A 288,358-nucleotide genomic window follows, 5' to 3' on the forward strand; every position below is an offset into this window, starting at 1 on the left:
AAAAGCTCATGGGCTTCCCGTTAGGTTGCCCAGTTGCTCTTCATATACAGTCAGCCCCCTGGATCCGAAGGTTCCATATCTGTGGGTTCAACCAACCACGGATTGAAAGGCCTACAAAGGTTGCGTCTGTACTGAACACATGCAGACGTTTTTCCCTGTCCTTGTTCCCTAGACAGTATAGTAGAACAGCTATCTACATAGCGTTTACCTTGCATTAGGTATTATAAGTGATCTACAGGTGAGTTCAAGTATACTGGAGGACGTGCAGAGGTTATACGCGAATACTACGTCATTTTATAGAAGGGACTTGAGCATCCGTGGATCTTGGTATTGGGGGCGGGGGGTGTTGGGGCGGGGCATAGGGGTGATCCTGGAACCCATCCCCCTGGATACCAAGGGATGACTGTGCTGTATGGGTATTTGCTAAACTGTTTCCCCCAAAGATTGTGCAATGTTGTTGTTTTCAACAGAGTGAGTCTTTGTATTTCATGTCTACTCTGACAGCCTAAGGTATAATTATTTTCCCACTCAGTTTTGTAGATTTTTCAAATACAAAAGTATAAACATATTATGCGTTTAAAGAGTGGCTTTCAAGGACTGAAAGGGGTGACTAATACAATGTTCAGGGAGTGTGGAAGTCTCACCCTCAGACACCATGCTGGAAGCCGCTGCGTAGTCCTAAGATCTTGCCTTGATAACGGGGGCAGATCTCGCTTGCGTGATTTCTGGAAGGATTCCAGATAATGTCATCATCTCTAACATACGGGGATTTGTGGGATGTGCTCAATCGGTCTCAGGTTTCCAGGGCTGTGGAGCTCTTTGTCTTATTGGGATGATCCAGGGCATGTGAGGGCATCATAATGCATTTTGTTTCGAATAACTTTTATTACACAAGGCATTCATATTCATTGCTATTCATTGTAGAGAAATCTGTAATCAAATGAGCCAAAAGAAGATGAAAAGCAGCCAAAATTCCACCTCTGAGATACATTATCACTGTATCTATTTTGTAGTATGTTTTTCTATGTACGATCTTACCATACTTAATTTTCTGTGAACTGGATTCTGCATTCACAATACAGCCTGCACGTCACTTCAAGCCATTAAAGATACTGTGATAATGTTTCTCTAATGGCTATACAGTGTTTCATTGTGGCAGAACGTACTCAATAAATTCTGGATATTTAGGTGGATTTCATCTTTTTGCTGTGGTGTGGCAATGAACACTCTTCTAATTAAATCTCTTATCCTCATTTTTAATTGCTTTCTCAGAATAAATTCCTATAAATGTAATTACTGGGTCAGAAAGCATGTGGTTTTTGAAAGGCTTTATCAATATTGGTAAGTTATCTGATACGAAGACTATATCAATTTACATTTCTCAAACTCTCGGCCAGTACTACATACAGTACTTAATTTTTTCCTGCCATTTTAATAGGCTTATATATTAGCTCATTTTAGTTTTAATTTGTTGTTCTCTGGTTAAAATAATATTGGATATTTTTTAAATGCATTTACTGGCAATACGCACTTATTTCAAATATAAGTTTGACCAAATCCCTATTTCTAACTTACCATGTTTGTGGCTAGCTTTGATGCACTGCGAAATCTAGAAGCTTCCTCTCTAACAGGTGTCCATCTTCCGTTCCAGAGGTGTGCATGAACATAGCAGTCCTAATGAGCACCTTAGAGAGAAAAACATTATAGGAAGAGATTTTTCTGGCAGTAGGATTTTAATGTGCTGCTGTGGCTGGAATCAAATTGTTGTTGAATGAAAAAATGGTGAGAGTCATAAAGCGTCTTGTGTTTAACCTAAAAGACCTTGAGCTGCCGGTGAGTTTTTGAGTGCAGTGTAGATATCAATTATTACACAAACGAGGGGCTGGTGCTGCTGACTTATTCGCATACCATTTCCATTCATTGGTGTCAAATCTGGCAATCTGTTGCCAAATGCTTCCTTCTTCTCCTTGGGAAAGTCACACGTTTTAATTAGGCCGGGAGAGAGTGGGATGTTCTGTTCCCCGCCAGGTAACACCTCCTGGCTAAGAAAGGAGATCAGTAAAAACACTAAAGCCATTTAAAATAGAGTTGCCCCTGTTTCCGGAAATGAAATCTCTCTAGGAAGTCTTAGCAGGACAGGACTATAAGAAAGAGTTTCTATTTTTCTTATGCTTATTTCAGTAAGCTCCTTTAGAATTATGAATCAGAGGCAGATGATACTCGAGAATTTACAGCTGTACATGGCTGAATAATATCAGCACACCTTGGTATATTTAACATGCAAAACTGAAAAATAACACCTAAGGCCAAACTTGCTGTAAAAGCCAAATTTATGGCAGACATGCTTAAATCTTCTGACTTCTCAACAGCAATTTTATTTCCAAGATGTGTAACTTTACTACTTAATCTTTCACTTATTTATTCATTCAAAAGACAGTTTTTAGTGTCTAGTTTATGCCAGAGACAATACTAAGCAGTAAAGATAGTGAGATATGGTTGCATCCCACAGGAAATTACATCTGCGGAAGATAGATAGATGGACAGCCGTAATATAAAACGTGAAGCAAATGCTGAAAAAGAGAAAAACAAAATGTAACGTGGGTCTAAAAGGGAAAAACTGCTGCCTGAAAAAGTGAACTTTATGTCTCATTTGCTGTATTATGAGTATTTAAGATTCAAACAAATTAAAACACACAATTTAAATTGTGTTGTTAAAGGTGGTTGCCTCTGCAGGGTGGGGTTGATCTGAAGAAGACAGGAGCCTCTCCTTGCCCTTTGCCTCCGAAGCAGTCCTGGCCCGGACCCACTCTGTGTCTACTAACGTCTCCAGACTCCTGGGTGCTGAATGCTGCTGTGGTGGGGCAGTGGGTATTAATAGGTCTCGTTTCCAAGCCTAGAACCATAGGATCACAGGGAATTCTGTTTCCTAGGTTTTGACAAATTCAGTTATGCCGCAATATATGACTATGTCATGGCTTGAGAAAACCCAGCTTTACAGGCTATTTAAACCCCTTCCACTGGCTTCAGAGGCATTTCTTAATATGAATGAGGACCGATTTGCATTCAGGAGCCTCATGAACTGGTGAATGCCGAAGGTGAAAGTCACCATGCTGTCTTCTTGGCAGTTGTATATCTGGCTTGTCTTACACCAAGGTCTGCTCTAGAGCATTGCTGACTTCTAGTTTACAATAGCGGCTGCCTTGTGGATCATTTAAAAAAAAAATCTATTTGTGGTTTTTATTTGCCTTATAGGTTAAAGATGATAAGCATTGAGTAGTGTATGTATAATTCATATGTTGGCCAGATGAAGTCATTGTGTACTATTAATTTCAGTAGTAATTATCTTTTCAAGATAATTACTATGAAAAAGGTCCACAGCTTTCAGCAGATCATTAAAAGGGTTAGTGATCCCTAAAAGGCTACGTTGAACTTCAGCCTTCTGGCCACAGGTAGGGAGGGTTTTTAGAGGGCAGAAGGCTCCGCAGAAGCTCTGTAATCACACCAACACGACCCCCATCTGCTCCTCCGGGTCGGCTCAGGCTGTGCTTCTGAAGAATTGCCATATACATTCTATGTTGATGCCTGTGAGTTATTGCTCATATTTTCTTTGATTTAACAATATAAAATTTCTGCTATCTGACCATTTTTACCTACAGAAATCCAAATGCAAATGTTTCAACCAAATATATAAAACCAAGGACTTAGTTCGAGCCCTTTTGAGACATGAAATGGGAATTCCTCTAAATGTGTTTGTGACTTCACCACTTCTCCTCAGGACTATGATGTCAAATGTTTGGTTTGTTGTTGAATCGCAAGAACCAACCCTCTCTGTTAAGGAGTCCAATGACTGACTCTTTAGCATAAGATTCTATCCATGAGAAGGTGACTCCCGTGCTCCACGGCCAGCTGGAAGAGACGCTGGGGTTGAAAACTAAGAGGAGATAATTATTTCAAGGGAAAGACTTACTGGGTTGTTCCAGCAGAAATACAACATGCAAGAGCTGGAAAATGCTCTGTATACTTTACTTGACATTAGTCTGGCCTCTACACAAGAACTTTGTATAGTTTCTGGCCCCGCGATTTGACAGGTGAGGAGAAACAGGAGTGAGGACCAGAAAAAAGCAACACCAGTAATTAAGGGCAAGAACATTCTTCCCTTTGAATAAAAGGCTTAAGGGCTTGACATTCGTTAGCCTGGATAAGAGAAGGATTGAAGTGATTTAATAGCTGTCCTGTATTTAAGGCTCTACTAGGATCACCATACTTCAGCAGAGGCCGGACTAAAGGGAAATGGGCTTCAACCGCAGGAAGAAATGGCTTTTGACCATTTGGGTAACTAAATATAGAAGGTGCTAGGTGACATTTAAAATAATCTTTTCCCAAAGAACTGTATAGAATCTTGGCATCACCCTTGCAAGATATCATCTCTGTCTCATCCTTTATCTCTAACCAGTAGGAATAAGTGTCTCATAGTGAGGAAAAAACTCTTCAGTAATTAGGAATAGGCTGCTGAGAAAGAGTCGGGGGTGGGCGGGCAGAGGACCTTTATTTTGTCTTAAGTTGAATGAAGGTTGAGCTGAGGTCAGTCCTGGCAGCAGTAAAATCATGTGATCTGTCTGAGTCTTTTCCCACCTGTCAATGGAAGGTGAATTAGGAAAAAATATCATCAGAATTATTTAAAAAATAATTTAGGGAGATGAAATCCACACAACATAAAATTAATCATTTTAAAATGAACAATTCAGTGGATTTAGTACATTCACAGTATTGTGTAATCACTACCTCTTTCTAGTTTCAAAACATTACTGTCAATCCAAAGTATAACCCCTTATTCATGCAGTTTCTCCCCATTCTCTCCTCCTCACCAGCCCATGGCAACCCCAATCTGCATTCTGTGTCTATAGATTTTTCTATTCTGGGTATTTCATGTAAATGGAATCATGCAATATATGACCTTTTGTGTCTGGCTTCTTTCACTTAGCATAATATTTTCAAGGTTCATCCATGTTGTAGCACGTATCTGAACTTCATTCCTTGTTATAGCTAAATTATATTCCATTGTATGTTTATACCACACTTTGTTTATCCGGTCACTCATCAATTGATGGGCATTTGGGCTGTTTCCACCTTTTGGCTATTGGAAACAGTGCTGCGATGAACACGTGTGTACACATACTTGTTTGAGTATCTGTTTTTAGTTCTTTAGGTACATACCTAGGAGATGAATTATGGGGTCATATGGTAATCCCATGTTTAACTTTTTGAGAAGCTGCCAGATTCTTTTCCACAGTAGCTGAACCATTTACATTCCCACCAGTAATGTACTAGGCTTCCAATTTTTCCACATCCTTGTCATCACTTGTTATTATCTGACTTTTTGATTCTAGCCATCATAGCGGGGTATGAAGTAGTATCTTACTGTGATTTTGACTTGCATTTCCCTGATGACTAATGATGTTGAGCATCTTTTCCTGTTTTTGTTGGCCGTTTGTATATCTTCTTTGGAGAAATGTCTAAGTCCTTTGCCCATTTTTAAAATTGGGTTGTTTGTCTTTTTGTTGTTGAACCATCATGATATTTTAATTTATGTTAATATTAATAGTCTAATTCTCCTCCAGCACTTTTAGAGGATGTTATTAAGATTTTTTTCCTTTGTCATCAACTGAATAATCCTGTACTATAGTGCCTTGCAAAATTTAGCATGCATAAGAATCACCCTGAGACTTTGTGTTCAAACACAGTTTCGTGGCCCCCTCACCCTTCTCTGCCTAGATTCTGACGCAAAAGTTCTGAGGTGAGGCCAGGAATTTGCATTTGTCACCAACTCCCAGGGGATACCAATGCTGTCGGTGCATGGACCACATTTTGAGTAGGACTGCTGAGACAGACAGCTTTTTGAGCTCCCGCCCATCCCTAAACCCCCAATCTGAGACCCTCCTCTTCTTTTTCCTGAATAATAGGTTCCTGTGGCCATGTGTTTGCTCCATGACCAGTTCCCTCAGCCACATGCTGTTAGACCACAGGAGGATGCCTGATCCAAGCTGGACAAACCAGTTTCTCCCTTAGGAATTTGCAGTTGGAGCTCAGAGGCGCCAGTTAGTTTCCTGCTAGTTTCATGAATTGAATTGTGTACGTGCTAAGCTGTGGTGTGACCATCCTCTGCCATGTACTTGAAAAACAGAGAAAGTCTATCTGCAGGAGGGTGAGTGGGAAGAAACAGACCTGTCAAGAGAATGGAAGATGAGAGAGAATAATTATAACAGCCAGTACTCACTGAGCACTTGTTAGGTGTCAGGTATTTTTTTTGATTTTTAGTATCAATTTTTAAAATAAACTTTCAATTTTGAAAGAATTTTAGGCTTACAGAAAAGTTACAAAGATACTGCAGAGAGTTCTTTCATCTGTCTCACCCAGTTTTTCCTAACATTAACATCTTAAATAGCTCTAGTACATTTGTTGGAACAAAGACACTAACGTTGGTACGTTACTATCAACTAAATTTTAGACTTTATTTGGATTTCACCAGTTTTTACACTAAATTCCTCCCCCTCTCCCTGCGCCTCCTTTTTTTGTTCCAGGATCCGATCCAGGATACCTCATTGAATTTAGTCTTCATGCCTCCTTAGTGTCCTTGGATCTGTGACAATTTTCCAGACTTCCTTTCTTTTTCATGACCTTGACAGTTTTAAGGAGTACAGGTCAGATATTTTGTAGAATACTCCTGATTTGAATTTTTCTGATGTTTGTCTTATGGATAGACTGGGGTTACCGGTTTCTGGGAGGAATTCCAAGGAGGCGCCCTCCTCATCACGTCATAGCAGGGGGCATGATAGCTGCATGACTTACCACAGGTGATGTTGACCTTGATCATTTGGCTAAGGTCGTGTCTGTCTGGTTTCTCCAATGTAAAGTTACTATTCATGCCTTTCCATTCTCTGTTCTTTGGAAGTGAGTCATAAAGTCCAGCACACACTCATGGGATGAAGCTTTACCTTCTGGAGGAAGCAGTATCTGCATATGTTATTTGAAATTTTGCAAGGAAGATTTGTCCTTTCTCCTTAAAAGTGACTTTTTAATTCAATAATTTATTTATATTAGTATGGGCTCTTGAATACTTTTATGCTTTGGGTTATAATCTTATACTGTGTTATTTCTTTTATCACTTAAATTGTTCCAGCTTTGACCATTGGGAGCTCTTTTAGTTTGGCTACTGTATTCCTTTAACATTCTTTCCTCCTCCTCTTCCTCCTCTTTCTCTTCTTTCCTCTTCTTTTTCACTTCCTTACTTTCCAGGCACTGTTTAAAGAACTTTATGTACATTATTACATTTAATACAAAAGCCCCGTAAGGTAGGTTCCTAATATTATCCCCATTTTACAGACGAGGAAATAGAGGTACAGAGATGGCCATGTGCTATGTGTGCATGTGCTTATGGGTGTGTTACAGAGAGTGTGTGAGAGAAGCTGCCCAGCGCCTGAGGGCTTTCTAGTTCCTGATCCTGCCTCTCCTGAAACCTGTCCACACTGTTCCTGGGTTCCATGAGAAGTCCTTGTATCTTTATAAGGCACCCTCCCTCCCAAGAGAGCTGGTTTGAATGGAATTCTATGCACGCTACTGAATCAGTACATGATCTCACCATGGCTCATGGGATCATCTTAAAACCTGAAGGAAGCGTGGTCACCATCATTTTATAGGTGAAGCACCTAAAGTGAAATAATTGGTAGGAGATGAAAAAAGATGAAAAATTGGCCCACACACTGCCAGTCTAGGGCCAGTTCTACAGGATTTACCTACCTACTGAGAAGAGGTGGGCATATAAGGAAGGAACTCATGGTTTAGGTGAGGAGACAGCCCAGTACGCAGGACAGTGCCGCTCGATGCAGAGACCGGCTGCCTCTCCCACGTGTTGCTGGGAAACGCTTCCCAGAGAAGGGGCTGTTGAAGCTGGGCTAAAGGAAGGGAGTTACCAGGGATAGTTGGGGCGAGAAGGGCAGAGAAGTCCAGGCAAAGTCAAGCACAGAGGAGGGAAGGGGCAAGAGGGGGGAAGGTGAATCCATGCTTCCTCTCCCTTGTAGAAGATGATGGGGTAAAATTCCACTAAACATTGGTTGCAAAATTCGTATGGGATTTGTAGTTGACGACATGTACTCATTTACATTAAACATGTGACGTCTCCGAACTCTGTTCAGCACTGGCAGATGCAAGGATGGTTAACTTGTCCTTGTTCTGCTTAACCCCTGGAATCCCCATTAACCGTCAGGTTGAAGTTGTAGCTTTATCAGAAGACTGTTGAAGGCACAGGGTGCTTTTAGAAAGGACTTTTTCCCGAAAAGGTCGCAGAAGTGTTTGGCAAATTTGTAGCTTGCTGATTTTTTATCTTTACTAGCTTTATCCAGTCTCCTAAGGCTGAAGCTCACTGGACTCATCACCACAGCCACCTGTCTGAGTGAGGTAGGTAGTGAGTGCTCAGGAGGCTGTCCTCACAGGCCCCTCCTGCTACTGTGTGGAGTGAGGGACTCTCCAGTCCTGTTCCACGTGGCAGCCGACAAAATAAGGTTACCCCTGTCACTCCCACTCTCCCCCATACACCCAGCAAGTGTGTGACTTAGCCTGGAAGGAATTGTGCATATTAGTATGAATGAAAAGTAATAGTAATAGTAATAGCTAACATTTAAGCATTTTCTATGTGGTAGGTAATGTTCTAAGCACGTTACCTGTATTAGCTCAATTCTCATAACCTATGTGGAAGGTATACTACTAATATCCCTGATTTACTGATGAGGAAACAGAGGCACAAGGAAGTGAAGTAACTTGTCAACATCATGCGGCTAGAAGGTGGCATGGGAAGCGTTTCATCTCTGTTGTCATAATCACAACCTTACATACTGCCTCTCCTATGACTCTAATTCATGTTGATATCTGAGTTTCTCAGGTAATTATCTTGTGGAATATTGTGTCTGTGGACATATTTCTTCCTCTCCCTGTACTTCTGGAAATTTCTGAAGTGTGAATAGGCAGAGAAAAACCAAACTCGACTGCTGCATCTCTTACTCTAAGATTATTAGAAATGCAATATGATGGCGATGTCTCTGTGCCCTTCCCAAATGGTGTGCGGGTCCATTATGGAGACACTTACATTTGTGGAGAAGATATGGTGATAAGCTTGCTTTGGTGGAGAGCCTGGACCTCCTGAACTTGGCGGTGGATTGACTGGCTCCGTGGTTTCAGAGAAGCAGCATGTGCACTGGGGGAGGGTGCAGCGGGTGGGGACAGTGGCTGCTGTGTATGAAACAAGGAAAGAAAGCTGTTCACTTTGAAGAGGGAAGGAAGGCAGAGGCAAAGGGAAGCTGGAAGCCCAAGGGATAGCAGGAAGGGGAACGCTCTGGAGGGAAAATTGCAAGAGGAAGAATTTTAGAGTGAAATGTGTGCTCTGCAGTGTGCTCTGGCTTGTGACCTCCCTGCATGCAATCTTCAGTAACATTCATGAAAGTTGGTAAAGGGCTGTATCATAGGTGCAGGGTCAAGACAGAGCCAGAAGGATGCGCACAGGGAGGCCAATGTCTAGGTCCAGAAGGATGTAAATTAAGACAAAAAGCATCTCATCAAGTTTCCAAGTTTCTGTAATGCACACATATAAGTTATGTATATGATAATGTAAAGATTAATTACAAAGGAAAGGCATATAATGAGCATGAATTCAGGAGACGATCAAAAAAATTTCATTCTGCCTGGCCTTCGTCTCACTCTTGGGGTGAGACTGTGGGCCCTTCCTGGGCCAGCTTCCACTGCCCTTGGCTGTGCCACCTGGATTCTTTCATGAAGGTCAGAACTGAGGTCCCTTTCTCTGTGCCACTGCCCTTCTGCTCTGTGCCACCTCAGCTTTCCTAAAGGCTGGTTCTCATCCCTTGGGAATCTCTCTCTCTGCCACTAGGCTGCAGACGCACCTTCTGGTGGTACCCGCTGGGTCTCTCTGCCTACATCAGCCCCCAATGACAGGGCCATGGCTAAAATTGTCAGCTGGCCTACTGTTTGAGGCCTCCTTACACTTGTGCTGCAATTACAAGGTGAGAGCTCAGGGCTCTTCTCCCCCAGCTGGCAGCCCAACCCCTCCACACCTAGGCTGGGCCATTCTCCCTGGGGAGTGTCAGCCGGTTCCCTCTGCCCATCACTGTAAGGGGAGAATAAGTCCTGTCCTGCAGCAGCCCCAACTGTGGTGGGGCCAGCATATTGCCCTCTTCCCTGGATCGCCCCAAACCAGGCTGGTTCTTCTCTGAAGTGCCAGGGGAAAAACCCTCTCACTTACTTGTAAAGGGATATGTTGAAAATCATACGTATTTCCAGATCTGCAAATTTATAACCTGATGCATAAGTTGAACATGTAGAAAACAAAATTAATGTACTGAAAACACAGTATAATTACAAAAATAGGCAGTTTCCAGGATAGTCACCCACTCCCCAGGCTGACATGGGCAGCTGCAGCGCCACAAGAACCAATGCAGGCAGCATTAGAGGGGCTTTCACCCCTAGACCTCCCAGGGGAGGGACTATCCCCTCAGTCCTTCCACACTCGGCAGAAGTCTCTGGGCAAGTGGCCCTTTGACGAGCCACGCCTCCTGGAAGTACAGGACATGATATGCACCCGGCATCCTCGCCTGGGAATCCTAGTCCTTCAGCTGTTCCTGGACCATCTCTGGGGAATGTCAGGGAAACCGCCTTCCAAGACTGAGAGCCGAGATAGGATTGGCACCATGGCTCTTTCTTCCCTGATCAGTGAAGAGCAGAGCCTATGAAAACACAGCCTTTCAACACTGGCAAAGGGGGGTCTTTGAGAAAAATGTCCCAGTTGAGGCAAATGCTCCACTAAGGTGGCCAAGGGGTGGCCTCGGGTCTTGCTCCTGCGCAACTTGGCTCAGCCTGGGAACCTACCTTCTTCTCCCCTTCTGTTCTCTCCATGCCTTTTTCCCGCCTTCCCCACTTTTGTTTTACCCCTTCCTCTTCACCCTGGATCTGCAGAGGGTTCTCACAAGCATTACCTTCCCGGAGGCAGCACTCAGGGCCCTTGAGCAGAATGGTTGCCGTGACAGCGTGTACGGTGCTGCTGGAGAGACCGGAAGGAAGGATGAGAGCAGACGTGAGGCGTTAAGGCATCGGGACAACGAAAAGCAGTGAAACTTCTCTTCCGCACTCTGGAAGTGTTCATAGAAGAAACAAAGGCCAGATTCCTTCCAGAACGAGGATTCCTGGGGCAAACTGACAAAGCCTTTGGGCACTAATGTATAATTGTAGGGATTTTGATCAAGATAACTTTCGTACCAATTTCAGCTTCCAGTAAAGAAAGAAGCTGAGTGACATCATACAGTTAGGGGCTGGATATGATCTCTTGGTTGCAGAGGACACCAGCTCTGGGTTCTTTCTTCTCACTTGTTGGAGGTGAATCTTTCTCCTGCAGAGAGAGCCACACCCTTGGGAGCTGAGCCCTGAAGAAGCCAGACGAATTCTTCCAATGAGGGCCTCCCACATCATGCCGGCAACAAAGGAAGCATGTTGTAAGCACGATTTTCTGGCAGCCAGATCACTGAGGCTGACAGGCTTTCCTGAATATATAACAAAGGGCGGCAGTCACATCAACAGTATGTGCTAGGTAGGCTGCCCCGTCACAAGGAGCACAGACTCGCTCATGCTACCTCAAGTAGTGGGGAATTTACATTTAGGACTCCAGGGATAACTAAGGACTTAACCACATGGCCAGGCCTCATAGGTACTGAGGTATAGTAAAACTACCAGTCTGCAGTAGGACATGTGACCAACATCCCTCCGAATGCAGAGCCACCTTCGGGATGCAAGTCATAGGACTTTGTGGTCTTCGCTTGAGTGTTCTCCAAACCCCAGGACTCGGTGTCTCACTGTTCCTCTGCTCCTCTTTCCTCTTTCCTTAGCAGCTAACTGATTCTCTCCGCAGCGTGGCCTCTTGCTTTTCCCAGAGCCAGAGATCCGAGAGACACAGCAAGCACTCTGAAGACAGAAGCGAGAGTTTTTTCATACCCTAATCTCAGAAGTGACATATCACTTCTGCCACATTTTGTTGGTCACAGGGACTAACCCTGGTAAGATGTGGGCGTGGCCTACGTGAGAGTGTAAACACCAGGAGGTGGAGATCACTGGGGGCCAGCTTGCAGGCTGGCTACCACGCCATCTCTGACAGTACTGGGTATTCTCTGTTCAGTCCTTGTCATCTGGCAATATGTCCACTCCTTTCGGCGCTTCCTCCTGTGAGGAACTGCCTTTCTGACTCTCTCCCAAGCGGAGTTCTGGATATGATTTAGATTAGCCCAATGGGTTGATATTTGGGTGGCAGAAGGACCTGGAAGTCACTCATCCTCCGTTAGTGGTGGCTGACATACGGGCTTCAGTGACTGAGAGTTTTTCACTGTCTAGCCAGACTGTCTGCATCCCTCTTCCAGTCACTGGCTTTGGGGCTGGGGGACAACGTTGATTTCAGCAGTGGCTCCTGAAGCTTTCTGATCTCTTCTTGGCAACAATAACTTCTTAAACTCTGGGTCTTAGCTTGTGGCCATATGACCAAAGCAACCTATTGGCAGCCCCCTGACTTTTGTTCTCCCAGGACTTCGAACAGTATTGTAAGCACATAATTCACATAATTTTGTAAGCACGTAATTCTAACAATTTTGTAAGCACATAGTAATACATGAAAAATTAGTAAATCTCTTTCTGCTTACCTAGAAAAGTTTCTGTTTTCCTGGTCTGGGTGAAAAAACAGTAGTGTAGTAGTTAATATATAGTCAGACTGCCTCTTCAAACTCCATCTCTACCTCTTATTTGATGTGTGGATTGAACAAGTTACCTAATCTAGTTAGGTCCTTTTGGGTTCCTCATCTATAAAATTAGGATAATAACAGAATCTATCTTACAGGGTTACTTTGAAGATTAATGTGTTGAGGCAATGAATAAACAATATTTAGTATGTATCGGCACACAGTAAGCTCTTAATAAATAGGCATTATTATTATTGCTGTTGTTATTGCTACTGCTGATGTGGCAGGGCAGAGTGAGACCCCCGATCTCTAAAACCCACATAAGAGTGCTTACAGAGAAGACGCAGATGAGCCCAAGCTGTCTGGCCTCTCATCTAAGTAGAGTAAGCATGTGATATTTAGACCTGAAAGGACTAAGTGTATGGCTGAGAGTTTAATGAAAGTCAGTTCAGGAGTGCTGTTGCTCGAGGTGAGCCAGAGAGAGCAGACGGCAGCCAGGTGGGGGTCAGGGCCAGGCTGGTGCTGGAGTATGACCCACTACAGCACGCCAGGTCTCACCGACTAAACAGATGACCACACACTCTCAGGTGCTTGGACCATCTAAAACCAATTTACATGGAACCAGCCTGTCTACCAATGGCTGGAAACCAAGGTGTGGGCAAGTAGGGGTTCCTCTGTTTAATTCAAAAGACTGCTCAGCCCAGGAAGCAGAGAGACATAGACAGGACACACATCTTCTCTCTAAATCCAAGAGTCAAGATAAACCACCTGAGCCCTCAGTAGGGAAATGATTTGAGTTTCTCCTGTGATCGAGATGGCCAGGGTACCTTCCAAAGTTGACAGTGGGGCTGAGGACATCTTCATCTCAAAAAACACACAGAGGACAAGTAGCTGCCCAAGGTCACACAGACAGGTAACCCCAATCTCTTCACTCCTATTCGGGCACATTCTCTTCCCATACATGGCAGCACAGAGGTAGCTGTACTGAGAAGCAGGTAGATATCTCAAGATTGGTGAGCCTTCAGTTATTGGGTTCTTTGGTAAAGGAGCAAGAGGAAGGCTGTAACTTTGCCTTAATTTCTGAGATTTATGTTGTGTTAGACCATGAGGAAGCAAGAAAGGCGGTAAACACACTCAAGTTTCTGCAATTTGCGTTTTATAGAGAGAGCTATCAAGTTCTAGACAAAGGAGATATAATTATTATAATGAAAGGCAAAAGAAGTTCTTCATTTGGGGTCTAAGTATCTTTAGGGGTTCTGTGAACAGCTCTGAAGTTATTCGTGAAACTTCGTGCCTATGTGAGAATAAAGGCTTACAGCTTTCAATATATTCACAAGAGAATCCGTGACCCAGAAAGGTTTAAGAGGCACAGCTAGTGAATTTCACATCCTTACAGCACTGGCTGGGTTCGTCTATTCATTCATTAAGCAGACATTTATTGAACCTTCTTGACACCTCAAAGGTATTTGATGTCCAGCTCATCTAAAACCTGAGTCGGGATCTTCTCACGCAAACCTCTCCTGGTGTTCTCTTCTCTTCCGGTCTTTTCTGTATCAGGAAGTGGCTCCACCATCCAGCACTTCTGAAAGTCAGAAGCCTCAGAGTCATCCTTGACCCCTCCCTCCCTCCAGCGCCTATATCCAATCCTTCAGCAAACCCCGCGGATGTCGATTCTACCTCCTACCTCTCTCTCATATTCTACCATATCTCGTAAAATCAAAAGGAAGCTGGTAATAGTATATTAATGGCTCATATTTTAGCAAAAGTAGCAATGTTTCTTTTAAGCTTTTTATCAGGGAAATCTCAACCAGATACGAAAGTAGTCCTCCCCATAGAGAAAAAGTGGAGAGAAGGAAAATGGGAAAGTACAGATTGAAAAAGACTTGAGAGACGGATCAATCAATTGCTGTGTGTGGACCTTGTTTCTGTCATGACTCAAACAGACTATAACAAATATTGAGACAATTGGGGAAATTTGTATACTGACTGTATACTGGGTGATATTGGGGAATTTTTATTACTCTCACTTAACGATAGTAGTGATTTTTAACAACAGTCCATTACCTTCAAAGGTACTGAAATATTTACTGATCACGTGACACGATGTCTAGAATTCACTTCAAAATAATCCATTGAGGAGAGAAGAAAGTGGGGGGTTATACATGAAACAAGATGGGCCTTGGGTTGACAGTTGTTAAATCTGGTGTTTGTGTGTTACAGGCTCTTAACACCAGCCTTGATATCAGTTCCCCTACATTGAACGCAGTGTATATGGGGTTAAAACTAAAACCCACCACCCCCTTTCCTGCTTCTCTAGCTCCACTCGTGTAAATACCTGTTTCTTTAAACTTTGACTCTTTGAGCTTTACAACTAAATGGGAGTTACAAATTTAAAAAGCCCAGGTGGCCTGGAGTTGGAGGCACACTAAAGTTTAGCTAATGATGTGCCCTTGAGTTTGCCAGGAAAGCCGCTGTCTCTAGAATATCAAGGAACAGAGGCTTCCCAGACCTCAACTCCTCACTCCAGGCACTTGAACCCGCCTCAAACAGGAAGACGAGACAAGAAACAATGGCGAAAGATGCCCACCTGCCAAGGCCAAATGCAGGCTGGTGGGAAAACGCCAGCCTGCACAGCTACATGCTCCCCCTCCCCTACCCAAAACCCCAAATAAAAATCCCTACCCATTCCTCATCGGGGAGCTAGCAATTTTTGAGGCATGAGCCCTTGCTTTGCTCCCCGTGCCTGGCATAGTAAAAACCTTTCCTCTTCCACTCAAGGCTCTGTTCTCGTTATTTGGATTGGCATTGGGTTCAGAGACCAAACTTTCGGTTACATGTGTAGAAGAAAATATTTTCCAGTAGCCTTTCCCAAAATTTTCTGAAAATTTTTAATATCCTTCCTCAAATGGCATTAAATAATTTAGGAAATGAAAGGGAAAATGAAAATGTTCTATAACTTTTAATTCTTAATCCTAATTCCTTCGATTTTTAAAAACGTGTTTTAAAATACCTTAAAATAAGATACTTTTGAGTTGGAAGGGATGTTGGAACCAACCTTCTTGTTTTGCATGTGTGGAAATTGATGCCTGTGAGTGACAGGCATGAGGCCATCCAGCAAGCTCCAGACATAACCCGGGCTCTGTGCTCCTGTCTCTGGGTCTGACTACTTTCTTTTCACTGTTCTTACTCTTTTATTCAGCATCCATCAAACAGGAATCGCTATTAGTTGGCATTTTCATATTTCACTTGTACCAGGATAGGTGATGTTTCCAGTGATGACCCAAGAGACCAATAGGGAAAACTCTATTTGGTGCTAGATCATTCTACCATGTTCCAGTTCCTCAAAACTGGCGGTGCTTGTGAGCTACACATGGGAACGCCTCCTAGCCACAATACCTCCTTCCATTCTACACTGGAATTGTTCAGGAGGTGTTTTAGGAGAATTCCTCATACCTTCTTCTCTGCTGTCTGTTCCCCTTTTTTTCTCGTGGAACTCCTAATATCTCTTCTTTTGGGCAGGCAATCCTTTGTTCCCCCACATGACAAGCCCTTAATTGGAATTTTTAGAAAGACATTTAATAGTGTGGATCAGGGTGAAGGTAGCTGTTGGACTGTGGATAAATGTTTAGAATCATGTCTTAGGTTTTAAGAGCCCCTCAGCTTTGCTCACAAGAACTGGCAGGACCACACTGAACTTTTCTGCTGTCCCGACCTCTGTCAATTGATCCCTGTCTCAGCAACCCTCTCTGAAATTCTCTAAGATAGTCTTGGATATGTAAAAATCTCTTAATATTTAAAAAAAAAGTTGAGAGGACACTCTCTTTGTCTCCTTTATTTATTTTCATTTTTTGGTGAGGAAGATTGGCCCTGAGCTAACATCTGTTGCCAATCTTCCTCTTTTTGCTTGAGGAAGATTGTCACTGAGCTAACATCTGGGTCAATCTTCCTCTATTTTGCATGTGGGATGCCACCACCGTGTGGCTTGGTGAGCAGCGTGTAGGTCTGCGCCCAGGATCTGAACTCACAAACCCTAGGCCGCTGAAGGGGAGCATGCAAACTTAACCACTACACTACTGGGCCAGCCCCTTTGTCTCCTTTACTGTCATGTTGTAATTTTCTTTCTTTTTTTTTTTTTAACTTCCAGGCTGCTGGCTCAGACCTGTTCCTCCTTCTGCTCTCTCATGGGCCTTGTGGCTTTCAGGAAAAAAAATCAACCTATATTGCTTTGAAGCAGTATTCCCTGCAGAGGTGATCTCAGACATCTTTCTAAGAATATCTTATTCGGATACCAGAATAGATTAGAGAGAGTCTGCTAATCAATTAATGACTATTACAAACATAATTAATGTTTGCACAGTACTGTGCTCAAAACTTCAGGTTTCTGAGCAAGTATGAAGTAGGATTGATCCCTGCTTCCATGTTACACAGGAACAGGGTTTAGGACCCAAGTTCAAAACCACTTACTATTTGACCTTGGACTTACTTCACCTCTCCAAGCGTTAGTTTCCTTGCCTGTAAAAATGAGGATAGTAATCCTTCTATTTCATGGGATTTTAGTAAGGATTTAATAAAAGAGTGAATAAAACAGCTTAACATTGTATCAGACACATAGTAAATGCTCAGTGAGTTTAGCTAACATCACTATTGTTATTTAGAAGTAGAAAAATATATTTGGGGTAGGTGACGAAAACTATAGTGACAAATTTAGATTTAATGGGGTTTGGAACATCAGGCAAGTCATTTAATGTTCTTGAACAGGTGATACTGCGGCAGTCGTGTTTCAAAATCTTCGTCCAGATGTATCTTATCTGGGGCAGGTAGATGTGAGAGGCAGAGAACCAGCTAGCAGTGGTGCAAGGAAGAGGGACTCAAGCTGCATCAGAGGGAAGAAGAGTGCTCTGAGTAGCATTTCCTCAGAAGAAACAAAGGCACTTTGTGTCCATTTTGATGTAGGGACCCAGGATGAGAGGAGAGCCAGTATTGCCTCCCACACTCGCTAAGCTGGGAGGAGGAGAAAGAACTGTCCATGGTAGCAATCTGGTATTTAGGTAAATGCATCTATTTGTGTAGTCGGTATGATGAGTTTTCTTTGGAGTTAAAAGAGTTTAAATTAAAGTGACCTGTTTAACTGACTATTTAATGTCTTCCCCCATGGGCTGTAGGTGCCACTAGGACAGGACATTTTTGTCTTGTTAGCCTCAGCATCTTCAGCATCCAGCACAAAGCCAGGCGCTTAGTGAATACTCAGTAAATATCCGTTGAATTGAATTGAGTGGAGTTTAAGATGGTGGCTGGAGAGTCGAGTGAAGCTAGCATCTGGAAATATGGCTCCCTTTGGGAGGCATCCCTTTAAAAGTGGTACTTAAAAGTAACGAAAGGATGATCACATTGAGAGGAAATGTAGAGAAAGAATAAAAAACAAAAAGATGGCAAAACTTTAGGGCCATTCTTAATTTGAGAATCAAAGGAAATAAAAAACACTAACAGTTAGGCCCAGTGATCTCTTGTAAAAACAACCTCAAAACCTCAGCGGTGGAACACCACACTTTGTTTCTCACCCACAGCACATGTCCAGCACAGGTTGGTGGGGGCGTTCTGCTCAACCTGGCCACTCAGAGACCTCTCTGGACACAAAAGTCATGCTTCCTCATGTGCTTATCATCTGCCTTATCCATCTGTGATTCTTCTATTTTTCTTTCCAGTATCAGCTATTAGTTCTCTCACTATGGAACCATATTCAAATTTTTCAAGAGAGAAAATCTAATTGATCCAGGAAGTCAACATCCTTAGCATTGCACCATAGGCCACTATCCAGACTATTGTTTCTCTTCCCGTGGATCAGGGGACATCATCTTGCCTAATTCTCTGTGGCCAAGGGGGGGTCTCCTTAAATGAAGTGGCAGTCCAAAGAATTTACCTGATCATCTCCTCAGAGCTTCAGGTCTGTCCACAAGAGGTTTGTCTTTTGTGAAGAACCGCCTCACTTATATGGCTATTCCCAAAGGGAGACCGTGGGGCCAGCATTAGAGTCTAATGCTTTTTTGGAGGAGAGCTTTATCTATTTGTAATCAAAATCCTAATTAATTTGTATTTATAGACCTATTCTTATTTTTCCCTTCAATTTCTGAATTCATCTCAAAGTAAAAGCATCAGTTTTGTGGTCCATTTGAGTGGAGGAAAAAGAAATAAATACTTTAATTTGATATCTTTTGTTCATTTGTAATAGGAGCACAACGCAAGGAAAATACATTAACTGAGTTACCACTACTAGAAGAAATGTTGTAATGTCAGATCTCATATTTATAAATGTAAAAAGCCAAAAAAACCACAGGCAATTGGAAATCAGATCACAAATGCTTTTCCACTGAAAATCAACATCTTGAGAAACTTGATAAATTAGAGGGTTGACCAGCACTGGTCCCACACACAGACAGACTGCTTTGCTCCCTGAAGAAAAATGCCTGACATTGTATAGAATTTGAGGACTAACAAGTCCCTTTGACCTATTACCTCATGGCAGGTAATCCTTTAAGGTAAACAAGTGTCACTATGCTAATTTTCAGCCGAGGAAACCAAGGCCAGAAAAGTTGTAATTCAGCCAAGATTTTGAAAGAAATATAGACAGATGAAAGGTTAGAATTCAGGCCTTCTAATTCCAAGTACTTTGTTCTTTTGGGTTGTAGGATGCTGCAAAACCCCAACCCTCTCCCTCTGTCCCCTCCTGCAGAGGCTAAATGCAGAGAGCACAGACGCCGGCCGCTGTGTGACCTTGGACAAATAGCTGGGCTCTCTCTGTCTTCATTTTGCTCATGTATAAAATCGAGATAATTATAACCTAACTCCAGGGCCTATGGCGATTTAGATAATGTCTTTAAAGTAGTTAGCATATGTTAACCACTCATTAAACGGTGGTTATTACTATTACTATTTAAATTATTCCTTGGGGGAAGCCGTTGCTGTTGTGTCATGATGTAAATGGCTCTCTTAGCAGGTCACGCACATTAACCCATAGCTGCAGTTAACTTATTAAGAAGGAACTGAGGCAGGACAGTTACGTTATTATAGGGTAAAACTGGTGGGTGACAGTGCCAGGAAGACATGTCCACTCCTCAGGCTCCTCAGAGAGGGGCTGAGACCGTGCAGTGACTAGGAAATTGGGGCCTGGTGGCTCAGAGCCCTGATGGGAGAGATGGGGCTTGCCGCAACCCTAATCCTCATTCTGTCATCATTTTGCCCTGAGTCAGTGTTTGCCCATGGGAATCCCTCTGATCTTCCAGTGAGTGAGATGAAGAATCTCCTCAGCCACAGCTCAGGAGAATCCATTCAACTCTGAGGACCATTAAAGAAAGTTCCTATTTAAATGAGGGGGCCACACTTGGAGAACCCCTGCTGTCAGGTAGTACCTGCTCTCCACCCCAGCCCACCCCTATTCCCAGATGACACCACGAGGGAGGTATGAAGGCAGTTTGGGGTCCAAACTTGTTTGGGGGGAAATAGTGATGACTAATAAACTGAAGAAAATATTCTCAACCTCACTAGAAACGCAAGAAATAAGAATTACACTAATCATTAGAACAGCAATAAAACACCTCGGAAGGGTTTTAACCAAGGGAGGGTTATGATCAGAATGCTTTCTAAAAAACTTTGCCTCCAACTCTCTGGGTACAGCAATATGTAAAGGATTGAGACAAAAGATTTTTTTTTTTTCAAATACCAAAATACTCCAAACTATTGCTGAGGTCACTGGATAGGCTCAGAGTTTCCTTCATTCGCCCAGGCATGCGCAGCTCCCTCCTAACCCGTTCCCAACCACACGACCCCTCCTCTCTGCTTGTTCCTTCTTCTTGTTTCTGCTGCCAGGAACGCCACCAGCCTCCACTGTCCTTGCCCTTCCCTGATCCTTTCATACTTTTTGTCTGTGTTGCACAACTAGACTGTCTCATCCATCGAACATTTTTGAGTGCTTTGCAAACACGGCAACATCTCTGTCCTCAAGTTTACAGCCCAGCAGAGTTGAGGAAGACAAGGATACAGGTAATTGTAACTCAAGGCAGAATAAGAAAAACGTTGCATCTTAAATGTAAATTAAATACTGTAGTCTTTCAAAGAATGAGGAAGGTAGATTTAGCTGTGAAGTTTTCTGCCTGTCTCCCATTTTACAGATGATAAAGTTGAGGCCCACAGGGAGGAAGTGACTATCTTAGGTACCAGGACCTGGTATGTGTATGTAAGATCAGGCACTTCCCCTGTGTCCGCCTTGGGCAGCGTGACTCGGAGTGGACCAGGGTTCCAGGGTGAATTCTGAGGAGCTCTGGTCAAATGAGACAGTCTGCTTTTGGGGGTCAAGCATATAGGAATTGCTATGTGGTATTCCCTCTTCGTGGAAGTTCAGAGTGGGAATCGTATATTAAAAGTTCTGAGAAGTTCATAGAAGAGAAAGCTTTGTTCAACCCAGAGAGCCTGGAATCTCCTCCACAACTTTCAACCCCCACAGATCCAGGCTTCAGGTCAGTGACACCATCAACACGCTTGGAGAGCCCTGTCTGAATCCGTCACTCCACTGACCATTCTGGAAAACTAGGAAGAAAGGAGAGGAAGGCCCCTGAAGGTGAGCTCCACTCCCTCCTGTGGCCAGCTTGCTTCCACGGCAGTTGTTTGTGTCTTTGTTAAGAATGGTCTTGATCTAACTTTTCAGGTTGAGGACGTTTGCCTCACCACGTTGGTTAGTGACCAAATTCTGGATTGTGTGTCTGAGCCTATTTGCCTTTATTCGTGATATAATCCCTCCTTTGGGAACTTTCTATTTTATTTTTAAATGCCAAAATGACATATTAATTTTCATTTATTTTAATATTGTTTGGTTTTTAAATAAGTAATATAGTCACATAGTACAAAATTCAAAAGTCCAAAGGATCTAAGTTGAAAAGTGACCCCTCCAAACCCTGTCCCCCAGTAGCCCAGTATATATTGTGTATGTGTGTGTGTGTATTTCCCTGGCCTTTCTTCCCACAAAAACGGCCAGAGTACACATTGTTACGTATCTTGCTCTTTGCACTTAAAACTACATCTTGGTGATAGTGCATTATGAGTAAGTAGAGACTGTCCTCATTTGTTTTTATAGCTGCTTAGTATTCCATCAAATGTGCCTTAATTTACCTAAATGTGACATTCAAGTTATTTCCGGTTTTTGGTTCTAGTCAATGCTGCGGTGAACAATTTAAGAAATGAAGAATATAAATAAAATTAGGTAGCAGCCTCCTGACAGTAAAACAGATCCCCAAAGTTATTTGATGATCTATAAAAACCCTGTCATCATGTGCAACGTAGCAAGGCCGCCTGTGTAAACAAATTACTGATAAACTGGGGTGGGAGAAATTCAGACAAATGAGGCACCCTGATGAGCACACAGCATACATGGAGCTAAAGGCAAAACAATCCAGACTCACAAGGAATCTGGTGGTTTTATTTTCTTGTAGACGGAAGTGCCAATCAAGCTGGTCATGTAGTATTTATATTTACTGGACTTCTTAATTTTTAAAACTAAGAATGTTTGAAACTTTTCGCTTTAAATTTTAGTAATATTTTAATGATAATAACAATTTTAAAAGCTAACATTAATTGAGCACTTACTATATTCAGACACCATTCTAAGCACTTTACAGGTCTTACCTTATTTAATCCATTAACATCCCATCCCCATTTTAGAGATGAAAACATTGAGGCCAAAGGAGGTTATGTGACTCAGCCAAGGTCACAGAGCCAGTGAGCAATGGGGCCAGCTTTCTGAACCCAGAGCTTCCCTCTTGACCACTGCTGCCTGCTCTGGGTCCTTACTTTCAAGTCCTCTCCGCTTCTTTCACAGACAGCACAATAAAAGGAGATTTGAAAGTTTTATATTCCTAAAGTGTCGTGAAGGTTTGTGGTCAGCTTAGGGGACTTTAAAAGCTGTCTTATTGGCCTGTAATTCAAATATATGAGCCGTTGATTGTTCTAACAACAGTGTTTTCCCTTCCTCCTCGTGTTGCTCTTTCTGCCTCGTGTACTATGATTGTATTTTGATTCTTGTGTTTGTTCCCTCAAAGTCATCTGCTGAAGCACACTATGAAATCACCACTCAGAAACGGCTTTGGCATTTCACAGACTAATGTCCGCCATAGGCTGTGATACCAGGTTTATTCTCCGCACCATGTTCTTTCAAAGGCTGAATTTACTCTTCAAATCAGCTTCCCGCTGCTTTATGTGTACAGCTTATGGTTTGGATCCCCTCTTGTAAGGTCCAGCAGGGTCACTGAATTCAACTGACATAAACTGTGGAGCTCACGAAGACATCAGGAAAGACGACTAGGAACAGTTTATAAACAAAATGTGATGCCTTTCTGCAGATTCTTTCTATCCCTTTTTGAATTGGAAATTCAGGAATTTCTTGAGTTTAGAGCAGGATTTACTCTAATTTGTGGATCAAATTATGGATAATTAGCCCCAATTTAGATTGGCAGAGGTACTGTCTGTTCTCGCAGAATACAACAGGTATTTATAATTTAGACACCATCCAGTTCCAAAAAGCATTTGAGTGGCTACTCAAGTGAGCAAAGCATTGATGAAATAAAAATTTTATGACCTATCTGAAAACAGCAGTCTAATTCCTCTTGTCTCGGCTCGTATGTCTTCTCTCGCAGGACCCCTTTTTGGATCTTCCTAACAGGAAGCAATCTCACCTTACTCATGGGTAGCCTAAGTGCCAGCTTTTCTTCACTTGTAAATAATCCCTTCCCTTGGTGTATTTGGAAAAAGGGGCATTTCGTCATCTGCTGTTTCCAGCGTATCCGGTGATAGCCAGTCCTGAGTCACATGTTGGCCTTGCCACTCCCTGCTTTCTGCGGCCTACTCCTCTCTGCTGGCAGCAGGGCTGGGACTAGGTGGGGCAAGTGAGGCAGCCAGAGAGCAAGATTTGAGGAGGCATTTGCTCCAGGGGTTGTGGAGGCACAAGGCTGGTCTGCACTCGTCCCGGCCCTGCCCATATGCCACAGCCTGGAATTCACGGACTTCAGTCCCCAGGTGGGGTGGATGGGGGTGAAGCCTGACCTGCGTCACCTTGGTGGCAGTGTACCACAGTGATTAAGAGCACAAACTCTGGAGCTGGACATGTTATTTACTCTCTTTCTCCCTCAGTGTCCTTCTTTGGAGAATGGGGTGATGATGCTAAAAATCTAGCCTGCCGTGTAGGGTTGTGGTGAGTTACTGCAGGTGAGGCGCAAGGAGCAGCCCAGGCACATGATAGATACTCGATAAATCATGGCTTTTCTTTCTACCACTCTATTTCCAGTTCCAGTCTCACATGCTCCCACCACCACCACTCAAAGCTGTCAGAATGTATAGACTTTAAAGAAGCTTGAAGAAAATTAAACAGAATTTTAAAAGACAGAGAATTTTAAATTGTCGAGCAAAACATTATTTCCCCAAGACTCAAGGGAAAAGCTCTCCAGAAGAGAAAGCTTAACAGGAAATGATGCACTGCTCGATTTGCTCACTCTCCTAGGGCCTCTGTCCTCTCCTGAAGTACCTCCATTTTAGCTTCTCTGTTTTCTGGATCTCCTTCCATCACCTACTTTGCAACAACCTCATTCCATCCTCACCGAACTCTTGAATTCACATCCCATTTCCTCAACTGGAACATTTCCCCAGGCTGAATTTTTCAGGCCAGAATGGCGTCAGGGGCCGTCAGCAGGACAGGCCAGGGTGGGCACTGGCAGCCCACGTCCAGTCTCCTGCAAAGTCTCCCAGCCAGATGTGCCCCTCTCTTAGAGACACTTGCTGGTTGTCCCCACACTCCCCAATACTACCTTGGTCTCCTGTTGCAGGGGTCACTCCTCCTCTGTGCTCAGCCATGGGGTCGGGGTAGGATTCTCCCTTCCCTAGTTCTGGGGGTAAACTTAAGCCAATAAGCGTATTCTGTATCCCTGGCTTTGGTGATTGACTCAGGATAGAGCTCAACATAGCCAATCACAAACAATGAGACAAGAGGAGAAATTTGCTAGGGCTTCTGGCAAGGCTGGCTTCTTCTGCAGGAGATTTTTGAAGTGGCTTTTTGGCCCCATGATCTCCTTGCCTCAGTGGACCTGTATGAAGAGGGATGCAGCCTTGGAGCTGCTGCAGCCATCTCAGAACAGGAGGGCAGAGGCTGCCCCATCAACACCAGGACAGCCCGCCAGCTCCACCCACACATGCACATACACGGAAAGAGAGAGCAAGAGGACGGGTTATATAACCCAAAAGGGGTTATAGAGCAAGTTGTGTCGGAACCTCTCTGGACTGTTTAGTTACATGAGACAGTAGATTCTCTTTATTGCTCAAGTCAGTTTGAGTTGTGTTTTCCGTTGCTTACAACATAGTGACCTAATTGATACAGTGTCTTTGTTTTCTAAGTGTCCAGCAGATAGCAGATGGGTCAAAATCAATCTCTCTCTCTCTAAAATACTTTTGGTTACACTTATGTCAGAGGTCAAACTGAAATTGGGGTTTCATCACACTGCCTAAAAATTGTGGATTCTGGATGCTTGTATCTCTTTTCACCTAGTTACGCATGTTAACCAAACTTGTCTTTGTATTCTTAATACTGAGGGCAAAGAAAGGAGAGAGGAATTTTCCCTTGACATAGACTATGAAATTCTTGCCCTTCGACTTTCTCCATATTCTGAATTGTTTGCCCTTCAGAATAAGAATGTAATTCAAGGACATCTTTAGTTTCCCTATAGAGCCTTGGGAACAAATTAGAGATTTTAGATAAAAATAATCCTCAAGATGTCATATTTTCAACCTAATTTACATTCATTATTTGGAGGGCCTGGGAACGACGTGCCTATCTCACTTTAATGGAAAGCTTCTACTTCAGGAAAGGCTTTTGTCTGAATGTTGGGGAAAGTGTTATAAAAAAGGAATACATTTATAACAAACCAATTTGCAATGTTGTTAGATGTTATATATAAATAGAGTGATGATGTAATATATTGTACAAACCAGACACTTTTTCAGAATGAAAGGGGAAAACTATTAATAAGCACATCAGAACTTCCACCACTGGCTAAGATGGAGCAACAGGGACTGAGCTGATCCTCCCACCTGAAACCACTAAACAACCAAAAAAAAACAGTTTTCAAGACATTGGACATCAGACAACAAAGGACAAAGATCCCTGAGACATAGGAAACAAATGGTGTGGGCCCTATGATTGTCCCCTATTCCTGCCTGGAGAGAGCTTCTAGTCTCTAATACAGGGAGAGAGGTACTCAGTTGGAGCCAGGTGTTCTCCCTGAGTCAAGGAGAAATCGCTGAGAGTGTAGGACAAAGCAGCTAGAGTTCACAGAACAGAGTACCAAAGAGGAAATAACTACAGAGAGAGAGAGAGAGAGAGAGAGAGAGAATGGGCTATGGAGATCTGCAGAGGGTCCCCCTCGAGTACTCAGCTCACTACTGATCAATGCTTCCAGTTGAGGAAACAAACCAAGGCCATGGAAACAACTTAATGGAATTTCTGGAGCTCACACAAGGCAAAGACTGGTTCTTGTTCCATCAATCAGAATGGAAAACCTCATAATTAGTGGAGCATCAGATGGAGTACTCAGAACACTTTTGCCTCAGTAGTGGGGAAAAAGTAACATTGTACTTCTCTGGTTCCACCTAAAAAGGCTTAAAATCAAGACCTAAGAGGCATATACTCTTTCCAAGTACTTTAATTCTGTCCCAAAACAAGTTCAAGAGTTTTTTTGTGTGTGTGAGGAAGATTGTCACTGAGCTAACATCTGTACCAATCATCCTCTGTTTTATGTGGGATGCGGCCATAGCATGGCTTGATGAGCAGTGCTAGCTCCATGCCCAGGATACGAACCTGCAAATGCTGGGTCACCAAAGTGCAGCATGTGAACTAACCACTGCACAACTGGGCAGGCCCCCAAAGTTCAAGAATTTTAATAGGAATTCAAAAATATCCAGAACCCAAATTCACAATTTTTGGCATCTAATTAAAACTCACCAACATACAAAGAGAAGGAAAATATAACCTGTGATGAGGAGAAAAATCAACTTATTGAAACCAACCTAGAACTGGTATAAAACTAGTAGACAAAGACAATAAAACAGTTATCATTATTGTTTCTCACATGTTCAAGAAGCCTAGAGGAAAGACTTAACATGGTAAGTAAAAGCCCAAAAATGATTCAAATCACGCTTCTACAGATGAAAACTACAACTTCTGAAATGAAAAATATACTGGATGGGATTAACAGCATTTTAGAGAACTGCAGAAGAAAAGATTAGTGACTTGACAACATAGCAATAGAAATTATTCAAAATTAAATGCAGAGAGAAAAAAGACTGAAAGGAAAATGAATAGGGCATTACTGAGCTGCGGGAAAACTTCAAATGGTCTAATGCACCATTAGGTAATTAGATTCTTCAAAGGAGGATGGCAGAAAAATTACCTAAAGAAATAAGACAAAAAATTCCAAAATTCAATAAAAAGTATAACCCACAAATCCAAGAAGCTCAACAAACTCCATAAATAGGAAATGTCAAGAAAATTACATTGAGCTACATCATAATCATTTTGCTTATAAACAATGATAAAATCTTAAATGTGGCCAGATGTAAAAGACATATTAAATACAAAAAAACAAAGATAAGAATGACAGCAAATTTTCAGTAGAAACAATGCAAGCCAAAAGCAATGGAGCAGCATATTTAAAGTACTAAAAGAGAAAAAATACCAATTGTCAACCTACAATTCTGTGTTCAACCAAAATATCTTAAAAAATAAGGAGACATACAAAAGCTGAGAGAATTCATCACCAGCAGACGTGCAGTAGAAGAAATGTTAATGGAAGCCCTTCAGGCAGAAGCAAAGTGATATCAGATGGAAATCTGGATTAACAAAAGGAATGTAGGGTACCAGAAATGATAACTATATGGGTAAATATAAAATAATTTTTTCTTATTATTTAAATCTCTTTAAAGATAATTGACTTTTTAATGCAAAATTAATAGCAATGTAATGTGGGATTTATAACACATGAAGAACTAAAATGTCTGGCAATGACAGCACAAAGATTGGGAGGGGAGAAATGGAAGAATATTGTTCCAAGGTTCTTATACTATATGTGCAATGGTGTAATAGCACTTGAAGGTGAAATGCATTACATTAAAAATATGTAAACCCTAAAGCATCCATTAAAATAATCACTCTAAATGTAAATGGTTTGAATTCTCCAATGAAAAGACACAGAGTAGCTGGATGGATTAAAAAACAAGACCCAATAATAAGCTGCCTCCAGGAAACATATCTCAGCTCTAAAGACAAACATAGTCCCTGAGTGAATAGATGGAAGATGATACTCCAAGCAAATGGCAAACAAAAGGAAGCAGGTGTTGCCATACTTTTATCAGACAAAGCAGACTTCAAGATTAAAAAAAGACAATGAGAGACAAAGAGGGACAGTATATAATGGTAAAAGGGACTTTCTACCAAGAGGACATAACACTTCTGAATATATATGCACCTAACACAGGAGCCCCAAAGTATATAAAGCAACTATTAACAGACCTAAAGGGAGAAATTAATATCAACACCATAATAGTAGGGGACCTCAACATCCCACTTACATCAATGAATAGATCATTCAGACAGAAAGTCAACAAGGAAATAGTGGATTGAAATGAAACACTTGATCAGATGGACTTAATATATAGCTATCAAGCATTCCATCCAAAAACAGCAGAAAACACATTCTTCTCAAGTGCACATGGAACATTCTCAAAGACAGACCATATGCTGGGAAACAAGGCAAACCTCAATAAATTTAAGAAGATTGAAATTATATCAAACATTTCTTCTGACCACAATGCTATGAAACTAGAAATCAACTATAAAAAAAACCTGGGAAAGTCACAAATATGTGGAGACTAAACAACATGCTACTGAACAACCATTGAATCAATGAAGAAATCAAAGGAGAAATAAAAAAGAAATCTGGAGACAAACAAAAATATAACATACCAACTTTTATGGGATGCAGCAAAAGCAGTTATAAGAGGGAAATTCACAGCAATACAGGCCCATCTCAACAAACACAAAAATCTCAAATAAGCAATCTTAAACTATACCTGACAGAACTAGAAAAAGAAGAACAAACAAAGCCTCAAATAAGCAGAAGGAGGGAAGTAATAAAATTAGAGTAGAAATAAATGAAATAGAGATTAAAAAAACAGCAGAAAGGATCAATGAAACGAAGAGCTGGTTCTTTCAGAAGACAAACAAAATTGACAAACCCTTAGCCAGACTCACTAAGAAAAAAGATAGATGGCTCAAATAAATAAAATTAGAAATAAAAGAGTAGAAATTACAACAGATACTGCAGAAATGCAAAGGATTATAAAAGCATACTATGAAAAACTATATGACCACAAATTGGATAACCTAGAAGAAATGGATAAATTCCTAGACTCATACAACCTTGCAAAACTGAGTCAAGAAGAAATAGAGAATCTGAATAGACCAATCACAAGTAAAGAGATCGAAACAGTAATCAAAAACCTCCCCCAAAACAAAAGTCTGGGACCAGATGGCTTCTCTGGAGAATTCTACCAAACATTCAAAGAAGATTTAATACCTATCCTTCTCAAACTATTCCAAAAAATTGAAGAAGATGAAACACTTCCTAACTCAGGCCAACATTACCCTGATACCAAGACCAGGGGAGGACAGCACAAAGAAGGAAAATCACAGGCCAATATTACTGATGAATATAGATGCAAAAATCCTCAACAAAATATTGGCAAACTGAATACAGCAATACATTGAAAGGATCATACACCACGATCAAGTGGGATTTATACGAGGGATGCAGGGATGGTCCAACATCCACAAATCAATTGATGTGATACAACACATTAACAAAATGAGGAATAAAAATCACATGATCATCTCAAGAGACGCAGAGAAATCGTTTGACAAGATCTGGTGTCCATTTGTAAGAAAAACTCTCAATAAAATGGATATAGAAGGAAAGTACCTCAATGTAATAAAGGCCATATATAACAAACCCATAGCCAACCTCATACTTAATGGTGAAAAACTAAAAGCCATCCTTCTGAGACCAGGAACAAGACAAGGGTGCCCACTCTTGCCACTCATATTTAACATAGTACTGGAGATTTGGGCCAGAGAAGTTAGGCGAGAAAAAGAAACAAAAGGAATCCAAATTTGAAGAAGAAATGAAACTCTCGCTGTTTGCAGATGACATGATTCTCTATATAGAAAATCCTAAAGAATCTATCAGAAAACTATTAGAAATAATCAACAACTACAGGAAAGTTGCAGGATACAAAGTCAACTTACAAAAATCAGTTGCATCTCTATACACTAATAATGAACTAGCAGAAAGAGAACTCAAGAATACAATCGCACTTACAATCACAACAAAAAGAATAAAATATCTACGATAAGTTTAACCAAAGAGGTGAAAGACCTCTACACTGAAAACTATAAGACAGTATTTAAAGAAACTGAAGAAGACGTAAAGAAATGGAAAGATATTCCATGCTCATGGATTGGAAGAATAAACATAGTTAAAATGTCCATACTACCTAAAGCAATGTACAGATTCAATGCAATTCCAATCAGAATCCCAATGACATTCTTCACAGAAATAGAACAAAGAATCCAAAAGTTTATATGGAACAACAAAAGACCTCAAATAGCCAAAACAATCCTGAGAAAAAAGAAGAAAGCTGGAGGCATCACAATCTCTGATTTCAAAATATTCTACAACGCTATAATAATCAAAACAGCATGGTACTGGCACAAAAACAGATACACAGATCAATGGAACAGAACTGAGAACCCAGAAATAAAACCAAACATCTATGGAGAGTTAATCTTCCACAAAGGAGCTTAGAACATACAGTGGAGAAAGGAAAGTCTCTTCAATAAACAGTGTTGGGAAAACTGGACAGCCACATTCAAAAGAATGAAAGTAGACCGTTACCTTGCACCTTACACAAAAGTAACTCAAAATGGATTAAAGACTTCAATGCAAGACCTGAAACCATAAAATTCCTAGAAGGAAACATAGGCAATATGCTCTTTGACATCAGTCTTAGCAGCATCTTTTCAAATACCATGTCTACTCAGGCAAGGGAAACAAAAGAAAAAATAAACAAGTGGGACTACATCAGACTAAAAAGCTTCTGCAAGGCAAAGGAAACCATCAACAAAATGAAAAGACAGCTCACCAACTAGGAGAAAATATTTGCAAACCATTTATCTGACAAGGGGTTGGTCTCCAAAATATATAAAGAACTCATACAACTCAACAACAACAACAAAAACAACCTTATCAAAAATGGGCAGAGGATATGAACAGACATTTTCCAAAGAAGATATACAGATGGCCTACAGGCACATGAAAAGATGTTCAACATTGCTAATTATTAGGAAAATGAAAATCAAAACTAGAATAAGATGTCACCTTACACCTGTCAGAATGGCTATAATTACAAGACAAAAAATAACATATGTTGGAGGGGATGTGGAGAAAAAGGAACCCTCATACACTGCTAGTGGGAATGCAAACTGGCGCAGCCACTGTGGAAAACACATGGAGATTACTCAAAAAATTAAAAATAGAACTACCATATGACCCAGCTATCTCACTACTGGGTACCTACTCAAACGACTTGAAATCAACAATCCAAAGTAACATACGTACTCCTACGTTCATTGCAGCATTATTCACAATAGCCAAGATGTGGAAGCAACCCAAGTGCCCATCAACTGATGAATGGATAAAGAAGATGTGGTACATATATACAACGAATACTACTCAGCTGTAAAAAAAGACAAAATCATCCCAGTTGGGGATATGATGTTAAGAGAAATAAGGCAGACAAAGAAAGATGAATACTTCATGATTTCACTCACATGTGGAAAATAAACGAACACATGGACAAAGAGAACAAATTAGCTGTTATCAGAGGGGAAAGGGGCTGGGGTGGGGGGTGGTGAGTGAAAGGGGTAAAGGGGAACATGTGTATGGTGACAGATAAAACTAGACTACTCTCAGGGAGCACGCTGCAGTCTCTACAGAAATGGATAAATAATAATGTACACTCGAAATTTCACACTGTTTTAAACCATTACGATCTCAATAAAATAATTGAAAAACCCGCACAGAAACTTATAGCTAATGTCAGCAAAGTAGAGAAAATGGTATCATAAAAAATACTCAATCCAAGAAAGGCAGAAAAGGAGAAGACAGGAACAAAGCACCAATGGAACAAATAGAAAACAAATCGCAAGGTGGTAGATTTAAACCCAACCATATCGATAATCACATTAAATGTAAATGATGTAAACATCCCAATTAAAGACATACTACATCCCGATGGGGCTCACTTCCACCTCACCCTGGACGAAAAGAACTACGTAAAGGCAACAAAACGGTTTGCTGGAGAGCCAGTATGATCGTACACGGCTGAGCAGCTGAGCATTTTGATGTTCAAGGACAGCTCATAAAATTTTTGGCACAAACAGCATGGTGGTGCTCTCTAGAAACTAACACACTCCTTTAAAGGTCCTAAATGTGATAATTAAGCAGAAATTTAATCATTCTTCCCTTTGCTTTGTAAACTTAAAGCTAGGCTCCTGTTCTTTGCTTAGAGTATTTGATTTGAATTTTTAAAATAAAATAATAAAACTGATTTGACATGAAATGAACTATGAAAACGTGTATAAGTCACATTTATGAAACTAATTATGATTCAGTTTCTCTAAATCAAGAATAGTGGTTCAGTACACCTGTGTTGGTAGACTCATTCAACTTTATCCTGTATTAAAGCTTAATTTCCCAAATCATAACTACGTAGTATATTTTATCTGAATATTATTCTTAGGCTTTAAGTCAAATACCAGTCAATGCCATCCCTGATCTATAAGGAATAATGGCAGATTACGTAAGTAACCAAATACAAGACTCTTCTATTCCCAGCCTCGCATTTTCCTTGGGTTGAGGGTTGAGGAGAAAGCCTATTATGGGACACACTCTCAGTTACTTATACAACGTTTCTGTTCAAAATAAAATAACTGCCTTAATTTTATGCAAATGAATGCTCATACCTTAAATTCAGTTATGCACACTATTTTTGTCTGGTTCCTCAAAGTCATCTCTGCTTAGATTCTTTGTTCTATGTATCTCTGTGACAAACAGAGGTTTACAACTGGGAGTACATTGGGCTAAACTCCCACCATCACAGGAAGATAGGGGTGGTGTGTTCCTTGGTGTTTATGTTTCAAAAGGGAGCTCCCAGGACCTTGAGCAAACATTTCTGGATTGTAAAGCTGGCAAAAAGCTTATGTAGCCTTTGCAAAGGTTTATATTCATATCAAAGGGAGAGGGAATGGATTCACAAACATTAGGCTTCTCACAGAAATGCTCTAAAAAAGAGGAGGGTGATGAGGCCTCTTTCTCTTTGGCATCAAGGAAAATTCTAAATGTTTTTATTTACCTTTACTGTACCCAGAAACCAGGCGGACAAGGGGACACCACTGTAGAGAACAGAGGATGCAGAAGACAGAATCAGAACTAAGTCCAAGTCCTCTTCCCCCAGCCATCAAGAAGTGACAAAAGTCCCTTCCTTACCCACCCAGGTGGTATCCTGAAGAGGAGCAAGGGAGGAGAAGGGAATCTGAAGGTCTGAGCATTTATCCTTGTGACATAGAGTTTCCCTGACTGCTTAAAGTATTGGATAGAACTGAATTGATCAGATTGTGCTAAATTATTTTTTCTCTTGCTATTCAATGAAGTAGGAGCTTATGAAAAATATGGAAGTTGTATGTTCTTTGCCACTTTGTCTCTAATGCATAGATTAATGCTTCTGCTGGACAGCTTTCTGTAACTCACTTGTACAATTATTTTTAATTTATATTATTGGCCATAGCTTGGCTCATTTGTGGGAAAACCAAATTAAACCAAGCTGAACCAAAAACCACAAAAAGGTTTTTAAACATGGGATGAGTCACTGTACCTTATATATACATGACCAAAGTATGAAATAAATATATAGACTTAGGAGCTAATATCAAGTCTTGAATACTGTGATCAGAACTTAATATAAAAAACTTATTAAGGGTTTATTTGCAATTTTCCATTTTCCAGGACTCTCCTTCTCTCTCCACCCCAAACAATCAAACAAACAAAAAAACAACAAACAATTGTGTTATCATACATATCCTATCAGAGAGGAAGAACAAACATTACATTGAAATATTTGTTCAAGACTTGGCTTAAACAGCCTTCAGAACGGGGAGCCCTTTTTTGCCCTTAAAATCAAAGGTTCACGGAAAAAGGGGTAAAATATTGGCTAAACTAACCAGCAGAGAAAAGAACAATTAAACAGAATAGCACTTAAGCAAAAAGCAAGACGTTGTTTCAGAACTAGCTGCATGGAACGAAGCTCCCTTGAGCAATGCTTCGATGTAATTATTTTAAGCTTCCTATTAAACACCGTGCACTCCGGAGATTGTTTGCCTGTAGTATCCTAGCTGATAGAAACCCACACTAATGTACTTTTCAGCTTCCTCCATTGGGTCCAATACATGTGATACTGGATATAGCTGAACTTTTCCAAAAGACTGCGTTACCAAATCCGTTTTCCTTTTAGAAGCAGAGAATCCAGTTTCCTGGGAAGCCCAGCATAAACTGCACAGAAATGGCTGGGATTTTTATGTTAAAAGAGCAATAATAGGATTGCATGCACACAGCTTCCCTTGGGCCTTATAACTCCACACTATTCAGAGAGGCTTGTGTTCAATTCACATAAGCCACAGTACTTTCGTTAAAGACATTGTCGTCAGTTGATTCCAGAGACAAGATAAAAGCATGCTGCCGGCACGTTGTGGGGGCTTGGGGCTGTCTCGTCTTAGGAGATGATCCTTGATTTGTGCTGATTTGTTTTGTTCAGAAACAGTAAGGGAATCTAAATTTACACCCAAACCTTCTCCCATTCAAGAATTTTGAGAAGTCGTCAAAAATGAATCACATTATTTTAATAAGTTTTGCACCAAAAAAATTCCACTGCCAAACTCAAACTCCTAGACAAATTAAGAGACTGCCTTACCAAACTTTGCTTTGGTTCTTCAGCAAAGATGATTTTGTTATTTTAAAAAATTGAACACTGCTCATCCAGAAATATCTCACAACTTTGAACATTAAAAAAAAATTCCTTAAAAAAAAATTCCTTTTGCTTTGCTACTTGATTTAGAAAGTATGTGATGGTAAAAGCTCTTCTTTTGTTGTACTATATAATGAAGGGGCTATAGCCTGCCACTCATAGCCTAAATCCTAGGATACCTTCACAAAGTCATATTTAGCTCCTGGGGTGTATCTCTGGGGCAGTGAAAGATGTACTTCTTTAAAAAAAAAAAAAGGCAATAAAGGTTCAGATAGTCCTGACCAAATAGGAGATAGGATTTAAAAATAGCTTCCAGCCAGTGCTGGGTGCTCAGTGGGAAACTCAATATTGATTGATGGTAGTCCATCCTTTGGTGAAACCTATAGTAAAAGAAACCTTTAAGCAAAATACTTAAAATATAAAATAAAAGCTACATGGTAGAGATTCCTGTGACTACTTTGCTCAAAGAACAGTTGTAATTTCATTCCAAATTCTGCTTCTAAGAGACTAGATCTCTCTCTTGTTATTACTCAAAGCCCAACATTAACTTTGAAAATCAAAATGGCCTTAAAAATTTTAAACTGGGTAAAGAGAGATTCCACACACAATTTTTAATGGATAAACCTCCTGAGAAATTTCAAAAATGGAATAGGAGAGTAATGAGAGAGAAGACTGAAGATGGGATTTGAGGCTAATCACAAAAGCACATTTAACACTAAGCTCCGCCATATAAACTCTATCCTTTGTACCAAGGGTAGACATCAAAGATTGCAAGGAGCAATAGAGGAACGAAATGGGAACAGTATTTTAGGCAGAATAATTTGGCCTGTAGAGCCCTGAAATCCTTAATTTCAGGGCTAGGCTTAATTTAGGCATGAAAAGCAGTTGGCCTACTCTGTATCGCAAATGCCACCTGCTGTATCACCTCTCCCAGCTCTTTGGGGTCTCCTTACTGTTTCCAAAACATGCAGAATTCATGGCTGTGGTAACACCTTTGAACTTGACATTCATCTCCTTGGAACACACTACTGTTTTGTATGCAGATCCTACCATTTCTTTAGCTCTGTTTAAGCTTCACTTCCTCAAAGGAGTTTTCCCACCCCCTAAGCACATACCCCACAGTGGTCTCTTTCTTTGTAGAACTCCAATTACCTTTAGCTGCATCATTCCCATAATGCTTATCACAAACTACCTTGGAGTGTGGCTTTCTGTATATGTTTATCTCATCTCTGGAATCGATTGACCACGATGTTCTCGAGTGAAGGGACTATGACTTATGTGAATTGAACACAATCCTCTTCTCCCAATGTTAAATTATATATAGGACTTGAGCTTGGTAGATGCAACATGCATAAATATTAACTGATTCCATTCCCCACCCTCACCCCACATACTGTGCCAGTCTCTTCATTTCAGTCAGAAACTAGACATAAGATTTTCAGTCTCTTCATCTCTTTGTATGTTCCATGCTATCTGCAATAAGATGGCTTTAATTTTCCCTGTGGAGGATTACAATTCAATACTAAGGAAAAAAGTAATGACATTGTAGTTCTTTGCATCAAGAGGTGTGGTCTATTTCTCTATCTTTTGAATCTGGATTTGCCATGTGATTTGTTTTGATCAATGGGACATTAACGAGCATGGCATTGGCAGAGACCTGGCAAGTGCTTGTTCACTGGGGCTTGTTTTCTGTCTGGCTGCTTTTGGAACCAAGCTGCCATTTCAAAAAGCCCAGGGTGGCCCGCTAGCCTCTGGAGACGTGACCCAATTACTTTATTGCCCCAGCCAACCACTAGCCATGCAGGTGAGCCATCCAAGACCAACGAGCCCCCGGTCAACCCACCAGCTGACTGCAACAGCATGAGTGAGCCCAAGCAAGACCAGCAGAGGAACTGCTTAGCTGAGTCCACTCCACATCGCTGACCTAGAGAATTATGAACTAATAAATGATTATTTTTAAGCCTCTGAGTTTGGGGATGTTTTGTTACAATGCAAAATCAAGTTGATTTAGTATATAATAAAGTCAAGATGTTAAAAATCTCATTTTTGTTCATATTTGACAGAAAATCTACTGTACTTTAAAGAAGATTGCACACAACTTCTTTAGAGCATCTTGAGCCGGAATTAAATTATGATCCCTGGCTGAACCTCAGGAAGACACACAAACAACAAAAAGAAACCCACCACTCTGGCAAGGTCAGTCAGTTAAATAAACTTTTAATTTCATCCCTGAATGGCAGGAACAGCTTTTGTACCTTCCTGGAAGGCAAAACAGGGATAAAGCAGTCTATAACATGCAAGAAAAGGACGGATTGCAGCTTCCCATTCAGCTGATGTGATTTTTCTCCATGAACATTTCTCTTTGGTTGCTCATATGCTTCAACAACAAACAACATAAACAGAGCTAACATAGCCTAGGCGCTAAGCCAAGAGCTCCTCATGGATGATCTTTAATTCTTCCTGTGACTCTGTGAAGAGAGCACTGCTCTGACGCCGGTGTGAAAGATGAAGCAATTGGATTTAAAGTGCTTAAACAACTTGCCCAAGAGAATATTTAACTAGTAAAGTGGTGAAGCTGGAATTTGAATCCAGATAGTCTAGATTCTTAACCGGAGTCTAAACTCTTAACCAAGGTGCTATGGTGCGTCCCAGCTAAAGAGCTGAAACAAAATACCCTATAATGATCTCTATATGTTTTAGTATCCTACTTTGGATAATGATAAGGGATAGCTTCGCTTCTATTTCAACTGTAATTTGTAGGCCAGGAAACTGAAAAGAAAAGGTGCAATCATTAGGCTACTTTCACGTTGCGTACCCTTTACTATTTTAAATTATTCCCCATTGCTTTTAGTTTCCATGTGTAGGAATTCAGCCATCATGGAGAATGATGTGTCTTTACAGTAATGCAGTCCTTGCGAATATCAGAATGTCAGGAAAAGGGATCCTTCTGTTCTAGGAGAATTATAGTAGGATCCCAAAACATGAGATTAAGGAGGCCTACAGATCCACACAAAACCCACAAACACAGACCAGTAGACTACAGAATCTACTCACAACTCCATTTACTAAGTAAATTAAAATGAACTCACATATTTGAAGTGCTCTGCATATTATAAAGTGTTATACAAATGTCAATTCTCTTTTGCTAAATCAATTCTTCAGAAATGTTGACATACCATAGGGTAAAACGAAATGACAAAGCTAACACGAATTGTACTTCATTATTGATTCTATTATGTGGTTCTTCTTTATAGCAAAGCATCATGGGAATGTCTTTAGGCACCTTTGATACTTGATGACAGCATAACAACTCTATTTACATGACAAGCTGCCGCAATCTTGAGTCACTTGCAGAGCTCTATGTAATGTTATAAAACAGAGAGGCATTTACATACTCTTATCAAGTCATTTAAATTGAGTCTCAGTTTTCTTGTCTGTAAAATGGGCATCATAAGATTGTTATGAATAAGGATAAATATATATGAGGATGCTGCTAGAAAAGCCCATTCATTCAGTATTATTACATCCACTGTATGTGAAAAACATGGACCAAGACATTAATCCAACACGGGAAATTCAAAACCCTGGCCCCCAAGCCGGTGGTTTCCAAAAGGTCTCATTACTATCTGTTTGCAGCCAGGGAAGTAAACACTATATCCTGAACAAATTCTTTGTCCTTACAATGTTTCCCTTGCTCCTCTCTCCCTTTTCTCTGTCTTATCTTTTCAAAGATACTTTAGCAACTACAGTCATATATCCAACCATCATGTGTGTATATATATATATATATACACACACAATAGTGCTCTATAACTGTCTCCACGTGACCTTTATTTTCCCTTGTTCATAGAGATGTGTAAAAGATGAGACAGTCCCTGGGCTAATGGGTGAGAATAGGACGATTTTCACAGAAATTGGAATAGGGGACAGTCCTTGGTTAAACCACTATCTATATTTAAGATCAGAAGGCTCCTTTTAAAACTTATAAAGAATCTGTGTTGCTATTAATAAACATTCTCTGGGTACTGATTGAAGAAACCCCCATAACATAATGTTTAAAGTCTGACAATGTACTATGGGTTAAAAAGATTCTCTAGGATGAGCCAACCTAAAATAATCAAGTCTGCTGATACACGAGTGAGAAGAGACTGGGAATTTGGAAAGGCTCCTTTATGCTGGATCCTATTTGGAAGAGACCCTCAGAAATCCCTTTATCTCTCCATAGCAGAAATACTCTGAGGTGTCGGTAATTACAATGATTTTACTCTGGGTTGGACCTGCCCTCATGTAAACCCTTCCGTCTTCTTCAGTGCTCCCAGAAGGCATTATGTTTTCATATGGGGACAGTCCGTGGGGTTATTGAGCTAGTAAGAGACTGAGTTGAGACTGAACTCAGGAGTCTCTGACTCCAAAGGTCTGTGGTTCCTCTTTGACATAATCTCAAAACTGCCTTCTTTATAGGAGGGTCCCTCTCAGCTGTTCTCCAGGGCTAATCTTGTCCAAAACAGTGATGTCTTCCTCAGCACTCTCCTCCTCGCCTTTCTTCATTTCTCCTCCTTGCTCCTTCACCTTGCCTGAACTACCCTGCACCATCCAGTCTCCTCCCTGTACCATGACCATGTAGGGTCCTTTAAAGGGCCCAGGCAGGCTTGTGCTTCCTGGATCCTGCCAGGAGGGAAAGCAGGGCTCTCAAATTGCCTTCCTCGAGACTAACTCCTTCGTGGCTACAAAACTCATTGAAGGCCAACAGCAGCTCGAAGTTATTCTTCTTTGGGTCTTTTGGATTTTTTAATAGGAGGCAGAATAATGCCAGCAAAACAGGCAGGTGGAGCAGAGAGAGAGCGTTTGGGCCAGGGACTTGTTCCAGCACATGTCAGTTGGGGCAGTGGCTGCTTTGACATGGCAAAGGGCCTTGCTGCAATTGATTAGCAATGCCTGCTTTGGCAAAGGGTACAGGGTCTAGGTAGATCTTTGTATTTCTGATTCTGGCTGGAGCAGAGGCAAGGAAGAGGTGACCCTCAAGGCACGTTTGGTGGATGGTGAACAGACAATTTAGTGGGAGGTTTCCTACTTAAGGAGAATTCCTGTTATTGCTATCTATATTTTTTGCCCATATTCCTTTCCTTGCCTCCATTTCCATTTCGACACTTGGATGTGCACAGATCTGTGACCCTGGGTTGCCTTGAGAGGGAGAAACATATTTCACTACTGCATCCAGTCATCCCTGTGACAGAGTATATAAGAACATTCGTGAGTAACAGATGCTGAGGTTGTGGTGAAGCCTGTGAGTATCAAATGGATTAGGATGAATAATCATAACACTGTTTTTTAGGATACTGGGAAATTCTGTGGCCCTTGAGGGGAAAGGACAAGAGATCCACCACCCCAGTGGGCCAGTGGGCACTTCCTAGTGCTTGTAATGCTGTTTCCCGGTGGGTGACCCATTGCCTTCTGGTAGCCCCCAACCGAGGAGCAGAAGCCCAGAGATTTGTGCAGCCTGTTCCCCTGGAGATAAATGACCATGGAGATGATTCATGCCTTATTTGCCTCCTTTTGCTCATTTTCATATCATCTACCAGTTCAGTTTCACATGCTGCTTTCTGCTTAAAGCATTGTCTCCTAAAATAACGAGAAACAGAGCCATTTCACATCCCCTTTCCGGTATTCTGCCAAAATTTGTGGGTTTATTTTATTCTGAACCTGTGAGTCGAACTCAATTATATGCCTGGCTTTTTCAGATATATAAAAAATAAGGCTTTCTCTATGATTCAAGAGAGCTCTCTACAATGACAAAAGCAGGAAAATAAACAAGGAGGACGGAAAATAAAACAAGAGAGAAATTATATTCTGGCCACAAGGGTCCTCATTTCATCAGCATGACTAGATGTCACCTAGAGCTAGAGTAGAAACAAACTAGTTGATAGCTCTCTTTATTTTTTATTTTATTTTTTTTAGAGAAAATGTGTGCTAAGCCCTTAAAGTACACAATATTTCTGAGGACAACTGTGAAATATTTGAGGTACAAGTTTAAGCAAGGAGGAAAACAACAAAACAATGATCCTTCAGTTGAATCCTCTTGAGATACAGAAATATTTCCTTTTTCCTCAAGACTATTTCTCAAGATATATCCATTTGGATTACAACATGACAGAGAGAGAGAGAGAGAATTATTCAAGTGAACTGAGGCTAAGGAGCAAATTAGGCATTAAAAACTTTTAGTTATTCTGTCTTCCTAAAATAGAATGCTAGATACACAGTCTCTTATGAAATATGTTAAAAATGATGCAGAGAACTTGGAAAATGGAATTCGGAAAGAGTGAAGATCAATATAACCCAATATCTGGTTATGAGTAGAGGAGAATTGTAGAGCTGCTTTCAAATAATCCTTAAATGTTTAAGATCACATGAGCCAGGGTGCTGGGAACAGGATCCTAAGTCTAGGAAGGAGTTTGGACAAATTTTCTCCAATTACTACTGTTACAGATGTTATACATTAATCTATTCATCTCATAAAAATTAAAATGTTACAGAGAAGCCTAATTCTTTTTTGTCTACCACTCAAATCCTAGTGCCCTCTAGGAAAAAAGAAGCTGAAGAACTGTACATATAGAATGTTATCATTTAAAAAAAAAGGTATACTCACCAAAACAATAATATCCATTTTCTACAGGTAATAAATGTTTGTAAATGCGTAAGTGAATATATGCAAGAATCTACACAAAGCTTTTCCTATGGGAAGGGCACTAGGGCACTATTACCAGAAATAAATTTTTATGATCTATTTGTATGGCAGGGCAAACCTCTGATTACTGAACAGCTGCTCTTCTTATCATCCTGTGAACTACCCTTCTCCTCTGAGCCTCAGCCCGCTATCCCATTCCTTGGCTCAAGATGGCATAGATACATTGTTTTCCCTTTTTGTCTCTGAACCTCTCATGTATGTGGGGTCTCTGACTCTCTGATGTATGTTGGGTTCCCATATGTATGAAATTAAATTTGGTTTTCTCCTGTTAATCTGTCTCATGGCAATTTAATTTTTAGAACAGCCGGAAGAACTTAGAAGAGTAGAGGAAAATTTCTTCCTCCCCTACATTAGTATGTATAACTATCTCATATAGTATGTATCTCATGTTACACACATAAATGTCAGCTATTACTGTTTCTTAACTGATGCACAATATACCGTAGTGAAGGTGTGCTTAGGTTGTTTGGCTATTCTTGTTTTGATGGACATTTAGGGTGTTTCCAATTTCCCTCTTACATATCTTGAACATTGCTTCTTGGTCATATGTGTAAAGGTTTCTTAGGGAAGATACTAAAAAACAGATTTACTGGGACAAAATATAGATGCCCTTGAGGATTCTGTTAGTTGGCAATGAGAATACTTACTTACTTGCCTATACTTTCTGCCTACAATGGATATTATCTAACACTTAAATCTTCACCAATCTGATGGGTTAAGAAAGGGTACAGCATTGTTTCAATTTTTATTTTCTTGATTTCTAATGGAATTGAGCATTGATTTTCAGGTGTTTAATGTCCCATTTGTATGCTCTTCTGTGAATTACTGTTTGCCTTCTTTTTGGATCCATTTTTACAGTGGGTTATTTGCGCTTCCTCCCAGTTTTAGAGATTTTTCTTTGTCTATTCCAAAAACCAGTCTTTTATCTGTCATATATATTGAAGTCTCTTGTAGTTTACCACTTTTTAAACATATTTTTCTTCATGATATTATCTGTCATACAAAGGATTTTGAAGTAGCTAACTTTAATAGTCCTTTCTCTTATGATTTTTTGGTTTTGTATTCTAAGAAGGTCCTACATACCCAAGGTCATATATGTATTTTTATTTATTTGTTTGGAATATGTCTGTGCATTTTTCTCTTATCCTTAGGACTTTAATCCAGTTGTAATTTATTTTGTAACTAGCATGAAATAAAAATACATGTTATTTTTTTCACAATGATATCCAGCTGACCTAACTCCATTTATTAAATAATCTGTCCACTAATTTGAAATGCCACCTTTAGCATATACCAAATTTCCATAGATAGTGAAATTTCTGTTCTAGTCCAAAGATCCACTTTATTCCCATTCCAATACTATATTTTTTAAGTTACTATAGTTTATAATAAAGTTTGATATTGGAAATTAAATGTCCCAGAATTTGTTCTTTGTTTCCAAAATGACCTTGATTTCTGCTTTGCATTTATTCTTTCACATGAGTTTTAGTATGATCTTGCCAAGTTACACAAAAAATAATTTGGGTATTTTCATTAGGATTGCATTGAATTTACAGATTAATTTATGGAGAATTGAGTGTTTACAAATATCGAATCTTCTCGTTCACAATCAGACATATTCTACAGTAATACCTTATAGTTTTCTTTATAAAGGGCTTACACAACTTGATAAATTTATTCAGGGTACTTTATAGTTTTGTTACTGTTGTGAATGGCGTTTTTTTAAATTCCTTTTTGCAGGTGTATAGGAAAGGATAATACTTTTAAAATCTTTTTTCATAACAGAAGTTTCCTATGTGAAGAACACTTACTCTTTTCAATGCTGAGAAAATATCTTTAAAGCTTTAAAATGTCTTTAAAGCTTTAAAAGAATGAGCAGAAATGCACACATGTTTTCATCAAGAAGTCAGGTCAGCTCTCACCGTGTTTGTGGTAACCCTGGGAACGACCCACTGTTCTGTTTTCTCTGCAGCTTCTGCTGCTCCTCTGAGCCCCTTTATGAAGGAGCTCTGATGTTTAAAGCAAGTAAGGTCAAATAGATATTAATCTTGAATATACTAGCCTTGAAGAAAGATAGATAGATTTTTAGAATAAACCAGTAAATATGGATTGGAAACCTCTTGTGCAAGGCACAGTTAGTTACTGCGAAGTATATAAAATTGAATCAAATATTTCCCATGTCCTCGAGGAATTTACAATGGAGTTAGCAGTGAATGTGTTTTCAAGAAGCTCAGTGGCTATGAATTCAGTAAAATAATAATAATCGCTAACCCTCATTGAATGAGCTCTGTACCAGAAACTTACATTTACTTAATCCTTATAAAACCCCACGTGGGGGACGTTATTATTATTCCCATTTTAGAGATGAATCTTCTGTGTATAGGAATATGTAATAAACAATTTGACTGTCCTTTGTCCCCCATTCCTGAGAGGGAACACTTCAACCTTGGAATTTTCCTGAGTGACAGGAGTGTCTTTGTTATTCATGCGGGGCCGCTCAGATGACACCTAATAGTTTACGCTAATGAGGTGACTGATGTGGGCCCTAGAAAGTTGATTCTAATGAGATGACTCAGCACAGAGGCTGGCCTGCCAGAAAGACCAACATGTGATTAGAAGGTTAGGACTTCGAGCTGTATGCTATCAGCCAACCTCCAGGGAGGAGAGGGACCTGGAGATTGAGTTCAATCACCTTGCCAATGATTCAGTCAATCATGCCTATATAACGAAATCCCAACAAAGCTCTGTACACTAAAGATCAGGTGAGCATCTCCGGTTGGCAATGCTCTGAGTATTATCACACGTCATAGCCGGGAGGAGGCAATGCTGCCCAGGACTCCATAGAGAGAGGGCGACTGGAAGCTTCGTGTTTGGGACCCTCCCAGAACTCACTCTCTCTGTCTCTCCCTTTGGCTGGTTCTGATTTGTATCCTTTTGCCATTATAAAATTGTAATTGTAAGTATAGCACTTTCTTGAGTTCTGTGAGCCATTCTAGCAAATTATTGAACCTAAGGGGGCACCTGGGGACCTCTGAATTTATAGCTAGCTGATCAGAAATGAGGGTGGTCCTGGGGACGCCAAGCTTTGAGTTGGTGTCTGAAGTGAGGGCAGTCTTGTGGAGGACTGTGCCCTTCACTCGTAAAGTTTGGCCTAACTCCGGGTAGTTGGTGCCTCAAGTCATTGCAGAAAGTTCCCTGCTGCAGGCTCTTTGTGCAAAGCAAATTACTACCCTCTAATTTATCTTTCTTAAGTTTTGGTGTTTGTATGTTTTGTATCTAGATGGGGGCAGGGCAAATTCCCCTGATGAACTATTTTCCATTCTCTGTGGTGGATATAGCCATGCTGTGGCCTTCAGGTGCATGGGCAGGCAAGGAGGAGTAAGGGGAAAAGCTCACTGAACGTTTTCAGTAAATCCAGGTCCAAGCGCTGCATTTTCTGCTTAACATCAGAATGTGCCAAAGAAAACCAGGCATCAGGGCTGGTGGAGAGCTCGCTAAAGACTCCTCAAAAGAAAAACATTTCCCAGGCAAGGATTCTGTGAGCCTCTTGAACCATATTCATCTTGTGCCTTAATTAATAGGCAGCTAAGCACAGAATGTGTAAAATGTAATTAAGATGCAGATATGAATCAATTTTATAGCCTCTGGCTCAGAAAACATTTGCTTTCCCATTGGAGAGCTCCAGGCTTTTTCAACTCCATGCAAGAATCACACACGTTAACCTTGTTTTAGGTTAGTAGCTCCATTGAACAATGTTGTGTGTTCAGTCTATACCCACTAAGCCCCAATCTGCCTGTGTGCCCTCAGCATGAACAGCAGTCCCACCTCTAACACTCAACTGCCTCCTGGGGCATTTTTCTACTCATGGAGTTTCAGAAATGCTCATCACTCCACATGTAGTTCTATGAAAAGAATACTAAAGAAATCTTCTCGTCTTAGCCAATGAAAGTTTCTCAAAATTGTCATCCATGTGAGTGTTTGAGTTCTTAGGTAGGCTTAGAACTCTTGTCCATTTCACTGGGGGCTGAAATGGCACTGATGTCTTTTCTGAGTGAAGCCTCAGCAGGTCTTCTCCCATTCTCTATGGCTGGGACAGCAGAAGTGACTTCTCCCAATGCTGGAGGGACCACAGCTGGGCTCTGTGCCTCATTCTTAGTAGAGCGTGGTAATTTCAAATATCTCTGAGCTGTGGCCATCATGCCTGGAGGGAGGACAAGTAAAGAAAAATTTCCATATATGACATCTCTATTAGTTTTTCTAGGGCTGCTGTAATGGATTGCTACAAATCTGGTGGCTTAAGCAACAGAAATTTATTCTCTCACGGTTCTAAAGGATAGATGAAATCAAAATGTCGTCAAGGCCACACTTCCTCCAAAGGCTCTAGGGAAGAATGCTGGCTTGCCTCTTCTCGTTTCAGGTGGCTTCACGCATTCCTTGGCTTGTGGCTGCATCACTCCAAATTCTGCCTCTGTCTTCAGTGTCCCTCTCCTTTCCGTATAAAGATCCCAGTCATTAGATTTAGGGCCCACCCTAAAGCTAAGATGATTTTATCTCAAGTTCCTTAACTAATTGCATTTGCAAAGATGCTATTTCCAAATAAGTTTCTGGGTAGACATGAATTTTGGAGGAACACTATTCAACCTACCATGTCATCCAAAGATGCAAGTTTGAGTGATGCATTTTCCCTTTTTGAGCCTCAATTCACTTACTTGTAAACTGAAGCTGATAATGACATGTGCCCCAACTACCATGCAGGGTTGTTAAGATTAAATAAGATAATTGATGTGAAAATACTTTGTAAACTCTTATAGGAGTAACAGGATAAACAGACAATGGGATATCTTAACAGCTGGCAATAGGATTTACTATCTTTACTCAGGGAAACATTTTGATAGGACTGCCTGCTGTGACAGTGAGAGGCTGAGGATTCAGAACGGCCATTACGCGAGGTAACAAATGCGGATGCCCGAACTGCCTTGTATATGTCATGAAGAGGAAGATTTATGTTGTTTGATTTTGCTTATTTTATTTTATTTTTTATTTCCCTTAAGAGGAGAGTGTGAGCGGGGAGAAGTTTAGACCCCATCTGGGTTTAAAGGCAGCACCTAAAAGCAAGGATGCTGAGATAAGGCTTACAAACAGAAATTGCTGTTTTGTGCTTCAAAGTTGTCCACTCTGTGATGTGTGATATGAACACTTCCTATGGAGCCCAAGTCCTCAGAAATGTCCACTGTACTCAGGGCTGTTTTGAGCAGATAAGATTTTGGGAAATGTTTTGGAAATCATGTCAGGAGACCAGTTTCAGGTTTAGGGGGATGTGACTTGGGACAGAAACTGCACACATATAAACAGGAGCTAGGAGATAGAGAAGACCATGAGGATGTTGTGCTTCCCCACACCCCTCCAGGAGTTGGCAGAACATGGGAGGAGGGCTTTGGACTTAACCAAGGCATGGGATTAGGGTTGAGCCCGTCTTATCTAGATTTCCCAGGGAAGGTTGGCCCCAGGTGACACTGGGTTCCATTGCACTGCATTTAGGAACGTCCTTCCTCAAGACTGCAACATTGTGTTAGGTGCTGGGCTCACAGTGCCCATTCTAGAGAAGCTCAAGGGCTAGAAAGAGAGATGGACCTGTGAATAGGCAGTAATCACACATGATGATAAGCACATTGAGCGGCAAGTAGGAGCTGCTGAGGAGGCAAGTGGGTCCTGGGTCAGACACCTAATCTAAGGTTGGATTTTGGGTGGAGAGTTGTCATGACTGCGTCCTGGAGGTTGAGACTTCCCAACTGTCTTAAATAATGACTAAGAGTTGGCCAGGAAAAAAGAAAGTGGGGAAGAACCTTCTAAAGTCCGTCTCCTGGCTTGCTAATCAATTAGTACCTCTCATTTCAGTGGGAATATCGGCAGCTGAGGGAGAGATGTTTTGGAGAAGACAGGGTCTGGTTGTGCCCCAAAAGTCACACTTCACTGGTAGTGACAGTTCTCTCATAGCTAACGACCAATTGTGCCAAAATGGATTGATTGTCACTTCACAGAAGCCACCACAAAAGATGACATGTACTTCCAATTATACTTACAATAAAGCAAAAATAGTTATAAGACAAAACAAAAGCAATAAAAATATATTAATGTTAGAGCAGGTTGCAAAAATTCATTAGGTAGCCAAAGAAATGTATAAGAGATAAATTACTGAACCTCTAATCGCTTGCTTAATCATGAAGGAAATTGCTACTCGTGTTTCCGGAGCCTTGTAGTGCCAATTAGCCAGTCCTTCTTTTAAAATGCGCCTCATTACTGATTCAGCTTGGATCACACCAGCTGAATCATTAGACATTAGTCTGGATCCTGTTGCCATTTTCTCCAGAGAATGAGGCTTCTATACCCAAAAATATAAATATATATATATATATATACACACACACACACATACATACATCTGTATGAATAAAAGCTGATATTTTACAAAAATATATTAAAAGCACGTCATGTGTTTATATACAGCCAATCATCATTATTTGTACATATATGAATTCGCCTACTCGCTACAATGTATATGCAACCCCGAAATCAATACGCTCGATACTTTCCTAGTTACTTGCAGACATGTGCAAAGTGGTGAAGTTGGAGTTGCCCTGACGCGCAATTTCCCAGCTGAGGGGCAACAGGACAACAGGGTAACAGTTCTGCCTTGTTTCGGCTCTCATGCAGAGATGGCCAGAGGACCGAGACAGCGGGGCGGTGCCATGTAGTGCAGAAGCTCTGGCTCTGGGCTGGTTGGACCGGATTTGAATCCCAGCTCCTGCACCTGTTCGTGGGGTCTCCTCAGGCAAGTCGTTCAACACTTCTGAAGCTCATCTTCACTTTTGTAAAATAAAGAAAATAGAATCTACTAGGATGAGTTTTTTTTAGGATTTACGATTATAATATATATGATATATATGTATATGCACATACATATAATATATCTATATAGCATATAGATATTTCTCCCAGGTACAGTGGTTCAGTTTTCTCAGTGACTTTATAGAAGATAATTGCTGTGAATAACAAGAATTAACTATACGCTTATGTGTACACATATATATATACATACATATGCACAGACACATATGGAGAGAGTCCCAAATATATTTGCATTTTGTAAATAAGGACAGAGTGTATTTGGCCATTTGCTATATATTCTCAAATCTACACAGATATAGTCAACAGACTATTGCTAATGGCTTCTATTTCTTCCACTTTCAGAAGTAAAGAAATTATCTCTCAAAAGAACTTTCTTCCTTAGGAAAAGGGAGTAAATTGCTCACTTTTTGTAGGTGCATTAAGTCTTTTGGGGAAAGCCTACTTGAGCCCACTCAGCAAACTATCTCTTTCAACACACTGAATAGTATCCCATTAGTCTTACCAAATTAATGCAATTTCAAAAGGGAAATAATTCACTCTTCTTTCATAGGTGTGATGAGAAGTATAATGCACATTTTTTTCCAACTGTTTTTCTATTCATTGGCTAGGATGGCTAGATGAGGCTTATGCTATTATAGTAAAAGGATGGCTTCCCACGACAGGAAAAAATGATGCCACTGACTTAACAAAAGCATAGGAACTTGGAGAGATTCTTTCAAAAGTTATGATGGGTTCATTATATTCCATTCTTGCTCTTCCTCTATGGCTCTTGATGACCAAGGGAACACGTTTGCAAGACATCGGGAAGGCATCAGAGCATCCGTCCTGGGAACTGAATGAACTAGCTGGTCTATGATAGGTACAGACCTTCAGTCTTGACTTCTGTGATCCAGAACATAAAGCTTTTGAGCCAGTGAAAAATATTCAGAAACAGAGTATGGTGCTTAACTTGTTATAGCCAAGTGCAAAACCATATATTTATGTTTGATCTTACGAAGAATGATTTCCTGTCTACAAGTCTATAATTCTTACTAGAAGAGAACTAGAGTTGTTTGTGTTCCAAATGTTGCATTAATTGGAGTAGACTAAGTTCAGGAATAATTAGACACCCAAAATAATGATGGCTCAAACATAAGAAAAATCAATCTCTCATTCATGTAACAGTCCAAATTGTTGTTTCTGGATGACAGGCATATCTCTTCCACACAGTGTTTCAGGGACCCAGGCTCCTTCTATCTGTGGCTCTGTCACCTCCTAGGCTCTCATTGTCATCTGCATCTAGCAGGCAGAAGGAGGAAAAGAGTGCAGGGTAGGCACAGCTACTTTGTCAAAGCTCTGGTTGAGAAACTCCAGGCTTCATTTATGTGTTCCATTGGCTAGAACTCAGTCTATGGACACGCCAAACTGCAAAGGATGCTGGGAAATGTAGTTTACCTGTGTGACCAGGAAGAAAAGAAGATCATAGATTTTGGTGAGCAGCTAGCCATCTCTGGCACAATGCTGTTATGCTATTCAACCTGAAGGAGGGATGTGGACACCTCCTCTGCCATAGATAGAGGACAAGATATCAGAAGAGAGGTGGAGGTCACTTATGGTATAAATATTCTGAGGAAGATGCTGGTTTCTATTCTTTTTTTTTTTTTTAGACTTGACAGAAAAAAGAGTTGAGATGTTTAAAAAGCAATTCCTCACATAAAAGTGAGGAACCCAGGCAACATGTCTGTGAAATTATGCCAGAAACTTAGAAACTTAGAATCTTCTGTCTCCTAGTATGTGGAAAAGCAGTGCCATTTGTGGGAGTGAGTGGGCATCCCCATATATTTTGAATATCTTCTTCACATTTTAGTTGTTCTCCATCTTTTGAGAACATAGTTATATTTTCCAACCTTCCTTGTCCCTAGGATGCAGATATGGGCCTCAGATTCTTCTAAACAGAAGCATGAGACTGTGATTTGGAGACAAACTACTTGAGGGAACTGGCAGAGCGTTGGGACATCTGTGTTGCTGATGTGGGAGTGGCCAGGACAGGATATTTCTGAAGTCCACAGTGATGGAGGCAACCTCCTAACCACAGAAGAGGAAGAGTGGTTCTGGAGTTGCTGGCAGCAGCTACTTTGTTTCCAGGCCAGTTCTGTGGACTGGTTCTGGGAGTTGTCCCTGGCAGCTTAGTCTAACACTATTTCTCCAGATCTTCCAGTGATTCTGTGAGCTTTCTAATACCCCTTAATAAATTTCTTCTGCATCAACTTGTAAGAGTGAACTTTGTTGTCTGCTCATGGCCGGTACTGGGGACAAGCTAGCTATGCTAGAACCAGAACTCAAGGCTTTGTATATAAGACTACTTATATTCCTTAAACTCGTTATTCACATTTTCTTATTCCAGCCAGAATCAGCGCTGTGCTAAACATATGCAAATGAGAAGTTCTTTCTATCGTGCTGGAATGTTAAAGCTAGAAGAAAACACACTTGGAAGACATCATGGTTGTGGTAGGAGAACCTCATGCGGGAAGGTACATTTCACGAGCCTGAGTCAAGACCACTTGTTCAGCTGCCCGTCTGCACCGGGAGTTTTCCTTCCTCAGTCAACTCTGAAGGTTCGGGCTGTGAGTTATTCAAGGAGATAAATTCCTTCACAGATAGCACAAAAGGAAATCAACTGCTCTTTACAAATGGATATCTCACGTTTTATTCTGTTTGCCTCAGAGGGCAATGGTTATTTGGGTCTAATGCATGGAGAAGTTCTTTATTTTATTTAAATGTTTCATATCCCCAATAATATTTCTAGGATAATAAAGGCTCTACAGAGACTGCAACCAAGGGCATACCATCAGTACTGGATATGCAGAAGAGAGATAGCCTTGGTTTATGAGAGGAAACTTGGCATAGCGGAAAGACATTTGTGTTCTGTTACTGACTAGCTGTGTGTGACCTTAGGCAAGTTACTTAACTTCTCTAAGTCTCATTTCCTCATCTGTAAACTGGAGATAATAATCATAGGACCTTACTCATGGGATTATCACTAGATTTAATTAAAGGTAGATACAGTTCTTTGTTGCAGGCAACAGAAACCAATTCTGGCTGACTTATGCAGAAAAGGAATTATTGGGAGGTTATTGAGATGTTCACATAATTGACAGGAAGGTGAAAGAACTAGGGTCAGAATTGAGAAGGCATTAAGGGAAGTTGGCGAAAGAAAAGAGCCAAGAATGGTTGGTTATGATACCCTCACTGGCCCAACCAACACTGACCCCGGTTCCCACTGCTGCTGGCTGGCTAAGTCAGGCGTTGACACCATGGGACTCTGCCCCCCACTGCATCTACGCATTGAACCCTCTCAATGATGTACCCAACCTCGGTCAGACTGTTAAACATCCAGGAATTTGCAAGCCGGGTATGAACATGTTTGTCTTTTGAAACCAGCCACAGTGGGAGTTATTTATGCTACAGAAATCACCAAGTGCTAAAACCAGGGTTGGTTTTCTCCAGAGATCCAGTTTATCAGTAGACTGCTGCCTCAAATACCAAGTGCATAATTGGCTGAGTCCAAGACACATGACTGTGCTGTAGCTATAAGGGGATGGGGAGAGGGAGAGACTGGCCTTTTAGATTATAATAGGAATGGGCTTCTCTCATACCAGGACAGAAACAGTTGGAGGATTCTCCACAAAACGATGAAGATTTCAAAGCTGAATCACCTCCCAAAATTTCAAATATTCTGTACACTAAGCAAAGAGCTCACCTAAAGCTGTGCCTTTACCCATAACAAGTACCCCGTCCATGTTGGATCCCTTCTCCAGCATTTTCTTACTTTCCCCAGTTTTGACCACGTGTGTAATCCTTACTTTTCTGTTTTATATGTGTTCTGAAGTTCTGGCCATAACAAAAATGAAGGCTTAATAAAGCCTTGCTCTAAGCTCTATCTGGTTAAGGAGTAAGGTCAGCTCATGGGTTCCCATTTGAAATCCACACCTGTACCATGTTCCCTGTTAAGGAAATGAGCATCTTGAGATAGAATAGATTTTGCCTTAAAATCTCCACATTTAAGTTTTTTTGAGATAAAAAATAACGAATACACACAACACTTGAAACAAGATAAATTTCTTACGAAGATACTGAAGGTCTTTCTATTTATTAAATTATCCAAAATCCTATCAGAAGAATTTTTATTTAAAAAATAAGGGTAGTTAAAGCAGAGAGGCTTCCAAGCGAGAGGATACAGCAGACAGCTAGCATTATTTTTCCTCCAAATTAATAAATGTTAGGGTACCTGGTTAATCATCCAGAGGTTAGAAATAAAAGAATATATATAAAATCTTTTTCATGAAAATTGCTTTTTCATAATATCAGCTACAAATGATTTCTGTCCTAGGACTTGGATGAAGGGGAGGAAAAATATTTTAGCAACAGAAATTGCATTGCAAAACATTTTTTTGATCCATATCTTGTTTAATTCTCTGTGCTGCATATTCATCACTCTGTGTATGTAATTGGAGGGTGCCTGAACTCACAGTTGAAATTAGGAAAATTTGTCACCGTTCGAGTCAGCTTTAATTTTTCTACATGATTCAAGAGGAAGTGACTTTTTTCCAGGTGAAGTGATTCATTCTTAACGAGGCATTCGGAAGTGTATTTACCTGCAGCTTTTGCTTGAGTGTTTGGAAGGGGTGCTGAGCAGCTCCATGGGGTCCTGGGAGGAGAACGAGTTCCACTCTGACCCAAGAGAGTTCAGTGACTGGAGCTAGTCGCCTCCTTCCTGGCTTCATTCAGGTTTCTCCTCTTTCTCAGAATAAAATAAGGGCCCATCCAGAAGTCCTTTATATTTCCTTCCTCCTCAAAAATTTGCATCCTCGTTATTAATTCTAATCCCACCTCTCAGTTGAAAAATACACTTCATTATTTGTAGTTCAGTTGGGCACTAAGGAAAAATTGGCAGACAGCCATGAAAGGAACAGACTTTCCCATCACTGGTGCCGCAGTTCACACCTGCATTACACACATCCTTTCCTCCGGCCTTTCTGGATGAGTAAACACTTCTTTTGGCAATGCTGGCTTGGGAATGGCGTCTCTATGGAAACCACTGTCCAGGTGAACACTTTCTTTGTGATTGAATATCTTCTCAACCTTTGCACGTCATCTTAATTGATAAAATGGGTAAATCTTTCCAGATCTCCAAGTCTTTCTGTTAGCTTGCAGATCAAATCTTAAATTATATGCACCACCTGAAAGGGCATGCAAGCTGAAAGGAGGCATCAGTGTTGTCATGACAACTGGGAAATGCCGTGTCTCCCTACAAGTGGGAATTCAGCTGTCATGGTGGGTTTTTACAAACCAGTCATTATTATGTTTTCTACTTTGAGAAGAGATGAAGTAACATTTGGGGTTTTCCCCCAGGGATTGAAAGCCACTCATGTTGCTGTTGTTGTTGTTGTGTTTCCTTCCTCTCCTACAACCTCAGCCTAGGTGTTTTCAGAGTTGTGGGATCTGGTGGGACTCAGTTCCCTCAGGGCATCTCAAAAGGCCTCTCCACAACAAGGCCTGGAACTGGACCAATGAAGATCTGGGGCACCCACCATTCCAAACTTTGGAGTCTAGGTTCTCAAACAGAACTCTGTAAACCAGCTTTATAAGATGCTTTAAGAATAAATAGAAATAAATGGAAGCCCCCAAATGCATCACTGGTTTCAACACTATTATAGCCAGTAAGAGCTTTTATTTAACACTCAAACTGTAGGGATAAACTATGTAACCTTCAGTGTTATTCTCTTTTTTCCCCTCCAACTCCAAATATACAGGTAACTGTAAAAGTTGTAGAATACTACCTGTCTTCTGGAGGATGGTAGAAGAGCAAACTCCAGAGAGGAACATTTTCTGATGGGTCAGCTACAATTGCCAGCCCTATCAAGCTCAGTCTCCTTGTGCCTGATATGTTTGAAAGAACCAAGATGCCAAACAACACCATGGTCTGGTTTGGAAATCCTAGCAGAGTTTGTGTTAAGGCGCTGTGATAGGAAATAGATTGTATTATAAAGGAATTGATGTGCTGAAACTACTCATAATTTTGACTCGAGCACTTTATTTCGAAGGTTAGATGAATAGGGAAATCTCCATTCAGAGCTGTGCAAGACTTCCTGATTTGTGGCCGTGTCACAGGTAGTTTTAGTCTATTGGAGAAACGTCACTTTGATTTCTCACCATGGAACGCTCCTGGTGCTCTGACAAGAAGAGGAATACGATCTGTTCTGAGGTATATGCTGTCCCTGCTCTTCAGGAAGGATGGAGACAAAAAGCCCAAATGCATGCACACACTGTTTTTAATATTTTGAAGCAACACGTGTCTCTAAATTCACTTGATGCTTGCTCAGTTTTCCATTTCCTGTGTAGATTTATTCCCAGATTGGGAACAACTTCATTACCCACTCATTCAGATTAATTCCTGAGTCATGCACGCCTTCTCTTGAAAACAGATCACAAAAATCTAGACTTTGAGAGCTGGAGGTTAACCGTTTCTCAATCTGAGTGTTCCAGGATAAGATGTTCCATGAAGATCAACTGTGATGGAACCACTTCTGCCTTATTAGGTGGCCTGAGAATCTCAAGTCATGTAGAGAAAAGAAACAAAAATAATTCAACAAAACCATTGCCGTTTATTACGTGTCTGCTAGATTCGAGGCATTTTATATATATCAACCTCATTTAATCTGCACAATAACCCTGTGAATTTGATCTTCTTTTCAGATGAAGGAACTTGTTTCAGAGATTAACTTGCTTAGGTCACACAGCCTGAAGTCCTGGGACTAAGACAAAAACCTGAGTTGGCCTGATTCTTAAGCCGGATAGTTTATATAGTAAGGAATGCTGTGTCACCAGTCAATAAGCCACATGGCATGGTACATTTTTGCTTGTACCTGTAAGTATTTTTAATGTTTGTGTCCTAGAAGAGTGGCTCTCTATTGCAGGTAAGGCTGTTAGAATCTTTCCTAATAATGGAGAAGCAAGTCCTGGGGAAATAGAAATTGAGTAGTGACAAATAGGAATAACGTTATGGGAAAAAAGAGAAGATATTTCTTATTATCTGAATGAGATTGTGGCCTGGGATGTAAGAGCAGTCTTTCACTATTTATTGAAATGCCAACATAAGTAGAGACCTCTATTATAGACTTTAGCAAAATTCAGTGTAAATTACTGACTAATAACTACTGGAGAAGATTTCAGTTTTCCTGAAGCACAAGTACAAGGTGAGTGCTGATTGTCCTCTGTCAGGTGACACCTTGTTTGAAAGAAGAAATTTTAGGAAAATACTGGGGTATAAAATTTCACTTAAAAAAATCTTCCTCTAATTCTTTTAACAAAAGAATAGAAAGAAGTATGATAGGGCAACTGCACTGCACAAGAAAAAGGGGTGCCATTTGCACAGATTGCGATGAAAGTGGTGTCCACCTGACTTTTACAACAGAGCAGCCCTCACTGAATTGGGAGAAACTCTAAGGATCTTCTCTGTTTAGAGATATGGACCTTTTGTTTGTTTCTCTTAGCAACTGGGGGGATGGTAGTGCCATTTAGTGAGATGCAAAATACTAGGGAAGGAATGAGCTTGCTTAGGGGGAAGCTAAGAGTTCTTAGCTTAGGGGGCTTGCTTAGGGGGATCCAGCCCTGATGGCTTAGTGGTTAAAGTTCTGTGCACTCTGCTTCAAGAGCTCAGGTTCATTTCCTGGTCATGGAACCACACCACCCATCTGTCAGTTGCCATGTTGTGGCAGTGGCTCACATAGGAAAACTAGAAGGACTTACAATTAGGATATACAGCTATGTACCAGGGCTTTGAGGAGGGAAAAAAAAAAAGGGAAGATTGGCAACAGATGTTAGCTCAGGGTGAATCCTTTCCTACAAAAAAAAAAAAAAAAGAGTTCTTCTGTGGGAATGTTAAGTTTGAGAGGTTGAGTTCGCCATTGGCTTCACAAGACTGGAGTTGAGAGGAGAGGTTGGGTCTGGAGATAGAATTCTGGGAGTTATCGGTGTATAGATAATCCTTAATGCCATAGAACTGAATGAGATGTCCTAGGGAGGGAGGGTAGAAGAAAAAGAGAAGAGGTCCAGGACTGGGCCCAAGGGTCTATCAACATTTAGAGGTCAAGAAAAGGAAAAGAAGCTGGCAAAGGAGCCTGGAAAGTGAGCAGTAAGTACAAGGAGAACTAAGAGGTTAGTGTCCTGGATGAAAAACAAGGCAGAGTGCTTCAAGAAGGAGAGGCGAATGCTGGTCACATGCTGCTGGGCATCAGTGAAGTCCTGTCGCTTCTTTCTCTTCTTTCTCTTCTTTCTTTCTACTTTCTGACTGTGCTGCCTCCTCCCCAGCCCCATGATCATAAATACAACAGCCTCTCAAGGGATCTCCTTGCCCCCTTGATGCATCTTCCTATAATCCATGCTGCATGCCATCCCCAGAGTGGGTAATCTCTCTAAAATGCAACACTATTATGTCACATCCTGACTTAAAACTATACAACAGTTCTCTGTTATTCACAGAATATGACCGTAGCCCCTTAATATGTCCTATGACGCACTTTATCTCCCGGAATTTAACTGCCCCTCCCCACCAGCTCTATCTCCCACACGTCCTGTGCTATACTTCTAGTGAAACACTTCTAACGTGCCCTACTTCTTTTTTTTAACCTTCATGCAATTCCTTCTAGCTGGTGCTGTTCCCTCTGGCTGAAATGCTTTTCCCCACCTAGCCTCCTAACACTTCACAATATATAGGTCTCAGTTCTAGAGTTATCTCCTCTGTAAAGTCTTCCCGGACCTTCCCTAAACAGATTAGGTGTTGCTGTCCATCCTACCATCCCATAACTTGCCATATATGTCTCTCTTATGACACCCTCCATTTGTACTGCAGCTGCTTTTTATTAATGTTATGATACCAGGTGCTACCATTAAGTCTTGAATTCCTCAAAGTAGAGACCCTGGCTTTTCTTTTAATGTTCCCAGTGCCGTGTACTGAACTTGACTCCTATGAGAAGCTCCATAGGTATACATTGAGTGGACAGGACCTCAAAGACTTCATAATAGTCTGTATTTCCGTATTGACTGCACCTCTCTTAGAGGATTAGTCACTTATTAAAAGTCATGGCTGACTGCTCACCTGCGTGGTCTGGGTTAATACACTGCCGCAGTAGTCCCAGGTTGTGGGTAGATCATGATCACTCTGTTTAATGATTATCGGGGCCGTTACTGACCATTTGCTGCAGGGCCTCACAGTCATGAGTCATGCAGCCGGTTGCTTCTATCAGGAAAAATCCCTGCTCATCCCATTTATTGACAGCCCAGAGCTGTATTACTTCAATTAAAATGATCCCGTATTTGTCAAATTTCCCCCAGCTACAGAGGTTATACCTTGAGAAATAAGAAAACTGACTCTATTAAGACTCCACATTGTTATTAACATAACTTAAAAAAGACGCCTTATATAACCCAGCCACAGCCCATCTAGGAGTAAGCTATAGGGAGGGGAGGGAAGCAGACGACATTAGTTTGGAGTTGAAATAGATTTTTGAGGATATTTATGGAAAACACCACAAAATCAGATTCTGGCATTTAAGTACATTCCACTAGAAAATATTTTAATATTTCCCTGGCACCAGTTACAGAATAACAGGAATAGGATCATCCTTGTTTTGTTTCCTTCTGTCTTTGCATCTTTAAAAAAAAAAGCAATTTCAAGATCTGTCTTTTGCCTAAAGAATAAGAAGATAAAACTCAGGCTTCTGAGTGTTATTAAAGCAAGCATTTTGGCCTCTCAAAATTTGACCTTTTAGAGATCAGCTATTCTAGCCCTGCCCTCTGCATTTCATCAGAAGTAATCAAAATCATACCAGAAGAATGAGAATCTGTCCTATTTTTAGAGGCCTGGAAAAGAAATCTCCATCAGCAACTCATTCCAGTGTACACTAACCCCTGGAACTTCTTTCTCACGTCTTCTCGAAGGCCCTGGTGCTTCCACCTAAGCCCTTTGCCTTCCTGCAAACCTGGACAACGCTATCCATAAAACCACACCCTCATCTGGGAACGCTTTTGGCTTCTTCTAACAGAAGAGCATTCAGAAGGTCACAGGACTGGTGAGCGGGAGAGCCTGGTCTGGAATCTGGATCTGCCTTGTGCCACAGCCTGAGCTCCCGATCATACGTGATAACGTTTGCAGACATAAGACCCTTCACTCGAGGTTGCCTGCGCTGTGCATTTTGAACAAATGACATTAAAATAGGACTCTAATTTTTAGATTTCTTTGTCCAATTATTTTGAATCTTTTTAAGTTTCCTGTATGTTGATAACCTATCATATACAGTCTGTTTTACCCCTTACCAGCACTGATGCAGAACACAAAACCTCTTCATATTCCCTAGAAAGAATCCACTGGCACCAAAAGATGAGTGAACAGTGCAAATTTCACTGAAGACTCTACGGCAGGGCCAGAGGAAGGGGGTTACGTTGCACGCTGCACTGCGAGCCATTGACAGTTCTCAACTAACCTGCTTGCTCTCAAGGTTCCTTCTTCCCCATCGAATTGCACAGTGTGCTGGATCATTCTCCTCAGTGTTTTCCCGCAGTCAAGTCACCTCTCTAGCTCCTTTCACTTGGTCTCATCTCCACCCTGATTCCCCCCAGCCCCCGCCCTTTCCTATGCAGAATATTTAGCATCTCTCCACCTCTGCCTTCGACTTACACACTCCAGCCCATCTCTGGAATCAACTAAAAATATCCCCCCTTCATAGGAACCCAGCCTCCTTAGAAAATGGATAAGGAAGAGAGATAAATAAGAATTCTTTGTCTTTTCAATGTGTAAGGGGCCTTAAGTCATCTTGGATTGCAGTGGGGTATACATAAATAAATGCCTCATGCTTCTGATCATTAACGCTGACCAGATTTGCTCTCCAGTATTCATTGACCTCTGGCTCTATTGACCTGTTTCTTCACTCGTTTCCAGGATAGTCTGAGAGCTATTGGAAAATATTTAAGAGATTATGTGGCTATTAAAAGGACAGTTCTCCTCTTTCTTACTGCAGATGGCTACATATCTTTAAGAAATATTTCTTCTGCCTATTAAAGTAATGCATACTCATTATTGGTTGTTTGGAAAATTCAGAAAAGCATCATGAAAACTCCAAAATCACCTATAATTCTATTGTGACCTTCTGTTACCATTCGGGTATCTTTTCTTACAGGTTTTTTTTTTTTTTTTCCTATTCTCTATCTCTTTCTGTCTCCTTTAGTCCCGTAAAGATTTAAAGAAATGTACAAGAACAGAAAGCTCTCTTACCTTTGCTGATTGAACATGGAAAGGAGAGAATGGATTTGACAAATGAGAGTGGGAGAATAGCATCGGAATGACTTTTCTCTTTCTGTGATGAGAAGGGAAAGACACACAAGCTAGAGAAAAACTCCTGTGTAACTACATAACTTCTGTAACTACAGTCCCCAAACTCAAGCCACTCAGGAAGTAATATTAAAATACAAGAAACATAAGAAATATGTTTATAATTTTTACATTTTAAGAGCATATAACACAAATATGACAATGCATCTTGAAACCGTGATTTATTTTTAAATGGGAAGAAGTAAGCACAATTTCAAGAAAGAGATAAAAGATTTGAGACAATTTTCACCCATCCTTTAATTTCTGCTTGGAAAAAACCCCTGCATTTCTTTTTCTGAATCAATTGTTAAAGGTATTGTTTGTTTTCTTATATTTAATTAACTAGCCTCATTGGGTCTTTCACTCTAGTATTAAAATTGGATACAATTGGGATAATACGGAACCTTGTGGACCATATTTATTGACATAAACAATTGTGCTCAAGTCCACTGATTTCAAGAATCACAGATATTAAGCCAGTTATTGCCTATTGAGGATTTACAACAGACCAGATATGATGCCAAGTGCGTTTTTTTTATGCACAATCTCGTGGAATTCGTATAACACCCTTTGAAATGAGTTTATTATCCCTCTTTGTATGGAGGAGCATTGGAGTTTTGAGAGGTGGTTATACACTTGGTCAAGGTAGCTTATCTCATGAATGGCAGTTTTGTCTTCATCTAGATTTAGCGTTTTTAAGTAATAGATACCTTTTCTGTATTGCCGTGACAATTCAGACACTCTCAGGCAATGGAGTTTGGTTGTGGTTGTGGTTGTGGTTATGGTTATAGGTGGATCTGGTACCAATTCCATATTAGTTGAGAGGCAAGAAGGTCTCACTATTCAAACCTCTTAACTTGAAATCCTCTTCGAGTCAGGGCACAAATGCTGTCTTAGGGAGAGGGATGTGGGGTTGGGGTAGGGGCATCAAGCCCCTTGAATTGGCTTATTGATGAGCTCACCGGCCATCTCACAGGATTCTGAGAGAATAAAGTTGTTTTTCCAGTGGACATCTGTTTCTCAGGGTGTGATATGGAAGGAGGGCCTCTGGAAAGCCACAGGGAAATATGGAAACAGGAGGAGGGAAAATTCCCTGCCAAACACAGTGGAATGAAATTTAGTGTTGGGGCTCCATATATGGGTTTCTCCAAATTGATAGTTGTGCCCACATCTGGCCAAGGTACTAAATATCCTAACCTATACAGAGGACCATACCTTTGAGAGATAAAAGATTCAAGATAAACTTTAAAATCTTGCCTAGCTTATACTTTTGTTATGGAGCACTTGGAGAACAGATCAAGAGAATTTGGAAGTAGTGGGACATTTAAATCATATAGAATTATGCTTTCACAATTGGTCACAAATTTGGTAAAAAGAAAAAAAATCAAAGAAACAAAAACAAAGTTAGATTCCCTTCTCTTAGCAGACCCAAAGTAAATTCCAGATGAATTAAAATTTGAGATTTTAAAGAAAAAAATAGAATTGCCAAAAGAAAATATAGGTGAATATTTATAAAGAATATTGTTATATATTACAATTTCTAAATATGACACATAAGGCAAAACTAAGATAGAAATGATTGATATATTTGAATATTTAAATATAAAACTTCTATGTATTAAAATAAAAATAACAAAGGTAATAAACTGAAGAATATATTTAAACTTTTATAATAGACAAAATATTAATGTCTTTAGTATATAAAGGGCTCTTAAAATCAGTAAGAAAAAAATGTAGAAAAAATGGGCAAAGTGATATCATATTAGTTATCTATCCTGCACGCCAAATTATCTCAAAATTTAGTGGCTTAGAACAACAAACATTTGTTATCTCACAGTTTCTATGGGTCAGGAACTGGGAGTGGTTTAGCCGGGTGATTTGGGCTCACGGTCTCCTGTGAAGTTGCAGTCAAGATGTCAGCCAAGGCTAGAGTCACCCGAGTCTACTGGGGCTGGATGATCAACTTCCAAGTTGGCTTATACACATGGCTGTTGGTAGGGGGCTTCTGTTCCTCACTAGCTGTTGACAAGAGGTCTCAGTTCCTAGCAACATGGACCTCTCCAAATAGTGCTGCTTGAATGTTCTCACTAAATGGCAGTTGCCTTCCCCAGTGTGAGGAATCCAATGAGGCGGAAGTCACATTACTCCTACAATATTCTGTTAGTCACATAAACTGACACTTATACAGGTGGAAGGCACATAGGGGCATGAGGATCAAGAGGCAGCGATCACTGGAGCCCATCTTGGAGGCTGGATACCACTGGTATCCAGTGGTATGAACTGGTAATTCATCAAAGTAGAAAGACAGTGGCCAGCCCAGTGTGAAAAGGGCCTGCTTGGTGAGGCAGCCCACAGCATTGTGTTACTGTGGTCTGGGCCTCTCCCAAGTACTAGGTGCTAATGTCCACAGCTGACAGGCTACTCTTGTGGGTCAGCCCAGGGTACATTAATGGGGGAAATCAGGATCAGATAGGGCTGTCCTCCAGAAGTTGGCATGGCACCCCATTCTCTCAAGAAAAGGCAGAAGAACAATACCCAGGAGGCGTCTGCGGGTCAACGCTTTTAGGCCATAGGCCAAAAGGTGGCAGGCCATAGGCCAAGGCCAAGAGGCTTCCAGCTTAAAGAGTTAGTCCAGGTCAGTGTTGAGGCCTTTGCACTGCCACCAAGGAGAAGAGTGATAAACAGCACAAGGAAGCCCAGGTGAGCACAGCCCTAAAGGCCAACTCCTTTGCAGTTGGTTCACTTTGAAGCATTTTCTAGCAAAGAATTGTGCTGGAAAAAATAAGCATTAAACAGCAAATTCTGCCTTTAGGACATATGTCAAGGTCCAGGTGATCAAAAAAATTGCAGCTTTGAAACAGCAATGGCTGCTTAAACCTAATCGAAAGGATTCCATCCTGATCCTGGATTTGGTCATGAAAACCTTGCTGTTGATGCCATTCCACATTTTTATTCTGGCCTTGTACAAAGGGAAGAAAGAAAGACCAAGATCTTAAGTTTCAAACAGAAATATGGTAGCAATGAATTTTCATGAAGCCAATAAACAAAATGAACCAAAGACATACTGTTCAGTCTCATTTAGAAAAAAAGTCATTTATCCTGGCATTCAAATTTGTCCACCGATAGATTCTAACCTCTTTTTCAGTCTTAACTCCAATTATGCTTACTGTCTTCCATCTTTCTCTTCAGCCATATCAGTTTATTCCACGTTTCTTATTCATCTCTTCCATTTCAGATCTACTTCTCTTCTTGCCCCCTCATCTGTCTTATCTTTCCTACTTTTCTCCTCCCATATAGTTCTTAGACTATCATTTAAGGCTTGGTTCAAATATCTTCAATTCCAAAAAAATTTTACAGACCACTCCAGCTCTTTTCATTCAACTCCAATATCGCCTTTGGTCTAATTTCTCATCAGTCAATTAGGCATTCATTAAGCTACTATTTAGTTTTGGCATGATTATTTAACATTTGACACGTATATATACTACTTCTTCAAATAAATTGTACACTTTTTGAGAACAGGGTCCATGCTCTATCCTTCCTTGTCCTCCTTGTCTCATTCTACTCCTTGGTGGCTACCTCCTTGTCTCCCAGTAGGCAATATCACACCTTGTGAAAAGCAACTAATCAAGAAGGACTTGAAGGATTGATTTGCTGATTAAAGTGACATTGCAGGAGAGCAGACAATAGATAGAATCTTTTGTAGCAATATTTTACCATAGTTGAAGGAGGGCTGTGTACAAGCCAATGTAAACCTCAGGAAAGGGTGGTGGTTCATCCATGCTTTGAGCTAGATATGAAATCAGCAGAAGTTATGGCAGCCCAAGAAACTGAAAAAACAGACATAATATATATGCCGTCACATGGGATGCTCAAAGTGATCCATTTCTATTGACATCTCTACAAAATTGGGCAATTATTCACCATTTCAAGCTTCAAAGCCCTGTTCTAATGATTAAATGTGATTCATTAAACATATTTAATGAGTGCCAGTCAAGGGTAACAGCCTCTAGAATTGATACTGGTATATAGTAGGTGCTTAAAAATCTTTCCTTCTTCACCATAGCTTTAGGTGGCAAGTGTTCTGGTTGTTTCCAAAGATGGCCCCATCTTCCCCTCTTCCTCACTCATGCCTCAGTGTTTTCATGGGATGAGCTTTTGGTTGTTGATGATAGTTCTTTCTATTTATATAGTGCTCTATAGTATATAAAGCAATTTTAGGTGAACAATTTTATTTGGGCATCACATGACTCCAGCCAGATAAGTATTATTAATGTCTAATTTTCAAGAGGGAAAATTAAGCCTCGGAGAATTTAAGTTGCTTGCTGTTGGTGAGTGACTCAAACTTGGATTTTCTATTTTAATAACGGAGAAGGAATGAAAAGGTGGGAGAGGAAGTTTTGTGTGTGTGTTTTTTGAATGGTATTACCTTGAGAATACCTGTGTGAGAGACTGCTGTTTATTTCCCAAACAGTAGGAGATTTACTATGAAGTGAATGAGTTGACTGTGGTTAGAAGTTAGGGAGCCAAAGAGAGACCAGCTTTTGATGAGCCTGGACAGCTGGGCTACATGCTGCTGGGACTTTGAGCCATGTCACAGATGCACATCTTCACTTTTGGGATAATGAAAGTGAAATGTTTGAGAGTGAGTTGAGATATAATCAGATAGGTTTAAAAAACCCACTTCTTATTGCTGAGTTGTATTCCATGGTGTGAAGGTACCATAGCTTATTCAATCATCTACCTATGAGGAACATTTTGGTTGTTTCCGATTTTCAGCTGTTACAAATAAAGCCGATGTGACCAAGCGTGTGTCGGTTTTTGGATGGACATAATTTTTCATTTCTTTAGGATAAATGACCAGAAGTGCAACTGCTGAGTCATGTGGTAGTTGCATGTTTAGTTTTTTAAGAATCTGCCAAATTATCTTACAGGGTAGCTGTACCACTTTACAATCCCATCAGCAACGTATGAAAGATCCAGTTTCTCTCCATCCTCACCAGTGTTTGGTATTGTCACTATATTCAATGATAACTGTTCTATCTCATCACGCTCTTTTTTTTTTTTTTTTTAAGATTTTACTGTTTCCTTTTTCTCCCCAAAGCCCCCAGGTACATAGTTGTATATTCTTAGTTGTGGGTCCTTCTAGCTGTGGCATGTGGGATGCGCCTCAGCATGGCCTGATGAGTGCTGCCATGTCTGCGCCCAGGATTCGAACCAGTGAAACCCTGGGCCGCTGCAGCAGAGCCCACAAACTTAACCACTCAGCCACGGGGCTGGTCCCCTCCTCATGCTCTTAATTTACCTTTCCCTAATGGCAAGTGATGTTGAACATCTTTTCGCGTTCTTATTTGCCATCTGTATATCCTCTTTGGTGAAATGTCTCTTCGTGTCTTTTGTCCATTTTTAAATTAGATTGCTTTTTTAAATATTGAGTTTTGAGAGTTCTTTATATATTCTATATATGAGTCTTTTGTTAGGTATGTTGTTTGTGATTTTTTTTATCCCACTCTGTAACTTGTGTTTTTATCAAGGTCTTTTGCAGAGCAAAAATTTTAAACTTTGATGAAGTCCAATTTATTAATATTTTCTTATGTGGTGTCATGTCAAAGAACTCTTTACTGACCCTTCAGTCCTGAAGATTCTTTCCAGTGTTATCTTTAAAAATTTTTAGAGTTTTACGTTTAAACTTATGATCCATTTTGAGTTAATTTTTTTTATATAATGTGAGGTTTAGGTCAACATTATTGTTATTATTTTTTTGGCTTATGGATATCAAATTGCTCTGACACGTTTCTTGACAATGCTGTCCTCCCTCCATTGGATTGCTTTTGCACCTTTGTTAAAAATCAAGTGGCCCTACTTCTCTGGAGTGATTTCTTGGTTCTCTCTTCATTGCATTGATCTTTGTGTCTATCCCTCTGTTAATACCACGCAGTCTTGATTACTACAGTTATATAACAAGACTTAAAATCAGGTGGACTAATTCTTCTCATTTATTCTTATTTTTCAGAATTGTTTTAGCTATTCCACTCCTTTTGCCTCTCCATGTAGGCTTTAGAATAATCTCGGTATACCTACAAAAAATATTGCTGGGACTTTGAGCAATTGTAAATGGTTTTGTATTTTTAACTTCAGTTTCCAGATGCTCACTACTAACATACAGAAATGCAATTAATTTTTGCATGTTGATCTTGTATCCTGTGACCTTGCTCAACTTAGAAGTTCTAGGAGTTTTTTGTAGATTCCTAGGGATTGTCTATGTAGAATACCATGTCATCTACAAATAAGGAAATTTTATTTCTTCTTGTCCAATCTGTATGCACTTTATTTCCTTTTCTTGTCTTATTGCACTGGCCAGAACTTCCAACACAATGTTGAATAGCAGTGGTGAGAGTGGACATTTCTTGCCTTATTCTTGATTGTAGGAAGACAGCATTAATTCCTTTATCATTAAGTGTAGTGTAACCATAGATTTTTTTGTAGATGTTCTTTATTAAGTTGAGGAAGTTCTCCTCTTTTCCTAGTTTTCTGAAAGTTTTTATCATGAATGGCTATTGGATTTTCTCAAATGCTTTCTGTGCATTTATTGATAAGATCATATGATTTTTTTTTCCTTTAATTTGTTAATACGGTGAGTCACATTGGTTGAATTTTGAATACTTAACCAGACTTACATTCCTGGAATAGATTCCCCTTGGGCATGATATATAACTCTTTTTATCTATTTCTGAATTCTACTTGCTAATATTTTGTTAAGAATTTTTGCATCTATATTCATGAGAGATCTTGGTTTGTAGTTTTCTCCTTTTCTTTTTGTACTGTCTTTATCTTGTTTTGGTATCAGGGTAGTACTAGCTTCATAAAGTAAATTGAGAAGTGCTCTCTTCTCTTCCATTTTCTACACAAGATTGTATAGAATTGGTGTTAATTCTTCTTTAAATATTTGGTGGAATTATCCAACGAAACCATCTGGGCCTAGAACTTTCTCTTTTTGGTAGTTTTAAAGTTATTAATTCCATTTCCGTAATAGTCATTGGACTATTCAAATTATCTATTTCATACTGTGTGAGTTTTGGTAGTTGTGTTTTTTGAGGAATTAATTCGTATCTTCTAAGCTGTCAGATTTATGTATGTAGGTTTGTTCACAGTATTCTCTTATTACCCTTTTGATGGCTGCAGTGTCTTTAGCAATATCCTGTTTTATTCCTGACATTGGTACTGTGTGTCTTTTCCCTTTCTTTCCTTGCCAGTCTTGCTAGAGGTTTGTCAATTTTATTGATCTTTTCAAAGAACCAGCTTTTTATTTCACTGACTCTCTCTATTGTTTTCCACTTCATTGCTTTCGGTTCCTATCTTTGCTTTTCTTTCCTTCTTTTCTCTTTGGGTTTATTTTGGCCTTGACTGTGTGACATCACTCTAAGTCAGCATCTCAAAGGACAAGGACCATCTGACTTGTGATTGGGTAATTAGAAGACTAGGAAAACTGAAAAACAGATGCCTCTCCACCCTCCCCCCGCCCCCTCAAACAGAAATTGAAGAGTACAAAACCGTTTGGTTAAAAACTTGAGTGCTTCTAAGCAATAAACTCAAAACATTGGCAAATCTCTATGTAAAGGGAGTTGCCCTTAAGAGTCATGTGGTTTTCGGGCTTGAGCCCATTTTTCGTTCTCTCAGGCCCCCAAAGAGCATAATTTGAGAACAGAGAAAGAAAGAAACAAACTAATACAGCTCCATGTAATAATGTGACATACTCATTCCATTGTGACACACTCACTGTGACAGAGGCACTTTGCAAGCTGAGAGTGCGTTTTCCTTTAGTGTCAGAAAGATGGTGCACTCAGAGGAAGAGGAGCTCAACTCAATCGACCAACTATTCTGGGTACCTAGAATGTGCAGGATACTGAGCTAGGGCTTTCAGAGGATACAAAGAAGTTTTAAAAGTTGGGGGGAGGTGATTATCTTTAGTAAGCTTGGTCTTAAGGCATAACAATCCTGGGCTCTAAAATGGTAAATCCAGCTCCCAAAACCACAAGTCTCTGCTCTCTAACCCACCACTGTATAAAATACCCAAATCCTGGCAGATAACTGAAGCAAGTAGAACATGTCAGTGCTCCTGGATCCTTCAAGGAGTGGACATGTGGAATACCTAATCAGGACTGTGAGAAACTGTTAGTGAATACCTGTCACCTTCTCGAGAAATGGCTGGGGATGAAGTGTGGCTGTCATTGCATTTCTCTTACTGCTATTGTTCAGAATGCTCTGACAGAGCTAGCAAGTAAGAGGAATGGCACAATGTCCTGACAAAATTTATTAACTCAGAACTAGACGTGGCTCCCCAAGGGACTTCCAGGTGCTTTGCCGTGCTCTCCTCCCACACTATGCCATGGCTACCTCCCACAGCCCCCTGCCCCACCTTGAGACGTCATCTCTGATGTGCCTGGATCCCCAGCTGGCTTGCAAGCTCTCGTGACATCCAGGGGCTCTAAAGGTGGTATACACACTAGAGCTCTGTCCTTCATTTTTCATTTAATGCTCTTCTTGACTCACAAAATAGAGACCTGAAAATGTCAACAGTTGAATTTAGAATGAGAATTTTTAAAGTAGATTTTAAGATTCATAAAGGCAAGTTTAAGTTCAATATTAAGGAAGATCCAGTATTCTGTACTTACTAGCAATTAGATCTTTCAGGTTCTCCATTTTGAAATACATTATCTTGTAAGGAGTGCAAGAAAGATGCCCTCTGTCTGAAGCAGGGACATGAAAATGCTCAATCCCTGGGGAATTTGCAGAAACATTGTGGAGGGTGTTTGACTGCCTGGAGTCTACGGGAAAGAAGAGGGTTTGTATACTTCAGTAATATCCTAGAGCAAAATAACAGCCCCCACTGAGCACTGACGAAGTACCAGGCACTGATGCGTACAGTATCTCAGTGAAATAAGGATTATCATCATCTCCAGTCTCAAAATTATAACTGAGAGCTAGAAAGCTTAGGCAACCTTCCCTTGTCACTTAGCTAGTGAAAAGCTTAAGCCTGAATGAAGCCCATTTGGCTCTCAAGTATGAACTCTTGGCTTCTGCCCCTTCCTGCTAGTGTTTTATACTGAATGAATAAAAACGCAAGGAATCTAATTATCAATTCATTAGGTAAACTGTTACTTGTAGCCTTATATATGTGCCACAGCCTTACCTGAGAACATTAACTAAATGTAGACTGCTCTTTCAGACCAATCATGGTACGAATCTGCAGTAACTTTGATTTCTAAATACTCTGCCTAATCACACTGAAAGTTTTCCAACACACAAAAACATTTCAAAATGTCCCTCAAGTTAGGCTGGTTTCCTCTTCCTAAAGATCATGTACCTAGATCCAAAAATATGCATGTCTGTTGGGGAGTACAACCTCATTTCTCAGCTAAGTGAGATCCAAAGAGATGCTGGCACCCAGTAGCTCTGTTCTTTCGTTTTTTCTAGACGAGTGGGACACCAGCCTCCTGGGTCTGTGAGTTAGAGGACAACGTTCTCCCTGCTGCCTCATGAGCTGGTTTTATGCCATCCACAAGAATCTTAGGATTCTATGGTAGGGCCAAGGTTTTCCATCACTGGCACGAATATCGACAGAAAAATGTGTAAATAGAACAGGACATGCTCTGATTTAAAAGGTAGAACAGAGTGAAACAAAATGAGTATGAAGATACCTACAATAATTAGTATCATAGTCTTTGAAATGGATTGGGGACATCTCTGGGGAGAATGAATTAATAAAAATCCCTCTTTATGGTAGTGCATAATCAGAATGATTAAGAAAATGAATATTCTACATGGAGTTCTTTTTTTTCCAGTGGACACACAACATTGGATGATTCATTTGCTGCTGGAACAGGATTCTTTACCCTGGATCAATTGTGTGCCTTCCTGATGACACTTGAACAAGTGAGCACAGAGTGACAGCTGATGATGGGAGACTCAGACACAAAGGAGAACTCCCATTGCCTGGAGCTAAACAAAAATTATGCCATTCAAACACTCACAGTCCAAGAGCTAATATGCTGTCCACAAAAAGACAAAAGGCAGAAAGTTTTCGCTAAAATGAGGAGGTTATAAATGTCAGAAACTCATATAATGTGTATTTCCGATTGATGCCAAAAGAGCCAATATACAAAGGAACACAAAATGAGGACAGATAACCTCACAAAAATCTCCAATGCTGTGCCATGGAGACACGTGTGGTACTGGAGACTCACACCTGCGTGCAGGCCAAGAGGCTTTGGAGAAAGTTACTTGGTCTCTCCAGACCTCAACCCCTGTCTTGACAATGGCATTCTCTGACATCCATAGAGTTAAAAGAGGCTCCTTGGAGAAGCCTTTCTTTACAAAATCGTCTGCACAAAATTAAACATTCTCAGGGAAATTGGGACTGACTTGTGTGGTTAATTCTATCAAATGGGTTTAAAATTAATCCATAGAAAGATGGAAAGAGGTAACGCCACCACGGCAATAACAGGCCTTCATGATGTTCTTTTCCTCGTAATTTACTCTGAGTGTAGGTAGAAACCAGGACACAGAACTTTTGTCACAGATGGAAAGAGAAAAAGAGATGCAGTCATTTTGTTCTAATTCATGTGCATTAAAAAAAAAAAAAAATCCTCCCTCATGGTTTCCATAGCTACTCAACCCATCAGTTTTCATACACAGCCCGTCTGAGAGAGGTCAGGGGTTTTGGCATTGCAGCCTTCTCTCTCGCCCCATGGAATCATATGCCCTGTGTGACACTGATCAACACCCCCACATGTCATTGAGGAGCACAAAGCAAATCCAAATAGAATCTTCCCCACTAAACAATTCCTCTTTCCCCTTTTTGCTTTGAAATCCTTACCCATAGATGGTTTGAGAATGTCCTTCAAGCTAAATACAAACTAGAGAATTGAGGTAAAATATGATTATCTATCATAGGGTAAAAACAGATTTTAAATATTCCCAGCAAGTATGTTTCATATCACTAGTTTGAGGCACAAAATAAAATCATTTTAAAATCTATTTTAGTATTGAAACCATAACAATGAAAAAATATTCCCAGATTGAAAAACTAGTCTTTCTCCCAGAGTCCCCCTTCCCAAGTGATTTCTAGGGTGTAATGTCCCTTGACTCCATCCTGGTGGTTGCTGGTGCCCACCACCAGGAGTGCATGCTGTGGTGTTCTCCTGGTCTTCTCATACCCTCTCTGAAATTGCTCCTCAAGGCTGGGTTCTGTTCCATGATTATTCATTCCCAGCGTCAATAGAGTCTCCTCTTTGAATATTCCCAAGCAGAATAGGTCCAGACAAGGATGCTAACAACCCTTTGCTGAATGTTGGAGAGTGTTCATTCTTGGGATCTTCAGATCCTGAATAAAACCTCAGGGTCCATGTCTAGTTCCCGGCAGGCTCCCACATGGCTCATCCTTCACCAGTGAGAAATCTCTGGAATCAGGGTGCTCAGTCTCTCTGCTCTCTGCTTCCAGTCCAAGGCATGAAAATCCACCTTTGCATGCTAACAATTCCTTAATGAGATGCTCCTCCTCTACCCCCTACCCCCGAAAATGTCCAAGAGCAGATGATCTTCCACGACCCACACAAATCTAAAAGAATATTTAGAGGTCTTCTCATTAAAAATGGTGGATTGAACACATACGCTTGTCTCCCTTCTGAGAGACCACTAAAAAGAAGTAAAAAAGACCAAAAAAAAAGTTAAATCCTAATGTTTCAAAGAGAGTGGACGGCAGACTCAGTAGAAGAGCTCTTTGAACAAAATTCTGAAAGATGTGTAGTGAAGCGGGGTGTGAAACGGTTTGAAAAACCGTAAATTGGATTGCTCATAAAAAGGCCTATAGGAAACACTGGAGCTGATTTACCCCGTAAAACTGTGGAAACCTGTTGGATTGGAGATGCTGGATATATTGGAGGGCAGGGATGAAGCTTGGGGCCAAAAACAGGGAATTAGTTGACAGTTTGGGTATGGAGGAGACAAACCTTGTTTTCTCCCCATCCACTCCTGACACTTACCCATCCAGAAGAGCAGCTGGGTATCTCTGCTGGGTTGGAGACTAGGGTTTCTTCTGGGGGAAATTGAATGGATCTTGGGAAAAGACTTACACATGCCAGCACTGAAGTCTCTGTGCATGGATGATGATTTCCCACCTCATAACCTAAAGCAGACTCTAGCAAGTCACAGGCCCTTCCCACATGTACACAGCTCCAAACCAGCTTTTCACTGCATCGCTCTGAAATACGAACACCAAACGAGGACCTCCTGCATATTTGAAGGAGCCCTCCAACAGGGGTGAGATGGGGTGTATGGGCCCAAAGGAAAAAGTGAAAATGCAAGGAGAAGAAAAGAACTTAAAAAAAGCAAGAAACTACAATTACTATCCATGGTACAGGAAGGGACCCTAGAAGAGGGGAGGAGAAAGTGTTAAGTGAGCCAGTCTGAAGTGTCTCCCTCTTACAGGCACACAAGTAACTAAGTAACATGTAGTTAATTAACAAGTACTGATTGTCCATCTTTTATGTGTTAAGCCCATCCTGGGCATCCATGGTAGTCGATTTTATTTTTCATGGCATATGATCAGATTTGTTCATAGTGGTAATCAATGTCATCTGTCCATTGCTTCTTTTGCTGAGTATTGTCTGCACAATGAGGAATAAGAACTATGGGAATAGAAAATCTCCTTCTCTCACAGACATTGGAAACAGTTGCTAGAGGTGAAACGATGGAAAACAATAGAAATAAATACCACATTATGTACTCTGTGATGCTTCATAGCTTGCATTTTTATTTCACATTATCCTATAATCCTATTTATTTATCCTATATTATAAATATATATTTATGTATCCTATAATTTTATTTATCTCGCATTATCCTACAACCCTATAAAGTAGAACATTTTTCCAGTTGCCCTTTCACTTCTAGCCAATGTTAAACCTACTAGGACATGTAAAGATGTCACAAGAAAGCATACAGAGAGCTTCATGAGCCTGCTATAGAATTGCTTAATAAGAGAGAGCTGCTATGATAAAGATTAGGACCAGAGAAATTGAGAAGTGGGGCAAAGGCTGCCCTTTTTTGTCTCCTCCTTTCTGCGCTTGCTTGTCCTTCCTCCATCTCTCTGCACCCCAATGTATCTAATTTTTTAGCCCCCAGAAGCCCCAAGTCCTTTGGGTACTGCACCACCAGCTTTCAATCTCTGCTCCCACCTCCCCAGTCAAAACACATCAATCTCACATCTCTTTCCTTCAGGTCTTTAACATAATGTGACAGTGGTTCCTACTGGATTCCCAAAGGATTGTTTCAAAATCACATAAAAAGTCTTCAAAATAGGAAATTCCCATCTTTTTGTAAACTGAATGGTATAAATGTAAGTTACAATTATTAAGATGTTCAGGAAAGGTTGGGGTGTCTCTTGGCGTTTCTGATTGTACCACGTGGGCAGGTTGTTGCCTGCTTTGTTGTCCCAGATAAATTGCCACAGGATCAGCTAAATGAAAGAAGATTTGGACTCTCCTGACGGGCAGAAATGTGTATTGAGGGCTGGGGGGAGAAAAGGGCCTTCCCTAGAGATTTAACCACTGACGCGTGGAATAAACTTTAACTTTCTTCAAAGAGAGGAAGCTGTTTTTAGTTTCTTCCACAGTAAATGCCACCTCTTAGCCTGGCACCACAGCAAATTTCCTAGGCTGAATAGATCATTTTCAGAGCTACATGGTAGATCCTTGGGCTAACATTTACACAGTATAGGCCTGATTCCATACTAAGATGGCGAGATGTATCATGTAGGGCGGGCGATGTGTGCATGTGTGTGTGCGCATGTGTGTGCACCTGTCAGAGATGGAAAAAAGAGCAGGATAGTGGAATATTCACCTATAAAATTCGGCTCTAGAAGTAAAAAAAAGAAAACTCTCAATTTTTTTGGATATTATCACATCCATTTTCAGCCAAATAGTGCTTGTTACACTTTGATTTTACAGGAAATAAACTCGGCATCCCGTCGAGTTGGGTGATTGTGCAGTGCTACTGTGATAAGAATTAACCATCTGCTGAACATCTAAGCAAGAATTGTTACTGCCCATGTTCTAAGACAGAACTTCCTGTGGAGTCGGGTGATTTCAGAAGAATTTTGATGGTGAGAATTAACTCTAAATGACCCATCTGCCATCGCTCCCTGGTCCAAATTAGAGCTGCTTCAGCCACTTTGATCAAATACCTCTGAGCAGAAGGGATCCTTGTAAGGGATCAGCACCAACTGGATGTGAGCTCTGAGCGCTTCACAGTTTGTGTTTTTATCCTACATGAGATCTGGTTTGTCAGTGACTACATGTTAATGAAAGGGAAGGTGTACACTATGCTGATGATCTAATATTACACTGAGAAAACCCAAAAGAATTAATTAAACGGCTAAGTACATTACAATCAAAATGTAAGACTGTGATGAGGAAAATGAGGAAGACCTGGCTGAATAACGATACAGGTCTCACGAAAGGACGTCGTCAGCCATTGCCCAGAGACAGGTTGTCACAGAAGCTCCCTGATAAACTCTCAAGGATTTTGGGAGACTCCATAATCAGTTCAATTTTTTCCTTTAACAATCCCTCATCAGCCTACTTGAGAGCAGACTGTTCAGACTGACGTCTTTGCTAGACACGAGCTAATCAGTTTACCTACAAAATGTGCCGACAGATTCACTCTCCCAGCCTGTCTTCCCTTTTTGCTCTCTGTTTTCTCCTATCAATTCTATTTTTTTGCCTTCTTTCCTTGACAACAATCTACTGATTGTTTTCCCTCACATGTGTAAATTTGCATGCATTCAACAAACTAAACATTATGCTGTATCAATAATCACTTGGAAAATACAATTTTAAAAAAGAGATCACTTTGGAAAAAAGAATCAAAGTTAAAAATCCAAACCTGATATCAATTCTAACAAAAGAGACTATCTTGTAAAAAAGTGTACATGCCCGTGTTTTTATTCCTATATAATGACCCCCCCCCCCCCCAAAACTTGGTGACCGAAAACAGCTGCCATTTTGTCTGTTCCTGATTCTGTGGGCTGGTTGGGACTCAGCAGTGTGATTTCTTCTGTTATCTCACTTGGGTTTGTTCATACTGTTGTAGTCAGGCACTGGATGCAGCCAGAACACTCAAGATGGCCACACTCACGTGTCTGGAATTGGTGAGGACGGTTGGAAGGCTGGAACTTCTCTCGCTATCTCTCTTTCTCTCCACGTGGCTTTCTCTGTATGACTAGCTTGGGCTTCTTTACATGAAAGAAAGGCCTTCATGGACAAGCACTTATCAATTGTCTGCTTGCATCATGCTTGCTACTCTCTCATTGGACAAAGTCATTTTGGGTGGGGCCTGTACAAGGATGTGAATATGGAGGGCATGAATTTTGGGGTGCCACCAAGGCAAAAGTCTACTACAATGGCTCTCCCTACTCCCTCTTCAGTGGCATCATTCTATTCTGTAATTGCTGACTTATTGCCAGACGGGGAGTGCTGTGAGCTACCATCTTATTTAAGAATCCTCAGAGCCTAGCACAGTACCTGGGCAGTGCATAAATACACATTGGATGAACGACTGAGAGGATGGACACATTGGGTAATGTGTATTCCAGTCCTCGCTGGGAGAGCTAAAGATTCAGACATGAGACATCAGCTCTTCCCCTGATTTCCATAATTCCTGCGCTGTATCCTTTCTGTGCCACATGTGAGGTGTCAAAACATCTAGAAAAAATGTCTTTGGCTAGGCTCTGTCTGTTTTTGTCACAGCTTTACAAGTCTCTGGGTCACATCTCTCTCGCTGTTTTTAGCAAACAATTGAATCCTGCAAGCTGTTTGGTCCAGAGTGGTTTTGTATAGCAATTTTTGATGAGACCAGTTAAGAAAAGGATTCTATCATAAGCCCCAGACTTCTTCGATCTGTGTGAGTGGTTAGAAGAGGAAGCACAGGGAAGGTGGTGCAGCCCAGGAGGAGGCTGGCTGGGAGGACCAACCACAGTACAGAGAATGCAATGTGATCACTAGCAGAAAATGAAATATTTCTTACAAGATGTGATCGTACTGAGAAGCAGCCTGGGGAGCCCAACCAAGGGAACTCTCTTTAGGGATATTATTCAGTTCTTTTGAAAGGTTGCTATGATTTAGTTGAAAGGATGAACAGGCATCAGGAGCCCAGGTTTGAGCGTCAGCTCTGAAATTTCCTTATTTGCCCTTGTAATATGGGCACGTGTCTTCCTTCTCATGACCCGTGAAATAAGGTTAGTCCAGGTCAGTAGGTTTCACTCTGTGCTCCTGTGCCTGGGTACCAGGGAGATGTCCAGGTGGGGTGAGGAAGCTGCCCTGACTTCAACTAGACCACCTCTGCTTTCATCTCTTTTATGTGATTTATACATTCTGCTTAGTACCTTGTTTGAACAAAAGGTTCTGCTACTAAAAAACACTACTTTAAAAATTCCTTTCATCTCTGGAATTCTGTGTCTTCTCGAAATCCACAGACTACTTTGAATGATGAATTATATAGTTTCATGTTACTTTTCTTTCTGGGAGGAGGAAAAAAAGGTTTGAAAAGCAATCCCTGGCTTTTGATGTTGTTTGTGCTTATTTTGCCATCTCTAGCAATGGCTGGCTGGGTGCTACCCCAGCTTCTGGTCTCAAGGATGAAAAAGCAGTTTGCAAGCATCCCTTTAGAAACCCTGTGATAGTTTCTTTCCAAATTATCTCTAATTTCAGAGCCTTTGGAGTCTGAAGACTAAAGGTACCATTTGTGTTTTGTATTCTTACATATTCTCCATTTCCAAGAACTTAAGAGTCTTGGACTTAATAAATAGAAGATTTGTAGTGTTTGAAGGGCAGTCTTTTGAAGCATATCTCATCTGTTGATTGCCAGGACTCTCTTTTGGCTGTTGGGTGCAGATGTGCTTTCATTCATTCAATCGACAAAGGAGCCCCTCCTACGTGCCAGGCACTGTTCTAGGTACTGAGCTACAGCTGTGAGTGAGACACAGCCTGTGCCCTTGCGGAGTTTACAATGTGTATGCATGAGCGAGGGGGAGATGATGACCAAATAAGTGAATACATCAGATACTTTCAGATTACGGTAAGTGCTGTAAAAAAGCAGAGAAATAAAGGGAAAGAGAATAAATGATGTGGTTGTAGAGAGAGGTGGTTTTTTTAGCAGAAGGATGAGAATGAGTGAGCCATTCAAAGAGCTGGAGGCATGAAAGGAGACTGGCAATGGGGGTGATGGGGGAAGAGAATGTTCCAGAAAGAGGAAACAAGTGCAAAACCTGAAGAGGGAATGGAGCTTTATGGTTTTGAAGGACAGAAGGAAGGCCAGGACAGTGGAGATTGTTGAAGGAGGACAGAACGGTAGGAGATGAAGCTGGAGGGAGGCCAGGTCATGGAGGGCCTTGAAGGACGTGCAAAGGAGTTTGGGTTTTATTCCACATGCAATGAAATTGACAGATTTGAAGCTGGGGTATAAAATGATCTGAAATCCATTTTTAAAAGCTTGCTTTGGTTGCTGAGTGATGGATGATTCTCTCTATGCCATTGCCTTATTTCATCTTCTTCTTCTTTTTTTTTTAAGGATTGGCACCTGGGCTAACAACGGTTGCCAATCTTTTTTTTTTTCTTTCTGCTTTTATCTCCCCAAATCCCCCCTGTACACGGTTGTATATCTTAGTTGCAGGTCCTTCTAGTTGTGGGATGCGGGATGCCGCCTCAACATGACCTGACGAGCAGTGCCATGTCCGCGCGCAGGATCCGAACCCTGGGCCGCCGCAGCGGAGCGCGCGAACTTAACCACTCGGCCACGAAGCCGGCCCCCTTATTTCATCTTCTTAATAGCACCCATCGTAATCTGAAATTAACTTGCTTGTTTATGTATTTACTTACTATCTATCTCCTCCTCCCCCACACCAATGAAATGTAAACTCCTACTGTGGTGATTTTGCCTGTTTTGTTCACAACTGCACACTCAAGGATCTAAAATAGAGCCTGGCACACAGTAGGTTCTAAAAGTTGCTTGTTGAAGGAATGAGTGAATGTATTTGTTCAGTTAGGTAATTAAGTTTGAGAGTAGCATCTATGGTATGTGAGTGAGTGACAAAGCAGGAAATAATGATATTTGGTGGCCCTTTTCTAGTTGTACTGGGAGGCCATGGCTCCCTGCACACTCTTCACTTCACCACTCCTGCATTATATCCATGTGCAATGTGATTACAGTGAACTTGAAGTCTCTTCCTGGAGTGTGGACACACGTGTGGTGTCGCCTCACCACTCGGATATGGCGGAGTATGGGGAGAGCAGGCATTTGAAGCTGGACAAGTCTGGGTCCAAATTCTTCTTCTGGCTCTTGCCAACTGTATGATTTTGAGCAAATTGTCTTAAAACCACTACCAGCCCCACCTCACGACTTTCTCATGAGTGTTTTCTGTGAGGCAGTTATCCTGTTCTGTACTTAGTAAATAAATGAATCACAAACTTAGATAAATATGGCTTCCCTTCCCAATGTGAGAACACAAGGGCTTGCTGTGGTGATGGGGAAGGTTATAAGCCCACCACAGACGTGGGAAGCAGCCACAAGATGGTGCAGTTGTGTTGTTATCAGCTAAAATTCCCAGCTCCATCCCACCTACCTCACCTTGAGTCACTGCACAAGATCCCCCCGAGTGTCCTAGAAAGGGTGACCCAGAGCCACAGAACCTGTGGATTCTGCTTCCTCAAAAACCAAAACCAGGGATCATCATGACAACAAATGCTCACTGAGTACTGGCTGTGTGCCATGCCCTTTTCCAGGCGTCAATCCTATCAAGGAACTCGATTATTCCTCAGAAGAATCCTACTTTACAGAACGGGAGGGAACTGAGTTACAGGGGTGAAGCTATCTTGCCACGTGTACCTATGACACGTGGGTGGTGAGTGGTCAAGCTGGGATTTGAACCCACAGTTTGGCTCCAGAGGCTGGCTCTTCACCACTGTGCTTTCTTCCCTCCCCAGGGCGGGGTCTGAAAATCTGGGAACATGAAAAGTCTAGAACTCATGTCTGTGGTTCAAATAGTGCAGTAGCACCCCCTGTATACCCACAGGACGTACTGCTGGGCCAGGTTTCTGGTCAAGCACACCAGAGAGCCTTATTTCTAGATTATCCTCTGTGTCCCATGGCCCGGTGGCTGCAGAATGGCCGCAATCTGTGACATGCTGCATTTACATTCCTCTTCCAGGTTAGGGTTTCTATGACTGCTGTCTGTCGGGGCCATCCTTCCTCCTCCGTCTGCCACCTCCTCCACAACAGCAGGGGCGCCTTCCTCAGAACACCTGTGCTGCCATCAAAACCCAGCTTTTAATCCGTTACTCTTATTTCACCTCCCACCTGACTTGTATTCCCACCTCACACACAAAGCGTCTAGCACGCAGTAGGTACTCAATGAGTAGGGAAAAAAAAAGGAAGATAATTTCAGACAACGATGAAGAGCCATTATAAGAATTGAGCTCCTGCCTTCTGGAAGTCCGGGAGCCGCGCCAGGTGGAAGAGCTGATGTTGCGCCATTGGCACAAACAAAGAACCATTTTAAAGTGCATTGGCAAATTTAAACACCGAAGCATGAGGAATCTTTTTATTACTGCACCTTGCCAAATGGAACTGAAGCAGATTTTGATATAAAAATTGACAGGAAGCAAAAGTGGAATAGAATAAAAATAGAAAAGAAATTACCAAGCCTTGAAAGGAAGTACACAAGATGAAAATGGAATTAAATCTACCTTGACTGGAGATTATATAAAAATGAATAAATTGACAGTAAATTAACACGTAGCACATCTACAATCTGTCTTTAGGGGATAACAAAAGATATTTTTATTATCTCAAGGCAGAATTTTGGTTGATTTTTTTCCATTGGCTCCTGAAATGAGAGTTTTAGTTTTATATAGAATCAAGGCTATGCTTTGCCCAGCTGCTTGGGCCACACGAGAGTCTGAGACGGGTTTCTCTGCAAATCTCCCTGGATGCAACTATTTTCTTGGATGGAATTTTCTGTGCAATTGAGGGTGCTTACCTAGGGGTTGGAGTGTGTGTGTGTGTGTGTGTGTGTGGTTTAACATTCCCCAGTTGAAACCCTTAGAAGTCTGATATGGCAAGTGCAGAACCCAATTAGGAAAGAGAAGACCCAGTCCCTTTCCTGAAGCTTGGAGTAGCTTCCCTTGGGCAAATCACCTAACCTCTGAGTCTCAGTTTCACTAATTATAAAATGGAGATGCTAATTTCTACTTTTCCCGTCTCATTTATGATCTCCCAATAAGATAATGGATATCAAAGTACTTTGAAGAGTCTAAATATGATGCCAATGGAAGGAATTATTATTATAATTTTTCCTAAATAATGGAATTATTATGTGTGTAATTCTGAGATTGCAAAGGTTTATTGTGAAGAGCAGAGGAATGGCTGTACAGTCACACACCACATCAGGACCTTTCAGTCAATGATGGACTTCATACGTGACTGTGGTCCCATAAAGTTAGTACTACATGGCCTAGGTGCACAGTAGGCTACACCATCTAGACTTCTGTTAGTGCACTCTATGATGTTCACACAATGACGAAATCACCTAACATCACATTTCTCAGAATGTATCACCATTGTTAAATGACATATGACTATGCATAGTAATTTCTTACATTTACATGGTATCCTATAACTTTAAAAATCTACAATCTACATTCACCTACTAGATTCACCCAATAATGCTGCAAAGTAAGCAGCTCTTTGGACAGATGGAGAAATGCTGAATGAGTGGCACAAGGTCTCGCAGCTCTTGAATGATGGAACCAGCACTAGAGCCCACATAATCCCACTGCTGGTCCAAACAGCAACCATGCTGAAGTTGCCACCATTCTTCACAGCTGTGTGTGTGTGTGTGTGTGTGTGTGTGTGTGTAAATAACATTTTCTGATGAATAAAGACATAAAAAAGTTCAATTCCTGTTCCATACTTTCCTCCCCAAGTCTTGCTCTTATGGACATAATATGTCTTTTTTTTTTGACAGTGGAATTTACTCAAGAGCTAGACTCCATGCTGGATGCTGGAGAGTCCTGGTGAAGAGGCCATTGCTTGGTCTTCAAGAAACTTTTAGTCTAGAGAGGAAGATGGACACACACACAGGCAAGTACATCAAGGGATAAATTTTATGACTGAGGTAAGATGGCTTCTGTGGGAGCACTCAAGAGGGCGGCCTGCCCCCACTCTCTGTGGACCAGAGAAGGCCTCCAGAAAGAAGCGATGTCTAAGGTGGGACCTGAGGAAGAGCAGGAGTTAGGCAGGTTAAGGAGGAAAAAGCATCAGGCAAAGGCAGTGGCAGTTGCAAAAGCTTGGAAGAAAAAGCAGAATATTTGGGAGACAAAGTATTTCGGAAAAGCTGAAACAAAGTGTGGAATTACGGAGTGGGGAGGAGGGTAGGGAAAGTTACTGGTGAGAGATGAAGCTGAGACACAAGCTGCAGTCTTGGGATCTTGATTAGTTTTATCAAGAGAGTGACAGAGTATTCTGGAAGTGTGTGGAGGATGGTATAGACAAGATTCAGTGAGCAAATAAGGAGATCAGTGGTCCAGGCAAGAAAGAATGATGTCCTTGACTAGAGAGATCATGTGGAATGGAGGAAATTTGAGAGATTGAGCCAGTTTGAGAGAGACTGAGGAGTGACTGGATAGGGACAGTGACAGAGAAGTCCAGGATGACACCCAGGTCTGCCATCAACACATGCGGATCATGCACATATTTGAAGACATCTCAACAACTGATTGACTTTCTCACGAAGTGTGACAATTGCATGGAGCTACGTTCCCCCAGAGGCGACTTTGTTTTTCTCCCATCCAAACCACTGAGAAGAACAAGTGAGTTCGATGGTGATTGCCTCTGCCTTCCCCCCACCCTGCCCCAGATTAATTCACTGATCTCCCTTCTTTTCCATGCTTTCATCTACCATATTTTTCCTCCCCTACGGATCCTCAGTTCCTAAGCTGCAGGAATTTAACTCAAAGCATTATTGACAAATTCTGTTCCTGCTTGGAAGAGGATTTGCACACACACACAAAAATCTGAAGAGAAATGAAAACATACGTACATGCAAAGACTTGTCCATGAGTGTTCATCGAGCAGCATTATTCAGAGCTAGAAACAACGCAAATGTCCATCAACAGATGAATGGATGAGTAAAACATGGCGTATCCAAGCAATAAAAAGGAATGCGCTCCTGACACGTCTACAACATGGATGAACCTCAAAAACAGTGTGCTACGTGTAAGAGGTCAGGTGCAAACAACCACATATTATGTGATTCTATGTGCATGAAGTATCCAGAGAAGGCAAAACTGTAGAGACAGAAAGTAGCCTCGTGGTTGCATAGGGCTAGAGATGGGAACGAGGATAGACTGAAAATGGACATGAGGGATCTTTTTGGGGTGATGGAAATGTTCTCAAACTAGAATGTGGTGATGGGTGCACCACTCTAAGTTTACTTTAAAAATCACTGAATGTAAATCATCCCTCAATAAAACTGTTAAAAAAAAAAAAGAATTCTGAAGGGAATGGACGACAGTGTAGACTTTCCAGGCCGGTCATTGCCAGGCAGTCTCAGAGAGGAGGGTCTGAGTCCTAAAATTAGACTTCCTCGCAGGTGTGAGAGGGAAGCCAGGGGTCTGGGCCATCTGCAGAGAGCTCCTAGAAGGAAGGTTAGTTTCCAAGGGTGTGGCAAGTTCTGGTCCCGTATCTGGAGGACCACGGTGGGAGATGGCTTGTCCTAACATGGACGGTGATCAGTGGATGTCCCTGAAATGGCAGGCAGGCAGGCTGGGGGTCTGGCAGGGAATCTCAAAGTGCCTCACTCTGGACTGGACTCAGGAGGGTTTAGACTTTGGGGCTGAGTGCTGTCAAGGCAAGGCCCAGCCCTGGCCCCAGGGTTCCTTTAAATAGGGGACCAGACTAGGAGCTGAGGCAGAGAGATCAAGGCAGAAACCCTGCTGTAAGCACTGGAGCATCAGGGGAGGACTGGGCTCAGCTAGGCCATGAGACCACATGTTCAGAGTCAGGGTATTTGAAGATCCTCATCATTCATGGGCCCAGGGTGGAGGGGTGTGGTCTGGGCACAGGAAGATGGTGGCGCCAATCATCAGAACTGGGGCCTAAGGGCTGAATTGGACAGCGGTGACCACGCTGAGCCCAGACTGAGTCTGGAGCACTTGAGACCTTTGCCTCAGGTCTGGGACAGATTAGGAGTTCTAAATGCTCGCCTCTCCCATCCCGACAGGTAATTCAAAATTCAACAATACCAAAGCTTGTAATAAGCATGCAAAGTTCTGATAAAATTCTGATTTTTCCCTTGGTGACCACATCAATGACTTAAAAAAAATATGTCAGCAAAGTTGTTTTGACTACTCTAATTAAATTTCTAGCTTCTCCTACCCTGCTTTCTTTATCTTCTTCTTCATTACACTTCATCACTTTCTAATATACTATATAATGTGTGTATTTATTTTGTTTATTGTCTGTCTCACATCACCAAAATCTAATAGTATAAATTCACTGCTATGTCCCCAGTGCCTAGAATACTGCCTGGCTAAGTTGTGTTCCATCAATATTTATTGAGTGAATGGATCAGACATGAAAGTCTCTCCCCAGTTTTTTCTCTGCTGCTGCTCTAAGAATAGCTTAGGTTACAAGTTCGGTAACTCAGCATGGCCTCAGGTCACAATGGGTCCCGGGAACTGGTGACAGGGCCCATCTGAGCCAGGAGTGGAAGGCCTAATGGGTATTGGCTTGAGGGGTTGAGGGGTGCTGCAGAGGTGAGAGCCAGGGCTGCGCCAGACAGCAAGCAAGGACAAATGCTGGGATCTCAGTATATGAGGCAGGCTGGTGGAGGGTACCTACATGGGGTGTTGTCCTGTCCCTTTCAAATTGTACCATGCAGGCAATTGCTTAGTGTGCCTGCTGGCCTTGGAGCCAGAAAACCTGGTTTCATTTTGTCATTTGCAGCCCAGCCAGCCTTGGAGACACCAGTGGGTTTGGCAGACCAGCCTGGGGGTGTCACCAGGAGCTGTCCACAAGGTGGGCAGCAAACGGCCGGTTAGGGTATCTCTGGGTTCCATCCTTCCCATTTTGGACAATCAGAAAGAAAGAGGACATATGGTGAGATGCAGTTGCTCTGCTAGGCCCTTTTCAGAAAGAGGGAAATTGGATTCAGTGGAAGTGTCAGCATCATTTTGACAGGCTTAGCAGAGCGCTGCTTCTGTTACAGGCATCATGACATCCTCTCCAGACAGGTTTTTGTAACATTCCTCACATTTCAGATGTTCTTACAACTCTCCCAAGTTTAGCAGTGATTCATTCCTTTTTTTCTTTTTGTTGAATTAAAAATGTGAGCGATTTTGTGCTATGGGGAGAAAGATTCATTTGTTGTTGAAAGAGGATACATGTTAAATCTCTTTGGGAACCAAGGATTAAATCACATATTTTCAACAAATAGACGTTTTGATGTTTCTAATGGTTTACAAACATCCTCAGTTCAGAAATAATTGCCTAAACACTTTTGTTTAAGTAAAATTTTTAATGAATTACAGCATGCATTCAGAAATGAGCATAAATACTAAGTGTATAGCTTGATGAATCTTCAGGAAGTGAACATATTTGTGTCAGAGTTCAGATCAAGAAACAAAATGACCAGCTCGCTGGAACTCCCTGGAAACTCCTTCCAGTCACTCCTCCCCACCCCATCGCCACCATGATGGTAGCCGCTTTGCCTGTTTTTGAACTTCACATGAATAGAGGCATACAGCATATACTCTTCTGTGTCTTGACTTTTTTACTCAACAATATATTTGTGAAGATAAAGTTGTGGACCTGAGAGCGAGGGAGGTGGTAAAGAAGGGAGGACAGGCATTCTGTTCTAAAGGCTGGTAGACCTGGGGTCCAGCAGACAGTGGCCTGGAGTCCAGGGCAAAAAGAAAGACTGGCGGGAGAACTCCCAGATTTGCACCTATGCTACGGTCCACATTCTACTCCTCCTGAAGCAGGTGTCCCACCCCACTCAACTCCTGGGTGCCATTTTGATTATGGTTGGAGGTACACTTGACGGGACTCCTTGAAGGAGTGATTACAATCGTAGAGAGAAAGGGAGGAATCAAGGATGACTCTTTAGGTCTTTGTTTGAAAACTGGCTTACTGCTATTTCCTGAATTGGGGTAAGACTGGGGGAGAAGCAAGTTTTGGGGAACATGTCAATCAAATGTTTTGTTTTGGACAAGTGAAGTTTGAGATGCTTCTTAAACAAAATCCAAGTGGGTCTGGAGCTCTGGGGAGCAGCCAAAGCTGGAGTCACCAATTTAGGAACCATTAGCCTGCAGACTGTTTTTAACTCCATGGGGGGACAGTGTGATGCCACTTGGTGAGAGACTCAAGAATGAAGTGAACAGTAGCATTGGCATCTGGAATAAAATCTCCTTTCTGTTCTTTCCCATCCACCTCCTCTACAACCTGCACTCGTCTCATAGTGAGCATCCACTCAGCTTCCAGGCTCAAGTCCTCCTTTTCCTTCTGCCTCTTCAGTCCTTCTCCTTCACCACCCCCACCCGTGGTTGGTATCACAAAAGCCCAAATAATTGGAGAAGATGAAAGTTCCCTGAGAAAGAAGGAAGGTGGGAAGGTAGGGAGGAGGGTGATGGGGCTGGCTGTTGGAAAATTCTCCTTGACCAGAAGGAGGAAGACTTAGTACACATACTCACTGGTACTAGTTCATATACTGATACTTTTTGGCTTATCACACTTTTATTATTTGAATGCATGAATCATCCCTGGAATTTTCTTGAAAGGAGGAAATTCTTCTCTGTGTTCCAAGAGTATTTCACTATAGTGTAAACCAAATACTTTAACAAAATGTATTTGTTGGATAAATTTCCTCCTCACCAAAAGGACTAAATTGCTTATCTATATGTTTACTCCAATAATTAACAATTCAACCGTAGAGGGGTAAATGTTTACTGGTCTAGTGTGTGTGTGTGTGTGCGTGCGCACATAACTGAAGGAGTCATGAGTAGGCTCCTATATTGTGTGAGCAATGGTATTTGGGAGCAGAAAGAGAATCATTTCAGGCTGAACTCCCTCTTCGTTGTCTAAGTGTTGGCACCCATGGCTGGGGAGTTCTTGTTTTTCAAGAAAGGCTTAGGAGGCTGGAAGGAGGCCTGGCAATCCCTGGTGACTAAACTGAAGAGAAAACATGTGCCTTCCCCCTCAGATATTTCTGGCAATCAATTCACTTATATCCAACCTCGAACAGATGTAGCACTTGGGGGAAAAATAACTCTTCCTTCATGCCTAGATTCCTCCTCTTTTCATAATTAAACCATAAAGAAAATAAAAGATGAAATGAAATCTGCATCATCGCCTTAAGAAGAAACAGAACTGCAAATGAATCGGGCCCAGGCTGCAGATTGACAGAGGCACCAGGAGTCCGCATCTTGGATGGCTGCCAGCTCAGTGGCTGGCTCCCATCCTCATCCCCTCCTCCCTCCTCTTTCAATCTCTTTGCATAGCCCTGACTTGAGTCCCTTCGCTCTTTCCCATCTCTGCCCTGATGACTATTTCTCATTCTCTTCTGCAACTGGTATCTTCCCATTTGCTCAGGATGGTAGTGGGGAAATGAGATCACGTTAAAAAAAGAAATTTTATATTCTGCTAGCAAAATCACAGACTGACAAGGATGAGAGCCTAAGCAAGTTGCTCCTTGAAAATGAAGACATGGACAAGTTACAGCTGCATTTCTTTCAAGAAACTCTTTGGAGACCCAAGGACTTCAGATCGGTTGAAATAGGATGGGTTTTATTCACAGATGGGGACCAAGGGCTGCTCCATGGAATGATTAAACTAATGAGAACTAGAAAAGTCACATGCCCTGAAATATGTCTCCCACTGGCCCTGCCTCAGTGACTAACATTTCTCCTTGCGAACAATATTAGTAATGCCTTATACTTTATTGGTGTTGTGGATCCTGCTGTTGTAAGTATGTTGTTGAGCTCCACATTTATCTACATGTGTCTCATTGCTGCTTATGAAGTGCCCTCCTTACGTGCCACACACTGAGCTAAAGCAGGGTGTGCCCTGAGTCTCTTAACAATCTTGTGAGAGGGGCATTGTTATGCCCATTTAACAGATGAGGCAACGGAGGCTCGGTGAGAACTTGCGTAAGTCGAGGCTCTTACACCTGGTAAGGCTAGGAGTTCTGGCTCCACATCTGGACCCTCCTTTGCATTCTAAGCCAGTGAGGGGCTGGCTATCTTAGCAATTCGTTGATGACTTCTGCTAAAATACAGGTGTGTGATTGCCAGGTGAGCCCTGGCTTGCTCATCAGTCTAGCTTTATTAGAGACCCAGATCCTGAGAAGGTCGATGGGCTGGGAGGGAAGCAGAACAACTCTGGCAGGCAGGGAGGGAGGAGGAAGGGGCAGGTCCCAGAGGGAAGGCCAAATTCATGCTGTGGATGATCCGCTGTGCTCAGCACCTCCCAGCATGTAGAGAGGAGTGAGGAGGAAAGGAAAATGGAGCAGTTTGGCCAGAAGCTGGCCTGGACAAACAGTTAACCTCCTTTCAAACAAGGTGACAGACACTGTGCAGGGTTCCTCATGAGACTTTGGGAAACTCACCTCTCTTGAACCTTCTCTGGCTCAGTCCTCAATCCGCTTAGAACAGGCAGAGTCTGTCATCTGGTCTTCCCTCAGGGCCTCCTGCTCTCTCTCAGGGGAGCACTCTCTGCCAGTGTGTGGGTGTGGGATGCCAGGGAGTGGCGTCTGGGAGGGGTGACACATGGCAAAGGTCCTCAGCAGAGGGACCAGTTTTTGACTCAGCACCAGCCTGATCTTAGTAGATTCTGCAGTTGCCTCTCTGTCTGAGACCCCGAAATGTGGGAAGAGGTGGCCCAGCACCCCTCTCCATCCTTCTCTCTCCCCAGAGGCTCCAGAGCCCATGATCTCTGGTGCCCTCCTCTGTGAACTTGCTAGTTCAGATTTTTGAACTAAACAACAGAGAACAGTATTGAGCTTTGCCCCACCCAAAGGTATTGTATTCCTCCCTTCCTCCCCTTCTTCCTTCCTTCCTTCCCTTTTCCCCTCCTCCCTTTCATGCGCCATTCTTTCTTTTTTTCTGCATATTTTATTCATTATAAGAGCTACTCCTGTGTAAGCCATATCCAAGAATCCTTGCAAAGAAAGGTTTTCTCACACAGACCACCACTTTAATATACTCTGATATGTAATAAAATTTGAATCTCCACAAAGGGATTTCCCACAATTGCTGCATTTGTAAAGGCTTTGCTTTGGTGTGATTTTGTGGCATCTGCTATGTAGGGGAGGAAGACATTTCCTCTACCCACTGTGGGTTCGTCTGGCTGGAGAACGAATTAAATTCACGTGAGACAGAACAACAGGAGAAACTTAAACAAAGCTTTATAACATGTATACATGGGAGAGGCCCAGGCAAGCTGAGCAACTCGCCAAAAATGGCTGAAGCCACCACCTTAAATATCATCTTCAGCTAAAGACAAAGGAGGATGCTGGGAGTGGGGGGGAGTCGATCATGGGAGATTACCACACAAGTACAGTAAACAAACGCAGATTTAAGTCCTTGCCTTTGGTGTTGATTAAGAGTTTCTAGAGATAAGGTCATCCCCCCTTCTTCCTGGTACAGAGAAGGAGACACCTTTACAGATGGAGATTTCCTTTACAATGCAAAAGTCTCTTAACAAAGGGTAAGTAAATTCTACTTTTCAGTTGCTTTCCTGTGTGCAGTTTATTAAAAGTAACCAGCCCCAAACAATCCTCATGCCAAAGAGACATATTTTTGGGTGGCTAATTCCAGTCTCCCACAGCTACAGTGCACGCAAGGGCATGGTTTCATTGCCTGGGTCACATGTGGCTTCATCTGTGTGATTGGAGCCTTCCCCCACCCTTACTGCATGTGTGCTGTGACTTGTCCTAAGGTTATGGGGATGCCACCTCCTTCACGGGAATGCTCTTGTTCCACTGCCTATTCCCTTATGTTGAGTAAAGTGTGACTTGTAATTGGCCATTTTCCCCATTCACACATTTAAATGGTTTCTCTGTGCTAAGAATTCTCTGATGTCCCGTAAGGTCCAGGTTCTGCCTAAAGGGTTTTCCATAGTGATCACATTGAAGTAGTTTCACCCCAGTTTCTGTCTTTTGATGTTGACTAAGGACTGATTTCTTATAAAAACTTCTGCATACTCGTAACACATATAGGTATGTATTCTCATATGCATTTTAAGGTGAGATTTTTCTGGCATGATTTTCTACACTCACTAAATATATAAGATTTCTCCACTTTTCCCGATTTTGATATTTTCTAATAGTTGGGGATTTGCATTTAAAAGTCTTATAGATGTATACCCGTGTTCATAGCAGCATTATTCACAATAGCCAAAAGCTGGAAACAACACAAATGTCCATTGATGGATGAAAAGATAAGTGAAATGTGGTACATACACACAATGGAATATCATTCAGCCTCAAAAAGGAAGGAAAACCTGACGCATGCTACAACACTGATGAACCTTGAAGACATTATGCTACGTGAACTAAGCCAGTCACAAAAGGGCAAATACTGTATGATTCCACTTACGTGAGGTACTAGAATAGTCACATTCACAGAGACAGAAAGTGGAATGGTGGTTGCCAAGGGCTGGGAGCGGGGAATGGAAGTTATTCTTTAATGGGTGCAGAGTCTTAGTTTGGGAAGATAAAAAAATTTCTGAAGATGCATAGTGGTGATGGTTGCACAACAATGTGAATATACTCAATGCCACTAAATGGTATGCTTAAAAATGGTTAAAATGGTAAATTTTGTTCTGTGTACCTTACCACAATTGAATAAACAGTGAAAACGTTTTATAGACTCCTTCTTTCAGAATGCTGGCACTTTCCTCCAATTTCTTGTTTTATATACTCTTTCTTGGGGGGAATTTCCTTGCTTGATCTCCACTTTACTGGAAGCAATGCTGGAGAAGGGGCTTTTCCTTTTCTTTCTCCTCTGCTGTCTTTCTAAGCTGCTCTTATCTTCAAGGGACACTTCGAAGATCTTGTTCACATCTGTCGCTGTGTAGACACACTTTCTGAAGCAGATGGCTCCTTCTTGGTCTGGGTGTTGTCATCTGACACACTAGACAGAAAATGCTAATGACATCAAGCCTCCCTTGGTCAGTATCAAGAACTCTCTCTTCTTAGCTCTTTGGGAAAGCAGGCCCCAGGGTTCTTGCAATCTAGAAATCACAGCTTCTTTGAAAGTTGGAAACGCTGTGATACCCAAGTCTTGTGATTCTCCAGCATCTTATCTCTGGAGAGTTCCTTTTGGGCAGGATTCAGACACAACCTCTCTTCTCACGTCTTCAACCTTTAAGGAATCCCCAGACAATTCATGTCCACTGCACTGTGGCCAATTCCTGGAAGAGGAGCCGGCTGCAGCCTGGCTGAGAGGACGGCCGCCATTACTGCAAATCCCAGACTTTCACGGAAGCCTGGGCAATCAGATGTAGCAACTCATCAGAGTCCTGAAATAACGTGCTGGTGCCAGGACTGGAGTGAGCAAGGGGGCTCTGGAAGGCTTCTCTCCAGGGTTTTTGCATTTAAAGAAGGGATCAAGTTCTAACCGGGGTATTTCAGGCTAGAACCAGCAGGTGGGGTTGTATTTCTTCTGGTAGCGGCGCCACTGAAATTGCCTCTTCCACCTGTGTGTGTGCACCTGCTGCAAGTCACAGGTGCAAAGCCAGAGCTAGTCACAAGTTTGAGACCCTGGCCTGTCACTAGCTATCAGTGAGGCCTTGGGGAATGCCCTTTAATCTCATGGGTCTCCTGGGGATAGACAAAGTCTGCCTGACTCCTGGGATTGCTGGGAAGATAACATGAGCTATTTCAGGAAAAGAGGGGAAATTTATAGAGCTAAATTTTGAAGGGCTGTATGTGCAAATTGGATGCTTTTTGTCGTGCTGGCCATATTCTATCTGAATCATTTAGCACTATTATCTGGTGCTCATTCTGGCTGACGAGATTTATGGGAAAGTGTAGCCAGAGATGGAAAATAGGAGGGAGAGGCTCTTGTACAGCATGCCGTTCAGATAAACTTAATTGAGACAATTTTGTAACATATTTTGATGACTTCTTAGGACAACATTAAAACTCATAAAAGGCTCTATACAACTGTCCATCTCATTGGTTCCAGGTAGATATACAGGAACTGGGAAAGGGGCTGGGGGAAATGGTCTCACGAAGGTCAGGCAGGCTTTTCTTGGTGGGCCACAGGCCTGACCGTAAAACCATGTGCATCGACAGGACGAAGAGCCAGATGAGGGGGAGTCAGTAACACCCTGTGCTAGTTTCCTATTGCTGCTATAATACGTTACAACAAATTTAGTGGCTTAAAACAACACAAATTTATTCTCTTACAATTCAGGAGGCCAAAAGTCCTTAGACACTGGTGTCAACAGGACTGGTTCCTTCTGGAGGCTCTGAGGGGAGAGTCTGTTTCCTTGCCTGCCGGTTTCTAGTGGCATCCTCTATTCCTTGGCTTGTGGCCCCTTCCTCCACCTTCAGAGAACATCACTCCAGCCTCTGCTTCTGCCATGTCACCTGCTTTTCCTTTGACTCTGACCATCCTCCTGCCTCTCTCTTATTGTGATGATGTTGTGATGTTGTTGTGATGATGTTGGTCCATCCAGATAATCCAGGATAATCTTGAGGTCCTTAGTTTAACCACATCTGTAAAGTCCCTTTTTGCCTCGTAGGGCAACATTCACAGGTTCTGGGAATTAGGACTTGGACACGTTTGGGATTATGTCCCATTATTCAGCCTACCACACACGCACCCTTCAATCACTAGCAGAAGAGCAAGAGAAAGAGCTGGCTGTGGATGGAGAACAGAATGGAACCTCCAAGGCATGTAATAACACACTAAGAGAGTCTGAGATCAATTCACTGCATTTCAATTTCCCAATGACCAATTTATCCAAGTTTTAAATTTTACTAATGTTCAAAACATTGTCCCTTTTAATGATTTGAATGTCATTTTTCTATTTTTCAATGCTTAGTATTCTTTGCCGATTCCCCAAATGGTATACCAGCCTTAATTTTGAACTTCTAGCAACGAAAACTTAATTACATTACATTAGGTTAAATTAGATTAAAATTGTAAAGGCTTAAGATAGAGGGATGAAGTTTTAACTGTGGATTTTCAGGAAGAAGCAGCAGATGAGGTTGTATTTAAATTAAAATGTAAAATCAAAAGCACCTTAAAAAAATTAGTAGGAGTCCAAATTATCCTATAAGGAATGATGACATTTTAAATTTCTAACAAGAATCAATTGGGATAAAATAAACCAAGGCAACAAAGAGGAAGTGAAGATGCCAGAAGATTGTATTATAATGATTTCTATGACCAATACCTCAAGTTGGATATTCACTGCCTGTGAATACAGAATTGTTATAAAAATATTTTGTTTTAGTGGTTTAAAGAAAATCCTGAAATGCTAAAGGACTGGTAAAGTGAGAAATGAACTGGAAGCTACAGGAACAACCAAATCACATAGTCAATTTAAATTATTAAATTGTTAGAAAAGTTAGGTTGATAAAGAAATTGAGAAATTGGCAGAATAACCACAAATATGCTAAAATGTTGGCAAAACCAAAAAGGCATGAAAGAAATCTGTGTAAACTGAAAAATTCTTGTGGGAAGCAAGCACTGACAGTTTTGGTTATGGAACGATTTCTGAATTTTTATTACAGCTTAAAAACACAAAGTTTTCCTTAAATGCTGCTACAAAGACAAAATGAAATCTTGTTAACAAAAACTATAGAAATCCTCCCAAACTACTAAAACTGCTCCATTGGAGACAAATTATTATTAGTTTACAAATAATTAAGAGAAGCAACTATTTTTTTGTAAAAATGATAAATTTCGTGCATTAATGGTTTGACAAATTGTTTTTTGTTTTTTTTTTTAAGATTGGCACCAGAGCTAACATCTGTGGCCAATCTTTTTTTTTTCCCTTCTCCTTCCCAAAGCCCCCAGTACATAGTTGTATATTCCAGTTGCAGGGCCCTCTAGCTCTGCTGTGTGGGATGCCACCTCAGCATGGCCTGAGGAGCAGTACCACGTCCGTGCCCAGGATCCAAACCAGCGAAACCCTGGCCTGCCGAAGAGGAGTGTGCGAACTTAACCACTCAGCCGTGGGGCCAGCCTGACAAATTGATTTTTGACAGATGCAGCTCTCAGTTATCAGAGCTTCAGTAACCTGCCCTGCTTCCCTTGGTGAATGGGGTTCCTAGTGGGGATATGAGGCTGCTCAGTGGAGCTGGCAGGGAGGAGGACTGCTCTGGGTTTTCTCTTCTCATGTCCTGGGTCCTGGTGAAGGTGAGGGTCTGGGGGTTTCCTCTCCCACTGAGAGGTCTAGTCCTTTCCTACCAGTAAGCCTCTCCCTCTGTGGTACCCTGCCCATCCCAGGCACGCTTCTCGCACTTCTCTAACGTGTCACTGCGCTTGTAATTTGCGTGTTTGTATCCTTCAACCAGACCTCAAAGCTCTTGGAAATGACAATGCCTTATTCAGCTTTTCTCTCCAGCTCCAAACTCAGTGCCTGGCCCATTGTAAGTGCTTAAAGAGTGATTATTGAATGAATGGATAGACGTCAGAAAGACTTTTTTAAAAAAATAAATGTGTTATTTCTTCCACTGCCTTCCATCTGGATTCCACGTCCCTGTCCTTTCTGTATTGTGGCAAATATCACCCCTGTTTCCTTGTTCACCTCCTCCTCCCTAAAGCAGGGCGGCCTTTTCCTCATCAGAAAGCCAAGCCCAGCAGCAGTGGGCCCTCAACACATGTTAGTCTAACTAATTATTTAATCATCTGAAGGGAGCCCCCAAAGGTCAGAAGGAAGTTCTCTGCGTGTGGTATTTTCAACATGACATTCCAAACTCCCTTTTCTATGTAAAGATCTTAAAAGAGGACTTCTTTCCATTGTCTTATTACGCATTATCTTTTGGCTGATAAGCAATCAATTTATTCAACAGCTTCTTTAGAACCTCCTTCACGGCCCAGTTCAAACCAATAGGATACAGTTGTGAACGAGTTCTTTTTCATAAGTATTATATTTCAGTCTTTCTTTTATTTCTAACTTTTATTTCTAGAAGTAACATTATTGGAAATAATTGTTCCTATATTTTTCACTCTTACTGTATTTATAATGAGTGGGATTTCCCAGTCTAGCTTTTATATTTATTACTGAAACAAACACTTTAAAAAAATTTTTAATTGCTTAGTTCACTATAAATATTTGGAAATAATTCATCATCGCTTCATATGCTTTCTCATTTCTCTTTCCACAGGAGCAAATTATTTGTTAATGTTAAAAATGTTGTTCTTCTCTCTCTTCCCTTTTGCAGTTTTCATTTAATATTTGAAAACCCTGTGTTAATTCTCATAGTGATGGAGGGGACATGATTTTGTCCTAATAGAGTCTAAAAGGGCTGCTCATGCAAAACCCAAGTCGTATTTAGATAAATCAAGATGATGACTTCAGGTTTCTATAAATATTTTCTGAACACTTTCCCGAAGGCCTTCTCCATAAATCCTTCTTCGTGTTCCGGTAGAGGGTTATGCATAGTTCCATCAGGCGCTTGGTGCACAGCTGTTGTTATTTACTCATTTCCCTCTTCACTGGATTGCAAGCGCCTTCCCCATATTCTCACGCCTGGTGCCTAGGGCACAGGAAGTGCTCAGTCAATGTCACTGCCAAGAAGGGATGAATGCAAGGAGACATTTTCATTTCTTTTTAAAATAATAATGCCAACAGCTAATGTTTAGTGGCTACATTCTATGAGCCAGGCATTAAGCTAGCCTCACTTCATGCATTATTTCATTTAATCCTCGCTGCAGCTCTATCTCTAGTGCACATATTCTATTCTCTCTCCCTTTTACCAGGAAGAAAACTATCAAACACTTAGAGGGGCTAATTACCTTTCTCAGGGTTGCACAGCGATAATAACAGAGTGGGGTAGGAATCCATGTCTGACTAACCTGGAAGCTTGTTATATATTTATTTATTTTTTAAAGGTGAGGAAGATTGTCCTTGAGCTAACATATGTGCCAATCTTCCTCTAGTTTGTATCTGGGATGCCGCCCGGCATGGCTTGATGAGCGGTATGTAGGTCGGTGACCAGGATCCAAACCTGCAAACCCCAGGCTGCCAAATCAGAGCGTATGAACTTAACCACTACGCCACCGAACCAGCCCAGTGGAAGCTCATAGTTTAACACTATGCTATGCTGCTAAGGTATTTCAGTTGACCATAACTTGAAACTGTTTAAAAAGACTTCCTTGACTAGTATTCTTTTTACATGGGAGACAGATGGCTGCATCCCATGGGCATAATATCAGACAAGTCGACTCAGAACAAGACCCAAAGGGGAGGAAGATATATAGAAACCAGAGACAAAGGGAAAGGATGGCAGGACAGAGGGTCTGCCTGTTGGGTACTGGATGGGGCACGGAAGTGAAATTTTTACCTAATCACTGTGATGTCTCTAGGCATTCCTGCCTAAGTGTCTAGTGATTCTATCCTGATGATAAGTAAGAATTTCCATCTTTTTTCTAGGTGAATGCTGTTCCAAAGGTTCAGCCAAATCAAGGACAGAAAGAAGAAAAGTAGGCACAGAAGTTAAGCGAACATTTAGACTGGGGTGTCTCAATCTTGACATTATTGACATTTTACGCTGTGTTATGGTTGACTTGTGTCTCTCCCAACTTTGAAGTCCTAACCCCAGTACCCCAGAATGTGACCTTATTTGGAGATAGGATCTTTACAGAGGTAATCAAGTTAAAATGAGATCATGAGGGTGGGCGCTAGCCCAATATGACTGGTGACTTACAAAAAGTGGAAACCTGGACGGAGAGATACACATCGAGGGAAGACAATGTGCAGAGACACAGAAAGACGGCCATCTGTGAGCCAAGGAGTGAAGCCTGGAACAGATGCTTCCCCCCAGCATCAGAAGGAACCAGTGCCATCTTGTTTCCAGACTTCTAGCCTCCAGAACTGAGACAATAAATTCGTCTTGTTCAAGGCACCCTGGCTGTGGACCTTTGTTACTGCAAACTAGCACAGGGCAGGTAACTCTGTCGTGAGGGGCTGGCCTGTGCATTGTAGGCTATTTAGTGACACCTCTAGCCTCTACCCACTGAATACACTTCTTTCTCCCAGTTGTGACAACCCAAAGTCTCCAAACATTGCCAAATATCCCATGGGGCCACCAGACTAGACTCTCTGTGGCCCTGAGGCAGTTACGGGTCTCAGACATTAGAAGCACATCCACTGCCAATGTCACAGCACTCTGCAGGCCCTGGTGACTTCCCAAGCAGAGCAATGAACTTAATTTGGAACATTTAACTTCATCTGAACAAGGACCACTCACAAGTCATGCTATATACTGAGAAAAAAATCGAATCAGTTGGAGACCTAGATAGTACAGAAAATCCCTCCGTCGTATTCAAGGAAACCTTGTGAGATTTCATTCCTTAAATTTGGACGGTGTTTCATCTGAAAGCCAGAAATTTGTAGATGTCACGCTTTTTGTAAAGGTGCTGGTCTTGCCATTCTGCAGGAGCGAAAAGAAGGAAAAGGATGCTTCTGTGCTACTGAAAACACAAACAATTCACTACTTCAGTATGAAAACTGGGAGAGAGCTCTAAGGGGATGGTGGAGAAGCAAGTATTTTAACAAACCGGCACAAAGGCTCTGATTACTTACCATTTATTCACATGTGAGTGGTTAGTTGTAATGAATGGAGCAGAGCAGAAACAAACAGCAGCAGGCATATTAGTGATGTGGCTAAATCCTTTTGACATCCTTTAATTCCAGAGGGATTCTAAAAGGTCACATTTTCAGAGCTGCCATAATTATATCTTTCTCACAGCGTGAACTCTTTCTAATGGCAATGCCGCAAGGTACAATCAGGAGGTGAATTTTTTCTAACGGGTCAATGCCTTATTTTAAGCAACAGAGCACTCTTTCTCTTTTGCTAATAGTTAAGCACGTGGACAAAGTGTAGGTTATAAATCTGTAAGAGACCCTTTCAAGTACGGCCACCTGCTAATTAAATTCCCTCCAAGCTTTACCTGACAGTACTAGTCCATAACTGATCAGGCAGTATATATTTTTCTTTTTTCCCGTATTTTAAGTGTCTTGCTTCTTTCCTTCCTCATGCACACATATGCATAAATTAGTATTTCTCAATGTCTATGTCTTTGTTTAGAACTGGAAATAACTAAAAAGATGAAGCCATTCCAGTCTCCTCTATCTCTTTGACTTAGGAGCTCCCAGATGTGGCCTTGGTGACCCCCAGCTTATCACCCCCATCACCTCCACTTGGTGGAGTGCAGGGGTCACAGGAAGAGAAGACAGAAAACGTGATTCAGTTTTGGCTCTTCTACATCCTGGCTGTGTTTCTGAGCTCCTTCTTCTTCATCTCTGAAGTAGGTGAGCTGGTCACTGTCTGCCCTCCTCATAGGATTGTGAGAATAAATAGGACAATGCCTGTGAAAAGGGTTTGTGGACCATCAAGTGCTTCAACGTGGAAGATATTATTGTCATTGTGATGTCCCAGTGACCGGGGAAGTCAAAGGCCTGTGAAAGGTTAGAGCTGGGGGATTGCTGACCCGAGTGTCCTAGGAGTCGATTGAGTTCTAGAAGGAAACAAGGCACCTTAGAGATGTGTCTCTTGGGCCCACCAGGATTGGATTTAGCCTCCTGAAGTTGCACCTTATAATCCCATGTTTCTGAAAGAGTTGCTTTTCAAAGCTTCCTACTTTGCAGTATAGGAATTATTAAACACTAAGATAAGATGATTTTTGTTACTCAGATAGGAATGGCTTTGCCTCACAGTGTGAAACAAAAAACGCCTGAATTCTCAGGTAGGTGCTCTGTAGGCAGGACACTTGCTTAATGGGGTCTTGAAAGTGATAGATATTTTACAGGCAGAGTTAGAGAAGAAGAGCTTAGCAGAGAAGCCAGACAACCAAACCAAAGACGAGGAGGAAAGCTATGCAACGGGAGGGCCAGGTTGGGGGACCCACTGGGCTGGGTGCTCACATGGGAACAGCTGCAGGCCTCGGTCTCTCTCATCTCTCCAGGCCTCGTCAAGTCCACCCAGCATTTCCCATGTGGGCCAGTTGTCCCCATGCAACCCCCACTCCTGCCCTGGTGGGAACACGATTGCTATTGGCCCTTCACTGTTTCTAGCACTCTCCCTGTGAGATATGCAAGGCAAATGTTCTTCTTTTCCCCATTTTACAACAAAACAGAGGGAAACTCAAGATAAGACACAGAAAGCAGGATCTCTGAGAGATATTTGCCCATTCTTGTTCATAGCAGCATTATTCACAATAGCCAAAAGGTGGAAGCAACCCAAGTGCTCATCAACAGAAGAATGAGTAAACAGAATGTGCTGTGTATGTATACAATGGGATATCATTCAGCTTTTAAAAATGGAAGGAAATTCTGACACATTCTACAACGTGGATGAACCTCAAAGACATTATGCTAAGTGAAATAAGCCAGTTACAAAAGGACAAATCTTGTATGATTTGTATGATTCCACTTATATGAGGTGTCTAGAGTAGTCAAATTTATAAAACAGAAAGTAGATGGTGGTTGCCAGGGACTGGGGGGCTGGGGAAATGGGGAGTTGTCATTTAATGGGTATAGAGTTTCAGTTTTGCAAGATGAAAAAGTTCTGGAGGTTGGTTGCACAACAATGTGAATATACTTCACATTATTGAACTGTACACTTAAAAATCGTGGAGCAAATTTTATGTTATTTGTATTTTATCACAATTGGAAAAAAAAAAGAAGTTAAGACACTAGTGCAAAGTCAAATAGCCACAGTTTAAAATTATTCGAAATCGACTTCTGACTCAAAGTCTTAAAGCTCCACTGCACTACAGGGAAGTGAAAACGAAAAAAAAACAACAACAAAAGGGGAGTGTGATGACCCCACCCTCTCCTCTTCCTCTTTACTTTCAAAATAGTGAAGCTCAGTGTCTGGAGACCTCTAGAATAAAACTTCTTTCTAAGGGGTAGGATTATGACACATTTCTTTTTCTTCTCTTTGTGTTATTCTATATTTTCTTTAGTTTCTAAAATGATTATGGGCCTTTATAAGTGGAGGGGAAAGTGCTGATTCTCTGCGAAAACAAAGCACGGTACATGAGCCTTTGAGATGCCTGGGTTATCATCGCTTCACAACGTTCCACAAGGGTGAAGAAACCCTGTTGTTTCCTGGGTGCCACCAGCCAACCCCAGGAAAGATCTGGCCCTTGTCACTTGGCTGCTCTAGCTCTAGGAGGAAAAAGAGACCTGGAGATGGCAAATGACTTTCCCCAAGCTCCAAACCAGTTGTCATCAAGTCAGGGTTAGAAATCAGGTCTTGCAGCCTCCACGCCGGTGCCCTCTGCCCAGCCTCACCGATTCCCCGAATCTGCGGTGTTTGGTGTACACTTCGGGTCATGTTTACACGCAGCTCTGCCTCGTTTACACCAGGGTTTCTCAGCCGCAGCACGATGGATATTTTGGGTCAGATAAGTCCTTGTGGAGGGGGCTGTCCTGTGTTATAAGATGTTTAACAGCACCCCTGGCCTCTCCCCACTACTGGCCAGCAGCACCTCCACGCTCTGTGTGACAACCAAAATGTCTCCAGACGCTGCCAAAGGCCCATGGAGGCACAGTCATCCCTGGCTGAGAATCACCGACTTACTCCTGGTGAAAATTCACGTAATTGGCAGACTTCTTTTGGATGTTTGTCTCACCTGTTCATAGTTCACCAGAGTTTGAGAGGTTAAAAAAAAAAAATCCTGCTAACAAACCTCTGGCTCTTCCTTGGCCCTCGCTGCAGCTCAACCTGGCTCACGCTGTGTTGCTGCTGAAAGGAACCCTGCGTGGTCCGAGTGGGCAGCTGCCGTTTTACTGACGGTCAGGCTTCCCTGCCATCACCTGCTTTCCGATGTCTTTGTCCTTTTCCCGATTCCTTCCCGCCATGCGCCAGGCCTTGCCCACTTCTCTCTCCCCAGTTCAGAGCCACGTCCCCCAGCAATGGATGGCCCTGACATCAGGAGTGGAGAGGGCTCCTCCTCCGGGCAGCGGTGCTGGGGGGTGGAGCAAGCACTGCACTGGCATCAGAAAAACTGGGTTTGACTCCTGGCCCCCTCGGTTTTCTCACCTGATGCGTCCTGCCTTGCAAGATTTTTGTGAGAACAAAATGAGATGATATGTGTAAAGTGCTTAGTGGCATATCTGGTCGAGTCACCCTTGTTATCACTGTCACTGTGATTTTGAAGAAGCCACTTAACCTTTCAGGGTTTCAACATACTCTTCTGGAAAAGGATGGGATTGGGTTGGGCTAACTTCTAAGGTTTTCTTGAGTGTCAGCTTTCAAAGACTATTTGGTTTTTATACTGTAAAATGGAATAGTTATAACTCCTTACAAGGTTGTGGTACAAATGACATATTATGGGAAATCTTTGCAATCTATAAATCCTGTCAATTTGGGATGGGTTTGGCCAGTTGTGTGGAAGGATCTGGGTAGGTGGGACAGAAATGGGGTTGTGGCCTGCTGGGCCCAAGGGCTCACACAACACTGGGGCTGCTCGGGCCACCTGTGAATTAGACCCCCATCTGCCATTTTCTCTGCGGGTCTATATAAGGTGGCAGCCTCCTGGAACCCTCTATAGTGGTGGGAAATCAAAATTAACTACCAAAATGGGAAGGACTCAAGGAAGCATGTCATTCCTCCTTAAAGAGACTAGTTTTCTTATTCTCAGAGGGCTCAGGGGCCAAAGTAGAGTGTAAAGAAGTTGTCCAAAAAACTCTGAGGCGCCAAATTCTCAGCATGAGAATGAAGACATCTGAGACTAGCAGAGATGAACCCTAACAACTCCAGTGAATGAGAGAGTACTGTTCTGATTCATAATCTTCTGTATCTAATGCCCATCAACCAAGTGGCACCCACCAAGTCCTTCGCCTTTATGAAAATAGAAGTACTATGATTATTTCTAACAGTATCCCTAGTAATGGTGATGACAGTGATGATGATAATGATGATGATGATGATGATGATGATTGAGTCTACTAGCTGTTGTTTTAAGAGCTTTACATATATTACCATTTGACTCCTGACAACAGTATTTAGATATTTAGGTATTATCACTACCAGTTTATAGAGACTTTGCCAAAGTCCAGTGGGCCTCAATTTTCCAGCTGAGACCAGTGGAGCTGATCTTGAAGTTTTAAGTGGGAGTTGGACATGAAAGGTTGCTGCCACCTTCCATGTGACGTTGACCTTGTATGGGAATTGCTAACTGTGCTGGGGAGGACTTCCTCCTCTTGCAGTAATATTTTGGGACTAAAAAATACAGCAATATAAATATACTTCTCCACTGGGGCAGAGGTAACATATTTCGCTATGATCAGTCATTTTCATCAAATCTTTAGTAATTTAGAGGAATACGAAAACAACTTGAAGCAGACATCAGGAACCTAGGAATCTCTCCAGGCTCTACGTCTTACTAGCTTTGTCACCCGCAGCCAGACAATTCCCTTCTCTCCCTCTTGGTTGTCTCATCTGTAAGTGGGAATAAATGATTTATTCAGAGGGTGGTTAGGAAGTGCCATTGATGCAATGGAACTAAAAGTCCTTTATAGAGAGTAAATTCTCATAAAAAGATGAAGCATTCTTTTTCTTGGAGGGGAAAAAACTTTTATTTTTATTTTCTTATCACCAAATCAATACTAGTTTGCATAATTAATTATTCACATACATGATAATAAGAAAAAAATCCATAATCTCTTCACGCAGAAATAGCAGCTAACACGTTAGTGTAGATCCTTCCAGATCTTTTATTAAAATGAAAGGTCCTCTTGTTATTGTAATTATAATTTTGTAAAAGCAAGTGCTGATGTTGGAGAAAGGGGAGAGTTTGATGGCAGTGGGTTGGCGGTGAAAGAGGGAGCTGAAGGGAAACAGTGGACGTGTCTTCACAGAAGCCCCTGGTCCGGCAGCTAGCTGAGCAATCAGTTAAAAAGTTGGTCAGTTAAAGTAGGGAAAGAGTAAAAGAGGAAAACACTGAATATTTTATTAGAGTAAAACATATAAATATACCTTCATTGGGCAATATTTTAAAGAGACAAGATCTCTTCTCTAAGCATGCGACAGCTGACTGGAATTCTTTGTGGACTTCTAAAAAGTAAAAATTGACACAGTGTCAGTGGTTTCCAGTCCCAACATCTTTAAAGTAGACAGAGAACTCAAAGACACTTGGGAAACAAGCTGAGTTGAGAATTCATCTAGATTAGACAAAACTCCCCAATTATTTTACAGTTGTCTCACCCACACCACACCCTAAGATTTTGTGTTTGCTTTGTTTTTTAAGCTGCTTTCCTTTTACTATTTATTGAAAGCATTCAGGTTGGATTTTATACAACAACAATTCTTTTCTTCACTTATATTTCCTCAGTTTATATAATTACAAAAACAAGGACAACTGGCAAAGCCAGTTTGTGGACAAACACACCTGCCTCTTGGTAAATGAAACTGTAGGAGCAGCAGAGCCCCAGTGGCCCTGAGACCTGCTTCCTGGACATGAGCATTTGCTCTGCCATGAGGCAGGATGTTTATCTGAGAGCGAGGTGAGCATTGTCCAGTTTGAGGATTTCTGATATACTGTAAATACAGAAAAACAATTGTGTCCATGAGGATGCTTTTGCTGCAAGCACAGAAACCCTGACTTAAGCTGGTTTTTTAAAAATAGGGAGATTTATTATCTCAAATAACAGGAAATTTAGAAGTAAGATGGGCTTTAAGGCTGATTAATTCAGGGATTTAACTATGTCATCAGGGCCCCAGATTATTTCCATCTCTCCACTGCTAGCTGCTGCATCAGCTCTGTCTTGCAACTGTGGCCAAGAGCTGGGGCATCAGGTTTCCTTTTTCTTGTCAAGTGGGAGAGAGAAACAATGGGAGTCCACCCATGGAATTGGGTCCTTCCCTTCCACCTGACTGTCCCAGCTTGGGCCCCGTGTCCACCCCTGGGCTACTTCACAGCCGTCATCAGAGGAATGGCATGTGCTGATTGGTTTAGAACGTGAGCATCCATTCCTGGAGCTGGAGATGAGTTCGGTTTCTCATTCCCATGAGTCTCATGAGCTGGGTGAACACCTGAACAAAACTGGATTCTGTTATGGACAAGGAAGAGAGGAAAGGATGCTGGGAGAGATGTATCGACTCCTACAACAAGCTTTCTCTCTGTTCCGTCAGGTGCCAGGAATGTACATCCCTGAAGCACCTTTGTTCCTGGTCAAAAGTCCTACCACGGTATCATCCACCATTAGCTACTCTGAGCAGCTAAAAGTGACAAAGCACAAGTATGGAAACTAGTCTCAGTCTAACTCATGATCACAAACTTGGGTGCGCTCTCCACAGTGCCCGGCAGCCAGCTTACACTTCCCTTGGTCATTCACTGTCCTGCTCTACGAGGAAGCATTTCACAGCTTCTCTCTCCCTGAAGCTCCAACACTTGCTTCGTCCTCTCCTCATGTCTAGTTGATGCCTTTCTCTCAGACTTCACTGAGAAAATAAAAACTGCCAGAATGTTCTCATAATCAACTCTACCATCCACCCTGCCTCTGCTGAATGTTTGTCCTCCCTGTGGTCACAGTAGACGACTGGGTCCTCGCATAGGCCAACCCTAACCCTCCACTTGTGCCTGGATCCCATCCCCATTCACATTCTCAAGACCTTACTCTGGCCACCAGCGCCTCTCTCTCCAACTCTATTGGCATATGAAAGTGCCAGAATCTTGCATCTTAAAAACAAAGCCAAAAAACCTCTTTCTTGACCTTCTTCCTCTTCTGGCCTTGCTTTTCCACAATAAAATGTCTTTAAAGTGTCTAGAGTCACCGTCTCCGCTTTCTCATCCTCATCCTCTCAGCTCACTGTAGCTGAGCTTTTTACCCATAATGCCCCTGAAATGGTTCCAGTCAGAGTTATTAACTATCTCCCTTTTGCCAAACCCAGTCACTTGCTGCATTTATCTGACTTGACCTTCAGCACTTTCTTCAATCTCTCTTTTCTCAGCTTCTATCTCACACCCTCTGCTGGGTGGATTTTCTGGGTGGATTTCCCACCTAAATCACTCGCTGTTTCTCCCTCTCCTCCCATTGAGCACTCCTGAGCATGATGTGGAGCTGTATTCTTTCCTCCTTCCTTCCTCTTCTCTCCTCTTCCCTTCTTGTCTTTCTCCATCCTCCTTCCATACTCATTTGCCACAGCATATCTGTTCTACTCCTCTGTTTAAACGTCATTCATTTGCAGATGATCAGCAGGTTTGGAGTCCCAACCCTGGTGCACTCATCAGGCTTCAGGCTCGTGGAGTGCACTGGCTCTTGTGCTCTCTACTTAGATGTCTAATAGCAACGCCAACCTAATATGCCCCAATGGAACTTTTGGTTCCTCCCACTATCTGTCCCTCAGACCTGTTTCTCCTGTAGTCTTCACCACTTTAGTGGGTGACAGCACACTCTACACGGCTGCTACAGTCTAATTTAGGTGTCACTCTCGATTCTTCTTGTCCCATGTTATTCCCTTCATATACGCCATCAGCAAGTCTTGTCATCTCTTCCCCAAGACCTACTAAATCCCTCCGCTTTTGTCATCTCCAGCTCCGAGCTGCAGTCATCTTGTTGAACCACTGTGATAACCTGATCTTCTTCTATTCTTGCCCTCTGCACAGAGGCCAGAATGATCTTCTAAAAATATTAAATCAGATCATCTCACTCCCTTGTGTAAAACCCTTCAGTGGCTTCCTGTTGTGGGCAGAACAAAATCTAGATACCTTCTCATGGCCTAAGAGGCCTTCCCGGATCTGGTCATGACCCCTCTCTGATATCATCTGGTGAAACTTGGCTCTAGACACCAAGATCCTCTTCCCCCCGGTGGAAATGCAGACTTGGTCCCCCCCAGGGCCTTTCGACTGGCTCCGCTCCCTGGCTTTGCATGATTGGATGTTTCTTGTCACTCAGGTCTCAGCTTAAAGGTCACCTCCACAGAGGCTTTCCCTGACTACAAAATTTAAATTAGCCTCTTGTTCCCCATCACTATCTACCCTTAACCTTGTTCTATTTTTGTTCTAGAATGTACCACTATTTAAATTACTTTCACTTATTTATTTGCTGTCTCTCTCTTTCCCATTCATGCTAGACTATGACCACCAGGGAGCAGAACACTTTGTCTTATTTACTATGGTGGCCTCAGCACCTGGAACAGTAGTAGTAGGAGCAAATGATAATTTAAGGAATGAATAAACTCCATTCGCCTGACTTACATCTTAGTTTACAAAAGGAATAACCTCCTGGGAACGGTCAACAGAGGTCACAGGAAAAGTAGCCCCCTCTTCTTCCGGTTACCATTTAATCCATTCAGTAAATATTTATTGCCAGGTTGTGTGCTAAGCCCCAGAGGGACTCACATGAAGAAAACCTAGAACCTGGCTTCAAGAGCTCATAGATTAGCGGGTCGTGGAGACTAAGCATTTAGAAAGTTACAGCATTGCTGTTTGACAAACCCAATGAGAGAGGAAAGCACAGGCTGATACCGGAACTCAAGAAGGAGCACTTAACCCAGAAAGTTGAGATCAAGGAAGGCTTTTGAGAAGAAGTGATCCCTGAGATGAGTCTTAAGGAGAAGTAAGAATCAGCCAAGTGAAGAAAGGATGGAAGGTGGCAACAAACCCTCTAGCAGAGGGAGCCACAGAGGCACAGAAGCCTTGGGAAGCCGGGGGGGAGTGCAAGGAGGTTAGGAGGACTGGAGATTGAGTTCAAGGAGGACAGGAGGAGAGCATGAAAAGATATGAGACTGGACAGGTAAGAAGGGACTGTATCATAAAAGGCCTTGTAACGACGGCCACAGTAGCTAATATTTATTGAGGGCTCATTACGTGCTAGGCTCTGAGTTAAGCACATCACATGTGTTATCTCGTTTAATCTCCATGACAACGCTGTGAGGTAGGTCCTATCCCAGCTTCATTTTACTGATGGGGAATGTTAAGTCGCTTTCTTGAGGACACACAGAGAGTAAGTGGTGGAGTCAGCACTGAACCCTTGGGAAGCATATTACAAAGGTTTTGGAACATGAGCCCTGGATCTGTTGTGGTATTTCTTAATGTCTCTCTCTGATTCTTAGTTTCCTCACTGGTAGAATGGGGCTGATAGCAAGGGCCCCTACTGCGTGGAGTTTGTGAGGATTCAATGAGATAACTCATGGAAAAGTGCTCAGTGCCGAATCCAGCTAGTCACTGCTCAGTAAATATGAGCTACTACAATTATTATGGATTTTCTTTTTGAAAGTTGATAGGGAAAGGCTACTGTTTAAACCTGGGGATGTTTCCTGGCAGTGGAAACAGGACTTGACAGTTTCTAAACATTGTGGCTCTCCTCTTTCATCACGATGGGTGACTCAGTTTACTCATTTCTAACATATTCTGAATGTCTAACTTTGGTCATTTCTTTTTTTTTGTATTTGCTAATATCTTTTTAGATCCAGATTGATAGGTAAAAATATAGAACTGATACTTGAATGGAAGGATTAATGGTTTAAATTTTTGTTCTTTATCATACAGTAATACACGCACAAGTTTAAAAAATTCTAACAAGTGGGTATAACATGGAACGTAAAAGCCCACCTCTTTACTACACCCTTATATATAACGCGATTCTAAGTGAACATAATCATAGCTATTATTTCTTTTTTCCTGGAAATTTGTATGTATATAAATATATTTATAAAAATGTGATCCTTGGAATTTTCATTTATAATAACGCTGTATTCTATCTTATTTTTTTCACTTAAAATAATTTAGTTTGGATATTTTTCATATCAACGCAGATGCACATATTGATTCCTCTGAACCACTAGGTAGCATGCCATTTTCTGGAGCCACTGTAGTTTGGCTCCTGATGGACAATTAAATTTCATCTAGCTTTTGACTACTACCAATAATATCATGCTGCCCCTGTACAGAGTACATATTTGCCTCCTTGTGTAAGTGTTTCTGTGGGAAAAATTCCTAGAAGGGAAGTTACTGAGTTAAAGAGAATGTGCTTTTTAAATTTTCATAGTTACTGCCAAATTGCTTTCCAAAGAGGTTACAACTTACATTCCATTAAAAATATATGAGAGTTCGTGTTTCCCATACCCTCGAGAATGAGCAAAATTTTATTTTTTGCAAATATACTAAGTGAAAAATATCTTTTTTTAACTTACATTTGATTGTTTAAAAAGCTGAAAAAAATCTTTCCATATGTTTATCGTCTTTTTGCTTTTCTTTTTGCTATGCACTGTCTACCTTTTGCCGATTTTTCCATTGAATTGTTCATTTTTTTCTTGCTGGTTTTTAGGTCTCTTTGTATATTAAAGAAATTACCCCTCTTCCTGTTATATAAATTGCAGGCATTTTTTCCTATCGTGTAGTTTGTCTCTTGATTTTGTGTGGGATTCTCTGTCTTGCAGAAGTTTTAATTTTATGTAACTTTGCCAATTTTGTCTCATTTGAACTTCCCCAGTTCAAAGTTATTAAAAAAAAATTACCAATGATTTTTCTAGTATTGTTATAGCTTCATGTTTTATGTTTCAATTATTGATCCACCTAGAAATTATTTGGGCACAAGAAGTGAAGTTCTTCAGCATTTTTCCCTCCAGTGGCTTGTTCGTCACAATATTTCTGAATTATTTATGGTCTCCCATTGACTTAAAATACCATTTTATTTATATTCTAAATTCTCAAATGTATTTGGCTCTATTTCTGGAATCTCTATTCTCCACTAACATCTTTGTTATTTCCTGTACTTTCTCTGTAATGTCTATCTATATTTCCCGTAATTTCTTTACCCATCAAATGTCTTCATGTTGGGTAAAATCAGTTCTCCCTCATTATTCTGTTTACAGTTGTACTGGCTATTCTCACTCGTTTATTATTCCACACAAGCTTCGTATCATTTTGTCAGATTCTCCAAAAAATCCTGCTGATGTTTTGGTTGGAATTACAATGCTTCAGGGAAAGTAAGCTATGTTGTTTCATTTACTCCTATCTTCCTTTATGTTCCTGTGTTAATCAGGATAGGATGGACTATGCTGCAAGAATAATTAAATCTTTAAATCTCAGTGGACTAATTAAACAAAATTTTATTTCTGGCCATACAAATTCCAATGCAGGTCAGCCACTCTGCAGGTTGGAGATGCTCCCTGTAGCGAATCCTCTGCCCAGGCTGCCAAAATCTTCTAGCTTTGCTCTCTCAACTGGAGCCTCCGTGGACTGCAGAAGAGACATTTACTGCTCAACAATTATCCATGTGCTCCCTCAGATTTCCAGGCCCCTTGGAGTTAGGTGGAGATGCAAGACTAATTCTGGCCAACGGGCTTTGAGCTGAAGTGATGTGTCTCACTTCTGGGTCAAAGATTAGAAAAGCAGACGTGAATTGTTCCTGTGGTCTCTTCTGTTGTTGGCCAATTGCTGAGTCCATCAGTTAAGATGACAAAGTTAAAGACAGGGACCTCCTCAATAACTGAGCCACCTCATGGAAGACAGATGTCCCGGAGATTCCTCTGGCTCCTATCAGACCTGGTGTGCACATGAAATAACCTTTATTGTGTTAAAGTCACTGAGATTCACAGGGTAAATTGCTTCTGCAGTGTGAAACCCTATCCTGACCAATACAAAAATTGGCACCAAAAGCGATATGCTGCTGAAAACAAACTTAAAATGTTGGCTTAGCAATCAGGCAGCAGCAATGAGGAAACTGATGTGAGAGGCTGGACACAAGGTAAAATATTTGGTAAAGGCGCTCCTTGTGATTACCTTGAAGGCAGATCATTTACCCTTTGAACTTGTAGTTGAGGGGGAAGATGCTGGAAGACAGAACCTTAGTACTATATGTGGTTGCTACTGGTTCTGTTTGGCAAAGTATTGAGAGAGAGAGGGAAAGAGAGTGAGAATTGGAGAGTGTTGGGGACAGGACAGCAAAGAAATAAAGCTCATGTAAGAAGTCCCTCAAAGAGAATACTGGGTGTGGTAACTTGCTCATGGAAATGTCTGGAAACCGATAGATGGGGCCGACTGTACTTCTGAGAGAGTTGTGCAGTAGTGCCAAAGAAACTGTGAGGCTGGACTAAAAGGTCCGAGGCTCCACTCTCAATTCTGGGCAGGAAGGGGGCTAGGAAGGCTGTGTAGCCCTAGGAAGAGGCAACACCCTTAGCACCCACTTCAGGTGTGACAGAGGAAGGTGATAGAACAGGAAGGATTTCCTCGAGGGTGGCGCCAAGGAGCTCTGAGAACTGCCCCACACCTTGGGAATAGAACCTGGAAGTGTTGTTTCCACCCGTAGCCCTTTCACCTGTCAGAGTTGTTTGAACCAGCAGAGGGCTCGTTAATCAAATTGTATCAGATATTTGAGACTGGGAATGAGATATTCTTGCTCTGAGGTAAGAAGAACTAAGGATATTGTGGGAGTGGACATCTCTCACCCTTCAAGCCTGCCGAGAATTCTGTGGAGAATGCTGATCTTTTCTTTAGGGAAAAGGAAAAAAAATGCTTCTCGTGCAAAAGCAGAAATAAGAAACTATATTTGTAGGAGGAAGAGGGAAAGAGAGAGAGAAAAATGTGATTGTGCCTGGGTCCCTGAGAGAGTTCTAGTCCCCAGGCCAACCCTGGTTCAAGTCCCTTTGAGGACAAGCTGCATTCCAGGAGTTCCAGGAGACACCCTTGTGTCGCTAGAGTCCATCTCCTTTTCTTGTTTAAGTTTGTTTGATTTGGTTTCTGTCTTAAAATCAAAGAACCTTGACTGAAGAAGTTCCCATACTGTATCACTGCAAAACATCTCCAGGAAGGGACCTCCCTTCCTTCCGGCTCTACAGGTTGTGGTCGTGGTCATTGCCATGGCAATGAGATTTCTCAGCATGGTCTGATTTCAAAGTCATTATGAGGGAAGAGGAGTCACTGGAAAATTGGCTCATGCTTCCATCCCCACCCACACTGGCCAATTTTAAGGATGGCCTCTTTAGTAATAACATTGAGAAGAACAACAATAATATTAAAATCAAACATAATGATTCCAATTTTCCTTAATTTCATGATCAGGCTAAGAAAGAGGAGGAAACTCTACTCTTTATTTCCCTCATCAGTTTACTCTCCTGCCTTCTGGCAAGGTTCTTTCCTACCATCTTCTTTCTTCTCATACCTGCGACGTCCCCTCTCCCTTCCTCATTCTCAGTTAATGAACTTACTTCCTATTCCACTGAGAAAAAAGAAATAGCCGGAAGATAACTTTCTTATCCTTCCAGCACCAAATCTGCCAAATGACCAGCAACCCTATCCATTTACCCTGTCTTCTCTCCAGTCCCTATCAGTGCTGTCCAAAAGAGTTTTCTGCAATGATAGAAATGTCCCGGATCTGTCTCTATTCAATATAGTAGCCACTAGCCACATGTGGATATTAGCCACTTGAAAATGTGGCTAGTGTAACTAAGTAACTGAATTTTACATTTTATTTAATTTTGATTAACTTAAATTTAAATAGCCATGTGTGGCTAGGGGCTGCTGTGCAAGACAGCACAGGTATAGAGAACTCTGAGGAGTTTTGTTATAAAAGAAACAAAGAAATGGGGTAGACAATCACAGAGGGGTGGAGGTCAAAGCAGCATTTTTTAAAAAGATGGATAAGTGATATTTTAGAATGGCTGAAAGGAATGATCCAGTAGAGACAGAAAAAAGGTGAAGCAGGAGAAAGAAGAGTTAATTATGGAAACAACGTTGATCCCACATAAGAGCAAGCCATTGTATGTGGCTGTACCATCTAATACGGCAGCCACTAGACATATGGCTATTTAAATGTATATTAACTCGAAATTAATGTAATTTTAGCTACCATTGTCATGCTGTGGCGGCTGCATGTTGCTGTGATGCTGAAAGCTCTGCCACTGGTATTTCAAATACCAGCAGGGTCACTCATGGTGGACAGGTTTCAGTGGAGCTTCCAGACTAAGACAGACTAGGAAGAATGACCTGGCCACCCACTTCGAAAAAACTAGTCATGAAAACCCTATGAATAGCAGTGGAGCATTGTCTGATGAAGTACCAGAAGATGAGAGGATGGTGCAAAAAGACTGGGCAGCGTTCCGATGTGCTCCACACAGCGTTGTTAGGAGAAGAGATCTACCGGATGGCACTAACAATAAAAAAATGAAATTTTAAATTTAGTTCTTAGTCCTACTCATCACATTTCAAGTAGCTTCCATATTGGGTGTAATTTCCATCATTGAAGAAAGTTCTGTGCGACAGGGCTGCTCTATACTTTGTGTCTTCATTTCATATTATCATTCTCTCTTTTGAATTTTTTTAAAATAAAATTTATATATGTGTGTAGTTTAGTGAGCCAAAAAGCTGTATAATTGACTTTTCATTCCTTTCCCCATTTTCTACTCCTCAAGTAATCACATTCAATTCTTTTAGCTTTTTAAAAAATATTTGTGTCTGTAATTCTAAATAATTTTTTTCTACCACTTTTTCTTGATTATCTTCCAAGGCTTGGGCATCATCACGATTTCTTTACGGGATGTATACCTTTAACATTCCCCATATTCCTCCCTCACACACTGGCACACATGTATGTACTTCACGTCCCCCTATCTCTCAATAGAGTCATGTAATTTTTATGGTTAGATCAGTATTCAGTGTTTTCATTGTTATAAAATGCCACCTGCTAAATTCATTAAACAAGGAGGACATTAGACTGAGGTGGCTCTAATGCCCTGGTGGCCTTTGTAAGCAAAACAAAATCTAACCCTGTAAATGCTTCAATGTTATGAAAGCAAAATGTTGAGGACAACAAATGGCAAACAGCAACTAGGCCCTAAGCTACAGCCAATCATTGACTTCCTTCCTTTTGCTTTCTCCTTTTCTCTAAAAATCTCTCCCCAGCTCTTGTCGGTGGAGTGCTCCTAACCACCTCTCATTGGTGCTGCCCAATTCAGACAGATTTCTGCTCAGACTCTTAAAATCTTTAATATACCTCAGTTTATCTTTTAACACACTTCACAACTGAGCCATGTGATAAGTTAAGATTTCTTTTTATTCGAGATTTTTTTGAATTCCCTAAAGTTAATATTCTTTTTTTAAAAAATTTGCTTAGCTATGTAAGCATTTATAATAATTTGGCCTCAGTGTTTTCCCCAGAAGTGTAAATGTTCTTTCTATATGTTCAAATGCGTACATCAATTTCATCGTCTTAGGGTCTTATCTCCCTGAGTCTTTGGACCTGCTCCATCTGTTCAGATTACGCTCTGAACCTGCTGTCAGTTGGTATTCTGGGATCTCCCATCACCACCATTCTGGATTTCCTTCACCTCTTTCTGGAGTTGGTGTCTTTGTTTCCTGAATATGTCACCCTCTTTCTTCACGTCCTCCCTCATTTTGCTGCTGCTCAAGCAGTAACCATGAAAAGTAAATGTTTGAGGACTTGTGTGTCTAAAAATGTCTTTAGCTTAACTTCACCCTTAAGAGTTTGATTGAGTATGGAATTCTGAGTCAGAAATAATTTTCTCTCAAATTATTAAAACATTGTTTTATTAACTTCTGGTTTCCAGTGTGTTATTAAAAAGTCCAAAGCTATTCTTAGTCTTGATCTTTCGTATATGCCCTATTTTTCCAGCTCTTTGTGTCTGATATGAAATTTCTTACTGAGATGCCTTATTCTGGGTCTATTTTCATCCATTATTCTGGGCTCTTGGAGAGCCTTTTTGATCTAGAAGTTCACGTGGTTCAGCTTTGGGGAATTTTCTTGAATTGTTCCTTTGATTATTTCTTCACTTCCTTTGTTTTTTTTTTTTTTTGGTTCCTTCTTTCTGGAACTCCTGTTATTCAGATGTTAAACCCCTGGACTGATCCTCTAACTTTCTCTTTTCTTTTTCTCTCCCATTTTCCTTCTCTTTAACTCTTTTCTCTACTTTCCTCAATTTAGCCTCCAATCCTTATACTGAGCTATCATATTTTTAATTTCCAAGAGCTCCTTTTTATTTTATTAATGTTCTCTCTCTCTTTTTTTTGAAACATCTTGTGTTTGTTTTATAGATCCAGTATCTTCTCTTATCAACGATAGTTTAAGTTTTTTTCTGAACCTCCAAGTAACTTTTGTGTTATGATTTTATCTCTATCTTTCATATTAGAGGCTTTCTCCAGATATTTAGTAGTCCTTGGCTATCTACTCACATTTATGAGAAAGGCACTAAAAAAATGACTGGGATCTTGGTGTGTGTGCAGTGCTAGGCCTGGGAAGGGCTTGTTGGCCATGGTCATTAAGGTAGCTTTAGATCTTTTCTCTTGGCCTAATCAGAGTTCCCTGAGAAAATCATCCCATCTGAAGCCCAGCTCTCAGCATTCTGGGAGCTGAGTTGGGGAGGCAGGTCGGTGGTAGGGTGAGAAGCATTAGGTGTCTCACCATTCAGTACATAGATTTTCATTTATACCCAGCACTTCCCTCCAGTATCCTTCCTCTCACTATAAATCCAGTGGCTTTCTGGTTTATCCCCCTCAGTCTTACGCCTGGCTGGGAGGCTATGTTTCCCAGCTACGGGAGATGGCTGGGGGATCTGGACATAGAACTCCTTTGTAAATGGCTCTCAAGCCCACCTTTACCCTTCACTCCTTGTTGAACCTGAATCACAAATTCCTAAGCCTTTTGGGGGTTCTAGGCAGCCATTCAGATTGCTTCCCCCAAGCCAGTTAGAGATTCAGCTTTCACGGATATTCCCAGTCAGTTACGTCGTCTAGATGTTTTCCAGCTTTTAAATTGTTTGGGGTCGGGGAGGGGTAAGTTATGAAAAATTCCCCTTACTGTCATTTAGTGAGGTTTTAGAGAAAGCAGAAGTAAATGCATATGGTAAGTCAGCCATCTGTAACCAGAAGCTTCCTTATTCTCACTGGAATGCTTTCGAATCAATCTTTCATCTCCTTACCAGATACGCTTTTGCCACATATGACCTTCCCATTGCCTATTGAATGGCCAATTCTCAGTCCTTATCTCACTTGATCTCCTACCAGCACTTGACACAGTTGATTACTTGGCTTCTGGGACCCCACACCATGCTCACTGTCCTCTTCATCTCTTTCTGTGTCTCTGTCTCCTGTTTTCAGAATGCACTTTTTATTGAGTTATAATTTACATGTAGTGAAGTACATAAATCTTACGTGTACAGGTCAATTAGTTTTGATAAGTGCACATCCCCATGTAACCCACACCTCTAGCAACATGTGGAACATTCCCGTTCCGATTCTCTTTTACTGAGATCCTTGTCTGCCTCTTCCTGACCTTTAGATGCTGGAGTTCCCAAGGGCTCAGTCCTTGGGCCTCTTGGGCTTCTCCTCTTTTCTATCTATACTCTCTCAATATTTAATCTCATAACTTTAAATATCATCGATACCTGCACTGTCCAATGCAATGGCCACTAACCTATTAAGTGACTATTAAGTCTGAATTGAGACGTGCTATAAACATAAAATACACACTGGAGTTCAAAACTTAGTATAAAAAAAGAATGTAAAATAACTCATTAATATTTTTATATTGACTGTGATAAAATCATCAGATTTTGGATATACTGAGTTAAATACATATATTATTAAAATTAATTTCACCTGTTTCTTTTTATGTTTTAAAATATGGCTAATGTGGCTTGCATTGTACTTTTCCTGGACAGCAGTGGTCTAGACATTGATAACCTCCAAGTTTATATCCTCAGCCCCAAACTCTATGCTGAACGCCAGACTTCATATCCAAACACCTACCTGACATATCCACTTGGCTGTTTGTTAGGCATCTCAAACTTAACAGATCCCAAATGGAATTACAGAACATATCCCTACCTCAACCTGGCCCTTCTCAGTTTTCCTGAGTATAAGTCACCACTTTTTTACTCAATTGCTCAGGCCAAAAACTTTGGAATCCTTCTTGACTACTCCCTGCCTCTTGCTCTTCATATACAATCTGTCGGCAAATACATGGATGAAGAACTATGCAGCTTCTCACCTTTGCCCCCACTTGACCCAAGCTATGGATTGCTCTTGCTAGGACAACAGCCATAGGCTCCTATCTCTGTCCTAGCTTCCTCATTGACCTGGGCTGGTCTCTGTACTGCAGCCAAATGGATCCTCTCATAAACGTTAGATAGATTAGGTCACTCTCCTCCTTAAAGCCATCCAGCAACTTTTAATCATACTATAAAATCCCAAATCCTTGCCATGGTGTACAAGACCCTCCCTGATCTGTCCCTTGGCCACCTCCCAATCATTTCTTCCCTTTTTCACCCTTGTTCGGTGCATATTACCTAGACTACATCCTTGCAGTTCCTCCAACGTGTGTCTATTTCAGGGTCTTTGCACTACCTTTCCTTCTGCTTAGAATGTTCTACTCACAGATTTCACAAGGCTCACTCCTCAGGTCATTCAGTGTCACCTCCCCAAAGAGACTATCCCTGGATACCATAGTGGACAGAGTAACCTCTGTGGTTCTCTGTACTTTTACTCTGCTTTATTTATTTTTTCATGGCATTTAATGTCTGGCCTTATGCTATGTATTTGTTTATTCTCTGTGTCCTCTATTAAAATGTAAGCTTCATGAGGGTAGGGACTCAGAATTTTTTTTCACTCCGGTGTCCCCAGCACCTAGAACATTTTCTGGCACACCTTTGGTTCTCAAAAATTATCAAGTGATTCAAAAGTGAGTGAGTGAGTAAATTGATGAATATAGCAAATTGGAAGCTGAGCCAGTTTTTGCATTAGCATTGGTGGTAAAAGTGAGTTCTGTCAAGGCAAACCCAGGGAAAAGACTCACATGCTGGCACGAATGCATCTTCCTTGGGCCAGCACACCATCCTGGGCAGCCAGAGGTGAGGTTCTGACTCACCAGCTTCTTGGCTCCTTGTGATAACCTCTTTGCAGAGCACAGAGCAGCTTGTCTCTTTGTTCTTTAAAATGAATCCTGTCATGATTAGTAGGCAACAAGGAAATTCGTTTTTCATTGTGGATCACTGGTGCACTGCCAGAAAATCACTAGTGCTGCTGCTGTCTGTGCTGGTACCATCCTGACTAACATAATCGATGGTGTCAATCTGCTCCTCCTTGGGCAGAATTAGATGTTATGACAACATCCTGTCTGTCCCTCCCAATAAACCAGAGATGGTATTCAGTGATGCGGTCAAACCAAGAACCCAGCAGTCCTGAAATGTAATTCAGCCCCGTTGTTACAGTCGGCATAGTTGATAAAATCCCACAGATCCCATAAGAGTGCTTAATTATTAAATCTTCTTGGCTAAAAGTACATATAGGTCTTTGTTGACTATCTAATTCTAGTGATCAGTTTGGGATACATTCTAAAATCTGGGGCAAAATACATTTTCAAAGCTTACTTCTATTTCTTTTGCAAATATAATTTTATTTTTATTACATTTATTATAATTTTATTATATTAGTATGTTTTTATTGTAAAAATCTTAGACACTATAGTTAAGCGAACAGAAGAAATTGAAGGTACCTATAATTCTAGCATCTTGTTAACATTTATTTGTATAACTTCCAGATCCTGCTGAGGACATGTTTTGATGTATGCATAACATTATTAAATAGATAAGCTTCACATTTTTGCATTGAGAAGATCCTCTTGAAAATGTATGGGTTAATTGAAAAAACTGATGCTGTTGAATAGATACCTTTATCAGCATATATCTTGGGTGTTAATATCAAATCCACTAGTTACAAATGTTCTTCCACTTGAATATTGCTTTAGCCATTCTTTGTGAAACCACCAAAAGAAAAAAAAGTGTGTGTCAAGCTGCTGGTAAATAATATCGGTCTACAAAATAATGGCCAAAACCAAAAGCCCAAAGCAACACATAAGGCTGGTAGAATATCTGTGGTTAATAATGTCTATATAATCCAAATAAAGTTAATGGGTTTTAGGACCAATCCGAGGGATATTTAAGGTCAAAGAGAATTAAATGAAAACCAGAGTTTTCAGTATCTGAAAAGCTTGCTCTTGCAGACATAGTATCCAATCCCCAATTATGTCCATAATTTGGAGTCCATTCCTTCTCCTTAAAATTGGGCATTTGAAATAGATAAAATTGTGTACAGAAACAAGGGCAGATTGGAACAGAATCATGATTACAGTTCAAAACTAAACTTTACCTTTTTCTTTTTAACAAAATGGCAACTAGAATAATATTTTCTTTTCATATATTTTTTAAACTAGTAAACCATTTTGAGGTTAATTTTCTTTTTCTAAAGAAGTACTGAACCAAAGGAAAATATTCAAATACTGTCTAGACTGAATCTAAACTAAACTCATAGTCCATTTATTTTGAATTTCTGCTCTGAGCATCAGTGAGACTGAAGCGATGTTTTCCACATTTGTAGAGATGAAAGCTTTCTAGGTCCTCCTCTGAAAGTAACTATCAATCAAACTCAAGCAGTACCGTCAGCCTACAGGCTAGCACATTAAGAGGGACCACTGCACGTGCTTGGTGTCTGGTGCTACACAGGCTATGGGCGTATAGGATGTATGACACGGACATGCTTTCTACTCTCACTGAGTTCATTGTCCAGGAGGAGATGGACACTGAACAAGCAAGCCTTCATCCCTATTGTGATGAGAGTTATAAGGAACAAATTACTTTAGGAGTGAGCAGCAGGAGAACCAATCCTTGTCTCCGGGCTTGAGGTAAAGCTTCCCTGAAGAAGTCACAATTCAGTGGAATCCTGAAGGTGGGGGAGGAGACGGCGCTTCCCCCCACCCCTTCTCCAGAACTTCCAGGAAGAGGCAATAAAACACATAAAGGCTTAGAGGGAGGCAGTCGCCAAACTACGGGAAGACCACAGTGGCCACAGAATGAGTGAACGAGAGGCAGGCTCTTAGATTTATTCTACTGCTGAGTACACAAACACAGTTATAAACAGGGGTGGTAGATATTTGGGAAAAGCACTATCAAGCTATGGTGTTAAGTTCACAGAATACAAAATCAACCATCCTTCCTTCTGTAATTCTCCTCAGTCCTCCTCAGTCTCTTTTCTTTGCTCGCACTTTAAAGGTTGATAATCTCCATAGTTCTGTCCTTGGCCTTGGCCCTCTCTTTCTTATGCTGCACACTCTCCCTAGAAGACCACTCGTGTTTCTCAAACAGCTCTGAAATGCTTCCACCCAGCACCCTTGCCCCTCTAACAGCCTCCACAGAGGACACTTCCATCCTGTCTTCTAATGACCGAGTCTCTCTTCCTTTAGGCTTCTGCTCCGATGGAACCTCTTCCGACAGGCTTTCTCTGATCACTTGTCACTCTCGCTTTCCTTCCTCTCCTCTATGTCTCTTGGGAGTGCTAATGTTATCTGGCATTGCATGATAGCTTCTTGTTTATTGTTGGTCTCCTTCCCACTAGAATGTAAGTTCCATGATGTCGGAACTTTTGTCTTTTATTCACTGCTGCGTAAACATTCAGTCACCAATATAAAAGAATATAATAAATATTAGTTTCATGGAAAGATGAATGAGTATGTGACTCAATGATAGAATAAATTGCGTACTGTTCCTGGATTCAGCTACTACCCACATGCTGATGACTCCAAAATCGACACTTCCTGCCTTCTCTCTCTTGAGTGCCAGATCCACTTACCCAACTTCCTGTGGGTCATCTGTGCTTGGTGATCTAGAGGCACTCAGATTAACACGTCCCAGAAGGGACGCATCAACCCCCATAACCTAAACTTGCTCTTCCTCTTACATTCCTTGCTTTTGTGAATGACTTCACCATCCAGCCAGTTGCCCAAGACAGAAACCTGATGATCACACTTTATTCGTTCCTCTCCCTTACCTTCCACATCCAATCAATCACTAAATCCTGTTGACTCTAACTCTTTGACTTGATCCCCAACCTGTGAAGCCTCGCTGACACCATCTTACTCACTTGTTTACCATTTCTTTCCTGCAGTTTTGCCTCTGACTACTTGCTCTACTGCCAATCTTGTCTCCCACTGATTCATGACCACCTTGTCAGCAGGGAAATCTTTCTGCGTTACAATTGCAATCATGCTTAATATTCTTCAGTGGCTCCTCTTTGCTGTAGGATAGCATCCAAGCTTCTAGGTATGGTGTACAAAGCCATTTAAAATAAAGTCCCTATCTAAATCTTAAAATGTACTGCTTGCCATTTCTCCTTCTTTCATCTCCATCTTGCTCTGCCACCACCATGCACACCAGTACAATGATGTGCAAGAAATATTTTCAATAAATATTTCTGCGTCACATTCTCAAGTAGTTTTTCTTGGATATGCAGGGCCCTCACGTTGCTAGGTAAAGGGGTGGGTGCTTAGAGCTAGTGCAGCTAATGATGACCTCGCTTCTGGCTGAGACCTTTCTGAAAGTTTGTCTCTTTGTGGAAGGGGTAGAGCTGTGCCTTCTGAAGGAAACATATAGTCATGTGAAAGGAAAGTCTGTCTTATTTTCAAGTTCATCATTTCCAGGGAAGCCATGAGCCTTCAGTTTATAGTCAGAGGTTCTTCATGACACTGAGAACTTCCCTATATCACTGGACCTGCCTCTGATGCTGGAATGCTTCCACAAAGAGACATCAGGACTATCTTTACATTGGTTTAAAGCGCTTCTAAGTAGAACGAGAAATCTAGTTAATCTTTATAAACCTAAATGGAATAACTAGCACCTGTGAGTAGAAGTTACAGTCATGCCTGCTCATTCCTTGGGCTCAATAAAAAGGATACATTTCAGGAAATTAAAGCTGTCCAACAAATGAGTGGGCTTCCTGGCAAGGTAATGAGTTCCCCATCATTGAGGGTATTCAAGCAGAGCATAGATATCCACTTTATGGATATCAAACGTTTCAAAGGAGTCTTATATTCGAACAGGTGTCAAATCAAATGAGCACAGATGTCCCTTCCCTATTCTCATATTCTCATTTGTCTCTGACTCAAAGGATAATTATACCATCTTCCATTTTGCTTCGGTGTATAGACCTAGAGTTTGGATAACAGATGGGAAAACAGACTTTGAAACTAAAAGCCCAGGAATTATTGTGCCTATTTTTATCACTTGGCTTTGTATAATCCTGAGATTTAAAAAAAAATTCTCTAGAGAAAGTTGTTTGTAGAATAAATTTCATCACAATGAGTATTGTCACAGTAAAATATTTTCATAACCAGTATATTGTCAAACAACAAATGATGAGCCACGATTATGAACAGTTTTCAATGCATTAAATGATTTAGATCCTTTCTTGAAGTTTATTGGAATTCGACAAGAACACTTTTGTTTCTTGCATTCTGTTGACTTCATTCTGTACAATGAGCAGCTGGTGTATCCAGACTTTTGAAGCTCCAGGTTTCAAAATAAAGATCATAGAGCAGCTTTAAATTAGTTTAAGAATTCAAGCTCTGAAAAATTATATATAGTATTAGGCAGGGTCCATTTAGGAAAAGAGAAACCATTTAGCTATTTCAAACAGAGGGAACTTAATATAAAAATTGATTACAAGGATGTTGGAAGGCTGGAGGAGCAAGAAAAAAGAATTAGGTTACTGAAAGATGAGTGACCACAGGAAACCAATTTCTCCCTGAACCAGTGCCACTGTGACTCAGGAGGCAGGAGCAGACACTCCAGAGCTGGCCCTGCTGGGCCCTGTTAGGCCACTTCTGTGGCTGCAGCCACCTTGCCCATCACCTGTGCTGTTGACACTGCTGCTGTAACTGCTGCCACTATTGCTACTGCCACTTTCATCCCAAACTGACACTCAAGAAGAGAAGAGAATCACTTCTCCCATCTTCTTATCTTCCAGGTGTCCCTTAGTGCCCCCCATTGCCTGAATCCAATGGAGTGCCACACAAGGGGGCCTGGAAAGCACAGTTGGCAGGATCCAAGCCGCTTACAATCTAGGGCAGTACACGAAGAAGAAGGGCATTTAAGCTAAGGGCAGATAGGCAAATCACTCAAGCGATTCAAGATTGGTAAATATTGTCTAGATTTGCAAAGAGAGGACGAAAGTGATTTCTGTAAAGAGCAAACCAATTAGACTGACACCAAGCTCTAGCAAGATTCTAGAATGGGTGTCTGAGTGTTTATGAGTTTTCACCTAGGGAGGAGAGAGCCATGAGAAGCCAGCTGGAACTACAACCGTACTGTGTTCAATGCCTCTAGAAACCAGAAAATTGCAAGGGCCAAACCTTAGCAATTCAGAAAATAGCAAATAGGAGATATCTTGGGGTATAAATGTCTGATGAACTTGTCCCAAATCAGAGAGAGCATATATTTTAGGTTAGCATATGGTCACCTGTTCCATTAAAGTCCATGCATATGCGACGTTTCACAGGTGAAGAAGACTTTAGAGATCTGGAAGGAGCACAGAGATCTGCTTTCTCATGGAAAGGGGCGCTGGGATTCTGAGCCACTGCAGGCCTTGTCTGAGGTCCCACGGCTGGTGAGTTGCAGAGCTGGAACTGCAGTTCAGATCTCTCAGCCGCGGTCAGAGCTTTCCTGGGCATCGCTCCCCACAAAGGAGCGAAGGCATCACCAGCCGTGTATCCTCTTTGCAAGGATGATTATCGTCTTTCCTGTTGGGATGGAAGACTTCCAGAGAATCATCTAAATGCTGATTCCCCGGCTGTTGCGCGCCCAGAGCAAGCACGAGTGAAGCACTGCGGGGGTGGGGGAGGGGTTAAGGAGCATCCTGGACACCAGGGGTGGCCCTGGGCATGCTAGAGCCTGCCTCGTTCCCTTGTCTCCACAGCAGCTTTCTAGTTTGAGCTAGCTTCCTAAATGTATTAAAGTTTAGCTGAATAAATTTAAGCATCACTACTTTTAGGCATCTAGTTCACCTCTAGGAAAACCTAATTAAGTGAAAAAGAAATCAGAAAACAAAAACAACTATGCCCCTTGTCTTAGTTCATTTGAGCTGTTGTAACAAAACACCACAGACTGGTGTCTTATACACAACAGAAATTTATTTCTCACAGTCCTGGAGGACGGAAGTCTGACGTCGGGTGCCAGCACGGTCAAGTGAGGGCACTTTTTTGGGTTATTGACTTCCCCCTATGTCCTCACATAGGATAAGGGGCTACAGGGCTCTGTGGGGGTCTCTTTTATAAGAGCATTAATCCCATTGATGAGGGTTCCACTCTCATGACCTAAGCACCTCCCAAGGGCCCCACCTTCCAATACTATCACATAGGACATTAGGATTTCAACCTGAATTTGGGGGATGGGAGGCACAAACATTCAGACCATAACACTCACTTAACGACCACTCAATAAGTTACCACCTGTAAACCTGCTATGTGCCTGGCTCTGACTAGTCATTTCACATGCATTATTTAAAATCCTTCCCACAATCCTACATATGTATCATATAGGGGTTGCCTCTATTTTAAGGATAGGAAACTGAGGTTCAGAGGGTTGTCACACACTAGCAGGAAGAGGAAACTCTAAGAGATGAACCCAGTTTCTCTGACCCCAAAGGGCATGTTCTTCCCACTCTGATACATACTCTTTGTTTATTCAACATTCACTCAACAAATACGTCAATTTTTTTCAGGAAAAGTCATAGAAATTGTACCTCAAATACTTGAAAAGACATTTGTCAGAAAAATAGAAATCTACTTTTAAACACAGACCAATGCTCTGTTCTAATAAAATAAAATAGGGATATTTGTTTTTAAGTGAACTACTAATTCTGAAATAATCACGTGGCTCAGAGAGAGAAGTCATTTAGCCATTAATGAGGTTCTGGGCCTTCATTAACTTTAATAAAACTAGATCTGGCTCTTTAAATTAAGCAAGAATAATTCAAATCTGAGGACAGTTTCCGACGCAGAGTAGAATGGCGTCCACGGCTGGCAGATACGTCACTGTAAGGATACTAAGCGTTTGAAAGGGCTAGTGAACATTTGCAATCTGAGGTTAATGGGAAACCAATCATAAGCCTAACTTATTATTACTCTACTAGGAAACTATTTTATTGAAGACAAATGATCTCTTTGGGTAGGTATTTTAAGGAAGGAGATTACATTTTCTTCTTGGTACATTTCTTTCGAAAGCATCCCAACTAACCGTCTGCAGCAGAGGTCAGCTGCCTTTCTGTAAAGGACCAAAGGGTAAATATGTCAAACTTTGCAGGTCACAGGGTCTCTGTTGCAGCTATTCAACACTGCCACTGTAGTGTGAAAGCAGCCTTAGACAATAGGTAAAAGAACGAATGTGGCTGTGTGTCAATAAAACTTTATTTACAAAATGGGGAGCCAGGGGAGAGGGCTGTGGTTTGCCCATCCTGGGCGACAGTATTAGATAATAAATGTTGCTTCTACTTATATGCCCAAGAGACCATAATACCAAAGAAGCCAAGTGACATTTATTAATGTTTTATCTCACTGTGAATATCAGAGCACTCAAAACCAACACAGAATATGACATTTCTTTAATGTGAATGTTGCCATACTTATTTTAGATAATTTGGATGAAATCTTTGATGTTAGCTTATCTGTTGTATTTCTTAGTGGCTCTCCATAAAAATAGAAAAGAATGTAGATGCAGGTGACGGAAAGAGCCCAGGATGAGCCTCTCGGTACCCAGAATCATATAGCTGATGGGAATGCTGGGTCAGAATTTGATTAATGGATGATGAATATGTTTCCAAATGTTGATGCAAATAATCCATAATCAATCTATAAATCAAAATTGGGTGAGTTTATCATGAGCCAGGTCTGAGGACTATAGCTTGGGGGCTTCCTTCCCCAAGGAAAGACATACACCAGAGAAGTGGAGTGTACAGAGTGGTTATATACTATCTTGGAACAAAGAACGTACATCACATATGCCAGGAATATCTCTTTTACTACTGTCACTAGATGCTTAGCTAGCATAGCAGGTCAGTGGTCACAAGGTGAGAACAGCAGATCTGTAATTAATCCTTAGTTTCCAGGAAGAGATACTTATTCTTAAAGAAATGCTAATCTAGGGGGAAGCTGAATCTCTACCTTTAAGGGTATAATTCTTGTCTTTGGGACATTGTAAATGCTTAAAGCAGATATACAATGCATGTTCAAGAGGCCACATCAGGGCTTTCTGGAATAACAAGTTCAGGCTGAATTAATTTTAAACCATATGGCTTCCTCATATATTCCAGTATATCCTATTGCTCTTCATTTATTCATCAAAACTTATATATTCTACCATTTCTGGGACTCTAGAATTGTGCAGATTAGTAGCAGGATAATTTCACATAAGTTACGAATAAGTTACTAGAATTTTCTGTGGCCAAAGTATATGCTGACTCTTCTAAAGTATTGATCAAGATTAAGCAACCTTTCATGAAGGTTCTTGGCTTTTTACTTGTGTGTGTTTGTGTGTGTGTTTAACCACAAATAGATGCATCATTTTAGACAGCTAATAATAACATATTCAATAAGGTTTGGTAAAGCTAATAGACTAACTTAATTGCAGCTCTTTTTCCTAGAGGTTTTTTCAGGGTTATTAAAAAATGGCATTTGTTTTATATATTTTTCTTAGTTATGATGGAGAATCTCTATGATAATATGAAAAATCCAATATGCCATTCCTCAGAGTCTTGGTTATCAATCTCATTATGATGTCATAGCATGTGAGACATTGGAGCTCAGCTCTAGGTAAAGAGAAGAGAGAGCACTGACAATCTAAAACTGCTTTTGAAATCAAAGTCATTTTCTAAGTTTACTTAGTAGTAAGAGTAGTACTGTAGCAAATGCTACTACGGTGGCAGTTAACATTTACTGAGTTATAATGCATGCAAGATACCATGTTAAGCACTTCACATATATCATATTTAATCTCCAAAATAACCTAATGATGGAGGTATAATTTTATAGATGAGGAAAGTTAAACCAAAAGACTCAAAACCAGGTCAGTCTGATAGCAAAGTCACTGCTTTTAACTCCTATGCCAGTGATTCTCACAGTGTGGTCCCTGGACCGGCAGCACCAGCATAACCTGGGAACATGTTAGGAATGCAGATTCTCAAGCTTCACCCCCTACCTGCTGAATCAGAAACCCTGGGGATGGGATCCAGGAAGCTGTGTTTTAAATTTCTTTTTTTGTTCAAGATTGGCACCAATCTTCTCTTTTTTCTTTTTCTCCCCAAATCCCCCCAGTACATAGTTGTATATTCTGGTTGTGAGCGCCTCTGACTGTGCTATGTATCTGGGACGCCGCCTCAGCGTGGCCTGACGAGCGATGCCATGTCCACGCCCAGGATCCGAACCAGCGAGACTCTGGGCCACTGAAGCGGAGCGCGAGAACTTAACCACTTGGCCACGGGGCGGAGCCCCAGGAACCTGTGTTTTAATAAGTCCTTTCCTGATGATTCCTATATCCACTGACATTCAGGAACCATTGCACTATGCTAGACGGCATTTAAAAGAAATGCCAAACATTGAATAAATGTTAGTTGCTCAATCCATTAAACACAATAATAGGAGAGAACTACCTAGCAGAGCTTGGGGCTCACATAAGAACTGGAATATAATAGTTTATTTCTATGGCATTAATATAAGTCATTTGTGTGTATCGTGAGGTTAGATTATTAGAAACTGTGCCTGAACTGCCATGAGAGTTAGAAATTCTGTTTTCTAAAGTGGCAGAAGCCCCAGCACTATTAGAAAGGAAACAAAGGCAAATATGAATACATGCTACTTAGTGGCCAACCAACGCCTTGAGAGATTGTTTTAAGCTACAAACGAATTCCATGTTCTATACTTATCAAAATACCCATCGCTTTATCTGATTTCACGGTAGCCAGAAATTCACATATTTGGTAACATTCCTTTGAGAGGAACTAAGAAATCTGAGCAATGAATGTGATGGTGACACAGAGTAACTGCTGACCAAAGATTTAACAACTTTTTAAATAACAATGGATCTGATCAATGATATTTTTAATGAGATATTTTAACGGATGCTATCAGTGATATAATTTAGTGGGATATTTTTGGTGATATTTTTATGAATTTTTATTTTCATAAAACGTCTCTCTCACCTCATCTTCTAGCCTCTTCTCTACTCAGATTTTGCAAAATCCACACACACATGTGTGTGGCTCAAAATGCCAGGTGTAATGGGAAGCTGCCACAGGTGTAATGGGAAGCTGCACAGGTGTAATGGGAAGCTGCCATAGGAAAGATAGAAAAATTCACCGCCATCTGATACTTATTAACACGAGAAAAAACAGGAATACTGTCCTGTGAGTCAGTTCATAATTCTTCTTTTCAAAGAATTAACAAGGTGAGACCAGAAATTTATCTGAGAGAATGTACTCTATGTAGTGAGGCCCCCAAAAGAAAAAAGGGCACCAGCACTTTGTGCTGAAATGAGACCAGAGTACAAATGCCTCAAAATGCCTGATGCTCCCTACATGGTAGCCCAGCACATTGGCAATCCCCATAGCCACACGGGCTGGTCTGGTCTTGGGGATTACCAGGAGGGCAGGAAGGCTTGGCTGCGGTAACAGCCTTAGACCTGGGACAGTAGGCTGCTGCCCTGGGCCCAGTGCTTTCTTCAAAATTTTTGAAGTTCCCTGGGGTGCCTGGCAATGCCACCTGGGTGGGACACCCCAAACCTGGATGGATTCCTGGGAGTTTGGTCCTTATTTCCATCCTTCAGGACACTCTTTGACCCTTGATCCTGTGTGTGGGGTCACCACCTGCCCCAAGGAACTCCAAGACTCATGCTCCTGGGATCATAATCCCCACCTATGGGGCTTCCAGGAGGGTGGGCTCGTGAGCTGGTCATTTCCGCTGGCTGTTGCAGTATTTCTCTCATGAGATTGAGCCCCCCAAAATGTACTGACACTCTGATTTGAGGTGACTCACTCATGGTGGTCACAGGAGATGTTCAGGACTCAGGGTTACCAGGACCAATCCCACCCAGCTTTGGACTTGAGCTCTTCAGCATCGGCTCTTGCCTGCCCGTTCCATCCGTGGCCTCCTCGGGCCACAACACCCAAGGGCAGGAGGAAGGCTGCAGGTGTCCTTTACCTGTGTACTCTACTGCTGGCACACAGGGTTACCCCACCCCTCCATAAGTTCCTTTCCCCACCCGTGTCGGGCAGTCCTCTGAGGTGGCCAAGCCTATCTCCTCCAAGGGCTTTCTAGACCATTGCTTTAGAATGCAGATGAGCCCTTCTGCTCAGGGTCCTCTTTTGCCTCCAGTGGATTTGGTGGCCTCATGCTCTCCTGGGGTGAGGGACGAACATTTCTTGCAGAATGTGACTGCTTTACTCACTCTGCCCACAGCCCCCTCGCCTACCCTCCTGGCTGGTGGGATGTATGGAAGGCAGGGGTGTGGTCAACAGGGAAAAAAATCACCTTCTAAGGATGCAGTGACTTCCGCCTGAAGAGTTCAAGAGAAGACAGAGTTGGAAGACACGGTGTTCTACCTTTATGCTATAAAATTCCAAACTGTAGACTTTATATGACCGCAAAATGGATTATTGTTCACATTTTCCAGCATTCTCTGGATGAGACTTGCATTTATAGTCATTATCAATGAACCACAGCAGCTACCTTTGACAGGGTCGTTGGAAACCAGTACTCACAGGCCGCACAATGGACGATCCAGTGTTATGCATACATGGTATAAGTAACATTAAATACATGCAGAGATGAGATCTGTACAGTTGCAATATAAACAAGCTCCAAAAAGTCCTGACATTGTGAGTAATGACAGCATTGCACCCTGTTTTTGGAGGTGGAAGATGTGAAATTCTCCAGGAATGGCACATTTGACAATAAAGAACATGAAGAGATGATTCCTGGACCCAAACAGAAAAGATGGTCTCTGGACATCTGCCCTGATTGGACAATAAATACATATCAAAGCACCTCTTCCAGCTCTTCCTACCCATTATTCTACACCTTCAGCAATAAATCACTATACTTTCCAGGGGCCCACACATTTTGTAAAACATTTTTTAATCAAAGTGTTTAGTTAGGGCCTTGCAAAAAGAGAATTTTGCCTGGGGCTCCATGTACTCCACATGGGGGCAGCTCTGCTTGTCTGAGACCTTTGCTTTCAGAGTTAACAAGTATTAATTGACTCACTACCCAGTACTGTGTTCCATGTCAAATGCTGGGAGGCCAAACCTCATCAAAACTTGTATGATGCAACCACTGCCCCCAAGACCCATGGTCTTGCTGGTTACACAAGACTTGGACATATGAAATATCAGGAAAAATATAAGACTAGATATTATATGATGCTTAAATAAACACATTCCAAAACATAGGGCAGAGATAGTTAACGCTAAGGGTTTAGGAAGGGGCGAGCTCAGTGTGGGCTGGTGTCTCCAGGAAGGCTTGGTGGCACTCGGTATGAGCCCTGAGGCACAAGCTGGACTTGGACAGGCTCCGAAGTATGTAGACGGCAGGTTGGGCAGGGGCGGCAGCGGGAATCCCTTGAGGAAAGACCCCATTTCACGAGTCAGACTTGAGGAGCTTCGGAACTGAAGAAGGCACAGCTCCTGCTTTCTTGGAGCTGGAGTCTCTCTGAAGAGCATAAGCTGCCTTGGAGTGGGAGTGCTGAGCTCTAAGGAAACCCGTCACTGCCCTGTGAACAGGAGACGTTGATGGCACACCTTCTGGAGGGGTACAAATCTCTCACTGGAAATCATTTGGTGGTCTCTTCAACACCAATTTCCTGATGTGGACTTAGCCCAACAACCAGACTCCCGCCTGGCCTTCTCTCCACTTTGTTCCTATCTTCATGCTGCCTTGCCTGCCCACGTGTGATTTTGGGAGCTGTCTGCTTGCCCTGTTCTCTAAGCATGAATCCTGGTTTTCATCTTGCACTCCTAACCAAGCCTCAATTCAGGGCTTACATGATGCCGTGAGCCCTGGACTTGAAGTCAGAGGATCTGTGGCTCAAGCTGGCTCTGCCACATACTGGCTCTGTGACCTCGGGCAGGTCATTGCATGCCTCAGAACCTCTTCTGTTTCTTCATTTATACATGGAGATAATGATGCTTTACCACTTATTTTAGAGGGTGCTTTGAGGAGAAAATGAAGTACTTTAGCTTAAAAGAATAATATCTAATACTTAAATAGAGCTCACTTTGTGCAAGGCAATCATCTAAGAGCTTTAGAGATATATTAACTCTTTCAGTTCACACAATAACTTTGTGAAGAAGAAACTATTATTATTGCCATTTACAGTGGGAATGTTTAGGCACAGAGAGATTCAGTTAATTTCCCAAAGAGTAACACATGTATTAACGGTAAGAGCTAGGATTTAAATCCTGGTAGTCTGGGCCCAGACTCTGTTCCCTTAACAACCCCATTATACTGTTTATCTAATAACAAGAAGAGATAACACTTATATAAGGCTTACTATGTGCCAGCCACTGCTCCAAAGGTCCAATTAACTCATTTAATCCTCACAATAACCCTTTGAGGTCTCTAGGAGGCAAGTACTGTTGTTATCTGTATGTGAATGATCTGTAAAGACTTCCATATGTGGGAAGTGGAATAGCTGTACCTTTTCCTGGTCCTCCTGCTAAAGACAACTGAAAACCCTGGACAGTCCACAGAAACAAACACAAGAAGACTCTGAAATGTGGAGAGAAGAAGGCAGACCAACTAGGGACCTCGGAATCCAAGGAACAGTATGGTGGTGAGTTCCCTGGGCCTTCTTTTTTGCCTTATATTTCCCAGACTTGGAGCTGAAGGAGCTGGCAGCCTGGAAATGCCAATGACTCTCGAAAGAAAAAGCCCCACCAGAAGCCCGCTCTCTCTAGGAAAAGGAGCAACCTCGCAAGATAGGAAACATTTAGATAATAACTGGTCTACTCCAGCCAAACACTACAGAAAAATCTATGACCCCTCTCCCACCCATTCCAGTAAGGCTGAGTGGGGAGCCTGGACTTCCATTTCTGTGGAGTTTTAACAAGGAGCCCAAACCTCTCTGCCAGGGTGTTGTCAGAAAGGGCTGAGTAGAGAGCCAGGACTTTCATCCCCTGGAGCCAATGAGGCCTCCTCATGCTGTCAGTGGAGATCAGCTGGGAGCCTGGACTTCCATCTCCATTTGGCGGCAGTCAGGCGTCCTCCCCATCCTCACTGGGATGGTGTCTAAAGAAGCCTAATGGACAGTCAGAACTTTCACCACTGCCCAGCAGCACGGAGGTCCCCGCACAGCCCCATCATGATGTCAGCGGAGGCCATGTGAGGAGAGTAGTGAGGCATCTGGATGCTGCCCAGCCAGGTAGGTATCAGCAGAGACCTAGTAGGGAGCCAGAACTCCCACCCACATCAAGCAGTAAAGAGGAACCCCACCTCTATGTCAACAAAGGGCAAGTGGAAACTTACTCTCACCTGGCAGTGGTGGCGGGTCCCCTCTTCTTCCCCTGCTCAAGTAATGTCAGAGGAAACCAGAAAAAATGAGGGCTTAAATAAGACCCAGAGTCTCACAACATAATGCCCCAGATGCCCAGAATTCAATAAAAAAATAATTGCTCATTACATCAAGAACAAGGAAGATAAACTAAGTGAAAACAGACAATCAACAGATACCAGCACCAAGATGACAGAGATGTCGGAATGACCCGACAAAGATTTTTAAACTGTCATCATGAATATGCCTCTGTGGCTTATTTCACTCAGCACAACACCCTCCAGGAAGGCCTTTCTTAGGAAGGAGAGCAAAAAAGAAGAAAATTAGGTCCATGTGTGCTTGTTTTTTCTTGTTTTTTCCTCTAATATCTTGAAGAGATGTACTTATTTTGACAGCTTTCTGAAATACTGCATCCAAAGTGCCCCCCGAATATAATGATCAGAACTTCTCTAAATCCATGAACTCATTCTCTTAACAACTTAGAATGGATGTTGGAGAGGCAGCGGCTTAAAGATATTTCCGTGTTTCTTGTATACTTTCTTTTACTTTATCAACAACTCATTTCACACAATTTCCCATGTGTATTTCCCTAAATCTCTTTTTCTGATTTTTTTTTTTAGCCAAAGGCAGAATTTAACGACAACACCATACCCCTGAGATTTCCGATCCTAGCATCATGCTGTTCATCTCTTGTATTTTTTTTTCCTCTGTTACCTCTACTTATAGATGAATCAGTAAGAACTCTTCTATTTTTTAAGAATCTTGGCTGTCACTGACAATCTCTTATTTTCCTTTCTAGCTTCATATCTTTCTTCCACATCTTTCTCAAACTGTATTCTTGCTTTTCTACTTTATTTTCACCCTGGGATTTTCCTGATAACCTCTTTCTGTCACCACACTGAAAATCTATTGTTATCTGTTATTATTTTCATTTCTTGCCCTTGAGAATAAAAGAAGATAAATAGATTTTAACACCACAGTGCACTTTTTTCTTTTTCTAAATCACTTTAGAACTAGATATTTCACATTAAGTGCCATATAGAACAGAAATCTCAAAATCAATTTTCTTTTTTTTACTGAAATGAAAGATGCCAGAGTGATGACATAGAGGCTTCTTTCCTATTCTCAAGTACTTAGAGACAGGCTCCTTCTAAACAGGAATGAAATTCAGAAATATCTGGGATTAACATGAGGTCTCTGTGGAGTCGCATGTCACAGCTGTGTCCTGAGACCTTTGTAATGGATGATTTCAGTTGCTCAACCAGTGCCCGTCATCAGCACTGCAGAGTGTTGAGGCTGTGCTGGTGGCAGCTGAAGTGCTCTTGTCCTTCATTTTCCCGATGAGGCAGCCTCAGCTGTGAGGGAGTCTTGGGTCACCATCGAATCTTGGGCTGTGCGAACTCTGAGTTTATGCATGAGATCTGAATTTATTCCTCCGGAGCTGGCTGTTCATTCAGCGAGCAAATCTTACTCAAATCAGCCTAAGTAGAAAGAACTTATTTTATTTATTTATATATTTTTTTTGAGGAAAACTGGCCCCGAGCTAACATCCATGCCCATCTTCCTCTACTTTATACGTGGGACGTCTACCACAGCATGGCTTGCCAAGCGGTGCCATGTCCGCACCCGGGATCTGAACCAGTGAACCCGGGGCCACCGAAGCAGAACGTGCGCACTTAATCTCTGCGCCACCGGGCCGGCCCCAAAAGAACTTATTTTAAGATCCAGAGCTTCTGGAATCCTAGGGAATCTGGGCCTTCTGTGACAGGAACTGGGAACTAGAAAGGTTCAATCTAAGGAGCTCTCTCCAGGTCTTCCTCTTTCCTTCTCTTTCTCTGTGTCCCTTTCTCTCTGTAGCCACGTGGCCCCTCATGTGCATACTCGCTCTCCCTCACCCCATCTCATTCTTCTTCTTTTTCTCTATGGGCTTGTGGCTCTAAATGTCCACTAGACCCAACATTTCATCATTATTGTCCTGCCCAGCCTCCTCCTCCAGCTGACCCCGTCTCTCAGGGTTCTAATTTCAAAATCCCTGAGCAAGAAATTTGGTCCTGACGCTCCCTTCCAGAGCTATGCTGTAGACTTTGGGAAAGCCTAAAGGTGGGATGCTTCCCTGAACTTAATTAGTGACCTTCTGGGATCTAGGACTCCTCACTCACCCATGCCAGGGGCAGTGGGCAAGTTACAATTGTCTGAAAAAAGATGGGGCAACTTTATCTAATTATTAGTGCACTCTCTAGGGACATTTATTTGTTGATTATATCCTGGCAATACTTTTCAAAAAAGCTTAACGTTTGCTGTAGAGGGAGAAGTCACTCCCTCACTTTCAGCCTGAGCCAGTTGGGGATCCTTTAATCCCCTTTGCAGTAGCATCTGCGGGAGCTGCTATGTAATTGTAAGGACTATGATATTTTGGGGGCTGGGATACTGGAAAGAGCAATGGGTTGATGGTTGACAATCCAAAGATTATACCCAGGTCCTGACCTGATCTTAATTTACTCTACGACCTTGGGAAAATCAAATCATTTTCTGGGCTTCATTTGTAAAATGAGGCAGCTGGTGTGAATCAGTGGTTCTCAGATTTTTAGAGCATGAAAACTCTTCTTAAGTTCAAAAAGTTATGGATACCACATACTAATCATGTCAATTTTGCTGCCCAGTGAAGGAAAAGAAAGAACTATAAGTGTATATGTGTTCTAAGACTCACAATAACTCCAATGTCTCTGAGAATCCAAATGCCGCAGGCTGGAACCATTGGTCCAGCTGACTTTGAGGTTCCTTCTGGCTCTGATATTCTGAGATTCAAGTCAGAGGAATTTGGACTCCTTAGAAAACATTCACTTATTCAAGAGGAAAGCTGACAAAAAATATTACCAGATCCAAGAGCAGCAACAGAAGTTTTCAAGAGAGATGAATTAAGGCAGATTTCAGGGTCTAAAAATCCAAGCTGAGAGAGAAGATGGAACGAAGGATCAATGCTAACAGCAGCAGGAGGCTGTGGGGCGACATGATGGGCAGCGGGGTTCATAATGTGGCTCATACCAGGATGAGGGTCAGATGTCATGATCACTACAGAGGGAAGCAGAGAAGTCAATCTCAACTCCTAGGCAAGGTGGATAAACTCTTCTGGCCTTAAAGAAATATATTATGTAATAAATATATATATGTTATATATAATAATTATATTGTATAATAATATATTAATCAATGTAATATAATTAATAATATGTAATAATATATGTTATATTAAATAATATTCACATATAAAAGCCAGGACGGTGCATGGTATATCATAGGCTATATATATATATAGCGCCTACTATATATATTTTCCCCCCTACCCCTTAATCACAATAACAGTTGAAGCGTTACTTAAGCCTTCTAGTTAAACTTCTCTAAAGATTAGTACCAATTGAGTTGACATTAAAAAGTTACTGACAATGTCTTAGGGCAATTTCTGTGATGTATGTACAAGAGATATGCCCACAGAAAAATACATTCCTGGAGCTTGTCCTAACACTATCCCTTTTATGTTTTTCAATATTTTGCATGCTTAATATCAAAAAAGAGATTGATTCTCAGAGACATTCTGCCTTACAGCACTCTTCCTGAAGTTTTAAGGAGATCTGAACTTGACAGTTTGTATTTCCTAGAGTCAAAAACAGATATGGGTATTAGGTTGAGAATATAAGGTCAAATTTCTACCCAGAGAGTTATCTAACTTCAATAAGAAGCGAGTCAGGCAAATAGAAAATTCTTGAGAACTTTTTAAGGTTATTAATATTTTAATTCCCGTATTCTAGCAAAGATTCCCTTAAAAGAATAGAGGCTCCCTCTTCTCCTCCAGTAAACTCAACTGTAGACGGTCTAAGAAACACATAAAGCTTATAAGAAAGTGTTGGTCCCAATCTGAGTCAAACTAAAATGTAGTGTTTTGAGCAGCTCACGGAGTGTAAGAAAACTAGACCCTTCACATTCTCCTGAAAGCTGCAGAAGTGTACTGACAGAGGAATTGTATTTCCTTTTTCAATGAATCAAATTGCATTTCTTGATTCCTCAGTGACTAATGTTCATGTATTTGTGTATTGTGAATGATGTGTTCTGTTTTCAGAATCTACCGATAGACAAAGTATGTTTAAATCTAAACCTTAAAAAATTTAAATTGGTGATATAGCTGATAGAAATTGAAAGTGGGAGCAGGAGGAAGAAGAAGTAGGAGGAAATGTAGGGGTGCTAATTTCTCCCTCTCACATGGATGGGGGTAAGAAATAGACTATTGTAAATGGGTCAGTAAGTAGAGGTTAAGGACTTCTAATTTTAAGATGGTGGGATATTTCTATATGTTTCTCTTCTAAATAATCACCCCAAAGCAACAGAAAGAATAAGAAACACAGACTCCAACTTTGCTGTCACTTAATAAGAGACATCTGAAACAATAAACCACAGTATAGAAAGATGGATAGCAGAAGGAGGAACGACCAGTGACATAAGAGCACATGCAGAGAGAGGCCCTGCTGGGAAGCAACTGAAAGAAGGATTGTTTGAAAGTCTGTAAAAGAGACAGTCATATCCCACATCTACACACTCATTCCTCAAACCGGCAGTGAGAGAAAACTGAAGCAGGGGCTTTCTGGGCTCAAGATCACCTGGTCAAGAAGAGGAAGGCAGCAAGTGGAAGGAAGACAGAAGTTTGTAAAAATTTTGGCGTATGTCCAGCAGTTTTCAAAATTTCAAAACATGAGGATTACTAAAAGTTGGCATATTGAAGATTAACAGCCTCAGCCTTCCTCCCTTTCCCACCTTCTCTACTCCCTGCTATAAAACACTGGGAACAGAAAGGTTAGAGATCTTTTCCTAGAAAAACAAACCATTCCAGAATAAAGACCTCCAGATCCTGACATTTGCAGCAACTGGTGGAAGAGCGGGCTTCTCCCTTCAGTGAAACCCACTGGTTGATGAGCCGTGTCCGAGCATATAGTCAGCCAAGAATCACCCAAAAGTCAAGGAAATCCTCCAACATGAAAGAATAGGACAAGGAAAACCCCCAAAATACCCTAAAAGAAAAAAAGAAGTCAGAAGAACTCAGAAAAAAATTAGGGAAATCTCCCAGAAAGTAAAACAAAAAGGCAGAGATGTACAATAAGAAAGGAAAAATACAGGAGGCTCAACATCTAAATAATGGCAATTCCGGAGAGAGAATAGAGAACAGAAAAAATAGTGGGCAGAAATTTATCAAAGTGACAATCGAAGAAAATTTCCCAAAATAAAGGTTGGACTGATTGCCCAGCTCAATGAATGGAAAACACGTCCACTGTAAAGCCCCATCACTGTGAAATTTCAAAACCTGAGGGATAAAGAGAAGATCCCAAAAGCTTCCAGATAGAGAAAGAGAAAACCAATTTACGTACAAACAACTGGTTACACGAATGGCAGTGTTTGTAGCCTTATAAATCTTGCCACTCACAGAGATCTTTTTCTTCCATTTGAGCCAATTGTGTAGTCAAACTCTTTCTCCTGAAGGCCTACCATCTGAGATTTACCTCTTAATTCTTCCCTTATCACCCATCTTGTTCCACTCATTGAAAATATTCGAAAAATTTCTACCAAATACTCAGTCTCTGTCTCCCTTAACCCATTGCCAGACCTGCCACTGTGACAGACTAAGCATATACTGGCCTGGATCTGCCTCCTTTTGCTGGGAGAGCCATCTCTTCAGTTGTCCTCTGTACTTGGCAGTGGTGAGTGTGGATTTCCAGGCCAGCTGACCTCAGTTACCAGGGTGTCAGCAGAGACTGCCTCCAACCTGCTCTTGTCTCACCAAGATGTTGACAGCCCCTCTCTTCCTCCTGCTTGGAGCCAAGTCAACCTACAAATATTATCACATCACCATGAGAATTCTGTCTGCCGATTCCCAAACCAGAGACCCATCCACTCAGCATTGTTACCAGCTAGAGAAGGTAAGGCAGTAAGAATGTGCTTACACTGACGGCAAACACATGGGTGGGTAGGCAGTGTGCCTGAGAAGCACTTAAGGATGCAGGCTTGAATTTACATATTTGTACAAAGTCAAAATCTCTTCCTTACTTTGTTCTGCCTCTGCTCTCCCCAATTTCCTTTATGATGGTCATACAATACTCCCTACCCCCAGGTCCTGTTAGGCTCCCACTTCTACTTCCTTCCACTATCATTTCATTATTCCATGGGTTTACACGTGTTCCTGTGTCCTTATAGCCTGCCATTGCCAGAAACTGTTCAGATGGTCACTTCTTGTACCAATTACCTTTTGCAGCAGAACAAATTACCACATAACTTAGTGGCTTAAAATAACAACCATTTTTCAGCTCTTGACTCTGCAGTTTGGCAGTTTGGACAAGGTTCACCTGGGTAGTTCTGGCCAGGTTGGCTGGTTGGGGGGCCTCAGCTGAGATGGCTTGTCTCTACATGGTTTCTCATCTTCGAGCAGACTCTCCCCTGCACCGTGTCCTGGTGACTGCATTGTTCCAAGAGCAACATATTGAAAGCTGCAAGGCCTCTTTTTTTACCTCTAGTTTTTTGAGAAATAATTCATACATATCACTGTATAAGTACAAGGTGTGCAGCATGATGCTTTGATTTACATATATTGTGCAATGATTGGCACAATAGGTTCAGCTAACACCCCTCAGAGCATGTATCCAGTAGAGAAACAAGAAAAAGAAAAAAAAAAAACTTCTTCTTGTGATGAGATCTCTTAGGATCTACTCTCTTAACAAGTTTCCCATATATTATACAAGTAGTGTCAACTATAGTCATTGTTGGGCCTTAGTTCGCCCCCAAATATCACACAATGGCATATTGATTATTTTGAGTTAAAGTTACTTGAGAAAAGAGCTGACTCAAAAAGGACACTCTGACCCTTCTCTCTCTCTTCTCTCTGAAAGCAGGAAATAAATCGCCCACGTGAAAGCTACCCTCCCCACACCAGGAGATAGAGACATCCTTATCACCAGAACTGGGGAATTCAGGGCTGAGAAGCCTGTATAAACAAATCTTGTACTTTTTTTTACTAATTTACTACCCCAAGCCCAAACTCTGCTTCAATTCTTCACTAATTAGGAACCTGAGCTTAAGTTTCTTTGTCCTGTCAATTTCTCACAAATTTGTTGTTTCTTGTTATAACTTACTACATATTATTATACGCTACTGTCTCAAATGTATAAAAGCTGCTTGCTTTGGTCATTTCTTCAGGTTCCAATATCTATTGAGGCCTTTGTATATACTAATAAAATTTGTTTCTTTTTCTCCTGTTAATCTGTCTTTTGCCAATTTAATTATTAGACCAGCGAAAAGAACCTGGGGGCGGGAGAGGTGGGAATTTGTCCTGGCCTGACATCACCATGTTGTATGTTACATCCCCAGTACTTATTTAACTTATAATTGGACTGGAAGTTCATACTTTTTGACCACCTTCCTCCAACTCCCCCCACAACCCCGCCTCTGGTAACCACAAAACTGATTTCCTACTCCACGTATAAGTGAGATCATGCGGTATTTGTCTTTCTCTCTCTGACTTATCTTACTTAGCATAAGTCCTTCAAGTTCCATCCACGGTGTTGCAAGTGGTAGGAGTTCCTCATTTTTTATGGCCAAACAATATTCCATTGTGTATATAGACCACATCTTCTTTACCCATTCATCCATCAATGAACACTTAAGTTGTTTCCATGTCTTGGCTATTGTAAATAATGCTGCTATGAGCATGGGGGTGCAGATATGTTTTCAAGTTAGTGTTTTCATGTCCTTTGGCTATTTTCCCAGAAGTGGAATTGCTGGATCATATAGTAGTTCTATTTTTAATTTTTTGAGGAAGTTCTATACTGTTTTCCATCATGGCTGCACCAGTTTACAATCCCACCAACAGTGCACAAGGGTTCCCTTTTCTCTGTAGATGGCTTTTGGTAGTATTGACGTTTTAACCATATTAATTCTTCCAGTCCATGAACATAGGATGCAATTCCATTTATTTGTGTCTTTGATTTCTTTCATCTGTGTATTGTGGTTTTCATAGTAGAGAGCTGCAAGTCCTCTTGAAGCCTAGATTTGGAGCTCGTACTCTGCTGCTTCCACTGTGTTATATCAATTAAAGTAAGTCTCAAGGCCATCTCAGATTCAAGGGGATGCCATCTCTTGGTATGAGGAACTGCACAGTATTACAGTCAGTTTTATAGTGTACCATATTTCAGTGGAAGAAAAACTGGGAGTAAGGGAGGAGAAGGACAGGCAACTTTTATTCTTCATTTATACCTTTTTATTTTGTTTCAATTTTTTAAATCATGTATATATATGTATTATTTCTATAATAATAACAATAATGATAATTATATTAAAATATTACTCCAAATATTTCTTGTGTTACTTAAGTTACACACCAGGATAATAATCCACTGGTATTTCAAAGGACCTATGATTTTGAGTCAGAACACTCATTCTGGGTATGTCTTCAGATCTCCTCTATCTATAAGGCCAGGTAATGTCAAGTTTCATGAAATCTCCAACATGGAGCTTGCACATAATAAATGCTTAGTAAACATTTGGTGAATCTGAATCTGAATGAGAAGGTGGGAACAAAAAGATGTGTGAATTAAGGGAAAATAGCCTTAAAATCTGTTCTATTAATTCAGTCTTTATAATCAGCTTTTATCATGGCAACCTGGAATTTAATGAGCAAGAAAAGAGATCTGATTTCACTTCCAAACACTTGCGGCATGGGCTGTTGGATAAAATAGCAGTATGTCCATTGCTGTAAGTAGCAGTAGCTGGGAATTATAACCTAGGACAGAATCAAGAGCGTCCTTAAGCTCTAGTCCCGTTAAGTCACCAATCTAATTAAGAAATCATATTTCTTTACAAATGCAAAGGATGCTCCTCAGCTATTTCAAGTGGGATCTTGGAGAAGCACTCACAGGAGCTATTTTTTTTAAAAATCTCCTTTCTTTAGCAGCTGCAACATAAATTAGCAAGAAGCAGAAAGCGACCTCTTAATTTTGTTTCATAGACCCCACATTTGGTTTGGTCTGGTGCTCTTACCAGTCCTTCGTTTCTCCAAATTAAAAATTGATAAATAGAAACAATAAGAATACATTAGAGAAATTCTTACAGATTCTTCCTTGGCTGATTTTCAGTCTGGAATATATTTCCCTAAGTCCTACTTATTAAGCAATTGCAAAAGTAAGCTGGCTATTTATGTAATGACCATTAGAAGCCATCTTCCCCTTCCCAGGAAAGTCAAAGAGCAGCCTGTTATTTGGGTGCCTAATTTAACTGGACAAAGGAAATTGCTTTCATCAATTTTACCTTGCCCTTCCTAATTAGATCGAAAGTCAACTTTCCACGTGATGTTCTCCGACACATGTTCCTCTTCCTAATGCAACCAGATTAGATCAATCTGCATCTGTCTCCTTTGTATCCTGGGACTGCATAAACTTTGGATACATATTTATTTTGTGGATTTCATTTCCATGTTAATTAGAATGCAGGTTCCTGGAATTTCCATTCTGAGTATAATAATCTTCTTAGAGTCAGCATGATGGAAACAGCTGCATGCTGTTTACTTCATGAAAGATGGTGTTCTTTGCTCAGATGATCATTGGTTATGCATTTTCTCAAAGATTTTGCCTCTATTCCTTGTTAGAGATTTATCAGAATATGTTAATTTATTAAGAACTTTCAAACTCAATTTTATTAAGTCACTGTTTTTTGGAAGGCATAATGAACAAAAATTATTGGGAAATCAAACTTACTAATATGCATCTCATTCCTTTCTCTTCTACTGTATCCTCTGCTCTTTTTCCAAGCAGATTTTTTTTTAAAAAGACTAATTATTTTTCTAATGGAAAAAGTTATATATGTCAAGTGCAGAAAATCTGGAAAATAGACAATCCCACTACTATTAACACCTTATGGCTTTCTCTCCATATAAATACATTACATTTTTGTAAAATGTTATTACTCTGAGTAGACAAATATGGTATTGGTCCCCAAACACTTTTTTCACCAGCCATATCCTTCTAACCTAAGCAAGAATTTATTAGATAATAAAATAAAGCAGATTATTCAACCCAGCATCAAACATGTACTAAAGATTTGCTATGTGCCACCCACTTTCCTCTCTCTGGGATGGGCAGCAAGGGCACAAAAATAAATAGGACACATCCTTGCTTTGAAAAAGTTTATAAGGTACAGAAAAAACATATAAAAATAATTATAATGTAGATTGTGATAATAATATGAACCATTTACTGAGCACTGATTATATACGAGGTACCTTTTATTCCTCATGACAGCTCTGCAATGTGGGGACTATTACTCCACCCATTTGACAGTGAGGAAGCTGAGGCTGAGAGATGTTAAGTATTTTGCCCCAAATCACACAGCTTGTCAGTGGTAGAAGTGGGGTTTGAATCTAGCAATAAGGGTTCAGCCGAGTTCGCAGTCACTGTACTTCACCATAGGAGAGCACTTCGATTATAACACGTCTTCCATTATAGGAATATATAAAATTCTCTCAGAGCTTTCTTGACATGAAATATAGATCCAGTTACTCCATAGGGTCTGTCCAGGGTACCACACTCTAGCCTTCTTAAGAGGAGGCACCAGCAGTGGGAAGCTCATTCATTCATACGTTTTTTTTTTTTTTCAAGATTGGCACCTGAGCTAACAATTGTTGCCTATCTATTTTTCTTTTTTCTTTCTGCTTTTTCTCCCCAAATCCCCCCAGTACATAGTTGAATATTTTAATTGTGGGTCTTTCTAGTTGTGGCTGTGGGATGCCACCTCAGCATGGCCTGATGAGTGGTGCTCTGTCCGCGCCCAGGATCCGAACCAGTGAAATCCTGGGCCGCTGCAGTGGAGCCCGCTAACTTAACCACTTGGCCACGGGTCTGGCCTCCATTCATTCATTCTTGAGCTTGTAGGTCTATGAAAGAGATCCTATTGTTACTGAAATAAAAAAGGATAAGAAAATCAAATAGTCGGGTGTTTTGCCACACCCATGGTCTAGGATAATGTTCTCTGAGATTATAGAGAGTGATTGTAGCCCAGGAGAAAACTCTTTTGGTATCTGAAGATGACAAAATCCAAAAGGTAGTACATGTCTTTGAATCTGTATCAGTTAGAGATTAAGTTTGGCTGTATATATATATATTAAGTTTGGCCATGTACATACGTATATATATATATGTACACACACACACACACACACACATATAACAGAGAGCCCAAATCATAATGGCTTTTAAAATATGGATTTTTTTTTTTTTTATGTTGCTACATAATGAGAAGACTGAGGGAGGCAGTCCAGGGATGGTCAGATGGCTCTGTGATATTTTCAGGGTTCTAGGCTTTATTCTCTTTTCTCCTAGTCACTCTTGGCATGTGCTTGTGGTCACAAGTGAGCTGCTGGAGTTCCAGCCATCCCATTCAGGTGTCAGGCAGGGAGAAGGTGAAGGGTAAAGGAGAATAAAGGGCTTATGACAAACAATTCAGTTCCCTTTAAAAAGTTTTTCCAGAAGTCCTACTTGATGATTTCTGCTTACATCTCATTGGCCAGAACTGTTCACACGACCATTCTTAGTTGCAAGAGAGGCTGAGAAATGTTTTGTTTTGTTCTTTTAAACTGGGTACATTGCCATCTCAAACAAAATCAGGGGTAGTAAATAAAAGGGAAGAATAGATATTGGGTAAGCCAGTCACAGACTTTCCCACATCACCTGAGTTTAACTGTGCGTGTCTCTCCAAGGACAACCATCACAGGCTACACACAGACATCTGGCTTCCGTCTCTGGAAATTTTCTCTCTACCCTCTCCAGGGACCGGCACATTCTTTCATCAGAACAGGTAAGCATCAGACAAAAGAAGAATCAGGTTTTGTTGGTAATTCTCATTCCCATTGCTATTTTATCAAGAAAACTAGAACAAGTCTAAGGAAAATTGTTTTCATCCATGAACTTTAACTCTTTCAATTCCTTTTTGTCATAAAGATAAAATAAATCATTTTCATATCTGTCTTTATCAGTTTTCTCTTAATCTTTATTTTATACACAAAATTGCAGTGTGATTCACCTTGCTTTTGCAGTCCCAGCCCAGACTGAGGCCCTGACCCCAGTGACACACTGTAAATTCTCCAGAGCAGAGATGCTCAACTGCTGGCTGTGGTCAGATGCTCTAAGGCCTTGAGCAGTTCCAGGGCAAACCCTCCACGGGCTGGATATCCTTTCCGTGTGGTGAACACACTGTAATTGTTGTTTGGGACAACAGTAGGAAAAACAGTAGAAATGAAGATATTATGACTATATAACAAATAAATCTAGAACATATTTTAGAGGAAAGGTGGGACCAACCAGAACTCTGATGGTCAAAAAACCCTCGTCTGCCGGGGTACACACCCGACAGAATTGAAAGCGAGGACTCAAACAGATACTTGTACACTGATGTTCACAGCAGCGCTATTCTCAAGAGCCAAAAGGCAGAAGGAACCCAAGTGTCCATCAACAGATGAATGAATAAACAAAATGAGATATACACATACAATGGAATATTATTCAACCTTAAAAAGAAATGAAATTCTGACACATGCTACAACATGGATGAACCTGGAGGTCATTATGCTAAGTGAAATAAGCCAGTCACAAAAGGACAAATACCGTATGATTCTGCTTATATGAGGTATCTAGAATAGACAAATTCACAGAGACAGAAAGTAGAAGAGAGGTTATTGGGGGCTGTGGGGAGGGGAGAAAGGGGAGTTACTGTTTAATAAGTACAGCATTTCTGTTTGGGATGATGAAAAATTCCTGGAAATGGCTAGTGGAAAGTGATTGTGAATTTACCTAATGCCACTGAATTATGCACTTTAAAATGGTTAAAATTGTTTTACGTTATAGGTGGTTCTCCATCTCTCTACCTAGCAACACTTCCCTTCCTGCTTAGTCAAGATCTTCTCTTTTTAGCTCAAGGACTCATGCCTCCACCTCTTCAGCAATAGGAGGCATGACCTTGGCAATCCCTTGGGGACCACATGCCCAGGACCCATCCCGGCCTGAAGAGGCTGCAGTCTCACTGCCCAGGGCTGGCAGCTTGACTTCTCTGCTGTGTTCTCCAAAAGTATTGGGGATAGCACAATTATTTATCAAGCAGCTCTGTCTTCTGGCCTTAAGATACCATATGTAGTCACATAACAATGAAAGCAATAGGAGCAGACTTTCTTTCTTTCTTTCTTTCTTTTTTTTTTTGTTGAGGAAGATTAGCCCTGAGCTAACATCTGCTGCCAATCCTCCTCTTTTTGCTGAGGAAGACTGGCCCTGAGCTAACATCTGTGCCCCTGTCTTCCTCTCTTTTATATGTGGGATGCCTGCCATAGCATGGCCTGACAAGTGGTGTGTAGGTCCACACCAGTGAACCCTGGGCCACTGAAGTGGAAAGTGCAAACTTAACTGTTGGACCATGGAGCTGGCCCCCTGGATAGTTTTAATCATGCTATATGGTGCCGCATGTATAAAGAGACTGGGTTATGGCAGCCATAAGGTATATAAGCATGAAAGACACATGAGTTTATGATGAAGGCTTTGATTTCAAAAATAAGGCTATTATTTAGTTATTAGAGAGCACAATGCATATGCTATGAAGGGATTAAAATGCCTCGGAGACGTCCATCGATTTAGGGGCTTCTGGGTAATCACTGCATAATTTCTGGGTCTATATTTCAACTGAACATCCAGCAATATTTGGCAGGGCTACCAAGTGCTTGCTGCAAGCCCATCGTCCCCACCCCCTCCCCCAACACACACACGCAAAATTGATAAGATGGAGGCAAGGTCTGTGTTATTACCAAGGTGTGCCCCTGGTTCTGTTTTACTTGTCCAAGGTCACAGAGCATCTCTCGTTCAGCTCTCACAAAATTCAAGTCCTTCTCTCTGGCCATAATCAGATCCCTAACCCACACTGCCAACCAGAGTTTTGTGGGATTTACACACATACATATCTACATTTATTTGTTTATTTATAACACCCAGGACTGTGATCTAAGCAGCATCGTTTTCCAAGGACAGCTGTCCCTTCCTTGCTCTAAACCCCATCTTCCTGTGGTTTTCTGTCTTTACATCTGAAGGATTCACCCACACACTTAAATTATCCCTCCTGGTCAGCCTCTGGGCTTGTTCTTTAACCTCGGTTTCCACCCAGAAAGAAAGTTGCAGAAAGTCAATTTCACCTCTTCTCCCTGAGAGGTGCGGGCTTCTTGCCACCCCCCAGAACCTTCCGTGTTCTGTTGATAGTAAGGAGCAAAATCAACACCAATAAGTACAAAGTTCAGAAAGCAGAAGAGCCAAGAGACAGACCTGTTGTTTGGTGTTACTGAAACGGAAAATCGTGGGTCGTTGGCCAAAATCTTACTTCTCATTCAGCTAGTTTAACATCATGTTGATGAAGTTCAGGCTTATAAGTATGAACAAATTATTTAGAAGCGAGGAGATGAAAGCTGGGGGCAAGAACTAAAGGCTGGAGGGTGGTTGCTTCTGGGGAGCAGAGGGGGCCTGGGAAGGACTGCTCATCCCCATCACAGCCTGCACCGTTATTTCTGTTTCAACAGGTGCATGTGCACCATAGTGATGAAGTCAACTGAGTAACCTCAACCTGTGAGACGGACAAACACCTGAGGAAGTTACTATTTTCCTAAATTGATGTTTCTGAGCATTACATGAGTTTATCCATCAAGTATCTGAGTCCCTACTACAGAGCAGCCAGTGCTCCTGGTGCTGAATACACTGAACACAACAGAAAGTTCTGCTCTCAAGGAGATTACAAAGGGGAGATGACAGTGAACACATAAATATAATACATGTCATATGCAATAAAGATAAAATAATATAAAATATAAAAGTGTGTGAAAATATAGTAAGTAAATATATATTATTTACTACATATTAAATATATAAATAATATGAAATATTATGTAAAATAATGGAAATATACAATAAATCAGGAAGTGCTATGAAGAAGATCAAGTAAGGTAGGGCACTGGTATGGTTACTGCATTCACATTTCAAGCAGATCATTTCTCAATATCCTCCTCCTTTCTATGGCAAAATTATCTACATTTTAATGTAAATAAAGAAATAAAATAAATTATAATAAAATAAAATATTATTATTATGTGAAAGTTATATTCCATAATTGTGAAATGAAGCACGTAGCAGACAGACTCTAAGGGAGCCCCCGTGACGCCCACCTTCTGCTTTCATGCCTTGTGGACCCCGTTCCGCTTGAGTGTGGGCAGGGCCTGTGACTTGTTGTACCAACAGAATAGGTCAAATGTGTTGAGTTGGGACTATGCCACATAAGCTTGGAACCCATCTTGCTTGGAGGCTCCCTCGCTTGCTAGCTTTGAGGAAGCAAGGGCCATGTTGGAGAGGCCCACGTGGCAAGGAGTTGAGGGCAGCCTCTGACCAACATCCAGCAGAAGACTAAGTCCTTCAGCCTGACAATCCACGTTGACTGAATCCTGTCGACAACCAGGTGAGCTTGGATCCTCCCCCAGTCTAACCGCAGCTTACAGCTTGACACCTTGATTGCGGCGTGTGAGACCCTGAAGCAGAGGGCCCAGCCCAGCCATGCCCACATTCCTGACCCACAGACACTATTCCTTTAGGCTGCTAAGTTTGTGGTAACATTGCTTTGGGGGGCTTTTTTTTTTCTTTAATTGAGTTATTGATAGGTTACAATCTTGTGAAATTTCAATTGTACATTAATATTTGTCAGTCATGTTGTAGGTGCACCACTTCACCCTTTGTGCCCACCCCCCACCCCACCTTTCCCCTGGTATCCACTAAACTGTTCTTAGTCCACATTTTTAAATTCCTCATATGAGTGGAGTCATACACAGATTATCTTTCTCTCGCTGGCTTATTTCACTTAACATAATTCTCTCAAGGTCCATCCATGTTATTGCAAATGGAATGATTTTGTTCTGTTTTGCAGCTGAGTAGTATTCCATTGTATATATGTACCACATCTTCTTTATCCATTCGTCTGTTGATGGGCGCTTAGGTTGCTTCCACGTCTTGGCTATTGTAAACAGTGCTGCAATAAACATTGGGGTGCACAGGACTTTTGGGATTGCTGACTTCAGGCTCTTTGGATAAATACCCAGTAGTGGGATGGCTGGATCGTATGGTAGTTCTATTTTTAGTTTTTTGAGGAATCTCCATACTGTTTTCCATAGTGGCTGCACCAGTTTGCATTCCCACCAGCAGTGTATGAGGGTTCCTTTTTCTCTGCAACCTCTCCAACATTTGTTGCTATTAGTTTTAGATATTTTTGTCATTCTAACGGGTGTAAGGTGATATCTTAGTGTAGTTTTGATTTGCATTTCTTGGGGGGCTTTTTTTTAAGGAAGATCAGCCCTGAGCTAACATCTGCTACCAATCCTGTTCTTTTTGCTGAGGAAGACTGCCCCTGAGCTAATAGCTGTGCCCATCTTCCTCTACTTTAATGTGGGATGCCTGCCACAGCATGGTGTGCCAAGTGGCGCGTAGGTCCGCACCAGGGATCCGAACCAGTGAACCAGCCCGGCCGCAGAAGAGGAACGTGCAAACTCAACCACTGCACCACCCTGCTGGCGCCCATGTGGTAACATTGTTATGCAGCAATAGATAACTAATACAAAACACGTGTTACTAATGGCCAGAAAAGAAAAGCAGACAGTGAAACTTGCTTTGTTTAGCTTCATATTTATAATTATGCCAGTCAAAAAAATTAATACAAAATAGAATAAAGTAAATAAAAATAAGTAACTAAAAGATAAAAAAGGAAGTGTGGGTTAAATTTTTTAAATATATTGTTGTGTTTTTTTGAAAAAGAGAAAATGTTCATCTGTCACAGGAATAAATAATATTATGGTTTCTGTTTTTAAGCCTTAACTTCTGCAAATTTGTCAATGGCTTCATCAAAAATGGATCTTTTTCGCATGTTCATGCTCAATACAAAGTCTAGCTAGATTTGTCAATTTGTCGTTGCACATAGTGGATCTTTACACAGGACTATGTCACACCACCAGGTTGGGATTTCCAGTTGTCCCCAAAGCAGGCTCAAATGACTCTATGACACACTTACCAACAAACGTGTATAGCCCTGTGCATACAAAACGTGTATAGCCCAACAGGGGGCCGACCGTACAGCTCAAACTTCTCTGAATTAACTTCCAGGTAGAATTCCACAGAACACCATGTTTGTTACAGGATAAGTAAAATTAATGTGCTCATTTAAAGTGCACGTATGGATTTTTTAAACTCTAATATCCGCAATTGTTTGGAACTTAGACTGACAAAAGCTTTGTTTTTGGTTTTTCTCAGAAGAGTATTCCATCACCGATGTTGTTTAGAATTCCTGGTACATAGAATTAAATAAATTTTGATAAATAAAAAGCAGACTGAGTTGTAGTCAGTTTTATTACTGTTGGCCTGTGCCTGGGGCACACTCCGCCTGCTGCTCTGCGCTCTGCGGTAAAAGAGAGGGAGTAAAGAAGACTGTGATTGTATTCGGGGCTTCTAGGGGAGGTCTCTCTGACGAGGTGATATTTGAGCAGAGACCTGAGTGCAGTGAGAGAATGAGGCATGCCACTAGCTGGGGAGGAGGATTGCAGCAAACACAAAAGCTCTAAGCCAGATTGCGGCTGGTGTGTCTGAGGAACAGCAAGAAACCAGGGGACCGAAGCAGAAGAAGCGAGGGGGCGTTGGAGCTGATGAGGTCAGAGAAGCAGTGAGTCAGGGCTGGGGAAAGAACACAGGACCGTCTGAGGCATCTGGTACCTGTTTCCATCACAGTCCTTCACACCTGGTAATGTGAGCTCCGACCTGGTAAAATTAGACTGGATTTCCAAAAACCTCACTTGAATCAAATATTTCGTACTTAATGGAACTCAGTTTCCCAGCTTAGAAAATGAGGATAACATAACCTATCTTGCAGAGCTATTGTGCTTATTAAATTAAATAAGATAATACTTGTGAAAGTGCTTTGTAATCTGTAAAGCACCGTGAAAAGGACCACTCTTGTTGTTGTTGCTATTAAGAGAAGTTGGTTAAGTGCTCAAGAACCAGGGGAGCGGAGATGTTCTCAGCTGAGCGCTCTGGATCCTGCCGCCCTCTTCCCTAACTGCTCCATCGCCTTGATTTCCAACGCCTTTCCCACACTCTTTCCTTCAGCAGGAGGCTTTGGTGAACGCAGTCAGCCAGGCATGCTTCTCGTCAGCATGACAGGAGGTGCATAACCACCCACAGTGATAGCGCCTAACCAAGCTAAACAGTATAAGATAACCTTCATTTGCAAATCTGATGAGCGAAATTACAGGGTTCAGCTCTAATAGAGGGGGGAAATGAAGCTCAAGATCATTATTTCCACATCTAAGATTAGTAGCTGGAAAATACAGTACCTCTGTAAAATGACAGTGTCAAAGACACCCCAGTTTTGCACGACTCCAGCACCCACACAAAAGAATCACTTCAGAGAATAGAAATGGAGATGCTGCTCTCCCAGAGGTCATGCCAGATGGACATATCTGAGTGTTCGCCACATACCCGACCAGTCTACCATGACATCGTTTTTTGAAACTACTGATAAAGGTCGTCGGAAAATATCTGCTAACCCAAAGGAAAATATGAGCTGTCTTTCCATTCTTTTTCTCTTTCATAGGTCAGAAGTAAGTGCTCTTTGCCTAGAGAAATACTCCTTTATATAAATCAAGTAGAGAAGATGAGGACGGAAGGAGTAAATGGGGGAGTAAGAAGTTGTCTCAGGAGAAAGTGAACATGTCCCTTGCATTTCCACGGGCTATTCACCCCTTCATCATAGTCAGTCATTTACCAGGGGTCTTGGCTTCTAATACACCTGGGTTTGACTTGGTGTGAGACCTGGGGCAAGCTGCTTAACATTCCTAAGTCTCTGTTTCTCATTCTGTTTTCTCATTTCTACTGTTTTTCAGTAAGAGGTGATAACAAGAGAGCCTAACTAGTAAGACTGGTGAAGATTAAATGAGAAAGTCTATGTAAGCCCACCACAGTGCTGGGGGTATGGTTGGTGTTCAGTAAGTGCTAGCTATTTGTATGATTATTGGGGAGAAATTACTAAAAAAGTTTTATCAGGGGGAAAAAACATAAGAATGAGGGAAAATAGTCAACTTTAAGAATCGTTCTTAGTTTCCTAGGATTTATCTAACATATGGGTGCTATACGGATGGAAACTCACCAGCCCAAATGGCCTTGCACTGAACAATTTTTCAAAAACTACAATTAGAATTTGTTCTTAACACTTTAGGGGAGGAAAAACTTTCCCTCAACCTGTTAGGGTCCTTGGCTGGGCCTGAAAATTAAACTGACGCATGACAGGAGCCTTCATTCAGAAATGAAGACCTAAAGAGAAAGTTAAACTTGAGCATTTTTATACTAGGTTTAATCAAGAGTAGAAAGTCATGCGGGGTTCAAGCGCTCTGCTTTGGTGGCCCAGGGTTACGTGGTTCGGATCCTGGGCACGGACATGGCACCGCTCATCAGGCCACGCTGAGGCAGCGTCCCACGTGCCACAACTAGAAGGACCCACAACTAGAACACACAGCTATGCACTGGGGGGCTTCAGGAAGGAGAAGGGGGGAAAAAGGAAGATTAGCAACAGATGTTAGCTCAGGTGCCAATCTTTAAAAAAAAATGTTCTCTGACTATGATGGAATAAAACTAGAAATAAATAACAGAAAGATAGAAAAATCTACGGATGCTCGGAAATTAAACAACACACTTCTAATTAAACCATAGGCCAAAGAGGCAGTCTTAAGGAGAATTAGAAAAGATTTGAAACTAAAAGGAAGAAGATTTTAAAAGAAAGATTTTAAAATAAAAATATAACATATCAGAGCCAGCCCTGATGGCCTAGTGGTTAAAGTTCGGCGTGTTCTGCTTTGGTGGCCTGGGTTCAGTTCCCGGCCACAGAGCCACACCACTCAACTGTCAGTGGGCGGCCGTGCTGGGGCAGTGGCTCACAGAGAAGAACTAGAAGGACCTGCACCTAGAATACACAACTGTGCACTGGGGCTTTAGGGAGGAAAAAAAAGAGAGGAAGAGTGGCAACAGATGTTAGCTCAGGGCAAATCTTTCCCAGCAAAATAAAATACAACATATCAAAAATCATGAAATGCAGATTAAACAGTACTTAGAGGGAAATTACAGCATTAAATGCTTCTATTTAAAAAAGGAGAAAGATTTTGTATCAATAATGTAAGCTTCCTCCTTAAGAAACTAAGAAAGAGCAAAACAAACCCAAAGCAAATGAAAGGAAGAAAATAATGAAGACGAGAGCAGAAATCAATAAAATTGAAACCAGAAAGACAATAGAGAAACTCAATGAAATAAAAAGCTGACTCTGGAAAAATTAATAAAATTAATAAATGCCTATCAATATTAACCAAAAAAAAAAAAGAGAGAGAAGACACAAATTACCAATTACAGGAATAGAATATTGCCTATCAATATTAACCAAAAAAAAAAAAGAGAGAGAAGACACAAATTACCAATTACAGGCATAGAAAGAATATCACTATAGGCCCACAGACAAGAAAATGTTAATAAGGGATATTGCGCACACTCTATGTACATATATTCAACAATGTAAATGAAATGGACTGATTCCTTGAAGACCACAAACCACCAAAATTCACTCAAGAGGAAACATATGTTATCTCATAACTGCTAACGAAATTGAATTCATAGTTTAAAAACTTCTGGAAAAGAAGTCTCCAGGCCTGGATGGTTTCACTGGAGAATTTACCCAACATTTAAAGAAGAAACAACATCATTCTACATAATCTCTTCTAGCAAGTAAAAAAGGAGGAAACATTTCTTAACTCATTTTATGAGGCCAGCATTCCACTGATACCAAAATCCTCTGACAATACAATGAAAAAAACTAAAGACCAGTATCCCCTCCAAACATAGATGCAAAAATTCTCAAAAAAATTAGCAAATTAAATCCAGCAACATATAAAGAGAATAATACACCACGATCAAGTAGTCTTCATCTCAGTAATGCAAAGCTGGTTCAATATTCAAAATCAATCAATGTAATTCACCATATTAACAGTCAATAGAAGAAAAACCACATGGTCATATCAATTGATATAGAGAAAGCATTTGACAAAATTTGACATCCATTCATGACAAAAATTTTTAGCAAACTAGGAATAGAAGGAAACTTCCTCAACCTGATAAAGGGTGTCTACAAAAACCCACAGCTAACATCACACTTAATGGAGAAAGACTGAAGGTTTTCCTAAGTTCAGTAACAAGACAAGTATCGTTTTTGGGGTTGCATATTTAGGTGGTGAAACTCTAATGCAAAGCAAAGAATTGATTATTATTCCAGCCAGGATAGTGGTTCCCTCCTGGATGGAAGGGAGAGAGGCAGCTATAATTGAGAAGGAGCACACAGGGGTCTTCTGGATGCTGGTGATAGTCTATTTCTGACCTAATGGTGGTTTCAGGGGTGTTCATGTTATGACAATTTGTTATGCTGTATACTTGTTTTAGGCACTTTCTTGTATTTGCATTGTATTTCTCAATAAAATGTTATGGAAAAAAATGACTATTTAAAAAAATTTTAAAGTTAACTTTTTTAGAAAGAAAAATTAGCACCTTACTCCTCATAATTTCCTATATTCTTAATATTAGCACCAGCAATTAATAAATAGCTGAAATAAAGAATTGCCCTCAGGAACTTTTATTGTAATCAAAATCATGATTTTAACGACTCAGAATGGAACGTGCTTAACTGCTGAGTTTGGTTTTCTCCTCTGCACAGTGATGGGGGCTAGGATGCTTTCCTTCTGGTTCTGTGTGGGGCCCACCGCGCAGGGCAGAATGCAGGAGCACCAGCCAGCAATCTCCCGAGTCTGTTCTCAGCTTCAATCCAAACCCCTCTGATTGAAAAACAATGTCAAAAATTGGCCTTAATTACCTAAAAGCTTTTTATATAAGTTCCTTAGAAGATTATTTATAGCAAAGCCATTTAATGTCATTAAGATAATTCCATGTGCATTTTTTTAAAAACTTATTTTAAATTCTAGTGATGGCTCAAAATGTCTTTCCTAATTTTTTAAGTTTCACTTGCTTAAAATGCAGCTTAAAATAAAAATTTGGATCAAGGGGCTAATCAGAATTTCATAAAACACGCATGGATAGAAAATCGAGGGTAAGTAAAAATCCCATAACTAAATCCTAATTTACATCAGTACTATCGAGAAAATGTAAAGCTATGTAGGCAGCCTTTAGCAAAAGGGCCTGTGTAATAACCTCAATTCTTCTTTTTCCAGAGTTGGAAAAAAATTATTTAAAGCTTGAATTTTTGTTAGGAGTACTCATTTACTCTAAAATTTAAAAAGATCTCACTTTAGGAGAGATCCGGAGGTTTTCTAAAATATATGATATAGCAGCCCATTCTTGTGTTTTGTTACACATGATAAAGTTTCAAATTTGTTAGTAAAATGTAGAATTCCCTTCTTTGTGATTCCTTTTTATCTTTTCTATGTCTAGAAAGTAGCCCCCCATCCAATTCTCATTCTTCCAATTAATCTCATTCATTTACATAATAAGTATTGAACATCTAATACATGAAACACTGTTCTAGGTAGACATCAGAAAACAGACAACATTCCCCCCCCCCCCAAGGAGACAAAAAACAGAATAAATATATTACATGATAATTAGAAGGTAATAAGAGCCATGAGAAAAAAAACTATAGCAAGGTTCTAGAGATCAATAGTGTCAGGACAAGGGCTGGGAGGTGGGGCTTGTTGAGATTATAAACAAGGTGATCAGAGAAGAACTCATGTGAAGAGATGCCATTTGAAGAAGCTACTTAAAGAAGGTGAGTGGGTAAGCCATGTAGAAATTTGGAGGGAGAACATCCTAGGTGAAGGGAAGAGCATGTGCAAAAGCTCTGAGGCCAGAGGATGCCTAGAGTGTTCAAGGAACAGCATAGAGTTCACTATGGCTGGAGCAGAGGGAGCAAGTGGAAGACTAATCAGAGATGCAGTCAGAGAGGTAAGGGGGATCTCGTGTGACATCGTAAGGACTCTGATATTTACTCTGAATAAAATGGGAGTCATTGGAAAATTCATGATCTAACTCGGGTTTTGACAGATCGTTCTGACGGCTTTGTTGAAAATACACTGTAGGGAGACAGGGTAGATGCAGAGTGACCTGTTAAGAGGATATTACAATAATCCTGGTGAGATGTGATGGTGGCTTGGACCACAATGTAACCGTGAAAGTGGTAACTGGAGGTCAGATCTCGGATATAAGCTGAAGGTAAGATTTTTCAGTGGAAGGATGGAGTGGTTGTCAACTGAGATGAAGAAGAATATGGGTGGAGGGGGGATGGACAGGATTAGTTCAACTTTTGACATGTTAAGTTAGATACCCGTTTGACATTAAAGGACAACTTCGAGTAGTGTAATGGGTTGAATAGCGTCCCCCCAAAATCATGTCCACCCAGAACCTCAGAATGTGACTTTATGTGGAAATGGGATCTTTGCAGATGCAATTTTTTAAATTAAGATGAGATCATACTGGATTAGGAAGAGCTCTATATCCAATGACTAGTGTCCTTATAAGAAGGCCAAGTGAACACACAGAGACAGACAAAGGAGAACGTAATGTGAGAATGGAGGCCGAGAGTAGAAGAGTGATGTGTGTACAGACCAAGTCATGCCAAGGATTGCCTGCAACCACCAGAAGCTATGGGAGAGACATGGAACAGCTTCTCCCTCAATGCCTCCAGAAGGAACCAACCCTGCGGACAACTTGATTTCAGACTTCTGGCCTTCTAAACTGTGAGATCATAAATTTCTGTTTTATGCCCCCTAGTTTGTGGTAATTTGATATGGTAGCCCTAAGAGAATAATATAAGTAGGCGATTGAAAATATGAGAGTGAAGTTTAGGGGAAAGATCTAGACCGAAGATATGAATTTGCATGTTGGAATCATGTAGACAGTGTTTAGAGCCATGAGATTAAATTTGAAGAAAATTGATGCACATAGGCAAGAGAACAGCAAGTACCAAGCCCTGGGGCATCAATGTTAAGAGTTTGAGAAGGAGAGAAGGAAGCAGGTAGGAGAATAACCGGTGAGGTGGGAGAAGAGGCAGGAGAGTAACAGCCTACAAGTCTCATGAAGAGTCTTTTTTGATGGAGAGTGGTCAGTTAAATCGAGCGAGATGAAAAATCAAAATTTCGCATTGAACTGATTAATACAATGGCCATTTGGCCAATTTCACAAAGAGTGTTTTGTTGGAGTCCTGGGAAAGAAAGCCCAATTTGGAGTGGATTCCGGGTAGAATGTGAGAAAAGGAATTGTATACAATGACTGCAGAAAAGACAGGCAGCAAAACAGTGTAATTTTGCTTTAAAAAAGAGCAGTCAAAATGGGGTTTCTGGAGGAATAAGTGAGGTCAAGAGAAGGTTGTCTTAAAACGGGAAAAATAATGGCATACTTACATGAAAAAGAGAGTGATCCAGGAGAGAGGTGAAAATGGATCTCTGTAGGAGATTCCGGGAAGGGGTGATGTCCTTGTGGAGGGGAGAAGGGATGAGATCTGGGGCTACAAGGGACCACAGGTGGTGACCGAGCACTGGAAACGTGGTGAGTCCCAATTGAGACGTGCTGTATGCGCAAAATACACACCAGATTGCATAGACTTAGAATGAGCAAACAAATGTAAAATAGCTTATGAATAATTTTTACATTGGTTACATGTTGAAATAATATTTTGAGTATATTGAGTTAACAAAAAGATACAATTCAAATTCTTTTCACCTATTTCTTTTTACCTTTGGTACTAGAAAATTTTTAATTCCTCGTGTGGTTTGCATTATATTTCTATTGGACAGAGCTGCTCCAGTGCCCAAGGGAAGGAATCGGCCTTACATTGGAGCAAGAACAGTCTGTCTAAGATACTAAGAGGGAAAGCAGTGCATAGGGGTGAAATGCTGGTTGGTGAGCGGAGGAGGTGGTGGGTGTTTGAAAAAGGCTTTAGTTTTCTCAGTGAATGAAGAAGGAAGATAATCCCTAAATTGGGTTCAATTAATCTGTGTAGAATTCATTTGGTGAAGAATGTAAGGTAAGAATCTAAATAGATTTTCCCCAAATAACTGAGCATTTGCCCCAGAACCACTTATTAAGTAATACTTCCTCCCCACTGATGTGTGATGGCTTGTTTTTCATAAAATAAATTCTGTGATTTCTTTCTGAGCTGTCTGCTCCATTGATCTGACAAGACTTCCACTTGACCCATAATGGTTTAATTATTGTAGCTATTGAAGGGGTTCAGAACATGCCAGCCAAAAACATGCCATTTTGGCACATTGATTATTTTGAGCTGAAGGCACTTGAAAAACAGCAGATGCAGGACTGGCTCTCTGATCTCCCCCTTTCTACCTAAAAGCAGATCATAAAATTTCCCAAGAGAAAGGTGCCTCACTGCACCAGGAAGAGAAGAGCATCCTTATCGTGGGAGATGGGCAATCTCTACCAGAACGCACGTGCACAAACAACCTGCTAAAATAAGCTTCATCTTCCGTGAGTTTTCCCCATCTGTTTCCTCATCACTTTTCCACAGCTTTCCTAACCCAAACCCCTTTGTCTTGTCATTTCTTCAAAACTTCTCTTTTCTTTGTTAAAAAAAGTATATAAGCTCTCTGTCCTAAATGCTTCTTTGGGTCTTCATTTTCCTTATGAGGACTCCAGTGTGCAGATAAAAATAGTAAATAAAATTTGTATGTTTTTCTCCTGTTAACCTGTTTTATGTCAGTTTAATTCTTAGGCCCAGACTCAGAACCTAAGAGGGTAGAGGGAAGTTTTTCCTCCCTGCGCTATATCACATATTCTGAGTGTTAGGACCACCCCACCCTCCTTTCCCTTTCACAAATATTCTTCAGTATGCTCACTTATTATGATTCCAGATGAAATGTTAAGATATTTTGCCAAGTTCAGAAAACTGTAATGTTCAGATTTTTCCTGGAAATACTCTGAATATGTAAGTTGATTTGGATAAAAGTAACATCTCTACAATATCCTGGTTTTCCATTCAATATCTTAGCACATTTTTCAATTATTTAAAGAAATTTTCTCTCTCTGCAATTTTATCATTTTCCTCCCACAGGTGCCACATATTTCTTTTTCTCTCTTGGGATTTCGGATTTGGTATTCCAAATGTAATACTTTTTTTGCATTATAGTTTCTAATTGATACGTTGTGGAAAGCTCTGGACGTATGCATATGAAGCTTATATTTATTCTCTACCACTTGTCAAGAACCTGCTATGTACCAGGCCATGTGCAGGTGCTAATCTTCACAGCCACTGTGAGGGAATTGAAATTAATTAATTTATTATTTTAATAGTTTTTCAGTTAATTCCCTGAAGTTTTCTCTATATGCAATTATATCATCTACACAAAATAATATCCCTATCTCTATCTTTTTAATAATTACATCTTTTATTTCCTGTCTTTGGCTTCTTTCAAGGCAAACTGCACATCATTTAAACCTCTTTTGATGACTCAGGCACGTCATTACCAAGACGAGCAGCGCTAATAAACTATCTTGGGCTGTTTGGCCTCCCGTTGAAACTGCTGCCTCTGCTCTTGCTTTCTTGGGTCTCACATCTGTTTATTAGGCTCTTGCTACCTGACCTCACCTATTCTGGAGCCTCTAATCTGATAAATAAGAAACTGCTAAATCGTAGGCTTCATTTTAGACTCATTTCCAGTGTGTGTGGTTGGAAGTTTCCATTGGAAATGGTGTCCCTGACAGCTGTTTTGTGTTCAGAGACACTTTCCTGCTCAGTCTAAACAGTTGAGGTTATTAAAAGCCTACCCTCTGGACAAGGGAACACTCTTGAACGACTAAGTTTTATTAAAAATTCGCCAGCATGCAAGTTAGGAGATGTGGGTTCCCAGTTCTACTAACTTACAATCGTCTGAGTCTCATCTATAAAATGCCTAGGAGTAGAATAATATTAATATTACCCATTTCTATAATTATCATGTCACAGGTTTCTAAACTTTTTCAGACTCGTTATTCCATCTTCTCCTTCTAAAAACCTTTAGAAGGGATCAAGCCAGGGACTGTCATTCCCATTTTACAGATGGGAAAACTGCAGCCAAGGAGGTTGTGTTGTGCAGATGCACAAATTGTTTCTAGAGGTCGAGTCTGAGCTAGAACCTTGGTCTGGTGTACTCTAGTTCACTGCTCTTTCCTCTACTCTGTGCTTTTTTAATGCACGGCTACCTTAAAATCCATCAAAGCATGTTCCCTTAGTACTTTTAGTCAGCTGGTCATCCTACGGATGATAGATTTTGTCCAGCTTGTGAGGAGATATGGAGAGCATTGTCCCCTGTCACCCACCACCAGCACCCTAAACTCAGGTACTCCCGATCTTCAGTGTACATCCTCCCCTAAGAGGAAACTAGCTCCTCATCCCCAGGGCCTGGGGTCTGGTTTTACTGGAAAGGTGCATGTGAGGAGTTTAGGGCCAATTGCAAAGTTAAAGGGCACAGTCCCCAAGGCTGTCCTCACTTCTGCTCCAACTGCAAGTTCAAGGGGTTCCCAAAACCACACCCTGGTTTGGTATTCTCTAGAAAGACTCACAGAACTCACTGAAAGCTGAGATCTTCACAGTTATGGTTTACTACAGGGAAAGGATGCAGTCAAAGGAAGAGACACGTGGGCAGAGTCCAGGAGGGTTCCAAAGGCAGGGTTTCTAGAATCTTCTCCCTGGAGATCCAGGACGTGTATGTGACATCAATGTGTGACATTCATGTGTGACCATATGCACGGAGTATTGCCAACCAGGGAAGCTCACCCAAGCCTTGGTGTTTGGCTTTTACTGGGGCTCCATTACACAGGCATGATTGATTGATTGCCCACATGGTTGGTTGATCTCAGTCTCCAGGCCGCTGATCCAGGGAAACCCAAAACCTGGGCCCTAAGTCACGTTGTTGACTTTCTGGCGTGGCCAGCCCCCACCTTAAATTACACTGTTAGAGTATCCACTGCTCCCAGGAGAAGAAAGACACTAGAGATTATCTCTCAGCAGCCGATGACAGAGGTCAGACCTCTTTTGATGGAGGTTCATTCTTCACTTCACAGTGCAGCTGACATTTTTTGCTTCCTGCGTAGTTAGGAAGAAAGCTCATGAGCTTCAGCTCTGGGGATCGGACTTTTTGAAGGGAGAGTTTGCTTTGGCTGTGCCTGAAAGACACTGCTCTTCAGTTCTTCAAGGGAAAATGAACTCACCCTGCGTTGGGAAACAGCCCTTAACCAATCAGTAGCACAAACAGAATGCTGTGGGAGGCCTCGATTCTCTCATCAGCAACCTGAATCATGCTGAGGAAATTGCCCTTAATGTGTCATCCAAATTTTATGTAGACCCAAATGTTTCATTTAAATGTAAAACAAAGATAACAGAGCGTATACTAGTGAAATGTGCCTTTCTTCCAATCACACTGCTCTTTTTCATGCACTCCAAATTCAAACCCTGCTGAGAAGTTACTCTTCATCACCTTCCCAGTTAGCAAAACTCCCATCAGAGGAGGCCAACTGTTTTTGAAATGTTTCTTCAGTCCATTTCAGATACAAAGTCAGTGAGTCAGTGACTGAGACCCTACTCGGCCACAGGGCCTCGTCTAGCATGGTGGAGCATGCAGAGGCCAATCAACGATGCATCCTGCCCTCTGGGCTCTTGACAGTCTAGAAGGGCAAGGAAACACACACACATAACCCAAGGGTGGAGGGAGAGATGGCGCCACCCAGACTTACAGGGAAAGGAAATGTGAAGTTTCTCGCTCAGAGCCTGGGACACAGGCCCATGCCTTGTCCTTTCCAAAGCTGAGGAGCCTTTCTCTGTGACCTACCCTTGGAACATCTATTTTCCTTTGAAATCAAGCCTCTTTTTGGAAATTCCATCCAGAAAGTCCAGTAGGGAGAAATTCTATTCATTGGAATGCATTTCCACCAGGGGTCGGGGCTGCTCAGCCATCCCTTTCCTCTGGACCTCTTACGGTGTCAGCAACGCCTGTGGAGGCAGCTAAGTGCAGGAATGCAACAGGACTAGGGTTTGAAGGAAGCCCTGGAGCCCTCTCAGTGGAGCTGCCTCAGAAATGTGAGCTTCGGAGCATCCTGAGAGACAGAGGACAACACAGAGTACCAATCAGTTAGCAAGGATGCCCCCTTCTCTGTTGGCTTAATGGATGATAAAATTAAGTTCAAGGATAGACAGTGAATTGTTTTATTTGTTAAATTCCTCACTGGAATTTGCATACTAGATGAGCTTTTTAAAAAAACAAGAAATGGTTTCATTTTTCTAGTACTAGAACATGTGGTTAGGGTCGGAGTGGGGAGAGCAGTGAGGAGCTACCCCTAATGTTAAAAACAAAAGCCCCAGAAGCCCAGTCTCAGTCCATATGCAAATTGTGAGAAGTCACTTAGCTGCTATCTCAGTTTTCCCATTTGTAATAAGCAGCCCATAGCCCAGGCCACCCACACATTAACCATGTACACGGCCATGTCACATTTCCAATACCGTAATTTCCACTTGGGCCAGTCTTTGTTCTTAAATGGCTGACAGCACATTTCCTTCCCATGGCCCCAGTTAGCTTACAAGGCTGAGCCCACCTTCATACTCAGCCTCATAAACTGATCCGGTCCTATGAGCCAACCTCGTTTCTCTCTATCCCCCTGTAGAAGGCATTCTCACCTATGTCAATGCCTTCTAGCGAAGACCAGCAAGAACACCCCTGCACAAGCTGGATTTATTACTCACAACAAGGGGAGAACACACCCCATAGGGAGCCAGGAAGTGTCTCCGTGGCTACTGGACTTACAGGACTTAGGCTTGTGTTTGCTGATTTGGGGAGCATTTAAGGAAGCCAGGCTTTGCTCTGGATTGGATGCTCTCGGGAAGCTGGATAATTCTGATCGGCACCTTAATAAATGTCAGGTATAGGGAAGGCAGACTAAAGGTGTAATTGATAAAGAAGCCGCCGTCCCTCATAGTAGCTGGGGTAGAGGATGTTTGGTATCGTGGTGTGAACAAGGTTCATGTTTTGTCTATGTTTGGACAGGATTACAGAGGGATCTTGTATTTATCTTGATCCATCGTGATCACAGTATGGCCTTGTCTGGGGTTCTCTGTAATAATAAATGTTCTCTGAAATTGTTTTCCTTCAATGAGAGAACACCAAAGCCTAGCTCCTGGATGTCAAGGACTACTTTTTTGCTTCTCAGTCTGGAGGGTCTCCTTTCTGTCTTCTGACCACGTCAGTTCATGCCCCTCCTCTGAACTGGGTTTAGGGGTGAGACAAGAGAGGCAAGAAGTGCACAAAATGGGGGAGGCACTCACTCTCAGGAACCAGCCGTGCCCGTGCACGGCCAAGACAGGAAGTGCTTCCTTCACTTTCATGTCTGACTCCCCTTGATTGCCTCTCCTCTGTCCTGTCCTGCCTAATCTTCTTCGTTTCTTCTTCTCCCACCCTAAATCCCACCCAAACCAGGTACAGACATACCAAGACCAGTGATGAGGTTCAGGACACGCCACCCCAAAATACGGTACCTTGGCATGTTGAATATTTTAAGCCGAAGGAGTTTGAGAAAATGGCAGAAGCAGGAAGTCACTCTGACCTCCCCTCCACCTCTCCTTTCTTCCCTGAAACAGGTCATAAACCCTTCTGTGAGAATTGCCCTTCCATACCCCATACCTGGATGAAAGGAGTGTCCTTATTTCCAAAGACCGAGGGATGCCAAGAAGAATCCTAACAAACGGGCCTTGCTAAGTGCCCCTGTTTTCCTACACTTAGCTCACACGCCTTCACTCATCATATTCCTCCAGAACTGTCTGCTCTTCATCAAACCTAACATTAAAACACTCGGGTCTAACTGTTTCTTTGGGTCTTCATTTTCTTCTGGAGACTCCCTTGTCACATAAAACTTAAACTAAATACATTTGTATGCTTTTCTCCTGTTAATCTGTCCTTGTCAGTTTAATATGCAGACCCAGCCAGAGACCCTAAGAGGGTGGAGGAAAACATTTTCCTCCCCTACACCAGATCCAGCTTTCACCTCTCCGGTGTTAATGCTCTCACTGTCTTTACCTCATCATGCAGCAACTAATTCTTTGCTGACTGCTTCACGGGGATTCGTTTGGTTTCTCCAATTGCACTGTAGATCTTAGCCTGACTGGCTCTTTCTCATTATTCACGTCTCAGCTTAAATGTGCCCCAAAGAAAGGACTTCCTAGCCCAGCTTAACTAGAATACACCCACTCCAACTAAAATACTCCCACCCCAATCATTCTCTTCCTTTAGCTTGTTATGTTTTCTTCATTCGTTGATCACCATCTGAAATGATTTTTATCTATTAGTTTACATGTTGTTTTCTGTCTCCACCAGTCAGCCCAGTGTTGTTTCTATAGAGGCAGGTATTTGGTCTGTCTTGTTCTCCCTTATCTTCAGAGCCTTGTCATGTTTGTTTTCAGAAGTGAGTTTGCATTTGTTGCAAGCCCATGGGTGAGCTATAGTAAGTGTCCTGTGTGTATGTGTTGGAGGCCAAGGGAGGGATGTTGCAACAGACCAACAGAGTCCTTGCCTTCATAGAGTTTTTGATCCAAGTTTAATCAGTACTTGAATGATTTTGGATTAAGCAAACAGGTGTTCACAGGTTAAAAGCACATGTTCATATAGAAATACTTCTAATAGATGCCCTGATTACCAACTATTTAAGAAGTCTAATGATCCTAATTAGACTAATTCATGTTGCTATACAAACAACTAGTAATTCAACTGCACTTTAGTAAACAGACTTTGGAAATTCAGAATTTTCTTTTCTAATTTTTCCAAATTCATGAAGTTTTAAAGATAAATTGGTGAGGATTCCATGAGGGGTTAAATTGCTGATTCAGCTTTCGCCTGAAGAGTTTTAGGCGATGAGGCTGGCGTGGAAATAACAACAATTGAAGGGGGAGCGGGAGGCTGTCAAATAAAATGTTCATTTGTTTGTTTAGGTCCTGCCTTTCCTCCTATAGTCTTGTGTGACTTTTATAGTTGTTTGTGGTGAGGGAATTTCCAGTTTCAGCAGCTGACCCTGACCTCTACACTGCTTCAGCTCACCTGCTGTTTATCAGGCAAACGTGTACAGAGTTCACAGAATCAAACAAGGCAGGAGCTGAGCCACAGATGGTCTGCTCCCGGATAAGGGGCTGTGTACCTGTGCGCTTCTTCATACTTTGGCCAAATGAGTCCTTTGGCCTTTGAATTATGTGCTTAATTATTTAGGCTTTGTTGGCATTCAGTATCTGTGAGTGAGACTGGTTACAGGCGTTTCTAAGATGTGAATAATCTCACCTACCACTTTGGTTTAAATGGTTCTAGATTGCAAAGTACTGAATATGCCTGTTCACCTATACAAAACAATAAGATAGAACTCCCTAGATGCATAGAAACAGGTCTGGAGGGCTACCCAGAACACCCTCTGGGAAAGAAGCAGGATTTGGGAAGCAGAATCAAGGCAGATTTTGGCTTTATCTGTACTGTTTGAATTTTTTATAGTGAGAATACATTTGTATGTTATTTATATTATTAAAATAATTTTTAAAAATAAGTTTGGGAGAGAAAACACATAATGAATGTCATATTCTCAGATTCTGTACCAAGGAAGTAAGAGAAAATCTCAGTTCTCAGGGAGATTGAACACATTTTCATGAAACACAAGCAGAGGAAAGAAAAGAAGTGCTCCTGGAGGTCTCTGGTGGTTCCCTTTTGAGAAGCCGTCTGTTCCCAGCAGATGTCTTGTTGACGACTCCTGGTCTGCAGCTCATTCCCTGAGCACTTTCAATTCCCAAGTGAAAGTCTTTTCTTCTCTTCCAGGGCTGCCTTCCTCCATCTCTGTGTGGCTACCGTCTTGTGCCACTGTCATTTCGTGATCTCCTCCTTCTGCTACTGACCTGATATTGTCAGTCACCCTGCCTGCCAAGCCCCTAGCAACTCCTAAAGGAACTAAGTGTACCCTCAGCTCCCCTGGGATGACTAGACCTGGCTGGATCCCTATCTCAAAGGCAGTCATCCTTATAGGCTGGTTAACAGTCTGGCATCAAAGGCCTTTCCAAACAAGGGTAGCTTGGCTTCAGCAGTCTAATTCTTAGGAGCCAAAATTAAGAAACACTGAGAGAATGGGGCAGTTTGCAGTGAGAATTGTTGAGAATATGCAAAAGAAAGAGGCCCTGAAGTACAGCAAAGGCGTAAGGAGCCACGAGCAAGTTGAAGTTGAGAGGAAGCAGAATCAGTGGGCACACAGAGGCTACAAGAAAAGATTGTAAGTAAAAGGTGGGAAAATCAGTTGACAGTGAAAGAGAATTAGTGATGCCCAGAGAAGGAAACCTGCAGGGTAAATGGGTCACGTTAATGGTGGGTGGCCTTCCAGAAAACCCAGACACTCTACCAGTTGAGCTCCCAGGATGATCTTGGCATCTAGGTGACTTTCTCCTTCCAGTCTCCTTGAGCCTGGCTCTGAAACCATTCTACCCTTCCTACAACCTGGTTGTTCTGCTTTTCCTGGGTTCTCTGGGACTTGGCCATGGGCTGAAATTACTGCTTCCTCATTTCTAAAGAAAGAGATATAGCACATTCTTCACTACTTGAGGTGACCTGAGTCCTATTCTTACAATCAAGAGAGGCTAATTCAAATGGTCAGCTCACCATTCACGTGTCCCCTCACTGCAGAAGGGAGGAGAGACACAGCTGAGCAGAGTGGAAAAGGCATGGTCTTCCAAGCACACTGGTCTGAGCTGTAGTCCGGGATCTGCCAAGTGTGAGCTGTGAGGCTTTGCATGAGTTACTTCACTACTTCTGAGGCTTGTCCTTTCTGCCTTGAAATGCCTACGGCTCAGGATTGCTGGGAGACCCAAGAACGGTTTATGTAAGCAGCTGGAGTGGTGCCCAACACAGAGTTAGCACTCAATCAAGTTCATGCCCTTCCTTCTCCCTGGATACTTCCTGTCTTGCACAATAAAGGCCAATTCACCATTGCCCTTCAGTAGCAGCAGCTGTGGTTAAATTTGTCTGCTTTCTGTCTCTCTGGGTTCTGCTGTTTAACTGTTTTGTGCTCACACACTTAAAGAGTGAAAGTCAATCTGCTCAAAGCTATAAACGTGGATTTGGGGGCAGGGTTTGGGCTCATTTCATTTGATATCTACCGAGAGTGCATTAGAAGAAAGTGGTAAGAAGCCCCCCATAATCCAATCAATTGTGCGGGGCAGTGGGGGCGGGGGTAGGTGTTACTTGTTTTATACCTACACCCAGTCAGCCTGACATGAACAAATATTTATTGAGTGGCTATTATGTGCAAAGGTGCTGTCAAGTTAGGAGGATCACAACATCGCTTGTGATGACATTGTGGTGCAGAGTGAGGAATCACAGTAAGCTGAGTTCGAGTTTCACTTATTCGGGATTTGCAAAAATATACTGGATATTTGAAGAGTATAATAAATATTGTAAGGGTAGTGCTCAACTCTCTTAACTAGATCTTAACTAGGACTAACTAGGATTAATCTAAAAGTGTCTCCTGCGTTGTGCCATAGTGTCTTGCTCCTAGACAGGGCTCGTTAAGCATTTAGGGATGAGGGACTCAATAGCTGTTCTGGATGCTGTAGGAATCAGCAAACATCTGTAAATCTTGCTGAGCTCACCTGGAGTATTACTATGTAGGAACAAATATGATGGTGTTGCAATTATGATGGTACCAAATTACCCTAAAATCATAAATTCAGGAGGCACCCAAACATGTTCTTCCTGAGAAATGAATCTGACTATTTTCCCTTCTTGGACCTATTTTTCCTGCAGGCCTACAGACTATAAGTTTTGAAAAGGGATCTGTTTAAATCTTTCTGGAGCTGTTTGCTCTAAATTCCTTATTTTCTAATAATCTCAGAGAAGTGGTTTTCTTTGCCCTGCTGACCTCCATCCCTCAAAACAAAACAAACAAAAAGAAAACACAGACTGGAAAACTGAGCATCCTCGATAATCTAATTAGAAATGTGAAACACGGGCATTCCACAAGCACTGACAATTATTTTCTAGGCATAAAAGACAAGTGCAAGTGGAATTATTTCATCAACTTAAAGATGTGTCTTGGAAAACTACAAACCACGGCATCGACAATTCTTTAAGGACAATGAAACGAGGAAAAATCTTTTATCAAAGATCTATGAGAAAACTTGATAGATCGTTCTCTCTTCCTACCACACACAAATGTCTCCCTAAATGTATGTCAGTCACTATAAATCCCAACTTGAGTAAAGAATAATATATCTTCTGTAGGCAGATCGCTGTGACTCTCAGTCAGTTAATGGAAAGTCAGACAAGGTAGAGATAAATCTAGAGCCTAAAATATTTACATTCTCTGGGAGCACTTGTCATCTGCCATGTAACATATACATATGTTCTGTGCCTTTGTCTAGAAAGTTGGGCAGAACCTGTTTAAATCAGCAAAAACGTTAACTTAAAAAAGAAATGACAGATTGACTTTTCACATTGAAACCCTTCCTATGAGAAGCTCCGCAGCAAGGCACAACCCAAAATAGTTTGCCTAGGTGGCATCAAAATGCCAGGACTCAAGGGGAGAAAACACTTCATCAAGAAAAAGGTCAAGTTAAAGCAGGAGAATAAGACGCGGCCTATAATTACCATCTCCCAACTCAACATTTAGTTCTTAGGTGAGTGCCACCAGACAAGATAATGGATGGAAAGGAACATCTTAAAGGAGAAGAATCAAAATTTCCAAAATTGTTCAAGAAAGAGAATGACTAGAATACCGCCTTTAGGATGGGTACCAGGAATCCCGTGTCATTATAATGCGGCATTCAATGAAATCCAGTGACTTCTCATGATTCAACGACTCGGGTTGAGAACCAAGACTCACCATTTTCTTTGATTTCACTTCATTTCATCTTTAAGACGCGTGTTTCTTCCATCATCATCACCTTCAACATCAAACATTTAAGAAATTACTGTGTGTTTCATAAGAGGAGGAGCCGGAATGTCTACCTGCTAGCGTAGCAGGGCACGTATCCGCTACTTCAGCTCCTATCGTTCTTCCTTTTCTCTGAGAACAGGCCTGTTCTGTTCCCTTTGGCAATCCATCCCATACCATCTTAGGTTTGGCAGACTTCATGTGACTCCAGCATGCCTAAAGCCATGCCAGGTCTTAAACTCACTCCCTACTTTTCTCAACTTCTCTAGGACAGCACTGAACACATCGTAAGCTTTTGACACATGTTGACAGAAATGAAATCAATCAAGCACGTCAATCATACAAGTTCTCCTCTCATTATTAGGGACATTTTCCTTCCAGAATCCTCACTCTTTCTTTCTGTGTCTCAGGCAATGGTAATGCCATCTTTTCCATCAAGAATCTATACAGTGAATCAGATCTTTTTTGCACAAATCATCCTGAGTGTTTCCCTGAAGTCACTTTGTTCTCATAGAATTCTTTTGTTTTGTGTTCCTCTGAGTAGCTTTGAACAACTGAGCAGGGTGTGTGTGCCTGTTTATTGCACGGTCTCTATGGCACCCACCTCTCCTCCCTGGTGCGCCTTTTGAGCTCAACAGAGTCTCTATACAGACAGCATCATTGTTCATGGACAGATAAACTGCCAGGCAGGGTGAAGAGCTCTGTGAAAATGCAGGCTTTATTTGTATTCAAAGAGCTTAATCTGACTAATTATAATGCCACCATTTTTAAAAACAGTGCCCCAAGGAGACAAGCAGTATGGGATAAGTATAGCTTTATGGAGTTTAAGAGTTGCAAAGCATAGTCACAATAGTAATTATTAACAACTAAAGTTCAGAAAGTGGTCCTTTGCCTCCAAATTGCTGGATTTCTCCTGTAGGGGACCACACAGAGCACTACCTTTCCCCCTCAGAGTGTTCTCAGTGAACCCTCCTGTTCATTTCCCTCCACCTAGGTGTGGTTATTAATTAACCAATTAGTTCAACAATTTAATTTATTCATTCAATGCTTACTCCCAAACTCAGCTGCTCATTCCAAAAGTGACTTAAGGTAGATTGTTATTCATGTGGGGAAACAATGAGACAGTCTTCAGGAAGGAGCATTTCTTCAGGAAGCCCTTTGTCCCCAAGCTGGGATCCTGCTCCTTATCTCTCTCTGTCAAGAAACAAAACCTGGTCTTTGGAGATCCGGGCCACCTTTCTCTTCTAGGGTAGCTTTGAAGTTGCATCTAGTTAGAACGTCGCCCAGACACCCCCTTCCCCTCTAGTGCTCTGCTCCAGAGATAAATGGTTGATAAGGATCGCCTTTGAGCTTAAAACCCACATATACAAAACAACTGACAAAGAAAAAGAAATTTCCAGCAGCTTCCCAATGCCCTTCCCTAGAAACAGATTAAGTGTCCATGCTTTAAAATGAAATCCAAACTATGACAAGATCTATCATGGGCCGGGCCCATCAGAGTTTGTTCACAGAAGTTGAAACTGATAAATGGAAATTTTCTACGAGGCATACGCTTACTCATTTCATGTATGATCACACTAGAATGACTACTCTTACAGAAACATGTGACGTTTTTGTACTTCACTGCTTTCAATCGCAACAGTGAGTTTAAATTCCTCCTGCCTGGGATCTAACTATACCAGACAACTTTTATTCATGTCCTCCTGTCTGCTTTAGGAAAATGCCTCTAGTTTTCTCGGGGATGTTTTTCCCATAGGAAGAATTCAAAGAAAGAAAATCGCTCAGTTAGTAAACGTGATTATCTTCCGCTTCAAAATGGACATACTCTTGGCCATATGTTAGGAATTATGGAGAAATTCTTTATCATCCCATTATACTCAGCTGTTGTTTACTTTTTTGGAATTGAATGTTGACAATTATAGTTTGAGGGTTTTTTTTTAACAGCATATGCTGAACAAGATAAAATATTTAGAACAACTTACTTTGGACTTAGTAATTATGCTACGTTCTTTCAACCCATTTATGACTAAATTAGAACATTTAGTAGTGTTTGGTGACAACTCCCACACTTTGTAAGCACCCAGGGAAAAAAATATAATTTATTTAATTGGTTTTCATTTGGAAGGGAAATAACCCCATTTCCAGTGTCTCAGCGTTAGAAAAGGCACTCTATATTCTCCACAAAGATACACAGATGCTCGTACATTTGGGACATTAACATATATCTTCCACAAAGAAATTTACGAAGGCTATTTCATTACATTATTACCGTTCCTTTCACTCATGTATTTTTGCAGCATCACTACCAGTCACCTCCTCTTCCCCTCACATATTCTTTACAGAAGGCCTGAACTTCAGATGGAGACAAGGTTGTTAAATCATTGTTCGTTTCCCGTGCCACCACAGACAGACTAAAAGACATCATACATTCGCTAAGCATTAAAGGAAAGTCTACTCTCTTATGCCTGTGCTGGGCACCGGGATTCTGAGATGAACTAAATGTGGTACCTTCTTCAAAGACCTCGTGACTTAAAGGCAGAGACAAAGGAGAAAATGCACAGTTACAGCTCAATAGAGGAGAGGAGAAGGGGTGCAGAGGGCACCTAAACCAGCCAGCACAGGAAGGGGGTGGCAGCAGGGCGGCTGAGAAATAGTATCAAGAGCAGGCAGCGTTTGAGTGAGTAAGGGGGAGGGAAAAGCTTCACGTGGTGATGCCCCAGCTCAAAAGCTCAGAAATGGGAGAACGTGCCCTGAGTCAGCGACAGCTATTAGTTCAGTGGCGAGCTGAGGGGAGAGGGGATTCAGGCTGAAGAGTTAGTTGCAGAGCAGATAGTGCTGGGCTTTGCGCTTGAACTTACCCTGAAGGCAGTAGGAAGTCCATGAAGGGCTCTGCATCTTCTCTGGTGTACAATCTGGGAGGGTGGATGGGAGCTGGACAGAGGGCAGTCTACGTTAGATGAATCAGAACCAGGACAATGGCAAAGGGGTTCAGGGGAGAGGACAGACTTGAGTGAGCTGTCAGGGTGGATCAAATATGTTTGAAGTGTGGAAAATTTTGTTTGTAGAAAAGCCTAGGCAGAAAACTGGAGAAAAGAAAAAAATGCTTTGTCCATTTTCCATGCTGCTATGGCTGGGCTCTAGTACTACAATGGCGGGATGAATTCTACTCTAATAATAGACCATTATCTAGCACTTACTGGGACCAGAGCTGCTGCTCAGCACTTTCCGTTGAAGGGGATCAGAATATGTTGCTTTGGTGTAAGGATTACTTTGAGTTGAAGGCAACCAAGAATCAACAGATGCAGGAAGAGCTGTCTGCTCTGCCCTCGTCTGCCTAAAAGCAGGGCATAAATTTCCCTGTGTGAAGGTGTTTCCCCCACCACCACCAAGAAGGGAAGAGAAACTCTAATCTCCAGAGATAGTCAACACCAAGATGAGTCTGCATGAACAGACCCTATTAAAATAACCTGTATCTTCCATTAGTTCCCCCGTATATTTCCTGATCATTTCCTCACAATTTATCATCCCTTGAAGCCCAAACCTCCTTTCCTTTGTTAAAACGGTATATAAGCTCCTGAGTCATACTGCTTCTTTGAGTTTCACTCCTTTTCTGTGAACTCCTGTACATGTAAATAATAATAAAAATTGTGTTTCTTTTCTCCTTTTAATCTGTCTTTTGTTAGTTTAATTTGCAGGCCCCTGGATACTGAACTAAGACAGCAGAGGAAAATTTTTCCTCCCCGACAACATCCATCATCTCATTGAATCCTCATCTCTCTTAGTGAGGAGGGTACTGCTATTGTCTCATTACATAGAGAAACAAAACCAAGAGATGTTAAAGAACTGGGCCAAGGTCAAGTAGTCAATAGGTAGCAGATCTGGGATTCGGACCCATGCCTAAATGACTACCCAAACTGATCATCTAACATTTATGCTGTAATCTCAGCACATTGGAAAGGCAGTCTAAAAGAGCCAGCAGACGGAAATTAAGGTGGCAGGAAATCCATATTCTAATCCTGGTCCTGTCACTATCAACAATAAAGTTAATGTAAATATTTGTGGTGTTCTCTGTAGTTCCGATAATGTGGTCATTGCATGAGATGAAGTATGACTTCAGATTATGGGCTGAATTGTGTTCTCCCCCAAATTCATATGTTGAAGTCTTAACCCCTGACCTAAGAATGTGACCTTATTTGGAGATGAGATCTTTAAAGAGATAATTAGGGGCTGGTCCTGTGGCTGAGCAGTTAAGTTCGTGCGCTCTGCTTCAGTGGCCCAGGGTTTAGCCGGTTCAGATCCTGGGCGCGGACATGGCACAGCTCATCAGGCCATGCTGAGGTGGCGTTCCACATAGCACAACCAAAAGGGCCTACAACTGGAATGTACAACTGTGTAGTGGGGGGCTTTGGGGAGAAGAAGAAGGGGAAAAAAAGAAGATTGGCAACAGATGTTAGCTCAGATGCCAATCTTTAGACAAAAAATCAAATAAGCTAAAGAGATAATTAAGTTAAGAGGAGGTCGTTAGTGTGGGCCCTAACCCAATTTGACTAGTGTCCCTTTAAGAAGAGGAAGTTAGGACACAGATGTATGAAGAGGGAAGAAACATGTGAAGACACAGGGAGCAAATGATCTGCACATGCAGGGGAGAGGCCTCAGAAGAAACTAACCCTGTGACATCTTGATCTCAGACTTCTAGACTCTAGAATTGTAGGAAAATAAATTTCTGTTGTTTAAACCACCGAATGTGTGGTACTTTGTTATGGATGCCCTAGAAAACGAATATAATCATATAATCCTTCTGTGTCTTCTCACACAGTTTTTAAATTCTTATTATGGCCTAGGCATGATTCTAATTTTTTTCATCCACCTCGAAATACCAATGATTACCACCCTCCAACAGAGAGTCTACAAGCTAAACCACAGATATTTAAATTCTATGGTTCTAAGAAGTGAAACAGAAATCCTTTCAGTTCTGTTAAAAGCAAAACAAACACTCATGAGGCCAGGTGGGGCTGTAGGGGCTGCATTTTGACTCAGGTAGTAACCAAGGTAACTAAGTGGTCAATTGCTCTAAAGTGAGAGAGGAAAGGTAAGCAATCGAGCTCCTGCTGTTGACCTTATTTTGAACAGGTGAATACTCTCTCTTTAGTTGGGTGACTGTCTCTGGCTTAACCAAACTGTGATGATCGAGTTGGTTACATTAATGCTCTTTACCCAATCTCAAAGCCCTAGACAGTCACTGAGGGAGGACCCAAGGAGAGACACCTTTCATAGAGAAGGTGAGGGGGGGTAAACTGCACCGCCCAACTTAGGGACAAGGCTTTTATGGAAGGGATTTGGAGAGAGGTGTGGAGGAAAAGAGGAGAGCCAGTGGGATAGGCATCGAGCTGAGGTGGGAAGAAAAGATGGAGAGAGACATGGCAGCTGCTGTAAGAGAGAAACTTGTAGAAATAGTGAAGAGACATTTAGAAAGCTTTTGGTATATGATATGTGACAGGAATTCCTCTTTAATCTGTCTACAAAAACATTAATAAAACTCTTCCTTGTTAAAGGTTGTGCTGGCTATGAGCCTCTTTGCTCTCAGACCCATTCCCTGCCTGTGCTCTGTCTGAGCTGTGATTCCCAGGCTTTCCTGACCGCTAGCTCCAGACTAGATTTGCTAGTAGGCACTGGTAGAGACTGGAGGTTGGGAGGAAAGGAGAAGCCAGGGTATTGCTCTTTTCTTTTGCTTTGGGAGCATATCCAGCAGCACTTGCAACTCCTGTGTGGCTCCAGCTCTTGCTCAAATAAGTCCTTTACGATGCCAGGGTCTACCAAGTGGCCCCCACTCCTGGGCTCAGGTAACACCATCTTCTTCAAGTGTCCCTCCAGCCCTAAGGGTGGGTAGTGGCTTCTCAGTTGCTAATCTCTGGGATTCCTCATCTACCCAGTTTACCTTTTCAGCAATTCTAACACCTTTGTAGCTAATTCCCTGTGTTCAATATCCTCTATTTAATAACCCTGCTGTGAATTTTGTTTTCCTAGCAGAATCCTGATTGATACAGAGGAGAAACACCTTTTCTCCTCTCCTGGTTTCTAGAATGAGGATTTCCCTAAACACAGGCCTTGTTTCTCTTTGCCTTACTTATTCCACCCCTGGAGCTCTGGAGTGAGTAATCTGATCGCAATTTTGGAAGAATCCGTTGGCCTGTGGAATCAGCTCTGCTTCTTCCTTTTCAGAGTGAGCCTTTCAAGAAAACACAGTCTTCTGTATTGTATGTCTTGCCTGGGCCTGCCTATGGGCAAGTCTGCCTAATTTCAGGCTTCTTGACCACCAGACTTAAAGGTTAGTCTTGGGGCAGGCCCCGTGGCCAAGTGGTTGAGTTCACATGCTCTGCTTTGGTGGCCCAGGGTTTTGCTGGTTTGGATTCTGGGTCTGGACCTAGCGTAGCTCATCAGGCCATGCTGAGGCGGTGTCCCACATAGCACAACTGGAAGGACCTGCAACTAGAATACACAACTGTGTACTGGGGGGCTTTGGGGAGAAGAAAAAGAAGGAGAAGGAGCAGAAGAAGAAGAAAAGATTGGCAACAGATGTTAGCTCAGGTGACAATCTTAAAAAAAGAAAAAGAAAAAGAAAAGAAAAGCCTCATCTTCCAGCTTGGTCTCTAGCAGTAATGAGGGTGATCTCCATTTACTATACCTTTGTTTTATTTCCTCAGCTTGTTCGGAACCCAGGTGGAGAAGAGGACAGTTATTAATTGAAGCTTCTTCAGAGACCTTAATGTTATTCATCAATTATTTTGGAACAGGATTTGTGAGTTATTTTTAGATGCTACAATAGCAGAGAAAGGCCTAAAGCAAGGGCATCTGGGCTTAGCTCATTAGACAACGATCCCCCGCCTCAGCGATTTCTGGAACTCTCCAGTTGGGCTCACATATGTCCATGGTTCAGCCCTGCTTATTGCTCACTTCCTGACTTCACAGTCTCTCACCCGCCAGGTTTACAGAGGTGCCACCGAGCTAGAACATTATTCCTAATGCCAAGTTGATGTGGCCAAAATTAATGTCTATTTGTGAGGCTGGAAACCCACCACACATTGTTGCTGTTGGGAGTAGAGTCCTGCTGTACTTGGGTGTCAGTAAAACTGACTTCTAGTATAAGGCTCCTCCTGATTCCTAGAACCACCGACACCCCAAGCTCCCAAGGCCACAGACCTTCATCCCTCATTAAATTTTCTCCCTCAGGGGTCCCCATAACGCTCCCTGTATTCTGGCTGCTTTGGAACCACTGGTACGCTTTGAACACACACACGTGTGTGTAAACCCCTTGGGGGTACATGGTTCAAGTGTTCTTCCTGGGTGGCTCCTCAGCTCCCATGTAAATCAAGGATTCAAATATATCTACAAGGGGAGGGTTATCCCCAACCTTCACTCTCCAGAAGCATATGAATCTCAGCCATGACCTTGTGTTAAGGTCTATTTTAAAAGTTGAGCCCAAGGTGAAGAGTCCTGCCTTCTAAACACCCCCTGGGCTGTTTCTCTGTTCAAAAATCTCTTTGATCAATTCACATGAATGTAGTGGAGAAAATGTGAACTTTTGGAATGAAGTCAGATAAGAATATCTCACAAAACAGCTTATTTCTTCATGTTCTGTTTGAATCCCATGATGGGGCCAGGATTCCAGGACAAGAGGTAATTAAACTGAGAAGCAGATTAGGACTCTCAGCAATAAAATGAGGTCATTTGTGACAATTCTACGGAGAAGTATGCACCATAGGCTGACTTGAAGCTCCTTATATTTATAGCAAAATTCCAATGATAGAACGATTTGGCGTGTGGACTCTCGCTTCCTTATTGTATCCATATGCCCGGCACCAGTGTAGCGGGCACCCAACAGGCAAACAATTGATGATGAATGAATGAATGAATGAATGATGTTTTAAAGAATCTCCAGACAGATCATTACATTCTGCTAGGGAAGACAGCCAAGCCTGGTGCAGCAACCCAAGCCCATTTCTCTAAAAAATGCTGATTTAGCTATTTTCCTCTTCTCTCTCAAATGCTAATTTTTATTCCGTCCTCTTTAATCTCTTTATCCTCTTATTTTGCTTCATTTCTCCCTTTAGACTCTTATCTATGGGCAACAAACTCCCTGTTATTTGATATGATTGTGGAAGAGGGAATTCTCTGGGTAACAGACTCCAGAAAAAGTGGAGTAAGTCTTTCTGCCACTACCATCCTACCTGTCCTTGGGCCAGTTGTTTAACCAATCTGGGACTCAAATCTCTCACCCCTAGTGAGGTTAGTAAGAACAGTTCTATGGATTGCTGGCAAAGTGTGAGTGGAAGATAAAAGGACAGTTGAAAATACTTTCTTGAAAGTTAAAAGTTAAAAGTCCTATATTTTATGTTCTGATCCTTGTTCCCAATGCAACCAAAAAGAGCCAAGCGTGATAACTGAGTGCAATGAGAGCCAGTTAAAGCAAGATTTCTTTCTCTGTGGTCCTGAGGCCCCCAGCAGCCCTATAGGTATGCATTTGTCATCAGCATCTCATCCTCTGAATGAGACACAGAAAAACACATCCACGAGAGAAATAGAGATGGGAAAAGGTGTGGTTCTGATGATGGTTCGGGAAGGAAACATCTTTCTTCCAATGTCAGTGGGGGCTACTTGGGAACTGAGAAGAGAGGTCTGTGCGTGGCCCCATGATCTTCTGGGCAGGGTTGTGTCATGTGCTGCATCGTTATAGTGAATAGAAGAGAAGAAACAACTGAGAGAAAAATTAAAGATATATGTGAAGTGGGAAAAATTGATGGTGCGATGATGATAATGATGACCACCATTACCAAGTGTCTACCAAATGCCAGGTGTTTTACTCAGCTTTGTACTATATTTATCTCTCATCTCCCCACAGCACTATGAATTAGATGTCATTATTCTTATTCTGCAGATCAGGACATAAGCTCAGAGAGGGTCAATAACTTGCTCAAAGTCATATAACTACTAAGTGGTAGAACCATGACTTGAGCCCAAATCAATTTTAACTCTTAAGCCTGTAGTTTTTGTTTTTTATTTTTCATTGCCATTGGCTAGACTGATTTTTTCAAGTTCTTAGGGAATAGGGGAGCCATTAGCTTTGAAAGGAAGAGAGAGGAGGAAAGGATGAAAGGAAGGAAGCATACTAAGAAATGTTCAAATGGTTTCTAAGTATCCAGAGGAAAGAAGCTATAGCTGTCTTGTCACTGTTGTATGTTCAGTGCCTAGTTGTGGACAAAATAGGAGTTTAATAAACATTTCTGAAAGAAGGAATGAGTAGATGAATGAAAAAATAAATAAAATAGCTCAGCAACTTTCTGAAGGGCACAGAAGGGAGAATGAGGAACTTTGGATTGACTTTGTCCTGTCTCTTTTATTCTTGAGAGAAGATGTGAGAGGATGAAAAAAGTAGATAAGATTCAGAACAGCCATCTGGGGAATGTGATAGAGAAGTCAACAGAAGATGAAGCCAAGAATGGCTCAGCCACGATGACAACTCTCCAGAAGTTTGTATGAATTTGTTCATTATTTCTAAGTAGCACTTTCTTGGTCAAGGGGGCTATAGAAAAGAACTTTGGGTTGCTCTCTAATCCCACATTATCTGTTATCACTATCATTAATTTTTAAACAAATATTAATGAAAAACCCTCTATAGTGGTGAACATGATGTAATCTACACACAACTCAAAATATATTACGATGCACATCTGAAAGCTATATATTGTTATAACCCAATGTTACTGCAATTAAAAAAATAAAAAATTTTTAAAAACTCTATTATATGCAAGGTATTTTATAAAATGATGATGTTGAGAATTATGATTTTAGTTAAGTAGTTGAGGAAGCTAATAAGCAGTGCTGGATAGAGCCAGGAGTCAAATCAGATCTGCCTTAAATATGCATTTTTAAATATCTATTTAAAATAGTAATTATTGCTATATATATTTTCCATTTCACCCATAAATATTTCAGTCTGTATCTATAAATGGTATAAATTCTTTTAAAAAACATAACCAGACACAATTATCACAATTATCAAATAACTAAAAAGAAATAATAATTATCTTAGAGACATTAAACATCCAGGCAATGTTCGAATTTCCCCCAATTTTATTTTTTTACAGGTATTTGATCAAATCAGGATCCCAATATGATGCATACAAACACTACAATTAGTTTATATGAATCTTTTAATCTATTGGTTCCATCTCTCTCTCTCTCGTTCTCTCTCTCTCTCTCTCAACTTATACATGAAGGAAGTCAAATCTTTTGTCTGCTGAGTTCCCCACAGTCTGGATTTTGCTGATTGCAACCCCAAGATGTCATGTAACATGTTCCTCTGGTCTCCTGTTTTATCTCAGAGCGGTGTTGGATCCTAGAAGCCTGAAGAGAGTTGATTTTTCTTAAAAGAACACTTCGTAAGATGTGATGTGTACTTCTACAAGGAAGAATCTGGACATTTCTTTTTGAGAACTTTGCATCCACTGATGACCATGGTTAAGATTCATTATTTCATTGAGAGTTGCAAAATGGTAATATTCTAATTCTATCACTCATTCTTTCATTAGTTTAAATTCTCCTAAAAAAAGAGATTTCCTCTCAACCTACTACTTATCCTGAGGTACAGCTTATACACATAAAGTCAGGATCTGATGAATTCTTTCTCTTTATTTGCCACTTTAAAAAATGGTGGCATGGTTCTTACCAGTGAGGGTTTTTGCTGTGCTGGTTTTATTTGCTTGATTTTTGTTGTCTGAGTACAGACTATGAGGCCAGACTGCCTGGGATCAGAATCCCAGCTTTGTCATGTGACTTTGAGTGAGACATTAACCTTTTCTGAACCTCACCTTTTTCCTTTGGAAATTGGGGATACTTAACGGAATCTTCATCACAGGGTCACTGCGAGGATTAAATAAGAATGTATACAGCTCTTGGAAAAATGCTTGGCATGTAATAAGCCCAATATAAGTGTTTGCTCTCACTAGTGTTACCATTGTTTTTAAGTGGGCTTGAGTGGATTCCAGGCAATGGGATTTTGTATAATGTCCCCAGGTGATTCTAACGTGAAGCCAGGGTGGAGAACCGCAAGTTTATAAGGTTTAAAGAGATAATGTCTACAAAGCAGGGGAGTGAAATTAGATTTGTGTTTTAAAGACAGCCCAGGGACTGACTCCTTGCTCCTTCCCTCACTAATAGTGTGAGGTTTGGCAAGTGAATTAACTTCTCTAAGCCTCAGTTTCTTCATCAGAAATAAGATTAATAATAGTGCAGGGCTCATACAGTGGCTGTGAGGATCAGTAATTCTGCACACCACCTGGCGCATAATAAGTGCTCAATAAGTTAGCTGGGATGTGTTGAAAAACTGCACCACAGGCCAGTCCAACACTCCTCTGCCTGCCACGTGGTGTTTCTCCACAGAACTAGTTTCTTCTGCCTTTTCGCCATTTCTTTTATTTTTTCTTTTTTTTGAGGAAGGTTAGCCCTGAGCTAATATCTGTGCCCAGCTTCCTCTATTTTATACTTGGGATGCCTGCCACAGCATGGGTAGAATAAGTGGTACATAGGTCTGTGCCTGGGATCCGAACCGGCCAACCCCGGGCTGTAGAAGCCAAGAGCTTGAACCTAATCACTACACCACCGAGCCGGCCCCTTGCCATTTCTTTATTCAAATAAAAAAAGCAAGCACTGTGAATTTGAGAAAAATATACTCTGCACAAACAGCTGTAATAGAAAGGAATCCAGGCTCAGTGCAATGAACAGCTATGTAAACACACTCCGGTAGCTCATAGTAGAACATTTTAATTTCAATGATATTTTCAAAGGGAGAATCTTCAAATTGGCTAAGCACATAAATAAAGGCCATTTGAACAGCTCTGTGCCCAAGTCCAGATGAATTTTCTGTTCTCTTGTTTGTACTTCCTGCCTTGTCAGACATCTTGTCCCTCTTCCTCTTGCACAGCTTTCAGTCATTTATTTCTGTTCTCTACACACCATAAATTTGGGCATTTCAATGGAGAGGCTGTGCTTTAAAAAGAAGGTATTTTGTTTTTCCAATATCCTAATTTGTCATCCATAAAGACTACAGACAAGATAGTCTTTAAGAGACAGATGCTAAGGGATGAATTATTGATTAAACCATAAATAAGTTGGAAGATGAAATGCATTTGCCAAATCAGTTTGTTTTTTTTAATCTTTTCCAAACTTTTCATCCTGCAACCCTAGAGATATGTCAACAATAGAGAAAAATGCTACACACACAGGTAGGACCAACTGGGGTATTCAGAGGGCATATTTTTCAAGGCAGCAGTTCCCAAAATTTCCAACACTGAGATACCCTTCCATGATTGCACCTCCCTATGGGTCCTGTGTTTGGAAAAACTGAACACACCAACCTGCATTTATCAATATTTAATTTATTTCCCCATTTTTTATTAATGAAAGTCATCTATAACTGCTGACCAGAACATCCAATCAGGATGAGACCAGCTGGGTTATCACACTGAATTGCTATAATTCCAGCTAAACGCAAGACAATATTTGGATTGAAACCATCTTTAGTCTGACAACAGGCAGTATGTTTTCTCCCCAGCCCTGAAGAATGGGGGGTAACAATCTTGACCTTCAGGACCCTTAAATCTTTGGTTTCAACCTATGCTAGGCAGAATAATGGCCCCTCAAAGATGTCCAGGTCCTATCCCCCAGAACATGTGAATACGTTAAGTTTAATGACAAAGGGGAATTAATGTTGCAAATGGTTACTAATCAGCTGATTTTGAGGAGTATCCTGGATGACCCAGGTGGGCCCAGTGTAATCCCAAGGGTCCTTAGATGTGCAAGTGGGAGACGGAAGACTAAGTGTCCAAGTGATGTGATTGGATATGATATGAGAAAGACTCACTGGCTTTGAAGATGGAGGGGGCCAGGAGCCAAGGAATGTGAACAAATTCTAGCTGGAACAGGCAAGAAAATGGATTCTCTTTTAAAGCTTCCTGCAAAGAATGGGGCCCTGCTGACACCTTGCCTTTAGCCCCATGAGACCCATTTTAGACTTCCTTCCTCCTCCTCCAGAATTCTAAGATAATATACTTGTATTATTTTAAACCACTAGGTTGTGGCAATTTGTTACAGTAGGCGAGAAACCTACTTTATAACCTCTTTCCCCAAATTATTGACCTCTACTCCCCTTATGGGCACTGCGCTCTCGCCCAAGTGACCTCCTCAATGGTCCCTGGGCATGCTTTTCTACCTACTTCTGGGTCTTTGTTTATGCTCTCCCTCATTAGGACATCATGGCATCTCATATCAGCAGAGGCAAATCTTTCCATCTTTCAGGATGTAGCAGCTCAGATGGCTCCTCTCCCACAGGCTCCATCATTCCTGGCATCTGTCGGATGATGCAGTTTCTCCCTCCTTTGAGCTCCTGCGGTGCTGGAGCTCTTTCTTCTGGCACTCACTACAGTCTCTCCCGGACTAGAGTTATTTGTGCACATTCCATATCTGCTCTACCGGATACGAAGTTCCTTGACGACACGGCTAGTGTTTGATTCATCTCTAAATCTTCTACGATACCTAGCTCAATACATTTATGTCCTATGAACTTAACATATAATCGTAGCCCTTTAGATCTGTGTACATGTGCATATAAGCATGTGAGTACATACGTATATGTATCTGTGTCTATATGTATATGCATATATGCAAATAACCTTATAGAACAAAAATACGTCCTCACAGAAATACGAGAAAAAAGAAAACTAAAGTTTTTCACCAGCTGACACACAACTGTTAAGCATCCCAGGCACTTCTATGCTTTAGGAACAGCGTGAGCTGTTGTCATTTGTCATTTCACAAAACGATGGTTGAAGAATGGATTAGTATGGGGGAGTTTATTCCTTGATTGAAGAGATGGGTATTAAAAGTGGAGAGCTGTACCTGAGCCACCTCTAGGTTCATGCAAAGGATCTAATAAAGAGGAATGTGAGGTCCATGAGCAATAGTAAGGAGGTCTTGAGCCAACAGCCTAGTTTTTCATTTTATTTGGGATCCAGCCACCAGAAAAGAATGAAAAACATTTTTTCTCATACAGATGTTGATCAATATCTTTCTTTCTAGAAGGAAAACAAGAATGAAATTAAACAAGCCACAACATTGGATGGCTGATGGCACATTTGGCTTGTACATGTGCAAGACAAGGCCATTCTTTAAAAAAAAAAAAATTGACGATTTTGTCTCCAAGATAAGCAGGCATCTCTGTGGCACCATAATTTCCAGTTCTGTGAAAATACAAAATTGTTGTTGTTAATATTTTGCCTATTAAAGAAATAACTTTAGCTATTTTTTAGCTTTTGTCCTTCTGAAATAAACATTAGATCCAAGAATACACATCCCTCCAAAGATTATTCTAACTCTGGTACGTTTTTAGTTCTTTTCTTCTCAGACTCAGGAAATGATAGATCATGGAAGCATCTTTAATTATTAGTATTTACTGGCTGTTTACTACATGCTAGACATTATGCTAAGTGCTTTATAGATTCTCTGCCATTTAAAACTAACAGTCCTGTGGGGTGAACATAATTATTTTCATTTTAAAGTTTAGGTAGCTGAGCTCTACAGAGTTTAGGTTCTTGCACAAGATCTCATCACCAATAAGGGGCATAGACTCAATTCACCCCAAGGTCTTTGCATCCCTAAGCCCATGTTTTTTACTTCAGTGCCATCCCACCCGCTCTGTGGGCTACTTACCAGAGAGAGGAGGCAGCTACATCCCTCTTGTACACAGCTGTCAGCTTCTGACCTTAGATATTAGAATTCTAAGGGACTCCAGAGCAGGACTTTTCAAATTTTGGACAACAATCCATATGAAGAATCATGTTTACCATTTGGTCACAGAACATGCACACACACACACACCATGAAATAATATCATTACTACTTGATATGTCCTCTGTTATCTGATGTGGGGTTGGCGAGCCAAAGAGTTGAAAGAAAGATTTCTTGGACTCTCAAGGTCTGGCAGTAGTGCTCTTTTAGTTAGAGAATAGTGTGGAATAGCATGGGGACAGGACCCGTGGGCAGCCAGAGCTGCTGCTGCTGGCATGGGGACAAGACCCATGGGCAGTCAGAGCTGCTGCTCCTGCAGCAAACATGGGTTGAGAGTAGGGCTAAATTTAAGGCATAGGTATGTGAGTTATCTCTTTACAAGACAAAGGAAAGAATATGTAAAAAAAGTTGGTAAAATGGTATCAGTGCAGGTGGGGTCTGGTTATTGGGTGATCTTATAACTTTTAGATAAGAATCAAACCAGATTAAGTAAATGGCAGAAGCCACCATCTTAAATATTATCTTCAACTAAAGACAAAGGAGGATGTTGGTGGTGGGGGGAGACAGCTACATGAGGTTACCAGAAAAGCACAACAAACAAGACATAAGTCCTTGCCTTCCCCATTAAGAGTTTCTAGAGATAAGGCCATCCTGCCTTCCTCCAGGGGCAGAGAGGGAGACACTCCCAGAGATGGAGACTTCCTTCACAAATGCAAATGTCTCACCAAAGGGCAAGCAAATTCCACTCCTCGGAGCCTCCTGTTCATCTGCAGTTTTAAACAGTAACCAACCTAAAATAACCCTCATCAATATCTTCCACTCTATTTCATTTTTTAAAAAATTTTGCTCAGGAAGCCCTAGATTGTTTTCACAATTCGCTAATAAGTCATTACCTTTATTTTGAAAAACACCGGACCAGTGCACAGGTAGTCCCTCTCACACAATTGCCTTTCTGAAGAGAACTCTGTCATCTTAGGCAAGTTAATTTCTGAGTCCTCAGTTTTCTCATCTGCAAAATGGGGAGGTTGGACCAGATTTGTGATTCTTAATCCTGGCTGCAAGTTAGAAATATTTAGAGAGTTTTAAACATTTAGAAATATTTAGAGAGTCCAGGTTTTGCCCCAGAATTTGATTTAACTGTTTTGGAGTGGAGCCTCTATAGTGGTATTTTTTTTAAAACTCCCTAGGTTACTATGACGTGCCACCAGAGGTAGGAATAGCTGGACTAGATGACTGCTAAATTGTCATCCAGCCAAAAATTCTAGGTTATTTTAACATGGCGAGCAGGTTAGATTTTTAAACATTATTTTTTTTAGTTTATTTTGTAAGGAGAAAATGGCATTTACCCTGAGCAATATCCCTTACAATGCTTTTTACATTCTAGTTATGGAAGGAAATGGAGTTTCCCCCCAGGTATTCTGATTGTGTGTATCCAGGGTGGGGCCACACACTCTGCATTTTTAACAAACCCCTTAGGTGATTCCGATGGACGTGGTCTCAGAAACACTGCACAGCATCTCAACAACCATTGATAGTTTCCTGGGTCCTGAGTGCCTGGCACCCGGCCTGTGGCAGGTGCTCTGAAATGCTTGCTAAATGGCGGCACCACCAACCTGCCCGTTACTCCACTGCCCTCTACCAGCTCCACGGCTTCAGGTCCATTTCCCTCCTCGCCTTGATCTCTTTTCTAACTTAGCCCAAATGAACAACCACATTCTCCTTTTTCTCCCTCTCCAACTGCCGGAGTCAGTCCTGCTCCAGCAAGTCCAGGTTCCTGAGGGAGGCATGGAGTCAGCGCAGTGAAGGAAGAGATGTGAGACTTGAGTCGGTGCAATCAAGTCTCTCTTTACTGTGCACAAGTGTCGTTTATATATTTTTCAGGATTAGTACAGAAATAGCTCTACGAATGTTCTCAGAGAGATAAGGAAGTACAAAGCGGGCACAAGAATTTTTATTAGCATTTCATTCTATAGAGCATAAGGTTAATGATCGTCTTTTCCACAATTAACTATTATTTATTGTCTCTAAACTAAAGGAGATAGGTAGTTTAACATCTGTTGTAGTAGAATATGTTTAAATTTAACTTCTAAACTTTAAAGGGTATAGAAATGACTTCCTCTACTATTTTGGGACGAATATACATTGACGTCAGGGATGAGGTCTATTTGAATCTTCTGTTCTTCATGTATAGATTTATGGGTTCAGAAACAAAAGTAATTTATGGTAAAGTTAGATCAAAGCTGGAGAGAAGGTCCAGATATCCGGACAGGACACCATTCCGTCTGTTCACGTCCTGGGGGAGCTACCCCTGCCCCCATCGATCATCTAGTCATTGTTCAGAGGGTTAAAGTGAACAAAAAGCAACTCCCGGGTATCTTATCCCCAGGACTACATGCGTTCTCAGCGGGTAGTTAAAAATCTTTACATTCCCGCGCCCCTTAGGGGGTGAAAGCATTCCTTTGTCTTTCAGGGGGTAGGACTATTTGTCCCTTGAGCACACTGCCCCGAGAAAATATCATTTTGCTAGTAAGGCATCAGGCTGAAAAGCTAAGTTAAACTATAGAAAGCAGAAACAAGTATAGTTATAACCTTGATAGAAAGCATGCGTACATTTCAGAAAATATCAGGGGTGTCGGCCGGCCATTCTTCACCCAGGGGCGTCCCTGCGCCCCTCGGCCCTTCTCAGCCCGGACCCTGTCAGACGGCTGTATAGGCGTTGGTAACACGGCTCCCGGCATCCAACCATAATTTTGTTCTTAGATATTAAAATCACACTCAAATGGGTCACGAATACCCTGGAAGCAATTATATGGTGGTAGCTAAAACAATAGAACAAACTTGGAACAAATCTTTAATTCCTTTTAAGGAATATTTTTATAGTGCCAACTATGTGCCAATCACAATTGTAAGGGCTTTATAAATATTAGCTGAGTTGATGTCCATCCATAATAATCCTATGATGTAGGTGCTATCATCCTTCTATTTTAAGGATTAGGATCCCGAATCCCACTGTATTTTTGTAGCACTGATTTTACTCAATGTTTTAAAGAGCATTATTATTTTTTTTATAAAACAAATAATGATGCTGTACAGAGTTGAGCACAGAATTTCAGTTAGTATTTTAAAATGAGGCATGAAATAAATTTAGTTTTTGTGGTCGGCTGCTGCAGGCAGACCTCCCATAGGTAGAGGTCCAGTTTCCTCCACCATTAGAAATGTTTCAGTGGGGGGGCCTGCCCAGTGGTGCAGCGGTTAAGTGCACAGGTTCCACTTCAGCAGCCCAGGGTTCCCCGCTTTGGATCCCGGGTGTGGACATGGCACTGCTTGGCACACCATGCTGTGGTAGGCGTCCCACATATAACATAGAGGAAGATGGGCACGGATGTTAGCTCAGGGCCAGTCTTCCTCAGCAAAAAGAGGAGGATTGGCAGCAGTTAGCTCAGGGCTAATCTTCCTCAAAAAAGAAAGAAGTTTCAGTGGGAAAGTTTGAGAATGTGGTATTAAGGAATGACTTAAGTTAATTCACCCAATTTTCTTGAATAATCTTATATAATATGGCTTTCTTGTCTAAATTTGATCTCTAGCTATGAAAATTTAATGTATTGCCTAATAAACATTTTTTATTGAGTTAATATGCATTTGCCAATAAACTAGGAGACCAGTATAGCATTTGCCATTGACATAGCTACATAAATACCCTCACTTTGATGTGTAATCACTTATTTATGGGTCAATTAGGAAAGATATAATGCCCAAATGAAGATGACTTCATGTGCAAAGGAGTTTTTCTCCATTTTCGATGTCCATTCATTAACTGGCCCATCGGGTTGGTTTTATAGAGTCTTCCCTAATTCCAAGACTTTGCCTCCTCCGGATCTGGAAAACCAAGGCCTCCTGTCCTCTGTTTGCAAGTTCATCTCCACCTGGTCTGTGTCTCTGCTGCCAGCGTGGCTCGGAGCTTATTTCCCAACTTTGAAAGCGGGGCTCTTGGGTTGTTCCAAAGACCTGGCTTGTTTGAAAGACCTGGCTTCTATCTAGAACCACATTTCAGATTATCAGTGTCACATCTTCTTCCCTGTGCCTGGGTCCTTGTCAGTAGAACCCCAGCTGATTGGCAGGGGGGTGGGAGGTCTGAGAGTAGAGCCTAGTTGTACTCATTGTCATATGTCGTGGTGACCAGAGTTTTCTGTAAGAAGGGTATCTCAGAGTAACCAAAAAGTTCCTATAGATGAAAAAAAAATCCTCTTCTTTACAAAAGAACGTCATTTGAGAAATGTACAAGGAATGGTAAAATCAGAAAATCACCATTTTTCTACCTCTAATGAAATCACACAATTTTAAGCAAGAATCATCAGCAGATGCTAATACCATTAAGTGAAAAAATTGATGAGGAGCTGGAATATTGACAAGGTACCAATGCATCATTCACAGGATCCTTGCTGGCAGTGAGTGGGAAAACACAATTTTAAAATGTGGGCTTCCAACTGTCACCCTTGACTTGGCGATCGATTTTATAAATACTGGGAAACCAGCTTATATGCCTCCTGTTGTGGTACAATGTGAAGGGCACCACCTTGCCTGTGAAGTATTTTACCAAAAATGTTTAACTTACATCCAGTCAAACCTTTGGAGCTAACATTCCCTCTACAGGCAATACAGAGGATGAAATAAAAGTTAAATGTCATCATGCAGAAATCATTAGAAACTTAGAAAGTGGAACATTCTACAGGACAAATCTTTTCGAGTCAATGTCATGAAAAAAAGAAAGGTGTGTTTTGGGTTCTCTTCTAGATTAAAAGAGATTCACAGACACAATAACCAATGCAATGTGTGGTTCTTCAGTGGAGCCCAATTTGAAAGCTGTAGAAACCATTTTTGGGATTGAGTATCTGTCTTAGTCAATTTGGGCTGCGACAGCAAAGTACCATAGACTGAGTGGCTTATAAACAATAGAAATTTATTTCTCACAGTTCTGGAGGCTGGGCATCGGAGACCAGGGTGTCAGTGTAGTCTCATTCCGGTGAGGGCCCTGTTTTCCCCCATCTCTCATTGTATCCTCACATGGCAGAGAGCAGAAAGAAGCAACCTCTCGGGGCGGTCCGGTGGCATAGTGGTTAAATGTGCAGGCTCCGCTTTGGCGGCCCAGGGTTCACAGGTTCAGATCCCTGACGCGGACTTATACGCTGCTCATCAGGCCATGCTGTGGCAGCATCCCAGATACAAAAAGTAGAGGAAGATTGACAACAAATGTTAGCTCATGGACAGTCGTCCTCACCAAAAAAAAAAAAAAAAAGAAGAAGAAGCAAGCTTGTCTCGTGACCCTTATAAGACCCTTATAAGGGCTCTAATCCCATTCATGAAGGCTCCATGCTCGTAACCTCATCTAATCCGAATTATCTCCCAAAAGCCTCACCTCCTAATACCATCACATTATGGGGTAGGGTCCCCCCATATGAAGTTTGGGGGGACAAAAACATTCAGTCCACAACAGTATCAGATGATGTCAGCAAGTTATTGTCAGTTTTGTTAGATGTGATGCTTGTCTTGTGCTTATGTAGGAAAATGTCCTTGTTTCCTACATATGAAATATTTAGGGATAGAGCATTATGAAGTAATTTACTTTAAAATACTTTAGAAAAAAGATAAAGAAAATATGGCAAAATGTTAACAATGGTTATAAATTTAGGTTATGGCTACATGAGTGGGATTACATGATTCTTTTTATATTTTTATTTCTTTGGCAGTTTTCAAAGTGTGAAACTTACTGGAAATGCAAATTCTAGGGCCCCACTCTGGACTGACTGAATCAGAAACTCTGAGGGGAGATAGCAGCAGTGGGGTTTTAACAAGCCCACCAGGATATTCTGATGCACTCTCAAGAAAGTTTGAGAACCACTGCCTTAGGGTGCTGTGCAGTTAGGGAAGAGAGGATGGTAGGAAAAGGATCAATCTGGCAGTGTGACTGAATTACCGAGATGAAATATAAGATCAAAGACTACTTGCCAAAAATCAGTCTGTGCTGTGTAGACACAGGAGTGAGAAGTGAGATAAGAAGCCAAGCTCAGTAGGCCAGGTGTCAGCAGAGTCTGAGTGGCATCATTGCAGCATAACGGAGGGCACCTGTCTAGAGCCCAGATTAGATGTCACAGACCACATGGCCTGGTAGTGTCTCTTTTTCAGGAGGGGGCATCTGGCTCTGCCATAGCAGCTCCTGCAGGTCCTCTCATTCTTCTAAGATGGGCCCTTTCCTACAGATTTGAGTCCTTGCTCCTAACAATGTTCTTAAGTGTTGACAGAGGCTGCTCTGTTGAGTGACTATCTGCTCAGTTTCGAACGCTGTTTATTCTCTACTCCCCGTTACTGTGCTCCGCTTGGCTGTGTCTTGGGATATTCTGTGACCCTGGGCCAGGATGCAAACACCTGGAGTAGAATACCTCCACTGCACACCATGCTCTGTGGGCTGGACTGGACACACCATCCCAGTGCCTCCCCCATGTTAGAGGAAGAAGCAGGCAATCATTGTTGGTCCATTTCATTCCACTTCGGTTAACTAGCAAATCTCAGGCTTGTCCCCAAATTATCTAACGAATATTAGCTCACATTTTGGGGCACAGATTATTTTAGTGCTCCATTAATAAACGGCTTCATTTATAAAATGTCACTAACAAACCTTTTCACTTACCCTAATTATTTTATCTGACATTCTTTAGAATAATATTTCCCAAAACATGTTTTTAAAAGATGCTAAATATGAAAATAGTCAGAGGTTAAATAAACCTGGAAACTACTAGGTTAACCACATTTAATCAAGTTCATTTCTTGCAGAAATTCTCAAAGCCTCTCATCCATTAAAAGTCATTGTGAATTTCCACATGGGGCAATACCAGAATGAATCCTTCTGTAAGCATCCTTGCCCATAGAATGCATGACAAATAAAGATTATGGCTCAAAGGGACGTGTTCTAGAAATTGTTTCTTTAAAGATTAATGGGTAGTCTTGTGAAAAATTACATCTATAAATTAAGCATGCAGGGATAGAGGCCTTTCTTGAAGTTGGGGGAATGAGAATACTGTCTCTAGAGTTTACAGAAACAAAAACACAATAGTTTAAAACAATGGCAAATCCATTCTCTGATATGAGTCTTAATGATCTATGTTTTCAAAATAACTCACCTCTGCAGATTGATGAACATAAAGCTTTCAGAGATGGAGCTGCCGCCGTGTACCAGTCCAGAATTTAACAGGAATGCTGCCTCCAGGAGTCATGCAATACAGGGCCCTGGAAACAAGAGCTCTGCGGCTGGCAGCAGAGAGGGCCTTGACCTTGATCCTATGGCAGGATGTAAGATTCCACTTGTTTTCAAATGCTGGGCCCTGCTTTGCTTGTGCTTATGGAAAAACATAGTTACAGCTTTAATGTTCTGGCCTTTGGTATAACACAGTATACTGTACTATAGAATCTTGTGAGAAATGCATGCTGCTTGGATAATGTTCATTTAATCTTGATTTTACTCTTTTTTTTTCTTTTTCCAGAAAACTTGAGACAAGAGTCAAGTATGAAAAGCTTTGAGTGCTGTCACTTCTTGAGGCCAAATGAACCCTGCATTCTAAGTCTTAACAATAGAGCAATCATTTGTCTCATAAACATTGAATAATTTTGGCTTTTTTTACCAGACGATAGCTTGATTGCATTGATAGTTTCTTGACCTAAGGAGCAAGGTGACAAAAGCAAAAATGGGCAAAGAAGAAAGCTCTCGGCTGAAAGATAAAGGCTAAAATATGTACGAAATTCACTGCTAGCCCCCGGTGAAGGTGCTACCAGGTTCTTACCCACAAGTGGGGGTGGGGAGGTTGAGGAGGTGTCAGCCACCCAGGATGACGTAGAGAAAGTTGTGAGAGAGTGCTGTAGACATTTGCTGAAGAAAAGTGATCAAATACAGCCAACTTTAATACAAATGCATTCTTAAGTACACAATGTGAATTAATTATGTTCTTGAACATTTAACTAAAGTAGATATACTTGAACACCTTCTGTGCAGGCACGTGCTGGTAGGCACTGGGAATTCAATACTGAACAAGACTTCTGGTGTGTGCGTTCTAGTTAGAGAAGCTAACGAACAAGAAACTATTGACGCCACTGCTGAGTGGGGTGAGCACTACAAGGAAATAGAGTGCTGTGATGGACCGTAACAGTACTCCTAGATCAAAGGGTCATAGAAGGCCTCTTAGGAGGGACTTGGAAGGTGAAGATGAAAGGATGAAGTTAGATATCCAAAGAACTAGGGGTAGGGGATGTGGAACATTCCAGCAAGGAGAATGGCAAGTGCAAAGACTCAAGCTATAAGAGTTTGACATGTCATATGAAAAGAAAGAAGTCTTGCATGGTTGAAAGCATCAAGAGCAATGAAGAGAGTTCCAGAAGATAACATTGCAGGGGCAGGCAGAAGCCTGATCATGTAGGACAGCATAGGACATGGTAAGGATTTTATTCTGGGCTAATGGATTTTGGACTTTTTGAGCTCCAGAACTGTAAGAGAATAAATATGTGTTGTTTTAAGTCATCAAGTTGGTAATATTTGTTACAGCAGCTGTAGGACATTAATATACCTAGGAAGAAGATGGTCCCTGTCTGACCTACTCCAACTCGTTCGAGAGAAACAGGGCTATTAAATGATTAGTGGAATTTAATCCATAATATAGTGGATTCATCAGTGATTCAGTGTCTGGTCCTCAGCACGGTATATCTAAGAACGCATTCTCCTTGGTTCTTTGGGTGTGATCAGATTAAAAGGATTAGTACATACTAACCTAACTCACAAGAGAGATATAAACCACAACACCAATTTATTGGTTTATTCATGAAAATAAACACTAAATGTGTCATCTTAGTCAGATCAGCAGCTAAATGCTGCCTGAACTTGCTTGGGAAACATAAAGCCAGAATGAAGGCAACTGGCTCATCCCGCCGGCTGATCTTACTCAGTCTCACAGCTGGCGCACTAATCTCCATGGGATTAGAATATTTACATTGGTCAGAGAGGTGCCCTCTCTCATGACTATGCTGGGACATTCTGGCAAATTCTAACTTGTAGGCACTGTCTTTCCTGAGTCCTCGAAGGTCACCATCATGCTGTCTTGGCAATATTCCTTCAGATCCGCTACAAGGATTAAACATCAATTTCTATCATCTCCTTAGAGACTTGGGTTCCAGCCTCCCCAGGAACACATTTACAGGCCTCCTCTTCCTTCACTCACTGATTCATCCAAGAAACATTACTGAGTACTTACTAAGTGCCAGACATTGTGCTAGGTTTTCATACACAATGATAAGAAAGATAAAGGCTCTATTTTCCATGAATCTCACGGATTTCTAGCGGGTCAACAGCTGCTGTGTATTTCTTCTGTAAATAGCTGCTCTCATCCATCTCTTGTGATTTCATGAACTTCATTTTTACAGGATAACCTTTCCTTACCCTTGTTGTCAAGTTCAAGGAAAGTCCAATTAAGGCCCTATAAACCAGTCAAATCAATTCAATGAAAAATCCTATTTGGACAGTTTTAGTCACATCCTATTTTGACTATTTTATCTAAGTATTAACATTTCACTAGTCTAGTGCGGCAAAGGGCCTAACATTTAAACAATCACAGTGATGTTAATCTTCCTACAAAGCAGAGAAGAGATGGCCACGGTCATCGGTCAGATTTGCATGGGAGGGGTCTGTGCCCTGGGTGTTCCCTTCCAACTCACATTGTCACTGGGTACAACTTACTTTTTTCTAATTTTCTCAAAACCAGAACTCAGGACTATTGAAGAAATCGTGAAGCCACAAGCATGCCATCACTCTAACTTACGTACATAATTCATTGCACATCTAACCAATAAACTTCCGGTTATGAAGCTATAGGAGTTTTTTGCCATCACTTCCATAGAAAGTCCATGTTCAGTAAACTTCCCTTCTTGGTTTGCTGTGGTATGAATCAGGCCTGTGGTTTAAAAGTTAATATAAACTAGTATAAACTAGGAAAGACTAGTGGAGGAGTGATGTTCTGTGTGACCTCGAAAACGTTACTCACCTCTCTTGGCCTTAGTATCCTTGTTTGTAAATGTTAATTAAATTTTATGTCTTTAGTTTTCCCAGTTCTAAAATTCCATGATTCTTCGAGAATCTCTGGAAAATATGATTACAAAAAAGTTAAAGTTCTTTCACTTATTTGTAAGGAATCAGGTCCATTTTATGGAAACCTTCGGAATTCTTTTAGAGAAATTCCATTTTGAGGAGTTTATCAAGTAGATGCCGTAACTATTCAGCAGATACTGTCTTTGCTCTTATGAAGCTAATTGTTTAATAAAAGGGAAAGGCACCAATATGGAAACACACACAACTGCTTTTGAGAAACAATTGCTTTCTTTCAGTTTTATGTTTACAAAAAGACAAAGAGATTAGGGAGTGGGGAGGCAGGAATAATGCTTGCTAAGCCCCAGAGAGCAGAGGAAGAGGACATAAGCCAACAACAATGGGTCAGGCTGCTCTTCCTGCCATCATGGATAACAGCAATGCACAACAAGGAGTCCAAGCAAAGGCTTAGACCAAAGGCTTCAGTTAACAAGGGCGGTCTGCTTAGGGGAAGTCAGATGATCCATCCAGTGCGTGAGTGTGAGGAGGAAAAAGGCCCAAGTCAGTCTATTGAAACCTTGGCTTTGGGTGGGCTGGGGCCCTTCTCCTGAAAGGTCTGGGCTGCCTCCAGGGCCCATACGGGCCACGGGGCGAATACTGGGGAAACCCCCTATGAACCACAGGGGCCCGCTGCCGATGATAACGGGGTGTGGGGAAAGGCGGCACAGGTGGCTGGGGACCTAACATAAAGTCAGTTTCGAAGGGGACATCTGAATGGAAATGGCTTAAGGAGAATTGATCCGGACGGCCTGAGGACAAACAGGCATCTTGGGGACAGAGGAGAAACTGGGGCATGGGTTGGTGAAAGCGGATGGGAGGAGGCTGTCGGGGCAGGAGTGGGAGCAGGGGTGGGCGAGGAGATGGGAGCGGGAGCAGGGGGTAGCACGTGCGAGGAGGCAAGGGTCCAGGCAGAGATAAGGTCCGTTGACCTCTGCGGGCCAGGGGCTGCCTCTCAGCTCCCTGGCCACGCTCTCCTCTTGCAGGGCCGTCCTTGATCCACCTGCCCACTGGGTCGCGTTGGGGCAGCTCCACCCCCCAGGCGTCGGCCACGTGGGCCAGCAGCAGCTGGGAGAGCTGTCGGTGCGCATACTCGTCCCAGTGCACCCCGTCTCGCTGCAGGTGATGCTGCTGCGCACGGCGGAAGTGGAAATGCAAGTCCAGCACGTCGAAGCCGTGGTTCTTGGCCTCCACGGAGCTATAGAAATTGGCTTCGACCACCCTGAATTTCAGGGCGTTGGTCCAGGGTTGGGGCTCGGGCGGGAGAAAGCCGGCGGAGAGTTTGTCGCCAAGCGGCATGGCTGTGTTCCACACCATGAGGCACGACTCGGGCAGCATCTGGCCCAGGTGCCCAAACAGCCTCGTCAGGTTCTCCAGGTAGCTTGACCACGAGTGCTCACCGTACCTGGAGATGTCCCAGAGGCAGGAGTTCATGATGATCACGTCTGGGAAGTGCTCGCCCGACCGCAGCTGTTGCAAGATGGCCTTGAGGTAGTCGGAGTACACGCGCGTGAGGAAGTAGAAGCGCACCAGATGGTGGCCGGAGCAGAACTGGCGGACCTCGCGGTACTCGATGCCGTTGTGCATGGGGCCCAGCTGGCCTCCCTCCAAGAGAATGTCCTGTTCGAAGCTCTCCTCCCCCTTGGCCTTGAGCTGGCTGGGAGTGAGCAGGCAGTCCTTCTGCAGCAGGAGCACCAGGTCCTTGTACACGGCCCTGTGGACAGAGTCCCCCAGGATGACCACGAACTTGTTGTGGAGCAGCTGCCGCACTTCGGAAGCCCGCAGGTGGACCATGACGCCCAGGACGTGCGGCCTAGCTCTTTTCTTTGCACGCGGTGGGTCCGTGGATTGCTAGGACAGAAGGAGAGAGGGGCTGGAGGGCATCCACCCCGGGCAGGCCTGGCGTGGGGAGGGCTTAGGAAGGAGATGGAGCTTTGGCCTGGGCCGCTCACAGGGCGGGGCTGCACCACCTTAAGCCTGGGAAGAAGGGAGCCTGGAGCTACAAGTCCTGGTTGGCCTGACCTCAGTTTAGCAGGAGGTCAAGCATGAGACTTGACCTCTGAACCGCTTGCGGCTCCTCTAGCAGGCCCAGCTTCCACTTGGCCAGAAGGGGCCAACTCTGCCCTGCCCTCCTTGGGCTAGAGGTGCAACCTGTCCCACCACTGGCCTGGGGGCAGTCCAGACTCCTGACGCCTGGAGAATGGTTAGGCGAACTTTGCAGCTGCTAAATAATGAGGACTGTGAGTAAGCAAGAACATGGAGAATGTGATATCATGTGAAGCTGAAGACGTTACATACCACAGGTGTGCCCCATATCCCTGAAACTATATAAAAGAGAGATGCATGGATAACGCTGCAAGATATGCAAAAACATAGCTTTTAGAAGGACAGTAGGATTATGGATGACTTGTGTCCCCTCCTTTTTTGTAAATATACTTTATATAGTCATATTACTTTTGATAACTTTAAAAGAATTAAATGAAATGGAATTACAGAATGGAAGAGTACGCGTACCAGGTCAGAAAACATTAAAAAACAGATTTCTTTAACGAGGAAGCAGCTGTTTCTTATCAATAGGACTTGTAAAAAGTACATAATTCACATTCTCAAATTTACATTTGTTTCCCATTTGAAGGAGATCAGAATATGCCACCCCAAAATATACCACTTTGGCATAAGGATTATTTTGAGCTGAAGGCCACTGAGAATGAATAGATAAAGAGTTCTCTGCTCTCCCCTGTGTACCTGAAAGCAGAGCCTGAGTTTCTCTTTGAGGAAGATACTCCTTCCCCCACCAGGGAGAGAGGAGTCAAAGAAGACAAGGAGTTGTCAACACTGAGGTGAGTCTGCATAAACAGACCGTACTAAAATAAAAACAGCCCTTATTTTCCATTGGTTGCCCCGTATATTTCCTAGTCACTTCCCCACAATTTATCACCCCTTGAAGCTCCTACCCTTTGTCCTTTGTTAAAATGGTATAAAACCCACTGAGTCTAACTGCTTCTTTGAGTGTCATTTGTTTTCTGTGAACTCTCAGGCATGTAAATATTAATGAAAATTGTGTGCCTTTTCTCCTATTAATCTGTCTTTTGTTAGTTTTATTCACATGGCCCCAGACACAGAACCTAAGAGAGGAGAAGAAAAGTTTTTCCCTCCCAGGCACATTGAATAAAATGTTCAAAATTGTGACACTCATCGTCAAAACTTCAGATGGAGTTTATTTCAATCTGCTATTTACAACCACAGCCACTAAGGAATAAGGTAGAAACACACTTCAATACCCAACTAATCTCAGATGGGGACGAACCTGGCAGCCACTTCCTCCACTTACACAGAAGCCATTAGAATCCACTGTGGCTTGATATCTGTAGGCTTTATGCATTAGTAAACATTTTAATAGGTGTGGGGGGATAGCTATTATTAAATTACACGTTCCATTTTTAAAAACTATACTGTTTGTGGCTTTAAATGGGTACAAGTACAAAAATAAACACATGAAAACGGGTAGAAGGGAAAAGAATTACCCTAAAAGAACAGTTGAAAATACTGGCCTGTTTTCCCCCAAAGAACCTTCATTCGCCTGTTTTTGCTATCAGAAAAAAAAGCTTAAAAACAGGATGTAGCTCATTGTGGTGCAACAAAAGAAAACATAGTTTAAGTAAGCTCCAAATCCCTTCGGGGCTTAGCATGTTCATTTGTCTACATTTATTCATCCAACTCACACTTATTAAGCACCTACTGGATGCTCCACTTGGGGGATATAAAAATGAGTAAAACCTGGTCTCGCCCTCAGGAGCAGATCAGAAGTATGCGTTGATGAGTGTAATACAAAGTAGAGAGCTAAGCATAGGAAGATAGCGTGAACAGGTGCTGCCGACTTCCAGGGGGCGATGTCAACAGTAATCCTCTACCCCAGAACCGAGGCTCCAAAGTGCCAAGTGAAGGGGGACACCTTTTCCCAGGGTGTTTCCAGGGCTCCCGTGCTCTGTGTGCCCCCTCTGGGCTGGCACTCTGCTCGTATTCTGTGCCTCGTCCCCCAGGGTACTGAACATCATCCGCTTCCATTAGTCTCTCCCTGAAGTAGGTAGATCTGATAACCTAGTGCTGTCTCCTTCAGCGGGACTTGGTTTCCCCGGCCTGATGCATTCCTTCTCTGGGTGCGAAGTGCCTTCCACCTGGACTCACACATGTGAGGCAAATCCACCACTTAAAAGCTGAGGGAAATGGAGGCACTTAAGTGTACTGGTGAAGAGCACTGCTTTTGGAGGCACGCTATCTGGGTTTGAATCCAAACTCTTCTATTTGCTAGCTCTTTGTCCTTGGGCAAGTTATTCAGCCTTTCTCTGCCTTCATTTTCCCCATCTGCAAAATGGGACTTTTAGTACCTACTTCATAGAGGTGATGTGAGGACAATGCCTGACAAGTAGTTGGCACAGATAGGAGTTACTACTACGACTGAGCAAGTTTCAGAACACCAGGTTAGTCATCTGTAAAAGAGGGGTTACAATATTTGTGCTGCCTGTCTAGCAGGGTTCTGTGAAGATCAAATGAGATGATGCAAGTGAAAGATATTGAATAAAACAAAATTAACGTTTATTGAACAGCTACTGGATGCCAGGTGGTTTACAAACGTTATCCTATTTATGAGATAATTCTTATTATTCCCATTGTATAGGGATGGATGGTGACGTGATGGAGGTAAGATTTAAAACCACGGCCGCCAAAATCCATCTCTGTAGGAGGCATCCTTCAGAGCAGAACCGCCTGCAGGCCAGTCTCAATCCAGAATTGTGGCTCATGTGAGGGAGATATTTGGGGACAAGATAGGAGACAGTTGGGGACATTCAATGTGCCTTTATGCAGAAGTGATACTGGCTCAACACAGGGTTGATATCAGGGAAGCCATATCATAGAAAAGAAATCATATTGTCACTTTGAATGACCTCTGCCTAACTAACCCAGCTGCTATCAGAGGCAAGCAACCATCTACTCTGCCTGCCCAGGGGAGGTGGTCCATGTGGACTCAGTGGGGGGAGGGCTGTGAGCGACAGTGTATACTCATCCCATACTTTAATCTCAAGCAAGAGACATGAAAACATTAAAAGACCTGGATTTTAGGATAAACCAAAACAAAATTCTACAAACTCCCAGGTTTGACCGTGTTTGAGGAATTCTGGCTGCCGTGTATCCTGACCAGTGAACTTAACCCACACAGAGGCTGCTCTGAGACTCGAAGCCAAAACGGGGCAGAAGTGTCCACCTAAGAATTTCTTATTGTTCTTCTGCAGTGGAACATGCAGATAAGACTTCCGGAAAGAAGGGAGAGTGAAATGACTGGGAAGAATTCCAGTTAGAAGCTGAAACTGAAAGGAAATTCATGAAATTCTCGATAAAGAGCATCGCAACTGTAGCAGGATTAACAAATCAGATCCTCAGGACTGTCATTGTGGGAAATGATCATTTAAATTAAGATGTCAAGCATTAAAAACTAAACCCAACAAAAACAAAGGGACTTTTTTTTAGGGGAGTTGAATGAAGAATAATTCAGAGAGCTAAATCTTCTCTGACGTAAAAAAAAAAAAGTTGGTAAGTTTCATTTTCAAAGCTCTTTATATCTATAAAAATGAAACAAAAAAGGGATTTGAAAACAGGCAGATCAGTCTTTTTAGCTGGGGCTTCTTTCTTGGCTTCAAATGTGCTATACTCACTTACTGGTTTTGGCAGCTATTTTACAGATGGATTCATGCATCCATTCATTCATTCATTCAGTAAGGATCATTGAGAACCAGATATTATGCTAGATGCAAGGAGTGTATAACAAGGCAGTCTCATTTCTCAAGAGGAGGGGTAAGGAAATGGACATGTAAATATCAAAGGCACTGGCAACTAGAATCCATGTACGTAAATGAGGCACCAAAGCCATTTGGGAGAGTCATGGGGGAGGGAGGAGGTATACGATGATCATTGCAATCTGTGATTCCAAATTTAAACTGGTTTTAAAAAAGTTTCATGATTTATTCCTCAAATCGTAATGATAAGTAGTTCCATGCTTTCCTGTTTGCAAAGTAAAACTTGGGCTTTGGCTAAAGCTCTGACAGCAATATGCATTAATAATGGCTACTACTATAATAAATTGCTTTTGAGTATCTTGCTTAGATTTCTCTGTTTGGGGATAATTAATTTTTTAATAGCTTCATAAGCCGTGATTTATAAATCATTGACTTTTGCTTTATAACTATCGCAAACCAAACATACAGCATGTATTTTTCATTAATCAAAGTGTTGCAGAAATTGTTAAATTTTTTCTTTTCTTATTGATCTTTAGTTACAGGAAGAGTGACGCAGAAATAGGCTGGTTGCTCCAGAGACCCTGCAGAGAGGTCTTAAATCACAAAAGTAATCACCAACAATTAGGGTGTTGTTTTGATTAGTTGAAGGAAGTATTTGTAACTAGTTTAGGTAACTAGTTTAGAAGTTTCTTGCATATGATTAACCATCTTAATGCAACATGATACTGGGAATATAAATATTTCATTTCCTTCTAACTGCATTTTTGGTGATGAAATCAGTGTTTTGAACTTTCCAAGATCCCCTTAAATTTTAAGGGAATAAATGGTAGAAATAGGAAAATAATTATTTTTCATGAACTCACCTCTACAACTTATCTATTTGCTTAGCTTTCTCAGTGGAATTTAAAATCCTCAAAAATTAAATTGCGTGCCATATAAAGTTTTCAAAGAAAAAATAAATGCAAACGATTCCAACTTCTCTTTGGGAAACCTTAAGGAATGGCCTGGGGATTGGGCTTCTCAAAAGATTCATCATTTGATTTGGGGTTACCAGTCAGCATCCCTTCCTCTGTATAATATGAAAATGGGGAAAATAATGCAGGCCTTCTATTTTTAAAAGTCGTTTTAGGAGTAAATTTTTAAAAGTACACAGAAGTACTGTGAGATACTATGGTAAATAATGCAACAGAAAAATTATTTCCGAAAGAATCATTGGAAAGACTGGTTCTCATCCTTACCCCCAATAACCTCACCTCTAAAACAGGCCTCAGCTCTGCAGCCCATTAATTAATTCAAGAAAAATTTAGAACACCTCTCTCTATCTATTTCCTTAGCAAAGGTAGTTTAAACAATGGTTCAAGACCATAATGTGGAAGCTTGTCATAGGTAATGCATGATTGAAATCATATTTTTGTTTATATGAATTGCTTTGATCTTTTCATTGTGTGACGGTTGTCATTCTGCAAATTTGACTCACATCCCCCAAAAAACACTGATTCCTCTACCCCATCCCTGCATCACCCAATGCTACCCCGGGGTCCGTGTTTCTAACTTGGCTATTTTGGTTAGTCCTGACTCACCACGTCTAAAAGCGCTGATACATGTGATGTAAATGGAACATTGAAACTTGGATTGTGATCTTCACGCTGGGCTCCACGTAAGCACAAGTCTTCCTCATGGAGGCAGGAATCACTGCAGACATGTTCAGTTTGTATCTTACCTTCTCTACCGGGCCACAGTCTTAAATTTGTGATTCTTTTGCAATAAAATATCAATGGAAGAATTTCACACACTTTACGAATCTGAAAATTACCAAGTTTAAAAATCCTTGAAGCAGCATATTTTTCCTATAGTAGTAGTCTAATATAAAAATTTCCTATGGATTATAGAAAGAAATGGATTATAGAAAGAAATTCAGGGGACATCCTCTGTGAATGAAGTGGGGGTTCGTAACACCTGATATGCAGATACTAATTCTATAAAAACAAAAGCCAAACTATGAAGCCTTTACTCTAATAGCCTTATTATTTTAAAAAAAACATCTATTTTACAAAAGGATCTTCTAAAGTATAAAATCAGAGCAATTCATATAAACAAAAATATGATTTCGACTTCCACATTATGGTCTCGAACCTTGTTTAAACTACATTTGCTAACTTCCTACCGATTACTCCTCTGACTTGAATGAGAGATCCCGGAAGGCAGTGACCTGACTTTCACTTCCAGATGATGAAGTCAGATGTGGACTCTGGCCCCGAACAGCTGTGTGCTCCTGGGCTCGCTGCCCACGGTTCTGAGCTGTAGTTTCCTCTGGTGTCAAACAAGGGCAATCTCACCTACCTCGCTGAGCAATAGTGAAAATGAAGAGATCATGTCAATGTCTATCGAGGGTCTAGCACGGTGCCTGCCGTGCTTGAGACCCCTTTAAACTCAGGCACGGCAACCCCTCCCCTCTGAGACTCTAGAGAAAACAGGAGCCTGCAGACAGCACCTAGCTCTGGTTCCCTCCCTCCGACTTTCAAGCCCACAGTCCCCTTGCCTCCCTCCCGCTGGGGCAGAACTGTACCTCCTCAGACGTAAAAGTAATCGTCAGCTCAGGTGGCCCGTCCTGTCCTCCTACCTCCTCAGGAATTTTGCTCCAGGAGGGCCCCCGGGAGGGGATAATTATGCATTCTACTTTTTCTTCACTCTCCTTTGGCTGGCCCCTTCCTTTAAGCATTAAAGGCATTCTAGTTTCTTGCTTTAAAAAAGAAAGGAAACTTCTTTGACTCCACCTCCAGGACAGTGGTATCTTTTGCCTCCCCTTCAAGGCCACTTTGTAAAAAGAGTTGTTTGCACTGGCTGTGTCTGAGTCCTTACCTCCCACTCACTCCTCCTTTTACTTTAATTTGGCTTCCAACTCCAGCAAACCGAAGAAATGTTTGTCAGTAAATCACCAGTGATTTCCTTGTTGCTCCTTTCAGTGGCCACTTCTCAGTCCTTATCGCCTCCGCCGATTCCCAGCTTCTTGGGACTAGGGGACCGTAGATTACTCCTCTCTGAAAAAATGCCCCAGTGTCTGACACCCTTGCCTCCTGTCTCACCTCCCCCAATATCCTTTGTGACTTTCTCTTTCTCTGGCAATTCCCCAAATGTTGGTCTTTCTCAAGGCCCACTAATCGGCTCCTTTCTTCTTTTCTTCAACATTCTTTCCCTTGGTAAATTCATCCACTCCTGGCACCAGTCAATAAGGTGATCATATGTCCCTTTTGCCCCTAACTGTTGTGATTTACCCCTGTTTTCCCAGGATAATTATTAATAGTGCCTCTACCCCCTAAAAATGTCCCAGTTTGGATGGAAACAAATTCTACGGCTCCTTATCAATTACCATTTGTATGCAGATGACTCCGAATTGAGGCAATAAAGCCCAGTGGCTGAGAGGGTGGGCCCCGGAGTCAGCGCCCTGGGTTTGCATCCTGCTCCACCACTTACTAGCCTCCGAGACTCAGGGAAGATTAAGTAATCTCTCTGCACTTCAGAATCCTCATCAACAAAACGGAAATAATACTATGGATTTCTTAAGAAGTGAGGGTTAAATGAACATATGGAAAGTCATCATCATGAGGTCTGCGACGTTTTTAAGTGCTGGATCAATTTAGCTAGCCCCAACTTGTCTCCTGAGTTCCAGACATATTCAGGTGTGTAGAATAAAGTTCCAAGGGTGGGGGAGGGGCACGGAGTAATTTAGTCTGTGTGGGCCTCTTATCATTTCCAAATTCTCTAGACGCCTATTTATCTTCCCATCAAACGGTGACTGAATTCCTAAGATAATTCTCTTATGACCTTTGAACAGTCTCTCTAAATAAATATTGACCATCCATGGGGATGATGGCAGCATATTCTCACTGCATTTTCAGAGAGCTGCTTTATAATTTCTGCTTGAAACGTTGGCTGAGGATAACCAGGTGGGAATAAACTACTTCTGCAGTGCTCAGATCAAGGCATTTTTATTTTTCGTGACCATGGCTGTTTCCACTATTCCTAAAACATCAAAATCCTTGTGTAATAGTCTCATTATAGAATAGCTCAACTATTTCTTGGCAATGAAAAAATTAGATAATTCTTGAGAATATATTTTGGGGAGGAGGATGTTGCAATATATTTTGGGAAGCTGAGCACAGTGACCAGTTTCAGCTCTGTTTTAGATTTTGTGGTTAACTTTTTTACTTTCCATAAAAATTTCTCTTCACCCTTAAGAAAGTGTGTCTTACTTTGATTGAAACACTTTCTGAAACAGTATAGTTTTTATTTTATATGTGTTTTCTCACATAAAATTTTACCTACTTTTTTTTTGCATGAGGAAGATTTTCCCTGAACTAACATCTGTGCCCATCTTCCTCTATTTTGTATGTGGGATGCCACCACAGCGTAGCTTGACAAGTGGTGTGTGGGTCCATGCCAGGGATCCCAGCCCGTGAACCCTGGGCTGCTGAAGCAGAGTGCGTGAACTTAACCCCTACCTCACCAAGCCAGCCCCTATTATCTACCTTTTTAAATTTCATATCTTCACTTTGATTTGATATGCTGGCATCACTCCAATGTTTTGCATTTATAAGCTTTATTTTTTAACCTAGGATATGATCCTTCCTTCTGTGCATCTCCCGAAAGCCTGTGGATGAGTAATAAGAGCCTGTGTGTACCCAGAGGGCTTTTTCTCACCTCTTCAAGTTTGCTCTGTGACTCAGCCTTGAATGTTCCCTAAGGCCTGCCTCTACTGAAATTCTGTTCCTTCTTTAAGATCCTGTTCAAAAGGCAATTCTGTCTGAGAGCCTTCCCTATTTTCTCAGGCAGAAGAATCTCCTTCCTCTGACGGACGCCCCTAGCAGTTGGTTCGGTTTTGTATTATAATTAACTGCCGTGTGCCTTTCTGCCTCCTTCCATCCTACTTCCTGATGGCAGAGGTGGGGCTCACCTTTCTTTGTACCCCTCCCGGCTCAATGCCTTATGCGTTATAGTTAGCATCCATTGAGCATTTACTCTGTGCCAGGCCTATTCTCACAACCTAGTGAGATAGGAACTATTATCATCTCCATTTTATGGATGAATAAACTGAGGCTTGGAGAGGTTACATAAATCGCCCAAGGTTGTTCAGCGGGTGGAAGGCAGAACCGGTCTGTTATTGACAGTGAATCTTGCAATCAATTAGATAAGCTTAAGGTTTTGTCTTGTTTCTTTAGGAAGAAATACGGCTCCAGAGCCTGAGCTTTTAACCTCAGCTATAAATATTTGTTGAAAGTAAGAGGAAAAAATCATCCTATCCAGAAAAAAAATATTTGCATGTAGTTTTCCTTTTTATTCTCTGTTGAAAAACGTAACAAAGCAATGTTTTGTGCACAGCTTTTAATTTTTCCATGAGAAAACAGCAGGTGTGAAGTCAGCTTAGCTCCATTTTCATCCCTCTGATAGTTAGCTATTGCTCTTAATGAGTCAACAGAAAACAGTGCCACGCTAAAGCTACATTTGTGTTTCAAAACTTTTTATCCTTATGCTGACTACTCTAGATTCTAACCAATGGTTGAATAAGGAAGGGCGCTGGGGAGCTAAGGATGACTAAGTTGCTTTCAACTGATGAACAGGTTGAATTCTGAAAATTGTCTCCGGGAATGGCCATAAAAGCCCATTTAACCAGTGACCTGACTGTTAGGCCGAGTCAGCAGGCTGGGGTTTCTGCCACTTCCACTTCCGTTTTCATCCTTTAAATGGTAGAAATCGCCTTTATGCTCCTCTTAGGAGATTACACAAAAGAGCTTTGAAAATGGATCTTTTTTTTTTTTTGAGGAAGACTAGCTCTGAGCTAACATCTGCTGTCAATCCTCCTCTTTTTGCTAAAGAAGATAGGCCCTGAGCTAACATCTATGCCCATCTTCCTCTATTTTATATGTGGGACACCTGCCACAGTGTGGCTTGATAAGCCGTGGGTTATGTCCACGCCCAGGAATCGAACTGGCAAACCCCAGACCACTGAAGCAGAGCTCACGAACTTAACTGCTGTGCCACCCAACTGACCTCAAAAATGGATATTATTTTATCATTGTTATTATTATTATTACCAGTGTAGTATCTGAATGCTAAGTGCAATAGTGTTTCTACATGGGAAAAAAGTTTTTGAATTAAAAATGGGGTTCTAAGAGCCAGTCTCTGTCTTCCTTGCTCCCTACCCACACCATTGCCTAGATAGATCTGGAAGACCTGCGTTCCCACTGCTGTGCCTGTTGGCAGAGGGACCGAGGATTTCCCCAGTTTCAAGGCCTATGGCCAAGGTCCCGGAGGTGAGGAAGCTGAGAAAACAAGAATCTATGCTGGAGAAATGAACACACGAAATAACTTCTAACTTTCCCAAGTCATGCTTTCCTCTCTGCAGCTCTAAGTCTGGGCCTATGAGCTTCTCTTCCCGCCGCCACGCTCAGCAGAATTCTCAGCTTCACCCTTATTCCTCAGTCACAAAAATAAGCCAACAGCTCTGCCCTCCCCACCTTGGGGTTAACTGTGGAAATCAAACGAAATGCTCTGTCAACTCTACAATTGTTAATTGTTATTCTGAGCCACCTCAGCATATTTGGGGGATGGCATTTAGTCCTTAAGGGAGTTTTCCAGTTAAATGAAGTATTTCACTTATTTAGTAACACTAATTTGTCATTTAGTACATTATTTAGTACCCATTCCAACAGTATGTTAAGTGTTTTATCACTTATCTATTTATTCCTCTTGAGAACCCTGTGAAATTGGTACTTTATTTTTCTTCATTTTACGCGTTCGAAAATTGTTTGAATATTGAGTCAGCTGCCCAAGCTCATCCATTTTATAAAAAGCAGAGCTGGAAGTCAAAGTTGATGCCAAGCCTTTGTGGTCAACCACAACATACAAGATTGCACAGACAATAGGTACTTCACATCCTTTCTCCAGTTCACAACTGGCTGTTTTTGTCACTGTACATTTTTAGAGATTTAGTAGCTTATCAATCACAAATTGTTATTACAAAATAACGGTTGTCTCTTTAGGGCTATTCGGTTAAGCAGGGCTGGGGTGGGGTGGGCTAAGATAGTGCTTCTTCCAACAGTAAGTGCCCAAGAAGTGAGGATCCCAAAGAAAAGCTGCTCAAAAAGGCAAAATTAATACTTAGAATAAAATGAGAAAACTAGAAAGTACTTACTCATTAAAGTAACTGATGATTAAACAGTGTACCTCTCGGTTGATTCTAGATCTCTTCCTTAGACAGACTCTTTTCTTGGCTGTAGATCAGAGGGCCAGGTGGGAGAGTCCAGGCTGGGCTGTGGGGCAGACAAGTTCACCTCCGCGTGCTGCTACGTTTGTGAGCCAGCCTCTGGGGAGAAGATGCCATTTCCGGTGGCATCTGGGGCAAATGACACAAGTCAGCATTTACTTTCTTGCATTAGGAAGTGGAAGACTAATGACCAAAGCTTGAAGACTTTGGCAAATATGAAATCACAAAGGGGTCAGCAAATCTGAAACATAGCATATTCCTGGAATTTGGCTCTGAGCTTGTTTTCATTTCACATTTCTCGGTAATTTGGGTGTCATTTACATTGACTCTTCCTTTGTTTTGTTTTCACAGTTCAGACCGTTGGCTCTTATTACCCTGCTTGTGTGGTGTGTTCACAGCTGAAAAAGCTATTAGAGTGGGGAAGGAGGGAAGGACGGTGAGGGGAGAGAAAGAGGAAGTGAGGAAAGAGACCCTGGGAGATGATAAGAGGATTGCTCATCTTTCCTAATTAATTTTTTGTAGCAATAATCATGCACTTTCGTGTGTGCATAACAGTTTATGAAACGCTTTCAAATCCCTTCGCTTGTTCCTCCCACCGGCCTGGGGTGGAGGACTGGCCGATTCACAGCTACGGAAAACTACACCCTGAGGTCCAGGCTGCAGGTAAATACACAGAGTGGCGGAGCCAGGACAGTTCCCCATCCCTCCCCTGCTGTGCCAGCAGGTAACTGGAGAGGGGAAAGAGACGCGGTCTTCTGACTGGTTAGATAAGGGTAGACCTTTGTCTTCATAGTTTGGGAGGACACGATTTGGAGGAAGGGAATCACCTCCCCTACAAACACCAAGATGGAAGGGAAGGAGGAACCAATCAGAAAAAGGAAAAATGAGGAAACAGAGCTTTAATCAAGTTTTTCCCCAAACAGTGTTTTAAACACTTTAGGATACAGCATGTCTCCATTCCATTAAATGGTATAATGAACGAACCAACGAACGAGAGTAACAGGTTCCCAAACAGTCCTGAAATGCATGCTCTGTGCCCTTAGTTTTTAGGTTTTCTTAAACTATGGTATTTAGGGAGACTAGCCTTTTCTTGAAAATTGTCGTTTTGTTTTCCTTCATTGATTACTTAATGTGTGGCTTAAACATTAATTCTACACATTACACCTTGTTTTTACCCTCTTATCTATAGCCAAAAATCAAGTTTTTTCCATGAATTTGAATACAATCATCATTGTGTCTCAGGGCGGGGCTGCCTCTATAACCCAACGGATAACTTCAGTATTTTAAAATTCAGAGTCCTTTATTACATAACTGAAAATTTGTCATCATGCGATTCTAGCAATTCTATAAATGAGTTGCAAATCTTTCCAGTTCTCTAGGTTCCAGCTCGTCTGTGCATTGTGAGAATAAAAGAACAATCCAGACTGAAATTCACATAATCATCATAAGACCGGAGAACAGAGGAGCTGGAATGATGCAAATGATAAATCTTGCTTACATTCGTTAAATTTAAAGTCAAGTTGTTTGAGACCAAGCAACAGATTTTCTACTGATTTTCTTACTTCCAAGAACTCATGATGATATATGGAGACGGTTACTCTTGCTATTCTGGCCCCATTTCACATTTCATAGCTCAATGAGCTGGCTTGCTTTCTTATCCACCCAAACTCAGCTTTTTCCTAAAAGATAATGACAAGTTAGGCATGTATCATGCTTTACACTTAGACTGTGCTCTCTCTCAGCGGACCCCCGTTCATGAAGTGAGGCAAGCTCTAATTATTATCTTCATTTTGCAGATGGTGAAACTGAGGCCGTGAGGGAGCTCGAATGACTGTCACTTTGATGGAGCAGGCAGTGTCGTGGAACCTTCTGGCTGCAATGCGTCATCTTCGCTGCCCTCTCAGTGGGAGGCCAGACAGGGCACACTGCCATTATTGTCATTCTCAAGTTATTTTGCTTATTTTTAGAAGGGATTTAATGCACAGGGCACAAAACTTCAAAAGGCGCAAGCGGTATGAGTGAGAAGTCAGTTCCTTTCTCGCGTTTGTTCCCTAATCCCTTGTTTTTCCTTCTAGAAGCAATACTGTCATCGTCTTCTTGTCTATTCTACCAGAAATATTCTATGCACAGAAATATTCTATATCTCTCTGAAATATGTTATTCTCTTCCTTCTTAGAGAGTCCACTTCCCTTTTTATTTAAGGCAGTTGTCTGGAAAGAATAGAAACCCCATTTAAAACAGATATGAAACAGAAAGTCTTTGGTAAACTGATCATCTAGAGTGTTCCAAACATTCAGATGTTTCACGTGGTATAGAAAACTCATGACTCACAACAGCCTATAAAAGGAAGTAGGCAAATCTGTCCCCATGGTGTGGTACAATAACTGATCCGGGCCTGGTATCTCTCTGGGGACCAGTCGGAAACCTTGATATTGATTTGTGATAGAGTGACTGCATGTCCATTGATGGCATGGATTGAAGCCAGAGCTAGGGTGCTGTGAACAAAGTGGACTGTCAGATCTCCGGCATCGGGGCCAAGCACACTTGGGTTTGAAACCTGATTCTGTCACTTATGGTTGCACGACCATCATAGTGACTTGACTCGTCTGTGACTCAGTTCTCTCATCTGTAAAATAGTGATAATGAGCACTACATAGATGCAAAGGTTAAATGAGAAAATAGACCCAGAGTACCAAGTACAGAGTAGTGTATAGTAAAATATATCTATATCAGTAACCACGGCCCATCTAGTCCGTCTTTCTTTCATTCATTCAATAAATAATTGTGGCAGGCACTGTTCTAGATGCTAGAGAGACAGTTGTGAATAACTCATTACAAAAAAAATATTTGCCCTTATGAAGTTGCCATTTGGGTTGGGGAAGGCAGACAACTAAAAAGTAAGTAAAATAACATGGTAGACAAAAGAGAAGAGGAACATGATTGCTGGATGGGGAGGAGCTAGGGGCTGTGGGTTGGAATTTTAAATAGGGTGGTGACAGCGTTCAAGACATGCTACCCCAGGATATGGCACCTTGGCATATTGAATATTTTAAGCTGAAGGAATTTGATAAACAGCAGGTGCTGCAAGGACTCTGACTTCCCCTGACGCAGGTCAGAAGCTGCTCTTGTGAGAGGTGCCCTGCCTCTATCTGGAAGAAGGGAGCATCCTTATCTCTGAAGACAAAGAAACTCTGAGAGGAGCACACAGGCCTCGCTCAGTTCCCCCAGTTTACCACCCTTAGCTGTGTGCTATCAGTCTTCATCAAACCCAGGGTGAAAATGCTTACCCTCACCTTCCTTCGGGTCTTCATTTCCTTACGAAGGTTAATTTGTATGCTTTTCTCTTCTTAATCGGTCTTTTGTTACAGAGACCCAGCGAGAACCTAGAAGGGACCAACAGTGGTCTGGAGAAGTCCTCTCTGAGAAGATGACATTTGAGCAAAGTTGGGAGGGAGGGATTGGAGCAAGCCATGTGGCAATCTGGGGGAGGGGAGCCCCAAGCAGAGAGAACAACGACAAAGAGGCGAGTATGATTAGACGGGGGTGAACAGGGGAGGGAGACAGGAGGTGGAGTCAGAGAAGAAAGAAGGTGGCTCGTGGAGATTGTGGAGGGCAGACCACGGACCACTGAAAGGACCTGGGCTTTTACTCTGGCAGCCGCCGTAAGGGGTTTGAGCAGAAAATTCACACCATCTTGCTGTAGACTGCATGAGGCAAGAGTGGAAGTAGGGAGACCAATGAGGATGTTATTGAATAATGCAGGAGGTGAGGCTTGAAGCAGAGTGATAAGAGCTGAGGCATGAGAGCTGGTCAGATTCGGGGTATATTTTGAAGATAGAGGTAATGGGATTTGCCTGTGGAGAGAAGATGGGGTGTGAGAAAAGGAGGGGAGACAAGGCTAGCTCCATGTTCTTTGGCCTGAAAAACAGAAAGGGTGAAGTTGCCATTTACTGAGACGGAGAAAATTGGGAGAAACAGGTTTGGAGGCTGGAGGTCAAGTGTTTGGTTTGGGGCTTGTTACGTTTGAGATTCCTTATACACATCTAAACTGAGATGTTGAATGAGGATTTAGATACACAAATCAGGAGTTATCAGTTTGGTTTGGATGCTGTCACCAATGGAGAAAATGAAGCTAGAAAAGAAAAGAAGTGGAAGAATGAGCTCTGAGGCACCCCAGGTATAGGAGGTCAGGAAGATGAGGAGGAACTCATAAAGGACACTGAGAAGGAAGAGTCAGTGAAACAGGAAGAAAACTAAGAGAGTGTGAGGTTCTGGAAGCCAAGAGGGGAAAGAACCAAAAGTGTCTGTGTGAGACACTGTTGGTAAGTCAAGTGGGATGTTTGACCACTGGCTGTAGCATCATGCAGGGCATTGGTGACCTTGATAGAGTGCTGGGGACAAAGCCTGATTAGAATGGTTAAGAGCCAATGGGAGGAGAATTGGAGACAGCACCACCCTCGAGGAGTTTTACTATAAAGGGAAGCAGAGAACGAGAAGTCAGCTGGAGGGGGAAGTGGCATTAAGAGAGTTTCATTTTCTTTTAAGATGGGGACAATAATAGCGTGTTGGTATGCTTACGGGAATGATCCAGTAAACAGGGCAAGCAGAGGATGCAGGAGGGCTAGAGGAGAATTGCTGGGGCAACGTCCTTGAGTTGGTGAAAGGGGTGAGATCTAGTGCCCAAGTGGAGGGGTTGGCCTGGGATAGGAGCACAGACAGTTCAGCCAGAGAAGTGATAACGAACATGGAGGACAGGTGCATGGCGCCGGCGTATGGGTAGGTGTGAAGGAACCAGCTTGTGGGGTTTTTCCTGACTGCCATTTTCTCAGCGAAATAGGCAGCAAGGCCAAGGGCACCAGCTGAGCGTGAACCTGGGTAAGGTGGTATTAGAGGATGGAGAGGAAGGTATGAAATAGTCATCTAGGACATGAGAGAGGCTGGAATTACTGAGCGGTGTGGAGGCCCACCTACGGCTGGACTCTTGCCTGAATCGGGAGTGCTGAGCATGGATGTGTGGTTTTCTCTAGTCTGTTTCAGCCACATGGGTACAGGGGCAGCGTAGGCAAAAACTGTACTTAGTCAGGATTAGGATGTTGCCTTTTGGTCTCTGTTAATGTATGTTAATATGCCACTACAAATTTATAATTTACTTTTCAAATATGATCTATTTAGAACCAAACCATAAAAGCCAAATATTTTGACAGTGAAAAATATTCTGAATATAAGGGCAAAAATAATGTTTCTTTCATAGTGACAACTCTTTAATAGTTCCAGCTACAGATAAACTTATCTTTATATAAACCATTACTGTTTTATCCACATTTTTTTTTCAAAGAATACTGTTATTTTTCTTATCTTTTTGGAATGGAGTGCTTCCAGCGGGCCAGAAATCAGTCCGTTAAATATTTACTTATAAATGCACTTATTTCAGCCAGCTGGTGTGTGTTTGTGTTCAAATCCATGCCTGGCTACCTTAAAAAAAGGACCAAATTTGGCAAACCACAAAACACTGTGTGTTGTCTTTGCTTGTTTGACTTGGAACAATCACACATGTTAAATATTTTTGATAATTATTCTTCAAAGTACTTGCATGTAGCACTTTCAAGCACATCTGAATAATTTGTTCCCCTTGGAGCACAAAGTCTTCTCTGCTAGTATGTTAAGAATTTTGAGACACAGATTAAAACTTCTCATGAGTCCAATTCAACACATGCGAACTTTTGTGTTGTCGAGCAGCCAGGCTAGAGTTGTTGGGGTTTGGAAGGTAATGGGTTGAGAAGAGCCAGGTTGGTAGTTTCACAAGGACGGATGAAATGAGAGAGGTAAATTTATACAAGACCTCATTCTGTCAGGATTTCTTACATTCTTTTACAAACTTTCTTGGAATTCTTATGTTTTATGCAAGCTGTCTGTTCTGTCCCAGTCTACTTTAGTGGTTCAGAGCATGGGCTTTGCAGGCAGAAAAGTTGAGTTCAGAGTTCTAAGTCCTTAACCCCACAAGCTGTGTGGCTTTGGGAAAGTTACTCAACCTCCCTGGCCCAATTCTGCTTGTGGAAATTGAATATGCAAAGTGCTAAGCCGAGTGCTTGGCACTTAGTAAATGCTCAGTTTACTCCAGGAATTAGTATATATACATCCATGCTTTAGGAATATAAAATAACTACTAAATTGTATTGCTAATTTAGTAATACAAAAATATACTTTAAATGACTACAGTGAATAAAATGTAAACACTGGCAAGTACCCTGTCTGATCAGCACAGCCCTATGGACCGGGGGGCCCCTATCCCCGCAGGAACAGGGTCTAACAGTGGCAGGAGGCAACAGAGATCATCCTCAGGCCTAGTTGAGTTTCAGGGAGGTCAAGCAGCCACTGAAATCACGTGGCCAGGCCTCCTGAGGCTTGGTCCCATAGTCCCAGATCCACAGTTCATCAATTTCAGGGGGAAAAAGAAAGGGTGGGGCCAGCCTGGTGGTGTCGTGGTTAAGTTCGCACGCTCCGCTTCAGTAGCCCAGGGTTTGTAGGCTGGGATCCCGTGTGTGGACCTACACACTGCTCATCAAGCCATGCTGTGTCGGCATCCCACATGCAAAGGAGGGGAAGATTGCCACAGATGTTAGCTCAGCGAGAATCTTCCTCAAGTAAAAAGGGAAAGACTGGCAACAGATGTTAGCTTAGGGCTAATCTTCCTCACACACACAAAAAAGAAGCTTATAAGCCTTTTTCACAAAGAATAATTTAATACTCTAGGAGAATTTGGCCTTGAATTATTTAGCAATGTCCTTCACCTATAAATAATACTAAATTTTATTAGAAGACTCCAAACCACTGGCTTAGTTTTTTGATTCCAGTTCTCTCTCTCTCTTTTTTTATTACCATCTGAACCATTTTTAAGTGTATAGTTCAGTAGCGTTAAGCGTATTCACGTTGTTGTGAAGTACATCTCCAGCCCTTTTCCATCTTGCAGATCTGAAACTCTACATCCATTACACGTAGCCTCTGTGATCACTCTCCCAGCCCCTGGCAACCACCATCCTACTTTCTGTTTCTACGAATTTGACTTCCTTAGTACCTTGTAGAAGTGGAATCATTTAGGGTTTGTCTTTTTGTTACTGGCTTATTTCACTTAACACAATGTCCTCAATGTTGTAGTATGTGACAGAATTTCCTTTTTTAGGGCTGAGTAATATTCCATTGTCCGGTTCTCTAAAGCTCACCTGGTTACCACATCTATAAGAGCACAGCTGTGTCAAACTGCAGACCAGTAGCTCTCAGATACTCCATTTGAGATATTTTAAGTTTCTGGTCAGTTGGCTTAGCTATCTATTAGTTAGAAAATTTCCTCCCTTCAGTCCATGTTAGCATAAACTATGCAAATAAAGCAACACCATCCTAGACGTGAAAAAGGCTGGGAGCATCATCTCTCTCCCAGTCAGAGAGGCTGGCAAAGAATCGTCCTTCACTTTTTATATTCATGATCTGCATTTTAAAAATTTCTCTGTAAAATGCCTTTTATTTTTCTTTTCGACTTGTATGGTAGGGTGGTATCCACAGCACTGTCAATTTTTAAAATCTGGCTATTTCAAAAAATGCATGCTTGTAAGTGGCTTTATAAATTAATCCTAATAATGGTAACATTATTCTTTGCTAAACCAAACTGCTAACCCTTCATCTATTTGTCTGGTGGAATTATGGATGCAATGATTTTCTTTATTTTCAAAGCTATCCTAGACTTGGTCATACTACAGTTATAAAGAAAAACTTCCAATATTTTAAACCATATTAACTGCTAAATTCCTGAACATGAAGTTGCTTTGTCTGGAGAGGTAGAAATTGCTTCCTCTTTTTCTTTTTATTTCTTTTTCTTTTTTTTTGAAGATTGGCACCTAAGCTAACATCTGTTGCCAATCTTTTTTTTTTTTTTCCCTTCTTCTTCTCTCCAAAGCCCCCTGGTGTATAGTTGTACATTCTAGTTGTGGGTCCTTCTGATTGTGCTGTGTGGGATGCCGCCTTGGCATGGCCTGATGAGCGGTGCCATGTCCGGGCCCAGGATCTGAACCGCTGAAACTCTGGGCTGCCGAAGAGGAGCATGTGAACTTAACCAGTCGGCCATAGGCCAACCCCAGAAATTGCTTCTTAATATTTTTGTTTTTTGAGGAAGATTAGCCCTGAGCTAACTACTGCCCATTCTCCTCTTTTGGCTGAGGAAGACTGGCCCTGAGCCAACATCCATGCCCATCTTCCTCTACTTTATACATGGGATGCCTACCACAGCATGGCTTGCCAAGCAGTGCCATGTCCGCACCCGGGATCTGAACCGGTGAACCCCGGGCCAAAGTGGAACGTTCAGTCTTGACCGCTGTGCCACCGGGCTGGCCCACTTATTAATATTTTTGATGCATGCTGCTCTTTCTTTCTTCCTTTGTTAGATGAACTCTCATGTGAACCTCCACAGGCCACGCACTGTGCTTGGCACTGGGATATGAGGTTGAGTAAGACGTGGTCAGAAGCTTCTTGATTATAAGTCAATGTTGGAAACACAGTTATAGCCTATGTTAGGGTATCCCTTCTGTTACTGAAAAGGGATTTTTAAAATCTTACTGAAAATATGAAAAATAGCACTGTGAAAAGTGGCTTCTGGTCAGATTCTTTTCAGGTGGATATTTGCTTTGTAAATATAACAATTGACCCAAATAGCATCATTTATTTTATAAATCAATTATGTATTGCTATTCCATTCTACTGTAAGATAGCAGCCTTTTAAATATTTTTCCAAATCATCATTTACAAAATTTAATATTACTGGATGCTTTCTTGTTGCCTTCCTTTCTTTCTCCGTTAGGATGTTCCTCTCCTTAACATTTTTTTTTCTTGAATCTCTGAGATACATTTAAATAAACAAAGATGGAGAACTATAAATTACTTTAACTTCTCCCACTCTAGTGTTTACCAGTTTAATTAACCTCTGATTGTAAATCTTTGAATCATATGTCAATATTCTATTTTTTTAGTCACGATTCCTAAATGTTGCATACCTGTGGACTCGGTCACCTCATGTATTGGCATCAGAACAGAAGACTCTGATTGTGTTTATTTTCTGTACGTGCCTTTATTCTTGGTGATGCTTGCTATTTAAATCATGGAGTAGTTTGAAAATACATGACCAAAGTAGCTAAGAATAAAGCCATGTCTCTTTGTTGATGGTTGAATAAGCTTTGTGACTATGCAAGGATCCAATTTAAAATACTAAATTCTAAACTAATTATCTTATCCCCCAAGCCCATTCCTCCTCTCCACAAGTGAAGTGAAATCAATACTCAGCTAGTTGCTCCAGGGGAGAAATCCCAAGTCATCTGCGATTCCTTCCTTGCCTTCGTCCAGCGGGAGTCCAGTCGAGCCAACCTGTAAACTGCTCTCTGATCCGTCTCTCCCGCAGCCTCCACGTTAGTTCAAATCTGAAATCCTGCTGGGGCTTCCTGATTTTTCTCCCCACAGATGTTCTTCTCTTCCTCCACCCCATTTTCTGACTAGCAGTCTTCGTCGCTCTTTCTAAGATGCAGAACTTATCATTTCACTTCCCTTTCATAGGCCACATTTAAGCTGCTAACTTGTGTGAAAGGTTTCCTGAAAATACCAAACCTTCTGCTTTTTCTAAATCAGGTATATTAGCCAAATAAGTGGCATCATCTCAGTGAGGCCAGAAGATCCCAAACGGACAAGATGTCTGAATTTCCGTAGATCACAATAATAAATGATAACAGATGCTTACTGAGTATACTCTTCCGGGCCCTGTAAGTGTGTTAACTCTTTTTACAGAATCCACAGAGTCAGCAATAATAATTATTGCTACGATTTATTGGGAGTCTACTTTACATCCAGACATCATGTGTCCATGTGTTGTTACCTTTTAAACCACCCTGGAGCATGGGTATTGCCGTCTCCCCGAGGAATAGGAAATGAGAGAAAGAACTTCCTAGAGGGTTGGGTTTTGCCCCAGGCCAGTCAGCTAGGAAGTAGCAAGTCCAGATTCAGCTCACGTCTCTGCCCCTGCTTTCTGCCCACCCCCAGACCGGCACCTCACCACCTCCTGGCCTGGCACCACTTCCATGCCTGCAGTGGTGCCACACAGAGAATGGTGACATCAACGGAAATAAAAATTTTGTGGCAAAGTCAAGCAGGCTGTTTTGACTTATTACCTGAGAGGAAGAAAGGCTGGCGCTAAGTCGACAGCAGGAAATCTGTCACTGTATGTGCCACTGCTTTGTTTTCAGGCGTGTGTCTGGTGACAGCTGGCTCAGAAGTCCTTGACATTTGGTGAAGTCACAGAATGGAGACCCTGAGAAATTTCCTTGTACCTCACTTACGTAAAATTTTGTTCTCATTGCGTACACTCTTCAGAAAAAAACCCCAAGAAAATGTGGGGTATTAGTCAGAGAGCTCTGCGAGCCCACAGTCTGAAGGAGAAACTGTCTTTCACAGAGCTTGATTAACCACAGACTTAAATTTTAGGAGGAAGTAGGCAAAAAAAAAAAAAGAAAGAAAGAAAAATCTGCAGGCCTTGCCTGTCATGTACTTGGTTTGTTAAAGAAAACTAGAGAAGGAGATTATTATTTTTTTAAACGGAAAAAGCTCCAAAATGTTTTGCCTGAATAAGTTCTCTCAGTGGATGTCTTAAGAATAGGTGAGGTATCGTTGACGCCCAGGGGCCAGGAGCCAGCTCACAAGCCTGATGCAAGTTCTTTACCTTGTGATTGTGTCTCATGAGGAGGAATGTGTACTTACATTTTTATGCCAGGAAGATTTCCTTCTTGGAAAGAAGGAAGAGAGGTCAGTGGGCACGCTACTGTGTCACTTGTGCTAAGAGAAGAAAAAGCCAGTAGGGAGCTCCTCTTGGCCACTTGCCCGTCTGCTGGGTCATATTTGTCCCGTCGAGAGAGAAACAGCACTTCCCTCACCCGGCTTGGGTGGGGGCAGCAGCCTGGGCCAGCTGGAGGTCGTGACCTCAGACTGCTCAGGAGAGGTGGGTGGGGCTTCCTCTTTTACGGAGCTAACTACATATCATCTCATCTCATCTCTTACCTGTGCTACCAGGTGAACCCAGCTGGCAGCTCCCCACTTCATCTCCACCCCTCCCGCAGGCTTATTCAAACCAACACTGACATTCTATCACTTCCTTTACATTTTGGGGATGAAGACTTACACTAATTTAGCCCTCAGTCCATCACTTTCACGTTAAAGTCTCCAGTTTTTTGATGCTTGACCACGGGGTGCCACCAAGGACCTGAAAAGACCAAAAACACCCCCACCCCCACCCTGTGAGAAGTCCCTCAGCTCGAGACCACCAGGGTCACCTTGGTCTACATTCTCCTGAGGAGATTCTGGTCCCGTCTGATTGTTCGCCAGCATCCCGCTCAAAGCCCCTTCCAACCTGAGCGGTGAGACGTTTTACTCTGCTGCAGTGAAGTCGGCTGCAGCTCCAGTTCTTCCGGAGGAGTCTGTCAAAGTCCCTGGCCATACAGACACCGTCTACTCCCAAGGGCAGCAGACCCTGGCTGAGCCATCTAGGGTGTTGGGATGTGGGGGTGCAGAGTGGAAGGTGGATGCAGAGCAGCACCTATCACTACACTCAGATCCGTTTCCTCACTCTCCTTTCTGACATACAAGGTCTTTAAAAAACCTAGCATTTTTGTAAATGGTCAGTTCTTCAGTGAAGAAAAGGGAAATGAACTTTTGCCTTGTCTCTCATAGATTGGAGGAATTACCACGGAGAGATGAGGCAGAGCAAAGCACACTGGGCCTGAGGCCAAGTGTTGATAGTATTGTGGTTAGCATTTACTGAGAGCTGTTTATGTTCATTTTCCTTTCTTCTCCCTCCTTCCCTCCCTCCCCTCTTTTTCATAAAAAAACTATTGACTAAATTAGTTCATGGTTATAGCATAGTCTACGCATAACCTCAATTACGAGGAAGATGAAATGATTAGCCAGGTAAGTGAGCTAGAATATCCAAATTCTTTTATACTAAGAATCACTGAATATGTTGCATTTGTCATTAAATTAGAAGGAAATGTTACGGTTGGTCTGTAGAAATCAGTTATTTGCAGACAATTAGGCAGGCAAATGAGGAGGGACAGTCGAGCCACCTAGAACCTTCACTTTCAGTTGGATGACCTGCCTCTGCCGGTCTGTGGGCAGTGGTGAGTTCAGGAAATTAGGCAGCAAGCTAGGGCTGGGGATGAATCCAGAGCGTAATACACACTCCAAGATCACCCAAATGTCTGGGAACCAGATCAAGAGTTAGAAACTCCGATGGCTATAAGGATTAGTATGAGACGGAGAAGAGTAAATGAGCAGGCTCTGGTCTTTGTACGTATACAGTACTCACTTTGCATATCGAACATGCAGGAATAGTCTTCACTTCCTCTAAGAATTGTATTGTACACTTTTTCTTGAAATTCTCAAACCTCTCATTCTATTTCCTGTTTTGCCATTTTTCATAAATATGTGGGAAGAGAGAAATAACTTTTGGCCATAAGGAAAAAACAGAAGTGAAAGTATGGTGGTAAATGAAAATTAATACTCAGCCTCAGTGTTGGGGTAATAGGGAATAGGGGAGGTTGTGGCAAACTGGAGAACACATGTCATTTAAGTGGGCAGTAGCCACTCCATTCTAGCAGATTGCCTCGTGAGAGAATATGGCTCCAATATTTCCAGATATTCCAATTTTTCAAAAAGAAAATCTGAAAAGATGTTTATGAGATATATCCTGATTTTTAAACATTGGCTAAAATAATAAATAAATAAAAACACTATGTAAATAAAACTACACAGCTTTGCAGGTATTGGTTTTTTAATTCTGTCTAGATAGCAAAGGAGTTAAATTCAAGCAAACATCTGGGAATCAAGGACCGCACGGAATCAGATCAAATTGGGGCAGTGGGTGAAAGACAGGTGAGCAGCAAGGATCACAGAAGGGCCAGAGAGAAAGAATTCTGGAACCATCCTTGCCTCGGGAACAGACACTTTCCCTTCTAGCTGTCTCGGAAACAAGGAACTGTTTCCTAGGCAACATCCAGTCTGGCGTAGCCTGAGCACTCACGTGCGCGTCTGCAATGCAGCATCAGATCTCGATAGGCAAATTTTGGCACAATTCTCAGAGTTTTACAAACCCAAGAATGGAAGCTGAGATAGCGCTATTGAGTAGCAGGTAGCTCCCTGTTGTGGCAAATTTTAACCTTTCTGTTAAGTACAGAATCCTGAATGAATTCTCGTTTCTTTGTATTTGTAGCTCATTGAAATCAGATTCTCAAAGCCTTAATGCCTCATAAGTATCTTCTAGGTGTTGCTTTTATTTTATTTTTGATGCTTACTATAAATATAGGTAATGGGATATTTGTAACACCAATATACTGATATCGTAGTTGATCCACATTGCTTTTAATATTTCTTCAATGTTCAGCAGAACTCAGTGGCCTGTTTTCAGAGAGATGCTCAAGTTTACCCAAAGATGAACTTAAAAATATTTGTTTCCTTTGTTAAGGAAAAATAATAATTAAAAAAATACTGTGAGGGCAGTATTAATAACCATAGTGTTTAGAGCTTTAAAAAGCCTTCCAAATAACATCCATTGAGGAGGAGAAAATTTCCCCTTATTCCTCTTCGTTCTTTTGGCTGGTCTAATAATTAAATTGACATGAGACAGATTAACAGGAGAAAAAAATTTAATTTCATATGTACAGAGGTCTTATAGATATAGGAGACCCAAAAAGTGACCAAAGCAGGCCGTTTACATACCTTTTAAACAAGGAAACAATAAATTTGTGAAGAACTGACAAGACAAAAGAAACTCAGGCTTGGGTACTAATTAGTGAAGAAACTAAGCAGAGTTTGTTTACATAGCCTTCTTGGCCCTGAGCTCCCTATCTCTGGTGATAAGGCTGTCTCTACCTCATGATGCTGGCACAGTACCTTTCACATGGGAGATTTATTTCCTGCTTTCAGGGGGCTAGAGAAGAGGGTCAGAGTGTCCTTTTTGTGCTGGCTGTTTCTTGAGTAACTTTAATTCAAAATAATCAATATCACTTTGGCATATCTTGGGCCAGTCTGCCCTGAGTCCCATCACTTCAAACAAATCTCTATTTTGTTTTTAAGAACATTGGGGAAATAGAATTTAAATAAACAACTGTGCTATTTAATCTGCACCTCACGCACCCTTTACTGTTTTACTGCTCTTCTTATTTTTTTCTATATACTCTCTATCTAAACTGAGATGGGTTAGAGTTACTGGTCTGATATAGCAGGGCAAGGCTAAAGGCACATGGCATCCTGATATCAGCAAGGCTTTTGGCAATGCCTCTCGTTATAGTCTTAGAAGTAAGATGGAGAAATATGTATGGGCTAGATGATAGCACATTTCAGGGCATTCACAGTAAGTCATCTCCAATCAATATTCAACACGTCACTCAGCATTGGTTTAGCAAATATTTATTGGGTACCTATGATGGACTAAGCACTGCTCTAGGTTCTATGAATATAGGTGTGAATTTCGATTTTTTTGCAGAGGTCCCTGAGAAGCAAATAGAGGTTTTAAAGCAGGGATACAAACACACACAAATTATATATACAAAAATATATATGTATAAATATGTAAACTATATGTAATTTAAAAAGAGATAACCCTAGTCTTGAATGGAGAATAGATTTTATCCTCACCAACAGATGATATTGCAACACAAAAATAATTTTGAGGGGCCAGCCTGGTGGCATAGTGGTTAAGTTTGGTACGCTCTGCTTCTGTGGCCTGGGGTTCATGGGTTCGGATCCTGGTGTGGACCCACACCACTCATCAAGCCATGCTGTGGTCGTGACCCACATACAAAATAGAGGAAGATTGGCACAGATGTTAGCTCAGGGCCAATATGCCTCAGGCAAAAAGAGGAAGATTGGCAACAGGTGTTAGCTCAGGGCCAATATTCCTTGCCAAAAAAAAAGTAATAATAATTTTGAAATGTCACAGGGGAAACATGTTATATCATCATATATAATGACATGCAAAAATATATTAATTAATAGATTATTTTTTAGGGTAGTTTTAGGTTTGCAGAAAAATTGAGCAGAAAATACAGAGTTCCCATATATACTCCTCCCACCCCCAAAGATTCCCCCATTATTAAATTTTGCATTAGTGTGATACATTTGTTACAACTGATGAACCAGTATTGATATGTCATTTTAACTGAAGTCCCTAGTTTATATTAGAGTTCATTCTGTGTTGTACATTCTATAGGTTTGGATATACGTTTATTTGTATCCACCGTGTTTCACGGTGTTATGTATCATCCTTTATCACCATATCATGTCTCCACCATTAGAGTATCATACAGAATAGTTTCGTTGCTCTAAAAATCCTCTGTGCTGTACCTACTCATCCTCCTCTCCCCCAGAAACCTGGCAACCACTGATCTTTTTATTGTCTCTGTAGTTTGCCTTTTTTCAGAATGTCGTAGAGTGGGAATCATACAGTATGTGGTATTTTCTGACTGGCTTCTTTCACTTAGCAATATGCATTTAAGGTTCATCCATGTCTTTTCATGGGTTCATTTCATTATCTCTGAATATTATTCCATTGTAGGCATGTTCTCCAGTTTGCTTATCCAATCACCTATTGAAAGACATCTTGGTTGCTTCCTAGTTTGGGTAATTATGATAGAACTGTCAGAAACATTCAAATGCAGGTTTTGTATGGCTGTAATTTTGAACTCATTTGGGTAAATACTAAGGAAATGATTGCTGGATAAGTGAATGATTGTAAGATAAGTTTAGTTTTGTAGGAACCTGCTAAACGGCCTCCCAATATGGCTGTACCACTTTGCATTCCCACTAGCAATGAATGAGAGTTCTGTTGCCCCACATCCTCACAAACATTGGTGCTGTCTTTGTTTTGGATTTTGGCCATTCTAATAGGTGTGGCATTGCTGTTTTAGTTTGCAATTACCTGCTGACATATGATGTTGAGCATCTTTTCGCATGCTTATTTGCTGTCTATATCTTCTTTGGTAAGGTCTACTCAGATCTTTTGCCCGTTTTTTAATTGGGTCTTTTGTTTTCTTACTGTTCAGTTTTGAGAGCTCTTTGTACATTTTGTATATAAGTTCTTGATCAGTGTTTTGTAAATATTTTTTCCTCGTCTGTGGCTTGTCTTTTCATTCTTTTAACACTGTCTTTTGTAGAGCAGAAGTTTTTGATTTTAATGAAGTCTGATTTATCGACTCTTCTTTCATGTATTTTGCTTTTGGTGTTGAATCTAAAAACTCATTGCCAAACCCAAGGTCACCTAGATTTTCTCTTGTTTTATCTTATAAGAATTTTATAGTTTTACATTTTACATTTAAGTCTGTGGTCTGGTTTGTTTGTTTTTTTTTCAGGAAGATTAGCCCTGAGCTAACATCTGCTGCCAATCCTCCTCTTTTTGCTGAGGAAGACTGGCCCTGAGCTAACATCCATGCCCATCCTCCTCTACTTTATATGCGGGACACCTGCCGCAGCATGGTTTGACCAGCTGCACATAGGTCCATACCCAGGATCCAAACCAGCGAACCCTGTGGGCCGCCGAAGCTGAACGTGCGAACTTAACCACTGTGCCACGAGGCTGGCCCCTGTGATCTGCTTTGAGTTAATTTTTGTGAAAGGTGTAAGATCTGTGTTGTTTTTTTTCTGTCTTTTTTTTTTTTTTGCATGTGGATGTCTAGTTGTTCTAGCACCATTTGTTGAAAAGACTGTCCTTTCTCCATTTAATTGCCTTTGCTCCTGTGTCAAGGATCAGTTGATCACACTTGTATGGGTCTATTTCTGGGATCTTTATTTTGGGCCATTGATCTATTTGTCTATTCTTTTGCCAATACCACATCACTATCGCTTTATAACAAGAATTAAAGTCAGACAGTGTCAGTCCTCCGAATTTGTTCTTCTTCAATATTATGTTGGCTATTCTGGGTCTTTGGCTTCTTCATATAAACTTTAGAATCAATTCGTTGATAGCCACAAAATAACTTACTGGGATTTCTATTAGGATTGAGTTGGATCTGAAGACCAAATTGGAAAGAACTGATATCTTGACAGTACTGAGTCTTTTTATCCATGAGCATGGACTACCTCTCCATTTATTTAGATCTTCTTTGATTTCTTATATCAGAGTTTTGCAGTTTTTGTCATATAGATCTTGTACATATTTATTCAGATTTATACTTAAGTATTTCTTTTTCTTTTTTTTTTTGTTGCTAATGTAAATGGTGTGTTTTAAATGCAAATTCCAATTGTACATTGCTGGTACATAGGAAAGCGATTACTTTGGTATATTAACCTGTTTCTTGCAACCTGCTATAATCATTTATTAGTTCCAGAAGGTTTTTGTCAATTCTCTGGAATTTTCTGCACAATCATGTTGTTTGTGAACAAAGACAGTTTCATTTCTTCCTTCCCAATCTATATACTATTTATTTCCTTTTTTTTGCAAAAATATTGTTGCATTAATTAGGACTTCTAGTACAGTGTTGAAAAGGAGTGATGAGAGGGGACATCCTTGCCTTATTCCTAATCTTAGGGGTAAAACCTCTAGTTTCCATGAAGTATGATGCTGGGTGTAGGTATTTTTATAGATATTCTTCATCAAGTTGAGGAAATTTCCCTCCTTTCCTGGTTTGCTGAGGTTTCATTTGTTTGTTTAATCATGAATGGGTATTGGATTTTTTCAAATGCTTTTTCTACATTTATCAATATAATCATATGATTTTTCTCTTTAGCCTATTGATGTGATGAATTACATTAATTGATTGTCAAATTTTGAACCAATCTCATATACCTGGAATAAATCCCGCTTCCTCACGGTGTATAATTCTTTTTATACATTGCTGGATCTGACTTGCTAATATTTTGTTGAGAATTTTTGCCTCTATGTTTATGAGAGACATTGGTCTGTAGTTTCCTTTCTTTGATGTTTTTGTCTGGCTTTGCTGTTAGGGTAGTGCTGGACTCCTACGATGAGTTAGGAAGGACTCCTTCACTTTCTATTTCTGGAAGAGATTTCAGAGAATTGGTATCATTTCTTCCTTGAATGTCTGGTAGAATTCACCAGTGGACCCATTCGGACCTGCTTCTCTCAGTTTTGGAAGACTATTAATTACTGAGTCAATTTCTACAATGGATATAGGCTTATTCCGATTATTTCTTTTTGGTATGAGTTTTGCAGATTGTGTCTTTCGAAGAAATAGTCCATTTCTTCTAAGTTATCTTATTTGTGGGCAAAGAGTTGTTCATAATATTTTTTACTGTTCTTTTAATGTCCGTGGGATCAGTAGTGATGGCCTTTCTTTCATTTCTGATATTAGTAATTATGTCTTCTCTCTTTTTTGTATATCATTACATTTTAATAAGCAGTTTTTATTATAAGTGAGGGCAGATATGTTTCCACATAGCCAGTTTATTTCTTTTATAAGCTGCCAATTTGTGTACTTTGCCTGTTTTTCCATTTTATTTAAGGCTTATTATATATTAAATATGTTAATCTTTGCTCTATCATACATGTGCAAATGTTTTTCTTCCAGCTTATTGTTTTCCTTTTAATTTTGTGTTTGTATTTTTTCGTACATAAGCTTTAGATAAAGTCTTTCAGCATGTTTTTCATTGTTTCTTCCTTTGCTACTGCACTAAATAACAGCTAATATTCACTGATTATTTACTGTGTCAGACATTATATAAAGTGATTTATGTATGTCATCTAAGTTAAACTTCAAACAGTCCTTGTGGTAGGTACTATTATCTCCATTTTATATGTGAGAAAACTGAGGCACAAATAGGTGAGCATCTTGTTTCCGGTGGGCACAGAGCCAAGATTTGAAGCTCGGTGCTGTACTGCCAGAGGCTTAGCTCCTGAGCTCTACTGCCTCCTAGCAAAGTACTCCCACTTGAAGATGGTATGATTTACCTACTTTTTTTATGGTTTTCATATTTTTTTCATTATTGTCTGTTTGTTTTTTGTGGTGAGGAAGATTGGCCCTGAGCTAACATCTATTGCCAATCTTCCTCTTTTTCCTTGAGGAAGATTGTTACTGAGCTAACATCTGTGCCAATCTTCCTCCACTTTGTGTGTGGGAAGCCACCACAGCATGGCTTGACAAGCGGTGCGCAGGTCTGCATGCAGGATGCCAACCATCGAACTCTGGGCCACCAAAGCAGAGCACATGAACTTAACCACTACACCACTGGGCCAGCCCCTGGTTTTCATATTTTTAAAAAGAATGCTCATAAACACTCTACTTAGAAAATGTCAAGATTTTCAAATTTCATAACATAGAGCTATATATCATAGCCCTTGCAAATTTCAAAGAATTCATTTATTTTGGAATCAGAATTGATACATGACCTAGTTTGATGGATCTTGTGGAAAATTGGGCTGCTAGAATATTGGAAGGTGTGGAAAGAATTGTAATAGAGACAAAGAAAACTCAGCAACATTTTTTAAAGGCAGTTGTTAACTGCAGGAAAAGAACAAATGGTAAAAATACTGTTGTCATGGTGCACTCAACATTAAGTTGCGCATACTATTTGCATGGACATAATAAAGTGAAAAATGAATATTTAACTACACAAAAAAAGTGAATGAAAGGTGAGGAAATGGAAAACGGAAAAAGTTGGAACAGACAACTCTGATGGACTCAGGTGTGACTTTCTTGGATCTTCCTCACTTGCCTCAGTAGCTGATATTAAACGTCCTGGGACTGCTTGAGCATCTTTGTCTTTCCAGCTCTCACTGCAGCGCATTACTCACGGGAGCGTCACCTTCTATAACGTAACACCCGCCCCTCCTCTGCTCTTCTATCAGGTAGGTTTTTGGGAATTGCTGCCGCTACATGAATTTAGAAAGTCAGAGGAGGAAAAAGGGAGAGACTTACAGCCACCAATTGATAGATGGAATTGAATTGTAAACATAATGAATATGGAGAGAGATGGTTTCATTTTCTCATAATCCCCATTTTCTCCCCTGAGACGTAACTCTAACTTTTAGAAATATTCCTCAAGACGAATTCCCAAAGACTTAAAATGGGTTTCCTTTTCTCTCATACAAGAACACGTTTCTTCATTTAACGAGTTGATTATATAATGCTAATAGATAATTCACGATACTCAAAAGGAATACAATAACTTTCAATGGAATTCCAAAACAGAATAAATGGCCGGTGTTCCTTTTGAAGAGAACAGTTTCATTCAGTATCTGATTTTGTCACATCGCACGTTTCCCTGCCTCGTTGAAACTCTGGCCGTAAACTGCCGCTTTTCCATCTAAGGAACATCTGTTCTTTAAATAGTAGAGGAACTCCTACCAGTGTGACCTTTCTTCTTGGCAGGTCACCTGAGAATATTAACTAGAGTGCTTTGTTCCACGGTTCCCAGAAGAACAGGAGACCTTACTATTTGGAGAAGCTTCATTGTTGAAACAGTTTGAGCAGTCTGCCAAAAATGACTGACTTCCTTTGGTCTGCAGAAGTTTCTCTTGTGTTTGCAATAAGTGGATATCAAAGGGACATTTATGGGTCTAAACTAGTTCCAGTACTTGTAAAGAGACCCACTCCTGAGCCAAGGCAGGTGGTGGGGAGACAGATCTGTTTCAGGAGCATGTGAGGAAGTTAACTGAAGGATGCTTGCAGCAAAGGGCAAGCAGCCAGTACTACAGGGAGGTCTTAACACAATGGGACCAAGTGACCCTACAGGTGGCGGAGCATAGGAAAAACGCATCAAGAGCACATGATATTTATTCAAGTCAAGACAGGTAGGCAGGAAGCCAGGAATGCAGCTTAGGGAGGACAAGAGCAAGGAAAGCCCCACCTCTGGAGAGACTAAGCAACGAAATGAGTTAAAAACAGCATCTCAGGAAAATAAGGACAGTTAGCAAATTGGAGCTGAAACGGCAGACTCTGAAATAAACTACTGAAATGCAATCAACAAACGAGGTTAGAATCGTGGAGACTATCTGGTTGCCTCACCTGATTTATAGGACTAGAACAGTGGCTGATCCTCATACTGGAATTTATGTCACAGGGGCAAAATGAAATTCTAACATCCCAGAGAACCATGATTTAAGCTCCTTAGGGCTAAGTGCCTGCAAGTATGTCTTGGTCTCTAAGGGAGATTACTGTATAAGAAATGCTTGTAGTTTGTAAAAGACATCCATAATTTTTAATCTTTTTGTTTTGGAGGTCAGCTGAAATTCCAAATCTTCAACCCTAGCTATTGTAGTGATCCAGGTGGGTGAAGGTGGTAATTTGAATTATGGTGGTGATCAGCAGATGGGGTTGAGGTGATGGACGAAAGGATGACTGGTGTGGAGTGGGGGAGCAGGCAGGAATCTCGAGCAGGGAATCATTGTAGAGAAAGGTTCCCTTGTGTTAAAGGATAAGCTGAGGGGCCGGCCCCGAGGCTGAGTGTTAGGTTCATGAGCTCCGCCTCCCGAGGTTTCGTGGGTTCAGATCCTGGGCGTGGACATGGCACCACTCATTAAGCCATGCTGAGGCGGTGTCCCACATGCCACAACTAGAAGGACCCACAACTAAAAATATACAACTATGTACTGGGGGGCTTTGGGGAGAAGAAGAAGGAAAAAAAAAAAAGGAAGATTGGCAATATATGTTAGCTTAGGTGCCAATCATTAAAAAAAAGATAAGCTGAGGCATGTTACAATTTTTAATAGTTTATTTGAGCAAAAACAATTCAAATCAGGCAGCGGCCAAATCGAAAGTGGTTAGGAGTGCTCCAACAGGAGCTCCGGGAGACACTTTGATGGGGAGAAGGCGGAAGCACAGTAAGGAAGTTACTGATTGGCTGTAGCTTAGAGCCTGGTTGGCTGTTGGTGATTGCTTGTCCTTAGGTTTTGGTTTGGTAACCTTGAGGCATTTACAGGCTTAAATTTGGGTTTGCTTACATAAGCCACCATGGCATTAGAGTCTATTGGTCTCCCTGTTTAGTTAATTTAACACTGGCTTCTGGATTGGCTTGGACAATTGAGTGGACACTGATGTCAGCACAGAGTAGGGGCAGTCTCATGCCCAGATTCAAAACCTAACTCCACTTTTTACTTCCTGTGTGAACTTGAGCAAATTACTTAACCTCTCTGAGTCTTAATCTGTAGAAGCAAGAAACGTTCTACTTACAAAGTTGTGAGGACTAAATGAGAGTTCGTACAACTAACTTGGCACATACATTGAGTGTCTACTAATTGCCAAGCCCTGAATTCAAGGTGCTCTCAGTCTGTTGGGAAAACATACAAAAACAATTAACACACTACACAGGGAGAAGCGCTAAAATGGCACTGTGTGTAGAGTGCCAGAGGAGCCCAGAAGTGTGCACTCTGCTTACAGACATGGGGAGAGAGAAATGGACATTTGAGCTAGTCTGGAAGGAATACACTTTCACCAAAATGTGCTTCCCCTGTGATCGTGGACAAATTAATCTCTGTGAGCCTCGGTTGCCTCAGTTGGAGATAATGATAGTACCCATCTCAAGGAGTGATTGTGAGGGTAAAATGAAATAATGTATGAAAAGTACTCAGCACAGGGCCCGGTGCACAGCAAGTACTCCATCCATGTCAGCATTTTTACGAACATTATTACTATGGAGAACTCTGGGAGTCACTGAGCTCTGATGGACTCAATGACGTATCCAGGTCATAGCTAGTTAGCAGCAAAGCCTAGACTAGGAACCAAACCGTCAATGTAATGCTCACCATGAGAGCAGAGCTCCGGACTCATCTGAGCCTACCTTATTCTAAAGAGAAAGCTGGAGCCTTTTGTGTAACGCAGAGACTCCAGCAACTGTTCCCAAAGGAAAGTTTTGAAGGAGATCTTTTAGCATTTGAATGGCTCGTATCTAAAAGGATAACCCACTTTGACAGGTAATCAGTCTGCAGAATATATAAGTTCACTTTTTCTTATTGGACATCTTTGGGTTTTTTTCCAGGCTACATATTTCTCTTACTTGAGCCCTCTAAACACACTGTTCTCTGCAGCCTATTTGACTTTCATATCAAAGGAAAATGAAAGCAAAAAGAATAGGTTCTACTTGTAATCAACATCCATTGACTGTCTATTGTGATTTAGAAGCTCTTGGCGGGCACTGTGGAAAGAGGCCAAGAATATAAAGCCCAGGACTCCATCCTCACTTGAGATAGTTACCATTTGGTTTAAGGAAACCAGATCTATATGCAATGAGAAAACAATAATTCTAGAATAATGTACAGTCATCCCTTGGTGTCAGGAGGGCATTGGTCCTGGGACCCTCCCCTACAGATACCAAAAATGAGGATGCTCCAGTTTGTCGTATAAAATGGCATAGCATTTGCATACAACCTACGTGCATCCTCCCGTATACTTTAAATCATCTCTAGATCACTCATAATACCTAATACAATGTAAATGCTATGTAAATAGTTGTTATATGGTATAGTTTAGAGAATAATGACCTAAACGTCTGTACACACACAACCATCGTAGGCATTTCGATCCACGGTTGGTTGAATCTGAGGATGTGGAATGCGCAGATACCGAAGGTGGACTGTGTAGATATTCTGTGCTGAGGCGGGTAGATTGAACATATTCACTCAGAAGACGCAGAGTAAACTCGTGTTCTGTTGTGCAGGAGCTAATGAGGATGTACGGAGAGAAATCAATCATCTCTTTGGCAGGTGCTGTGCTGGGTGCTCCATGTTGTGTCTGGATGAGTCTGAGTCAACTCCAGAAAATGGTAATGGACGTGGATTGGCAAAGAGAAAGGCAGGCAGAGGTTCTCATTAGAATCATCTGACACTAAAAAATATTAATAAATACCTGACCCTAGGCCCCCTCACCTGACACTGCTTGAGTTCCCCTGGGGCCAGGAGCCCAGGCAGCCACACTTTATGAAAGCTCCTAGGTGATTCTCCTGTGTGACCGAGGCTGAGAGCCTCTGCTTTAGGGCAAAGACCTGATGACAAATATTTGCAAGTGTGTGTGGAGAGCTACAGGCCTGTGGTGAATATTTCTTCTTCCTAATTACAGTGGAAACATGGCTTCTTCCAGATTGCCAAGGGTGAGAGTAGAGTGAATGCGCTCCACTGTGACCACGCTATCTGCCTGGGGAAGATCGAGGTGAGCATCCGGGAGTAGTGGTCCTCTGAGATGCGAAGGATTGCTGGATGGCAATAACAGGGTACAGAATTAGGAAGGAACCTGGGGATTTCAAGCAAAAATTGTGTGTCTCTGAGGATGGATTTAATTAAATTTATGGCATTGTGAAGCTGACAGAAGATAAAGGGGTGAAGAGAGTCTGAAAACGCAGCTCTAGGCTTTGAAGTCAGCGGGGTGCTGTTGGTAAACATTGCTCAAATTCAGTCTCAGCTCCCTTGTTTGTAAATGGGCATCCTCTGAGCCGCCACCGTGCATGTTTGTGGTGAAGATGAACTGCCATGCCTGTCACGTCGACAGCAATGAGCATTAGTTACTACTGCTGTTGTTTGAAACGTATGAAGGTCTCTGTGAAGGAAGCTGCACCCCAGACTCAGGATTTGGGTGGCTGCCTATAAAGCAGTTTCCCTTGGAAACTGGTATTGGCATAAAGGACCTTCTGTTCCCAGGACAAAGGGAGACGAGAGAAATCACTTCACCCTGAGCCTGCAGGGAGCTGGAAGGAAGAAAGGCCAAGTAGAGGGAGCCAGAGCAAGGGTGTGGAGGCCTCAGGCTCAGGGACCAGGGCAAGGAGGAAGTGGATCCAAACAGGTGGAACTGGCGTCAGATCTGCACCCATTTTGGAGACTGAGACCCAGAAAATGGGGCCACACTGGGCAGGGCTTTCACTGTGTCTTTTAGTGAACCAGCTCGAATCCTAGAAAAGGACAGGCTGGAGAGACAGCACGAAAGATCATTGAATTTCACCAGTCTAAGTTTTTTTACTTTTTGCATGATAATTCCAACTCGGGATTACATGAACTCATAATGCATGTGAAAGTATTTTCTAGATAACAAAACACTATGTGAATAAAGTCTGATTTTTTTTTCTGTGTAGAGTTTATACCTAGAGATCCCCTCAAATGATACTGACCTTGTTTGCTCCCTTCTGGCAGGTTTCTGAGCACACTGCGTTGAAGCGGGTGTGTGGCTTGTGGGGAGGAGGATAAGAATGGCCAAGAAGGGCCAGGCGGGGCTGGAGGAACTGGCCCAAGGGTCTCTTCTGTGGATCCCAGGCCTGGAGTAGCAGAAAGTTATGCCGAGGGCTCGCCAAACATCTCGGGGGCCTTCTGTTCAGAAATTTCAAGGACACCCATTTTGTCATAGGGCTGGTTGAAGTGAAAATACCAAGCTGGAGAGAAGCAAAAGATGGGATTGAAGAGTTTGGCTCATAGTCCATGCTCATTAATTGTTTGTTGAAATGAAGACAAAATGTGGGATGGCAATGTAGCATAAAAGGAAGAGACAGCCTAGCAAATAAGTCCATGGTGTTCGGATTTGATGTTACTGGCAGCTGAAAGCCCTATGTAGCCTTGAGTGGCATTTAAGGATCTGTAAAGTACTGAAAATTGAAGAAATAAATGTGTGTTCAAGGTCATTCATCCATTAAATGGACTTTAAAGAAGAATATTTTCATCATGAGAATAGTGGTTGCTATAACAACGTATTTAAACAAGATTATGGATTCTTCTTTTCTGAATAGGGTTGCACCTTCTGGTTGAGCAGGTTGTTCACAGCACAAGAATGGACAATAGAGTTGGTCCTGAAATCAGTCTGCTTTCTGCCCACCAAGCCGTGTACCCTGGTGTGGGGCTGCATCTGCCCAGAAGGATCGCCTTTTCCCCGTTCCCACAAAAGCACCCCATGGAGTAGTGGCGGACCATCTCTGAAGGTCCGAAAACACGATGCATGCTGTTCTGCTTAGATAACTTCTTAAAGTAACTTTCAGACACTGTGGTAGGAAATCAATGATGTGAGCAATAAAGTGGAAGAAAAAAGAGAAGATAAAAATGATCAAGATATAAGATAGAGGAAATTAAAAGACCCAGCAAAGCAAGGTGAGTCATGAAGAACGAACAGTAGGAGATCCTGTGATGGGTGGAGGTTCCCCCCCACATCTTTCTGGTATTGTCAGCAAACATGGAGAAAAGTTCACAGTGACCTACTAAATGGCAGAAATGAAAACAGGACAAAATGCAATGCAGAGGCATTTTGTAATAAGAAGCAACATGACTCTGGTACCTAAATCCAGCAGTTGTATAACCAGGGCTAGAGAAAGTCCACTTTACCAGCAATAAGTCTGTTTTTAGGGAGAACACAGAACATGAGCATGTGTCTGACAGTCCTCTGCACTTCTTTCCCTTTACAGACTCCCTTCCTCCTCCGCCAGCCCCGGCACCACAGTGAAATGGGATGGCTGCGGTTTATGGTTCACATTTCAACCTGGATGGTGGGAGTTTCCATGTTATGGTCATAGCTGCAAATCTCTGCCACTCTCAGTGCTGACTGCTAACTGTTCAGGTGCCCATGCAGAGAAGGAAGTCTCTGCCACTCTCAGTGCTGACCGCTACCTGTTCAGGTACACATTCAGAGAAGGAAGCCCTCAACTCTGAGAAGCAGTTTGGTCCTGAAACTACCTAAGAAATGGCTCAAGTTTCTTTCAATTTCTAAAGAAAGAAGAATTTGTATTAGAAACGGAGATCACAACACCTAAGCATAGAACTTGGTAGAAAAGAATCAGATTAGTGCAAAGGATATTTGCCTTGTGACTATACCCCGCGCTTTTCCATAGATGGGGAAGACCTGTGGCCAACACCCTTCCTGGATTCTTGTCGCTCTAAGGCTTCTGTGTGGGACATCACTGATCCCTCTGAGCGCCACCTGAGGAATATAGAACATGATCTGTTTCCTTCGGGATTAGTTTTTAATAATTTCTTTATTCATCCAACATTTAATAGTCTCCCAACTGTGTTAGATGCTGGGAACACAAAGATAACTAAGGCATAGTTACTGCCTCCAAGGCCCTTAGTAAGGGAAGATAGACATGTAATTTAATAAATGCCACAAAATGGCTTGGTGCTCTGACAGATGTATGTCTGGGGAACAGAGGGGACACCAAGAAGGAGGAGGTGCCCTCAGGCAGAGCAAACTGTGAGAATAAAGCAGCTATGAGTCAAAAGGCTTGGTGTGGTCAGGAAGATGCAGGTAGACCAGTTGGCCAATTAAAACCCTATTCTCGGAGCAGGTGGGATAAAGGATGGATCCAGTTGGAAGAGGTAGCAGACAGGGCCTGGCTGGCATGTATAGGAAGACTCCAGTGGAAGTGTAATTTTCCTCTAACTTGTAAAGCCACAGTCTTTACAAGACGTGACCGCCATACGATGAGTCTGTGGCTCCCAGATATGCCTTCAATGAAGCCAATTTAATTTTAAGAGGAATTCCAGAAAATGTAGAGTTGGGGGTTGCCTGGGAGATAGGATGCTCAGATAGCTGCTCTTTCTGTCACCTCTGGTCCTCAGAGCTGACTTCATGAACATGTTTAGTCTCTGTCTTAGCTGTGAAAAAAGATATTTAACAACATTGATACGTTTACTGTTGGGTGCTGTTTAAGTGTCACTGAATGAAGGGTAAAAACACGTCCTACTATATGTTGCTGCCTAGTTAAAATAACATCCCTGTTTCTCTCTCTTTTCCCCTCATTCTGGGTTAATAGTTCCCTTGGAGTAGGGATGGGGATTTTCATTGTACCAGATCATTTCACCTGCCTATCCTCCTCCCTGAGATTTCCAGTCTCCTGACACTTGGTTGTCTCTAAACTTACCATCCTTCTCTTGGTGGCAGATGAGACCCTATGACCTCTCCCTGTGAACACTGCCTTCAGATGTCCTGGCCTTTCTAACTTTTTATCCTGGAACCACCTACCTGGTTCCTTTACCTAAATTTCTGAGTGCTTCTGGAGAATGTGAAGATCTGTTTTGAGATGAATCTCAAACACTGCTAAATAGAGCAGCATTGCTAACTTGCTGCCCTCAGAGCAACAAAACAGTCCATTTTCACATATGATGATCATTACCTGTTGTCACCCTGGGGCCATTTCCCTTCTCCCAATGTGATCAGGTGATGGGGAGAGGGCCCTTGACCATAGGGAGAGTAGTCCCTACCCCGGGCCCAAGGATGGATCAGGATAGGTCTAAACTCGTCAGGGAAATCTCCTTCCCCTTGGCCGTTGATTGTTCTAAGTTTGGGCATCTGACCCAGTTCTGGCCAATGGGATATAAGGGGAAATCTGGAAACCTCCCAAGACAAGACTTCGTGCTGAAGAGGCCTGTGTTCATTTCCCAAAGCTACCATAACAAAATGCCACAAACTCGGTGGCTTAAACAACATCCTCTTATTCCCTCACGGTTCTGGAGGTTGTGCCTGAAATCAAGGCGTTGGCAGTCCACCCTCCCTCCAAAGACCCTGAGGAAGAATCTTTGCTTGCCTCCTCCTCGCCTCTGATGCTTGCCAGCAATCCTGACGTTCCTTGGCTTGCAGCTTCATCACTCCAATTCCTGCCTCCATCTTCTCACGGCCCTCTTCCCTCTGTATGTTCTCTGTGTCTTCACGTGGGGTTCCTCTCTCTGTGTCTGTCTCTACTTTCTCTTCTTGTAATCTTCTTGATTAGATTAGGGCCCACCCTAATTCAGTATGACCTCATCTTGTCTAACTACAACTGCAAAGACCCGATTTCCAAATGTGGTCACATTTACATGTGCCTGGGGTTAGGACTTCATCATACCTTTGGGGGGACACAATTCAACCCACAACAAGGCCTTTTGCCCTTTTTCTTTTATCTTCCTGGGAGTACAGCAGTCATCTTAAGACCATGGGGCTACAAGCATGAGGAAAAAGTCTACAGGCTAAAGATGGTGGAAAGGAAAGCTAGGCAAAGAGTGGGTGTCTGATCGCATGACAGCCAGTGAACCACTGCCGGCAACCACTAACCTCTAGGCCTCTTGATATCTAAGAAAATGAGCCTGAGCTACTAAGCCACTGCCAGATTTCCTATCGCTTGTGGCCAAAGACATCCTAGTGGTTACACCAAAACTTCTCTGGTTAATAACAAAATTAGAAAGACAAGTAAGGTAATAAGATTTTCACAGATCTGAATTTAAAGGGCCATTTTTTATTCTGAAATTCTCACTTTTTTGCTATTGAAATATTGTTTCTTTTATGAAATGATGGTGACTGTAGATTGTCATTTGTTTTTTTTAGCACCTCTGCATGGCAAAGGAAGAAAGGAAGGAAGGAAAGAAGACAGGAAGGAAAGAAGGAAGGTGGAGAAGATTTTAGAAGGTTAGTCTTTCTCTCATTTTCAAAAATTCTTTTTTTAGCTTGTGAAATCCAAAAGTCTGTGATGAGAAGAATGCTGGCTGAACTTGCCCTGAAGGCCTGGAACCAGTGGTGTGCTAGAGCCCCTGGCACTGGCTTGTGAGAGCCCATGGTGAAGTTTCCAGGAACTGGCTTGCCATCACCTTGGTAGCTTGAAATCCAATATGGTGAGAGTATTTACATCAGGGAAATCTACAAATGCTATAAATAAAGCCCCCTCCCCCCAGCTGGCTGTTCAGCACACCACTGGCCGGAACCTGCCTCTTGCAAGTGTCCAGGGGTAAGCATGCGAGGGACAGCTCACACCAGCTAAAACACGGAAGATTGAGGCAGACTTCATTTACTAGCTTAAAATTTTACATTGGGAAATATTCTCCCTCATTGCTTAACTATCCGACAGTCCGTTTCCCTCAGCTCTGCTTTGGCAGGAACCATGTCTCTTCTATCCACGCAGTGTCCCCACTGCCTGTCACAGCACGGAGTGGGCTCAGGGGCCCTGGTTTTCCTAGGAGTCATTATCAGAGATTCCATAGCCCTCAGAAAGCTTAGGGGGACAAAAGGTGTCATAACAGAATATTCACAGTAAGGGAAGTCTGTAGACGGGTGAGCCTCTGACCTCAGGGGGTGGCTGAGGGAGAATACGCAAGTAACCAAAGAATCGTGTAATTTCACACAGTGAAAATCACCTAGATGTGAGTCTTAAACAAACCTCGGTAATATGTTCAGTAAAACACTGGTTCAATGGGTGGTTTATAAGCGTTCAAATTTTTTTAAATGGTTCTGTAGCCGATACATTTGGGAAACGTTGGTTAAACCAAGTTAACTCAATTTTTTTATTGCTCAACTTCTCAGAGCCTTTAATAGGATGCTGATGTGCTTGTGGGCCTTTGACCGCGGAATCCATTTTTGAGCACGTCACCTATAATTAGTGTCCCCAGAGCACAAATTTGGGAAACACGAGCACTTTGTCATCTCAGATTTCTTAAAAGGTTCCTGTCCATTTCTTTGAGGGTCTTTTCTATTAGGCATTAAAGCAAAATATATCCAGGAATCCCACCCCGAGACAAACCACAGATAGACAGTTCATAAGTTTTCTATGTACATTCTGCCCACCTCTTCACCGATACGGAATCACCAAGACATGAGTGCTCACCTGGCTATTATAATGTTAGAGCGTCTGAATTGTGGGTACTCCACCTTTCCCCACTTGGGATGATTTCACTCTCTAATTGGGTAGTTGACACACCCATGATATCAGGTACGTTAATTAATCAAAATGTTAATTTTCTTATGTCACCTGTCTTCCAAAAGGTATAATGAGTTAAAACCATCTTTTCAATCATTTCCAGAAAGAAAGAGGCCCCAAAGCCATTTTCATTTAGCTTTTAGCTTTCAGGCAAACCCAAACCCCATCCATCCCAATAAGACATTCTGTTTCCATTTACAATCTCTGGAGTGGTGAGTATCAAAATCTTTTTTGTTTATATGTCCTCATTTCTTCACATCCTTACGGACAGACGGACGTTTCTGCCCTTAAGGCAGTATGGTGTAGTGACCAAGAGCTGGGGCGCTAGGGTCAACTTGGGGTCAAGTTCCAGCTCTTCCACGACTAGCTATGCGGGCTTGTGCAAGTTTGTGCAACTTAAGCCTCGGTTATCCTCAGGTGTGCAAGGGGAATAGTAACAATATCTGCCTCCTGAGTCATTGAAAGGCTTTAAAGAGACAATACATGTAAAGCGTTCAACATAGTAGTATTATAAGCTTAGCTCTCTCCGTATACTGTTGGCCCTCCATATAGACTATGTTTACCATCTGCAGTTGTATATACTACGTTTATGATCCGCGGTTGTTTGAATCCGCAGATGAGGAACCGAAGGATACTGAACGCCGACTAAGGGCCTTGAGCATCTGAGGATTTTGGTATCTGTGGGGGGTCCTGGAACCAATCCCTGAGGGATACTGAGGAACAGCTGTACTGTAGGTCAATTGCTCACAGTGACTCACTGCCACGCACCTTTGAACTGTCTTGAGTTCTCTCTCTTTCTTACCCAACCAACTCAGAGAAATAAATTTGGTTCCTCTAGCATCTCCTCACTACGAGGATCGTCCAAGCTTTCAGCCATTTCAGCTGCTCTTTTCTGAACTACCTTCAAGTTTCACCAGCTCTCTTCAGTTTTAGGATTTCTTGGCTAAGCTCAGTCCTCTGAAAAATGCCTGCTTGGAGAAACAGAACCATTTGTGACTTCGAAATTATATCAAACTGTTCTCTGAAAAGGTTTGTGAAGCCTTCAGCCTGTCCATGATCAGTGGGAGTGGACTATTATTAGCATCCAGTTCCGTACGGATCTTCTTGGATTCCGTTCTGATTTTGGAGGGGGGAAAATTACAGGATGTTTTTTGTGACAGGGCTAAGATTGCAGAAGGGTTGTAATGGTTAGTAATGATGTTCTGTCCTCCGTTTGGCACTGGCAAAGAGTTGAGTTGTTTTACTTTTTCATTTTTTTTAGTAGAGGGGATAAATTAGGCCAGGAAGCTAAAAAAAAGTTCTAGATTTAAAAGAACTTAGAGATCCAGCATTCTTTCTGCTATATATGGTTTTTCTATCTCATTGTACTCTAGCAAGAGAATTACAGTGGAAAATACCTTCACTAGGCAGAATGTAACTCCCGGAAACCGTGATTTAAAAAAATTAGAAATGTATATTTCAGGAGAAAACAGCAAACAACATCAAGCTAGCTGATCTTAGCTGAACTACTAGCATATGTCCTAGGATAAGCCAAGACTGCCCGACATTTTATTCCTTGTACATATAACATTGTACTAGAATTTAATCTTCATGGAAGAAGAGATTTTTTTATCTGTTTTATTCTCTGTTATACCCTCAGCCTCTAGAAGAGTACCTGGCACGTAGTAGGCATTCAGTCAATATTTGTCAAATAGATTGATGAATGAACAAAAACAATATGTTTGGTACCAGAAAAATGCGAAGTGATAGTTCAGAGATATGAAGCAGAGGCCCTGTAAGGTCTAAAATGACCAACAGTTATATCAGTTAGGTCAGAATGGATCTGTGCCTCTTAAAGCAGAGCAGTTGCCTGGTAAAGCATTTAGAAAGACGCTGACCAAGTACTGACATTTTAAAAAAAACATTAATCAGAAATATTTCATCATAGTGGTCTAGCAATTTCACTTAATTGAGGCTTCACTTTTCATCATCAAGGTGCAGACACTGAGATTATGAATTATTGTGATCAGTGCAAACCTTGCATTTCATAATAAAACTTTATGAAAGTCCCTCCCTCAGCTAGCATTCACAGATGCTCTGATGAACTTTGATGGTCCCTTGTTTCGTCATTGAGAGGAAGCCACCCCAACTTAACCTCCATATTAATTTTCTTGCACTTAATTGACACTAGCTGACACAATTGGCACAGAAGGTCTTGTGTGAACCTTTCAGACATGTAGAAGATTAGAAGCAGGTAAGAGAAGATAGAGACTGGTTGTTAAGGTGTATATTGTGGTTGCAACCTCATGGGAGGTAATTGGGCACTTCATAAGGCAAATTGTAGCAATACTTGCATCTGTAATTTGTACTATCATGGTACAAATTTTATCATTAACCCTTGGTTACTTTTCAAGATTAAAAATAATAGGCAGTTGCTTCAGGAGGTTTTGTAAGCAATGCTAATGCATGTTCATATCATTCAGTACGAAGAGAGTACATCATACATTAAATTCCTGACACTGGTAATTTGAGGTGCCTTCCCTCCTTTCTGTTTTTTTTCTTTATTTTCTTTATTTTTTGAGATGGTGGCAAGAGCTATATGGGATGTGTGAGCGCCATTCCATTATTTGAAAGTGTAAACATGATGTCATCTGGCCTCCCCAGCCTGTGGAATTTCCTGTGGCCACACTACATCTTCTCAAATAGTAATTTAGCACCTTCCTCAAATTGTCCCTATTTATTTTGGGGACTTCCCAAAGAGCTGCTTCACTTTCGCCCACAGACCTGTTTGTCCGACACAGCTGCCACATGGCGACTACCTTGTCCTTCTACTGGCTGCACTTACTCATGCCTTTGCCTGTTTGCCATTTGATTTACTACTGCTGCCAACCGCCACTGTCTGTTGGTGTTCACGCCAAAGGAGCCATATTCTTGGTGTGTGTGGGGCTGTTGGGTTTCATGCAAAGGAGGGAAAGCCCTCTCTCTAATTCCCTGCTTCTCTTGGTCACACGGGTCCTTAAGCAGATCTGATGGCATCCAGAGTCCTTCCTGCTCTTCCAGCTTCTGGCCTTTACTCTCACTCAGAATCTTACAAATTTTCCCATGACAGTAATTCTGTCAGTACCTGGCACTCATTCCTTGGCCAGAGTCTCAAACATTCTCTTGGAAACATTCCCTAAGTTTCCAATTGCCACCCTCTACCACCTCAGTTTGGACTAAGGCATCGGTTGGGGCAAAGATGCCACAATCCCCATCTCTCCCTCTCTTTTGGTGCTCTCTCCAACCAAACTCAGTCACAAAACAGAAGCTCCATGGACATCACCGGGCACATAAGAATTTAATGTGAGTGTGATGGGAGCGCCGTGTGATGACAGGGTGTACGTGCAAGTTAGCAGTCAGTTAGCCAACTGCTCTCTTACAAAAGGAAACTTTTTTATCCTGTTTCTACAGTGATGAAACAAAACTAACAACCTTAGGTTCCACTTATAATGCAATTTCCTTCCATGCATCAGTCAGGTGGGAGCTGCCCACGAGCCCTTCCAGAGCCTGGGGGTCAGTCAGCCCTTTGTTGAATATGAAAGGGCCTTCCGGACCAGTATCTGTGTTGTTTGGATGCTTCATGACTGGTAGCATCCCTTTTCCTCTCCCCCAGAGCCATGAAGAACATGCAATCTAAGCCACTCACTCCTGCGCCGAGACTTCTCGGGGTTCACAGCTGACGCTGCATCCCAGACTGCTCGGCCTGCACCAAAGGGACGGTCTTTTTATCTGTTTTCTCTCTTCCACTCCTTTGTTTACTCAGCCGCAACTGTATCTTCTTGTTATCCCCACTGGGGATTCTTTGACTTTTCTTCCTTGTGTTTACCTGATGTTAGCTGTCTGAAATCCAGACACCTTTTAAGAAAGAAAAGTACTGAGCAGTAATATGATTTAAAGAACCAGTGGCTAGGACACACCAATATTGAAAGGAGCAAACAGATAGGTTTCTGAATTCCCAAATGAGATTTCTATACATAGAAATGTCTAGGACTCAACATTTAAAAATCATGATCATATTCTAGATAATGACCAAATAAAATTAATTATGAGGTTTGTCTCCTTTGGAAAAAAGCCTTGAACTAATTTAATTCATGGATATGAGGATACTGTACAAGTTGATATCGATTTACCAATTCAAATAATATGACAGCCCAAGAGGGAATAAATCCATTTACATTGAACTTGGTTTTGTTGCCCAGATATTAAGGGCCCTTGGCCACTTTGCTTCTAGGATAATGTAATGTGAAAGAAAAGAAAAGAAAAGAAAAGAAATATCTAGTTAAATTTCCAAGATCTATTTCCCAAGATAAAGCCAGTACCATACGTTAACTGTTAATATTCTATTCAACTAGCAATTCAATTTTTCCACAATTCGTTAATCTCCTCTACTAAACAGCAAAAATGCAGAATTGGAAAAATTTGAGGAGGGATGTTAAAAGGATATTTTAAAATAATTATAAGTGTTATAGTAGATTGAAATTATATAGTTTTATATAAGGTATGAAAAGGCATGCACTTATAAGTGTTGTAAGTCACAGTAACAAGTATCATTCATTTAGCCTTACTATGTACCCCATACTTGCCAGAACTTTACCTACGTTAACTCATTTAATCTCTACATTAGTTTTAATTCTCATTTTACTGAAGAAGCTAATGCTCAATGATACTAAGGAACTCGCCAAAGCTAGTACAGTCTGTTGGTGGCAGGCCTAGGATTTGAACCTGCACATGGCTGACCCCAGAGGTTATGAGCTTAACTCCTGTGCTATGAGACAGGAAGAAGGAGCCACTTAAAAAAAAAAAAAGATTATATCCCAGGTATGCCAAGTGTATATAAATTATTTTTTCTACCCCTTCATAAATTGTTGCGTTTATTCAAATTAGCTAAGAGTCTGAAAAAGTAAATGCTGGAGAAGATGAGGAGCTAAGAGCAAGAGGGTCTGCTGTATGCTAAGACCAGCGGGCGGAGGACACCAGTGAGCAATCAACTTAGAACCCAGAAGAAGCAGAAGTCTGAGGCAGTCAGGAATCAGTGCAAGAGGGTGAGGAGAGCAGAAAGATGCTCCAGCAGGACAGTCATGCACAAGATCAGGGGAGAGAGAGATGGGCTGCCGAAGATGAGAGGGTACCAGGAGTACACAAAGCAGAAGCATGTCCCAAGGAAGCTGGATTGTGGCCGTTCCTGTCCCTGCTTCTACACTTTCAAAGAGTTCCCCATGTCAGCAGCCAGTTCAGCAGAGCTGGCCTAGTGTTCTGGCATTGGAGTGGGGGCAGGCAGTTTGAGAGGCACTAAGCTGAGGCAGATGGAAGATGCACAGCATCTATGCGTGAGAAAACCCCGGCTAAAGGCTACATTTCAAAGACACCGGTAGACAAGTCCCAGGAAGGATGGCTTTCAGGGGGCTTTGCTTCTTTAACCCCGATGCTCACTGCTTCGAACAGAGCTCTCCTAGACTGTGCCCATGTGCCTCCCGTATGCAAAAACCAGTTCTCAGAGACAGTTCAATCTGAACCCACAAAGAAGACAGCTTCCCAGTACATTGTAAGTTACAGGGCCCCTCTCACTCACTGAATTCAGTGAGTCACAAATTATTCAGAGCCATGTACACACCACGGGTTAACCCTCATCTGTTCCCATCTTGCAGGAGATGCTCTAAGGGCCAGTTCTCCCCTGAGAATGTAGTACTGGAAAGTGCATGTTTCCTTCTGCATGTGGCTTGACCAGCAGAGAGTACGATGAGTGTGCTACTTCCCCGAACTGCATCTGAGCTTTTACTACTTGTCATTTAAATTGGATTAACATTGCAAGCTGCCATATCACACTTGTATTGAGTTTGTGGCCACTGAAAATTGCTAGATGTTTTTCACTTAAAGGGCAGCTATCAAGCCAGATATCCATCCCATACTTAAGAAAACCCAGTTAAAACTAACTTTTACATGGGTCTTTGCCTATATTCCTATTAATTTCTTTGTGGTTTTAGTGGCCCAACATTCCAAATTGGTAGGATAAGGTTGAATTCCAGCCTGCTGATTATGTCATCGACATCAACAGTGTCAACTCTTCAGGCTCTGTGATATCTGCAGATATGACAAATTGCCTTCTATGTCTTTGGTGAATTAGAAAATTTTTAATCAAAGTCAGCAAATATTTATTGAGCACACAGTCTGAAATCACCACTCTTCTAAATGTGGGAATGAATATGTATTGATGATGTATGGATGAACTAGACATAACCAGGTACATGGGGACACAGGAATGAATATGGCTAAGTACAGTGTGATATGGGTAAAGTCCTACGAAAGCACAGAAAATTCAGCAACTTACTGAATTGCTTTAGTAGTTGTCTCAGTTTCTTAAATACATAATTTTCACTAAACCTCTCTGTTTTCAAATTTCCAATTGGTTGTGTGGTATCAACGCAACCTGAAGCTAGGTCTGCCGAGAGCAGCTGGACTGAGCGATCGACAGAGGACCTCATGCCACATGTGCTGATCACAGTAGAACCTGTGAATTCGATTTTATTAAGAATGTTGATGGACATGACCAATACATTAGAAATATACAAATATCTCACCACACCAGCGCTTTCTGTGATTTTCACTCTAAGACTACAACAGTGTGAAAGACAGTGCACAAGAGTCATCTAGCATTGTGCTGCCTCTTCCAGAACACAAAGATAACAAGGAAGCAGCAGGGAACAGAGGAGCCTCCATCTGCAAGGATGAATGTGATAATGGTGGGGTGGCTCCTACCTGCTTTACGTCCTCATAACGGTTCAGATGGATCGCATCTCTGGATTTCTGCATCTTGTAGCCAGCCACGAGGCATGGCCACACACTTTTGGGTAGCTGAAGCTAAAGCAATTATTTAGGTGGTTGACTAATTGTGCCTTTATGTTGCCTTCTGGATAGAAGGAGGAAGAAGAGGAGGAGGAAGGAACCTTTATGCCCATTGTTTTTTACTAGGCTGCCAAATTTACATTGGCTTTGTTCACATTTAGTGATGTGAGTCTTAGCGAGAACAAGAAATTACCCACTCAGGTGTGGGGGCTCTTGGTATTTTATACCGAAAACAATGACTCAGACTTGAATATAAGTGAAAAGGGGGAGACTTCTTTCACAGCCTCTAGCCCCCATTCAGAGTCTTCTCTCTCTTGACACCCTCTGCCCCAGGAGAGCCTTACGCAGCCCTCTGGGCTGTCCATGGCCCCTGGGCCTGAGGTAGGCGCCTAACTATGCCTTCCCCAGGCAGGATCCCAAGCTTAGACCTTCCTCAAACCTGGGCTGTGTGTAAGGGTGGTGCTCCCTCAGCCAGGAAGCACGCCAGGACCAGCAGCCCAAAGATTTTCAATTAATTTCCTATTTGTTTTGCTTTTTATTTCCTTCCCTCCCTCTCCTTCTTCCTTCCTAAATCATTCAAGTGTTTTATTACGAAAGTTCAAAACTCAGTTCTTGGCCAATGCAAGTATGAAATAAAATTCCTGAAAGATATAATAAAGATGAAATAAACTGTTAATAGAGAGTCAATGGAGCGAATGGAGTCATGGAGCTGAGAAATGGCGCTGGAACAATTGGACATTCATATGCAAAAAAAAAAAGAACCTTGATGATACCTTGGACCATATACAAAAATGAACCCAAAATGTATCATAGACCTAAATGTACAATGTAAAACTGTAAAAGTTCTAGAATAAAACATAGGAAAAAATCTTTGTGCCCTTGGGGTAGTCAATTTCTTAGATGTGATATAAAAGCACAGGCCAGAAAACAAAGTGATAAATTGGACTTTATCACAATTAAAAGCTTCTTCTCTTTGAAAGACACTGTTAAGAAAATAGAAAGACTGGCTACAGACTCAGAGAAAATATTTTCAGAAGAACCCATGTTTAATCAAGGATTTGTGGGTACAGTATATAAAGAACTTTCAAAATTCAGCAGTAAGGAAAAAAAAACAACTCAGTAAAAAAATGGGCAAAAGATTTGAAGACCTTTCATCAAAGAAGATATACCGATGGCAAATAATCACATGAAAAGGTGCTCAACATTATTAGTGATTAGGGAAATGCAAATTAAAACCACAATGAGATACCACCTATGAGAATGGCTAAAATAAAGTGAAACTGACAATACCACATACTGGGCAAGTTACAAAGTAACGGAAATTCACATATTGTTGGTGGAAATGTAAAATGGTGTAGCATTTTGAAAAGCATGTTTCTTATAATATTAAACATATATTTATAACTCAGCATTACTTTTCTTAGGAATTTACCCTGCATGAATGAAAATCATATTCACACAAAAACTTATACCCTAATTTTACAGCAGCTCTATCCAAAATTGCCAGAAACTGAAAACAACCCAAGTGTCCTTAGAGGTAAATGGATAAACAAGCTCCAGTATATTCATACAGTGGAATACTACTCAGCAATGAAAAGGAATGAACTACTGATACAGGCAATGACTTGGATGAATCTCAAATACATTGTGTCAAGTGAAAGAAGCCAGATGCAAAAGGGATGTACTACATGAGTCTATTTATATGACATTTTGGAAAAGACAAAACTATAGTGACAGAGAACAGATTAGTGATTGCCAAGGGCTGGGGGATAGAGAAGAGAACTGACTACAAAGAGGCACTGGGGAATTTGTGGGGTGGCAGAAATGTTTGTATCTTTATTGGGGTGATAGTTACATGGGTGTATACTTATATAAAAATTCATCAAGCTATATATTAAGATTTGTGCATTTTACTGAAGGAAAATTGTTTCTCAGTTAAAGCATTTAAAAAATGATGACCAAAAAAACCATTTTCAGACAAATGGAAACTAAGAGAATTCATTGCCAGAAGACCTGCACTAAGAAATGCTACTAGAAGAGAACTTGAATCTTCAAGAAGGAAACAAGAGTGCTGAAAATGGTGAATATGATGGTAAATGCAATAGACATGTATACGTTTCCTCAGTCTTCCCTTTATTTATCTTCAGGTGGGGGCAGGTAGAATACAAAATACCTGTGTTATGGAGGGGGAGAGTTCTGGGGAGGGGATTTTTAAGGAACAACAAGGGAGGCTGGCCCGGTGGTGTAGTGGTTAAGTTTGCATGCTCCACTTTGGTAGCCTGGGGTTCACCAGTTCGGATCCTGGGCATGGACCTACAAACTGCTCATCAAGCCATGCTGTGGTGGCATCCCACATAGAAGAACCAGAAGGACTTACAACTAGGATATACAACTATGTACTGGGGCTTTGGGGAGAAAAAAAAAAGAGGAAGATTGGCAATAGATGTTAGCTCAGGGCCAATCTTCCTCACCAAAAAAAAAAAAAAGCACACCTTAAAAACAAACAAGAAACAAGGGGGAAAGTTGCTGAATCCATTAAAGATTACTAGCTCCTGAAAATTTAGTTCTAGCTTGATGCCATGGTACGGAGTTGATTCCAACTAGGTCTTCATGACACCAAGCAACCTGATGAATAAAACAAATTTGACTCAATTATTCCCAAACACTGCATGTTGGACATTTGGTGTCCACAACTGGCTTTTAGCAGATATTAAAAAATGCTTGTTAGGTAAATATAACTTCGACTTCTAATTCTAGCCTTGTAGGAATTATTCTACAAAAGGTAGAATTAGTAAATTGAGACCCACTAAGGGTAGGAAATGCCAAAGTCATGGGTCAAGAATTAAAGTGAAGTCAGTTTGATTCCAAATTCTGCTTAACTACTGACACTGCCCTGGTTTTAATCGTGACGGTGTTTTCTCATATGTGAATTGAAGATAATAATAGTACCTATCTCATGGCACTGTTATGAGGATTAAATGAGAAAATGCAAAGTACCCAGCATATAATAAGAATTCAATAAATGGAAGTGTGCCCTCCAAAACTACGATCGATCTCTAGTTAATACATCTCATCCCCAGCCAAGGACTCCAGGAAGGGGGAGGCTGTGGAACCCTCTCTTTTGTGGACAGATCAGTGCATTGCTCCATGACCAAAGATATAATCTTAACCCCAACAGTCTTCCAATCAACTTGCCAGCAGTAATCATGGACTTCTTAAAAGGAGTAATAGAAATGCTATCCTTGTAACCCGCTAAACTGCTTACTGAAAAATGGAGTGAATTTCAGATAATCCTCAGGCTGTCTCCTGGAGCTCTGAATTAGCAGTGGTTACCCGTGAGGCTTACCCCAGCCACATTTTTGGACCAGAATCTGCTCTAAAGCAAAGAGTTATCTGATAGTAGTTTGGATTAAATTTGGATTAAAAGATTGACTTGGATTCTCCTAACATCTACTGAGCTTGTCTTGTTTGCTGGACATCGTGCTAGACACTGTTGCATATATATTTATTTTAATTTGCTCCGATAAGAATACTCTTTAACGCATCTGCTGCGTTTCCCACAGATGGTTGCCTCAGTGTTTCAAAACTTAGGAAAAACCTGAGAAGTATTTGTGAGGCTCTTATGATCATTTTTCTAAGATCTGAAATCTTTCCTTTTAGGCAAATAATATTCAAACAATTGAAAATAGTGTCTCTTATTTGGACATTACATTTTTCTTCTAGTATCTCAGAGATTAATCACCTTCGTCCTAAAACTAGTGATTGTGAAGCTTTTTTGCCAAGATGGCTCAAATTCCATTATAAACATAGGCATTCTGTTTTCACCCTACCATGTTCAAGGTAGAAAAATTTTACATATTTGTGTACAAAGTTAACGAAACAATAAATAATTCCAAAATTCCTAGAGCGTACTGTAAGTTGTATACTAGCTTTGGGGGGAATCTATTTACAACTCTTCTGATAGTTGGTTTCTCCCTTCTACAATTTGCCACAGTTTAAATCATCCAATTTCAGGCCTGATGGGTTATTCTGTGTCCCTCGCTCTATCTTCCACATGGATGATCCTGATTCAGAAATGCGAAGGAAATCTTTATGTCCTCTTACTTTGCTCCCTTAGTTCCTTTTCCTTTCTTTATTTTCCTGCTTTCCCCACTGTCTTTCAACAACTTGTCTCCAAAAAAAAAAAAAAAAACCTGCTCCCACAAATAAAGTTTGGTGTCTTCTCAACCTTGTCTGTTTCAAACTGATTTCCTCTTGCCACCTCCTCAACCCCTTTCCCCCAGTGACATTTCTGTTTCCTTTGGGGTCTCAAGAGACAATTCTTCCCTTCCTCAATACCACCAGGACAAGGAGATCAGTTCATGATGTCTTTCACAGACATGATCTCCTAGCGAGAGCTCTGGAAGAAGGCATTGTTATCTCCATTTTACAGGACAAGTGTTAGAAAACACAAGCAATTTGCCCAAGTTCACAAAACCAGCAAATGCAGAGCTAAGACTTATACTCAGGTCTTTCTCACCACAACATTCATGCTATTTCACTATGTCATCCTACTCTCTCCACATACAAGATCAAACTCAAAATTCATCAGTCTAGCACTCATAGATTTCCTTGATCAGGATCCCATTTTATACAACTAGTTTTATATTAGCCCCCAGCTCCATCCAGGCTAGCCATCATACAGCTCTCCTGATCTTGTAAGGTAAGCTCTGCCCACTGGCCTGGAATACTCTTCTCTTCTCCTGTCTTACGTTGACCCAATGTTTAAGGCTCAGCATGTTCATCTTCCATAGGACCTTCCCGAATCCTCCAGTTCCAGTTCTTCTCCTCCTAAACACTTGAGGAGTTTGGAAGATAGTGTTCCTTGTCGCTCCTCCACTACACCAATCCAGCTGCCTCTCCTCCTGAGATGAGTGGTTCCTGCAGCTGGCAGGCAGCCTGAGCCTAGAGGATGAGAGAATGCCCTTGGTCTGAGCGGGGCTGGACAGAGATATCTGGCAGCTGACACAAAACATCTGCCCTCTAGTCTGAGTCACAGCCTGGAGACCAGCTGCAAAGAGCCCTGAGGCTAGCATCAATTGACCCAGAGTAGACTTGTAGACGTCTGAAGGGAGGGAGATGGCCTTAGCACAGGTAGGTGCTCCTGCATGCCTGCTGGTTTCCTTGGTCCTTGAGGAGAGCTGAATGAATGGGTCAAATCTGCTCCATCCCTGAGGATGAAAGACCACTGGCATTTGCAGCCAAGGAGACCACCAGGATGGAGATAAACTTCTTTTTGGTGCTGTGGCAGGCGCCTGCAACTTGTTGGACTTGTACATCACTCATCTACCTGGCAGAGCCAACTGTAGATCTACCACTGACTAGAGTGCACATAAGGAACACTAGCAGCTGGACCTGAGTTCCATCTAGAGTAGCAGGTCATCTCAAAGCATGGGCCACTGACCAGCAGCATCAGCATCATCTGAAAAACCAGTTAGAGATGCAAGTTTTCAGGTGCCATCCCAGACCCACTGAATCAGAAACTCTGGGCGTGGGGCAAGCAATGTTTTAACAAGCTCTCCAGGTGATTCTGAGGCATTCCCAAGTCTGAGTAGCTGTGTTATCCAAAGTGTGGTCCATGGACCAGCAACACTGACATCACCTGTGAGCTTGTCAGAAATGCAGACACTCAGGGCACACTCTAGATCTTTTGAGTGTGAATCTATTTTTTAGAAAGATCCCCAGAGTTTGCCAGTTTGGCTCCCAGGTGTGGACCTATGCACTGCTTGATAAGCCATTCTGTGACAGGCGTCCCACATATAAAAAGAGGAGGATTGGCAGTAGATGTTAGCTCAGGACTGATCTTCCTCAAAAAGAAAAGAAAAGAAAAGATCCCCAGAAGTGTAATAATATAAAATAAAAACAAAAAACAGAAAAGGATCCTTAGGTGATTTGTATCACTGATCTAGAAAACAGCCCAAGGATATCAAGCAGCTAGAGGGAGGAGATAATAACATAACCTCCACAGCAGGAGCCTCTGGCAATTCAAAACTGCTGGGGGAAGAAGCAACAAAGTGAACTGGAAAAAAATGAAAGTGACTTAAGAATATCACTCATAATACTTAAAAAAAAAAAAAAAGTAAAACCCCAAAACCCAAAACTGAAACAACAACTAAAGAACTGAACAATGACAAAAAAAGGTAGCTCATGATTTTTTAACTAAGCAAGTGAGTGAGTGAATTGGATGATTAGTGTTGGGTTCAAATTAGTGGCCTGGAAGATCAATTGAAAGAAGTGTCTCAAAATACAGAATAAAATTCAAAGTAGAAATCATGAGAAAAAAAGATAAGGGACTTGGAAGATAGATCCAGGAGACCTATATGCTAATATTAGAAAGAAAAAAAGGGACAGATTGAGGAGAGGCAAAATTAAATACATGTTGTATTTCTCTGAGTCAGCAGATGGAAACGTATTACCAAGATTCACACACTTAGGCATATCCTGGTAAGATTTCTGAACTCTAATGATAAAGAAAAAATCTTATAAACTTAGGACAGAAAGAATAAATATCAAAAAAAAAAAAAGCAGAGTATTGGACTGACATAGGACTCTGTCATCTGGAACCTAATAAGAAGGATTAATAATACTGGAGAGAAAAGAACTACAATCCAGAAATTCTATATCCAGGCAAGATATTATTATTCATTTGTCAGCAGAAAAAGAAACCCTGTATATAGGAATTCAGAGAGCCAGCCCTGATGGCCTAGCAGTTAGAATTCAGTGTATTCCACTTCAGCAGCCAGGGCTTGGTTCCCCAGCATGGAACCACATCACTCGTCTGTCAGTTGCCATGCCATGGCAGCAGCTCACATAGGAGAACTTGAAGGACTTACAAGTAGAATATATAACTAGGTACTGGGGTTTTGGGGACAAAAAAAAGAGAGAGGAAGATTGGCAACAGATGTTAGCTCAGGGTGAATCTTTCCCAGGAAACAAAAAGATTGAACTTTTGGGAAAAAAATGAATTCAGAGAAAATATAATCCTTCCAGTCCATCTTAAGGAAATCAGATCAGAGAAGAGGGTGAAAAGTAGAAACAAAAATGGCAAACAGTATATCTTGCAAGAAGAACAGTTAAAGGAATAGATGCTAATGCAGTGAGGTTGTGTAAATAACAGCTAAATAAGAAGTCTTTAATAAAAGGAATTTACTGCAAGGGAAATCCGATAATGGCCTGAAACCCAAAATGTTAAGCCATATCAGCAAAACAGACATTTGGGAGTAGAATATATTTTACTCTGTAGAACAAAAACAGTTTAAAGATAACATGGTAGGAACAGTGGAGAAGTAAAGGCATTCAGAAGCCTCATTTATTGGTGAGAAAAGAGTGATTTGGTTAGGAAGAAATAGTATGTGGATTTCATATGACAGTCTGGAAGCTTGTGTGTGGTGAGAAAAAGAAGGGAACTACCAGTGGAATGGAAGAGTTCAGTAAAATTTCCAATTAACAAGGGGAAAACTGGGGAATGTAGAGTAATTGAACACACCAGCAAAAGTAAATTAGGAAAAAAGAGGAAACACAAAACAAGACGAAGTAAACATTAAGTAAGACAGCATGTAAAACAATTGTTATACTTAATATGAATGGGCTAAATTTTTCTGTTGAAAATCAGAGACTGGCAGGTTGGGTTAAATAACAAAACCCAGCAATATTTTGTTTATGTGTTTTCTAATGCTTAAAACAAAGCCATTTTTTTTAAAAAAAGACACCAAAATAAAGGAATGGACAAAGAGATATCACAAACAAAGAGAAAACAGCAAACAGCAATTAATATTAACACCAGATAAGGCAGAATTTAAGCTTAAAAGCACCAATGATGCTAAAGGTGGAGATTATATAATGATAAAAAGTACAATTTATACAAAAGATAGACCAGTTATAACCTCATATGTGTTAGATAATATAGCAGTTAAATATTCAAAGCAAAGCATTAGAACTACAAGGAGAATTTCATTAAAAATTAATATTTTCATATACTTCTTTCAGAATCATCCAAATCCAGTGGACAAAAAAAAAATTAGTAGTAATGACAAATAAAAATTAAATAGTAAAATTATTAAATCATATATTCCTTGGTAGAATGTATTGAATAGAAAATATATTTTTGTATGTTCATGAAAAATTTAGGACATTTGATCATGTTCTTGGTCACAAAAAAGCTTTAATAATTTTTTTAAATGAGATTTTATAGGCCACATTCTTTGATAAAACTCAGAAATAAGTAATAAAAGATGACAAAAAAAACCCTAAATACTTACGAATAAAAAAGACTACTTTAATAACTGTTCCTACCATGTTATCTTTAAACTGTTTTTGTTCTACAGAGTAAAATATATTCTACTCCCAAATGTCTGTTTTGCTGATATGGCTTAACATTTTGGGTTTCAAGCCATTATCGGATTTCCCTTGCAGTAAATTCCTTTTATTAAAGACTTCTTATTTAGCTGTTATGTTACACAACCTCACTGTCTTTGCCATTAAAGATTAAAGATTGAAAAATAAAGGACTGTCATACTCACCTTTAAAAAATGAGAAAAAGAAAAACAAACAGAACCAAACAAAAGTGGAAAAATTTAAGTAGAAACTAATGAATGAGAAAGCAAAGAAATAGGTAAAATAGTAGAAAGGCTATATAAATCCAATTAGGAAGATCAACGGGGACTTGATTAAGAAAAACACACGGAAGATATGGAATAAGAAAGAGACAATCACAGATAAGACATTAAAACATAGCAGAATATTAGATTTAATGGCAACATTTAAAAACACCTAGAGGGAATAAATGATTTTCTTGTGAAATATACACTAACAAAATTGACCCAAGAAGAAATACAAAACTTGGATAGACCAAATGCCATAGAAGAGACTGGAAGAGGTTTAAAAGACCTATTATTTAAAAAATCACCAGGCCCAGATGGATTCAGAGCTAAGTTCTAGCTAACCCTTAAAAACAAACAAATAAACCAGGTGGTTCAAATGAAACATACCTTTTCAGAATATAGAGAGAGAAATCTTTAGTATCCCCTTACATCACCCTCTCTTCATTTTTCCTCTCCTTAATGTTCCTCTCCTCCTCTAGCTCACCCTAAACTGCCTCGTCCCCAACCCCAACATACATACTCATTTAGCTGCCTTCACAAACGTGCTGGTTTCAAAATTACCTCTCCTTGCCCCATGCCCAATCACCTTCCCACATGGAAATGTCTGTGTCCTCTGGCAGCTGGTCAGGCTGAGTCTCAGGAGACCCATGTTCCCTTGTTCAGATCCCAGTGACAGTTTTTCCCTTACGGGGCTCCCTTGAGCCAGAAGGCTCTTCCCCCTTCCCTCCCTGGAGAACACTGCCTCCCTCTTGTGGGCTCTGCTACTGCTAGTGGAGAGGGAAACCTTACAGAACACCATGCAGATTCCTGTCCCAGTTAAGGTGTTTCTGGCTTCCAGTAACAGAATACCAACTCAAAACGTCATAAACACGAAGAGAAGGTGTTATCTCCCGTAACTTTAAGTAGGGGTAGGTTGTAGGGGTGGTTGATGATTCAGGGGCTCAGCAGCATCATCTGAAACTCAGCTGCCTCTGTTTCTCCACTCTGCTATTTATGCCACTGACTTCATCCTTGTCCATGTGCTGGATGCCAAGACAACTGGTTCTTTCCTCAGACAACTCCAGCAAACCACACCTGACATCTCATTAGCCCAATCCCAGGTAAGGGGCATGGTTGGCTTTGATGAATCATCTGAGGAGGGACGGTTAGAAAGTCAGCCACAGTGTCCTCATCTCCCCGGTTGGTCAGTGAGGAAATCGAGCTCAAACTCCCCAGGAATGCCCGACAGAACTAAAAGTCATCACCAACAGAAAAATGAACGCTTTTCATAAGGGAGATGCTTTTATTTTTTACTACAGCTCACCTTGCTTGGTACCTTGTTTGAAAAAAGACCTCCCTCTTGGATTCTTCCATTTTAAGGAAGGAATGATTGAGAGGAGCAGAACATTGTTTCAAATTCTCTTAGAATGGATTGTAAATTGTCGGCGTCATGCCTGTGGCCAGCTGCCATTCTCCCATACTTAATTCAGAGACTATTGCTATTGACATGTTTCCGAGGTGAGCTAAAAGTTTCTATGCATGCATATTTTATTTGTTCAAGTTTTTTGGCTGAATATGTTAAAGAAAAACAAAGCTGGGCAATAATTAAAGGCAGTAAAAATAGACTTTCTCCAGTAACTACTGCAGCAGGAGAAAGACTTCAGTTCAGAGCTGAGCTCACTCTCATTCACGTAGACAATGAGCGGGGCTTGAACAAAGTCAGAGAAGTGGAAAATCACAGAAAGCACGAAGGTAGTTGGTCAACAGGACTGGGCCATCTGAGTTTGTTAACTGGGACCTATGAGAGTGAGGTTCCTCCCCTCCCACAGAGACTGGGAATCAGGGGCCCCCTCTTTAAGCGCTAGGGGGAACAAATAGAAAATTCTTTGATCAGCCTTGAATTTTTCCAGGCAGAGACTTAAGGGGTGACTGGTTGTCCCAAGGACATGGCCTTGAGCTGTTAGAAACCATGCTAGTGTTTGTCAGAGTCTCCCGGTGTGTGTGTGGGTAGGGGAGGGTGGTGGTGAATGAAATCATTTGTGATGAGAGTAAGGGGCACTTCTCAGATATGACTTAAAGAAATCACGCTACAATAAGGATCTCAGTATGCACAGCTGTTGGCATATGATTCCTCTGTTACTAAATTCATAATTTCATTTACTAATATAAAGTCAAATTAATACTACATATTGAGCTTTTTAATTGAGTAGAGGACCAATCGCACATTATGCCTGAGTAGCTCCTGAAGACATTGCTGAGTAACAGCATAATATGTACACAACCAGCTCCAAAGTATAGCCCTGGGTCAGCCACCTGGTACACATTTTTTAAGTAGGGGAGCAAGATTTTGTGGGTGCATAACTCAAATAGTCAACTTTTGCCCACCAACTTTAAGTGGTAATATAAAATCAAGGAGTTAGTCATAAAAGCCTATAAATAGTCATCTGAACTGGTATATATAGGATGAAACTTTTTAGCCTCATGAATCCTCATTTTAGAAAAATTATTGAAACTGGCAATCAATGATCCACGTCCTCTCTGTAGTTGTTAAAAGAGTATGTGCCAAATTAGTTATCAGAATGTTTTCCCAATGCATGTACACTCTTTGGAAATATATACACGAAAATGCGAAGGCCTTCATAAAGCCGACAAAAATGTAAAGCTGTTCTATAAAGATTGCCCACCATTAGTTCGTTGTTGGTTGCAAAATGGTTTTATCTTTGCAGTCACAAGAAGCACTACATGGCATAATATGCTATAGGGAAATGGAATAAACGTTTTGCTAACTCAGCTGTTGGCCCGGAGGTTGGCTCTGTGCTGTATGCTGAGGGTCAAACAGGAGAAAAAGAAGTCATATTATTACGGATCACATCTTGGCCTTGGATGATGCCAGTAGGTCTGGGTGAAAAATCGAACAAAACAATTCTAGTTAGGAATTTGCAAACCCACAGTCAAATATTTAGTGCCTGGCACACAGTAGGCATTCAGGAAATATATGTTAAATGGAGTTTTGAAAATGCATATTTTGGCCATGTGTAAATAAAATATCTAAGATACCAAGTAATATTTACATTTCGACCGGTTGGATCACTCCTGTATAAGCATCTTTTTCAAAGAGATGACAAGGAAAGACGCTCAGATTGTTCAGTTACAAAGAAACCGTATTGTTCACATCATCTTTTCTCACTGTTACACAGGAGCATTTAATTCAACTGGATACTCCCAGCACCAAATCTCCCCTCTAAGAAACATGGCTGAGACCAAAGAAAGAAGCAAGAATGCCCTCTGAAGAGCCAGCTCAAGCTCCTGGAGTCAGAGCCAGCAGGTGTGGAACCCTTATCACAGAAGAAGCACCCTGAGCCCCAAATCAAAGCTTATTTCATCTCAGCACAAAACTTAAGTAATTTTGTTTTTCTGGTTTCTATGCCAACAGGCTAGAAGGGTTTTATACAATGCTAATTTCTTGGGTAGAATTTTAAAGCAATCCTGCTGTAAGAAATAGTAAATCCTACTTTGGAATCCTGTTGACTTATATCCTCAGTCCTATTTCAGGGCTTCTTCCTCTGTCTCCAGTTGACTCCATGTATAATTGTTTACAGCTCTGTCTCCTCTTTCAGAGTAGGTACTTACTACTATGTCCGATTAATATTTGCATTCCTCTTTCCTTCAAAAAGCTTGCACAGTGTAGGCATACAATAAATGCTCATTAAACATGAATCAAAAATAGAGAATTCAAAGAGTCGATGCCATTTGGGAAGCAGCTAGAAGTCATGTATGGCAGTTGACAGTGTAGGAAGAAACTAAAATCAAAGGACTGACACATGAGGAAGTCCAGCCATCTGGGTCATTCAATGTAGGGACAAAGAGTTCCACACACCTCATGAGCCCTGGGGAGCTGCGAGGAGATTCAAAGGGAGGCACTACTTGATGCTCAGAATGACCACACAGAGTCATCAGGTTTAAATGAGGAGCTGTGTGATCAGTTTACAGAGGGAGGGGGAAAAATGAGATACCATTTTTCATCTATCAAATTGGCAAAGATGTCTTCTTAAGAGAAAACCCAGTGCTGATAAGCAGACAGTAAAATGAGCATGTTTATAAATGGATGGTTGGTGTGAACAGTTCAAGAAAAAAGTTTTAAGAACAATGCAAAATGCTTGCAAAGACATATGACACAAAGATGTTCATTGCAGTATTAACACTCACTATGAAAAATGCCCATAAACAGAGAAATACTGTCCAATAAATATTTTTAAAAGTTAAATGGGAATACTTCAATACAATATAAATGTATACATGTGCATAAAATGGGTGCATGTGAAAGGATGTACACTAACGTGTTAACAGCGGACGGTAGGATCACAGGTTTTATTTTGTCCTTTATAATTCTGTGTTTTCCAAATTTTCATCAATAATTATGAATTAATTTTATAATCAGAAACAAGAATGGCTCTTCTGTGTGTATGTTCATGGGTAATCTTTAGTTATATGGAAAATTCATCTGTGTAAAGAAACCTATTCCTTGACCATACTGTGTTAGACCCTTAGGAAATTCCCACTCTGTGCCTGACGTTTGTCAGGTCCTGGATATTCAAAGATAAAAGACATGACCCCTGCCCTCATGAGCTTAGACTCTATGAGGAGACAAGTTCTGACGCTAACGTTTATTGAACATTCACTGGTGCTAGGCATTTTACTTAAATTATCTCGTTTAATCCCCACAATGGTTCTGTGAAGTAGCTATTATTAGTATTCTCCTTTCACACAGTGAGAAGCTGAGGCGTAGAGAGGTCAATTGAGTTGCCCAAGATCACAGCTAGTAGTAAAGAAGGAGAGTTTCGAACTCCAGTGGACCGGCGCTAGAGGTTCCTCACCAGGACTGTCTCCAACAACTATAATCAAAGGGAAATGTACTAAGATGGAGATAAAGACAGAGGGTTCTTGGAGCGCTGAGGACCCGTTTCTGACCCAGAGTGAGCGGAGGAAAGGATGAGGAAGTCTCCCTGGAGGAGGTGTTATCTTTGAGGAATAGATCATGAATAGGAGTTGGGGCTAGGGTAGGTGCCAAAGGGTATTCCAGGCAGAAGAAGCCATGTGTGCCCCAGAGGCATGTGAAGCTCAGAGGGTCAAGAGAATGCAGTGCACTCAGGCAACGCACGTGGCTGGAGCAAGGTCGAGAGGGGGCGTGATGACCCCGGGAGCAAGGCTGGGACCACATTGCAAAGGGACGTATTTGCCTCATCCAATCCTATTGTGCAAAATGAAAATCTTTCTTTCGGTTTTGCACTGGTGGGTAAGAAAAAGGGTTAAGCAGGCTTTAAAAATCCCATTCCATTTGACTGATTACTGCCATGGTAACCCAGCCCCAGCCAACACTTGTCAAGGCCTCTTCTTTGGATCCAACAATAAACAGTGATAAAACATTACCTCAAGGCTTTATATTTTTGCCATCAGTTAAAATTCTGTTCTTGGCTCTGGTGAAGACTTCTTCAAACCACCGCCACACACACACAAAAAGAGAAAGTTTATTTTAAATAATGTACTAGAAATACTTTATGCATATGCTTGAGTGATTCAAAGCCTTTCACATTTCAGGCCCTTGAAGAGGCCACAATTGTTATCAAGGCTGAGCGTTCTGAAAGGGCTTTCTCCTTCCTCAGAATAAAGCCTTGACAGAGGTAAACAATGACACTGCACGGAGCTTCGAGAAGCATTAGCCCCATTACGTCTATAATGATTTCTGTGGAGGGAAGAGCCATCCCTCACCCCTCCTTTCCCTTTAACTCTAGCTGAAAGAGGAGCTGAGTCTCACAACCAGTGCTGTGTGACAGCTGTGTGATGGGTGGGAACTTGTTTCTAAAACAATCCACAAATATTTAGATTTGGTACCGTTCTCAAAGCCTCTCTCAACTCGGGCAGCTTCTTCCAAGAGACAATTCCTTAGAGTAAGGGAAAGTGTCTCAGCTTGGAGAGGAGACCCAGCTGGCTGCAAATCTCAGCTCCCACTCCTTCTAGCAGCTTCTCCTTCATACCTGCCCTAACCTCCAGGAGCTCAGTTTCCTGCTTTGTAAAATGGGACTCATACCTCTTCTTGGCAGTGTAGCTGAAAAGACTGGGAATAGTGAATGTAAATGTGACAGGCACATACTATGTCCTGCTACAATTATGGCTACTAGTATTTATCTAGGATCACAAACTCAAAGCTAAGCTGGACAGTAAAACACTGTGAAAAGGGCCTAGGCAAAAAGTGTGCAACCCCTGATTTATGTATCAAATTTCATCAATTCTTAGGCACACTGTTTTTCATGTTTTAACATCTCTGAAATTGGGAAGTGCCTTACAGTTCATGATTTGTCGTAGTTTAATTGGCAATGATTTTTCTTTCTTAGTAGACTATAAAATAATCGAGCATCTTACAGTGCAGGAAACCTTAGATTAGATGAAGTAGGGTAGTCCCTTTTAGCATATGGAGCTTTTTATTCTGGTTACAGGCCAACAGATAAAAGAAGGAGCAAACCCTACTCCTATTCAATAAATCTCTGACAGAAAAAGATAAGACTCATGGCAAGTACCCGTCTCATCTTTCTGAGCTGTTGCAACCTGCTAACACATCTGTTCCTAAGAGAAGACACATCAGAATCATCCATCTACTCAGACTCCTATGTGATCCATACCATCTGGTGCCACCTTTCCTATTTCCTCCACTGTCCTTCTCCCCAACGTGCGTGCTGCTGCTAAAACTAAACAAAACAAAGATGACTTAGAGATTTTCAAAGCTGTTTCTAAAATGCAGCCAGGCAAGAATGTAATGAATGTAATTTTCCAGGCTTGTAGAAACATGTTGATGACAGAAGCAAGGCTTACTGTTGGGGGAGGAAGTAGAAAGATGCTCATGCACACACACACACACACACACACACACCTCTGTCCCATACTATGGAGTTCTCCCCTGAGTCTTCACATGACCCCCCAAACCAGAGCTCTAAGCACATGAAGGTGGTTGGGACCCTAGAGTAGCTGGCGTCACCTGCTTGGGAACAGGAGACACACACACACACACACATATACACACACACTTGCTCCTATAGGTAACAGAACCAGAATATGAATCAAGTTAGGGGAACCAATCTATAAGGCCACTAAAATATCAGTATAAATCAGAACTATGACACCAGCTAACTTAAGTTTCTGAAAACAACTCTCCATGGTGGCTGAGACACAAGTTGGTCCTGTTCCCACTAAGGGAGACATTGGCTTCTAGGAGAAATAGTTAAAAAACACAAATCCAGGTGCTAAACCTGTTTCAAATGAGTATTTTTATGGTACTCGTAAGTTACATAGTATAGTTATGAAATCGACCACCAATCCAGATATCTCATGCCTGAAATTAGCACTTTGATCAATAAGTTAAAATGACTGTCAAGAACTGACAAGGATGTGAGATTTTGCCCTCCTCGCAAACTAACAAGTTAGCCTGCCACCATTTCATGGACGCTAGTGGATGACGCAAGCCTCCGGAGTCAGATGGCTTGGAACAAAGGGCAGTCAGCGCCTTGCTTACAAGATGTGTTGAAACGGAAGAGACCCTGGAGAACTGTCTTCCAACAGCAACATGGTCATGTGGTATAGTGCAATATAGTGTAGTAGTTCCCACCCCACCCAACAAACGCGTTGAACAACGCGTTGAAACAAACATATTGAAGCATATCCTGGAAGAATATCAGTGTGAAGAGGCAGGGCGGTGCAGGTTCGGTCTCCTCATGGGAATGAACTCCAATAAAAAGGTCTATTCATGGAGAAGGAAATAGGACAAAGGAAACAAAGAAAAGTTCCTTCTCCTCTTTATTAGAGACGTGCAGATTATGTATTTCATAATTCACAGGGAAGCATAAAACTGGATGCTTAAAAGTAGTTGGAAAAATCTTAGCCTAAAGGCAATCCAGGGGTTCAAAGTTCAGGTGTGGAGAGGTCATTTTTTTTTCCTCTTTCTGGATAGACAGCTTTTCCTTTCTTCTGGCTGTATCTAGCAGTTCCTTGTCCTCATACTTTAAAGGACTTGAGTTGGGAGATAAAAAAAGTTACTAGATTTGAGATGAATGGAACTTGAATCATTTTGAATTTATAAATCAAACTGAAACGTATAATTTTAAAGTGTGTAATTTGGCTATAACTTCAACTTCTAAATTCTAAACGTTTTTTCCTTTTCCTAGAACTAATACATTTGATCATAGTCTTCTGTGTAATAATTGTTTTCTTAATAACTTTTACTGATTGGCAGCCTAATACTATTTTAGAAGATAACATTGATAGAATACTATTAACTAATCTGCAGACCTTATTCAAATTTCTCTAACTGTCTTCTTTCTGGCCCAAAATTCAATCCAGGTCCAGCATTGCATGTAGTTTTCACGTTTCCTTAGTCTCCTCCAATCTGGAACAATTCCTCAGTTTTTCTTTATTTTCCATGACCTTGACATTTTAAAGAGTCTTTCAGTTTGAGTTGGTTTGATCGTGTCTCATGATGAACAGAGGTTTTGTATTCTTGGCAGGGGGACTTCAGCAGTGATGTTGTGCCTTTCTCAGTGCAGCACATCGGGAGGCACGTGACGTCAATATGTCTCATACCTCGTGATGTTGACTTTGATCAGATGGTGAAGGTGGTGTCAGCCAGGTTTCTCCACTGTAAAGTCATGATTTTTCCCATTGTAACTAATAAGTATCCTGTGGGGAGATACTTTGAGACTATGCAAATATTCTATTTCTCATCATAGTTTTGCCCTCTAATTTTGGCATTTGTCAATGTTGCTAGCCTGCTGCAGTTATTACTGTGCATTTTGGCGTTTATCAAAGAGTGCTTTTCTGCTTCCATGATTCTTTCAACATTTGTTAATTGGAATTCTACTGTAAAGAAGAACTGAATAATTCAATCATTTATTTATATTGGTACAAACTCATGGATATTTATTTTATTTTATTGCTCAATTTGTCCTGTATTTGGTCCTTGGAAGTTCCTTCAAATTGGCTTCTATATTCTTTTGACATGCCTCCATCATATTTTTTTAGCACTTCCTTATTTTCTGACACCACAAAATCATCCAGGCTCATCTTATACTTTTCTTCACCTGCCCCGGGACTAGCCATTTCTCCAAGAAGCCCTGGCTCCTTTTGTTGGAGAATGATTAGAAACCAAGATCTGGTGGGTGCCAGGGGTGGTACTGTGATTCTCCAACAATCGATCTGATAACCGAGACAGGTATCAAGTGACTAATGGATGGGTAACATAAACAGCGCACATTCACTGGACAAAGGGATGATTCATGTCCCAGGCAGGACAGAGTGGGATAGCATGAGATTTTATCATGCTACTCAGAAAGATGTGCAATTTAAAACTTATGAATTGTTTATTTCTGGAATTTTCCATTTAATATTTTTGGACAGTGGGTAACAGAAGGCAAAATCATGGATAAAGGGTAATTATTGTATATCATTGGCTCTCTTGGGTCTCCAACTTGTCAACTGCAGATCCTGGGACTTCTCAGCCTCCATAACTATGTAAGCCTATACCTTATAATATATCATAAATAGATAGACTACAAAGTATCTATATCTATATCTATCTCCTATTGGGTCTGTTTCTCCGGAGAACCAAGACTACTAATACACAGTAGGTAGTCAAATACTATTTTCCAAAATTACTTAGGTTAATGCTTTTCTTCTGTACTCCCTTCATTGTGGTCATGTTGTTCCTTTGTAATTGTCCATTTGTTACTATTTATAGTACTTTAAAAAATTGTCAGATCATATCTGTGCAAAACCCTCCAGGACTTTCCATTTTACTCCAAGTTATGTTAGAAGTCCTTCCATTGTCTAAGCCCTGCATGGCCTCCTTATGCCTCTCTGACCTCCTCTCCTTACCACACAACTCGCTGCTTACCCCAGTCCAGTCACACGAGCCTCCTTGCTGTTCGTTCAGCATCCCACACACACTCCCACCTTCTCGACTTTGTACTTGCTCTTCCCTCTGCTTGCAGTGTTCTCCCCCAGATGCCAACATGGGCGAGCCCCTTACTTCCTTCAAGTTTCTGTTCAAGAGGCACATTGTGTATTGGTTTCTTCCTCTTAGTTACAAGAATGTCACTTCCATGAGAGCTTTGTTCTGTTCCCCATGGTACTCCCTGACATAGAGCAGTCCCTGGAACTTAGTAGGAACTTATATATATTTGTTGTTGAATGTTTGTTGAATTAACCTGCCTCATATTTCTTTAAGAAAATATCTTTGATGTTTTAGATGTCAAGAATAACTGTCAACTGATAACAAATTGCCAGCATAAGGACGGGCAATCTGCATTTCTGCCTCGAATGCACATTGCAGTAACTGTGCAAGTACCGTATGTGATTCAGCCTTATTCATTAGAATGTTTGCCTTCAATAGACTCCTCCACATCTCTTCTAATAGCTGCCTGTCCTTATATAAAGGAAATATGTTTTTTTCTCCTAAATTCTCTACAATGAACATGGATTATTTTTATAATCATGACAAAAACCCAAAAGCTATTAAAACAACAAGCTGATATATGAAAATCTAAGTCACCATCACAGTATTATTGTGATACCCTTCCTCACTCCTCATTCTTCTGAGGAATCTTTCACGCTGACAGGTTCCCGAATCAACGTCTAAAGCATCTGTCTGAAAAAATGATCGTGAAACACATGTGCACCCACAGAGAGGCCATCTACTGTTGTGTAAGCCAGACTATAAAGAGACAGTTCCATCGAATTGTTTAACAGGGAGAGGCAGAATAAGGAAGTAACAACAGACAGCAGAAAGTGTGAGGCAAGTATTGTGCTAGTTCTCAGGGAACTTGACAAAGGGAGAGAAGCACAAAGAAAAAGGAATTGAGCTGTAAAAGGGGTGAAGATGTCAATGTCTCTTCCTGAATTCACACACAATGAAGTGGGGGGAGTAGCTTTGGAAGGGAAGCACTTAACATAAGTGAACTGTATTGTCAGTTCTAGGTCAGAATGTTTGGAGCCAGATACAAAATACCAAATCAGGAAAGCAATTGAGTGATGTCTAAACTGAGAAATAATAGCGAGGAATTTGTTTCCGCCAGTCAAGAGCACAGATTTATTTCTATAAATTGAAAAGACTGGGAATCGCCAAAAGGATTGTTAGATTAATGGAATCTTCCACTGAATTTTACTGGGGAAAATTCTCGGCAACCCCATTTCCCCATGAAATATTACCAAACCTGAAAGTATGTGGACGATGGAAAATAAAATGGGGGAGGGGAAGAGAAAAAGAGGACAGAAAGCCTTAATTTTGTAAAATCTCATGGGATAAAGGAAAGACGTTTAAGGGTGACACATGTTGAAAATAGCTGTGATCCCTCTGGTAACAGAGAGATGTCCAAAATTTAAGGGCCTCTAGTCAGCAGCACCAGAATCTAGCCAATGGGGTAATCACATCTGAATTAATGATGAAGAAATCTCTGAAACGAAGGGTGTATTTCCTTCCTAAAATGGAGGGCTTTCCTGTATGGTGAACACCTGAAGAAAGAGAGGGAAAATAAAGATTATATGAGCATCAAACATGGCTCTTTAGGCCTTTGTTTTCTTCTCCTAGGAATCAATTAACTCCAGGAAACTGAGGCAACACAAATGACCCCTGGCATCCCCCATGAGGACTGGAGGTTTCAGAAGCTGTGGAGACACGTCCGATGTGCTATCCTACCTGTGAATTTGCTTCATGGACACCTTGGCTGCCTACCCAACAGCAATTCCCTACTCACTATCTTCTAATAGACCCTGAATTTGTTCTAGTGTCCATACCTTTCCAAGAAACCATAGGCTTTAGGGAATGCTGGTGTCATTCCCAGTCCCAGGTGCTGAAGTTTGAATATATTAACCCAATGAAGAAAACTTCATTCTTTGCCAGTGATTGGTTTAGAAAGAAGCAGTTTTGGCCAGTGGGACATGAAGGGAGGCTGTGAGGGGAGGCTTCCGAGAAAGGTTTCTTAGCTCTTTAAAAGAGACACAAGGAAAAGTCCCATTTTTGTGTGTATAATGGAGTGTGAAGATGTGATGCCTGGACCTGCTGCAGCCATTTTTTAACCATGAGGAAGCTAACCAACATGCTCAGGATGGAAGAGCAGAAGAAAGAACTTGGGTTCTTGATGATGTTGTCAAGGTGCTGAATTCAACAACCCTGGGGTTGTGACTTCTTGTTACGTGAGATAATAAATCCATTCACTGTTGCAGCCATTCTGAGTTGAGTTTTCTGTTGCCTGACTCCTATCTGTTTCATTTTCTTACTCTTATAATGAAATTTTGAATGTGCCAGCAATATAAGTCTTACTTCAGAGTAGATTATTGAATGATGCTAAGGCCTCTCTCCCTTTCACTCTGTTGGAGGGTACCTCAGAGGGGAGAATGTGTGATACTCGTGGAATGCCAAAAGGCCCAAAGTAGAGACATGGAGCTAGGATCAAAGGCAGACTCTCCAGGGTTGGGTAAACCTCTGCAATAGCTGAAAATGCCCATTGGCTCAGAGGATTGATGCACGGACCAAATTTAGAAATTTGTTCTTAGACTCACATTTGGGCTGGATCTGCCTCTGAGTTACCTCTTGCCATGCTCTGATATCTTCCAGATGTCCAGACACTACACCTCCACAGTGCAGTAAAGGATTAGCTCAGCAGACTTGGGGTGCTCAAACCTTGCACATTCTGAAGACAGGACTGGCTTAATGAGCTCCTGGGAGATGATTTCTGAGCCCCTGGAACATCCTTCCCAATGAGAGTGTCTCTGTATAATGAAGACCTTGGGCTATGCCAGATAATTTATGCTAACAATGTGATTTATGGTGAGCAGCTATTTTGTTTGCCTGGGGCTATGGGCCACGCTGTGCCAATTTGACCTCTGGAGGCCTGGAGACTGAGTAGTTAAGGTCAGTCACTCAGATCCTCTGTGCCTATGTGACTGATCTTCAATAACAACCCTGGACACTGAGGCCCAGGTGAGCTCCCTGGTTGGCAATAATACTTTGCACATGTTATCACATGTATTCCTGGGAGAATTAAGAGCTGCCTGTAAACAACACTGGGAGAGGACGATTGGAAGATTGTGCCTGGTTTCTCCTGGACTCTTCCCTATGCACCTTGGCGTTTATTGATTTTAATCTGCATCCTTTCACTGTAATAAACTATTATTATGCTTGTAACAACTTTTCTGAGTTCTGTGAGTCCTTCTAGTGAATCACTGAATCTGAGGGTAGTTTTGAGGGTCCCTAACCCTCCCATTACACAGAAACTTACAATTTCTCTTGGCATCCCTTATATTCTTTCTAGAGTTACATATCAACTCAATATGATACTGGGTTAATTGGTCTACTGGAAAGAGCACTGGACACGGAAGCCTTGGATTCACACCCTGGTTCCATGACATGACAGTGGTGAGGCCTTGAGTAAGTCACAGCTCTTCTCTAATCTTTTCTGTTTTGCCAAACAAGACAGTATCTGCTCTGTCTACTACAATGGGTTGTTGTGTGGGGCACATCAGATATTGTATGTGACAATACTTTGAAAATTGTATGGATTTTTCATTATTATGTATCATATATGCTTTTAATACTTGACACAAAAGTGGAATATTAATAGCTAACACCGAGGGCTGAATTTGTGCCAGTTACTTTACATGTGCTGGCTCATTTAATCCCCATTCTATCATCGGCTTCATGCTACAGCTTACACAAAAACTTTGTGAGGAGGAAATTAACCTTCCCAAGGCTCTACAACCTGTAAGGAGAAAAACCAGGATTCAAATCATAGTCTGCTGATTGCAGCATCAAGCAATCCACCATTTTACACTGCAATTCCATGCTTTTAACTACCTCCAGCAAATTCAGTCTCTTAAGTATGAAACATCTTTGAGATGGGTAGTCTGTCATCTGAAAGTACCAAGAATGTCTTAAAAACAATCCCAAGATTAAGGCCACTTTAAGAAATACGCTAGTTTTACCCAAGAAGGTTCTGTTTTGTTTTGTTCTGGGTCAGGATATTCAGCAAGTAAATATATCTTGTCACATTTATGGACATACGAGCCAACGACACTACAAGAGGAGAAGGATTCACAGCCCTTGCTCACTTTCCCTGTTTATCCAATGTATTTCGGATAGATTTCCTTTTTTGCATACAACTGCCATAATCGTGACTAGGGGAAGAATCTGTGAAATATGTGAAGTATTTTCCATGGTCTTCTGAGATAACCCAAATCTCAGTTGTGAAGCACATCTTTAGTACTTCAATCTTGATGGTGTTCTCTATGTGGGTCAAGATGGAGACAGTATATCATTTCATTTCACTGATTAAATGAGGAGAGAGTTTTTGGGTGCATGTATTAATGCATAAAACAGAGTTGAAAGTGACAACATATTTTGCTGTCCCTGACACTTTGATACACATTTCTTGGCAGCCCAAGACTCCAGGGGCATAAGAGACTTGACAATATAGGTCAAGAATCTTGGGCCTTCAAAACCACATTTTAACCAGCATTATAACAAATGAATCTTAAAACTCTGGGCTTATTTAGAAGATACCATGGATCTGTTTTGGAATCTGTGCTTTGGTGCATTATATATTTATAGTGCTGTAAGGTATTAGATTTCAGTGATCATGATGATGGAGCAGAAGGAAATTGCATTCTTTCTCAGAAACCATCAGTGCATTATTGAAAATCTGGGTTATTCAATAAGAAAAATTCCTTATTAGTATGCAGTAACATATACAAGGTGGTCTTTTAATCCCTGTCAGCTTGTTCGATGGAAACAATCAGAAAAGGAATGTCTCTTTTCTTTTCAAGCTGAGGTTTTGAAATACTCTGGCAGAATGAGTTTTGGTCAGCTTTTGTTGTAACAAGAGTAGTAACTTCAATACACATACACGCCACCACACAGACCACACACACATGTGCCACCCCAAATGAATTCCCCTCTCGCCCCAAACATACACCACACTACATGCACACACCCCACACACAGCATATCATACACACACCATATCACTCACATACATTCCCCTCTCCACCAAGCACAAATACACACACACCTGCCACACCCTACCACACACACATATATACCTCTCACATCAAACACACACACCACACCACACACGTACACACACATACCACACACACAAACACAAGACTTTACCACGCATGCACCATGTACAACATATCACACGCACATTCCTTCTCACACCAAGCACACATACGTCCCCTTTGTTCACCCCCCACAAACATGATCTGGCCACTGGCTATTTCCCAATCTTAATTTCCAACCCTCTGTCCCTCATTTCCTGGACTTTCTTGTCATTTCTTGAACATGCCAAACACATTCCTGTCTTTGCATTTGTGGTTCCCTCTGCTGAATTTCTCTTTCCCTGGAAATTCACATGGCTTACTCAGCTTTCCTCAGAGAGCCCTTCCCTGACCGCCAATCCAGGGAATCACACAGCTCACTCACTCTCCGTGTTGTCTGCCTTTCTCCCTCGCTGTCCAGACTGGCCTTAGCTATCATGCTCTGAATCCTAACCGCAAGATATGAACGGTCCTTAGAAATCATCTAATCTAGTTTCATACTCTCATTTTGCAGGCAACAAAATGGAAACCTCAAATGGAGAAGTTACTTGCCCAAGCTTACACAAATCATTCATTTATCCATTCAGCAAATATTTAGTGGACTCCTTTGTGCCAGACACTATTCTAGGTACTAGGTATCAGACAGGTACAAAAAGGGCAAAGAAACTTAGATTCTTTTCAGGGAAATAGGTAATAAGCAAATAAATATAGTGTAATGTTAAGCAGTCACTAATGCTTAAAAAAAAAAAAAAGATAAAGCAGGGAGGAAAAAGGAGCCAGAAGTAAGAAAGAGCCAGGAATAGTTGAGAAACACTATCCCAAAGGCACATGGAGATATAGTCTGCTGGAAATTCTCCAGGTATTAAAACATCTGTTCATTCAAGATGGTAGCCAGGTGGCAGGCTAACTTATGAATGCAGAAGGTTTAGCAAGGGGTTCCTCTGGATTTGAAAAGCAGGCACAGTTTCTGAATCCGGGCTCAAGGAAAGGGGTGTGTAAAAGACCCTCAGATGGTTTAAGGAATTCCACTATAGCAATAACTGCAGTTAAGAGAAGGGTGAAATCTGGACTGAATCCATTCAAAACATTGCGCATAATGAACCATCGTAGGGTTTAGATACTCTTGTTAATGTCAGTTGCTGATAGTGGCTAAAGCTGCCTTGAAATCCAGGAACACACAGAATCTTCTGAGAAAACCATCAACAATCTAAAAGCGGGAGCTAGGCTACTGAAAGTTGGGAAGTAGAAAGTGGTTATGTACAAGGCAAGACTAAAATCAGACTACTGGTCTAGGAATGTCCCAAATTATGCTTATCTGGAAAGATAAAGGTCCACTGGTACCATCATGAGATGAAGCCACATAATATAAAGGCTAAGAAAGGCAGATCAGATCTGAAAAAAAAAAGAGAGAGAGAGAACACGAGGCAACAATCCTGAGAAAATAACCTACCGTGAACTCAGACTCCTTCCGTCTCCTCGTCCTTGAGGTTCTATCTATGGAAACCTCTGAGTGTGTAGGTGTACGTATGTCTGCGTGTGTATGTAAGAGAGATGAAAGACCAGACATATTTTGGGGGAGTCACTACATGTTTACTGATATGTCCTGTCTGTCATGTCTACTATAATGGACCCAACTCTTCATCTTCTTAAGGAAAGAATTCTCTTAAGAATGATGCTAGGTGAACCTCCAGAATGAAGGCTGATTCTCAGATCATCAGCACCATTCACTGGCAATTTCTACAAAATAGGCCTTTTGCATTCAAATAATAAGGCCCTCTTGACTGACAAGCTTGAGTGTTTCTGAATAAAGTTTCAAATCTCTAAAGTGGCTCAAACCTATCAAATTCAATATAAACATCTTTGTGAACAATGTAGATTTGGGAACTACCTAAGCCTTGTAATTTTAGGCATTAAAAAGATTCTTTTTTTGAAAGACCAAAAAGCCTTGCTTAAATGTCTAGAAATTAGAATAGGAACATTTTAGAAACATTTCTTACACAGAATTCTATCTACTAGCATTCTTGCAGGTCTTACTTTGTATACCTTAAATATTTTATTTCCTATCACAGACGATTCATTTTGCAAAGGACTGCATTGGGTTTATTGATGATTCCAGTTCTAATCATTCCCATACTTGAAGACATATATTGAACACGATAAATAAGAAGCTAAAACGTGCACATTTAATCAAAATACGTCATCAATTGTTTATGAAGGAAATAAAATAAAATTTAGGCTATACTTATACCCACTTCATGGTAAAATTTCATATGAGGTTTTGTAATTAGTACTACAGTCTTTCTCACAAGTTGGAGAACAATTAGGAAACCAATGAGATATTGATGAAAGTAATCTACAGATATGTTACTTTCCAACAATTACAGTAATTCAGAATGCTATATGGTTTGCAAAGTTCTTTATCATGAGTTCTTTTAATTCACAAACAACCTATTTGACAGGCAGAAAAATTATTACTTTCATATGATAGATGAGAAAACTGATCACAGAGAGCCTGAGTGAGTTACCCAAGGTTACATGGCAAGGAAGTGACACGGACGAGTTTAAAATCCAGTCTCCTGACCCTAATCATGATGGCCTTTCTACGACGTGCTGCTCTTGCTGTGCTGTGCCTTGTCTTCTAGTATAAGCAGATGTGTTAATTGAAAGGGTAGCTTAATACTATTTTGCAGTGATGCTGAGATACTCAAAGTGGAATTTAATATTTGTCAGCAGCATCACTTAAAATTTGGAAGATTCAGGGTTCTGAAAGATGTTGAAGAGCTATGTTGAGTCTGCTCTTTGAAGTTCTCGTGTGTGTTTTGTGCAGATTAGAAAGGCATGAATATTTGGTTGCTTTCCCAGCTCTGATGGATCAAATTTCCCTTGGGTACATCATGTTGCTTTCTTCCTGTTCATTTATCCTTTAAAGTAAGTGATAGTTTGGCTTTTGTCATCTCCTATATCTCATTTTTAAACGGAATCTGGCTGAAATCCTCTTTATAAGAGGGCTTAATAATTCCATCTGCTAAGATGAAGGGAAGATCATTTATTTTTGCCATTAAAAACTTTTGACAGATGGACAGGCTAATTTTCCTGATTTACAAATAGCTCACTCAAATAAATTAAAAGGTGAGCAAAGCACTAGAAAAACGGACAAAAGATGTGATTATGAATCTTGTTGTACAAAATACAAATGGCCAATAAATATATGAAAGACATTGATAATAAAAGAAATGAATAGCAAAACAATAAGATACTTATCTATCAACTTGGAAAAAAAAGTGTTGGACGGTACTCAATCTTGGTGAAGATATGGGGGAAAAAAGCTCTTGTACTATATTCTATTGGTGGAAGTATAAATTTGAATACCCCTCTGGAAGGCAATTTGTCATCATCTACAGACATTTTAATTGCATCTATCCTTTAAAGGAGCGATCCCACTGCATGGATCTTACTATATAGATATATTGATGGAAATTCATCTAGATCTATGAAATCCTTGATTACAGCATTACTTGCAATGGCAAAAAACTATAAACAACCAACTTCTATCAGTAGGGAATTGGCGAAATAAAAGCAAGATGCAAATACTGGTGCCTAAAAGACAGTGTAAACCTGTATATGGAACAATCTTCAATATCTGGTAATAAGTAAAAAAAAAAAGTAAAGAGGTGTGTATAGTATGATCCCTATTCTATAGATTAAAAACGAAGGACAATACACATGGACACATGTGCATGCATGTATGCATATACATATCCTGTTGTGTCATGGATGAATCAAAGGCAACTATTAAACAGTAGTTAGCTTTGAGGTGAAAGATTGGATTGGGAGAAGTCTATCTAAGACGGGAGAGCTGGCTTGTAATATCTATCTTGTATGTTTTTGCCCTGTTCGAATTTTCTACTTTCCAACCAGTTACATGTATTATTTTCTGTTTGTTTTAATTGTTCATAAAGCATGTCTTCTCTAAATTTCACTCAATTTTAAAAAAAAAAAAGGAAAATAAGGAAGAAGGAAGGAGGGATCATATGTTGATAAAGAAAATAAACACATACGCAGTTCTATCTACAAAGTAAATTCACAATATATCCTGTCTTAACCTGATAAAGTTCTTGCATTTTCTAAGTCTCTTCTTTATTCTCCCATGTGAAACAAAATGCCCGTGATGTTATGGAACATGTCCTTGAACATCCCATGATGCTCTCACATCTGGATTGACTATTTACATCATGACGTCAGGGATCTGGGTTGCTAGAGGTCATACCTTAAAAATCACCAGTAGCATTTCCATTCTCTCCCTTGCCCTGGCAAGTAAGATACTACCTGCTATGAGGCATCGTAAGCTTGCCCTGTGATATTGTCTTCAAGGAGCAGTGATGTACTTAACATGCAACGGGATTTTATGAGTGCAAACTCTGAGCCATGACAAAGTCCCCTTCCTTGACCGAACTCTAGTCCTGCTCCTCTGAGCCCACTGCTGGACTACACCTCAGTTTTCCCCTATGAAAACTGCAGAGTCTCAGCACAAATGATTTCATCCACTCCCACCCTGCTTGAACAAGCCCTAACACAGTTTCTAACGGCTCAAGGCTGCACTCCTGGGATGACTCCAGCCTCTCTTCAAGCACCTGCCTGAAAAAACTCAGCGCTTCCAGCATAATTTACTGTTTTTTCCGGGCCAAAACTTGGTGATAGGCAGATAGGTCCCCAACCCCCTCTTCAAGCAGAGACTTTAGAAAGCTTGCAATTATAAATCCTTTCCCCCACCCTTTGAGATGAAATTCTACCACCTAGAATAGTTTTCTCAAGGATCTGAGCGTCTTTGAAACGCAAACGTCCAGGGAGGTAACTCTCCCACGTCCCTGTGGGAGGATCGGGCCTTACTTGGTGGAAGCCTTCCTTTAACTTGCACCACTGCCTCCTGTCATGAAGATAAGGGACATTTGTTTCCCTTCCAGATAAACACAGATTAACAAACCCAGTGATCTAGTCACGTGGACCAATCCCCTTTAACACCCTCCCGTGCCTTTCCCTTAGTCTACCTCAGTGTTTAAAAAGTCTCTTGCCTTTTGTTTTGGCAAAGTTGAGTCAGTTCATGCTGGACCCTCTTCTCTATTGCAGTAGTTTATTACTGAATAAAATCTGTCCTCAGCAATTTAACTAGTGTCCAGCTTTATTTATCTCTAACAACAGGTCTCAGTGACTATCAGGTTATCAGGCCTGAAGCCAGAAATTCCACAGCCATTCTTCCAAATCTCACTGGCTTGATGTGCCCCCGCCTCCCACCAGTCCACTCCCATGATTAAACCTAAACCATTATCAGTGAACTGAAAATTACACAACTGCTTTTGGTCCAGTCGTCTACCATTTTGTTTCTGTTGTTTCCGAGCTCCGTACAAGGGATGCCACACCAGGCCATTGATCAGAGCAAATCCTTTAGGAATGGGACAGAGTCTGCTAGAGAAATCATGGACCCGGAGGTACTTGCAAAGTGTGTTTGTTGACGTCATATTGCCTTATTTAGTTTAGCTTATCCAGGATTGAATTCCAAAACATGTGCGGATTTATAAATATGTGAAAATAGTCAGCAAATAATATTTGTGTCTCAGTGATTTCAATTAACTTTGTATTATTTTACAGAACTACATGTAAAGAAAACATTCTCTAGAGGCTCCTTTATAAGAAAGAAGAGGGAATTGCTTTTTAAACTGTATTTTTAAGGTTTAAATGTAAAAAATTTTAAACACGTAAAAGTAGGATAGTGTATTGAGTTTCTGTCTACACATCAGTGATACAGGATTATCATATTGTCTTATTTCATTTTCCCCCTGGATGTATATTTCCTTTTTTTTTTTTTTTAAGATTTTATTTTTCCTTTTACTCCCAAAGCCCCCCAGTACATAGTTGTGTATTTTTAGTTGTGGGTCCTTCTAGTTGTGGCATGTGGGAGGCCGTCTCAGTATGGCTTGACGAGAGGTGCCATGTCTGCACCCAGGATTTGAACTGGCGAGACCCTGGGCCGCCAAAGCAGAGCCCATGAACATAACCACTCGGCCACAGAGCTGGGCCCTGGATGTATATTTCTAATGATAATCTTCAATGAAAGGAGCTCCTAACTTGTAAATTCCACAGATGTTGAATGTTCATCCGCTGGGTGTTGGTCCTCCTTTGGTAGTGATGCTGTTATTTAACTTGAAGAGGATGTTACTCGCCAGCCTCAGAAGGTCATGGTTTGGGTTTTATTCCAGTTAACAGCGATGTCTTTGGGCTGAATGACGTGCAGTGTCCTCTCCAGTCTCCTTGCTAACTGGTAGCATAGTTTCTGAGGTGGTTGGGTAGGGTTAAGAGTTTAGTTAGGACCATCTGGAAATTGACTTACAACACAATACAAGGAGTAAACTGACTTCACTGTCAGATGAAGGCTGCCCCTCAGCCTAATGACTTCACATAGATCATGCTGGTGTGATGTACTGCTTTCTTGATAATATGAAGATAGCATTCAAGCTTTGAGTTATAAATCCAATTGCATGCTACTAATTCCTCCATAGCATCAGGACATTTATACAGGGACATTTATTTCAGAGGAAAAAGTCTTACTAAAATTATATTAGGGCCTTATTTTTAATTTGGATAAACTGGATCAAAGCTCCAGACTTCAGGTTTAAGGACACATAGGAATAAAAATTAATTAGTGAAATGTTTTTATGTTGTGGTTATTTTCCCCCATAACTACGTTTATGCACATCCACGTAAATAAATCAAGGATCCATCTCAACCGACATGTTTAGAAGTTCATATGCAAATAAGAGAGTTCACAAAAAATGAAGAGGAGCTTTACTATTTATTAATGTGACTACCAGCAGCCAGTTATTGCTTTATGAAAAGACATGGGAAAAATTGCAATGTTTCCACCATTGTTAGTTGTCCTTGATGCAGATGACTTTCCCTGTAAAGTGCATTACTGGCCAGGACACCTAATTTCACCCCAACCTCTCTATTTTTTATGTAAATATGAAGCAAAACATGACAACAGTATCAGCACAAACAGGATGTTGGATAAAACTGGAAATGACTCATGGAGAAAAACTTTCTATACCCCTACTGCTCCCTCCAACCATCCTTCACTTTCCCTGTCTTTCTCAGTGGTGTCAACAGTGAGAATTCTCTGCTGTAATCCCAGGCAAGACTGATAAGGCAGAGAACAAAAGTGTGCAAATCTGGGAGTTCCACCAGATGAGGAGCTGCAACTTTTTATTTTTTGAGGAAGATTAGCCCTGAGCTAACATCTGCCGCCAATCCTCCTCTTTTTGCTGAGGAAGACTGGCCCTGAGCTAACATCCGAGCCCATCTTCCTCTACTTTATATGTGGGATGCCTGCCACAGCATGGCTTGCCAAGCAGTGCCATGTCCGCACCCGGGATGCAAACAGGCGAACCCTGGGCCGCCAAAGCAGAACGTGGGAACTTAACTGCTGCGCCACCGGGCCGGCCCCAGTAGCCACAACTTTTTACACATTCACTCCAACAAGTTTCTAGGAAGTAAGGCCAGTTGAATACTTTTTGCTTAAACCAGAGATACACTAAAATTCTGAGAGGAAGCAAAGGAAGGCTGTTGCCTTGCATTGGTTAAAAAGGGCATGTGGGGGACATTCTAAGAAGGATCCAGGGGTATATTTGCTCCATCTAAGGAGTGGAATGCTTAGAAGAGAGTTTCAGAGAGTTTCATCTGCCACGTCAACAAGTGACAATACCTTGACATTTTTATTGGATGAGTCACCTTTGAAGTGACAGGTATTAAGACATCCCAAGTGGTAGAATAAGGATAGAGTTCCTCAAATATAAAAGTAATTCAAGTTTATAAATCCCATCAAGATATCTTCAGTTTAAAAAGATAACGTGGTTGGCAGATGACCATTCTATGCTAAAGACTGAGCATGATGAATGTGATTGTTATAATAAAATATAATGTATGCATTGATTTAACATGTAAGTAATGTGTGCAATTGCTGTCATGCATCCCAATTTGTCGTAAATAGTTAACTGTTAATGTAACTAGAAATTAATATAAACCTTTACTCTGGTGTGGCAGTTCTGTATCTACAACAAAATCAAACAAGACAGCTGTGATACTGTGTGATTTGAACCCTTATGCCTTTGTAATCTGCTCATTGGTACGAAATTTTTATCCTACTCATCAAATATATATTGACAGTCACAATTAAATAATTAAACATGGTAACATCCAAGACATAAAAAGAATTCGGATGAAGAAAGTAATGCTGTTAAATAACCTTATTCTCTTTTCCCGTTTACCCTTCCCAGAAGCTTTTTACAGAAAACCGGGTAAAATGCAGTCAGTGACATCTTGTATTTCATTGTTTATCTTATTAACTCTTATTTAAAAATGAAAGCCTCACTACTTAAAAAAAAAAATGATCCAAACAAAAGTTTTTATACTCCTATAACTTGGTGGCTGTCCATTCACTATTTGTGAATAGTGCAATCTTATCTTCAAGTGAAATTTTATTTGAAAATCCGTAATGTAAAAGTAAATAATATGAAACTCCTCTGGTTGATAAAGGGCAGTGGGAGCTCAGAATCCTACCTACCAAGTTTCTCCTTTGGGTGGAACTCAAGACTTCCTGCCCAGCACGGTTTGAAAACCATTGCTTTAGTCCATCATAAGGAAGTTTGTTCTTCCTTTGATCCCAAGCGAGTCCAGTCAGTGTACACTATACTGTTGGAGATGGCTGTCATGGACAGGCCGTGTTCCACACTTGCCAGGTACACTGTCCCCTACCGGGATTCTTCAGAGTTCCTGTCAGACACACGGTCCCTGCTCCATCCTTTGGTACCCTGTGATTCTGCCACCTTAGCCACAGGAGATTGGACTAGAGATGGGCACCTGATCTAAGGACAACTATCCATAGGCTGTCCAGTGACATTTAAGTAACCTGGCATGAGAATTCTGCCCAAGGTAGCACTCCATTCTAGAGGGTTACTCTTCAACCTATCACTCTCTGTGGGAATTTGAACTTGAGATGTACAGAAAGGACTGTAGCAGGGAGATATACAGAAAGAAGACAGAAAGCAGAAGTGTTGAGGCAGAGAATTAGAATTAGTTTGTTATGGTAGGAGCAGTGAAAGAAAAGGAGAGAGAGCTAAGTCATAATGAAGGCAGAGCGCTGGAGAAGGAAGCAGCGGTCGCCTGCCAGATCACTGGGACTAACCACATGCCTGCAAGGAAATTCCGAGATGGCTTCCTGCACTTCCTCACTTTCCTGTGTATCCTTATGAAAATCTGTAGCCTACAAGTTTATCTACATATTCTCAGTTGATTTCAATTTGGAGAAGCCTAACTAACCCCATTGCATAGTTTTCTGACTTTACCAAATACATAATTCACATCGGGAGATATCTTGTCTATAGATTTGTCTATATCTCAAGACTAAAATTTGTCTATATCTCAAGATCAAGAATATCAAATGCATGGCATGTAATCTTCCAGTTCCACACCTGTACCCTTGGCAGACATAAAAAATTGAATATAACCATTTATGTTACTGGTGAGACAGGGATCAATTTCAAGAATTTTTTCAAATAGCTCACTAGGCAGTTTACCAATCCACAGTGTTGACGGAGAAGTTGAAACCTATTTACCTTCTACTTCAGTAAGTATTTTGAATGAGATCATCTTTTTTTTCTTGTTAAGTAGAGTATTTGGGCAGGTCTACAGTTCTCAGTATTTCTCATCATGTCTGAAGGCTTCACCTAAGGTACCTCAGAGGTTGCCTCTGTGGGAAGGAGAATGGGGCTCAGAGTGAGGCTGAGACACTAGAGCCTAGATAAAAGTAGAGTAGCTCCACTGTCATCTTCTATATGTATTTGAGTTCCTGGCAAAATTTTATTTGAGGAAAAGTCTGCAACTAAAAAAAATAATTGAAATGACTAAATTATTATATCATCAGCAAGTGAGCCACAGTGTTCATACCACTGTATCATTTCATGGATTGATTTGGCTGAAACTGTCAACTGGCATAATCAGCCAACTATTTAAACTTCTCATTTCAAGATCTAAATCCGAGGGGCTGGTCATGTGGCTGAGTGGTTAAGTTCACGTGCTCTGCTTTGGCAGCACAGGGTTTCACTGGTTCAGATCCTGGGCGTTGACCTAGCACTGCTCTTCAAGCCATGCTGAGGTGGCACCCCACATAGCAGAACTAGGACTTACAACTGGAATATACAGCTATGTACTGGGGAGCTTTGGGGAGAAGAAGAAGAAGAAAACCAAAAAGACTGGCCACAGGTTAGTTCAGGGCCAATCTTAAAAAAAAAAAAACAAAAAACTAAATCTGCAGAACAACATTTCTAAGTACTGTTTTCAGGTTTTATTAAAGAAATATGCTTTCATACACGAATGATCTCAAGATCTTCCATATGTCATTCACAGCATTGCCCTCTTACTAAACATTAATGAAAGATAGAAAGGTATTAAGATGCAAAAAATATATGTGCACTCTTTCAATAATTGATAGACCAAACAGACAGAAAGTCAGTAAGTATATAGATGAGTTGAACCTCACTATCAACCAATCTGATCTAACTGTAACTTATCGAACACTTCATCCAACAACAGTAGAATACACACTCTTTTCACGTACATGAACAGTTACCAAGATAGACAATATTCTGAGCCATAAAACATGTTTAAATAAATATAAAAGGGTTTAAGTCATGCAAAGAATGTTCTGTTACCACAATGGAATTAAATTAGTAACCAAGAACAGAAGAGTAACTGGAAAGTCCCCAAATATTTGGAAACTAAATAATACACTTCTAAATAACCCCTGGGTAATAAAGCAAATCAAAGGGAAATTAGAAAATATTTTGCACCAAATGCAAATGTAATCAAAATATATCAAAATTTGTGGGATGCTGTGGGATTCAGCTGACACAGTTCTTAAAGGATAGTTTCTAGCACTAAAATGCCTATATTCAAAAGGAAATTTCTGAAATCACTGACTTCAGCTTCCACCTTAAGTATTAGAAAATAAAGAGGAAATAAAACCCAAAGTAAGCAGAAGAAGAGAAATGATAAAGATCAGAGTGAAAATCAGTGAAATAGAAACAGAAAAGTAGCAGAGAAAGTGAATGAAACCAAAAACTAGTTCTTTGAGAAAATCAATAAAATTGATAAAAAACTCTAGCCCGACCAATCAGGAAAAAAAAAAAGAGAGAGACAGAGAGAGAATAAACAAGTTATCAACATCGGGAATGAGACAGGAAACAACACTACAGATTCAACAGATAGCAAAAAGATAATAAGAGAATATTATGAAAAAATTTATGCCAATAAATTTGACAACTTAGATGAAATGGATAAACTTTTTGAAAGACACAAACTATGAAAGTCCATTCTACAAGAAACAAGTAACCTAAATAATCTTATATCTATTAAAGAAATTGAATTTGAATTTAAAACTTTCCCACAAAGAAAACTCTAGGTTCAGATGACTTTTCTGGTGAATCTTACCAAATATTTAAGGAAGAAATAATACCAATTCTAAGAAAATTATTCAAGAGAATTTCAGAGGAGTGAATACTTCCCAGCTCAGTCTTGCATGCCAACATTATCCTGATACCAAAACCAAAAGCATTTTAAGAAATGTATACACCAATATCCTTCATAAAACTTAGTGCAAAAATTCTTAACAAAAGTTTAGCAAATTGAATCCAACATTATGTAAGTGGGATAAAACATCATGACAAGTGGAATTTGTCCCAGGAATGCGAGGTTGCTTTAACATTGGAAAACCAATGAACGTAATTCACCATATTAACAGAGTAAAGTGAAAAATAGGTGATCATCTCAATAGATACAGACAAAGGATACGGAAAAATCCAACATTCATTCCTTATAAAAACTCACAGTAAACTAGAAATAGAAGAGAAAATTCTCAACCTAAAAAAAAAAAGATTTTTACAAAAAAATACAGCTAACGTCACACCTAATGATCAAAGACTGACTGAATGCTTTCTCTATAGGACTGAAAACAAGACAAGGATGTCAACTCTCACTGCTTCTATTCAACTTTGTATTAGCAGTTCAACCAATGCCATAAGAAAAGAAAAAGAATTAAAAGGCATTTTTGGAAAGGAAAAAATAAAACTGTCTTTATTGGCAGATGACATGATTGTCCCTGTAGAAAATATAGAATCTATAAAAAAGCTACTAAAAACATTAAGTGAGTTTAGCAAAGTTGTGGAATACAAGATTAAAATGCAAAAGTCAATTGTATTTCTATATATCAGCTATAAGAAATCAGAAATTGAAATAAACTATGCAATTCCGTTTATAATAGTATCAAAAAATATGGACTACTTAGGGATAAATTTGATAAAAGATGTGTTAGATCTGTACACTGAAAACTACAAAACACTTCTGAGAAAAATTAAAGACCTAAGTAGCTGGACAGACATACTGTGTTCATGGACTGGAAGACTCAATATTAGGAAGATGTTAATTATCCTCAGATTCATCTATAGCATCAACATAATCTCAACCAAAATCCAAGCAGGCCTTTTTTCTGTCAAAATTGACAAACTGATTCCAAAGTTTGCATGGAAATGCAAAGGACGTAGAATTACCAAAACAACTTAGAAAAGGAGCACAAGTGGAGGGCTAACACTACTTGATATTGAGACGTACTATAAAGCCTCAGCAATCAAAACAGCATGGCGTCGTCATTAAGACAGAAAACTAGATCACTAGAACAGAGCACAAGTCCAGAAAGTCCAGACCCACACATATGTGGTTAATTGATTTTTACAAATGAATAAAGGCAATTTACTAAAGAAAGGATAGTCTTTTCAACAAATGGAAATGGAACAATTTACAATACATATGCAAATGAACAAAAGAAGAACTTCATCCTATACCTTGCACAGTGTACAAAAATTAACACAAAATGGATTATTGACCTAAATGTAAGACCTAAAATTATAAAACTTCTAAATTATAACATAGGAGAAATTCTTTGTGATGTTGTGTTAGGAAAAGATTTCTCAAGTATGACACCAAAAATACAATCCATAGAATAAAACCTGATGAGTTGTACTTCACCAAAATCAAGAATACCTGCTATTTTAAAAGACACTATTTTGTTTTGTTTGACTGGGAAGTCAAGCCATAGACTGGGAGAAGAAATATGCAAATGATCTATCTGATAAAGGATCTGTATCCAGAATATATAAAGAACTCCCCAAACTCAACAAAACAAACAATGCAATTAAAAAAATGGGAAATAGATTTGGACAGACACATCACCAAAGATGATATACGGGTAGCAAATAAGAACGTAAAAAGTTGCTTAATATCCTTAGCCATTAGCAAAATGCAAATTAAAATTACAATGTAATATCACCACACCCTATTAGAATATCTATTTAGAATATTTAAGCATCACACCCTATGTACAATATCTAAAATGAAAGACTAATCATAGCAAGTATCAATAAGCATATGGAATAACTGGAACTCTCACATGCTGCTATAGGATTCCTTAAAAAGGTAAATATACATCTACTAAGTGACCTATCCATTCCACTCCCAGTTTTCTACCCAATGGAAATAAAAGCATATGACTACGCACATATTTGTAGATGAATGTTTATAGGAGCTTTATTTATAATAGCCAAAAATTGGAAACAAACCAAACGTTCGTCAATAGATGAATGGGTAAACACGTTGTAAACATATCCATACAATGGACGAGTATTCAGCAGTAAAAAGAATGAACTTTCCATACAAAAACAATGTGCATCAATCTCAAAATACTTACATTGAGGGAAAATAGCCTGACAAAAAGAGTACATACTATATGGTTCCATTATAGAAAATTGTAGAAACTATCGACTATTATATAGTTGTAGAAAGCAGATCATTGATTTCCCAGGCTGGCAGTAAGGAGCAAGAAAGGATTAAAGTGCATGAGGGAACTTTTGGGGGTGACAGATATGTTCATTATCTTGATTGTAGTAATAGCTTTATGGGTGTATATATATGTGAAAACTTATCAAGTTACACACTTTATGTACAGTTTATTCTGTCATTATATATCATTGTTATTGTCATTATACAACATTGTTACTGATTACACATCAATATTATACACTATACATCATTACATTGTTAAAAAATCTATGTATAAAAATGTACATTGCCCTGTTATTTATAGTAACCCGAAAGGGAAACAATAAAATGTCTAACAGTAGGGGAATGGCTAAATAAATAATGATGCATTCATAAAATATAATTATCATGCAGCCGCTAAAATATTTTGAGAGGTTACTTAACAACATAGGGAAAAGTTCATGTTACAATGCAAATGTTAATAAAAAAGAGAATTCAAAATTCTAGATTGGCATGATCTGATTTTGTTAATTAAAATATAATGGAAACAAAATGGGAAGGAAAATGTCACTTTAACGCCTGCGATCCTCTGGCTGCATCACCTGTGTGAAGAACAGGCATCTTAACATCTATATTCAACTTTTGTCCTTGCTTTCTTAGACCCATCAGTTTTCACTTGAAAATAAAACATATTAAGGAAGAGGAAAAGGAATTGTTACTAAACTTATTTGATATCCTGGTGAACTTACAGAATTTTGGTACATTGTTTTATTGATTTTAATGAATGTGTATATCTTAAACATAGATCAAAGAGAATCTTTAAACAGCAAAATTTTCGCCATCTCTCTTCTCCATAGATAATTGTGTCATAAAAATTAAGCACCTTTATTGGACTCTGCATGGATAACATCCAACTATTCCTGTGAAGACCTGGATCCATATGAGGCTGTGTTCCCACTCTGTTTAAAGGCACCATTCTAGAGCTCAAGTAATGCTGTTATTCCTTATAGAATAATTTTTAGTGTTCAGAAATATCAAAGCATTTTTTATTTAATAAGAGTTGTAGAGAAGTTTTCTTGACCACTAATTGTAACTAAATATGGATCTCTTTAATGTGACTGCTATCAAAGGTAGCATTTTATTTTGTGGAAAGCTAGCAAGCTCCATATTTGATCAAATCACCTAGGCTATGACATAACTGGGTAATTATCCTAGAAAGTAGGGTTTCTCAATCAGGAAATGTTAAATTCTTCATTCTAATCTAATAACCTTATTTTCTGCTCTGCTTCTCATACTATGGTATGATTCCCATGAAATTTGGATGTTCCCCACTCTAATAAGAAAATACCAAAAGAAAATGAGCACGTGGTATTTGTTTTTGATTTAAGAGTTTAGAATCTCCAAGATGTCATTGGCTAATTCTTTTGTGACTTCTCAAAAATGGACAGGACATTGCATTGCTCCTAATAAATCTTTAGCCATTAGACAGGTTTTTGACAAGATTTGTACTGTACAGCCAAGCTCTACAAATGGGAGCAAGATAAACTTGTAAATCACTTATCATCCAAGCGCCGAGGATCATATCCGTCTCCAAGTTCTCATTTTCCAGATTTGAGGGACTTAACTACAGCCTCCAGAGAAGCTGCTCAATGCCTTGGGGAGAATGTTCATTTTCTAAAGAAGAATGGTTAGAGGTTGAGAGCCGAGGTTGGCAGGAGAGAGGAGCCATCAATCTAGTGTTCCATACTATATATCTTGACAAAAAGATTAAGCAGCTGCAAGATGTTTAATGACTTTTCTATTACGGAGGACATAAGGAAAGCATTTGTTTTTCATACTTAACAAAATACAGTGTGAGCAATTATGATGTAAGTCACACCCTGACACAGTGAAACACCAAGTTCTGGATAAGCGTGTGCGGCTGGCTTTCTGCCCATCAGGGAAACATCGTGTTGGCTCCAATTATAAGGGAAGCACATTTTCTGTGGTTGTAAACACCAAAGTCAGCGGCAAATCTGCCACAGTGCTTAAAAAAGAGAGGGCCAGAGGGAATCACTAGATTGTATGTATTCCCCCAATAGAATGCTTATTAGGCCAAGTGACGAAGGCCAAGTTAAAAGTAATAGTGATGAGAAGCAGTTAAAGTGATTACTACACACAAAATGTATCCATTTTATTATTCCAATTAATGTTTTTATGACTTCACAAGGATTGGACTATAATCATACCCATTTTACAGCTCAAGAAAGGGAAGCTGAGAGCGTCTTTTTACAGCTTGTTTGAGATAGCCAGGACAGAAGCCTAAGTCTCTGGCGCTTAACCACTTCTCCACTTCCTCCAATTGGCAGCAACTTCCTAAGGCAGGCTAGCCAACTTATCTAAAATATTCTCTTTGGATGCTTAATTAGATTAAATAATTTTTTTATTAGAAAGTGCATTAGAACATGCTAAACATGCATTCTTGTTCTTGCACATTGAGGAAAAATTACAAAGGAAGTTTTCTTAAAAAGAAAAACTCCAATATTTTTAAGTGATTAAAAAACTCAGATTACTGTGGGCTTCAATTTACTTTTAGTTTTTATAAGATCTGGGAGTGGTTTGGTTCCTAAAGAGTCAGTGGTTTGGGAACAGGTCCTATCTTACAGGGCAATGAGCACCCATTGATGATCTAAGTCTGTAGCCGTGAAAGGAAATGGTGAGATGATGGTAGAGGCCCCTGATTTGGGCCAAAGCCTCATCTATAAACCATCCCCCACAATATATCACCACAATGGTTTCCTTTCCAGTACATAAAAAATAAGATTTTTCATAGCTTTCTTGAGATACAATTCACATAATACACAATTTATCCATTTAAAATGTGCAACTTGTTGGGTTTTAGTATATTCACAGATTTGTGAAACCATCACCACAATATTAGAACATTTTCATCACCTTGGAAAGAAATCTTGTACCTTTCAACATCAAAAAGAAACCATGTTCCCATTTTCTCCAGCCCTAAGCAACTACTACTCTTTACACTGTCTTTATAGATTTGCCTAATATGGGCATTTCATGTAAATAGAATCATATAATATTTGGTCTTTTGTGACTGGCTTCTTTCACTTAACATAATGTTTTCAAGGTTCATCCATGCTGAAACATGTATCTGTACTTCATTCCTTTTTATGGCTGCATAATATTCCACCGTGTGGAGATACCACTTTTTGTTTATTCATTCATCAGTTGACGGATATTTGGGTTGTTTCCACCTTTTGGCTATTACGAATAATGTTGCTATAAACATTCATATGCACGGTTTTCTGTGGACATATGTTTTCACCTTTCTTGGGTACGAAACTAGGAGTAGAATTAGTGGGCCCTATAGTAACCCTAGGTTTAAACACTTGAGGAACTATTTCTAGGCTCTCAATTCTATTCCATTGATCTACACGTCTATCCTTATGCCTACTGGCAACAGTGCCAGTACTGTTGTTTCATAAAAAATAAGATTTTACAAACATTCATGGTTGACCCAGTCCAGACCCTCACAACTCCAATATTTTCAATAAATGATTAACCAACATTTAGATTGGCAAATAATTTGGCTCAAATGATCCAACTACCTATTAAAACCTTATACTGTATCAATAGTGAACTATGATAAAGTTGCCTGCTATCTACTATATTTAGGATGAAATTTATATGACAAAAATAAGTCACATTTTCTTATCTGACTGTGTTTTTTGAAAATCCAAATCTCAAAATAAAGTAAATTACAGTCGCCCCTAGGCATCCCCAGGGGATTGGTTCCAGAACCCCTGCAGATATCAAAACCCAAGGACTCTCAAGTCCCTCATATAAAATGGCATAGTACAAGGAATACAGTTGGCCCTCCATGTCTGCAGGTTTCACATTCAAACTTTTGGAACTGGAGAAAAATTTAGACATCATCTAGACCAATCTATTTGCTTTTACTTTACAGATTAAAAAACAGACCTTGACTCTTTCCATAATAAAGATGCCACCCTTCCCAAACTGTGACCTAAAAAGCATTTGCTCCATTAAATTTATTTGCAGACTAGAAATAATTCAGGTGTTTTGACAGACTGTGTACCTTTTTAAAGGGAACAAACAATTATGGTGTGTACAGAGCTTATCAAGACCCATCACACAGAGGGTGTGTCAGCAAATATTTAAATGATGGAATTTCGTATTTGTCTTCTGGATACTTGGCACCATATAGACCCAAGAGAAAATCTTATTTGTAAAAGTCATTTTAAAATAGAAACATATTGAGAAAATAACTGTCATAGTCTGAAACAAAACACTAAAGAAATAAACTAATAGAAATCGGAGAATGGTTCAGGATAATTTTTTGTTCTGTATAACTTGTATATTTAAATTTTACATTAGTCTAATTACTGTAGATTTCTCGTGTGTTAATTTAAAGGAATACGATTTTGCTGATGTGGAACAAAAGCTCAAGAACTCTGATAAGAACTGAATTGTGTCTCTCCAAAATTCATATGTTGTAGCCCTAACCCCAATGTGACTAGATTTGGAAATAGGGCCTATAAGGAGGTGATAAAGGTTAAATGAAATCATAGCGTAGAGCTGTAATCCGACAGAGCTGGTGTCCTTATAAAAAGAGGAATAGACACAAGAGCTCGTTCTCTCCATCGTGTGAGGACACAGCAAGAAGGGAGCCATCAGCAAGCAAGGAAGAGAGTCCTCACCAGAAACCTAATTAGGCAGCAAAGAGAGATCGTCTTCCCAGCCTCCCGAACTGTGAAAAATACATCTTTGTTGTTTGAGCCACCCAATCCGTGGTATTTTGTTATGGAGGTCCAAGCTGACTAATATGCGCTCTTAGATGCCAAAAGCCAATCTATACATTTTCTCGGGATCGGAAGCTAGCATCGCAGTTCACTGCGCTCTATACAACTGCTTGCATTGTAGTTCCATGAAAAGGACTATATGAGGATGTAAGAGGTTTCAGTCTGAAAGGGTGCCTCCAATCTGCTGTGCACAATCGTCACATCGCTGCGAGAATAAATGGTTGCACATTAGATGAATATGAAACTTGATCTCTAGGATGAACAGGAGATTCAACCCACATCACATTTTTTTTTTAAGAGCAAAGATACAAATTATTTTCTAACTGAAAATATTTCTAGAAGAAGGAGAAAAGAAGAAAAGGAAGAGAAGAAGAAGGAGAAGAGGAGACAGCAGAGAAGGCAAAGACCAGGATGGAAAAGGAAGGAAATAAATAAAGCAAATTACTTTCTTTCTTGTTTGCTTGTAGGCATCAGATGACCGTGCCTTGGGAAAAGTTAAAAACTACATCACCGTATTTAAATACCAACACAGGAGAGCTAACTCAATGATACGAACGCTATGTGTACACTTAGGCTGATAACCGAAATGTTCCACATGAGCTCCTGCGTGGTTGAAACTAAAGAGCCCCAAGGTTGAATACTTTTAAAGAAATTTAATCAAGTCTAAGAAAAAGAATTTCCGTCTTAAAATAGGATGCTATTTCTGGGACTACAACGATGTACTTGAACTAACGCAACCAAGGAAGAATCTTAATAATCAAAACTCTGGGAGCTAAAAAGCCATTGAAAAATTCTTTAAAATATTAAAGATTTTAAATTCCCAGCCAAGATTTGTCAAGGGAAGTGCAAGACCCTGCAGGGCAGTCAAATAAAGCCATCCTACGTACCTTCCTAACTGCTTAATTCAGTCACCTGTCAATCCATTCATTTATCAATTGTTCCGGGAGACTCTGGGTCAAATTCCCCTTTGGGGGCCTGACTCCCCTAATACATATGACCCAGTGAGTGATTATCTTTCCCCTTGAGAGAAACAAGTGGGATTAACAGATGGGAACACTGTCATTGCTTTAAAGTTTCACTAACACATTTCCGGAGGACTGTAACACTTACCGCAACAGATGGAACTTGTGATCCTTTAAGATGCCTGCAGAAACTCTCTCAGTTTCCAGGAGAGGGATCTGCTCACTGAACCCATCTCCAGTGAGGTAAGAGAATTCTGCCCAAGAGGCGATGTCAGCATTCACAATACCTTCCTCTTTGGAAGCAGTTTCCATCTGTGCCTCGTGAGTGTGGCTATGGCTTTAAGACAAAACCTTCTGTGTTTGCCACCTGAAAAGTGCAAAATGGAAGATCCAGACAGTCATGGACACTGGAGGGGCAGGGGAGTGGAGGGGGAAGAAACCACACCAGCAGAGGCCAGAATACCACGCGATAGTGGTTTAATACTGGTTTTGGCAGAGAATAAACAAACCCTGGAAGAAGCTTTCAATTGCTTTCTGATTCTTCTGCCTGAAATTTCCTCCATCGCTGTTATAAAGATTCCAAATTAGGCGGAATCCAGAGAAGGTTGTGACCCTTGTTTTTGGCAAGGTCCTAAAACCACCATCCATTTATTCCTTTATACAAACATTTATCGGTAACCTACTTGACAGGCTTTGATATAAACCCCTTTATACACTTAGACTGGCAACATCACATTCTATTCAGAACACAGTGAATTAGATTAGAATTGACTTACTTTGCTATATTTGTTCTTTATTATTTTTGTAAAAGTTATCCACTTTGGAGTAATTCAAACAAAAGCTATAGTCTTAATGTGCACATAGTCTAACTTCCCAAACCTTCTTCCCAGCTGTATCTCCAGAATATGTTGTTATCCCTTGCTTAATGGACAGCAGGAACCATGAAAGTAGAGGCTCCTAAAGCTTGCTGCGTCTTGGAGCAAGAAGAGCATGATGGAAAGCCAGATGCTGGCATTATCTAGTTCTTGAAGGCTTACCCTGAGGCCTGTCCCTTGGTGGCAGTCCCTGGTAGTAGGCATCTCCATTCCTGCTCTAGCTCGAGGGCTTGGTGGCAGCAACTTCACGGCTTCTGGGACAGGAACATTTGCTTTTTTTTTTTTTTTGAGATAGCTCTACAGGTCAAGAGATAGCAGAAGTAGCAGGCAGGCAGCCTCTGCTAACCCGGACAGCCTAATTTTGAGCTCGAATCGAGGTGTGTGCCTGTGTGCTATGAGCCAGACACAGACCTATTCCCGGGGCAACGTTCTCTGTCTTTTGCCCAGTGTGCAGAGAAAGCTGTGTTTCCAGCTTTCATGGGCCAGGCTGTAATTAGCTGAAAGCCTCTGCTACATCTCAACCACGTCTGCTTTTAAGTCATAAGCTGTGCTTGGAGGCAGAGGGTCTGAGTTTGAATCTCAGCTCTACCACTTACTATCTATTTGGGTCCCAGTTTCCTCACGTGACAACTGGGGGAGATTAGCATTCCAACTTCTAGGTTTGCTATGGGGACAAAATGGTGAAAGATAACCCTCTAATGCAGTGCTGCATAGTGGGCACTCAAGAAGATGTGTTGAAGCTGCAGTTTGATAGCTGCCCTCGCTGCATAAGTGTGCCCCTCTGTGATGGCTTTGCATCTCTTCTTATCCCCAGAAAGTCTTTAGGAAGTTACCAAAGTCCCAAACTTAGTTTTTACCCTTCTAATTGGAATCACAGGAGGAAGCAAGAATTATGCAAACGTACAAAAGTCTTCACCAGTGTGTTTCTCTAAATAAAATATATGACTCTCAAAAATCACATTATTTAAAAAAAGAAATCACATTTCTGGGTACTCTTTGGGTACATATATTTCTCTGCATACATGTCTCACAAATTTCTGATGCAAAGTTAAAGGCAGTTCAAAGCTGGTAAAACCTGATTATCTGAAGCCTCCCCATCTTTCTCCCCTTTTTTGGGGGGTGGGAATGGGGATCAGTGATGGACATGAAGCAGGAGGTGTTACCAGCATTGAATAGTGCAGCACAAAGCATAAAAGTAGAGCAAAGAATCACCCCTGGACAAGCCTCGGTGTCCTCATTTTTAAATTGGGGGTAAAAAATGTCTAATTATATCATGGTTGTGAGGATTGAACTATGTAGCTACAGACATACAAGCTGCCTAACATATTCTGAATTCCCATAGCGCTCTCTTAGACCATGTATTATGCCCTGACTAGTACAATGGTAAATGAGTGTAAGTCCTCTCCCTACCTCTTCAGGACAAGGACTCCATCTGATTCATCTTAGTACATCCCAGAGACCTAACCTGGTACCCAGCATTTATTTATGGAATGAGTAAGATGCCCCATATAATCGAGAGGGAACTGTTGTATAATTTTAAAGAAAACTAGGGGCTGGCCCCGTGGCCGAGTGGTTAAGTTCGCGCGCTCCACTGCAGGCAGCCCAGTGTTTCGTTGGTTCGAATCCTGGGAGCAGACATGGCACTGCTCATCAAACCACACTGAGGCAGTGTCCCACATGCCACAACTAGAGGGACCCACAACAATGAATATACAACTATGT

General features: G+C 41.2%; 1 protein-coding gene across 2 annotated transcripts; it reads right to left on the reverse strand.

Moving 5' to 3' along the window:
* Positions 1-192,146: 192,146 nt before the first annotated feature.
* On the reverse strand, positions 192,147-204,824 carry PCED1B (PC-esterase domain containing 1B). 2 transcript variants are annotated; one of them, XM_046641022.1, is made up of 2 exons: positions 204,741-204,824; positions 192,147-193,613 (listed from the first exon to the last, which is right to left on the reverse strand). In XM_046641022.1, the coding sequence occupies exon 2, from the start codon at positions 193,554-193,556 to the stop codon at positions 192,273-192,275; it is 1,284 nt and encodes a 427-aa protein (XP_046496978.1). In that variant the 5' UTR covers positions 193,557-193,613; positions 204,741-204,824; the 3' UTR covers positions 192,147-192,272. The 2 variants fall into 2 exon arrangements, with proteins under 2 accessions (XP_046496978.1, XP_046496985.1); XM_046641029.1 differs by lacking the exon at positions 204,741-204,824 and adding an exon at positions 200,118-200,202.
* Between the last annotated feature and the right edge of the window lie 83,534 nt (positions 204,825-288,358).

The sequence above is a fragment of the Equus quagga genome, chromosome 1 (genome assembly GCF_021613505.1).
Source record: "Equus quagga isolate Etosha38 chromosome 1, UCLA_HA_Equagga_1.0, whole genome shotgun sequence".
NCBI classification, from domain to species: domain Eukaryota; kingdom Metazoa; phylum Chordata; class Mammalia; order Perissodactyla; family Equidae; genus Equus; species Equus quagga.

Bases quoted from the DNA above. Each gene is read 5' to 3' on its own strand.
- PCED1B (XM_046641022.1), bottom strand. From the start codon at position 193,556: ATGGTCCACCTGCGGGCTTCCGAAGTGCGGCAGCTGCTCCACAACAAG.